The sequence below is a fragment of the Synchiropus splendidus genome, chromosome 16 (genome assembly GCF_027744825.2).
Source record: "Synchiropus splendidus isolate RoL2022-P1 chromosome 16, RoL_Sspl_1.0, whole genome shotgun sequence".
In the NCBI taxonomy this organism is placed as follows: Eukaryota; Metazoa; Chordata; class Actinopteri; order Syngnathiformes; family Callionymidae; genus Synchiropus; species Synchiropus splendidus.
In genome coordinates, this window is record NC_071349.1 from 5,334,208 (window position 1) to 5,604,547 (window position 270,340).

Genomic DNA, 270,340 nt, shown 5'->3' on the forward strand with positions numbered 1-270,340 from the left:
ATTTTTCCGCCCACTTTGCTCATTGCCATATTTGGCCGTGTGACGCTCCGCCCACTTTACTCATTGCCATATTTGGCCGTGTGACGCACCGCCCACTTTGTTCATTACCACATTTGGCCGTGTGACGCACCGCCCACTTTGTTCATGTCCATGTTAGGCCGTGTGACGCACCGCCCACTTTGTTCATTACCATATTTGCCCGTGTGACGCTTCGCCCACTTTGCTCATTGCCATATTTGGCCCTGTGACGCTCCGCCCACTTTGCTCATTGCCATATTTGGTGGTGAGACGCACCGCCCACTTTGTTCATTACCATATTTGGCCGTGTGACGCACCACCCACTTGTTCATTACCATATTTGGTCGCATGACGCTCCGCCCACTTTGTTTATTACCATATTTGCCCGTGTGACGCACCGCCCACTTTGTTCATTACCATATTTGGTCGCGTGACGCACCGCCCACTTTGCTCATTACCATATTTGGTCGTGTGACGCACCACCGATTTTTCCGCCCACTTTGCTCATTACCATATTTGGTCGCGTTACGCACCACCAATTTTTCCGCCCACTTTGCTCATTAACACTATGCTCATTACCATATTTGGTTGCGTGACGCACCACCCACTTTGCTCATTACCATATTTGGTCGTGTGACGCTCCGCCCACTTTGCTCATTGCCATATGTGGTCGTGTGACGCACCGCCCACTTTGTTCATTACCATATTTGGCCGTGTGATGCACCACCCACTTGTTCATTACCATATTTGGTCGTGTGACGCCCCGCCCACTTTGTTCATTACCATATTTGGCGGTGTGACGCCCCACCCACTTTGTTCATTACCATATTTGGTCGCGTGACGCACCGCCCACTTTGCTCATTACCATATTTGGTCGTGTGACGCACCACCGATTTTTCCGCCCACTTTGCTCATTGCCATATTTGGTCGCATTACGCACCACCAATTTTTCCGCCCACTTTGCTCATTAACACTATGCTCATTACCATATTTGGTTGCGTGACGCACCACCCACTTTGCTCATTACCATATTTGGTCGTGTGACGCGACGCCCACTTTGCTCATTACCATATTTGGTCGCTTGACGCACCACCCACTTTGCTCATTACCATATTTGGTCGCGTGACGCACCACCCACTTTGCTCATTACCATATTTGGTCGTATGACGCACCGCCCACTTTGCTCATTACCATATTTGGTCGCGTGACGCACCACCCACTTTGCTCATTACCATATTTGGTCATGTGACGCACCACCCACTTTTTCCGCCCACTTTGCTCATTACCATATTAGGTCGCGTGACGCACCACCCACTTTGCTCATTACCATATTTGGTCATGTAACGCACCACCCACTTTTTCCGCCCACTTTACTCATTACCATATTTGGTCGCGTGACGCACCACCCACTTTGCTCATTACCATATTTGGTCGCGTGACGCACCACCCACTTTGTTCATTACCATATTTGGTCGCGTGACGCACCACCCACTTTTTCCGCCCACTTTGCTCATTGCCATATTTGGCCGTGTGACGCTCCGCCCACTTTGTTCATTGCCATATTTGGTCGTGTGACGCACCAGCCATTTTTCCGCCCACTTTGCTCATTGCCATATTTGGCCGTGTGACGCTCTGCCCACTTTGTTCATTACCATATTTGGTCGTGTGACGCACCACCGATTTTTCCGCCCACTTTGCTCATTGCCATATTTGGCCGTGTGACGCTCCGCCCACTTTGTTCATTGCAAATATTTGGTCGTGTGAGGCACCACCCATTTTTCCGCCCACTTTGCTCATTGCCATATTTGGCCGTGTGACGCTCTGCCCACTTTGTTCATTACCATATTTGGTCTTGTGACGCACCGCCCACTTTGTTCATTACCACATTTGGCCGTGTGACGCCCCGCCCACTTTGTTCATGACCATGTTTGGCCGTGTGACGCACCGCCCACTTTGTTCATTACCATATTTGCCCGTGTGACGCTTCGCCCACTTTGCTCATTGCCATATTTGGCCCTGTGACGCTCCGCCCATTTTGCTCATTGCCATATGTGGTCGTGTGACGCACCGCCCACTTTGTTCATTACCATATTTGGCTGTGTGACGCACCACCCACTTGTTCATTACCATATTTGGTCGTGTGACGCTCCGCCCACTTTGTTCATTACCATATTTGGCGGTGTGACGCCCCGCCCACTTTGTTCATTACCATATTTGGTCGCGTGACGCACCGCCCACTTTGCTCATTACCATATTTGGTCGTGTGACGCACCACCGATTTTTCCGCCCACTTTGCTCATTACCATATTTGGTCGCGTTACGCACCACCAATTTTTCCGCCCACTTTGCTCATTAACACTATGCTCATTACCATATTTGGTTGCGTGACGCGCCACCCACTTTGTTCATTACCATATTTGGTCGCGTTACGCACCGCCCACTTTACTCATTACCATATTGTGTCGTGTGACGCACCACCCCCTTTGCTCATTGCCATATTTGGCCGTGTGACGCTCTGCCCACTTTGTTCATTACCATATTTGGTCTTGTGACGCACCGCCCACTTTGTTCATTACCACATTTGGCCGTGTGACGCACCGCCCACTTTGTTCATTACCATGTTTGGCCGTGTGACGCACCGCCCACTTTGTTCATTACCATATTTGCCCGTGTGACGCTTCGCCCACTTTGCTCATTGCCATATTTGGCCCTGTGACGCTCCGCCCATTTTGCTCATTGCCATATGTGGTCGTGTGACGCACCGCCCACTTTGTTCATTACCATATTTGGCCGTGTGACGCACCACCCACTTGTTCATTACCATGTTTGGTCGCGTGACGCACCGCCCACTTTGCTCATTACCATATTTGGTCGTGTGACGCACCACCGATTTTTCCGCCCACTTTGCCCATTACCATATTTGGTCGCGTTACGCACCACCAATTTTTCCGCCCACTTTGCTCATTAACACTATGCTCATTACCATATTTGGTTGCGTGACGCACCGCCCACTTTGCTCATTACCATATTTGGTCGTGTGACGCACCACCGATTTTTCCGCCCACTTTGCTCATTACCATATTTGGTCGCGTTACGCACCACCAATTTTTCCGCCCACTTTGCTCATTAACACTATGCTCATTACCATATTTGGTTGCGTGACGCACCACCCACTTTGCTCATTACCATATTTGGTCGTGTGACGCTCCGCCCACTTTGCTCATTGCCATATGTGGTCGTGTGACGCACCGCCCACTTTGTTCATTACCATATTTGGCCGTGTGATGCACCACCCACTTGTTCATTACCATATTTGGTCGTGTGACGCCCCGCCCACTTTGTTCATTACCATATTTGGCGGTGTGACGCCCCACCCACTTTGTTCATTACCATATTTGGTCGCGTGACGCACCGCCCACTTTGCTCATTACCATATTTGGTCGTGTGACGCACCACCGATTTTTCCGCCCACTTTGCTCATTGCCATATTTGGTCGCATTACGCACCACCAATTTTTCCGCCCACTTTGCTCATTAACACTATGCTCATTACCATATTTGGTTGCGTGACGCACCACCCACTTTGCTCATTACCATATTTGGTCGTGTGACGCGACGCCCACTTTGCTCATTACCATATTTGGTCGCTTGACGCACCACCCACTTTGCTCATTACCATATTTGGTCGCGTGACGCACCACCCACTTTGCTCATTACCATATTTGGTCGTATGACGCACCGCCCACTTTGCTCATTACCATATTTGGTCGCGTGACGCACCACCCACTTTGCTCATTACCATATTTGGTCATGTGACGCACCACCCACTTTTTCCGCCCACTTTGCTCATTACCATATTAGGTCGCGTGACTCACCACCCACTTTGCTCATTACCATATTTGGTCATGTAACGCACCACCCACTTTTTCCGCCCACTTTACTCATTACCATATTTGGTCGCGTGACGCACCACCCACTTTGCTCATTACCATATTTGGTCGCGTGACGCACCACCCACTTTGTTCATTACCATATTTGGTCGCGTGACGCACCACCCACTTTTTCCGCCCACTTTGCTCATTGCCATATTTGGCCGTGTGACGCTCCGCCCACTTTGTTCATTGCCATATTTGGTCGTGTGACGCACCAGCCATTTTTCCGCCCACTTTGCTCATTGCCATATTTGGCCGTGTGACGCTCTGCCCACTTTGTTCATTACCATATTTGGTCGTGTGACGCACCACCGATTTTTCCGCCCACTTTGCTCATTGCCATATTTGGCCGTGTGACGCTCCGCCCACTTTGTTCATTGCAAATATTTGGTCGTGTGAGGCACCACCCATTTTTCCGCCCACTTTGCTCATTGCCATATTTGGCCGTGTGACGCTCTGCCCACTTTGTTCATTACCATATTTGGTCTTGTGACGCACCGCCCACTTTGTTCATTACCACATTTGGCCGTGTGACGCCCCGCCCACTTTGTTCATGACCATGTTTGGCCGTGTGACGCACCGCCCACTTTGTTCATTACCATATTTGCCCGTGTGACGCTTCGCCCACTTTGCTCATTGCCATATGTGGTCGTGTGACGCACCGCCCACTTTGTTCATTACCATATTTGGCTGTGTGACGCACCACCCACTTGTTCATTACCATATTTGGTCGTGTGACGCTCCGCCCACTTTGTTCATTACCATATTTGGCGGTGTGACGCCCCGCCCACTTTGTTCATTACCATATTTGGTCGCGTGACGCACCGCCCACTTTGCTCATTACCATATTTGGTCGTGTGACGCACCACCGATTTTTCCGCCCACTTTGCTCATTACCATATTTGGTCGCGTTACGCACCACCAATTTTTCCGCCCACTTTGCTCATTAACACTATGCTCATTACCATATTTGGTTGCGTGACGCGCCACCCACTTTGTTCATTACCATATTTGGTCGCGTTACGCACCGCCCACTTTACTCATTACCATATTGTGTCGTGTGACGCACCACCCCCTTTGCTCATTGCCATATTTGGCCGTGTGACGCTCTGCCCACTTTGTTCATTACCATATTTGGTCTTGTGACGCACCGCCCACTTTGTTCATTACCACATTTGGTCGTGTGACGCACCGCCCACTTTGTTCATTACCATGTTTGGCCGTGTGACGCACCGCCCACTTTGTTCATTACCATATTTGCCCGTGTGACGCTTCGCCCACTTTGCTCATTGCCATATTTGGCCCTGTGACGCTCCGCCCATTTTGCTCATTGCCATATGTGGTCGTGTGACGCACCGCCCACTTTGTTCATTACCATATTTGGCCGTGTGACGCACCACCCACTTGTTCATTACCATGTTTGGTCGCGTGACGCACCGCCCACTTTGCTCATTACCATATTTGGTCGTGTGACGCACCACCGATTTTTCCGCCCACTTTGCCCATTACCATATTTGGTCGCGTTACGCACCACCAATTTTTCCGCCCACTTTGCTCATTAACACTATGCTCATTACCATATTTGGTTGCGTGACGCACCACCCACTTTGCTCATTACCATATTTGGTCGTGTGACGCGACGCCCACTTTGCTCATTACCATATTTGGTCGCTTGACGCACCACCCACTTTGCTCATTACCATATTTGGTCGCGTTACGCACCGCCCACTTTACTCATTACCATATTTGGTTGTGTGACGCACCACCCACTTTGCTCATTACTATATTGTGTCGTGTGACGCACCACCCCCTTTGCTCATTACCATATTTGGTCGCGTGACGCACCGCCCATTTTCCGCCCACTTTGCTCATTACCATATTTGGTCGCGTGACGCACCACCCACTTTGCTCATTACCATATTTGGTCGTATGACGCACCGCCCACTTTGCTCATTACCATATTTGTGTGACGCACCACCCATTTTTCCGCCCACTTTGTTCATTACCATATTTGCCCGTGTGACGCTCCGCCCACTTTGCTCATTACCATATTTGGTCGCGTGACGCACCACCCACTTTGCTCATTACCGTATTTGGTCATGTGACGCACCACCCACTTTTTCCGCCCACTTTGCTCATTACCATATTTGGTCGCGTGACGCACCACCCACTTTGCTCATTACCATATTTGGTCATGTGACGCACCACCCACTTTTTCCACCCACTTTACTCATTACCATATTTGGTCGCGTGACGCACCACCCACTTTGCTCATTACCATATTTGGTCGCGTGACGCACCACCCACTTTGTTCATTACCATATTTGGTCGCGTGACGCACCACCCACTTTTTCCGCCCACTTTGCTCATTGCCATATTTGGTCACGTGACGCACCGCCCACTTTGCTCATTACCATCTGGGCCCTCTGTGGAACTAATGTGGAACTAACCCAGCCCTGATCTCAACAGGACCCAAACTGGTGTTCAGCTGTTTTTGATGAAACAACGGACATGATAACATCACCTCGGGTGAAAGCCATTTATGATTCAGTCATCAGTTGAAAAGAGGTGAATTCACTCTGCCACTCAGTGGTGAGTTGCAGTTGTATCCCCGGCAGGTGAATAACCTCTGGAGAACAGACTGACCAGACGTTTAACCAGATTTGATTGATTGCATGAATGAAACAAACCTCTTTGTTTATTTGGGTGTTTGCTGCCCGTCTGTGCTGAGGTCAATAGTCCGACCATGCTCTCTGCCAAGCAGTTACAAGAAACAACCTTTTTTTTTTCCATTGAATCTCAGGAAATGAGCATAAACATTCCTGAAGTGGAAAGATGAAAATGAAGTCACGCAGGCAACAAGTGATCAGTCTCGATATGAACCAATGAAACACATGTTCCAACAAGAGTTGAGCCTGGTAAAAGATATCAACAATCAATTCATGAAACCAAACTGTCATCAGCCGGTCGACCAGATTGTACCGTGGGAACAGAAAGTTGCTGAGCAGACCCGAACACAAGGCCACAAAGCACATTGGCCAGCACTGTGGTCAGCCAGTCACAGTAGAGGATATCCAGCATTCTTGGAGTGCATCCAAACCGTTTACTGGGAAGACTACAAGAGATTGCTGTAGCAGGCCACTGCAACAGCTGAGGAACAGCCAAAGCATCTAGTCGTTCTTCCAAGAAGACACCAAATTGGGGGTCAGTCGGAGCAACGACTGAAACTGGACACCTGACACACACACACGCATGTTTGCATACTTTGTGAGGAGCTCTCATTGCCATGCTTTCCCCAACCTCTCACCCGAAACTTAGCCATCCAAAACAAATGGCTAACCTCAACCAGTACGTCAAACTTCAACCCAATGACCTAGTTATTTTGAAGGTTCAATCCTGAGGCTTAAACTTGTGGGGTTCAGCAAAAGCACACACAAACTTCTATAGTCCATGGTTCCACTCCAAATCAGCTCAGCTATCTCGGATGTGGTGAAACCGTCGTGGTGTCACTCCTGTTGCTTGGAGACCAGTTTATTGGAAAACCTGCCATGTACTATTTATAACAGCAAATCCAGCTGAAATACTACCCCATCATCATTATGTCTGGAAGGATCTAGACAGGCTTCATGCATTCTTTGTAGACAAAGTGGCCTTAACTAGGAGTCAAAACTCCCCTCCTTCATACCAACCATCATTCATTCAGACCAAAAATCACTTGTGCAACTGTTTCTCACCAGTTTAAGTCTGTATCTCTCTTGAGGTCATTGTCGATCATATTAAACTACCTGGCGCTGACCCTACAGATACTAACCATCTCTGCTTGTTGAAGGCTTGTGACACCATCTATAACAAATTGATTCAGGAAACGGTCATATTCGGCATCATGTGGACATGGTGATGCAGAAGTCAGCCATCCACATTGCATGTTGACACACAGGCATTTCAATTGAGTCAAATGTGACCTGTCCAACGAAATTGCATGGTGGGCAAAGGAGTCACAGGAGTGTTGACGCGCTCAATGCTGACTTGGCGTACATGGAAATGTGGTTATGATGAGCTTGAAATTGAATTGGAAGAATGATACCTTACAGAGCGCCACTACATGGCTTAACCACAACTCCAACCACTGTCTCTTTTTTACATTTTGGAGTAACGCGTTTTTATTGAATGCAACAGACAGCTGCTCCACCGCGAGACAGAAAAGTCCACTTGTCGATAGTCAGTGTGTCACCAGAAGTGAGAATGTGTTGGAAATACTTGCTGCTTGTCTTGACAGCAGCATTTGACATCATTGTGTTTCATTAAGACCACTGGGTTGGTGTGGAACAAAAGTCAGCTCTCGCTCTGACCTTCCCAGTCGGGTGAATGACAAGGCAGTGCTGTTTTATCACGGTACCTTTAAAAACAAAACAATTTACGCACTGCGCTTTCTAAGTTGTTTCTAGGTAGGAATAAATGAAACAAACCATGTTTTTGGTAGTGCACATGATGATGCTCATTTTTCAGCTGTCCAATGAGAGCAAGGTATTCCATCTTGGATTCAGAGTATCTTCATTCAGCACCCTGGAGAGCTCTGGAGCAACACTTCATTGTGACAGTCATGTTTTCCAACGTTTTTGTCAGTGGTTGCCACGGAGACAATCTAGCGGGCTTAGTCCATCTACTAGTGAACTACATCCTTTTGTGCACCAGCAATTGGTGTACAAAAATCCTACAAATGTATGTTGATGCTCCTGTATCAACTGACCAAAAAATGTTGAAAAATTGGCAAAACAATTAGAGAAGATTTGAACAAAACTGTCCCTAAATAAAGACCTAAACTAACACAACATCCACATGACAGCACAGGAAATCAGTTTTTTGTAGTTATGTAAATCTCTTTCAAAGGGGCCATAGTTGACACACCACCATTGAGCCCTCTTCCCTTGGAATAACCAATATGTTTAGCATATTTTGTCATAAAAATACATAAAAAAACACAATCTAAAAAATTTTCAGATTGTTTTTAAAGGAAAAATGCTTAGGTGGCATAGAAAAGGCCTCCAGAGATGCATGCAGCCACAGTATGAAGCTGCAGCATTTATCCAGTGAATATCGATTGCAGTGCAAAAACACATTGCTTGACATAAGTACGGTGGAAAGTGCAAAATACATTTACAAACTTTTGCAACATACAAACTCTTGGAAGAAATTTACAAATAACGAAACACATTTACAACATTTCACACAAATTTACAAGCTTCTTTAGCAAACCATTTTTTTCCCTGTTTGTCAGTGTGTTTCCAAGTTTGTCAATGTGTTTTCAGAGTTTGTAAAATAGTTTTCAATGTTTGTAAATGTGTTTCCAGTGTATCCAAATTTGCCAAAGAATAATACAGAGCAGAAGACGAAATTACAGACGTGATCCACCAGAAGTGTTACTTGTACCAATTGCGGGCGTTCGCCATCGGGAGTCGACTGAATGCAAGATGTACAAATTTCTATACTCTGAAAATAAACATACAAACGATGACAACACTGACAAACTTTGAAAACACATTTGGAAATACACTTATGAACTCAATAAAAATTGTTTCGCGAAAGAAGTTTGTAAATTTGTTGTTTCACTATGTGTAAATTTGTTCCAAGAGTTTGTAAAGTTTGTGATTTATGTGTTTTGCACTTCTCAGCCACCTTACACAACAGACTCAGTCGCACACACTAATCCTCAAAGTGAGGATGACACGGGACGGGATTTCACGGTGCACCGACAAAAACATGCCTATGTGGACGGTATAGTGCTGTTCCCCAAAAATAAATCATAATTAGCTTTGTTTGAAAAATGTGGAATGTCTACTTTGTCTGAGCACACAAATGTTAGCACTATCTAGCATATTGATCTGTCAGCAACAAATGTGGTGAAGCAATATTCAGGGTACGATTCTCCAATTGAGAACAGTCTTGGAGAATAAAATGAACAACTCCATTTGTTATATGACCTAAATGCCAAGCTATGGAGTCTTCTAACAATGAAAAAGCATTCCGGCCTCAGAGTCTCTTACTGACATTGCATATATTGCAATTATCCCAGCGGCATACTGTACGCTTGACAAATACATTTCAAAACAATAATCTCACCTTCATGAAAGCCGTGCAGTGACAACTACAGGGACCAATAATTTATTTACGAAGCAGAGACAGATCAACATCACAAGACTGCTTTTGTCCTTTGAAATTGAGGTATTTTGTTGAACAAACAGTATAATATAACATGTTCTGATTTCCTTTTTTTCTCCACAGTTCTTTCAAGAAACATGTTTGACCAACGGCCAACAAACATTTGAGCTGTCCCTTTGGTGAATAATAGAAATAGACAAAGTGGAATGTTGCGGTTAGATGAAAAACATGTCACAATATGATCCCAGCTGTTGAAGTCAATTGAGAGAGAAAGCTATTTCTTAAATTGAAATCATCCCTCCAACACAATGAATTGTTTTGTTTCTGAATTATTCGCATCTTATTTTGATGAACAAAGAAATGTCTCATCTTTATTACCCTGAGACCATCTGTTTAACAAACACAGCCTTGTTTTCCTGTGTCTGTGGGAGCTTTGCTCAAAGCAAGAAACAGCCGTTATCTGGGTTTCCATGGGAAAATGTCATTAAATGGTGGCATCTTTCATTATCCCAATAAGGTGTTGTGGAGTTCAGACATAATACCCAATAAGTATCTCTTTAATGGCACATATATTTCTAAAACTAAAGTCCTAGTAACACCATTACACTCCAATCACAATATCGGATCACACCAGTGATACAGCTGATCCACCAGACTCTTTTCTCTGTGACTCTCAAGGCAAAATTATTCCTGAAGATGATCAGAGACAGAGTCCTCGGTCCTTAAAATGTGATGAGACATATTTTGGTTAAATCTAAAAGCTGGAAGGTTTACGCAACAGCAGTGTGGCACTATGTTGATAAATTCAGCAATGCATGTTGAAATGAAGACCTTTCTTCTTCCGATTTAGTCATTGGTAGCGCTTTACTAGGTCTTCTCTGCTCGACTCTTTCTATGAGGTCAAGTTCTCACGCAATGCATGTGATATGTGTAAACAAGAGTCAGAGGAGAAGTTTCATGCCCTGAGCTCGATTAACCACTCTGCAATCATCTCAGCTACTTTGCTGCCTGAATCCAGAACAAAGGCATGGCGTAAATGCTCCGTACAGAGTTTGAAGTCTCCTGCAGGAAAGTCGTGCTTGATGTCATGGTAGAACTGGACAGGACACCAGTGATCAGTGGCTCCGTAATAGAATATCAGCTGGAAGAAAAAAGGAGTGTTATTTGTTGAATGAAAAGGTTAAATAAAATAAAGTTAAAGCACCTCATTTTTAGACGCCACACTAGCAGAGACCAGCTGCAGCTCCCCTTCAACTGTTCAAACAGCTTACCTTATCCAGGTTTTTTCTGATGGTCACGTTGTCTCTTTCAAGAACTCTCTTCATTTCCTGCCCCCCCATGTACATGGCATTAGCTTTGAAGACAAATGAAGAAACAGTCAATGATGCATGTGACAAAATAACTGCCAATATAAGATGGACTTCATCAGTGCATGCATCAATGGGGCAAATAGTTGCAAGGTAAAACTACCATAAAAAATGCATCATGAGGTTACAGACAATGTGATTGGAAACAAGCCTGATTGGAAACATGAAAAAGGAAACAGTATGCTGAATGATAACTTAGAGCAGATCAAGTTGTCAGCCAACATTAGCAGTAATCTCACATTTTAACTGTGTTTATCCACATATACATATAATTGAACTATAAAATGTTAAATATTTGTCGATGAAGCAATTTTGACTTCAGTTTAGTGTTAACTCTTTCCTACAGATCTAAAAGTACCTGACCACATCATGTTTTGTACCACTCAGAGTATGTGTGTATTAACCAGAACTACACACATTTAATGCATCAACTTCAGCAGTGACTTTTAGTTTAGTTTAGAGTTGTTGTCATCATTGGAATACAGCACCTCATCCCTGCACGTGTCCTCTCGATGAGTCGGTCACAAACAATTTCTGAAATGTTTGGTTATGAAGAAAAATGAGGGCTTCATTATTAAGGCATCACAATGAGGCATCATGAAGTTAGTGAGTGCATGATGTGTCTCTTTAAATGCAGCAGAGTATGGATGACAGAGGCACAGAGCAGGAGATTGTGTGTGGTTTTTCCACACAGGACTGTAGTGAGATGCATAAACCGTTTATTTTAATGGATTATGACTTCACTGCGATTGTTCAGCCAGCTCCCTTGGTTGGATTATTTCCTTATCTGTGAGGACGGATTAAAGATGGAACAATTGGAAAATACATTTTTGTTTTCATTGATATAAAGGATTCATTTGTGAGATTAAGGACTGGAACTTGGGAGGTTCAGACTTCCTTCGTCTGTGTACAGCAATAGTGGATAGTTAGTTTATGGCACTTGCTGTTAGGTTTTGAAGAGATGTATCAATACTGTTTTGCACGCTGCAGGCGACTTTCCACCAAAGAAATGAACAATGGTGATTGTACGTATTGCACCAAGCATATTCTTGACTATATTCATGACTGCTTACACAGTGGTGCTTTGTTCACTTTCTCAGATGGCAACACATGCTTTTTCCAAAAATACTGCTCCATTATCCGTCCGACTGGAATCTGTGATTATTTTCAGGGGAGTTATGTGAGATAAACCATGTATTTATTTACAAAGTGGTAAGACCACCAGGGAATCCTTCAAAAACAGATTTAAAAATTACCCTTAGCTCCACCTCAAAAAAAAAAGAAAGAAAACAAATGGAGAAAATGCATAAACAAAAACAAAACTATTGCAAACACAAAATTAAGAGAAATTAGTTTGGAAAACTATATTTTCAAGAGAAGATGAAAATATGAATACTGAACACTGAGTTTACATTTGCATTCTATTGTTAGTTGATAGATAGACAGAGTAAATATAGGCCCCATGTGGTCCCTGACCATTTCTGTTCCTGTTTGTAGATTAATAATTTTTAAAAAAGCCTCTCCAACCTGCACAGTCGCCGCTGAGTAATCCCACTGTAGGTTTGATCACATTCTGATCCAAAGAGGGAATACCAGCGAACACCAGCTTTATCAGGCTGCTCTTGAGAGTCTCTGGCAGTAGTGACAGCAGGAAGAGAGGAAGGTAGGCCAAGTAGCGCATCTGACACAGTACAGGGGTCATCACTTTCCCCTGGGGCGTCACAGCCATGCGTTCGATGGTTGGAAACAGCATGATGGCCTTCAAAACCTGTGTAGAAACAGCTATTTATTAAAACTGTCCATGGTTTTGTGCAGGAACCACTGATTGACATGAAGAAAACATTTGCATTGAGAGTGGAATTCATGCCTTCTGTGAGACTCCTGAGAGAGTGAAGTAAGGATGAGATGTAATTTAGAGGAGGGGTTCTTAACCTTTCCAACCTCAGTGCCCACCTTTGTGGAACAGATTCAAAGAGTTGAATTGGTAAGGTCCCTCAAGGTTTAATAACTATATATAATCTACGTGCAGTTAGTGAAGAAATTTGTTGTTCAAACTTAAACCAGTTCCAGAACAAGACTCAAGTCATGTTTATAAAAAAAAAAGACTGTATATGTGATAAATAAAATTATAGGGTAATAAAAAACCCTGAAGATTCTGCCCCAGGAACGAGCGAGCTCTTCACGTGGAAGGGCATCGGCGGTGTTATGTTTTTGGTTTTTCTTTAACGAAAGAAATTGTAAAAGCATATGCAACCTTAATACAGCACAAACTTAAAGTCTTAAAGGACGCAGAGTTTCTATGAGTTCGCTCACATTTCTCATTTTAAACACTGAGTATAATGAGTGAATTCAGGCCTCAGCACACTACATATATCAGCAAGCAGCATGTGTGTCTGCTACGTACGATGTGTGTGTTAGTCTGATGATACAATTACTATGATTATTATTATTATTATTAACTTATACAATAATTATTATTATTATTATAACAGTTATTTCACATACAGACACCTGTACTACAGATATGTTTATATGTTGTGTTGTTCTTTAATCTTGCAAAACAAGCAGTACTTGTTCATTTTGAAGGGAAAAGAAAGGAAAGTTAAAGTGCTCCCTATTATTTTCAACTCTATAATGTAAAACACTGCTAAATGATTGTTTGTCGCAGTAGTTTTTGAAAATTTGAGCAAATTGCAACAAGACAGCGAACAATGATAACCATGCTGATTTCTGTCACAAAAACCATGTTATGAAATCTTCAAACCATTACATCCCTTTCTTTTATTGTGCAGTTAAACTCAACATTTCTGGATTTTTCTTAATTTAGTCAACTAACCAATGTATTTAATAATAAGATAATAATAAGCATGTGTTAATATTAGTGTAAACAACACATCCATTGCATGTCATTATTGCTGCGCATCTTTGTATCTAGGAAATGTAAATACTATATAGATTGGTGTACTGAAGTAACGTACAAACTCAAACAGAACTCTGAAACATCTTCTGTAGATAAGGTGAAAAAAGCCAGGCAAAATAACCACAGATTTTCGTAAGAATACAGGAATTGTTCAGGTCCACATTAAAGAGACAGCAGTAAAGATTATGGAGTCTACAGTATGGTGATATACTTTGAAATAGGATGTTCAAAATATTATAGGACAGCCTTTACATTGCAGTTTGGTCTTGGGACTTGATTTAGCCATGGAAATGAGTCAATATTTAAGAAGCAGCTATCCCTATGAGTAGTTCTGCAGCTCCACACCCTGGAGTCGAGGTTTTCACCAATCACACTGTGGACATTTTTATGAGTCTTGCCTTAAGCTGAGGATTCCTCTTCATCATCTCCAGGATGATATAGCAGCCGATGGAGTGTCCCACCATAATAAGCTGAGTTTCTGTCGGAACCTGCTTCTTCAGGAAGGCCAGCTTGTGGTCTATCTGTCCACTTATACCGAACACATCACTAGCAGCAGCCTGCTGGGCATCTAGACAGGAAGAAGAGGAGGGTGGTCAATGAGTCAACGCTCAGGGAAAAACTAAAAAGGACCCACATCATTTATACAAAACACCAGTGGAATGTTATATTTACTATACCCACATAGTGGCTTTGTATCAAAATGTAAATCCTATATACTGCATATGAGTAAAGTATACAAAATGGTTGCCTCACTCAAAAAGCACTGCTTTACACTTTACAACAGTTTAGGAAGAAGTAGCTCCTCACATACTTGAAGCTAAAGAATCATGAACTAATACAGTGAGTAGATGTATTTCTTTCTGGCCAGGACTGCTACCTTGAACCATATCCATAGAGTCAGGGGGTACACAGTGACCGGCATGACTTATTGCCCAGACCGGGTGGCGGCACTCGAACAGACCGTAGAGTCTCTCCATGAAGGTTTTGTAAAAACCCACCACACCTGGATTACCTGATGAGAAGAGAGGACATTGTGAAAAAAATATTGGTTCTTCATTATTGTAAACTTGAAATCGTTATGTTAAACCAAAATGATTGAATACAGCTCAGCTTTACCTCTGCAAATCTGTAGTGTAAACCTTTTACTTGAATTACTAACCAATCTAATCAATAGTGATCAAAGCTGATAGAGTCACTATGTAATCTCACCAGGAATGACCAGGAAAAGAATCTTGTGTTGAGGGACCAAGCGTGAGGGGCCACACTTGAGAATCTCCGTGAGAGCCCCACAGCAGTACACAAATTCAGTCTGAGCTCCTCCTCTTGCATATGTCGCCATGATGACCTTCACACGCACTGACACAACAAGACAACAGAAACATTACATCAAATACTTTATTTAGCTATGTTAGTTCTGACATTGCTTTCTCTTGGTTTGGCTACTTTAAAATGTTGGAGAGACAATGATTATGTGAGTCATACAAAACAAATTATGCAAGATTTTGAAGGTAAATTAAAATGTAATGGCACTCATCTATGAAGTGCTCAGATATAATTTTACATTGTATTTATTTTAAATTGAATTAATTGTTATTAGGCCATGTGCTATTAGAAATGAATGTAAATAGTTTTGGAAAATGATTAAATGTGCAAATGTATACTGCAAGAATATTATATTAGACAACAGATATTGCATTGGTGATTAATTCAACGTACAATGTTGCCCACAGTATATAGAACGTATAAGAAGCAATGTAATATGTTGTAATTGATGTAATTGTGGCATGCGGATTACAGGAGATTGAAATAAACATGAATTCACTTGTAAGGACGCTTTTGTCTCACTGGGGAGTCATCATGCTCAAAACGTTGTAAACCAATAGTTCACTTCATATTTTCTTTTCTGGATATCATTTCGTAATTGTTTCAAATGCTGAACATGTTAAGACAATCTGACTTAAACGCCAGGGTCCAAAGGTCCATCCACGTCAAAGACCAAAGGCCCAGTCATTATACCTTAACAGAGCAAAGTAAATAATACATTACTACCTAAAACAGAATACGTTTTAATAACGTATAAGATGTATACGTTACATCGATGTGTATCAATAGGACGCAATATTAGGAATATTCATACTCGGTACACGATGTTTCAAACTCTACTCCGATTAATGCTCAACTTAAATATCTAAGGATACTTGCAGCAATTTTACCTCCAGAAAGGATCTTATAGGATGAGCAACTCCCTCATTCTTGTCATTCAATTTAAATGTTATTCCTCCATGTCTTCCGGGTCCCACATAGCTGCTCTCTGATTGGTGGCTTGCTGTATGTCGTGCAATGTTGTCGAAGAACCAACACTTGTAAACCACACCATCTGCTGGTTACTATCGTGTTGTACAACGTTACGCGAAGTATTATGCGTTAAGTTTTCAGAACTGTACGTCGCTGATGAAGAGCGTCTCTAAAACTTCCATAAAAATGTTATTGAATGACACCGATCATGTCATTCAATAAAATATTCATGTCAATGAATATGCTTAACTTTGATCTGGCATAATCCTTGTTGTCATGATTATAGCGTATACTAATACCGCCAATAAATAAATTCATTGAAAATTCAATGATGTTTTTTTTTCTTTCACAGTTCTCGTTGAGGAGGATCATTATGACAGTCAGATTTTTCTGTAGGGCCTTCAGTGCTTGCTCCTTGTAAGCCCTGCTGGTATCTGAAGCTCTTCAGCTCCACAAAGAAGGAATAAAGATTTTTGAATAACTATACATATGCCGTCAGCGGCAACAATAACGAAAAACACCTGGATCCCAACGATTATCCAGATCATTCCCAAAATTGAATTATTTCTTCCTTGGTGTACACAAAAAATAAATTAAATTAAGACAGAAAATAAATCAAAATCAATTAGAAAAAAAGATTTTATTTTATTTTCCACAGCGCAAGGAAATGAGAGGCCGCTACCACACTCCAAACCAGACGGTGGCGGTAATGTACCAAAATGTTATTTGCCAATCGTCATCAAACACAAAGGGTGGATGAAGAAGCAGACGCTCAGCTTGAGCTACAGTGTGAGCAAGATGGCAGTGGCTGTGCGGAGCCTACAAGATCAGTTAGAAAAAGCTAAAGAAGGCTTGAAAAGTGTTGACGAAAGCATACGCAAGCTTACTGGGCGTGATCCAAATGACTCCAGGTGAGTTAAAATTGTTTTTGATGCGAGTAATTTTGCAGAGTTTGACGTCTAAACCACTGGCGGCATGAATTGGTTTCAACATGCTAACAGGCTAACAAGCATGTCGGCTGCGTGCTTGGCGAACATTGCGAATGTGGACCTTATTGTGTCCACAAGGCCTTAAAATGTAAACGGAGTTGCCTATAATACTGGTTCTTTTGATGGAGCGCTTGCGCTGTATTTGGCGCATCGTTGGGCCAAGGGCCTGGTGGTGCCATCCGGGGAGCGATTTTTTGACCACGAGCGGACGTCATTGTTACATTAGTTTGCCGTCGAGTTGTGATGTTTACTCTGTACTTTCTTCCAGACCGGGTCAGATTCGACGTCTGGGGGGTCCTATGGCAGGCCCCGGAGGAGGTAGAGGAAGAGGGTTTAACCTGCTCAGGTAAGTTTTGGAGCCCGATCACCCCCGGCGGTTTCACTTTAACACTCACGTTGACATAAACATCTTGTTTGTGGATTTAGATGTTTATTGGGCGTCAGTTACCAAAGCTCCGCTCCCTGTGAAGGTTTCTTTTTTTTTTGCTTTTGCACAATTCACTGTGCACATTTCTTTCTTTTGGGGACCTGGTCTTAGATCCCTCATGTAATGCAATTTTGTTTTTTTTCTCGTCTATATGTCCTGAAATATGAATTGCTATCTGAATTAAATTACCATTATCACGGTTGCTTGTATTAAAGCTGCCCTAAAGTGATTGGTTTTGTGTGTAACTCATTTGTAAATTCAAATTGAACACGGGCAATCACACAAATAATTTTCATTATTTGTGTGATTGCTGTATGTAATACCATTATCAACTTCCTCAGTCAACAATCCTTATACATCTATTTCGAGGGTCTTAATGCTTGATGTCCATTAACAGGCGTAGTCTCTCTGATATTGGAGGCGGAGGGCCCCCTGCAAAGCAAAGGGACATTGAAGGAGCACTCCTGAGGTTTGTTTAATTTTGTTTTCATAGCATTGTTAATCAGTATTTTTTTTGTCGTGGAGTTCATAAGTCATTTCATTGTTGGATTTTCATGATCTTGTTTTTTTGTTTTTTGTTTTTTTTTTTTACTGCCAGGCTTGCAGGGGATCAACGGGCTCGGAGAGACACGCGACACGACAGTGACGCTGAAGATGAGGACGATGTCAAAAAGGTTTGTAACATTTACTTGTTTGATTACCTGTCTCTAAACCAGTAACACCATTGGACTTTTCTCTACATGTTTTTTTTTTTTCAAATGCCATGACAACCACTCTTGTGTGTTTGAGTGTTAACTTTAAATCCAGCATGTTGAAGATAAAGCAAAACTCTGTCGGTTTCAACTATCAACTACTATAAAAAAAAAAGATTATCAATTCAAGAATATGCAGCGCTTCTGCCGTTTCCCAATTCAGTATTGATTCAGATTCACCCATTGGCCACTAGGGGAGCTGTTGCATGTCATTTGCATTTTAATGGAGAGTAGCTGCATACTACCGTAGAACACCAAAACGCTGGATCATGGAGAGAATCTGGAGGACTGTCATTGAATCATAGTTATAAATGTATTTTTAATACACAAAATAAGAATAATGGCAATTTAATATTTTAAAAAAAAAAGTTTTTAATACATTTCTTTTTTTTTAATTACTGAATGTGGGGCTGCATGTCACAAATATTCACAATGTGAAACATTGTGTGCATGGATCACTGTTGAATAATTGTCAACAGGTAGTCTCATTTGTGTTCTACTTCCTACTGAGTTGACATCAAAGCCTTTGAATTAGAATTTAATTGAATTCATGCTGAACTGAATTACAACCAAAAGAATCTATATCAAGTCGTGAGGTTCTTGGCGATACAAAGTTCAGTTTCACACCAAGTTTTTTTTCACCTTTTTATATAGCCAGCGTTGCAGTCGTCTGTTGTAGCTACCTCCAAAGAGAGAACACGCCGTGACCTCATTCAAGATCAGACCATGGATGAGAAGGGCAAGCAGAGGTATGTTTGGCATGACTTATTGAGTGGGATTTTCGCCTTGAATATGCATTGCTAAAGTGATGCACTGGTCATTGTTCTTTCTTACTCAGCTAATTCGTTCTAATTTTTAAGGAATCGGCGAATGTTCGGCCTGCTAATGGGAACCCTGCAAAAGTTTAAACAGGAGTCAAACGTTGCCACAGAGAAGGTGAGTGCTGCTTTTCTCGATGGTATGTAGTCTCACAGTGGTGTCGTGGCTGCAACAGAATTTAGATTTTAATAGAAAGTTGCATTCAGTTCATGTGGAGGAAAAGAAACCTTCAATAGTTCCTTATTGGAAGGTAATATAGTTTTTGTTTTAACGTTTTCAGCAAAAGCGTCGCTCAGAGATCGAGCAGAAGCTTGAGATTCAAGCAGAAGTGGAAAAGAAGAAAGTGGAGTCTGAAAAGAGAGAGCTATTTGAGGAGAGGAAAGCCAAACAAACTGAGCTGCGAGTTCTGGAGCAGAAAGTGGAGTTGGCTCAGTTGGTAAGAAGACTATATCAATTTTTTGGGCTTAACAATTCAACTAAATGTGATAAAATTACCTCGAACCGTGTCTGTCCCCAGCAAGAGGAGTGGACAAGCCACAATAACACACTGGTCAAATTCATTCGTACCAAGACCAAGCCACATATCTTTTACAAGCCTGCCAAAATGTGCTCCGCAACACAGAAACTCCTCGATGAATCCACCAAGAAACTAAATGGTTAGCCATCAGCTTCGTTTTTTTTTTATTGTCTTGTTATTTTTATTTTTTTAAAGTTCTGTGTTGTTGTTACAGTTGTGTTTGAAGAGCGGCGTAAGGCTTTTGCCGAACAACTCAGCAAAATGGAGCCCCGACCCCGGAGGCAGACGCTAAGGGACCAGGATGGCAACAGACCAGCCACAGGGACGGACCACTTGGCGGAGGGTAAGCCTGCAGGTCAGATAGTCAAGGTGGCAGGTAACCAGGCTGATATAGATATGGAGGAAGATGAGAACCAGGTGCAGATAGAGGAGCCAGAAAAAGTCAGTGAGAGCCAGACATCAATGAAGGTTGAGATTGAGGAACGTGAGGTGGTTGGTGCGGAAAAGAAGGAATTGGATCAGCTAGACTTTGAAGATAAGGAGGCAGAGGATAGCATTGACATCGCTGAGCAGAAAGAACAGGGAAATGAGGCAGAGGAGATGGAGGTTGAAGGCGGAGCAGAACAGTCAGTTGGTAGTGAGGTAGAATCGGACAAAAGAGTAGTAGATGCCCCGAATGATAAAGCCCAAGAGGCAAAAGACTCTGAACTTAGTGAGCATAAACGCCAAGAGTCTGCCAGTCAGGAGACCAGCTCCCCAAAAGAGGATCCTGCAGAACAGTCACCTGATGTCCAGGAGGCCTCACCCAACCAAGAACCTGGAACAGCGATACAACAGGATTCTAAATCTAATCTGGAGTCTGGGGACTGTATAGCCGAGAACAAAGAAATGGAAGCAAAATCAGAGGAAGAAGCAGATCCGAAACCTGAGGCCAGAACTGAAGAGGTTCCGTCACTGACAGCTACTCCTGCCAAAGATGAGGTAGAGCATGTAAGAGGACGGAAGAAGGAAAAAGAGGCAAAGAAACGCCGCACTAAAAGCAACAGCTCTTCGTCCTCTTCGTCTGGATCCTCCTCCAGTGGGAGTTCATCTTCATCCTCTGGATCCAGTCGCTCTTCATCCTCTTCGTCTTCATCATCCTCTTCAAGCAGCAGCAGAGATGATGGAAAGCGCAAACAGAAAGTGTCAGACAGGCAAAGGAAGAAAAGCGAGGTGAAAGGTCGCCATAAAAGAGGAAGTAGTGGAGGAGCAGGAAGGGACCCCAAGGAGAAGAAGAAAAGGAGTGATGAAGGCAGAGGCAGGTCGTCCCGCAGCGATAGGGAGCAGAAGGATAGAGACAGGAAGGACAAGAGACATTAAACTCCTGCAGCTTTCATGTGGATACACAAATTCAGACCGTGCAAATTATTTTATCATATTTCAGCTAATCAACTTGAGTCAGGTGGAATAATGCATCATTTTAGCTTGCTTATTGGCTCACTAGCCCCTTTAACTGTCCGTGGCAGCCAGAGAGGTGTCCCGTCTGACTAGTCTTGGCAGGGCGGTCTCAGCTGCACTGGTGATTGTCAAGGATTTTTGAAATACATTAGTGTCAATCTTGCACCTTTGGTGTTTTTAAAACGTTTCTTTTTTTGTCACACGTAATTCTGTTTTGGTGTTGGCATATCAAACCAGTCAAATTATTGTTAAGGTCTTGACAAATCCTTGTCATTAGTTTGTCTCCTGTAACTTTGAGAACATGTGGTTTGCTCATACTGGTTTTATATTGTTTTGTATCTGGTGATCAGATCCAAAATAAAATTGACTCATAAAACATCCTTGGAGTGACAATTTTCTTTTAATATTACTTTTAACCTGTAATAGTCTGTAGTTGAATTGATGTTGGAGTGCGGATGGATTTCGTGGCCCCTACAATTTTCAGTCATCAATGACCATGTCTGCAAAATACAAGTGCTGAAAAATCACAGTGAGGTGATTCAGTCACTGTCCATCGTGAGTTATTTGGAGGCTAAAGGAGATCAGAAGCAATTGGAAATATGTTATGGTCTCAGGTTCTTACATGTGCTAACACAAATTTTTTTTTACTGCAGATCATATCCGTTTTGGCCTGTAATATATACCCTTTACATGTTAAGAATGACTTGAAAGCAAGTTAATTACAAAAACTTTAATCGATTAAAAACACTTCCAAGAACTCTTCCATTGAGGGATTTGCTATGCTCTTTATCCCCAACACCCATAAATCCAAGACATGTTGCTTCATTTGATGGTCTTGTACTATGGTAGGTCTGCCAGGTCATTTTGCTCAAAGTACCTGTGGAAAAGAATAAAAATGAGCAAAATAATGACCTGAGGAAAGGGTGCAGAATAAACCTTGTAACATATTCTTACTGAGCCTCATGCAGGCCAACGTACAAAATATATTAGTACCTGGCAACTAAACAGATGAGCAAGTTGAGTGCAGGTAGCTTCTCATCCTCTTGGCTTTCCTGCAAAACAAAAACACACAAGTCAAACAGACCAGACGTTCCAACACTAAAAGGCAGTGACGTACTAAGGAGCAACGTAGGTGTGCGCATCTCCTGGCCAACTGTCTGATGCAGGAGTGCGCTTCAGGCAGCAGAGGCTTCTCCAGGCTGGCTAGCAAGGCGAACAACCAGCGACCCTGGAAAGAAAAGTCAGTCGCCTTAACACAGAGCACCACAAACTTGCCTCAACTGTTTGCTGTGTAATGAGCCAAGAAAGCAATCGGCTGTATGGACACTTATTTACGTCGAAAACAGTCAGTCTGTAAATGCAAAAACACGCTTGCAAGTATGGATCAAAGACTGAAGATGTGGTAAGTCATGCAGCGATTTTTAAAATATACATTTTCATCTGGTTATTGTGAGTTTCTACAGCAGACCTACAGTACTATGTGTGGCAGACATAGACATATATATGTACACACACAAACAGAATAATTCCCCACAAACCTCGTTTATGAGAAAATAATAAAAATATTTGAATAAAAACTCACCAGTTGTGGGGTGAAATCTTGTTCTTCAAACCAGCTGGTGAGAATTTCCAGAACCATCAGTACTGTAGACTGGTGAGAGACAGAATTCAGCAAATGATGTCTATGTGGACTTGAAAATATGGTTGGTTTATTTACCTGGCTGAGTCTGCTGATAATGCTCAGTAATGGTGGAAAGCCAGTCTGAACATACACAGAAGGAATTAGACACACTGTAGGAAATATTTTTGATTCATGTACTAATACAACCTTGATGTAGTCAAGACCCGGCTCCATGTTCGCATCTGTGTCGCTGCTTGATGCTTGATAGCAAGTGTTTTCTCCTAAACAAAACTTCTTCCAGCCTTCATCATCTACAGGTTTTGGCTATTGGGAATAATACAAGTTAAAGCATCATAAAGTAAAGTTGAATGGCATGTATACAGTCACTCACAATCACAACGTTGTCATCAAGACTGTGACTGCTCCACTGCTGCCTGTTCTTTGCTATGCTCTGCAAAAAGGAAAACACTGAAACAAATCTAGGCCTTAGTAAAATAAAGTTTCAATCCATTCCTAAAATAATTATTTGATTGTACCTGCGACGGTAATGAATAGATCAAGGGGGACAACTCTTTACCTGTCTGACATCTGAGAAGTTGCTGACTTGCATCTGTTGCCACCTGAGACTAGGGGAGAAACCCGCAGGAGCAGCTTGAAATCCTGCCACCTGAACACAGTTCATCAAAACAGAACAGAGCAAATCAGTGGAATGATACTGTAACTGTCGTGTCATCTAAAAAGAATTGGATTGTCTTCAGATTGTTTTTGTAATACCAAAAATATATCAACTCACTGATATATTTACGGATTGCTTCTTCAATTTCTTGGGGTCGATTTGGGCAACGACCACTTCAGGACACAACGATGCCTCCAACCTGTAGAGCAACGATGAACAATTTTCATTAAATGACGAAAACATGCTTTTCACATGGCTGTTTCATTTAAGCACTAGATCATGGGAAATGCTTCGTCTTCTATCGCGAGCTTCGTCAGTATTGATGTTTGATTTTTTTTTTTTTTTTTTTTTAAGATCTTGAATCGCAATTTAAACAGCAATAAAATCCTATTTTGCTAGAATACAGAGGAACCGTTCACGGTAGTCTTACTGGACTTGACGAAGATACTCCTGTGGGTTTCTCGGCGGCACATTTAGGTCCAGGTCCAAAACATCGTCGTCAAACTCAACAGGCAGCTGCCTCGGCATCAACTCCTCCACATCAGACTTCATGGTAATTCCAAACAAATTCTGACTCACAATGTATCGTTTAGTCCAAATTTATTTCCCTTCGCATTGCCAACAACATGCAAAGAAAGACGCCATGTTGGAAATATGCGCGATATGATGACGTTTTATTTACGCTCCGGTTTGCGGCAGCTCGCTGTTCAATTTTTTTTTAAATACATTCGTTTTATATTTGACCCTTTGTATGAAATGATTTGTGTTAACGATTAAATGCGATTGTGATGCAGTCTTTCATTCAACGGTATCGCATTTTGAGTCAGTTTGGGCTACGCACGTATTCATAGAACTGAAGTTCACGGAACTGCTATTGCATTTGCTGCATCATTTTAAAAATATTTAAATTGCTTTTCGTTTGGTTGTGGATATTTTTTATCGTGTGTCTTCTTTTTTTTAATCGTATTTTTTTTTTATATATATAGTGTTTTTTTGGGGTTTTTTTTTCATTTGATATTGACAGATGTTTTTTTAAATATGCTTCCTTGAGTTTGGTCTGTTGTCATATTTTATACCACATTTAATATTTGTAAATGTGGTATAAAATAGTGTCATCACACAAAGAGTTACTAAGGTGATGATCTTGTTAATGATTATCCACAACTGGCTCGATATCTTATCTGAGCTCTCCACTCACCACTCAGTCTTCTGAAGCTGCAACTCGGAGGCAATGTCCACTCACTTGGATTTTTGTTCTGGCTTTTCTTGATATATTCCATAGCAGCTAGAATGGCTGGTTTATATGCCTTGACATTTCCGTTGAGTGTTTTTGTTATTTTCTTCACTTTTCCTGACTCAAATTTAGGATTGTTGTCCGACTACAAGATTTGTGGTGGATCTGGATGTGAAAGTAAGTGCTACTGTTGCAACATTTACTCTGGTGCTAATGTTGTCATCAAGTCTTTCGTTTTCATCTTTCATCCTTGAATCATTGTGATCCTGTCATGTTGATTATGCATCTGTACAAATTATGCCCTCACGTGTCAGTGTCAAAACTCCAATATGAAGTGTAAACAATATCAGAAAAACAAAGAGTGTAATCGTAATGAAATATTCAAGTGAGAAGGAAAAATAATCTAAACCCTATTAACATTATTGCATCTCTAAGTTTAAAGTTTGACTATGTAACCTTATTCTGTTGTATCTGCACACGTAATTTAATTTAGCTTGTTGTTTAATATTTCAAATAGCCAGAACACTACATTACGATCTGTTGCAATTATTTAGATTTGTATAACACTTAGTGTTTGGCCACCCACAAACACACATAAAATCTACAAAACTCAGCAGCTGCTATTCCAAATGTAAATCGATTGATGTTACAACGACCAGTGTGTTTACTTCTGTTATCATTTATTTGTATGACTACTTTTCGTTCATGGTGTGAAATGATGTGCCTCGTTGACCAATTTATGCTAATATTTGAAGTAAATGTTTTTGTTCAACACTGTTACTGCCAATAAATCTGAATTTGAAATCTGAATTTGAAGTAGTGTTTTGTGTTTTACTCCAGGTCCCATGAGCAGGGTTCAGGCCATTGTGGACCACCGAGGAAAAGACTGCCGTTTCCTTAACTTCCAGAAAGGAGAAATAATCACTGTTTACCACAAACTTACGGGGAAAAGAGATGACCTGTGGGCAGGCAGTGTATGTCTCTATTCATTTGTGTTCCTATAGTGCTCCTTCCTTTCTGGTCATGATATTCCTCTCTTTTAAAAGCTGTTTTGGATGTGGCTGAGGTTACACATTTACCAGTTCCCAGGTCCCACTTATATGAAAGTGTAAATAAGCTCATTTCAAATAAACTAATATCGGACTTAACCTTGGAAACCTTTCTTGTGGACAGACTGCAGTTTCCTGTTTTGTTGTGACACCCAATATGGCAGTCTTCAGTCATTATTCTCATTATTATTGTACATTACAAATGGTATTTGGATGCTGCATGCATCCCTTGTTTTGGGAGCGCTGCTCACCAGGTGAGTCAGTGAGTGAATTCTGGACACCTTGCTAGAGTGTTCCTCCCTCGACAAGGTCTGTGATATCAGAGGATTCAACTGATCGTTACATTACAAATACATCAACGATAATTACCATTGGTCATTATCTCATTACAGATCAATCAAAACTTTGGATATTTTCCAAAGGAAGCAGTAAAGGAAGATCACATTTACACCAGTGAAGAGAAAATATTTGAAACACAGGTAAATGTACTAGTCTTTCTTTTTCTTCTTTTTTTGTAAATCTCCATTTTTATTCTGGTTATGTCTTCTCTTCAGACGTCTGATTTCATCTGTATGGATGAGTTGGTCTATCCTGTGGACTCCAGTCATTGGGATATTGAGAATGATCACAGGGAAACAGATCAGCAGACAACCACGCAGATGGACGTGACAAAGACCGAAAATCAATCGGAAGAATCTGTTGCCGTTGAAAATCAATTGCAGGAAGTTATTGAGGAGCTGGACAAACAAGGTGGGTTGAAGTCTTCTTCCTGGCTGAGTCCTTCAAGATGGTTAGGTTTTACAAAGGAGGAGGAACCTGAGGACAAGGAGACAAATGGTAATATAGTTGAGATACAAGCTCATGAATCAACCTCCTCGCCAGTGGAGAGTGAAGAACACAAAATGGGAGCCACAGAGTTGCTTACGTCTACTGTCTCTGACTGGATTGGCTTTGGACGAAATGATGGACAAAAGCATGAAGATTTCACCAAAAACAATGACGACATCAAAGAAGAAAGAAGTAAAACTGCATACAAAGGCAGAAAAATTAATCTGGAGCTTGATGACAATCACTTGCAGGAAGAGAAGAACGAGATGGGAACATTTGCCTGGCTAGGTAACGGGCTCTCAAGCAAACTTGGATTAGGTGACAGCAATCCAGGTCTGACAGATTTTGTCAACGAAAACAAAGAAACAAAGGATAGCACATCAGAGCAAAGACCAAGCTCCTGGTTTGGTTTAGGAATCGAAGATATGTTACCCTTTCGCAAAGATGAAACTGCAGAAACTGAATCTGCTCAGGAGGAAGCAAAACCAGGGGCTGCAGATACGTCTGGTTCTGGTGAATCTTTGACTGAAGCTGTCAGCCAACTTGGAAATAATCAAGACATGACAAATCGAGAGGATAATATAGCACAATTTGTAACAGCAGCCGGTGATAAACCACATAATGTGGCTACTGAAAAAATATATAATTCGGAAAAGTTAAATCACGGTGTTAGCTTAGCTGGTTCAACAGATGATGAAGTGAAATTAGAAGCTATTGCTGATTCAGAAGGCAGTGAGGAAACCAAACAGATGAATCCCAGAAATATTGACCACAGTAATGGAGCCATCTCTCCCAGTGATTCTTCAGTCACAGAAAACAAAGCTACAAACGTCTTAAGTGATGATGTTGTAACACTAGCCCAAAGCCACAATGAAGCTTCTCAGAAGCTGCAGATGACACCACAGGAAACAGACAACAAGGAGGAGAATGTTCAAGAGACAGATAACAGTTTTGGATCGGGTACAACTCTGATAAAAACAGAGGAGAAACACAAAGAGAAACCTTTTCAGGTTGAAGAAACGGGGGTCACAGACGAGCAGGAAAAAGCAGTGCAAGATAAAGGGTTTAAACTTAAAGAAGAAGAAAGAAATGTGGAATTAGGACATGATGAGAGCGAGATATTGTCTAAAGAAGAGTCTGAAGAAGAGAGAGAAGAGAAGCCAGAGTTGAATGGAGATGAGCAGGATAAAATGAATGTCTTAGAAGAAAGACATAGTCAAGAAGGACTAAAAGATGATCATGAGGAGCTGGAGATTCAGGAGGAAGGAGATAAGGTGGACAGTGGGATAGTAAATGATACCAAACTAGAGATTATGCAGACGCAAGTAGGAAGTAATCTAACTGAAATAAACTATAATAGAATAGAACATGATGAAGATTTAAAGAAGGAAGACCAAGAGGGAGCAATGAAGGCATCACAAAAGGAAGTTAAAGATGATGTTGAGCTGGGTCAAGCCCAAACTGAAATGATCAAGACAGACAAGGAAAACGAGAACATCGAGATGAAGCATGAAAATAGTTTGGTGGTGATTCAAGGGCAAGATGTTGGTGGCTTCAGTCGAGAAGAGGAGAAGGAGATCAGCACAGACACTCGGATTCAGGACAATAGGGAAGAAGATAAGAAACTTGTGAACCAGGACTGCAAAGGTCAACAAGAGCAAATAGATGAAAGAGAAGAGCAGATTGAGATGCTAAATGAAGAGAAACAAGAGAGCGATATAGATCTAGAAGGATGTATTACAGAAGAGGAGAAGCAAGAGGAGATTAAAAATGGCAAGGGGCCCCAGGAAGAAGCAGAGGATGACCAGATAGAGCAAAGAGAGAAAGCAGAGCCAGTTGGCACAGGGGGAGATGAACCGGAGATGAAAGAGGAGAAAAAACAGGAACTGCCAAGTGTACCAGAGGAGACACAGGAGGAAGGGCTTGAGGGGAAATTAGATACAGCATTGGAGAATCAAGAACTGGAAGAAGAGGAACAGCTGGTCAATCAACAGACGGAACCGGATGAACGAGAGCCAGATGAGGTGGAGAATGCAGATTATTGGCTGGTAAAGGAAGATAATATCCTGGACACAGTGGAAAACGGAGAGACTGAAATGTTGATGAAAGAGGAAGAAAGTAAAATTAAAGTGCATGAGAAGAATGTGAAGGACTCAAAAATGAAGATTGAAGAATTGCAAATTACTGAAGAAAGCAAGAAGGAGGTAGAAGAGAAGGAAATGCAACAGGAAGAGCAGAACATTACGGTTGGTGTGAACATTACAGTTGAGAATGATGAGGAGCAGGAGGCACGGTATTTTAGAGACGAGATTGAACCAGGCGAAACAGATGTCAAAGAAGTCAGTGGCCAGGGGCATACTATAGTGAAGGAGCTGGTGACACAAGTGGACACTGCAGAGCAGGAGACACACGTGGAATGGGAAGAAGAGGAAGTAGTGAGGGAAAAGCAGTTTATCGTGGAAAAGCTGGTAGAAGAATTCAAAGAAACACCGGAACAAAAAGACACAAATAAGAGTGACACTGAAGTGCAGGACACTGAAGCAGGACAAGCGATGAAAGATGAGGACGAGGAAAATCAGGTAGAGGGAAACAAAAACAGATACGAAGGGAAAATAGAGAATAATCAAGAGGTACAGCTGGAAAAGGACACCCCACAAGATGAAGCAAGAAATGACCCCAAAAGAGTCTCACCAAATGACATTGAGCAATCTGTGTATGATGAGTCCAATGAGAATGAAATAGGAGACGATGTGAATGTACTAGGTGAGACAGTGACCAATGTAGCTGACAGCAACTTGGGTCAAGTTTCGCATCTGTCAGACGAAGATGACAGTGGAACATTGGGTGCTCTGGGTCTGTTCAAACATGCTATCTCTTATTTTGGTGGATCATCAGATACAGAAATTAGCAAACCACCAGAACCTGATTTGACTTTGGAAACAGATTCAGGGCCAAAGACAGAGTTGGAGTCCGAACAAGACTCAACAACTAGTTATACTCACCTTTCACCAACACCTTCCAACCCAAGTAATCCACCTCCAGAGATAGAAAGAGCCAACAAAGCAATCTTCACACAATACAGGAGTCTCTTGGCACACATGAGCGTGGATGAGATGAAGGTTCTGATAGAACTTTTTGGACAAACCAAACTCCAGTTCTTGGACTTCATCATGGGCCAGTCAGAGAATGTGATTGATGAGAATGATAAAACCATTATGTCAGACATAGAAACCCTCCTTCAATACCATGAAGAAAGTTTGGTGGCTCCTAACAAGGTTGACAACAGAGAAACAGCCACACACGTGATTGCCCTTCAGAAACTCCAAATACTGTTGGATAGGGTGAGAGATATGTTCAGCACCAGAACTCCAGACATCAAAAGGGAAGACCACCAAGGTATATTTTTTACAATAACTCATATCAGGAGAAATATGTCCACTGATTTTGTCTTTCAATGGATGCATTTATTTTCTCAAATACAGTCAGTTGTGTTGGTGATAACTGCCAGTCAAACAGCAAAACTAAGACTCCAAGCAACAAGGACAAGTCAAAAATGGAGAATGATGAGCGTGCAGAAGAACACATAGGACAAAATGAGGAAGCAGAAAAACAGAAAGAGAACATGAAAAGTACAGGAAGTGACTCTTTCTCTCAAGCCATGGAAGGTATGAAAATCAGTCTGAGGCAGTGAATGATTTCTTTATCAGCATGAGGTGCTGCTTAATTTTTGATGTTTTTTTGTCACATTATGCTGCAATACACATTTGTTTAATTTGTTCATTCTTTGTGAAATGGGGGCACAATCAACAACATTCTTGCTGTGAGGCTAAACCACTGTTTGATTATAATGCGATGCTTGAAAAAATATTTCTAAAGTTGTCTTTATCTATTGCTTCGCAGAGTTTACGAAGAAGATTTTGGACATGATAGTACATATTTCTGGCGACACATCTGCACATGTTGATGTGGTGGAACAATTCTTTTTAAAGGTAAAGAAACAAAAATACTCACATAAATAACTCTATTGTATTATTACTAGGTGACACGCATTTTGTATTCGAAGCTTAAATAAAGTATATAAGGTAAGACCCGCATAAATGTTCCCAGACAATTAACAAACTCTGACCCGAAGACCCGAGTTCTTGATGTCAAATCTTTCATATTCGTCACCTGTTTCGATTGAAATAAAAAAAAATGCTCGTGTGGCATTTCACAATTGGTGACGTTGGAACCCTCCATTTAAAATTCAGGGGATCATATGAAACCTCACATTGTTATAGTCTGCAGTTGACATGATATTTTACGAGGGTCTATACATTTACTATGCATTTACCTCGACTAGAGATTTCTTATCCTTGTGAAATCTACAATGATAAATCAGAAATAAACTTACACAGTGATGACAACATTAAGCGTCCCCCCCCCACTTTTCCTGTAATGGTTTATCCCCTGGCGTCGGTGTTGTGAAGTGGATCTAAATTCTCGGCGACTACTACCGCTAACGACTCATCTAGACCGTGTACTCCATGTCACTTTACATAAGAACTATTTTTGTTGCACATATTTCATATTTACGAAATGGCGGACCATTCGGCGAGTGACAAGTTAGCCAGCAGGGCGGTGGACTTCCAGACGACAGCCGAGGCTTACTACAGCGTCGCCGTGGAGAAAGTGAAGGATGTAGGTTATGTGGCAGGTTTTGTTAGCATATGCTAGCTAGCTTCATGACTCGATAACGTCTTTGTTTTACCCCCTTTTTCGTTCATTGTGTTTAATTTGAATGAAACTCAATCGTTTCACTTCAGCTGACCAGCTGTCAAAATGTTTGTAATCATTTAAAGTAGCTCAATCGACACTAGCTAAGTGGCTAATAACATGGTCATGATGGAGGTGGGGTGATCATTACCACCCTCCCTCATTAACATGGTACTTCATTATCATTTTACCAAGATCCCTAACACATTTGGGGCTAACTTTATTATTTACTTGTATTTATTAATAGTTGTTTATTTGTCGTACACTTGACCGTGAATCTACATCGACGACATACAAATGGTTATTTGTAGGACCCAATCATCACATGGAGTTGTGGCGATTTTAGACTCTAGATTTATATGTGCTTAATAGTTTGAAGGTATGACAGACACGTTTCTTCGTTCACTGGGGAAATGTTTAGATTAAGTGCATCAATGTGTTGTCATCTCATTCATGGATGAATCTAGCATTGTTTAGTTTGTTCTGCATCACCATAACACTCAAAAACGTGATTAAAATGAATACTGCCATCACAGTGCACCGCTTTAATAATATAATCTCACGCATTGAATTGCCATTCATTGCATTCCAACCTTTACTTCCTCCAATTTATCCGGATTCTTAGTTTGAATTTTTACACGTGTACCACAGGTGTCTCCCACACACCCATAAGTAAACAGAACTGTCTGTACACAGGGAGTAGGTACATGTTTTGCCGTCTAATGTGCAGGCATGATCCGGAAGGCGTTGCTTTATTACTGCCATTTCTTACGGTACATTTGCCTGGATTAATTGCTTTGAATATATAAATGTTGTTCTTGCTTAGACAGTTATTTCTTTTTCGTTGAATATTTGCTTTATTATTGTTTGGTTAGAGGTTCAAATTACATAGTACAGTGTACCTTTATAAAATACAGACAGACCCCAAATTAAAGTATAGATCTGACTATGTTTGTGGTAATAATCAGCAAAGCCCAACATTTTCTTATTAAGCTTTAAAAATGGGTATTCTTGATAAGAAAGCCCTTGACAATAGAACAGTTATGCATGACTTGTTGTCACATTGCATGTTATGAACTTTCTTCCAGGTTGTGTTGGCTTTGCCTGATGACATCCGCCCTGGGCCTGATCTATATGGAGTACCATGGGAGCCAGTAATCGCCACCAGTCTGTTGGGTTTTTTAACAATGCTTCTCTTTACTTGCCGATGTTATAGTTCAGTAAGTGACAAGTACACTGTAGAACTCTTTGCAATGTCAAAATGAAACATTTTTATCTTAATAATTCTTGTTTTTGTTGTCTGTTTCTCAAGGTAAAAAGCAGAATGAATAGAAGTAAGTACATATTTATTCTATACCAAGTGTTTGGTTTTGCTGTTTAAATAAGTCATACTTTTTTTGCATCAGGCAAAGAGCAGTGGATGGCCAGTCAAGTTGCTCAGATGCTGGATGAGAAGTGTAAAGTGCTTGAGACATTCAGTAAATATCAGGAAGAGGTTTGTATTACGGGTGATGGGATTTAGTGAAGGTTAAATCCATCAGAATGATGAATGCTGAATATTTCACAACAAAATTGAATCTTCAGTTTAAGTGAAGGTTATTTATCCATCACTTGAATGGAAAGATTAATGCACCGTAAATAACTACTCATTCTGTGCTGTTCTTTGTTTCAGTACAATGAGCTGGAGGACTTGCTCAGAGGTAATGGAATGTTAGCCCAAACTCAAAAGTCCAAACATTTGCAGGTATGGTATATCAAGACTCCATCGTCATACTCTGCTACGTGTTACTTATCTCTCTGTTGCCAGGTTAAAGCCAAGCAACTGGAAAAGGCTAAAACTGAGATGGATGGAAATCTTGCACAGCTTAAGGAACAACTAGATCAACAGAGAGAACACAGACTGGAACAAGAAAGAAGGGTAATTGATCTTGCTCTTTTAAACAAACATGGAATTGTTGAAATGGTTATTCTTTCAGATTGCAGTGCTTGAGATGAGCTTGAAAACATTTGAAGAAGAAAATAAAGAGATCCAGTCACTTGAAGAACAGGTATGATGATCAACTCCCACCTCCTCATCCTGCCATTTAAGGCTGCTTATTTTAGGAAGAGCCACATTTTCATCTGTTGCTTCCTTCTCTCTAGGCACAAACGACCCTCAAGGTTTATGATATGAATAGTGACAGAAAACAAAGAACCCTCGAAAGTGCTGCAGAAGAAAACACACTGCTACAGGAAAGCAATGCTCAGGTGGGGAAACGTTTCTTATTGATTTTCTTTCCTTGCCTGATAACTTCATCAATGGCCTATTTTAAAAGTCTTACTGCTTGTTTGGCAGTTGAGGCAGCAGGTGGAAGGTTGGGCCGAGCGTGTGAGCGAATTAGAAGAACAGATGAGAAGATGTGAAGTCATCTACTCCGGAATGGTGCAGGATGTGGCCAACAAGGATGAGCGTATAACGGTAGTCCTGAAAACAATGGTGAAAGATCCTGGTCATGTTAACAAAATGTGCTCATAGTAGTACAGCATTTGTGATCAGTTTTTATGTTAATGAATGAGAGAAAATATAATAGCCACAAGAATTCTTGAGTTTAATTCTTGATTGTAACTTCTGATTATTAATCTGAATTGATTTACAAAAATGAAGAATAGAATCATTGCCATTGTGTTTCGGGTAATTAGTAAAATTTATCTTTGGCAATAGAACGTGTTTATCATGTTGGTTTGTTTTACCAAATACAGACCAAAAGTATACCTGTGCTGCGAAACAGATTGATTGTTTTAAGGATAATTTTCAGTGTAATAATATTTTTATTTGATGGGCAATATTTGTTTCTTAACACTTCCTTGCTTATATTTGGATCCCTTTTCCCTATGAGTTTTTGTTTCGTTCTTTTTTTGCCCCACTTAACATAACAGTAAAGTAACTTCCAAAATGTATAAGCATTACAATGTTATTTGCAATTTTGTCTGATTTTTAGGCTTTGACTGATCGTCTTTTAAGAATGAAAGTTTGGGATTCAGACCTGGAATGTGACGAAGAGAAGGAGACGTCTAATGGGACAGCTGATAGGGGAGAGGAACAAGGCGAAATTCAGATCCAGAAAGTCCAGAAACTAATTTATGCTGCAAAGGTAAATACATTATACCAAGTCAGCCACTTACACCTAAACCTATCTCGATCATGTCCTCATTTACCACACCCATGAACTAACTGTTATTTTACCTGGCTGCTCAATTTATGACATTGTTCCTCCAGCATGTCCACTGTCTGTTTTTGACATGTTCATACCATCTGGCCTTCCTTACTTAGTTGCCAGGCAACTGTCCCTCTAAAATACTCCAACATGTTCACCTGGTGATCTTTTAAGTTAAAAACAAAAATAGATCAAGTGAACTGATTACATACTAAATGAGCAGCTCATTTATGGCATTTGTCAACTGCTTGTAATCCTCTATGTATTTCTTGTAAAGCTAAATGCTGACCTCAAGTCAGTGGACGAAGACAAGGATAGGGTGTTTGCCAAACTGAACGATGAGGTCAAAGCAAAAGAGGACCTAGAAGGTGAGCAAGAAGTAGGTATAAAACAATGAAGCAGATGGGAATTGATTGTGAATTTGTTTGTGTGTGTGTTCTAGTGAGCATTGAAGAGATGGAGAAGGAGAAGCTTTCTATGCAGACAGACTCTGAGCACTACTCCGAACAGGTGGGGAGTCAAAAATACTAAGCATTTACGAAACATAAACTATTCAATTGAAAATTTAATTCAATTAAAAATGCACTTTGTAATGATGCTACCAAATGTCAAGGTGCATGATTTAAATCTCAATACATTGTGGATTAAACAATTAACTAATGAAGGTGATTAAAAGTTTGCGCTGTCTGTACTAGTAATGTATGATAAATATGTGTTGCTTGGTTTAATTTCCCCCCAGGTGCAGAAGTTACAACAGAAACTCCAGATTATGACAGAAATGTACCAGGAGAATGAGCTCAAGCTCCACAGGTATTTTCTCTGAATGGAAGTGGCTGTTTCACGTGTAGACGCAATGCTGATCATGTAGCAACTCTGCTCTCAGGCTACTGACAGTGGAGGAGAAGGAGCGTCTGCAGAAAGAGGAGAAGCTGAACAAAGCGGACAAAAACATTGCCCTGGCCATCGAGGAAGTCAAAAATTACAGGTGCCTTTGCACACATAAGCTAAATGCATATGTTTTTTTAAATCCCTATGCTTCCTGTCTTCTTATAAAGGCACCGTGCAGAAGAGATGGAAGAGGAACTGGAGAAAACCAAACAGTCATATCAGACGCAAATATCCGCGCATGAGAAAAAAGCTCATAACAACTGGGTAAGATAAACTCAACCATATTCATCGTACCAGCTGACATCAATGCTAATGACTTGCATTAAAAGAATTAGTGAACAACAAAAATGATCTGGCTCATTTAAAGTTTGGGATTTAATTAAAGTTGATTTATTGAAAAGAGTCATTTTTCGTAATGTATTTATTCCAGCTGGCATCTCGGGCAGCAGAACGAGAGCTGACAGACATCAGGAGAGAGAATGCCCTCATCAGACAAAAGTAAGAAGCAGCATATCTGGCCCTTTCTCTTGTTTAAGAACTTGCACTTGGTCTCTTAGTTGTTAAATTTGGAGGTTGACAGCTGTCCACTTTTCTTCATCCCTAAGCAGCAAGATATTTGCAGTAAATGAAGGCAATGCTTTTTATATCTTTTGTTTCTCCTCACACACATCTGTCGCCTTTTGTATTCAATCCCAGGGCAAATTTGAGGTGCAGGGCCCTACACCACCTTGTCTGACTAAGGATTGCAGCAGTTACCAGAGACTACCCAGAACTACCCAGAGTGATCGTTCAATTATTTATGCTGTTGAGAACCACATCCTGTCTAGAGGGTGATACTAAGAAAGCAAACATGAGATGACATGAGGGATAAGTCACCAGAATGACATTTCCCTCTTCGCTTAATAGTGACGTGGCAGAACGTGGTCTTGTTATTTCATTCACTCACAAACACTGGTTGATGATGAAGTGCAAAGTCTTAGAACCATGGCAATATCGAGAAGGTAAATGTTTGCTTTTGCTGTGTTTACCAAGCTGTTTTTGGTTGTAGGCTAACAGACACGCAGTTCAAATTGGATGCCCTCGATAAAGACCCCTATGCCTTGGACACTCTGGCTAGACCATTGCCTTATAGAGGTGGGCACGAAATTCCAATGTATTTCATTTCAAGCGTGATGAAAAAATGGCTAATGAGACAACCCCCATTACCTAGGAGAGCGGTCGCCCTTTGGTCCTTCTCCTCTTGGTCGGCCTGCATCTGAGACCAGAACGTTTCTTTCTCCTCCCACGTTAATGGAGGCTCCACCCCCACGACTTTCTCCAAGAAGTCAGTAAAAGCAATTTAATATATTCACATTTTTTAATTGAGGACATTTAACTCAAATTAAAGAATATATTGGACTTGTTCTTTCACTTCACTCTGTTTTTCATGATGATGAACTTGTGACAGTAATGTAGTACGTGTTGAAGAATTGCACGAATTAAACAGTGACAAAATCGTCCTTCTAGTGCCTGGTGTTCCACCGGAGCCCCAGGTCCAAGGAGAAAGAGAAGGCAGTGGTCCACACTCAGACAGCAGCTCAATCTCACCTACATGGGAGAGAGATCGAAGGGGGCCTCCACCAGGACCTCTTGGGCCAATGGGACCTCCGGGTGTGTAAAGAACGGCTCCTCCCTCTGACAGAGCCAAAGGTTCTTTATTTTTTAAATGTATTATGTCATTCCCTCTTCATCAGGCTACTTGCTGCCTGAGCCAGGAGGTCCTGTGTACAGAAGACCCCTACCTCCTCCTGGGGTAATGGGACCTCTTCCTCCTCCAGGCCCCCACCCACTTGGCCTTCCTCCACCACATCTACGGGGTCCCCCAGGACCCCCCCATCCTGCTGACATGGCAGGTGAGAACATAAGTGGAAACACCTTTCGGTTCTCCTATTCCTGCACTACATTTAAATGTTGACTATGGAAGCAGAAAATAACTAACTTGAAGGGCAAAACCAGGACGGCATAAATGAGTTTGGAAGATGACTGACATTTAAAAGATCCAATATTACAGGAAAATTGATGGATTAAAAAAGACTTTGCTTTTAAAGACACTTACAGCATATATCACTGTGTGGATTTGATGATGCTGATCTATAAGCGGCATCGTCATTGACTCTGAAACAAACCTGTTGGCCACAACAGAACCACACATTTTTTCATGTGTAGCTTGTACCAAGCAGTATTTTCATTATGGCGATTTTTGTAGCCTGTCAGTATATAATGCACAAGTACTAGCATTATTCTTCAGTTGAGGCTGGTAAAATTATTTCAAGTTTTTTTTTCTTGTGTTGAGTATTTCTGTGATTGACACTCACTTAAATCTATTAGTCCGTCCAGATGGCTCATTCAGAGAAAACAGCTTTGGACCTGGAGACCTGAATCACAGAGAGGTTTGTCAGTCCTTCTGGTGTGCTACCGGTAATTGTGAGCAACTATTTTATAATTCCTCAGTCTGACTTTTTAGATTGGTCTTCCTGATCGAAGGACGCCGCCTGATGCAGATATGAGACCTGGTGGATTTCCTCCTCCCAGGCCTCCTATGGGACCAATGGATGGACCCTTTCCTCGCAGGGGTCCTTATGGACCTCCACCTCCTGATTTCTACCCACCCAGGGGGCCAGGAGGAGCTCCAATGATGCCTAGTGAGGAGCATTAGCCACACAGTGTCTGAAACATCTGTAAATTTGACTTTTTCCCTTCTCCTTCAGTGTGGACTCCTCCTCATCCAGGGATGATGATGCCTCCTCGATTCCCTCCAGACGGACCTCCTCCACCTCACATGCCACCCTATGGCCCCCCTGTACGCCATCTACCACCAGAAGGTCTCCCACCTCCCTCTGTGGGTCCTCCTCCTCCCCAGGCATCTCTTCCTCCACAACCACACAGCCAGTCGCCAGACGAGCACATGCCATCTCCTCAGGATGTCATTTAACGCTACAGTTTTTCTCCTTTTTTTTTCCATATGAGGAAATAGATGGATGGATGGGTGTACTGGTATAGATTCAAGAGAAATCAAGGGGCAGTTTGTCATTCTGACTGCATCCCATTATGTGCCATGTGGTGGATAAATTCACCAGCAGCAAAGCAGACTATCAGTTTCCACATGTTTGTGCAAAATGTCGACACTTGAATGAGATATGAGGCAAGAGGATTTCACCATAGGTCAAGTCTTGTATATACAGGAAAATGGCTTGACCGTGGTGAAGACTCGTATGAGAGAAGTAATCAAACAGCATAATCTAGCTGTAGACACACTTCTCCATGATTTATTTATTTTAGTAATGTGTCATTACTTGAATTGTATTCCACCCAATGGCCTTATTTCAACCATGTGACCCATTTTCTTTCGACATCAATAGTTTTCCCAATTATTTGTGTTGCTGAAAATACAGCAGAGGTGTTTATTGACTGGAAGTGAGGCTCCCAACTTTTAGAGCCAAAATGAATTTTGTAAAAAGTGTATAAAAAATAAAAATAAAGAGTAAATAGATGATCACTACTTCAAGTCTTAGCCCAATGTTTAAGTAGAATATCTGGTTTGACTGGATTACTACAGTAACCAGTACAATATTTTTTTTATATTGGTTACAAATATGTTGAACTGTGGTGTTAATGAAAACGGGTAAATATCCCTTGTGGTCCCTTGGAGGTAAAGGGAGTCAAGAATCCAGCTTCTGATCCCTGATTTTCAGAAGAAGGCCTACATCAAGTTGCTTTCATTTCAAGTATTCAATGGACGTAAACAATGCCACTATTTCTAAAACAGTTTTATTGAGAAAACATCCAATTTATCACCAGCCAAGACTTCACCTGACACATATCACACTAGCAAAGCAATGCGTTACCAGAACATGAAGAAAACATAAGTAAAACGTAAAGAAAATGTGTCTGCTTGCCCATGAACGCTAACAATCCTCTGTGGTGGTGGTTCGGTACAACGGTAAAAACAGAACAAATCACTTCCATTAAGGAAGATCATGTAAGTAGAGGTATGTTTGTTTCTATATAAAATGGAATTGTATAGAAAAGAGGTAGATATGGAAACCCGATAAAGGGTTGTTTTTTTTTGTAAAAACTAACTTGTTATCTTCCTTTTTTGTACTTATTGGCATGTTTCTCACACAATTTTAAATGTAATATAGATCCACTGCACCAATTAGTTAACCTTCCTCACTATGCTGGACGTTTGGCATGTTTTGGGCACTTGCTCTATACTATTCCTGCTCAGCTCTGACAATAGCCATTCACATGTTCCAAATGAAGGCAAAATAACTTTATTGGCACTAAGATGCTTGCAAAAAAATAATGAAATAACCATATAAAAGAGTGACTCTGAAAGTGACATAACTGACTTCATTTTTTGCCCATTTTTGATAGAAATTAATATAAAAGATTATAATTCTGTATTGAGAGCAACTCTGTTTTCTATATATAAAACATTTAAAAGTAAATTTGACTTGTTGAAGTAATGGAAACAGGAAGTTGGGTGGTTGTACAATTGTCTGGAGTTGTGCTGGTAGTTTACAGTCAAAATATTGTAGCTTGTAAAAGTGCAATGTCCGAAATGCAATTGCATAAGGTCATCTGTGTTTTTTCCGCCCTGTATGAAACCTGTCCATGAGATAGAAAACCAAGTGTGATCTCCAGCCAGCAGAAATATGAGCGACGCATGAGTGTGCTATGACGAGTCTCAGCAGTTGAGTATCGATCGGTTTCTGTCAGGTCGAAATGGGAAAATAGAGCTGTCAGAGTCCGCCTTTCCTCTGTGGGGTCCCAGTGTGGCCACGGCCTGGACAATATAACCGGAAAATAAGTTACTACGATATTAATGCCAATGTTTGAAACCAACCTTTCGGATTGCTGTCCAGTCCTCCAGGATGTCCAAGTCAGGGAGCATGTAGACAATATACGGACGTGAAAGAGGTCAAGGATTAATAACTTATGCTGTCATTTTATTAAGCAAAATCTTTTTGTGGCACAAAGATGCCAATGCAATTTCCTTAGATGCTATTCCCACATGAAATCAGAGAATCAAAAAGAACATTTCATATCAGAAGTTCCAATCATCTGTCACACAGCTCTCTGCACCACATTCAACATGCAAGCACCGCTGACAAGAGGTCAAGGATATCGGACACCACTGACGGACGTCTTCTCTTCTTATCAGGGCTAAGAGCATCTCTTCTCTTCTTCCTTCCAGCTAACTCGTCGTTCCAAAGCTCTGTTGAAGACAGAGAAAGATATACTTTGCGTCACGTGAGTGTTGCTTAAGACAGCGTGATAGATGTTGTCCCATCACCTGAGGTTATGTCTATGCTGTGTCTGTCTTCCTCAAGTCGCCTTATCTTCTCCTCCAGCTCACTCTGTACTGTGTCAAACAGTAATAATTTCTCACTCTGCTCAACAACAAGATAAAAACTGAAATGAGTGGACAAAAAACAGGGAGAGCTATTGAAGCATGTGTGATCCTGACCTCCCAGTGTTGACATGCGGCTTGGATCTCACACTCGTACTTGTTCTTCACAGACTCTAAACACAACTCCCTGTAAATACCTGATGGAAAATACATTAAGTGAGATTAGCCAATTTCTGATGGGTCGTAGCAAGACGGTATGCTTTCAGTTACCTGCCACCTTGGTGCGGACCTGCATGTTCTCCAGAAGAACAGCAAGTGGCTCCAGGTACTCTGCCGCTCTACCTGCCTCCACCTCTGAGAGCTTGCAGTTCACCTGACTGAGGCGCTCCCGGTATAGCCTAAAAACACCCAGGAATAAACAGGTGACTTACACTCTTGTTCTGGAGAACTAGCTTTTTGTCCATCTTACTGGTCTTTGAGATCAGTGAACTGTTTTTCCAGGTTAGACATTTCATCGAGACACTCCATCCTCCTCCTCTCACAGTCCTCTTCGTCCATTTCTGGAACAAAACCAAAGTATTACATCATAATTTTTAATACATTCTTTTTAGTTTCTGTTTACCAGAACTGTCGCCATCCTCTGAAACAGATGAGGTGTCTGAATCCTCCTCCTCTGTGCTTGACCCGTCTTGTTCCTGCTCTTCCACCTCCATTTCTTCTGCAGTCGTCTCTTTCTTCTCACGATCACGGTGCACCGGCATGGCTATTCCAGCGTGATCACCTTGAAGGGTGGAAGAAGAAGCAGCTTATGTTGACATCATCACCCATTATAATTCGAGATATTGGTGGGATGAAATAGCTGTCAAATAATTAAAACTGAAAAGCATATTTACGTTTACAATGACGTTTTAATACGCAAACGGCGATGTAGCCATAAATCTATTCACAAATATGCCTTAACTTACACAAATGTACTGTGAAAAATAATATCAGTAAAACAAATATGTGTTACCCGTAATAAATGTATGCATATCAAAAGCTTTAGTCCCACAAACACGTTGTCAACAGGCGCGGATCCCATTGGCAGCTGTTGAGGGTTGCTTCAGGTTGAACTTTTCCAGTCTTAGACACAAATAAATATGAGCTTTTTTTGCATTCATGTTTGTCCCTACGTTTTCTGGATAAGCATTTGGCTTCAGAAGAACTCGGTATGGGATCACTGTATTAGCATCTTAGCATGCTAGCTGGGTAACTATATAAGTTTGTCTAACAAATATTTTGCCATAGCTCAGATGGCATCATATTAGAACTTACCAGTTTATCGTCGACGTCTTGATGAAAGTAAAATCTAAACGGCGAATCATCCACAACGGTACAAAGCCTGTACTGTGGCCATGCGATGCTAAAAACAAATCTGAGAGGGTGTACGCTGGGAATTGTAGTTTATCTACTCCGCACGTCATCGGTCTAGTAGGGCGACAAATAACAGACAAACAACTACAGTACCCATAATGCCTGTCGAAATCAAAGCGCTCGAAATGCGAAAAGCCACTGTTTATCCAGCTATATAAATACAACAAGGACCATCATTCAACATTCCTAGTTTGATTGATAAGCGCGGTTTGTTTTCCACCGTGCTATCGTTGTCTTTTTCTGGTAGCCATTATTCGGTTTCCCTCCCCTCCGCCATGATGTTGATAGGAGGGGCAATGGGTGGATGCTTTGCCCCGCTACGTTTGACAAAATATCAGCATTAGATTGAGCAAAATGGGTCGTTTGGAACGCACTTTACATCGCTACTTCCTCCGCAGTGTTCCGGATGACGACTGATTCGCAGTGTTACTACGGAGCCGAGTATCATCCGATTCAGTTCGGAGATTAGCGCCTTTAAAATCGGAGCTAGCTCTTCCTCGCTGTCCACCCTTGCATTCTTGGGTGTTCTGCCTCGGGAATGTTTTCCAAAAAGCCTCATGGGGACGTTAAGAAATCAACACAGAAAGTGTTGGACCCGAAGAAGGACGTATTAACCAGACTCAAGCACCTCAGAATAGTCATAGGTAAGTTAAACCCTCGTTAAGCAGCTAGAAGGTTAACTTCCTCAGTACTAGGAATGTCACACCTAACTCTTGACGAAAATCTCGGAGGATAAAAGTTTGACATGCACAGCTTCACCAATGAGCGGAAACTGTTCACGTCCGTTTAAAAGAGTCTCGGAATAATGACCTGTCTATGACCTGTCTATTAGTTTAGTCAGGTAGAAGTTGCACGGTACAGAAATGGCCCTGGTGTTTATTTAAAAATTCCATTTTGTTGCCCCCTAAACGTCTCCAATGTAAACAAACAAAGGCAAAGATGATCCCAGGATTGAAGTGCGTTTCTCATATCGTGTCCAGACTATAGATTGAAACACAGGTGAAATGACAGTTTGAGGTTGCAGCAGCCTACCAGACACTTATGGTAGATTTGAGACAGTTCAATACTGAGTTAACAAACCCAATTATAGGTGGATATCCCTCTTCATTTCACTTATTCTTTTTTTTCTAACTGCCCATTGTTATTTGCAGCTCAACAGTCAATGCTTGGTTTTTGTGGGACAGTTAATAGCCTGGGTTGGAGTAGTGAGGCGTATGTATGATTGCTAAGTCATTGCTGTTGATAGTGTTGTGATGATTTCACACTAGCATACTCCCACTAACATACACAGACCGCTGAAGGAAACTGTCTAGTGTTTCCCCCTCGTGTCCTGTGCAGTAGCTGGGCTTCCTGTTTCTATTGTATGTGTGCGTCTGTGGGGATGTGTGTGTTAAAGACGAGGTGTGGTCCCCCCATTTGCTCGATCGGATATGATAGCCATGATCACAAGAACCGACTTGCAGATTTATTCTGTACAAAATCTGAAAAGTTACAAAAAGAAAACAAAAAATAGTACAACTGCACACAGAATTAGTTCGACAAAGTGAGAGGATGCAATGTTTGCAGTAGCTTAGATGAAGTAACTGAGGTTGTGACTAGCATGCACCAGTTGACCGTAGGGACATCTCACATGGGGAATTTTGGAGATAAAACTAAAGAGGCCTGATGCCTTAGCCACATGGAGAGGACAGATTGTTGGATGAAGAATGTTACCAAGAAGGAGGATTTATTAAGATCATGGATGTGCGCAATGAGGGCATGTGGCGTAGGTGTCACTCGGGAATACGACCAACATTGGTTAAGGTGGAGGACTTGCTGTGGCAACCGCCACCATATGAAAAATGCTTTTAATGCATAATAGTGTTTCCACTTGCAAGATTGGATTGAAACAACAATGTTTCATAAAGAAATCTTTCATTTTCCAACTTCCCACTAACACTACACTATTTGTTAATTTGGATTTGTTCAACTATCATGTTCTTCACAATCATTAACTAGAATAACATTGAGCTGTCTGCAGTGTAGTATTTAGAGAAGCTCAACTCTACTGTGGTCATGTTGTACTGTAGTATTTAGAGAAGCTCAACTCTACTGTGGTCATGTTGCACTGTAGTATTTAGAGAAGCTCAACCCTACTGTGGTCATGTTGTACTGTAGTATTTAGAGAAGCTCAACTCTACTGTGGTCATGTTGCACTGTAGTATTTAGAGAAGCTCAACCCTACTGTGGTCATGTTGCTCTAATGAACGTCTATTGATAAAAGGTCAGGCTATTCATTTATGTTTATGACCTTAGCTCTAAAGGTGCCTGCACGCATACACAAAGCATTAAGAATTTTACTTTAAAACATTTTTCAGGCACACTTATTTAACTATAAAATTTGCTGGGCACTAGAAGACAGTGACTAGATATTAATTGCGTTGCCTTGGACTTGGCCTTGTAGAGCTTAATTTTGATTAATTTATTACAGGAAAAAATCTAAGTAACACAGATTATTCACATCTAATCTTTCCAGGTGCACCTCTTTGTACCGTGTGACATCGCCATATTATCCATTAGATAATATTGCGCTAACAAACAGGAAATGACTTCTGAATAGAAGCACAAAAAATGTTCTATGCACATTATGGAGCAACGCGTTCGCTCATTACTGGAGCAACCCTACTCTGGTTTAAATTTAGGTCTACTGTGCACAGATTCAGCTTAACATGATTAACATGCTTGACATGATGAAAAGTCTCGGAAATTTTCACTCAACTGTGAATGTACAAAGTGTATTTAATAAGCGATACAGTCAGTGATAGAAGAATGACACATTTTTGTGCATTGCCCATGGTTATACTGAAAACATGATGCACAAAGCACGCATATGTCGAGGCTGAAATCCTGTCCAGGTCATTTCTGTCAACAGATGTTGTTGCTAATAGACATGTATGTGGTGCTTTGCGTTTTCTTTTATGAGGGAAATGTTATGCAGTTGTTGTTTTTTTACCATGATCATCACAAGTTTTTCCCATCATTAATCTGTACTTCTTCTTCTTCTTCTCTACTGTACAGAAAATGCAGAGTCTACTGAGCTGAAGCAGTTTTTCGACCTGAACTACTCCCACATTTATTATGTCTTCTTTGAAAACTTCGTCACCATCGAGGGCAGCCTCAAGCAGAAAGGTGAGTTGCAATAAAACCTGCTGCAAAACAAATATAAAGGGATGAACACCAGATGATCTAAGCATTCTCAGCTCGGCTTGTTAAAATGTCACAAATCGTCTTTGTGTGTTCTAGGTCACAAATCTCAGCGGGAGGAGCTGGACTCAATTCTCTTCATCTTTGAGGTAGAAATACAATGCAGTTGAACTCTATCGTTTCATATGCTACTTGATTTGACGCCAACCATGCCAACCTGATGAGAAGTTAGCCCTTTTAATGAGGTTTAATAGTTAAACGTACTTGACCTCAAAGCAAAACTGTAAAACATAAACGCTTCAATGTTTTTGTTTCCCTGGCCAATACACTACTCTAGAGTGCACTTTCTGACTGACTACGCAACCAGCTAAACCATGCTAAACCCAATTTAGCAACGGCTGGGCGTTGGAGTTTTTGTGGGGTGTGTCAGTGTTTGTGTGGATGAGATTACCTTTGAAATGAAATAAAGTAACTATAACAATAATATATATGTTTTCATAATGATAAGTAACTTCTGTTACAATCAAGAATACGTGCTGTTGATTTATGTGACGATAAATGCATTTCTCTGCGTATTCCTTCGAAGATTTTTGTGTTATATTTGCAAATACTTTACTAATAAAGATAGACTGAACATGTTGCTCCATAGCTCAGAACTCAGACTAGATGTTGTGTTCCTTCCTCAGAAAATACTGCAGCTGTTACCAGAGCGAATCCAGAGCAGATGGCAGTTCCACAGCATCGGTAAGAATGACTGTCTTTTGCACTGCAGTCTGAAAGTGTCCTCAAGTTGTCCTCAAGTGTTGTCCTCGAGTTTTGAGGACAACCATTGCATTGAATTTCAAGTGAAATAATGAGTCTAGTCTGGTGTAGCTTCACGCTATTTCCTGTATTACTAGATAATAAAGCTTACATATTTCTCACAGGGCTGATCTTGAAGAAGCTGCTGCACACTGGGAACTCTCTAAAGGTACTCTTCACACACACACACACACACACACACACACACACACACACACACACACACACACACACACACACACACACACACACACACACTCCACATCTTCCACCATTGTGAGGGTCATGACCAGTGATGCCAGTTACTAGGCAACTTGAACGACAAGTGCTGACTCCAAAATATATACCAGGTTTTAAATGATCTTCATAGGCCAGGTAGAAGGACTCCTTACAATGAATCACTCTGATTATTTTAGCCACATTTGGTTCAGGAAGAAACGGTTCCACGAACAGAAAATAAGTTAATGTTCTGTACTCCTCTGTGTGGCTGTTGCCAAATGATGGAAACAACCGGTTGTTGCACAGTTTTTCTCACTGCACTGACCAATGTCTGACTGGTCCACACCAAACCCCCTTTTTGCCATCAATGTGTCTTGCCACCATTTATAGAGAGTTTTAGCTACGTCCTCTTGCATGTGGCTTTGTTGCCTGCTCCCAACCCCACCCTAGTTTTTTTCTGTGGGAAACACTGATGTGTATTTCGTACATTTTTACATAAATTGTTCCGTATGACTTTGGTGTTTTGTAAATGAGTACATTGTCCTTTTTTCTATATCATCCTTCAAGTTTACGTTTTAATTAGTTAAATTTTGTCACACATATTTGTAATTTTCGCTTGTGAAAAACAATATTTTTTCTTCTTGGATTTACCTTTTACCTTTTTACTTTTCAAGGCCATTTTTTTAGTTGATATATGATGGTAAATCCAAAGTAACATTCGGACAGTGGTTGACTGGACCCTGAAGATTCAGGTTTGTTGTAACTAACCTACTTTTTAAGGAGTTGATAAGTGTCAGATTACATTTTTAAGTAACTGGTCATGACTACAGCATGTCTTCTCTGCAGATTCGTCGGGAAGGCGTACGTCTCTTCTTGCTGTGGATGCAAGCACTGCAGAGTAAAGCAAAGCGCGAGCAGCTCTGCATGTTTGCCTGTTTGATACCAGGCTTTCCTGCACCATTAAGCAACGGCACTCCACGCACCCTGGACAACCTGATCAACCCACCGTTGAACTTAACGGAGAGTAAGTAAAGCTATAACAAGACAAAACAGTTAATGTAATCCTCAGATGATAAAAATTGACTCTTTCTGCTTCCTTGCACTGCAGCTCAGGTGACACCAGAAGAAATAACTCCACTGGTCCCTCCCCAATCTGGTGACAAGAACCAGGAGGACCTCACTGCCTATTTCCTCGAGGCCCTTCTGAAATACATGGGAAACCGGGTGCTGATATTTTGTCTTCTTCTTTTTTTTTATACATCTTTCCACATCTGTATCAAAACCCCAGATTATGTAATGTTAATATCCAGAAGTATAATAGCTATCTACCCTAATTGTTTTTTACATCCCCTTATTTGATGATAATTTCTATTCCTAACTCCTTCTCACTCTGCTTCAACTTCTCCTGTGGTGTTTGGTTCTTTAACTCACATTCATGTCCACACAGAAGCTCATTCTCTCTGTCAGACAAAAGATCTCATCTCTACTAGGCTGTTGATTGTGTATTATTGTGACTTTTAACACAGGCTCATCTGTCTTGTCTACTTGATTTCTAGGCCAAATCTCTGGAGTGGCGTTGCAAAGAGAACCATGAACGAGGCTTTAGCTTCCTCTTTGATCACTTCAGAAAGTTTTATCTCCCGCACATTTTTCCAAACTTTGCAAAAGAAACCAACCTGTACAACCCCATCCTGGGTAACTCTCATTAAATTCTTCAAGTATGGTGTCAAACAGAGCTTGTACTCAGTATCTCATTCTGTCTGTTATAGACGTTCCCCCTATGCGCTCCAAACCGTACTACAGTGTAGTACGCAGAGATCAGGATGGTGGTGAAGTCCTGTACTGCACAAAGGAGAATTTCCTACAGGCCAGGGTCATCTTCATCCGCTGGCTTGTTTACTTCTGGTTGGAGCCAAGGCCCAACACCCAAACACTCATACCTGGATCTGAAGGTGAAAATGTGCCCAAGAACATACAGGTAATGCACTGTTTATGTTAGCTTTCTCATGGTAACAATTCAAAAGAAAACATTACGGAGAAATGCGAACTGGATCTTTGTTGTGGTTATTACCATCACAATAATGTATTTTTGGAATGTTTCGTATCATGATAGTACTGATTTTTTTTCTTTCTTAGCTGTTGGCTATATTGTGCATTCAATCAAACTGTTGAAAAAGAAAATCTTTTTTTAAACATTTACTTTTTATATCTACTAATCTTTTATAATTTCACCTGGACAGAGAGCTGCTGCAGGACTGGCTTCTCGCTCTGCAGGATGCTCAGAGGAGGTCGGCGTTGTTGGGAATCGATCTGACCACCACCTAGAAGGAAACAGTGGGTCATCTGGAACGGGATCCATCAGTATGGGTTTCAGTGGTGGCCCTGGGCCGGGAGGCGAGCCAGAGCAGAGCCATTCAAATACATCCACATTGACTGAGAGGGAACCAAGCTCCTCTTCACTTTGCTCCATGGATGAGGAGCAGCTAACTGACATGGAGGTGGTGAGGAGAGTGCTGACCTGCTCCAGATCCAACATCAACTTCATCACCGAGATCTTCAGACAGGTGAGGGAAGGATACCTGATTTGTTTGTTTCCTCTGAGATAGACATTTTTCCCCACAGATGTACAAGAATAAAAACGATTAAAATGCGTTTGAATTAGTTGTCCAACACACGGTGGTGAAGGTTATGTATAATGCCATCTAAACGGTGTTTGTAACCGGCTGTCCAGTTAATCCCGCACACAGTGAATGGAATGGAAACAGAGGAGTTGAGCATAACTTTATTTGGCATCACACTTCACTTTGCTGCTGTTACTGCATCTGCCAGATATCACAGACCCAGTCCACAACAACGTCATGAACTACATCACACAGATTACCCATAATGCTCTCTTTGATAAAGGTGAAACTATGCTCTTGCTTTGCTTTTTTAAAAAGAACTTTCCTTTTATTTTGTGATGGTTAAGTTAATTCTCATACACTCTCTTAAGGATGTATAAGAGTTCGTTTGGATAGAACACTCTATATAAATATTATATTTTTAATCAAACGCGCTACATACAACATTTATATTAATTAAATATAACTTGGTGAAATCCATGTAGTTCTCTCAAGTAGAAAAGTATGGTATTTAGTCATCCATCCTCTATTTCACTGAAACCTCACATCATTTTAAACGACGAGTGCCACATACTGAGCTCTGTTAGGACTCTGTTTCATGAAATCCATCACTACTTTTCTCATATTCATAGACATGAAGTTACATCCAGGTAGCTACTATTTCTCTGCATCCATGAGTGCTGCTTTATTCCCACATCCGAATAAGAGCTTTATCAGTTGGATCAAATATAGTTGTGATGGTGTGCAGCATGTTTGAATAGATCACCCACTGTCTTAATAGTAGCTCATGATCCACACTGCAGCTAAGAACATCTCTTGTGCTGAGGCTGTCCAAACAGCATGTAATAAGTACAACGTAAAGAATCCCAGACCTATGATTCTTGTAAATCCTCTGGTAAATCCAGTGTTACACATAAAATGTCTTTTTGGCGGCCAAATTTTCAGATGATCCATAATGAACACGTATGAAGAAGGTGTGTGCTGCCTGAGTGCTTTTCTTGGAGCACGACCCCTTTTGTAAATAAATACTCCACCTGGTGCTGGTTTGCTGTGGGGAACCAATGTTCCTTGGCGGAGTTCTGTGCTCACTGTATGCTTTCTACTTATAATATGTTTGTGTGTGTGTCATTTCAGGCTTTTCTGCTTCCTATGTGTGAAGCTGCTGCAATGCGCAAGGTGGTGCGGGTTTACCAGGAGTGGATCTCCATGGAGGACAAACCAGTATTTATGAGGGAGCCTGAAGAAGGGCCTTATCCCATAACAGCGGGAAACTGTACGGAAACCGGCTCTCAGCTTGGGAACAAGGATGATGAGGTACCTGCCAAAAGTATGACCTGTGCTGTCATATTCAGTTCAGAGATAATTTTGCACTCTTAAGAAGACTGAAGACTTATACTCTACAGGGCTGTTTTTGTAGACAGCTAATCAAAATAATGTATTTGATGCTTCAGTCTTTTGATTGTTCTGCATCTTTCTTTCTCTCTTGAGGGTATGAATAAACAGATCGACAGTGAACTGCTGGAGTACAGTGTTGCTGCTGGGGTTCAGACAACACTCCAGGTAACAGCAAATATTTTTACATGTGGCCACCACATTATTTTATTATCATTAATGATCAACTTCTGTCGAGGAAAAATTAGGTACATGCAGCACCCATTTTTTTGTTCAGTTAAATCTGTGACAGAAAACAAGGGAGGCATTTACATTAACTGATAATCTCACAGTGAAGTCTTTACAGTGATTTACCAAATTAAGTCTTCATGTGATAATAAAAGAAATTTCCCCAACTTTCCGATCTCTGTCGTGAGCACGCCACTAAGTCCAGCAGGTTTTAAGTCGGATGTTACTTGTATTTGTATAGTACTCAAGTATTTGTCACTACTCAATGCATCTGTGAGCAGTGTCTTGAATTTGAAATGCATTTTTTGTGTCTAGGTTTTTATTACCCATTCTTCCAATGTCTTCCTTCTGGAACCAGCAAACGACATCAAGATTTTGTTGGAGGAACATGTGGACATGTGCAAACGTGTTCTAAATATCTACCGCAGCTTTGTAATGCACGAGACCATGGACCAAAAAACATGGTAAGAATATTAGTTGAACTTCAGCGAGTCATCAAAACACAATTTCATTTTAATCATCACAAAGGGGCAGAGATATGCTCCAGCGTACTGCGAATGATTCACTGAACAGTCCTGGAATCAACTTCAGACCAGACTGTGAAGAATCAGACTATTTGACTGGCTGGATTCAAGTCATTCATTTATCGATTCCCATTTTCTCTGTTTAAAGGGAGCAGATTCTTCTGGTGTTGTTACGAGTAACCGAATCAGTTATGAAAAGACCTCCGTCCATCATGCCACAAGGCAAGAAGAGTAACACGCTATCTGGCAGACTGGCTGGTCCAATCTTTCAGGTACTATTGATGCATTGCAACTTCATCTTCTCCAGATGTTTATGCTGCAAATTGTCTCTGTGCAGACATTAATAGTGGCCTGGATCAAAGGGAACCTCAATGTCCACATAAGCCGGGAGCTCTGGGATGACCTTCTCTCTGTTCTCTCCTCCCTCACATGCTGGGAAGAGTTGGTCACTGAGTGGTCACTTACCATGGAGACCCTGACCAAGGTACAGAAAGGATTTCATTTGATAGACTTTGATGACTGCCGTTTGTTGATAGTGTTATATGGTTTAATGTGCCATGAGTGTTACCCGACGCCATCTAGTTTAAAAAAAAAAAACAACTCACTTTAATCAGTCACATTTCAGTCACATGAGCTTTTGTCACAGCAAGTGTCATGCTTTAGGTGCTGGCCCGGAACCTGTATAACGTGGATCTGAACGAGCTGCCACTGGACAAATTGAGTGAACAGAAACAGAAGAAGCATAAAGGAAAAGGTTTGGTTGTCCATTTTCTGTATGTAAACATTACTTGCTGTTTAGACTGCTGGCTTAATGGCCATTTAGACACAATGTTTGCTGCAAGGGTGATAAATTATACCAAGATCTTTACAGAAGGGACAATAAATGGCATACGTGGGTTTTTTTTTACCAATTCCCTACATAATGTGCAAACACTATCTTAAAGCGTTAACCTTCCAATCTTGAAAACCTGTGGGTGTGTTTATTCCTCCATCAGGTATTAGTTCCGAAGGCCAGAGACAGATTGTGGATCGCTCCTTTTCTAAGGGTTGGAGCCGAGACCAACCAGGTCAGGCAGCAGCGATGAGACAAAGAAGTGCCACAACAGCTGGATCACCAGGCATCGAAAAAGCCAGAAGTATTGTGCGCCAGAAGACTGTAGGTCAGTAACTGCTTTTACACCAATTGAGACTTTACTTGGCATAAGTGAATAAATAAAATGCACATCTCTACAAGTGATTTTGAATTTCATTTAAAGTTATATCCTCAAGGGCCGGAGTGGGTGCAAGTTTTTGTTCCAACCCAACTAGCATCTGATCTGCCAGTTTTAGGGGTTAAATTGAGCTGTATGTTTACAGTTTACTTAAACTATGGACCCGCCTGAACACATTTCCAAGATGCTATTGCAGAAATATTAAAAGTAATGTGCATAAATTATCAGTTAGTCATATTCTATTCTTCATTTCTTAAAGTCATTCTTTGTCTTATGTGATGAAAAACCTATTCACAATAATTTCTCTTAAACTGGTTGTTTTCCATTGCCTTATTGAAGATTTCGCTAATTCTTAGCGTTACAGAGGTTGTTGATGGTCTGAACTGATGTCGGGGTGTAGCATTAGTGCTGCCTGTGAGAGCGTGTCTGTGACTGGTGAACCCAAATGGGGACGCACAAGAGGACGCCGCTGCCAATACCGGAGCGGATGTCAGTCGAATACCCACCCATTTTCGCCACTGTGTTTTGCCGAGGCGCCTGCGCAGTGGGAGACCTGCATGTATTGATATGAACCAAGCCAGACAATCGTTTCAAGGAAACCTATCAGGACCACTCCATTAAATAAAAAACAAACGCAGATCCAGAGACTCATAGTCGACCACTGTCACCATCAAAAGTTTCCTGTATTAAAAATGAGTTTAAAACTATGAGCCAAAGTCCACCAAACTCCACACAACCCATACACGCAGGTATCAGCTGTCAAATATTCATGTATGCAAGTCCAATGTGTATCGAATTTATCATGATATGCAGAATTCTCATCGCAGAATATGTTTTTGGCTGTATATTGTGTACAATAAGTTGTCGCCCATCCCTACCTGAAAGGGCAAACTGTGTGTGCTTGATGGGTTGGAACGAAACCTGCACCCACTACAGCCCTCTCGTGAACAGTTTGGACACCCCTAATTTAAGGCTTAACATGCATGTTGTCATGCAAGCTGTTATGCTGAGCTTGTTAAAGTTTCTCCTAAAAAGGTACTCTCGGTTTAGTCATACACTTGTTTCAAATGTCCCAAAACATCTCATCTAGGATATCTGAAGGGGACATGTGCATCTGTCATACATATGTCGAAGTAATTTGAGCTTCATAAATCCAATATTTGGTGATTTTTAAATTCCAGTCTAAATGGGACAAAGTATGTTTAGATCTCATAACTTGCTTCAGGTATCTAATTGATTTGCTGTCCGTCCAGATTTCTACCATCTTTTTTGGAGCTTTAGATTTATTCCACTGCGATAATAGTGGACATAGGACATTTTAATTAATAAATTTTGTTCCAAAGTGGAACTTGCACCTTTTGCTCACTATCTCACTCACTATCTTTTTTCCAGAGCTGACGCAATCTAATCACCTTCTCTGTGTCCTTTTTATCTTCATTACTATTTTTTTCTGTTATATCTATTATATCTTTATTATTATTTCATACCACAATTTCCCCCCCACTCCTCACTTTCACCACACCATTTCTATTCTCTTTTATCTTCCATTACATCCTATCTTGGTATACTTTCTTTTTGGCCCTTCTCTTCCCCTTCCTCAGCCTTGCGTAGCTGTTCTACAGGCGACTCTCTGCTGTCCTCAGCCTTTATTCGCAGTGCTAAGAGTGCTCCTGCTCTGGCTCCGCCTCTTCCTGTCCTCCACCACCACCACCACCCTTTACTACCCCCCCTTGCCGACCAGCTGGCAGGTACACTACATTCTCACTACCTGCCTTCTGCCTGCTACTTGTCTTTATCTAGAATTAATCAAAAGTGCTCTAACTCTTTCCCACTGTTTGGACAAAGTGCATGTTGCCACTTTTTATAAATGATTAAATGCTAAAAATGGTATTTGTTCGAAAGCTTCATGGACACTTAAGTGTCAACGGGCAACACTTGATCGTTGTATCCTGCTGATCTTCAATGTGAATATGCCATTTCTATATTTTCTATATCATCTGCATTGATTTAGGGAACCTGACTATAAATTGCCTGCACATTTATTTGTTTTTGTTGTTAAGCTCATGCACTTTCTGTTCTTCATGCACACGTCAGAGACCGACAGAAGATTAAGGCTACAGACCGACTGACTGATGAAAATATGTGTGGAAAGGTTTCGGGTGACAAAAGATGAATTGAGATATTATAATAGGCCTTGTTGCATATTTCAATCACAGAACAGTTGATAAAATTTATGTGTACTTATTACTAGGGTTGATACTTAAATGTGTTTGAGTGAATTTTGGTTACTTAATTACAGGAAGAAAATTAATGCAAATAGTTCAGGTTAAATGAGAATGAAGTATCTTTCACATCCACAATGAAGCATAGATGCACAACATGATGGACAACAGTGAATTGAAGTTTAAAACACGAGCACTTCTAGTCTGATGTTTATGCTCATGCGTGCAGATTCAAATTGTATTTTACCATTACGGTATCATATATGAAAAGTAATATTAAATTATAATGAGAGCTCTAACTAAAATATGTGTCTAGTACTTACGCAAACACTGTATATTACAGCACACAACAACTGCAGCACACACACAAACAGAACACACTGATCAAATAATACTTGGTTTGGTTCATTCGCTTTTTGTTTGGCGACTTTACACTGTGTGTGTGTGTGAGATCTTACTCTCCTCATTTACATCTACTTTTCTTGAAAACTAAAGGGATTTCTTTTCATTTCACATGTCTACCAGATCTTGAGGATCCACCAATTACACTGACAACTCGACCATCTCGGATGCGTCATGCTTCTCAGAGTGACGAGGCTCCTCCAACATCTTGCTCTGACGTGTTCCAGGCTGCAGCTTGCGACTTGGACCCTCCCCTCTCGTCGCCACTCGCTCGGAGCAGCAGCACATCTGACATCATGGAGCCTTTCATCACAGAGCGGGTCAAAGGTGAAGAACCACTGAAAGATCCAGAGTTGATCCAGAACCCATCATACAACCACTCCACAGTTACTTCCTTAGTCCCTGCCAATAGCCACGCTGCCGAAACGCTCGCACACCCTTCTCACTCCCCTTCTCCCACCCCTTTCACCTCTTCCAATGGTGTCAAATCTTCTACCTCAGAAGGACATGACGACTCTGGTGTCTACGACTCCCTGTGGCACCAGGTCGGCACTAATAAGAGCAGGGGCTCTAGTTCTGATTTTGTAGAAGACTGGGATTCTGCTTTCACTTTTTCATCTGAAAAGGAGATTGATGGCGAGGATGGGGATATTGGACTGGCTGTAGAAGATGATGATTTGTTTTCTTCGATAAGGGATTATTTCACTCACAAGGAAGGAGGGAAAAGGAAAGTGGGAGATGATTGCAGTAGCCCTAGTCCAACGATAGAGGGCAGTATTTTCCCTCTTCTGTGCCAAAGTGAACCTGACAGTGCACATGCTGAACACACAGGAGAGATGGGGAAGCTCGTAGGTAAGGAAAGACAGATGAGTGAGTCTGTGAGGCACAGCAGTGTTGACTCCACAGAGGAGAATGAGGCAGACCAGTTGAGTATATACGAGTGTCTGGAGTTTCAGTGTCAATGGCCTTCTCCAAGTGTGAAAGCCAGTTCCAGCTTAGAAAAACACAACCATGAGAAAGACAAAAATAGGTTTGAAGAAGATGTGGTGGAAGGGTGGGTAGGAAATGCAAGGAAGGAAGGTGGAGAAGATTTGCAGTCTGTTAAAGATTCACTTTCAAGAGAGAGCCCTTCTTTCAATCAGCAGGAGCCGAACACAGTGGTGCATGTCACAGAACCAGCACCAATTCTTCATAGTCTGGACTTAACTAAACCTAAGATGCATCGTAGTGGCAAGAAGCATCAGGCCGGTGTCCATGTGAGTTTCAGACCATCAACTGAGTCTGTTCAGTTCCACAACCCTCTGGAGAGCAAAGAGGCCCACTGGAAAGCCAGACTGCGCCGCCTCAGTCACTTTCACACTCATAGTCACTCAGCTGGTGATAGACAAGTTGGTCCATGTGGTGGGTCTGGGGGGAAGCATGGAGTGGGTCCAGGTAAGTTTGGTTCTGTCTCAGGTATCAGCCAAAAAAGCGGGTTACATGACAGATCAAGCCCTGGCTCCGTCGTTGATAGCAAGGGTGGGGACTCGACAAATACAGAAAGCAGAGCTGGCGACAAGGAAAAGCCACATTCAGTGTCTTCTTCAGCGTGCGAGACCCAGTCTGAGGTCTTGACGTGCAATCCCTCTGGGATGACATCTGGAGTCCGAGGTCGTTTGGGGCGCTCCGCCTTGCGTTCTCGGGCCTCAAGGTCTCGCTCCCAGGAGCCCGGAAGTACAGCCTCACGACATCACCACCAGGGAGCTCTGCTAGGTGGTGTATATAAGACTGTTGTACATGCTCTGTCCTCAAAGCCGAGGCCTCGAGGTCAGGGGTCGTCTCAAGGCTCATCACCACAGAGGCAGGGCCGGGTTGCCATGGGTGATGCATCTCTAAGAGACCTCTACTCCCATGTCCTGGGCTACTTTGGACGAAAGACAAGCACAGCAGGTGAGGGTCACATGGACCAGTTGCGGTGCTCACATCACCAAGTCAACAACAGCAGTGGAAAGGACAGATACAAAACACAAATACAAGCAACCACTATTTTTCTTTTGGCTGTGTTAACTGGTTTTGTTTTGATGGAATGGTATTTTTGGCTGAAACTCAACTTTCTGCTGGACTGAAATTGAAATCCCCTGGACTGTTTCCTCTTGATCGTAGCACATTCCCTGCCTCCTACTGAAGACCCTTCTCTCCATAACATACAGTTATTGCTACACCCCGAAGGCCCCGACTCTTGTCCTCCACCTCTTCTTCTATGAGCAATGATGTGGTTTTCTTCTCTTTCTAACATATCCGCTTTCCCGTCCTGCATGCAGTATTCTTGTATCGCCCCACTTTGGTCTCAGGCCCCTGCATACTGCACTGAAGAACCTTGGTGTTTATCTCTGAGTGATTTCATTGAAAGGTCTTCTTTTTGTCAAGGTAGAAAAAGTGTATCTAGAACAATTACGTTTTGGGGATGTCATGGAGGTAGATCATATTTCATCAGAAGGCAAATATCTAATATCTCTACAAAAATAAAATCCTGATTGCTGCTTCCCCTCCAGAGTATAATTTTAGTTTCCTAAAGCTACTAGCTTTATCTAGCACTTCACCTTTGCCATTGTAGCATGTGGAACATGGCTGATCGATGAACTTCTCAAACAGTTTTTACAGAAAATCCTGTAAATTGTAAAAATCTGTATTGCCAACTGTTGCTAGGTCTGTCCTCTGGTCTCCTCCCACCCACACTTATCAGACATGACCAGGTGGTGTGACATTGACGGGGAATGCTTGTGCATTATCCTTCCTGTTGGACAACTTCGAAGGGAGTTGCCAAAACAGCTTCTTTTATTCCTGTTGTTGATCTTTTTAATCAGTGTTCTAGCTCTAAACTCATCAACTAACCCCTGCCCTGACAGAAGATTTTCGGGACATTAGTGTTGTTATACAATCCAGGTTTCAATTGGTTAGGTGGATCAGATTACAGCAGAGTGTGCAAAGTCTGGCCAATGACAAGGTTCTCAGCAGGAATACTAAAGAAGGTTTGGTAATCTTCTTAGTCATTTGATGTCAATATAGGTTCACTATCCTGGCAAAGGTGAAGTGCAAAATAGCTTATATTTTAACAAACATTTGTCTGTTTGCATGGCAAACGTAGTTAATTTAGTATGTGTCCATTGTCCTCATTTGACCATGTTCCTGTCAAGTGCATGGATATGCTTCTTGAGAAGCTACTGATCACTGGAGACTTTCCAGTGAATCCAGTCACCTATTCTTACATAATAGTCAAGGCACTTGTGGATCTCCAAGTGGCTGTTAGACTCTAATTCTTCGTATTGTTGCTGTTGTTAAGAAACCCACTGTTCCTTGGTAACTCCCTTCCCCATACTTGTGGATTAACTTTACTGGGCCTGGTTTTAATGTTCCTTACTCCCACCAAAAGCACCCCATTACCTAACATAATAACACCACACTACTTTTTTGGTGCTGCTTTATTGTGGACCTAACTCAGTGGTACTGTCCTGCTCTGTGCATGGTGAGAAGTAACTCCTGCATTGCTTTTAATTTGGTGGGTTGGCCTGCTGCGTTGTGGCTTCTTTTTTTTTTTTTTTTTTTTTTTTTTTTTTTTAAACAAACAGTATGCTGCTAACTCAAGGAACTAAAGTACACTCTGAATAAAATATAGGACAATTTAGAGGGACGTTAATTGAAAATGTAGTTATTTACCACACGATCACCATAGTCCTCATCCTCAAAACAAGTTAAGATCAATTAATAATATTTTAGAGTTTTTAATAGTACTTTTAATGTGTCCATTTATTAAACCCTTATCCATCTGTGAATCAAATGAGTTACCGCCATGCTGTTTATTAACATTAGTTCTGCTTCATGTTTTTCCATTTTTGTGAATGTAGCGAACAAAGAGGAGGTAAACCAGAAAGCACGTCCTGTCTCCAGTGATGTTGGGAGTAGCAACTCAAACTTCACTGACCTGGATGAGTTCATTCAAGAGCGGTTAAGGGCCAAAGGAACTGCAGTGAGTAAACCCAACCAGTACAGGACGATATTGTATCACAATTCATAAACAAGATTACAGACACCCTGGGATTGTGCAGGGACGCCGTGGCAGCAGTCCGGGCAGTTTGGAGGTTCCCAGGGACCTACCTGAGCTTCTGGAAGCTGGCAGAAGTCCTGGATCTCGACCCTCGGATGATCCAAGACCTGTTGATGATCCTGGAGTTCCTTCTGAGTGGACGTCACCTGCTAGCGCCAGCGGCTCTGATGTCATCAGCTCTGACAGCCAATCTGATTCATTTAATGCTTTTCAATACGCTACATGCAAGTTTGATAGTAAGATGATCTTATTTTGGATTAATTGTTCACATTATTGATACTTCTGGTTGTGTTACTAGAGTATGTATTGAGATTTTGCATGGTGAATAATTCCTCTAACAACGCATTTTACTGACAAATCATCGAGCTGTTAACTAGGAATTGGAAAGAGAGGAAACATGCAGATGTGGAAAGAGATGAGAAAGCGTATGCAGGAGATAGAAATGGGAGGATGATGTGTAGATCGCACAGAAGGAACTTTTTGTTCCCTGCGAATACACATATGAAGAAGTAGTATTTTTAGGGTAAAAAAAATGTTTCCTAATCTAAAGCATGATCAACAATCCGTAGCCAGTGTATGATGGTACCAGCATTTCTAATTATTTCTATTAACGGTCACAAATAAACCGTGTTTTTTAAAAAAATTATATTCTAGGCACTTTCTATGGACAGATTGTAGGGGAAGACTACTTTTTATTACAGTTATCTGTTATGTTTAACATGATAAGATTGTTGGTGGGGGAACATATTTCAGTCGAATATCTCGAATAACTCCTTTACGCGTAGCAATGAAAAACACCGTCTCTTACACTTTTCCTCATGTTTGACTTTCTTTGAGAAATATAGATTATATTTTTTTTTATATTTTTGTGTAGATTTCACTTTTAGTTCAGAAACAAGTGGAGGAGGAGTTGTATCTGGAGGAGATGGAGGTCGAGGCAGCTCTCTAGACCAGGACAGCTTGGGTGGTGGGGCTGCCAGCGAAGAACCTGAAGTAGCAAGTTTGACTACTCTTCACATTGACTCAGAGACCAGCAGCTTGAGTCATACTGTCACTGTTACGGGTACGTTTTATGTTCTTTCTTGTCCTGTTTGAAAACTTGTATCTTATATTATCTTGTATTTTGTGTTTGTGTCCAGGCTCAGAAAGTGCCTCTCCAATGCACTCACTGGGAGGCTCCCGTTCCCAGACTCCTTCTCCTGCAACGATGACAGCCGACCACATCGACCACAGAACCTCACATGCACAACTGCAAATGGACCAGAAGCTGCACAACTCTATGCTCCAGGCCCAGGATGATCTGGGTAACACTAGTTATTCCTCAAAAGACACGATTGGGATGTAGAGGTATTAATTTACAAAATGTTGAAAATTGTAGAAACAAGTGAGTTCCCAGGCGAGGACTGCAGCGTGATGGCTGGTGGCTCTCTCATTGGCTGGCATGCAGATGTAGCTACAGTGATGTGGCGCCGGATGCTGGGTATCCTCGGAGATGTCAATTGCATAAGAAATCCAGAGATCCATGCTCAGGTCTTTGACTACCTGTGTGAATTGTGGCAAAATCTTGAAAAGGTTTGTTTGTAAAACCAATGACAATTATTGGATTTTAACTATGGGGTGTTGATCAATGAACTTATTTTCAGATCCGAGATAATTTGGGTATTTCTCATGACAACCAATCTTCGCCTCCACCCCCTGTTCTGATTCCACCTCTTAGAATTTTAACTCCCTGGCTCTTCAAGGTAATCATGACAGTTCCAGCATGGCCATTGATCAAAGACCAGTGTTATGACAAGCCCTGGTGTTTATTTCATAGGCAACTATGCTGCCAGAGCGATACAAACAAGGCAAGCTTCATGCCTATAAGCTGATCTGTCGAATCATGAAGAGACGGCAGGATGTTTCGCCAAACACAGACTTCTTGATTCATTTCTACAACATCATGCATCAGGGTCTGCTGCATCTAGACCAGGTATTGTATTCATTAACATTTACATTTTGAGGTTTTAAATTTGCAATTCAACATATGTAGCCTTGCCTGATGGCAAATACATCTATGACATACAGTTCACACACACTGGAAAATAGGCATTTAACAATAAATCAAACAGTTCCAGAGATTACATTTCAGAGGCATTTAATAACTGAGGAAGAAATGTAGAAGAAATGTAATATTTAGATGTACTTTACTTTAGTGATACACTAGCCAGATTGTCCAATGGTTTTTGTGTTTTCTTTGTTTCATTAAGGACATTGTGAACACCATTATAAAGCACTGTAGTCCAAGGTTCTTCAGTATTGGTCTCCCTGGGGCCACCATGTTGATCCTGGATTTCATCATCGCTGCTGCTCGAGTGACATCCTGCTCTTCACTCAATGTAATTTGGAGTAATTTTAACCAACACATAAGGAAACATTTTTCTACTCACCTTTGTTTTATTCACTTCTTCTTTTAAGGCACCGAGAGTGGAGGCTCAGATACTACTTGGATCTCTGGTGTGCTTTCCAAATTTTTATGGTGAGCTTCCAGCGCTTCATCCGAACACAACTGAAGTATTGCTCACAAAGTTTGCCGATATAAAGGTAAGATTTTGTTTTATTATTGTTAAGAGTTGATTCTAGATGGTGCTAGCTTTGTTCCACTGTTCATCCACTCCCAGTGAGGGGTCGCCGAGCCAATCCATCTGAGTCTAATGTTTCATCAGCCTTTGTTTTCACCGCCTACTGCAGCCATGGTGCTGATGTTGTTGTGGCTGTGTAAAAAGTAAATGCCATGCGTGGCCGCATCTCGGATTCTCAGACCTGTTTATTAAGGACAAACTTGTTTTGAATCAGAAAACAGCCATTAAAGTGACCAGTGGGACATAATCAGTGTGTGAGCATGGCCAAGGTGTATGCGGATTTGTATTGGCTTTGAAGTGATTTGGACATAATGTCACTGAATATTATCAATGTCTTGTTATTTGAAATAAAAGTTATTAAAATTATTTTCAACTGTCTCGTTATGTAAATCGGTGCCAGGTGAATGTTTCATTTAGGCTTGTATCTTATCTATTTTAAATTGCAGGAGCACGTTATAAAAACTATCCTGACCTCTGCTAGGGAGGAACCTTCTGCTCCTGCAAGGTAATTCTCCTTTTGGTTTGTTGTTATTTTTGAGCTGAACCGTCTTTCATTTTTTGTTTTCATTTTTAGATTAATGTTTGAGGTTATAAATGTAAACCTTAGTATGCATATGCCAAGTGGTCTAAGTGGTCCAACGGATCACAAAGCAGATCGGATCATGGTTTGTTGGACTCACAGAACGGATCATTTTTCAGGTCTCCAAATAAAAATGAAAATACGTCAAGACAAATATAGCTTTGTCCAGAAACACTTTTGTCCACGAAGTACAACTCATTTAAATTATATGAAAACAACCTAAAGCGCGAAATACATTTCATAAATTTAAACTTACCTCTGCTTCTTTGCCAAACCATAGAGAGCATTCCATATGGATCATGGATTAGTGGTGATCCATTGCAATACTAATTAATGTGGATTATTAATTTATGTACTTCCTAACAAGATGTAATTACCCTATTTTAAAATGTAGCTCTTGACAAATAGGCAAATGAAGAAAGAAAATATAATTCAGTCATTTACATACTTCTGATCAAACACTTTGAATTTCTCCAACTGCTTCCCAATGGTGTTGTTTAGGTGCGTGGCTCTGTGCAGTCTTGGCATCTGGCTCTGTGAGGAGTTGGCTCATGGAACGCAACACCCACAGATTAAGGTTGCTCTCAATGTCGTCTGTGTCACTCTGAAGGTCAGTGTCTCACTCTTCGCTAAGGCTTTGATTTCCTTAAGTCACTGTTATTCCACTGAGTGTTCCAGTCACGATTGTTTGTCAGGAATTATACCACAAGGTAGATGTGTTGTGCAACTCATTGTCAAAGTCATTTGAATGCTTCAATGCACTGGGCTGCTGGGGTGACAAGGCTTTTAACATGGTGGTCCTTACAGTGCCAAAATATGAGGAGAAACATTGTTGAAACTAATCTTCCTTGTTGGAGAAATTGCCTCAGTTATTCCAATTCAAGCCACAAGACTGGGAGGCTTGTGGATCTGAACGCTGCAGTCCAAAATGCACTGTCTCATCATAAGCCAAGTGGCTATGGATGGACACACACACTTGCATACCTTCTCCACCTTGGAATCCTCCAGCTTGTCCATCGGCAGCCAATGTCCCACAAAGGCACGGCCTACTTCCATTCCATTCACTCCTGGGAGCAAACCCGGCACTGTCAATATGTTTGGTCCTTCTTCAAATGGGAAGTTAATCCAGAGGGAATGCTGCTAGCAGTGTAGCTATCACAGGCACACACACACACTCACGTACACACATTTGGTCTATTCTTGAGTCTCTTTCCATCACATAAGCAGCCAGTAACCGCAGCCTGTGTTTCACCCTCTCACTCACCTCAAAGCTTTAGGGATTGCCATAGCCACATTCAGTGCCACTTGTCCCAAGTGTCATCTTTACACCAGTGTTTTATCTAGAAGCATGTTTTTGCTTTGAAGCCTATAATCTCATTTCGAGCCTTACATTTTTATTTAGTCTTTCGCTTGTCACTGAGGTACTCTTTTTATGTGACATTAATTTCCTCTTCCAGTATGCTGCCTTTCTGTAATTCATTTACTAAATATGGATGACATTCTCCATGTGAGCAGATAGTAAATAAATTTATGATAATTGCTTTTTACAAGACACACAATCTTCCATTATCCCTGAATGTGAGACAAAGCAGGAAACAAAAAGATATTAAGAAGGGATTTGAAGTCATTGATAAAAAATAATGATTGATGTTTATCATCTGCAGTATCCGAACAAAAATGTAGCACTGGTGGCATCAGACATTCTTCACCTGCTCATTAATCATGTGGATCATCTACAAAAATTCCCGTCAGACACACCAAAGAAAATTGTTGAGGTGAGACTGTTACTGTTTGCTATGCAGTGTTGTTCTGTGAAGTGTGTCCATATGAGTATTGTAAATTGAACTTTTGTTTTCTTTAGATTTTGATCGCTACCATCACATACCTGCTGCCTACAACTGAGTCTTCACCTCATGAACTGGACAAAAGGGTAAAAGTTGTATACACACGCAAATTAAAAATGTCTCTGACCTTTTGATCATGTAACTTTCAGCTGGTAGTTTCTCTCCTGCTGTGCCTCCTGGACTGGGTGATGGCTCTGCCTCCTGAGACTCTTCTTCAGCCAGTTCAGACTCGCAGTCCCCCGGAGACGGAGCATCCCACCAAAACCCTCCTCAGCTGCATTTACAAAGTAAGTTTTGTTAGATCACTGGATTTGATTTTGTGTCATCAAACTAAATTCTGCCTGGAAGAAGATTGTGACGTTTCTGTTTCATTCGACTTTTCAGATGTTGCATGGATGTGTGTACGGAGCACAGTCTTTCAACAGCTCAAAGTATTTTCCCCTGAAAATGTCAGACCTCTTCAGTTCCGACTACGACCCATTTTTGCCCTTAGAGAGCCTCCGAGAACCAGAACCACTTCATAGCCCAGAATCTGAACGTTCTCACAAGCTGCAGCCAGTCACAGAAGGTAATTAGCGGGTTATGGACAAACACAGTCACCGCTACTGTGTACTGTTTATTAGAGTCAAAGCCAGACTTCAAGGGGTCAAATCTATTCAACACTTTTCATTTCATTTTTCTTTAAATCTTGCAACGTTTAATCTTTCATAACAACTATCTGATCTTTCTCTTCATTACCATCACACTTTGCGGGTATGTGTTGTTTTCTTCTGGCACTTCCTTCCTAGAGACTTTAAACCCAGAGAATGTTCTGTCAATACATATGTCAGGTCTACACACTGTCCTGTCAATGAGTATCTTTGAACGTGTGTGTCTCAGTGTGCGTGTAATGATGTTGATCAGTGAAGATCTCCCGGCAGCACAGTTCATGTGATGGCATTGGCTTCCTCCCAGCGTGAGGGAAACTCTACTGGCTGAATGCATGGCAGACTGCTTCATGATCTTCTTGCCAGGAATTCCTGAACTGTATTTTATATTTGTAGCAGATCAGTACAATGTATATTTTTTTTCAACCTTTCACATCCTATATGATGCTGTAGATTAAATGAGCTGTGCTGCTGAATTATAGAAAACCATGTTTCATCCACTCAAAAGCTTAACAGTATTGTAAATGAGTGGTTACCCGAAAAAACATACTTTAATGAAAGCATATTTGGATGAAAGCAACTTGCTCAGAAGAATTGACCCAAATAGAAATTGAAATATCTTACCTTTAATCCAATTTGTAGGACAATTAGGACTTATTACTGACTGAAGTATCATGTTTACAGTATTATGTACATCTTCTTGTTTTAGTTCGTAGCCGTATCCAGCAGGGTCTGGTGTCTATCGCCGCACGGACAGTAATCAACCATCTAGTCAATCACCTCGGACATTACCCGATGTCTGGTGGTCCTGCCACTCTCTCCAGCCAGGTCTGACATTTTCCCTTTTCTATATATATTGTCTGTATCACTGACATGTCCCAAGTAATGCACTATCGTTTGTCATACAGGTGTGTGAGAATCTAGACAACCCGTTCTGTGAGAGTGCAGATCTCGGACCAGAACTGTTCCACTCACCAAACCTTCAGTTCCTGGTTCTGAATGGCTCCACGCTGCTCTCTATGCTTCAGGTAATGATCACTCAAACGTATCACTGACACAAGCTTGCTTGCATGTTTGTTAGATATGATTTTGCTGGAGTGTGACTGGAGTGTTTACTCCTGACTGTCAACACGGGTAACATCTTTGCCATGGGCTGCACCTCGTGATCACAGATGTCATTTTCAGAATTCAAAGTTTCCAACATTCTCCCATGTGCCACTGGGATCCACTATGAATTTAAATGCAAGATTAGAATCTTTTCCTTTCCTCTTCCAGATTCGATCAGAGTCTGGGGTACCAGGAGGTGGAATGACTGCTGGTTTGTCCTCTGCACCGACCTGTGTTCGAGTCATCATCCGAGATGTATCTGGAAAGCATTCTTGGGATTCTGCCGTTCTCTTTGGACCACCAGCTTCTTCTCCAAGCAGCCCGCCACACACATTGCTGGCACAAACACACTCACCATGCACTCTGCGTTTACACACCCCTCCGGTGGACAGAGAAAACGGTGCTGGAGACAGAAATGAGGAGTCAGAGGAGATAATATGTGCGATGGAGTGTGAAAGGCCAGACCCTGAGGGGAAGGAGAAAGGAGAAGAAGGGAAAGTCATTGAAGTAGAGACTGAACAGCAAAGAACAGGTGTACGACAGGAGGGGGACTTGGACAATGATCACAGTGAGGGACAGAGGGAGCGGAGGATGGAGTTGGAGGAAAATATCAATGAGCCAGATGTGGAGCAACTTCTCGCACCACCGATGGTCAAACGTATCTGTCGGGAGGTGGTGCCGGAATGGGACTCTCTGAGGGAAGGAGATGATGCTCTGGATGAAATGCTCCAGTTTGTGGGATACTCGAGTCCAGAGTGCCTTCAGAGGCCAGGTAAACTGCTTATCAAAAGTTGCTTATCAATTCACTTTTAATGAAAATTCCATTGATTTTACAGGAATGCCACTCAACATTCCGGCTCCTCCACCAGCTTGTGTCTCAGAGAAGCAGGAGAATGATGTCATCAATGCGATTTTGAAGCAGAGTGCCGCTGAGAGAGAGTTTGTCATTCAGGTGAATTTGCTATCTTTGCTTATGTCTCTGAACTGCTTAGTATTTCGAATTCCTGTGTATCATGTTCTGTTGCCTGTTTAATAATTGTTACTGGATGTTGTTGCAGAGAGGGGAGGGGTTAAACATGAGAGCAGTGCAGCAGACTGAACCTGAGAGCCAAACACCTCAGTCAGCCTTCTACTACTGCAGACTCCTGATCAACATACTAGGACTTAACTCCTGGGAAAAGAGGTGAGCATCCACGTAAGCTGTCAGCTTTTATAGTGGCATGAAAATTACAGCATTTCATGTACCGTACATGGTGTTTTTAGTCAGATAAACAGAGGGCCTTGTGCATTATTATAGAGTGCCTAATTTAGTGTTTTTAAAATTGGGCCAGTAAGCGCGACAAAAGTATGTTCAATGCGCTCTTTTCTTCGTTCGTTTAATAGCATAGCATGGATTTTATAAAACCATGGGCAAACACTACATCTCCAGATCTATTGATCTGCATTCTTGGACACACGCACACACACACACACACACACACACACACACACACACACACACGCACACGCACACGCACACGCACGCACACACACACGCACACACACGCACACACACATATAAAAACACTAGTGGGCATTAAGCATGGGGTTAATGGACCAGTAAAACAGACAACTAAATACATGAACAAGGTTTTCAATTTGAAAATATGTACTCACTGGTGCCGTAAGTGGGAGCAGTTGGGGTGAGGAAAAAAAGTATCATTACATTACACACATGATTATTTATTCAACTCCTAATAGCAACATTTAATGCCTTTATTAAAACTATTTATTTTTCTTTTCCTCTTTTGGCCCATCATCATACTCTTCAGCTCACATGTATGGTGTAGTCTGCATGCACTGCACCAGCTCATAATTATGTTTGCAGTGCTCCAAAAATCAGGGTTTCAAAAAAGAACAGAATGCAAAGAAAGCAGTAAAAAGAAAGGCAACAATAATTCACCCATTGTCTTCATTTCCAAACAAAGTTCATGTGAGAGGTTGGAATTCATTGTCTTTCCATTGTATAACAATGTATTCTGAGTGTTTAGGTTTAGTGTTTAGGCATCAGACCAAGCTGCCTTTCAATAATAACAAGGTTGCTGCTCATATTAATTGCTGCTAATATTGTTAATGATAGTTTTTTTTTTACTTTGAGGAATTTCTTGCATCAAATTATAAAGTTCTGCATGGTGTCTAGAAATATATTGAATATGTTGTTAGGCCCAGAAATCCTGACAGCGCCCTTGTTTGTGCTTTTCTGATGCTTTTAATGATAAAAGCATGATAATAAACTTTGTGATGAGTGTTCACTTTGTGGTTAGCGTGAAGTTCCAAGGGTATTTCTTCCTTTATGTTTTCAGCATAAAAAGTGTTTCTCACAGCAAGGCTGAACTAGATAGCCTTTTAAAATGCATTCTGAATAAAATAATGTCACGTATTCCAAACTCAATATCTGCATCTTGTCTAATTACACACCTTGTTTTCTTCCCATTTAGATAGAAAATCAATTCATTCTTTCAGTGACACACGAGCTCGAACACACAATGTCAAGGTATCAGTTTAAATGTGTCTGGCCAACTAATGGACACTCATCGTCTTTTATTCTTTATCCAGAGAATTACACCGGCACATTCAGTGCACACAATAGAGTTTTTAGCACAGACCGTGCATGTGAGTAAGAGCGTTATAATGAGCAGACTCCTCCATTGATTTGGCACAAGCTATTTGGTGCAAGAATAAAAGGCAGATGCTAAAGAGGAGTAAGGGAGGAAAAGGCAAACAGGTATGTAAATGTGGTCCTAAAGATGAGCAGAAAAACAAAATAATCTACCCAAAAGATGTGCCTGAATGGGCCAAGTGCTTCCAAGAATAACTTGTTGGAGAAGTCTCATCTGTTATTGACCAAATCACAGTCTCTCTCCAAGTATTCATATGCCACATTACAGGCAAGACACTGGGATACAAGTGTGTGCATGTGTGTGTATATGTGTGTCCCCTTTCATGCCTTTCTCTATAATCCTGAGTGTAAATGGAGTCTTTGAGAGCAGAGAATGAGGCCATTACCAAGTATCAGTTTAATAAAGAATAATTTGCCATCTCTCGCTCGCTCTTTATCTCACATTTTCTAAAGAGACAAGACTGATGTGACATTATCGCTCTTTTCCAAGCTCCAGGTGATTTGGTCGTGATTTCTGGGAACAGACTCGCAGATGCTGGTTTCTAGTGCTGAAGTCATTTTAAACAGTCTCCGGACTTGTGAAGTTATTTGTTGAAATTTGAAATGACAGCTACCATGGTCACAAGTTTGTTTTGTCATGTGCAAACATGGTTTCATTTACGTTTGTGTGTTGACGGTATTAGTCCTTTTCTCAATTGGATTGTGTTTTTTTTTTTTTTTAATTATAATAATGACTTTTAAATTGCTCGTAGTAAACAAGCAAAACACTTTTGTTAGTTATAGTGCTGTCAAAATTACGTCAAATAATCAATCGATTAGTCTGCAAAATAAACTTTCCACCAGATGCATCTGCGCGGTGCCAGAGCAGAATTCTGATCCATCTATGCCGCATCTTTGCCTCCTGTTTTGGGCCTAAGCAGGATGTAGAGCACAGAGTTTAGGCTTAAATACTATAGTGTCTCTGGCAAAGTAAACTGTTTTGGTGTCCAGGCATAAAGTGGTGAAAGACACAGCATAAAGTACAATGAACAATCATTGGAAATAAGAATTGGTCACTGTGGCTCTTGGGCAATGCCACCTAGCGCAAAACGACTAGTGGGGCCACTTTAATGTGGATGAATGTTTGTGGAGCTTTGCCTTTTTCTTTTTTTTTTGTTAACATGAACTATTATTATTTAACTGTATCTGATTAATGAACATGATATGCATAAATATATTTCCTTCTTTGTTGAGGTTGCTCATGCAAAGTGAAGCATGTTTAAAATGGATTAAGATTATAATAATCAAAATTATTGCACAGCAACCATTTTGTTAATATGGTTACTCTGGTTCCCACTGGGGAGTTGCTAAGTTTTGGTTGTTTTCAACCAAAACAGTTAGAATTTTGATTTTGGCTGGAATGTGAATCGATGCATTAAATGTTTGTATCATTTTATCCATTCTACATGACTGGGATGTGCTGTGTTTACGTCAGGTAATGTAGAAGTTAATAAAACTCTTTACCTGTTCCTTCTTCCTTTGTTTGTTCTCAGGACGAACTTTCATCTATTGAGAAAAAATGAAAAGCTGCTGAGAGAGCTGAGAAATCTGGACTCGAGGCAGTGGTAAAGAAAGAGACAGAATATTATTGTGATTTCTCTCTCTGTTTTTGTCCCTAATATTCCAACACTTTCATTTCTAGTCGTGAGACTCATAAAATAGCAGTGTTCTATGTGGCTGAGGGCCAAGAGGACAAGCACTCTATTCTTACCAACACTGCTGGCAGTCAGGCTTATGAGGACTTTGTCTCTGGACTTGGGTGGGAGGTAGGCATTTGTATATATTTTATCTCTTTTTATATTTGAAATTATTGTTTCATTTAAGAAAATTTAAAAAGATAATGTGTCTGAAATACGAATATGATAAGAATTTTGCTGTAATGCTGTTAAGGTTACAGTTTTTGTTGCATTTTTACAGTAACTTTTAAGTTGAAATTAGACAGTCATGCTGAAAATTGTTCACTTGGTAGTTGATTGGTAACACATTATGTCAAGTCTGTGTGCCCATGTATTTATTTCCTGTATGTTTGACTCAGGTTGATCTGACGACTCACTGTGGCTTCATGGGAGGCCTCCAAAAAAATCGCAGTACCGGCCAGACCACACCATACTATGCCACTTCCACCACTGAGGTCGTCTTCCATGTGTCCACAAGAATGCCACATGACCAAGATCACAATCTAACAAAAAAGGTTGAGCATTTTAAAGAATACTTTCAAACTCTGTCATTTAAATGAATGAGCATGTAACAACTTGCTTACGCACAGGCAAACTTAAATAACACATCAGCAAACATATAAGCATACAGGTAAAAAGATTCATAACATACACAGATGGAACGTTTTTTCTGAAATACACACCGAACAGACGGACATGAGGACTGTCAGGCCGATATGTAGACAGAGTACAGAAACACAGAAATGGATAGGATTCCACGTAGGCATGTCAAAATACACAATCGCCCACACAGACAGTCAGACACAAAAATAATTTTTAAAAAAACCCACGAATCGGAATATGAATGGTTTAAAAAAAAAAAAAAAAGTGATGAGTTTTTCCACTAAGTCTTCATACCCGTCACATCTGTGTTTGTGCTCAGTACTGTATTACTGTCTGAGCAGGCAGCATTGTTTGTGTGCATATGTGTGCACACCTGTCAACCCCGAGGCATTGGGCACTGAAAATGGCCGTAATAGCCCTTTAATCAGATCATACTTCCTGCTTCTTGGCCTATCAAATCGCTGCAGGCTCCTGATTGGATTATTGGTGCCTGGCCCAACACCATCCGACTCACTGATCAGCTGATGGCCTCATCAAACACACATACTCGCAGACATGCATGAGCACACACACTCAAAACCTGATTAGCCCACGCAAAAGCAGAATCATGCACAGCTTCAGTTGCAGCAGTCCCCATAAATAACCACCCAAGTACAGATGTACACAAACATGTTCACACACAGCTTGACAAACATGTCCACAACAAGGTTAAACTGATGGATATTCACATGTTCATGCTGGCGGCTGTTTATCTTCTTCCCCCATGAGTGTGGTGTGACCCCTTTATGGGGCTTTGCTCCAAATCTGATTCTCTGAAATGATTGGAGCCTATATTTAAAGTATTCCATCTTAGTGTTGTGTTTTACTGCATATAATGTGTACTGTCACACTTCTGGACATTATGTCACTGGCTCTAAACCTTCTTTAAAACATTTTTCTGTGCTGAAATATCCAGCCAAGGAAGTAGATTAACATGTTCACCCGCAACATGACAACTTCTCGGACCTCAGACAAGCTAACAGCTAGCAGTCTTTCCTCTACCCAGTTGAATGTGCCTGAATAGAATTTAAAAGGCGTAACCTGTCTCTCTGTTCTTAGGTTTTGGCGGGTGACTGATCCTCTCCCTGATTTTTATTTGTAATGTTATTCTCTTCAGGGGACATAACCCTACATATATATTTACCTTGTCTATACCTATTACCTTGGCTATGATATAAATTAACCCCTTTTAAAGAGGCACGGCAAACATGTTCACACAGGCCCATGTCTTCCTGACCACTCTCCCCCTTTACACATGGGGTCCATCAACTTCTGGGCCATAGTTGCGCATGCACAGAATATCAACCCCCCGTTATGATGGATTCACCTCATCCAGCACATTGTCTGAGGCCATTTCTTTTGTTTGTGTATATTCGTTTGACAGTGATTCATGTCTCGCCACACCCTTCAACAGACTATATTTAATTTGTATGTTTTATCACTGAAATTTAACCTCCTTTCCTTTTTTCAGCTTCGACATCTCGGTAATGACGAAGTCCACATCATTTGGTCTGAGCACTCTCGAGATTACAGGCGAGGGATCATCCCAACTGAGTTTGGAGACGTCCTCATTATCATCTACCCCATGAAGAACCACATGTATTCCATCCATATCTTGAAAAAACCAGAGGTACAAACACTTAAGCATATGGCTTTTGAGTGACACTATATCAAACATGCATGTGGATGTATTTATCTGGGAGCCTTTGTTATAGTATTCCATTGATCATCCAAAACAAAAATGACAAATTTTCAGTTACGTGAGGTTCTGTGCTGTGTTTGGTACAGTTGAAAATGTTCATAGAAAAAATAAAAATGGAGCCCTAAATTTAGACGAATAGATCTGTATGGCTTTGTCACTCTGCTCACTTTTTATTCATGGACTCATCCATGATCTAATCTCATGCTACTCTTTCAAACTTCTGAGTGTATTTGCATTTGCAGCAGACCCAGCAGATACGCATCCAGATTTTCTTACCATCCAAAAGAGGCTATTTGCTTGCTCACTGGTCTGTTTTGTGTATGACTCCGAAACACAGGGACATTAATACCACAGCACTGATAGCATAACTCTATTTTAGACTAGAAAACGCAATCAAATCCTGCCCCTTTTCTCTGTGACATAGATACCAGTGCACTAATAACTTAACCTTATTCTGTTTCATTCATTCTACAACCAAAAATATTGAATTATCATGAATTCGAAAGCAACTTAGATGAGATATTGGCTATGTTGTCGTCTTGAAAGCACTGTTTTCAGTCACTGTGCTAATGCAGTGGAGACCTGGTCTCTAAATTAATTTAATAAAGGACCTTTTTATCTTCTGTGGATTCCACAAGCAAAGTATCGAATTAAATCAGAAAACCACTGCCTGAATAAATCACTTAAAATGGTCTATTTGCTCTTCGATTGTTGGTTAAAAATGTTGTTGGGTTCTCCTTAAGTATTTTTGAATGTCCTCTCAAGAAGATCCAATACTCAAGTTGTACTCTGTTGCAGGTGCCATTCTTCGGTCCTTTGTTTGATGGTGCAATTGTGGACATGAAAATTCTGCCCACCATGGTTCGAGCCACAGCGATCAACGCCAGCCGAGCCTTGAAATCACTCATCCCTCTGTACCAGAGCTTGTATCCTTTGATAATTCAAATCTGTGCAAGGCGAGTGCCCAAACTGAAAATAAAAATAGTGGACAGTTTTGTTACCTTTTTTAAAAAAGTGAAATATCACGTCTCATTTTGTATTTGTTGCATTTTAACGTTCAAAAATATTCACTCTCTTTCATCTCAATGTGATCTGAGGGATCAAAAAGAAGAACAGTTATGAATTATGCCCCTTTTTAAGTATTTTCTTTTTCGAGATGGATTGTCATATATATATTGTTGAGTTCTGTAAGTAAACTTAAGTGTAGGCTGTTCGAGTGAGAGCAAAATTTCTGATCATTTTAAAATCATTGAACTCACTGTTTCACTGCTCATCTGGCACTCACATAAGATAGTATAGAAATCGATACTCCATGACTGCAGGCACAAGTAGCTCACCACATCACATAGTTCTGATGGAAGAAAGCTGTGATTTCACATTTCAAGCATTTCATAGGCTTTTTTGTGAGGTCCTTTCGAGTAGAAGTAGTGCTCCTTCTGCTGTAACTCCAGAATTTCTTTGAGCAAGTTCAATCAAAACAGGGATCACTTGGTTGTTCTTATGCACTTACCCACTTCCAATTAATCATTGGTTTTGGGAACATCTCCAAAAACCCACTATCACTGCATTTGTGACTCAAAACGATGCATGTCTGCTCCTGAGAGGTTCCGGCACTATAAACCAGCACAACACAAAATGGTTGGTAATATGACCGTCTTCCACTGCAGTCATTTTGTCTGCATAGACACTGTAGTGGAGTTATTTATCTTTCATTTCTTTATTTTCTCTATTCTTCATAACAAATTTATTGAACTGCATGACCATGTTATGAACGTTTTGGCTGTTGCTAGACTTCAGTGTGTCACATGTATTGCTCTTGCTGCAGTCACGTTGAAAATTTGTTTTTTTAAATCTGAGTGAGTTTGTAGAAACACAGACAGACTGCTTGTGTAGAGTCTGTCAAGAGCTTTCAATACTATTCAATATTTCTCCTTGTCCTTAAATAAGACTTTTCACAAACAACTGATGAAGGAACACTTCTACGGTGCATTTCACCACAGAATACACACTTGCATCATGACTTATCTGCCAAAGTGTTGTCACAATCTGTCACATTAGGTGCAGTGATTCAGTGATTCATATATGGCCATCACTAAGTGAGAAATATCTAAGAATATATAATATAAATATGTTATATAAAGTATATTTATAACTTATTTATCATGATTTTTAGATATGGTGTAAAAAAATTAATGAATAAGATTTAATAAGTGAAGAATCGTAGAAGCACATTGTGTTCATAGCCTCATAGACTGATACGCCAGTTTTATTCTGCTCTGGTTGAAGACCACTGCATGCAGCCGCGGTCTCATCATAGTCATAAATGAATGGTTATTTCTAAAATACAGTGTAACATGCAAGTCCAATGCAGGAACTATGCCTTTTTGTCGCAAATCGAGTTCATATTTTTTCTGTGGATTATGTTTAATTAGGCTTTTTATGACAAAGATTTGTTGTTTGTTTTTTTGTTTTTTTCATCCCTGTTGGATGACGTCAGGGTTTTTTGTTTTTCAGCCATTAACGTGTTGATTTGGTCTTCTTCATCCCTTTACTGTCCCACTCATTTCTCCCTCACTGTTTTGTGTTTCCACCATCTCACCGGCCGTTTTCCTTTGTATCTCTCCGTTCTCTTTCTCCTCTTTCACCGAGATAATGTAGGTGGTGCTGGAGTAGGCGAAGGAGGAGGGCGGGGAGGCCGTACAAGTCATTTTGCGCTGCCACATCCATCCATAGAGACAGAGACAGACAGATTGTTAGGCTCAGTGAGGGGTTGTAGCTCGTAGCTGACACCCCGTGACTTCACATTGTATGTCTCTGTCATTTTGTGTGTGTCTACATGCGTCAGTTGTGTCGGACTAATTCAGGAGTGTGTACCTGCGCAGCTTTTTATTTCATCCATGCAGTTCGGTGTATATGTGCACTGACTTGATGACAAATGTGCAGTGCGTGCTAGTTTTCGGGATGTTTGTGAGTGTCTGCAAGTGTCCTGGTGTGTATTGATTGGTGGTAGCAGCAGGTCGATGGCTCTGACAGCCTGAATTACAGTAATCAGTCATTATTGACTCCCCAGCTCTTTGCTACACACACCTTTCTCCTTTTCACTTTCTGCACTTCTACCACACTTTCCTGTCATCTACTTGCTCTGTAACACCGGTTTTCTTTTCATTCTTTTTTTTTATCAGTTTTTTTCAGCTGTCTCATCACTTTTATTACTGTTCCTTCATCTGCCATTAACTGTGAAACCTTTCTCCTTTTGTCTTCTTAAAGTGTTTCAACATTGACATTTTAATATTTAATGTTTTGTCTTTTTTCTCAAATATTCTTAATAGAATTATTGAGTTATGGTCAGGCTGAGTCATCGTAAAAGGTTTGTTTTGTCTTTGTTCTCCGTGATCCCAATGCGCCATTATTTTGAGTAAATCTAGGGGCTGCATGTCTTTCAGATGTGCTCAACAAGCTGCATGACCATGTTGAGACCACTCTGTAGTCCAGGAACCAATACAAACAATACAAACATGTCACATTGATTTCTCCCTATAACTGCCCTTTTACCCATGAAGTCTTTATCCAGTAAACGTCTGTCAAAATGTATTCGGGAGGTATATTATAATAATAAAATTATCAACAAGAAAAAACATGTTAAACCACCTCCAGTATGCATTTATGTGCAAGTAATTGTCAAATTTGTATTGTTAATGGTAATTAAGAAAGGTAATTGTGCAGAATGAATGGCATTTTATCCTTGTTTAATTTATGTTTTTTTTTTCTTTATCTTGGACTTTGGAAGGATGTAAGGTAGAAGCCAAAGCAACTGCCGAAATAAGAGGCATTTATTGACATTGTCCTTGTGTTTTGTTTTTTTTTAACTGTTTGCTTATTTCTCCAAATTAAGCTTGTGCATGTATTTAAAACTTTAAAAACCACAAGTTCTCCTCAGTCTCCCTCCAGCTACTTCTAGATCCAATTAAAACCTGCGTGAAATAGTAGCTCTCCTTCCAACAGCTAAACGCAGCTGCCAATGTAGAACTAGTAGGCCAAAGGAAGCCAATAAACCCAAGGATATTTTTTTCTAGTCTGATAGAGGATACGTTTCTTATAAGAAGTCAGTAGTGTTTCACTCAATATGCATGATAAGGATGGAAATTAGTCGTTCATTTAAAATTTAAGTAATACTCCAATGGATTATTTGGGGAATTTTCTCAGACAAAACCATTTGAAGATGATCAGTAAAAATGCCTCATTGTCATTGAAATGTGAGCACTAAGCAGGATCATTTATAGGATCCTGCGAAGCCATAAGACATTTCACTTACTTGTCCTGTTTCGTTTGGGGAAAAAAAACAATTGGCTCCTGTACAAATGAACCCCATACAAATGAACAAATTAGCATTTGGGGCCCCAAGCAGCTGCGAATGCGAGGGCCATCTCTGGATTGACTAAAAGAAAGGCCTGTCACAACAGGCTTTTCTTTTGTGATCCGGCTGGTGAAATCTGTGTCATAGTTTCAACTCTTCTCAACGGACGCCCAACAAAGAATAAATGGGATTGTAAATTGGTAAGGGGAAAGTTCGTAGCCCTACGTGTGTTGAGTTCAACTGGAATATTTCCTCATCTTCCTTTGCCTCCTCTTTCCTCCACCCTGTCTGTCTACAAGCCCTCAGGGAAGTCCATCTGTCTTCCTTCTCCGTCTGATCTTTCATTCGCAATGACTGATGCTTTCATCCAAACATGTACATACACACCAACAGTGCCAAGCAGCTCACATAGGCAGCTGTCTGTTAACACAGCTTTAACAAACATATCAGCTTGTTACAGCAGAGTGAGTCGCACACATAGCTCAACCATGTACAACTAATTATAGTGTCGTTATGTGAAAGAAAAACTGCAGTAGAAAGTGGAAAGACTGGCTGTTGTGTTGGCATGCTTGTGTTTGACCGGCAGCCTTGCAATTTTTCATGAAGCATTGTGAAGGACACCGGTTAACTCCAACGCTGAGTGATAGTATATTATACATTTATGTATATATGATGCATGTGGGTTTATAGGTTCATGAGGGAACGATGTTAATGTAAAAAATGGTGAGAGAAAATATCTATAATTTATGTCTAGTATTGAGCTTGTAACTAAACAGACCCAATTGTTTTACCTATCTGATGTGTACACACACTTCAATTACAGCCAGCAGCATAAGATCGAGGCGCTTGTCTTTTTTGGCTTTTGACACTGTTGGGATGTGTTGATATCATCTTTAGGTGTTTGTATTCATTTGAAAACCATAGCTGCAGCAGACAGTTCTTTTGTGACAGATTTTCCAGCCCCAGGATTCTTGTAGTTAGATATTCTACATTTATTTAGCATTCTAATTCTACAGATCCAACTTTGTTAGATGGGATGATAATTACCGCATAGTTCCAGAAACTTGCCAGTGACCTTCAAGCTTTGTAAATATCTTGAATGGATGATCTGTGATTTTATTTGTTTAATTGTTGAGGTGTAATTAAGCTGCTGTTTTAAATCATTCAAAGTGAGTGAAGCCTATCACTAAGGACCTTGAGTAAGATCACTTTGCAAGAAAAAACTGGAGCACCAAACACAGCTATCACACAACGATTATGAGCAAACTTCACAAAAAACACATTATTTATAAACTCCTGTGAATTTTGTTCCTGTTGTCGTTCAGTAGTTGATCAGTAGTGAAGTGGCAGGCTGCTGGCATTCTCCATCTGCTCCTGGATGATTGTGGATCATGAGAATGATTCTGGATTGAGAAGTTTAGCACACATCATCTACCAGATGGAGCATATTTGAGTGTTTATAGTGTGTCTCTGTATGACTTATTAATCTTTGCTTGTCTAGTTATGTATGTTTGTGTTCCCTGTGTGCATGAATTAGGATTATGTGTGTGTTTGTGTGTGGCCTCCCCTACAGTAGATGATTGGCAGCGATGGCGGGCAGTGTGGCACGGGGTCAGCATATGGTTGCGTGTGATAGCACAGTTCGATTTGTGCGCGCGCATGTGTGTGCCACTGCCATTTTCACACTCTGTTCCCAGAGAAATGATGGCAGCTCTGGGCATGTAGCGCTATTATCCCCATATCCACACTCACATACAAAGACAGATGAGGAGCAGCCAAACACCTAGCGGTCTGCCTGCCTCTCTCTGCCAACTCCCCCAATAGAGCTCATTGTCCTGCTACGGCTACAATCTGCAGAGTGTGACAAGGAGGGCATGTTCCCCTTCATGGTACAAAGGTGAGGGCAAAACCTGACGCATCTAATGCGGTTTTGTTATTGCTGATTGTGAAAAGGGTCATGTCATCCTTTACCCCTTTAAGCCCTGCTGTGTGCTGATATTTTCTGTCAAGGTTTCTAGTTTCCAGGGATCATAGAGCGATCAATGTACGAAGTTCATTCTAAACTAATCTTGAGAGCATAAAGGTTCACATTGCAAAACCACATATTCCCTTAGAGAAGTGAATCAAATAAACATGCAAGACGGGTTGAATTTACATAAATCTGTGTTAGGCATGCTGTGTTTTGTATGTAGTTAATTATTTTCCGTTTTTCATGTAAATGTCTTGTAAATCATCTCAAAAGAAATCTATACACACTTATTTCTTTGCTTAAAAATAATAATAATAATAATTCAATGGCTAGTTCCGTCCTTGTTGGTTATTTATCTTCTCATTTGATGGGGTTGCCTTTGTTAACAGTTAACAGACTTCACATCAATCTGAACATCTTGGTTGGCTGAATTAATTCTCTTCCAAAACTACAATTAACTTGCAATTACCGTGTCTTATCTAACTCTGGTGTCACTTTCTTTTACATGCACATTGTCTCAGTGAGCTGTGCAGACACATAAGCTGTAGGCATCAGTGGCACGAGTAGAGCAGACCCCCCTCTGACTGGTAAACAAGCTAATAGTCTGTGTGCCTGCGTGGTGTGTGTCTGTGTACCAGTTGTGTGAATTTAAGTATTATTTTTATGTGACAAGGTGTTTAAGATTCAAGGCCAAGGTAACAAATGACCAGGACAGAGTGCCACATGGGAAACGGTGTCGTGTGCTTTGCCCACTGCCTTCACTTTAGCCTCTCTGAAGCGTTTTCAATGAGCTTTTTTAGCTGGATGTTGTGTCTTGTATGATAAAGCAAAATACATTGAAAGATGTCGTTCTTCATAAAGATTTCGCTTGTGTTCAAATAAGTTTTTATAATTTGTGGTCAATTTTTTTGGCCCTCCAATTATCCAACTCTATCAGAGTTCCATAATTTTTCTACATTTTTTCTTCAGTGTGTTCCATGTTGGTTTGATCCTAAGTTTGATAACTTAATAAGCATACCCAGAGACATCCCTGCAAGCAGCACTATTCGAGATCATGAGTCTGGCCTTCCAAATTATCCCATAACGTGTATGTTTAATAAAACCGGCACTCTTGACTGTACTGTTATTACCGCTGTCTGTGTTGACATGTGTTTCATTCATTTAAATGAAGTGATCACATGTGAAGCCTCAAAATCCGCCTTTAGGAGGATAGTGTGTCGTGAAAATGGAAAGCGTACGATAGCAGGGTGCGAAGCAGATAATTAATCTTGTCAGTTCTCTGCGCACCCCCCTGGTGTGTTCAGTTGAGAAGCGGATGAATCAGATGAATAGGGGCAACATTCAGAGCGTGCATGTGCGCGAGCGCGAACCCCTATCTCAGTTCTCATCTATGGAGAACAAGGAGATGTGAACACACACACCCTCGTAATGAAATCACAAAGCCTCCATATCATTGCTATCACAGAACGATATAAACCTATTAGCTTGTTCCTTTGGGCATGAACGCACACACAGAGCAATACGCAGTTTTATCATTACACGCTGTAAAGCTTTTCCAATTGTATTATCCCTGTGATGTCCGTCTCTGTTATCTGTTCCAATGCCTAGGGTGCAGAAGACAGATTGTGTGTGCATTTGTGTGTGTGTGTGAGAGAGAAAGTGTTTGTAGAAGGTATCTTAAGCTTCACTTAATACACAGTAAATAAATGGTTAGAGATTATAATATTGAACCTTGCAACTGAGGGTGGTAATATTTACCAAGGCTGTTCTTCGGCTTGTTTTCATTCTGTAGTTTTGTTTCATTTATTTTGATCCTTTTCTTTGGTCCTCAGCTGCCTAATGGAATATGTCACTTTATAGGAGACAGGAGCTCTATGGAAACTGTCATTCACAACATTCTTCTAATGGAGGACAGTTGTTCTCTTCCATGCCCTCAGAGGTTTTGCCTGCTCAGTAAACTGAATTATTTTGGTGTACTTTGGGTTACTATCTCCAAAAACGTTTTTAGGAATGAACAAGCATCCTTGGTCTTATTCAAGTAGCTTTCTGTGGCTCAACTTTGACCATTTAGAAAGCTAAGAAATCGAATCGGATCCGATCCGATCTAATGTAATGTAATCTAAATCTTGCGTAGGCTGTGCTTACTTATGGTAGAAAATGCCTGAAAGGTGTCGCTCTAGCTGGCCTATGAAAAATAGAACTCCTATGTTGTGAACATACCATCTGAGCTTGCTAGGACAGTAGGAAGTAGAATTCAAGGACACCAGGTCCCATGCTTCCACACAGATGACGTTATCGAGGTCTACTTTTCAAACTACTAATACTTAAGGCGCGTATTGGAGTTCAAGGATAGCACATCAGTTTCTTTGTTTCAAGTGATAGAGAGAGGCCATACTGACCTGCACAGCAGGACTAGGAAGGAGGAAAAAAAGTGTTGTAATAGAGGGAAGGGAGAAAAGATGGCGAACGCATGAACACCTCACATGCCTCTTAACAACCATAACAAGAAAATGAGCTCCTGACAGGACACAAAAGCCTTTTCATCCTCCCCATCTCTTTACCCCGGTGCCTTTGTTGCCTACATCCTGCCTGATGTTTTTTTTTTTCTCCTCATAATTCCCCCTTCCTATTTTTTCAGCTAATTACAGGACCTTTAGCTTCCACCCCTAGTGAAGTGTAAAATCACAGTTGAACATACTGAAGCACTGATGGTTCTTTTATAAAACCCTAGGTCTACAGTTGACTAGACCCTCAAAGTCAACGATTGATGAGCGATAGAGTTAAAAATAGTTTTGGGCCATTAAAAACTTTATAAAAAAATGTAAGTGTTGTTAATGTTAGATGCTTTTGGTTTACATATAATAAAAAATATACATGTTTTAATTCATGAAATGAAAAATGTTATGTTATTGTCAGCCTCTTTCCACAGGTGTTTTTTTAGAGAGGATATAGAAGACAATTAAAACGAAATATGAGGGTCATTAGGCGGAGAAGTGAATCATGGATTCTTTTCACACATCTCATTTTATACGTTCACACACACATGCACAGAGACCGGAGGTGGTGAAAAGAGGGGAAACAGAAGAAGGCGATATCACAGGGAGACCCGGTGTGAAAGACAAGCTGACTGCAGCTCTTTTCTTAGCTTCCCCCAGGAGCCAGACTCACTCGTACACAATCATACTGTGCTGTAACTTAAATAATCTCAACGCCCTTCCACCTTGTCTGTGACTCGCCAAGGGGTTATCACCCTTTTTTCTCTTCACACTTGCCAATTCATCCTCTTTTTAAATCTTCCCTGAATTGCACATAATCTGTGCACCTCTTTTATTTTACCGAAATGGTTCCACACCCTCCCACAAGAAGGTGTAAAATGCCCTTTGCTATTATTATTATTATTATTGTTTGCTTGTTTTTTTTCCTCCATCACAGTCTGTGTCTCAACTGAAAAGGAGCCATGTTATTGTTATTATCATAGTCTCTAACTGGATTTAGTTGCCATTAGATCTGAATCTTTCTTCTTCTGAGGCCCTTTAGACCAGCGCTCTAACTCAATAGGAAGCCCACGGGTGCTTTTACACAATGGCTGAACCATTCACAATACACACAAACTCGTACACTCTGGAACACAAATTTCATTGTGAAGATTCATTGTGGTCAAGCACGTGCACTTACGTGTGCACACGTCACTCTGACATGATTAGTTATATCAGTTTGCACTGTCCCTTTCAACAAGCACAAAGCTCATTCTTCTATGATAAGACATGCGTGTCTTGTCTTGGAGCCACAGTGCTACATGTGGCTGACATTACAGCTGAATGAATGTCTAGAACCAAGGAAAAGAGGCCAAATGTCATTTCATCAATGTGATTATCTCTAATTGATGGACAGTTGTGGTCTTCTTTTTCCATTTATGCTCCGCTCAGCTGAAACCGTGCTGCTTTTTAACTGTCCTTAACCATCACAGCTTAATGGCGGTTGGACCAATTGATAAACAAATTAGTTTTGTCTCGTCGCACATGCATTCAAGTAGAACAACATTGGAATCACTACAACTGGCTTTTTAAAATAGTTTCTTTGTCTTTTTTTCACTTTACATTTTTTAGACTTTCAATGTCCCTTCTAAATAGGTTCCATTTATTTATTTGAAATGCAGAAATATCTGTGCGACATCTGTTTCAATGTAGTTGCAGCTCACTTGCTGATAATGTATATTGGCATCATTTTCATTTATAAAGTCAGTAGCTTGAAGCCTGAATAACCAGGTGTTTAACTGTAGGTTGAGTATGTACATCCTGCTCACCCGCTGCATGAGGGTGCTGCCCACTCACGATCATTGTTGGACATTTTGGCTATTTCTGTACATTACTGTTGTGTTCTTTGGTATTGTTAGTCTTTTTTTACTTTTGAAGTGTTCGTTTTGTCTTTGTTCTTACAGTATTGATTGTGTTGTTGCTTTGTGTATGTCTGTTTGTAATGTAATGCTTGTAATGTTACTTTGCTGCCGACTAGCAAAATTTCCCCATTGTGGGAAGATCTATTCTATTGTGTTAAGTTCTTCGACAGCGGACCAGTCAGTGCCAGGTGTTGTCTTCTGTTTGTGACAGTGTGTGGTGGCATAAAATTCGGACGCAAACGAAGGTTGGATACATCTGGTCACAAACCTGTGCATTTTGTCACGTATGCTTTCGATGAGAGTCTCTCAATCTTTGCTCCACTGCGCCACTTTTTTCCTGTTTGTCCTTAATCTTTGACCTCAGTTATGAGGAACGCGCCCAATATTTGGAGAACATAGTGCAGAATTACCAAGAGCCTACCACCTTTGAGGACTATGCAGCTAGAGTCTACAGTCCAGCACCGTGCACACACCTGCCCACGGACACAGGTACCACGGTGATACACACGCCACCTACAGCAACACCCAGAAACGTTTTGGTCGACAATGTTAAAGTATTTATTGTTACTGTTTGACATCAGCAATCTGCCATATTCACAGGTTAAAGGGAGTATATGGTCTTTCCAAAATGACTTCTGAAAATATGATTTTGAAAATTTGGATTGCATGCTTACCTTTTCATTTGGTAGCCGCAGACGAAATCCTTTGCTGACATTCCTGCCACTGAGATGAGAGTAATGATTTCATATATTTGTCTTTAAGATGCAGACCCAGGTTAAACTTTAGAAGAGAATTTAACCTTGATAATGTTAAATCAAACATTTAGAGTCATTCTGTATTTATTTGTACTGGTGTCAATGTCTTCATGTTGTTGGCTTCCTAATAATCTTCCAGACAATAACAATGTTAAATGTACATTAACTGAACTCCTTCAAGGCTGACTTACACACCCTCAGTTTCTGTCATGTTGTTCAGCCTCAAAGGTCCATTTTAGTACATTGGATGGAAAGTTTGTCCGGCACAATGCCACTCTTTCGTTCCCCTTATTCTAATTTTTTTAATGGGCAGAACCGACATCCTTTGTCCTAAAATGAAGAACTTTTATGACAAAATGAAAAACTCGCTTTTCTGTCCCGCCACTCCCCATATTAATTAATTAATCAATCAAGCATTTATTTCTATTTTTTTAATCAATTTCATGTTTCTGGCTTTATTTAATTTGTTATTTTTCCCCTCTTTTATTTTATTTTATTTTTTGTTTTCTTTTTTTTTTTTTTTTTTTCTTCCCCTCCTTCAGATCGTAATGTCTCACTTGCCTATAGCTAAGAAGGTAAGACTGGTCATATAACCGACACTCCCTGCTCTCCCACTGGCTCTCCTCCAGTCAAACTTCCTCGTCTCTTTATCATTCATTTTGTCGTCTCTTACTGCACATTTCACTCTTTGTTTTTCCAACAGTTTCAACAGGTTTGCATGATTCTGCAGGACTCATTCTGTTGCCAGTCGATTGAAAGTGTCATTTTCTGCATGTCTTTGAGTTCAGTCTTAGCCACTCTTTAATTCAGGATTAAAGAAGTCTTGTATTCGTTTCCTTTTTGTCTGTGTAGAGTGTTACTTTTGGGAAATTGACCCCATAGTTATGGTTAACATGTTAAGGTAAATCCAAATAGCAACTAATATGTATTTTTCAGACTGTTTGCTGGACAAATGTCTGAATATTATATATTCAGATACATAATCTGTTTATTATATTATAATTATTAACTGTACAGTATTATAGTCTTATTTAAGTCCTGTCTATTTTGAACTCATTTTATACATCATAAAACGTTTAATTCATTGTGTCATTTGACTTGCTTGTAATTTTCTTAGGAGTGAGATACCTCGGCAATATTGAGGTATTGGCAAAATTAAAACAATATTTTTCACTACTTACTTGAGCACACGCCAGTTATAATGGGAAAAGAAGATAATTTTATCTTACAAAGACGATGAAAGTGACACTTTCTCAGAGCACTCTTTTCTTAACGTTGTGCCACTCACTCATTCACATTCTGATTTGTTGTGTTGACCAATGCTGTTGCTCTCTCCTGGTGCTGCTCATCACTTACTCTGTTTTCTGACTAAACTGATTTTAGATATGCACCTACAGAACTCTTCTCATTTGTTTGAATTCATTTCAGAACTTTACGCTGTTGAATGCTGGATTCAGTTCCTTTGTCCATCAAAGTTTTTGATTTCATTTTCCATTCTTTTTTTCTGCATTTTCTCTTACCCTTGCTTCCATCCAACCTTCTTCACCCATTGATCACTCCATTCCTCTTTCTTTCTTCCTCACCTATGTTCTCACTTCATTTTCCTTTCCTTCCTTTGGATGTGTCTCCTCATACTGTCCTCTTCCGCTCTCCTCCACTGCCATGAAGCTTCCTCCTCTTCGGAAGAGGAGGAGCACGGTGTGATGCACCTGATGCTTCCTAAACCTGTAGACAGCTTGAACGTCTTGAGAGTGAAGGGGAAAGGTCTGAAGCAGAAGGTGCTTCATGCTAGCTGTGAATGGTATGGCACAGTATCATAGCATAGCTCCTCATTTCCTTGACCTTTCACCAGCTTTCCGATGAATATTACTTCATCTTAGGGATGATTCAAACCAAACATTCAATAATATATGCACCATGATGATGAAGCTGATTCTGTCTTCAAAAAAAGCAACAACAAACATTCGCTCTATTGTTTGGAAATGTTAGCATTGGCATACAGATCCCTCCTAACCATTAGTGTTCAGCACATTGGAGTGTCTTCTGTTTTCCACCCAAAAATTTAAAATAATTCAAATTTGATTTTCAATTTAATGCCATTTGAATGTTACCTTTCAATCCGAACATGGTGAACATCACTAATTTCTCTGTCGTTCTTCTTTGTGTTTTAAGCATCTAAACTAGTTTAGTTAATATTAATGGCTACATTTTGGATCCACAAAAAATATAACTTTGTCATTTGAAGGATTATGTTTGGCTCGCACGGGTGAAACTAGGTTTGTCAATAGATTACATTTTTTTAATCTCAATTAATCGCACTAAAGATGAGTTAACTCATGGTTAACTGCAAATTAATCACACATATCTGCTCTAAATGTAACTTAAAGGAAGACTTTGTCAACACAACCAAATGTAACAGATATTGTTCTCATAATAATTCTAACCTTAGAGGCACTGAAAAGGTTCAAAAACATGCTAAAAGTATAACATTGGAAGCATTATCAGCCATTCTTGTGTTGGTGAAATCTGAATCTGAAAGATACATTTAGAATAGATGCAAAATGTGCGATTAATTTGACATTTATTGTGAGTTAACTCGGCTTTAGTGCGATTAATTGAGATTGAGAAACATGTAATCTATTGACATTCCAGAATCAAACCGTGGTCATGGAATGAACACATTTTATGCGGAGAGCAACTGTAGTTGAACCTTCAGTTAGTGCATTGAGGAGTGTAGATTAGTAAAGCTTGATGTGTCTGTGTATGATTGGTTTTTAGTGCATTGCAGTCACCCACTCTCTCATCCCTCCCCTCCCCCTGTGGTTCCCCCTCATTTACGTCCTCACGCTCCACAGGCTCATGCCTCGAGATTCATCGGGGAGAAAGTCCGGCACTTGGGGAGGCCGGGAGCGACTCGGCGTCCCCTATGTCTCCCCGGACTAGCAAAAGCCGCATGTCCATGAAGCTGCGTCGCTCCTCTGGATCCGCCAACAAGACGTAAGCCGCAGCATATCACAAGAGCGGCACCATCATGTCGCCTCAGTCAGGCAACACGTCCACTTTACTCCCAGTGTGTAACCTCGAAAAAAAACTGTTTGATGAATATGTATATTTGTACTAAATCACATCTGTATTTAACACACAGCTGAGTTTTGCCACAAAGGTGGCACCTGTATATTGTTGCATGGAAACACACGTTATTTAAAATATTTTTGCTCACAGACGATGTGGTTTCTGTAAAACAGCTGCCTGATGCAAAGAAAGTTCCAACGACAAGAAAGAGAATATTTTACTTTCTTACAAGCTGAACAAAGAAATTATTTTTGCTGATGCTGTAAAACAAGAATAAGCACTGATGTTATTGTAACTCCACCTCTCTCTCACCAGAATGTTTCTGTATATTTAGTTACGTTCGAGTCTGAATATATAAAGTAGATAAATGAGAGTGTACAGCGGAGACGCTTGCTGTGTGTATTTACTGTTCTTTTGAGAAGAGCTGCCAAAGTCACACACGAGTTGACACTACAGTTTGCACCCAATTTAACAGCTTCAATCATTCGCCTGTCAATCTCATCGTGTGTGAAGCACCTAAGAATCGCTGTTGCTGTGTCGTTTTGTGATCTAACAAAAGCTCAGAGTCAGAGGCCAAAGAACAGAGACGTACTTATGACTTTTGAGTGAAGAGTGAAGGAAACGCTACAGTAATCCCTTCACAAAGGTTTACAAAACCAGTTTAAGAACTTCTGAGAAAGTGCTTGTTCATAAAAGCAGAACACGTCCCAACACATCCAACTTTGATCGACACTGTCAGTAGATTCTCTAAATAATGAACACATTTATTGAGGCAGTATTTTCTTTTCACGATGAAGATTGTCCTAAATGTTCTCCTGCAACACTTAAAACACACGTCTTTCACGCAAATGACAAAAATAATGTCGGCCTAAAACCTGTTGTCACATGTGAATTATTTATAGATGTTTAACAGCTTCCTTGTATACCATTACGACGCAACACTACTGCTGAATATGGGATTTTATTTTGAGTCCTCGCTCCGACATGCCAGGCAGCAGAATCACAAGCCATGTGCCTTTCAGATTAGTATTTTAGTGACAGCTGTTCTGATCCCGTCATGACTCACTATTGCAGATGATCTGAATAAGCTGTTTGATGTTGGCAAGTGGATTTTAATCAGAAACACCTTCAGATAAGCAGTGTGCTCTGCTTTTTTTTTTTTTTTTAATTAAGAACAATCTCACAATTCAGGTGGGACAATTTTCTTGTCTGTAATTTGCTCTATTGGCCTTTTTTTATTCATCTTGAGAAAGGAAACAAAACTGTTGTGGCACAAAGTTGTTTCAATGATGTCGCTCTGAATTTTCATTTCATGCTGGTGCATCACATCAGTGGCACATAAGTGTAGCTACAACGTCGTGCATACTGACCGCTAAGTATTAACTGCTTTTAATGAAAATTATTGAATAATAATTATAAAATAATAATGTAGTGTAAAGAAACAAATCCACTTGCTGAAATTAACTGTCTCATTTCCACTATGGTACAACATATGTACTTTGTACAATTGTCGCTCAGTTATGTTTTTCAATTTTCAAAAACGTAAAATGAGTCACACAGGTTTTATAAATGCTGTTTATATCCTCATCTTCTTCCACATCAACCATTCACAACATTTCAAACCCGTTTTCTGTGGCGGCTTGATCTCTTCAAACAAGAACACTGATGTTTCTTTCACTTCCACTGAATGCAAATTTGGAACCTTTGTGCCTGTGTGATGTACTCACTGTGACAGAAACGGATTCAAACTGTCGCCAGATGTTTAACTACTGACTGTATTGTAGTGCATGACGCCTGATGAGCAACTGCATGTGTTTACTGAGCAACAGCTGTATAGCCACACACACTCTGACAAACAATCTTGCTGTTACAAAGAAACCTGTACACAGTCTGTACATATGTGTATCATCTTGAGAGCATGTGCAAAGTTGTTGACAATAAACAACTCGTACCGGTCAGCATTTATCGACTTTTATTTCTACACTTGATATGTCAAAATAATGTTAAGCCAGCTTCAAATAAATCACTGTGAAACTTCCTCTGCAGTATGCTTGTTTCACATGATAAATCAGCAGCAGCATAAAGCAGCCACACGTTGTTTTGTTGATCCAAATATGATTATATATTAAATATCTGAATTTGTGTTCAACGAGTCTAATAAAATTTAAATTATTTCCTGTACATTTTAGTCGTCTTAAAGAGCCTTTAGGTAGGTGGAACACATTTTCATCAAAGATGGTATTTATGCTGTCGCCATGCTTTGCAGAGTTTCAGCACCATGGACAGCGATTTTAAAGACAATTTATTTATAGTAACTGAAATCTCCCTCGATAGCTTCACAACATGAGTCAAGAAAAATGCTCTAGCGTATTCTGTACATGTTTTTATATTTATCGTAATCCGTTTTTCTTTGCAAATATTTTAAAGAAACTTCCCATTCTTGCGCATGACGTCATAAAAGTTTGGCTGGTTCAGTGGTGCGCCGTGACGTCCCGGACGATCACGCTCCGGTTCTGTGTCGGATGAAACTTGCTGACGTGTCGGGACAGTCCGGTGGGGCTGAAGAAGGTGGACAGGCAGTGCGTGCACGTAAAGATCTGCTGTCGGGGCTCACGCTCTCTGCCGCTGTCATCCGCGTTCACGTGGTGAAACACTTCCGGCCTCAGTCCTGTACCTAGAGTTCCCGCCAAAACCTCCCCACGCATCTCGTGCCACAGCCGGTGTTTGTCTCTGATCTCAGCCGTCGGGAAGCGCGCGCCGCACAGGTGGCACACGAACACCTGGCTGTAGGTCGGCGGAGAGGCGCGCGGAGGCAGCTCGTGCGCGGCGAGGTGTTTCCGCAGGAAGGCGCGGCGCCGGAACTTCTTCCCGCAGTAACGGCAGTCGTACACCTCCTCCTCCGGGACGGCTTGGAGGAACGACAGGGATGGCCGCTGGAGGGGCGGCGGTGGCAGGTCCACGTCCGCGTTCATCAGGAGCAGGCTGGATGGAGGACTGTCCGCTGCTCGGACGCGCTGCTGCTGCAGGTCCAAACCCCCGAGCTCTGCCTGGTAACGAGGCGCGGAGTCGAAGTCCGAACTGGTGGGGGAGCGAGCACGCGCGTGGTGCTGATTGCCGTGCTGGTTCTCCTTCCCCTTCGCCTCTACCGCCTGGTTGGTCACGGCCGGCCGCGGCTTGTGCCAACGCCGGTGCGACGCCAGATTCGCGGGGCAGCTGAAGACTTTGTCGCACTCGGGGCAGCGGTACTCCACGCGCACTATTCGGCAGCACTTGTGCTGCGCGAGAGCGAAGGGGTCGGCGTACTCCTCCTTGCACAGCTGGCAGATGAACTCCCCCAGTGGCTGACTGCTGGACTTGTCCCTGCTTCTCTTCACCTCCGGGCTCTCCTTCTTTATTTGAAGACCCAGCACCGGAGACGTGGTCACCTCGTCTTCGAAGGTGAGTTTTTTGTTCCCTTTCGATTTCTTCTGTGCACTTTTGGGCCTGCTGGTGCTGAGATCGGGCCCCTCGCGCTTCCTCGCCTCATGAGCCAGGGGGTGCTGCTGGAACATGCCGGACAGGTTGGGCTCATACTTCTCTAAAGCACCGTAAGACTGCGCGCTGCTGCTCGCTAGAAGTCTCTCGATGGACAGTGAGCTCACCGGAAACTGAAACTCCGCCGTCACCGGACACAAAGTCGGGTACATGGGCTTGTTCTCCTGCTCTGGCAGCCTGGTTCCGACAGGTTTGACTGGACTGCACGAGTCGTGAAGCGTCCCTGCTGGGATAGGTGGCGGAGAGAAGAAGCAGGAGACGCCACAGTCCGGGGTCAGAACCTCGGGCTCGTCACTCTCCGGTAACTGCGCACGCCGCTCCGCCTCCGCCTCCAGAGCGGACTCCACGTGTGAGCCCCAAGTCGAGTCCTCTCGGGACACCGGGATCAAAGCGGGTGACTCGACCTGTGCTGCGCTCCATGCCCCAGTCGTCCCTGGCCTCTCCGGACTGGTCACCTCCGAGTCAGTCTGGGGGCTTGTGTTGCGTGGTCGGTAGGATGACGAACTGCGCCGGTTCCTTTTCACCAAGAATCCCCGAGGCATGATGGTGTTCGGAGCGTGGAACCAGCAGAATGAGGAGCACCAACTCTTGACTCCAGCTCACTTTCGAGCAGAGCTGGAGGAGGAGAGGGTGGGGGCCGTCCACGCAGGTGCTCCTGTTGAAACAGCACTCTTCTCCAGTTGACATCCTTCCATTTATTCAGTCACCAATTGTCACCTTAAACCCTTATGGCTTGGTTATCATTTAAAATAGATTAATTCAGTTTTGCGCGTTTGCTGAATTCGATTTTTAGGCTTTGCTGTGATTCATCTTGTGTTTGCAGTTATCATGTTATTCAACGTTTAACTTCCTATCAAGGACTGTACATTTGTTTTCAATGAAAACTGCGCTTCAGAAATTGGGCTACAGGAATGAGAATAGCACCTCCAAATCTGGGATCATGGTTCTGAACTGAGCAAATTACAATTTTTTATGTTAAGTTAAGTTTTTTCATCTTGATGATGGAGCACCTCATGCATTCCACCGTGTGCTAATGGCAGGACGATATCATGGTGTCAAGAATTCAGTGCTGTTATTTTGTCTGGTTAACAATAAACATACAGCATTTGTATTTGTGTGTGTATAATGCAGCCTCACCAAAAAGATTTTTTCTTATAAGAATGTGTCAAATTTTAAGGGTGTCCAAAACCACTTCATGTGAGCAACGTGAATGAAGTGGACTTTACTTTATTTATTCAGCACCTTTAATACAGGTCTATTTCTGAACTGCTTCACATCATAAAATTCACCTCACAAATTTTTAAAAGCTCTCACAAAAACCATGTATTTGAGAGGTCATGGAGGACTACCCAAGTCAAGAGTCAGCTCTCGGACTCTGCGCGCAAATATACAGCGAGGCCAACGTCATCTAAGTCAGGTAACCCCAGGTGGGGTGGGCTCATGTGGTGAAACCCCAGAAAAAAGCAGTATCTTCCATAAAAGGTTTCTGTCGCAAAGGCATTCTAAAATAGGCTGACAGCAACTATATAGAGACAACATTAAGAAGATCTGTTTATGAACACTCAGATCCAGGTAATGAGTGCCACCAATGTACTAAAAGAGGCTTGTATGGCTATGTATGTTTTTGCTCACACCCTGGGAAGGATCAGGAGATGACTACGCTTGAACCGGATGGTCCAAGAGGCCTGGTGTAGGCAGCTGCATGGCCTGGACTAAGACTGTTGAGAGATTTATGAACCAATAATATGAACTTACACTCGTTTGGGGACACAATAAGGTTTAAGGTCATATTTTCTCATTTCATGCAATATAACTATGACACTGGCATTTCAACATTCACCAAGCCCCTATTTTATGTTAGCGTAATAGGATTTTGTAATTGCTCTTATTCCCAGCATCTCAGGGCGAGACGCAACCTGAGTATGAATTATTATTCATTTCCTTGGTCCGGTTTCAGTTTATCCTTATGAAGCTAAAAGATATATATTATAGTATAGTGTCGGTAATTTGTATGTATAAAAACTTTATTTATTTAAATTATGAATTTGCATTCTATAACCAGTTAGGTCAAATTTAAATGAGAAGAATGATCAATAATTGGTTGTGTTATTTCAAAACCGACCATGTCACCTAAATCACAAATGTAGAACAAAAGTAAATAAAAAATGAAAATTGAAATATGTCAAATCATGTCGTGGAATTTAGGAAATTGCTTTCAGAAATGCCTGACAAAGCAGAATAAAGGCTTTTTTTTAAGATAGTTAATTTGAGTAGTGTGTTTTATGAGTGAAGTTTAAAAGTATTTTATTTTAAATGTGTCCCTGGGGCTGAACAGCGTCCAGCTGTTGTGGAAAATATGATTTTAATGTCGAGTCCAGTGAGAGTCAGATAATGATCACCTGTTTTAATCACAGTTCTGGCCCAGTGGGTATCAGTCTTGTGTGATGTGTGCAGTCGCCTCACATCTCTCTGCTGGTGTGGATGATAAGAGATTGGAAGGAGATTCATCCAGCAGTCCCTGAGGCCACGGGACCGTCCAGGGCCAGGAGCTCCAGAATTGGGCCAGTGCACTTTGGCCAAACTGTCTCCTCCTGGAAACCGACACAGGCAAATTCACGAGAGCAGGCTGGGGAGTTGCCTGGCAGAACGGTCTGATGCTGGTTTGTCTCATATCTTTATTCAAAATAAAGTGTAGTTGAGGACAGAGTGTGCCGCGGACTGAGTCAGTCAATCTTCTCTGGAAATATGGATCCATATGGACAAATATGTGTTTGTCTTGGTGTCACAGACAGACATGAGTGTGCATTCAGGTGAAAATGCTTCAACGCTCTGAAAATGACTCTATTGATCTGGAACTCTCAGTGCTGCACTGTAATGGCCGACGATATCGTCACCTGTGCAGAGCATTACACAATGACTTTCCCACCTAACAAAAGCCCCCAAACAATGGAGCATTCAGTTTCTACCGCTTATGTCCTGCCTAACCTGCGAAAGCTTTGCCGGACAACCACTCACACACACTCACCCGGCCGCTATCACAGTCACGTATTCGCTTCAGGACTGTGGGAGGAAACCGGAGAGAGAGAATACGCACACAACGGTTAGCAGCCAAACACCTAGGCCGGACTTATGCTGTCAAGCACCTTTGTGGGATAATTTTCCCTCAAATTATTCCTCAAGTGAAGGTTATTATTATTATTATTATTATTGTTTTATTGTTCATTTCTTTGGTCTAGTTTCAGTGTACCCCTTTGAAATCAAAACATATATAGTATCAGAATAACAACTAAAATGTGCATGTTATTATTATTATTATTGATAATTCCAGGCAAACCTCAGTCTAATATTAGCTAATTATGAAATTAAATAATTTTCTGTAGTTGATATAATCTCTATTATTTAAATAAATATATTCAGTTGACCGCTCCATCAAAGTCCTTTAGCACCCTCTGCTGGTCATTATGGAGAACTGAAAGCCTCTTCCGAGTAAACAGTCGACCTTAGGCTTGAATAAGTCAGTCGATTTATGACATAAATATGTTTCAAATTTCCATCTAATCATGTGGGGAACTAAGGCTGAAGTCGTAGCAGTCTGTCATAACATCACGTTTAGTAACTGGTGGTTTTAGTGTACCAGCATGCGCTCATTTGACATCAGGTCTAATATTAAGACGGTTATTATAAAAACTCGAGACGTATAGACAGAATTTATTTTTAGCAGATCGATTTTGAATATATTTAATTTCTGGTGTGTGACTGCCGACGCGATTTCAGTGGACTATATCAGGTAGTTTCCCAGGTTACCTGATCATAATCATGTGATCAGGATGACGTACCCAATTCTGCCTCTTTTGTTTTGGTTCGTCTTTAAAGCTTTTGCTTTCCCTCTTTGTGTTCATGGGCTCTACTGTGAGCTAGAAGTAGTACTGTAGTCTACATCCACACATTTAAAGTATTTCGTTTTGATTATTATTGCTATTATAAGTTATTACCAAATAATGACACATGAAGAATGTATGAAATGCTAAGTGGCATTTTCTCAGAATGTTCCTGTTGATAGTCAACATCTGCTTGTAAACGTCAGCAATAGAGAGTGGTATTGGTCCACCAGTGTCTTTTCCTGATATCTCACTTGATTCAACATATTTTTCAAAATCCCACTGGACCAGCAGAAGCTGGGGCTGCGGCTCTGGTAGAACCAGTTTTCTTCTATTGACTGATCTCATGTGCATTCAGCGATTATTTCAGTTCCTCTAATCTAGAACCTGAAACTGAACACAAAATGCTTGTGGCTATGACTAACTTTCTCGAGTGCAAATAATGTAAGGGGAATGTTTGCTTTGCTTCCTACTGGTCTAAGTGTTGTTTTTTTTTAAGGTAAATACCAGATTATCATCGTTCTTTCTAAACTTCTAGAAACAGTGTACGTTCACGTAAACCATAACATTATGACCACAAATGGAGAAGGCAACACAAACATTTAAACGCACTTAGAATGTTGTGAGATTACAGTGGGGAAGGTTCATTTGAAAAAATCTGATCATCAGATTGCACATCAGATAATTCTGAAAGCATGGGATATCACTATTTTCATGCGCTTATTTCCTCTAAGTAACTCTTCAACGATATAAATGTTGTTCACTGTTTAACATTTGGACCCTTATGGTTGACGCCACTGGCTCACTGCTCTCTCTCCTTGAACCACGTCCCAAAGGTGTTGACCTCTGCAGATGATGCTGTTAGTTTGTTGAGTTGAGTCATGAGCTTAACCAAGGGGATCTGACATACACGAGGAAGTGTATTTACTGTCTGGGACTTGAAAAAGAAAACCCCAGTCGGTGCCAGCAGCTGAACCCGGTTGTTCTAAAAGAGACACTTTTTTGGAAATCCCCCACCTAATGCTAGACTCCGCCCACCCGGAGGCCATTAGCCGTCAACTTCGCTGCAAACAACCACACGCACAAGACTGCCAGGAAGGACGACCATGTCCCTCCATCGGAGCACGATATCGAACCAAATGGACGACAGGCTGGACTCCAAGGAGGGGAAGCCGAGCCAGGCGACAGAGGAGCGGCTGGACAGCGGTCTGGGTTCGCTCAAGGAGGAGGAGTACCAGGCGGTGGCCGCGGAGATCCGGCGGCTCCAGCTGGAATGCGAACCGCCGCTGCCGCCGCAGCAGCCTTCGAGCGGAGAGGTGCAGGAATGGAAAACACAGATAACGGAGGACGGAGACACGTAAGGCCACACATATATCTTTCTAGCATCTCGAGGCCCTGCGCGGTTGGTAGTTTGAGCCACTTCCTGTGGGGAATTTCCTCGACTTCCTTGTTCCACCGTGGAATATCACAATGTATTTTAAAGTAAACGGAAGTGCAAATGAACCCATAATGCGGGCTCTCATCGGGGTTCTGGTGCGGTCAGACACAGGAGTTTGGGACGTAAACAAAAGGCTATTATCAGCAGGAGGGATCCACTTTGGCCGCGGGGAGGATTGGGAAAGTCCCGGGCGCGCCGCCATGGAATCCGACCGATGCGCGCCCCCGAGCTCTGGAGGGGAACACTGAAGCTGCAGCGTGTCAACAATGTAGTCGACCCAGAACACACTGTACACTGTAGGCAGGATCATGTAGAAAGCAATGACAGCGATGGATTGCTTTTGTTTGTCGATACATCACGTGATGCAGTGGAATGCGCCATAATACGAAGAATTTCGAAATAAATGAAACAAATGAATGGCGAGAGAAAACGATCTCGCCCCAAATTAATTTACATTACATTTAAACTGCAACTGTTAATGGCTCAAAGGTTCTTTTCTGTTGGTAGTATGCAAGTGGGTTCGTTGTTTCTCTGTTAACAAGGTGAAGAGTCGAGGTCATTATGAAAGTTGCTCTGTTCTTTGTGCATTTTATTTTCCTTCGCCTTCAATTTCTTTTTTTTTCTTCATGTAATTGTTTTCATTGCCTGACTGTTTCATGGGATGCCATTTAATAATTTGGTAGAATGGAGACTAATAAGGATGTGCATCGGCCTGGGAAATGGTGCGCTCCTAACAGTCGAACCAACTCATGTCTTGCTTGTTGATATTGACTCTGTCATTTGTGTGCTTAGACTGCTCCACCTGGCGATTATACACGAGGCCAAAGACTACATCCAAACCATGATAGACATGTCCAAAAACACACACTTCCTCAACACACAGAATGACCAGAGACAGGTAACGTACTTGCTTACTCACACACACACACACACACTCGGATGGTCGACCTGATCTGTCCACTCATCTGCTGTCTCCTCACTAGACTCCACTACATTTAGCCGTGATAACAAACCAGCCAGACGTGTGTCAGCACCTCCTGGTCAGCGGCTGCGACCCAACATTGGTGGACGAAGGCGGAAACACACCACTTCACATCGCCTGTCGCCATGGAAACCTGCCGTGTTTCAGCGTCATCACACAAAACTGCGCGACAGCACGCCTTGCCACGGTGATGGCGGCCTGCAACTATCAGGGTGAGCTTATACAACACAGAGTGTGCTATGTTTCTGTTGCCTCAACAATACTCTCCCAATTATTATGTGGTGAGAAGGAAGTTAGTTCCACGTACTTCTTGTGGAGAAATCATCACAGCCTCTCCTACATGTCTCAGGTCTGCTAAGATATTCTATCCTTGGCATCATGGTCTCTGAAATACAGTAGATCCTCATCCAAGCTGCTTCTAGCCTTGTCATTGATAATTTAAGATGACCATGTCATCAGTAAAAAGCAGAGTACCGGTAGCTGCTATTGTGGTTCAGTTGGTTTCGCTTTGTCGTTGCAAAAGGTCTGTGGGTCTTTGTCTGCATATCCATCACACATCCAGCTTCACCTGGACGGTCCTCCTCTATGGCACAAGCTGAATTAATAAGATACAACATGAATACATTTGAATTGTGTTTCACATCAGCAGGGAGTTGTGGAATGATGTTTTCAATTCATGTTTCGTCTGTAGGTCAGAACTGCCTCCATCTGGCCTCAGTTCATGGTTTCCTCTCGCTGGTGGAGAATTTGGTTGGTTTGGGAGCTGATGTAAACGCTAAGGTACCAACGTCAAGCTAGTAGCCGCACTCATTTGTTTTTGTGCCGTGCTGATGTGCTTCCCCATGTCTGGAACAGGAGCAACGGAACTGCCGGAGCGCGCTCCATCTGGCTGTGGACCATCAGAACCTCCCGCTGGTTAAACTGCTGCTCAAGAAGGGGGCCGACCCAAATCAACTTACGTCTGGAGGTCATACTCCATTTCATCTCACCTACGGTCGCCAGGATGACAACATCAGAAGGGAATTGTTTTCAGTCACTCACCCTGCTTTAAGAGAGCTGCCAGATAGCGAGTCAGAGGACAGCGAGGAAGAGGAGGATGAAGACCATGAGGAGGAGGTGAGTTCATGAGAAGGATGTAACGGTGGTGCTGGATGTGACGTTTTTAACTCTATTTCCTCAGCTTGGTTATGATGACATTCAGTGGAATGGACATTAGCTGAAGATGGGATCTGATGGTGAAGCAGAGAGCTGCAGCAGCGCAGAGAACCACAGTGGGCTGAACAGACGGAGGCATCTGAAAGTGGCAAATCGGTGAACTGGAGGCAAAGAAGATGCCATTACTTACATGGGGCGGAGCTTGCTTGTTTTGCTCATCACCGCCATCATCATGATCACCGTGGACACAGACGTGCCAGCAACTGCGCTGTTGTATGATATTGTAAATGCTGTGTATAAAAAGATGTATTTTTTATGGAAGATGTGAACGTTGAGCAGGTTAAATATGGAAGACAACCCACAGTCCAGCTCGCTCAGTTAAATTAAAACACTTGTATTTAACAGACAAAAATGTGCGTGTGCCTGATTGATTTGGAGTGGGTTTGTACACAAAACTATTGTGTGTGTGTGTGGATGTGTTGAGTTCTGTACATGTCCAGACAGGCATAGGTGTTTTCCACCCGCCATGGTAGATGGTGTCAGAAGTGGGATGCATTTCAAGGACATGCAACAAAAACATTTCTATAAGGGACTATGGCTGGTGTGATACCCGTCGCACAACTCGGCAGAGACTTGCAGTTGCTGCAGAGAACCAGAATGTAATTGAAGGGGTCAGAAACAACCGTCCCATTGGACAGTTGGGAGTTCAATGTTGTGATCTGTTTGGTGAAAAATGTTGTGATGTTTCACACCCTCCTCAATCAAGTGTCACCATACTGTGATCTGTGGTTTCTTTGTCAATAGCGTGTTCCTGCTAGGAGTTCACAGGATGAACCGAGTCATGCCTGAGTCAGAGCAAAAGGAAGAGTTCAGCGAAAAACTTACTCATTATTACTGACCCATAAACTTGCTTCACTGAGACTGACAAGCGATAAGTCACTGGTGGCAGTAGATTAATATGCTATTTTTGAAATGGGCTGGGGAAGTACACAAGGAAGTCACAGAAAATTCCCAGCATCAACAACTCCGGGGTGACATTCCGGCTTGTCTGAAGTCAAAGATGGAAATCTGCGCTTAACAGGCAATGATCAGAATACAGAGACGAGGAAGGAGATCGATTTGATCGGTTTGATTTGTACTGGAGTAAATTTGTAAAAATGATGTCACCATACAGCTACATTGTTGCACAAGTGAGATAAAAGACAATTTACTTTATTAGAATTTGTTGGCTTGTCCACAAACACTCAGCTGTGATCCCTGTTAGAGAGACATAGCCACTTCTGTGGGACTTCATAGGTGCTCCGGTCCTCTTTGTCGTCGTACGGAATGTGCCAGGAGTCTTCTGTCGTCTGGACAATGGTGTCATAGCTGAGAACTTGCTGGAACAAAACCTTCCGGCCCTCAGCCGCGCAGCCATCCACCACCATCTGATGACCTCGCTGCCATTTGAAGAAGAGTCGCCTGGTCAAGCTGTCCTGGAAGCAGGCCTTGTGATCCCGCATCAGGTCCTTGCTCACAAATCTGCAGTGGTTCCCTGAATGCATTGTGGCGTAGAGCAGGAAGGGGTCGTCCTCTGAGCTGAGAAGGGAACACGTGTGTGTGACTCGTTCTATTTCCTGCGCAATAACAAGTGAGTTGTTTCTCACATGTTTTCAGTGAAGAAGCAGTGAGCCTTCTGCCGGATCAGGTTCATGTCGTTTCTGTCCCATGAATGTGATGGTCTCTGCATGTGCTTCCTCCCCAGAACCAGGATGGTCAAGTTCTGGCGGTGCAGCGCCGACACCACCGCTAACAGCTGTCATAGTAAGAAGACGTTGGAATCATAGATAATCCAGGAATGGCATGAATAGTTTAGCAAATTTTTTAAGCCAATGTTATGCTAAAACAAAATTTCCCCAACTATATTTAAGTTGTCAGCAGTGGAGCATTGCTTGAGTTGTGGATATTATTTACAGAAATACAGTCCACAGTCAAGTCAAATAGAGTCAAGTGCACTTTCATGACCTCTGACCTTCACCATTGCCTGCTGCGAGTCACTTAGCACCCGAGTACAGATGAAAACCCCACAGAAAAAGGGCATCAAGTAATGTAACTGAAGGTGGCAGCCCTACAATTTATCAGTTGATGAGCAATTATGTGAAAACAGAATACAACCTTTTCCATCCTATTTTACACAATGGCACTCCTATTTTCTTTGAAAAAAAAAATCCAAAAGGCACAGCCCCAATGGAACCATAGTTAAAGCACCATCATGCATTGTTGAAATTGCAGAACAACCCTTTTATTTTGTGGAAATTTGAAGCTACAGACACTGCACTACCATGGCATCCTATTTACTGAAAATATTTTGTTTAAAAAAATTCCAGAGAATTTCCTGTGACTCACGATAATGTTGTAAAGGGTTTGTCTGAGAGGTGTGAAGAACTGTACTGTACTTAAATTGTAAGGAAGATCTGTACTGTCTTGTTTGGGTAAAGAAAAGTTGAAGCGGACATTCAATATTCTATAGATGCCTCCCATTAACCCACTTTGGTTACGTAGACCAGTGACAGTTCACTCAGGGTTCACTGTAAATTGAAATGCCACACTGTCTGACCTCATGACTCACTCATACACAACAAAAATTGTAATCCTGTTTTGCGTGATTTAAGGCAGACTCAAAGTCATTATAGACAAACGTGGGTTTGTAAACAAGTAGGTGCTGCTGTTGTTAAAATCAGACCCGCCTACTCACGTAGATTCCCACGAGAAAACAAAAGTTAGTCAAATAGCATTGACAGAAAAGCCCCGGGTTAGAGGTGAGGAGGAAACCTTTCAATACATCACAGAAAAACAAGCTACTTGTCAGAAAAAAAGTGTGTGTATACTCACAGTTGATGACCGTTTCTGTTTGTCCTTGTGCATGTTTGCCACGTTCAGTCCATCAACAATGACATCAAAAGCTGGTTTCTTCTTTACAAAAACTTTGAAACCCTCCAGTTCCTGCACGCAACACAATATTTGGGAGAAATATAAGCTAAAGAAATATCTACAGTGACGGGCTGGTTGTTGAAAAACACATTGGGAAGTTGTTGCTCTAAATCACAACATAAAATATGTTAAAATCACAAAACAAAACAGGCACGTTCGACTTGGCCAAATATCCAGGAACATGATGTAAGGCCAGATGGATGGCTTTTATGTGGCAAAGAGGAAAGAGGTGAACATATAAAATGGATAGAATGAAGTAAAGGAAGACGACAGAGGCAGAGAAAGTCCAGTAATTATCCAGGGACTTTCCAGAACTGACATGTGAAACCGTCACATTGTGCTGCGGTGGATAATATGACTGCTACACGTGCACGCACACGCACATACATATATAATGCTTTCGCCAGCCTCTCACCCTTAACTTAACCATCCAAAACAAATGGCTAAACGTAACCAGGATCAAACTTAAACCCAATTATAATAAACTACATTTACTGACATTTTAACCCTCTAAACCTTGTGAGGAAAGAAGCTGTTGCATGAACTGGCAGGAAATTTTCCTTGAAGACATTCTCCAGATGGCGGATTTTAATATGTATTTGTGGGTTCAATTGTCTTGTTTCTAAAGTATCTCTTCAATTCTGCTAATACTTGTTGTTCACGCTGCAAATATGACATAAAGGTTGCAAGATGAGGGTGCATCGACAGGGTTCAGAATGGGGCAGGGGAGCACAAACAGATTTGCATATCTCCCTCATAGGTACCCACTACTTGGGATGGAGGCTAGTTCTTTAAATCCACTGAAGCTTCGCGTAACAGTGCCTGTTAATTCCAATCTAAAACAGAAAGGTTAATGCAGTACTATCATCATGCATGCCAGGAAAATGTACACTTCAAATGAAAGTGGGTTCTTGACAGAGGGTCAGACTAATCTTCTCCAGCCCAGCATGAATTACCCGAGTTCCGAAATTAAACAGCAGAGCAGACACTGCTGCTCTGGAGAGGATATGACATCACTGAGGGCAACGTAAGGTCATGTGTGACTGATTCCTGATCAAGACAAAGAGATGTTCTAGAAAAGAAATGTACCACTTTACGTGTGTCACCCGTCAGTGGTCATAATGATGAAGCTTGTTCCAGTTCCTTCCTAGAAATGTGCCGAGTTATTTGCCTAATGGAGCAAGTGAGAACACCTGGCATCCGTGTGACTGACCGACCTCTGGTGTGGTCTTCTTAAACACGTCTGGTCCCTGGATGATGTCAGTCATGACCCGCTCTTTCAGCTGCTGGTACTCCTTGTCAGGCAACTGGATGGGCTCTAAAGTCTTTCCACAGCCCTGACACACACCACTGTACACACACACAGCACATGGTATCTAAATCGGTGTTTATATTTATGAACATGTCACTGTGAAAGTGGGTTATTACTTTTGTGTGGCTTGAGTCCAACGTCCCCTCCACTTCTGTCCGGGAAGACTTCATAGAAACAAGAGTGCAAGATGAGCAGCGAATACAAGGCTCATTGATTGAATATGAGAAAAAATGAATAAAATGTTTGAATCAACATTTGAGTGACTCAAGTTTAATCCTCCGTCACGTTCTTGAAACAAGAACTGATGAAGTGATTTAAGTGTCTTTTAAACTGATACTGGACCCCTATTGAACATTCCCAAATCCAACAACACGTTTTGAGGGAGCTGAGTTGTTCTTTTAGTCACCCCCACTCTGCAGTCACCAAAAAAAACTCTCACAGACTGACAGAGGACCAGTAGCTTCACATCAAAATAAAATGTTTGTTATTTCAAAGTTATAACAAGTTAATGTTGGCAAAATAGCTGCCCCACTCAAAACTACACAGAGTATAAACATGAGGTATGAACTGTGCCTGGGAGTCATTTCTGGTTTCAACTGATCACAAATGTCAATCACCGAAGCCTTGAAAGCAACAACAAACCTGTTTGTTCATTAAAAATAAAAGTGACTGTCAATGAATGTCATCTTGGTGAGACGCTTGTTGCTGCATTTTAACACAAGTCAGTGTAACGGTGAAACCACATGATGCCACACAGACTCCTCACCTTATAAGTTTGTGCTCATTCTAGTCGTGGACATCAAAAAGTTCACAGTTCTTATCATCCAAGGAGCATATTGTGTTTTCGTACATGGCAAAATCATGGTGGTTATTTCTGTGACTATACTGTCTTCAGTGGAGCTGCAAGAGCAAGAGGTTATGAGGGGCTCCCAGTGGACAAGACTCTTCCTTCAGCACAGAATCTTACCATCTCCTCATATGAGTAACGCAATGTGGGCGTGCATCAACAGCACACTCACAACAGAGCAATGATCCAGTCCGATTCATTCGCAGTGATGCGTCTGTTATCACAGGCAGACGTGGAAGGAGAGAAAAAGAGAGCTATGTCCCAGTGATATAACTAGTATTAAACACAAAAGCAGCCAGATTTTGGTGACAGACCCCAGCAGAAATGCTCCCTTGTTCATGGTAAGTTCGCTCCAGCTACACCAAATTTTTTTATTATTATCCATGTAAATATTTAAAAGAGTTTTGTGCAAAAGATACATACCGATGGGTTCAGTATGGGTCCAGTAATATTTTTAAAGACACTGTAACTAGTACACTAGTTGCTCTTTTCACACTCAAACCTCCTTAGATTCACACCAAGTCACAACTCGTACCTTTCAAACCAGGTCTTGATGGTTGAGGCAAGCATGTGCTGTGGGTAAATCTGGTTGTCCCTCATGTAATGCAGAATACTCAAAAGCCTCTCCTGCTGATTTGGAAAGGAACGTCCCGAAGCTTTGAAGAGAGAGTCCCACGTTTGCTGATTTGGACTCAGTCCTTTATCCATGATTTCATCATACAGAGTCCAGGCTGTTGAAAGGTCATTGTTGAGCGACGCCGCTGTGATGATGTCCCCGTAATTGCGTGTAGATGGAGTAATGACCTTTTGGGTAAAAGAAGTTAACGTTGGATAGGCGTCACAACTGTCAACTAGAGAAAGTCAACTACACATTTCTAAATTCATCTTTCGATTGTGAGTCAGAGGAAAATGGCAAATCTTTTTTCTGTCTGTCAAAACCAGTTTAGGTAATATTAATGTGTTTCCTCATGAAAAATAGTGAACATGCTTTCACCTTCTTCATGTCCTGCAGGATGTCTACAGCCTCCCTCCACCTTGGTGTACGGCAGAAGGCCTTAATAAAAAGTGAAGAGGCCCCAGTGTCCAGGGAGGGGAAACTTCCTCTCATGATATCGTAGACATCAAACATCTCGTCATCATGGACACCCAGGACGCACAGACTCAGGTACTTCAGGAGCAGCTCGTAGGACAAGGTTCCTGTTTCTGATGCTACAAAACTGAGTAGCGATCTGAAACAGGGAGGCAGATGACATCAGCGAACAGTTCATGGGAACAGAAACATCTCTATCGTAATGCCTACTTGGCAATATCCAAGTCAGCCTCTGCTTTTATCAACCCAGCCATCATCTGGTGATCAAAACGTGTTGGGTTTTTCACAGACTCTTTCAGCTTCCTCCAGCCTTCCACAGAGAGTGGCTGATCAGGAGGCTGAATCTTCACTGCTTGACAGGGGGAAAGTCACATTAGAGGTCATGTTTTCTACTGAAAAGAACTTCCAACCTTCTTTTGGTTTTGATCTCCTGTCTGGTCCTTCATCTTCCAAGACTCCCCCTGCTTTCCTTCTCATCAGCTCTGCCGTCCTCTTGGCTGTTCCAGCGGCAAACACCGATCTGGGCGGCTTTTGTGCATCAATGAAGAATGGGGGTTTCTTTCTGGTCTCTGTGGTAACATCCCGATGTCTTCTCTCGTTTTTCTGGACGTTTGCATCGTACTTCCTGCTGCACAGACGGCGAGCAGACTGAAGCACCAGCCACTTTAAACGGTCTTGGTGGAAGACAGGTGTTAAGGTTCTTCTCATTCTCAAGCTGAACCAAGGGTTCATGTTATGGTTGAAGTTCAAAGAAGTCAGCTATACTATCTTTTGTTTTCAGTCTGCTTTGACTGGACACTAAATGCCAATCCAAGCCATCCCGCGACGACGAGTTGGAGGCATTTTCTTCCGATTAAAAGTGCTAATTGTTCAAATGAAATACGGTTCGTGTCACCCAGCGCATGGTCAACGCCTCACAAGTCGCACAATCTGACGTCACCTGCAACTGTAAAGTGCAACGCTCATGCAAAACCATAGCATATCCTGGTTGAAGCGATTTGATTTCAAAATATATTCTGGCATTTTTTTAAACATATATATGCGAAAATGTTTATGTTTTCCCATTCAAACGGAAGATATACACGCATAAACACATCAATTTAAAAGTTAGTTTTGAAAATCAACCAGGAATAATCGTATGATTTTAATTCACTTTCAAAATTTTCTCGAAGGCGGAATACGTCGTTGGCTTACTTCTGCTAGCTTTACACGTCAGTAATGTACTTCCGGAAGCGATCTTATTGACAGTGAAGCATTGCACTTTTTCTGTTTTCTTCAAGTTAATGTCTTTTTCATTGTCTGCCTTTCATAATAGGTAGATATGGCATCGGAAAACCCGCCTCACTGGTCGGATATTTTGAAAAAAAGACTTCAGAATTGTCCGAAAGGTGGGTATTTGTCGACTGATGTTGGCTAAAGCTTTAGCTCTCGTCCGTTCGGATTCACTCCATGTCTTTGACGCTCTCGTTCCCGTTTGAAGAGACCAAAGAGAAGAGCGAGGAGGAGAATAAAGAAGTGGAAACTAAAGTATTTTCCAAGTATTATTCCGAGTGGAGGGGGGGCGGCGACAAAGACAAGTCCTACGGAACCATCCCTCGGTTCTACTACAGGGTAACCTTCTGCATGCCTGTTACACAGTTCTGCCTGAAACGTGACCACAACACTATAGAATTTTAACGCTGCAGTGACCTCAAATGTGTATTAATGCCGAAATCTAAATGTCAAGTTAAAGCATAATTTCTAATCTAATCCAAATGTGTCTCAATTGATTGTCATGTTTTGGTGTGTGCAGTTACCAGCGGAAGATGAAGTGCTGCTGCAAAAACTGAGAGAAGAATCCAGAGCTGTTTTTCTTCAGAGAAAGAGCAGAGAGCTACTGGATAATGAAGAACTACAGGTATAACTTGTGCAGACAGAGAGGTATAAATGTATCGTTTTTCTCTGTTCTGATGTTATGGCCTGCAACTGTCTGTAGAATCTCTGGTTCCTGCTTGACAAGCATCAGGTACCGCCAGCGAGTGGAGAGGAAGCCATGATCAGCTATGAAGCTTATCTTCAGGTTGGGGAGAATGCGGGGCCTAAGTGCCAGTAAGTTAAGGTTCCAGTAGTTCATGACATTTAATGAAGCATTTTAGGTGTTTTTTGTCAGAATTTACTATTGATAACTTCTGATCTTTCCTCTCAGGAAGTTCTTCACAGCCAGAGTTTATGCCAAATTGCTTCAAAATGATCCATATGGGAGAATTTCAATCATGCACTTCTTTAACTATGTTATGAGGAAAGGTAAGCAGCACTTGACACCACATGAGTAATGTATTGCTCTGACCCCCATTCACCCCTGTTAACATCCAGTGTGGCTGCATCAAACACGCATCGGCCTGAGTCTGTACGACGTAGCGGGCCAGGGCTACCTCAGGGAGTCTGTGAGTGCTTTTGTCCTTCATAATAAAGCCATAATAATGACTGAATGTCATTGAAATAAGCCCAATGTTAATCTTAAGCATCTAAATTTAGGCAACAGTACTTGGATCTGCAAAGTGTTTCACATATTCACCTAATTTTCCATGCACAATCCAAGCAGTGGCCTCCCCTAAGATGATTGGATAAATGGGAACCCACATATGAGGATGTACTGTGACGCTGATTTGACATTTGTTGTTTAGCGCTCCATCACTGACCTTGTTTTTTACCCTCAGGACCTGGAGAATTACATCCTGGAGCTAATTCCCACTCTTCCTCAGCTGGATGGACTTGAAAAATCTTTTTACTCATTTTATGTTTGCACTGCTGTTCGCAAGTTCTTCTTTTTCCTTGACCCGCTTCGTACTGGTGAGTTTTTGATCCAACCTGTCACCACGTTATTACTCCACTAAATGGTCCTCTGGGCCTCGTAGAAAAGTCATCATTCTTTTGCTTCAACTTGGCAGGAAAAATTAAGATTCAAGATATTTTGGCCTGCAGTTTTCTGGATGACCTACTGGAGGTGGGTTGTGTTCTCATTCAACATCCGTTTTTCCAATGCACATTCTTGATTTGCAATTGTAGTTTTCATAACTAATACATCTTTAGTTCCATGTTTGAGGTTACTTTTTTTCATTTATATACATTGAACTATAGTATTTCACCTCTTCTTAATCGTCGTTTTACGCAGACCAACATGACCGACCAATAAACATTATAACATTATAATTTGATTTTGTTAACGGAAGAAAGAATCGTAGAACTGTCTCTCTCTCTGTTCCAGCTGAGAGATGAAGAGTTGTCAAAGGAGAGTCAGGAGTCCAACTGGTTCTCTGCTCCATCAGCTCTCCGGGTGTATGGTGAGATAAATGCTTTTATGCTTTTTATATATATATATATATATATATATATATAGCCCCTTATATGATAATATATGTGATAATAGTACCACAAAAAATATTAACATTATTATTTGGTATGCTTTTTCATGTGGACACAACAGAATTCAAATGAAAACAATGTGTATTTTTTTTATAATCCTACACACATTTGTATTTAGGAAAAACTATACTTATAGGTTTAGCAGCAGTTACAAGTTAGTGGCTAATGGAACACGTTCAGGTTTCTTTTCTATTCTGTCTAAATTCTTGCTCCTGCAGGCCAGTATCTCAACCTAGACAAAGATCACAACGGCATGCTGAGCAAAGAGGAGCTGTCCCGCTATGGCACTTCCACTCTGACCTCTGTGTTCCTGGACCGAGTGTTCCAAGAGTGTCTCACATATGATGGAGAAATGGTGACGCAACATTTCCCGGTATTTATACACGTACACACAGTTGATAAGAAATCTGTTTCTGTCTCATTTGTAGGATTACAAGACCTATTTAGACTTTGTGTTGGCGCTGGAGAACAGGAAGGAGCCTGCTGCGCTGCAGTACATCTTCAAACTTTTAGACATGGAAAACCTGGGCTACCTCAATGTCTTCTCTCTCAACTACTTCTTCAGGGTAATAAAAGGGTTAACCCCTTTGATGTTTTAAGAGGAATTCTGATTTTGTGTTACTCATTTAATTAATTGCATTCTTGTCTCTTCTTCTTTTTTTTAGTCCATACAGGAGCAGATAAAACTTCATGGTCAAGAACCAGTTTCCTTCCAGGATGTGAAGGTTGGACATGATGATCACTCTTTTGGCTTAAACATGCTTATGCTTCACAATGAACATGAACTGCATGTTTAAGACATTGTCAAAGTCCTTAGACCTCAATTTACAAGCTAGTGATATGCTTGCTATTTTGGGGATTACGCAACAAAACCCTGGGGACGCAAAAAAGCAGATAAACATAATTGCATTTACCACAAGAATCTTACCACATTGGAAAGGTATAAACCCTCTAAACGTTTCAATGGATGGCTGACCTCCTGCAGATCATACAATTGGGGAAAAAAACATTTTTTAAGAACCAAATTCCTCCAGACTGTTATACCCTGTTATATCCTATTTGAAAGCACTCTGGGTTCTCTTTGAATCCATGTTTTATTTTCAAAGCTGGACATTGTTGTTTGAGGCTGCATCTTGCCTGTTTAAAACTGTTTTGAAAGGCCTTCATGGAGTTAACAAAGTAATTTGGAAGTTGTCATACAAAAAGTATACACAGTATATGACTCTGCATTAGTAGCTCTAAATTCTATTCTTTTCTCTGTGTCATGTCTAAATGAATGGGCCCTTGTTCTAAGGGGTGGTTGAGGGTGCGATGAAAGGGGGGAATTTGTCATTTTCTTTATGTGCATTCCCTTGTATGCATCCATATTATCTCCAGTAAAAAACCATAACTCAAAAAAACGTGCTTATAAGCCCAATGAACAACTCTACAATCCATCTCCTGTTTAACATTAAACAAACTGAGTCAAGAAGCGTTCTTACGTATTTGCGTTGTCTGTTCACTCTTTTAACAGCAGATGGCGCAAAATACCAGCGTCATTACTCAGCTATTAAATCAGTTCAGTAAAATAAATCATCTTAATTGCACTACTATAATTGCACTAAAATAATGTAATACATTATACATGTGCAGCTCACTCCATTGAGTCTGTATGTTTGCATGCAAGTGAAATACAGATATATTTAATATAGTTAATATACTTGTATTCAGGTACTGGTGATGGACTGGATCATTTCATAGCAGAATAGTGACAAGTTTGAAATGGATGGAGAGTGTTGTCGTGCTAGTGAAGTGTGTTTCCTCTGTCATTAGGATGAGATCTTTGATATGGTGAAGCCCAAAGACCCCTGTAAGATCACACTCCAAGATTTGGTGAACAGTTGCCAGGGCGACACGGTCACCAGCATCCTCATTGACCTCAACGGCTTCTGGACGTACGAGAACAGAGAAGTGCTGGTTGCCAACGACAACGACAACAGCAACACACCTGACCTGGATGACACGTGAAGATTGTTCTGTGGTTTTCACTGACATGTCAGATCACCTTGTATTTAAACTTTTTGACTATTGACCAAACTTTGATAAATATTTTCTCCTCAAAGCCAATGTGTCTTCAACTCTTATTTTTTTACTGGAGTAGTCCTTTTACGACCACATGAAAGCGAACACACCACGTGATCTTCATGTACATATTGTATAAAACTAAGGTAGCACTTAAGCCGGACCTCTACTACAATGACAGGAAACAGAGTTGTTATATTTCGGTCGTGTAATTACACATAACCAGTGGATTACAATAAATAAGAAGCTTATGACACAGACCCAGCTGGTCACCTGCTCGGTGACCACAAGGACACTTGTGGACCAACAATCCAGTTTAACATACTGTTAAACTCTCCACATACTCACTACAGAATTGGTCTTTTGTATGGTACAAAGCAAGTTGAATTGTTAGTTTCCAGGTCAGATGCCCCCCAGGAGACAGGATATGCATATATAACAAAAACACTACATACCTTTATTTTTTTCATAATCCAGACTTGTTAATATACAGTATGTTTAGTTAATCCCTGTTACAAAACTTGCTTGCCACTTTGTCACAAAGCAAACCAGTTAACTGGCCCTCATATGTCTTTGGTCCGTGGGAGGGAGTGCTGTGAGAAAAAGTGTTATCACTGGTGATATACATTACTCATGTGACCAATTCCTCACCCAAATGCAGGATGGCTGCCAATGACTCCTGAAATATATTTTGCCAGTCACTGAGTTTCACTATGAAGAAACAACCTTAAGAGATAAAAAGAAACCATTTGATAAAGAAAATAAAGAAAAATAATGTCTTTAGTTCATAGAAAATACAGACATATGGGCAAAGGCTTTATTCGGTGACACAAGTGCAGACAGTCTTTGGCTACAATTCCATACTTATCACCACAGAAGAGAAAGAACGTCTGGTATAAGCCATCGAGTGAATGACAAGATCCTGGGCACCAGATTCTTCAGGTCAGGACTCCGAACACATGTATGAGGTATTGTCATACCACCGCTATCAAACAGTTAAATCTTAGTGCAGTTGAAGAAAAAGAGAGAAACCTAGATAGTTGAATAATCCAGACCATTTAAGATAGTTAAATTAATCCTTCTGTTAAAAAAACTGTCAAAGTCTTGCATAGTCACATATTTAGTTAAGGCAGGCTTTGTCCCCACTGTGGAGGTCGTACCCTGACATCATGAATGAAGCGTTAGATATGCTCGTCCTTCTGACGGTGAGAGCTCAGGTGGGGAGAGGTGAAGGAACTCTCTTGGCTTCTGTATCGTTGAGAGGTTCAGGGTCCAACTCGAAGGAAATATTCACAAACGAGGTTCTGGAAGCTTCTGGCTGCTCGATGGTGGCAGGATGGGCAGATGACAGCTCCTCTTGCTTGACCTGCCGCTGCTCTTCATAATTGCGCTCTGCCTCATCGGCCAACCGGTTCTCCTCCTCTTCCTCCTCCTCCTGTGAAAAGAGCAAACGTGAGGCTCACAGAGAGAGCTTGGGCATAAACAAGGAAGTGGACGTTTGACTGGAGTGAATAACATGATGTCCAACCTCTTTCTTCATGCGGTAATATTCATCAATGGCGTACTGGTATTTTGGGCTTGTGATCCCAAATATGGAAGCCAGTTTTTCTCCCATGTAGTCACACACTGCAGAAACCAGAAGAGAGCATGTTACAGCAAGCTGCATTGCTACTTCATTGGCGTTCCTCCAACCACTTTCAGTCAGCAGCGAATCAATCTTTTAGTTTCAAATGCAGTGGACTTTCAGGGGTGAAGCAAAAGTCGGAATTTGATAGAGTCTGCACCTGAGATGGTTGAAGTGGCCATCCTCCACATGTGGAACCAGAAATACGGTCCCCAGGTCAATGTAGACTAAAACACAAAAATATTTGAGGGATTATTTTAACAGTACATCAATGTTCACTTCACAAATTAACTACGCGGTTTGGCTTCCTCGCAGCTTACCGGATCCACAGTGCTTATTTCTTTATTCGAGTCTTCCTCTTCCTCCTCTTCATCTGTGCTGTATTCTTCCATAGTCTCGCCGCTGGCAAAATAGATGGTCCTACGGGGAACCTTTAACTTCCCTCGCCTGTCCGCTGAGTCCCCGATTTCCACGATTTCCATCTGCTCTGATCTCGAAATCTTAAGAACAAGTTCCAAAACACAGATGAATAAATGTATCATGAAGAACAATGCTTTAAAATGGTACAGAACTAAGTACAAGCGGCATAGTTATCATCGGTTTCTGAACGTTTCTGCTAAACGTAAAAGATACATCTCAGGTAAGAGAAGCTTCAATCGTTGAATGATACTACAGTGAAGTCAAAACAGTGTGATCTTGCTGTTAAATACAGGAAGTTAAATCTTCTTCGAAGTAGCTTGCTAGCTCAGTAGCAGCTCTTGTGTTTACACTCGGTGTTCACGGAAGTTTGTCTCGTTTACACTAACTCAATGACATCAACAACACCGAAGGAACGCACCTTATCATTTTCCATCGTTTGGCCCAGAGAAATGTTGAAATTCGTTAGATATAAAGACAAATCCGCCATCTCTGAGGAGAAAGGAAGTGTAGTACAGCTCACTGAATAAACTCAACACCGGACTTCCGGGTATCCTTCAGAATAAACGTGTTTTCAGAGTCGGAGTTGGTAGGTTTTTTTTGTTTTATTTTGTAAGTCCCTTGGCGCTTTATTCCACCACATGTATTCAATACACCAATGTAATCGTTAAGACCTGTAAATATTTGACGCTTTTAGGCATCAGTCAGGTTACTTTTAAAACCCAACAGAGGGTGTGTAATTAAAATGTAAATATACCTACTCTGTCAACCATTACTTTGGTGCTTGGTCTACAGTATACGTTTCCCCAAAGTATTTACGCGTTGATACTTTATTTCTAAAATAGGAATTGGTGAGATTTCATTACGCTTTACAACACACACTTGCCTGACGTCACAGACCGCAGCTTCCGGTACTGGCGGTCCAGTCGAGCTCATTGACGATGACAGCTAAGAAGTCTGGCTCTCGTCTGGAGACCGAGATAGAGCGATGTCGGTCGGAGTGTCAGTGGGACAAGATACCGGAGTTGGTGCGGCAGCTTTCGACCAAACTTATATCCAACGGTAAGATGCCAGTCGCTCCGTGTGGCTTTCAGGCCTCCTTGCCTGGACGGAGTCCTTGGTACTTCCTGACACTCGCAGCCGCCGTGTCCAGCTGTGTCACTATCGGGCGTTATGTCTGTAAAAAATGTTGCATTTTTTATGATATTGTATTCTCGAGTTTAATTTCAGTCGCCTATTCTGTGCAATAGCTGACCACTACGTTGCGTTGTCGAACACAGTTGCCAAATGAATGAGAGGTGCAGATGAACTGCAACCGGAATTTATCATTCACATAAGTAAATGTTTGCGAGTTTGTGTGTTCGTTCTCATTCTTTTCTCACTGAATTCATTCTTTACCAGACGTGTTTCCCTCAGTTTGGCCGTATCTATCATCAATAACATCCTTTACATATAAACAGTAGTGCACGTCACCTCTGTTGTCCGGAAACTATTAGTTCTACCCGAGAAAACAAAACAATCAGTTTTCCAGAGGCAAAAAGTGTTAATGGCAATTATTTTTTCTATTTTAACAGGTGTGCTTTGTGTTCACTGCACAATGATGCAGGTTGTGCGATCAAATGTTCAAACTTGTAGTCACATTCTCACTCTTTCTTTAGTCCTACACATAATTCCACTTGGTATTTATGTTTCCATGTGCAGAAGATTTACTTGCTCTGGCTTCAGTGTACTAGGTGGAAATGTTTTAACCATAACATATTTGTGTGTTCAGATGACCTAGGTGAGCTTCTTTTAGGAGAATGCAAACTCCAGACGTACTTGAAGGAGAATCCCATCAAACAGGGATCCAGTCCAAGAGGACCAAGACCCAAACTAGTGGAGGTCAGGAAACACCTCACTGCTGCTCTGGACAGAGGAAACCTGAAGGTAACACATACTGTAAAAGGTCTGTTCCATAAAATGTTCACTAAAAGTCTGCTTCTTTTGTATGTTGCCCTAGCCGGACTACATGCAGGAAGGAAGTCTGCTCATGGCCAAACTGTGCTACGTGGAGGGAGAATATCAAGATGCGTTAGGTAAAGTATGTTTATTCATTTGGCACAACATTTAAAAGTTCCAGCTAAATTACCTGAATGTGTGGAAATGAGTAGACTGAGTCAATTGTGGGTCAGTTAAATGGGATTGATTTTGAGTTAAAACCAGCTCCAGTGATGCATGAACATGTCAGCTTGCATATGTATGCGGTGGTTGCTCTCCAGGCTGATCTACCATCTACTGGCTGTTCACACACATCCTTGTCTTGGACCAGAGGTTGTATCTCAGACTACTACATGACTGACTGTACTATATTGATTCCCCCCCACAGCTAGCTATAACAAAGTGAGTCTTGATGACATGCAGCTGACTGGTGCTCCAGTTTATCGTCTTTCCATGATCGCTGAAGCCTATGCTACGAAAGGTTTGTGCTACTGCTAGTTTCCATATATACTAAACTTGCTGGCCTTTTATCAAATTTTTGTTCTTCCTTGTGTTCCTCAGGACTGTGTTTGGAGAAAGCGCCAGCACTGTCTCCTTCTTTCTCCAACAAGAACACTGGGTCACCTGCGTCGCATAGAAGCACCAGCAACCAGGAGCAGGAAATAATCAACTGTTATGAAAAGTCTGGGGACATCGCTCTGCTGTACCTGCAAGAGGCAGAGAAGGTGTGTTCTTCTAGTTGTTCATCTTCTTTTTCTTTTTATCTTCAATTTTTGACAGCAAATCCGCCACTAACTCCTGTGTCAATCATGTCCTCATCATCCTCAAACCTGGGTGGTTGTCTTTCTCTTCTTCCATCTGCAACATTCTTGGTGGTTCTCCACTGTCTCTCCTCTCCATATGTCCAGACCATCTGATTAAAGTGTGAAGTACTCATTTGAGATGCTATCTGGCTTGTTGTTTAGTCCTGAAGAGACAGATGTTGTAATGGCCATTGCATTTATTATTTTGCATTTGTTTGCAATGTTCAGGTGATTTCAAAAGTCCATTCTTGCTCATGTTTCAACTGGCTGCAGCCTTTGTTGTGGAGTTCATAAGAACCAGAGAATGTTACTTACTTAAAATTTCCACTCTGCATAATAAGTCTTTGTTTACATCACACCAGCTGTAGACCAGATTTGTCAGTCAAATGGAAGTACCACAAAGCTTAGGCTGTATGAGAAGATGTAGATGAAGTGCTAAATACTGAACCCTTCCCTGTGAAGCAACTAAGGCTTTACCGTTTTGTGCTGGTTGAAACCAGTTTAAGATAAATCTATGACAACTCACTTATGTATTTAAAGCAGAGTAAACCCATCTGAACTGAAGACAACACCTCCTGTAGTTTAACAAGGGCCCAGGTTTTAACTTTAAATTTCTGCACAGGCACTGTCTGTCGGAATCCAGAACCGCAGTCCAAAGCCTGGTCCAGCCTCACAGGAGCAGGAACTGGGTTACTTCCTTGAGACGGGCCTGCAGCGAGCCCATGTCATTCACTTCAAAAACGGGTAAAAACTTGAGTCCTCACCGTCCACTATGTGGTAACATCACCAGCCCAAACAAATCACCTGGCTTCATTGTACCAATAAAGATTTCCTTTTGCATAGCAACCTCACTCAGGGTGTCGGCCGGTTTCGGGAAATCCTTCGAGCAGTGGAGACCAGAACGACTCAGAACTTGCGTATGGTAAGGGATTATCATCTTCTGTGTTGCAAGAAATGAGTATACAAAACTGAATAACAGTGTTTTTTATTTTCTGGATCAGTATAATAAAGTGGAAGTTATTGTGTTATTGCTTGTTTTCTTTTGAATCCTGAAACTTTGGATTTAAAATGAATTCCCGTAATCCTGTGTTACTGTGCTTGATGCACCGTCTTCTGTTGTGCCTGTGCAGACCATTGCAAGGCAGCTGGCTGAGATCTTACTGAGGGGAATGTGTGAGCAGAGTTACTGGTCTCCTCTTGAAGACCCCCCCACTGTCTCACCCCTGGATGACCCCACGCAACAAGGGCACGCTCACACTAAAGCCTACCGCCTCAGCCGCCACGCACGAGTCTACTCTGGAGAGAAGTCAGTGCTTTTTCTTTCTAGTTGAGTCGTGAGCCTTCATCATTTTTGTTTAACTAATCCTTGATCAGCATTTTACATACGAGTGTTCAAGCAGTCTATCTTTAAATATGCTTTGGTGTTCCTCCAAAGACTATTCTGCCCACAAGAGAACACAGAAGAAGCTCTGCTGCTGCTTCTCATCAGTGAGTCCATGGTGAGCCTTATATAGTATAAGATAGAGAGCCTTCTGTTTCTCTTGATCTGACGACGAACTTGCTTCTGTTCAAGGCCAACCGCGACGCCGTTCTGAGCAGAATCCCTGAACACAACAATGACAGAATCATCAGCTTGCAGTCTGCTTCCGTGGTCTATGACCTGCTGACCATCGCTCTGGGCAGAAGAGGGCAGTATGAGATGCTATCAGAGGTGTGTGTGGTCGCCTTTCTCTGCTCATTGTGGATCAATGAGAGGACAAGATGAGAGGCGAAGTATTGTTCCGCATCAGAGGAACTGAACTCTCCAGTCAAGGTTTCAAATAATTCAAGAATCCAGAATCGCTCTTGGCTCAAATGAGTGTCAAAATGGTCCATGTGCCTCTGTTTATCATGGATAACCTAAGTTCTCGTCACTGTTAACCGCTGTGTACTTCACAGCAGTGGACTGTTAAAATAAGGTGAAATAAGTTTTTTTTGTAAATAAAGTATTTCAATTAGGTCTAGGCAAGTTAACAGAGTATTATTGCATTAATGCATTGATCTATTAATGTTTTTGGGGGCTGATCTTAGGCCACAGATCAAAAGGAGGAATGGAAGGTGACTGCGCCAGAAAAAATAAAATTTACATTTCAAATCCCTTCTGGACGACGGTGTTGATAATCTAATACAAATCAATTATAAATTATATATATTTCCGATGCTGACTAAGCTTTACTAAGTTGGACTAAGTTTTACTCTTCATTATATTGTATAAATTCCTATTTTGAAAGTGTGTCTTGCTTTGCTCTGTGATGGAAGAGCCTTGAATGAGACGTTTCTGCCCCATTCTTGACAAATGGAAAAAAGATTCTGTTACTCGGTTTTGTGTTTCTGGCAATTGTTTCTGTCTGCAGTGTTTGGAACGAGCCATGAAGTTTGCCTTCGAGGAGTTCCACTTGTGGTACCAGCTTGCTCTGTCTCTGATGGCTGCTGGAAAATCAGCTCGAGCTGTAAAAGTACTCAAAGAGTGCATTCGACTGAAGCCGGACGACCCAACTATCCCACTGCTGGCTGTCAAACTGTGCATCGGGCCGCTGCACTGGGTGAGTTCAGTCATGCCAGCAGTGACACCAGCGTGGAGACTGTGTTTATAGTACTGGCTCTGTTCTCCTAGTTGGACGAGGGCGAGTGTTTCGGAAAGATGGTGATCGACATGGGAGAGAAGGCTGCAGAGTTCAGAGCTAAAGGATACCTGGCCATCGGACTGGTTTATAGCCTCAAAGCCACTGATGGTACGTGTCATGATCACTTAAAATCATGCACATTTCATCTGCGCAGGTTTGTTTGACACACATCCCTCTGTCTTTTTATGACCTAGCGTCTTTACGAAGTGTTCAGGAGGAGTACCAGAGGAAAGCTTTGGGAGCCTTTCAGAGGTCTGGACTGACCTCTGCCGACACATTTTACTACCACATTGTTTTACAAAGCCTGTTGTGCTAGCAAAAAGCAAACATCGTATGACTGTCCCTCTATGTCTCCCTCTTTTCAGGGCCCAGAATTTGTCACCCACAGATCATCTGGCAGCTTTCTACTTGGCACTTCAGCTGGCTGTATCGAGACAAGTAATGATTTTTTTTATCATACATCTCTGTGTTTGGTGAAGTAGAGGTTCAAGACCCAAATATAAATTGTGTGTCAGATTCCCGAGGCGCTTGGCTATGTCCGCCAGGCGCTGCAGCTTCAAGGGGATGACGTTCACTCCCTTCACCTGCTGGCACTGCTGCTGTCAGCCCAGAAACACTACCATGATGCTCTGAACATCATCGAGATGGCCCTGTCAGAGTACCCGGAGAACTTCAAGTAAGACATGCACAGTGCCTGGGATGGTTTTCTTTTGCAACAGATATGTGTCTTTTCCAGTCTGCTGTACACAAAGGTGAAGCTCGAGAGCATGTGTCGGGGGCCAGAAGAAGCACTGCTCACCTGTAAACACATGCTGCAGATCTGGAAGAGCTTCTACAACCTCACCAACCCGAGGTGGGACCAACACCAGTGACCTGGAGCCGGATCTTATATGGCAGCTTCTTTCAATGTCTTGTGCAGTGACTCGGGCCGAGGCAGCAGCTTGTTGGATCGAGCCATTGCAGACCGACGACAACTCAATGCCATGACTCTGCCAGACTTCAGTGACCCTGAGACCGGTAGGTGACCACCCTGCAGTGCGAATGTCATATCATTCATCATTATGTATCACCTGGACTGTTTTCTCAGCCTCAGGGTCTTCGTCCTCACACTCTGGTTCAGAGCAGATCTCCCCCACCTCCCCTTCCACCCTCTCCACCCTTTCTTCCCCTTCCTCTCCTGTCTTCATCCTTCAGCCACCTCCTTGCAAAAAGCCCTCTTTCCTCCCACATCCTCCTCCTGCGACCCCCAAGACAAGGACTCACTCCTTTTGCAACCACATTGTTTACCGCCAGCTCTCCTCCTCTAGTAAAGTCCTTCGTCCGCCAGCACGGTGTGCAGGTGTAGCTGCCTGGAGCACGGCGAGCCTTTGTGACACGTGATCGCTCTGTGAGACACAGCAACAAACTTGATTGAATCAGAGATACACTTTTGTTTTGATACTAAACTACCTTAGGGAACTTGTGACGTGGGTGTGCTTTTAGTTTGGGGGGGGCTCTGTCTCCTGTCTGAGACTTGAAGCGGAGCAGAAGATTGAGCGAGGCTCAAAAGCTTGTCGTGCTCTCTTGACTCTTGTGTGCTGTGTGTTTCTCTCCAGTGAGCTTGAAGGTCGTGAGCCACACAATCATGTCCGACTAGTTTGAAAGTAAACTAACACAGAGTTCTGCTGATCCGAGGTCTCACTTGACATGCACGGAGATATGTAAAACACCAGGGTGGGTGTGGAGCTTTGCCTTGATTTGCATGTGGACTCACTCAGGTGATCCTGCTCCTGAACGTGTGTGCAGGGGAGTCAGAGTGCACCTGCTTCATTTGTTCATGTTGTGTTAGACGGAAGATGGGTGCTAGAGCTGAGCACGTCTGGCCAGAAGGCACAGCAAGATGTTTTTACTGGACCATCTTATTGACTTTTTTTTCATAATGTCATAATATAAGTGTTTGATGGGCAGTTTCACACCCATACCAGTGGAGCTGAGTAATAAAACCGATATTGAAATAATGACGAACTAGTATTTTAAGTTACACAAAACCAGGAATGCTTCAGACTGTTATATTGATTATTATTATTACTCCTCCCTCCAACATCACAACCAGTAACTTGGTCACTTGCACCTCTAGATACGGACAGTCACAGCAAAGAAACCAGTGCTTGTCTGACTGGTGATCGCTGTGGAGCAGCAGAATATTGCTACCCAACTAATATTTGACTCCATCACTGATGTATTGAACAAAGCATGGGTGGGAGCAGGAAGCTACTTTCATTGATGTCACTGAGGACACGACACAGGGACATGACACCCAGCAACAACAACAGCTTTTGCAGAAAATATCGCAGAGATTTAGCCATCACTTTTGTCCTTAAAGAACCAGGAGAGTCGCACAAAGATATAGCCTCAAGGCATTTGGATTTATTGGATGAGAGTTTGCGGTTCACATGTGTGACTTTTAGACTTTGGTTTGTATTTTTGACTATTGAGTCATGGGTTTATACATGTTATTTATAGATCCAACCTCTGACATAACAAATGTGATTCCAGGAAATTTTTTCAAACTGCTCATCTTTTTGTCTCTTTCTTTTTTTCTCTCAAACTCATCTGTCTGTTGTTCTTCCCTCCCTCCACTCCTTTGTTTTAAGGTGGCATTCAGGAAGCTAACACTCTTGGTTTTTCCTCCATGTTTTCTGTTTGTAAGTAGCCATCTAACTGCCACTTTTAATTTCACCATCCACTCTTCTGTCCGTCACTCACTCACCTTGTCTTGAACAGTCTAGGAGACCGAGTCAGTGTGATCAAATTGAGTTCTGTCAGGTGCCCTTGAAGGATTAAAATGCGTTTCTACTTTATGTAAATTCATGTTTTTATAGTTACATTTCCACTGGTTGCTTTTTGTGGCAGGGAGAAAATCTATATGTATGTAAACATTATTATGATGTATTGGTCATAAGCTGTAGAACTGTGATAAATGCATGGTATAGTATTAGGAAGAGTATCATAAATATAGATTTTTTTATGGCATAACAGCAAAAACTAACCCAAAACATCTAGTTAAGAACAGACAAATTTAATATGTATAAAAGCACAAAGTAACGTATATCAACCACTTGTATATGGGCACTGTAGGCAAGGCTTCTGAAGGGCCACAGTGGCCCCCTGGCCACCACTCCCAGTCCCGGATTCTGTTCAGTAACACACTGCAGACGAGAATAAACATTTGGTGACAAAAAAATCCATTTGGAACAATATTGTTTTGTTTCTCAGTAGTGGCAAACATAGTGGAATGCTTGAATCTTCTGACAGATTCCAGAACATTTACTTCAAATGTGACCAATTCTGCTCCGCCTCTTCACTGACTCAGTTTGTGCTGCAGCACTTAAGACCGCAGGCTGTTAGAGGTTGACTGACAGATGGAATCTGAGTGCACTAATGAGATGCTGCATTAACCCAAGCACCTGAGCCTGTTGTGGTTGATGGTCTTTTGCACCCAGACTGACCGGTTTGAAGTGTTGCAGTGACACCAATCTCTGCTCCAGTTAGACCCGTCTGAGTTCTGTTCTGTCCCTGCAGGCTCAGTTCATGCCACGTCCATCGCAGCCAGCCGGGTGGAGCAGGCACTGTCTGAGGTGGCCTCCTCCCTGCAGAGCAGTGCGCCCAAACACGGACCCCTGCACCCCTGGATGACCTTGGCGCAGATCTGGCTGCATGCTGGTACGAGAGTAGCTTTTATGAACATGTTTTTTTCTTTGACCAAAAAATGCAGTGAGTACTTTCAGAGTGCTTCTCAGAAAGTTGTACGGTATGTTGTTTTTCCACTGGTTCACCTTGGAAGTGCTTCTGTTCTGGCTGGTGACAGGGGTGATCAGTCATCCAACTACCCGATGCTTGTTCCTAACATTTCCCAAGGCTGGGAACTCATCACCAATTCTGTGACTTCAACAATAATTTTGAAACGTTACGTCTTTTTTGAAAATCGGTAAAATGTTTGAAGTTACTTAGCAAAAGCCTGAGCTTCTGATGCAATGCCAAGCTGTTGTCTGTGGTCTGAACGTGCAGCTGAAGTTTACATCAGCATGTCCAAACCTGCCGAGGCGACGGCCTGCACGCAGGAGGCGGCCAACCTCTTCCCGACATCCCATAATGTTTTGTACATGAGGGGGCAGATCGCAGAGCTGAGGGGAAACATGGACGAGGCCAAGCGCTGGTATGAAGAAGCTCTGTCAATCAACCCCACACATGTGAAGACCATGCAGAGGCTGGTGAGAAGCACAAACTCACCCATGAATACAGACAGCAAAAGCACAGAGAGTGAAATCGCTCTGTCTTCAGGGTCTGATTCTGCACCAGCTGCAGCGCTACAGTCTCTCAGAGAAAGTTCTCAGAGACGCGGTGCAAGTGAACAGGTGAGTGCGACCTCTGACCTCTGACCTGATTTCATAGTTACGCTCCATCCGCCACCCTCCCTCCCTTCTGCTCAGCACGGCACACGATGTGTGGAACAGCCTGGGAGAAGTCCTGCAGACTCAGGGAAACGCTGCAGCTGCCACCGAGTGTTTCCTGACCGCTCTGGAGCTGGAGGCCAGCAGCCCCATTCTGCCCTTCACCATCATTCCCAGGGCACTATGAGACACCCGCCACTGCACAGCTGCCACACCCACAGGTCACGTGTACAAACTTGAGCCCATTATGCCTTGCTGTGGTTGTAACATAGTTTCGTCTCGAATGAGGCGCCTCACTGTCAGTGTGTTTGTGTGTGTGCAATAAAGTGTGTCACCAACAGAACACACATTTTCAACACTAGTGTGTTTCCAACAAACCCAATGTTGCTGTTCAACTGTAATGTTACTGTAAAGCCGACGGGCATAACCAATGGATCACAGATGTCTGTTCGCCTAACTCCTTTCACATGACAATGCCAACCTTTTGTGACTTCAAATCTCAAGAACCCTGCTGTTTTTGTCAATTCATTTCTTCCTGCTTCTGATCAAAGTTTATAGAAATGGCTTTATCAGATTTTTAATTAGAATTCGTCATCCATATTTGAGGTCAGTATTTACACCTGCAGATGTAATTAAATTGAAGTAGCCACGGTGATGTCAAACATTTCTTTGTTACAAAACCTTGCATGCATTTTGTTTATGTCACGTTGTCATCATGAAAAGTTGATGAAAAATGCCAAAATACTTCTTGATAAACGCTGCCATGTACTGTCACGTCCTGATTGATCTCTCTCACTATATATAAATATGTTGTATATTGGATTCCTTCTGTGTGTTATGAATGTTTTATTTTTAGAACCTAAATTATGATTCTATTTTCTGCTGAGTCATGTTACTGTTATGCTGAATAATGACAATAAAAGATCGAATTTCACTTCGTCTTACTGATTGGAAGGGTGTGAAGGTCATGACCCCTGGGGTGTGGGGTGTGTGTTACATGATCCAGTGTGCATCCTCTGTGTGTGCGAGCATTAGACAGTCGACAGGTTTTGTCCTGAGTGTCAGGAAACGCTCGAGTGTCTGCCACCCTGGATCCCCAGAGGACTCTACTGTGACGCTGTCCCCCTGAAGGTCATCGCCGTTCAGAGAAACCACATCTTCAAAGTTTGTGTTTTCCTCCTGCTTCAATCCCTCTTCCAAGGAGGATGTGACAAGATAACCTCATGTGACCTCTCAGATTCATTTCACATCAGGACCTTAAATGCAGTTTTGTTTTTTTTTTTCCTTTATTGAATTATTAATTAGGCTAAGGTTTTGAATGATTTATCATTCAGAAAACACAGGTGCTTATAGACATGAGCTGTTTGGAATGTTTTCTGAAAACAGCCAAATGCTTGTTGAGTTGTGGACAGAACTCGGGTGACCTGCATGCAGACCGCGCAGCCATGAGAGCGCCAGGTTTGAACCAATCCTCTCTGTCTGCACCTGCTGTGATTCAGTCTGGTTAAACTTCTCATGAAGAACTCCACTTTTTGTTGCAACTGGCAAGGAACATCATGGAGGGTCATGAAGCTCATGGTTATGTAACTAACCCTCTTTTATCCCTTCACTGTTCAAACTGGGCAGGGCCCACTTTTTTAAGTGCATCTCTCTGGGTTTCTTTCGCTCCTGACGTCCCATCCGGTGGGTTTCCTAGCGACAACTCACCTGCAGACAAGCTGAAGACCTGTGAAGACACATTACCGCCAAAATCCAGCGGGGCTTCCACGAAGTAGAGCACTTGTGGAACCGCATTGACACGTGCACTATTCCCACGAATGACATGCTACTGCCGTCCTGTTAAACCTGAAATCAGGCATCCTAAACTAACATTGGCGTGAAGACATTTTGAAACAAGAATCACCACAGGGTCATAGGAAATCATCTTTTATTGGAAAAACAAATGTAAAGAGCAGCATGTACAACTTGGAATGCAAGATTAAGTGAGCAGAACAGTTGGACCAGGTTGACGGCTGGTCCCACACAAGGCAGAAGTGCGACAAAGACACCGTCACCAGATCAATTGTTTACCACACACACGTATGTTGCTAGTATTGCCAACCCACCCATTCGACCCACATGCAGACCCTAGAGAGTAAACACAAGCAGGATCAGGGATCCTGAGATACCAGAGAGTAATAAATCTTTTTAAAGTTTCTTAAAATCTGTGGTCACTTCTTTGTGCTTTTGTCAAAAAAAACTGCAGGTGTGCTGGTCCACCTGCCTCCCCCCACCCCACTGTCACCGGCCACCGCAGGCATCAGTGCTTAAACACCACCCATGCATGAGGGAGAGAAAACAGTAAACAGGAAGTTGATCAAGATAGATAACAGCAGGTGGCGACGAACTGCTTGGCGCCAAAGACGAGTTTCGACAGGCATTTGGATTTTTTTGCCGTTTTTCCAGCCAGCAAGAAAAGGCATCTGTTCATCTGGATGTCATCATCTGGACGAATTCTGCAGGTAGATAACAAGAGGCGACAGATGGGTTTGTGGACAGTCTCAAGAATTGACCAGTGATTCTTCTACCTTCGTAGTTGACCTGTCCGTCTCCGTCGACATCGGCTTCTCGGATCATCTCGTCCACCTCCTCATCGGTCAACTTCTCCCCGAGGTTGGTCATCACGTGACGCAGCTCGGCCGCGCTGATGAACCCGTTCCCATCCTGCAAGAGACCAGACTTGCCATCAACGCATTCCCTTCCAAAACGTTCATGCTCACCTTATCAAAAACTCTGAACGCCTCCCTGATCTCCTCTTCACTGTCAGTGTCCTTCATCTTCCGCGCCATCATGGTCAGGAATTCAGGGAAGTCGATGGTGCCGTTGCCTGGGTGACAGAGAATCAATATGGCATCAAACATATGACTAAAACTGTTTAAGGAGGCAAGCTTACCGTCAGCATCCACCTCATTGATCATGTCCTGGAGCTCAGCCTCGGTTGGGTTCTGACCCAATGACCTCATGACTGTGCCCAGTTCCTTAGTGGTGATGGTGCCATCGCCGTCCTTATCGAATAAGGAGAATGCTTCCTTGAACTCTGGCAGACAAAGAGAGAATATTGACCAGACATTTCTCACCAGAGAAGAAACCAGCAGAGGAACCTTCTTACCAGCGATCTGCTCTTCTGTTAGTTGGTCAGCCTGGAAAGAGAGAGCTTGTTTTAGAACAAATCTAGTCAACAACACATCAAACCCGTGAGGCAAGACGTGTGCCACAGGAAACCACTCGCACACGATGGTGTTAACAAAACACCGTCATCCCTGAAGTCACGGTTTATAAACCCATCCAGGACTTGGGGTCAAACATAGCTCTGTGTTACCTTAAGCCCTTCAAACTGGATATCTGTGAGGTCAGCCACCAACTTCACTGCCTTTGGCTCTGCCTTCCTCTGTCCTCTCCCATCACCGGCTTGTCTCAGCCTGCCACCAGCTCTGTGCTGCTTCAAGTCCACAATTTTTCCTCCTCCAATGGCTTCCATCGCCCCGCGCACCATCACCAGCCCCTCCGCCAGGCACTCAGCCCGCTTGCTGTTCTGCACACCCTGCTTCTTAACGTCCGCCAGCTCTGTCTTCGTCCGCTGTAAGCTGCTCCTCATGTCCTGCATCTCTCTGACCAGAGCGTCCATGCGGCTGGCGGTGGAGTCCATAAGCATCTGCAGGAAGGCTCGGTAGTTCCTCTCCTGCTGCTGGATCATCTCCTTGTAGATGTCCTGCTGCTCGTCCAGGAGATGGTATAAAGTGGACAGACTCACCAGCTCATCTTCTGAAGCTTCTTTGTGAGGCAGCATGATGGACTGATGGCAAGAGAGGCAGAGCGCCTCTCTGGGAAACGGGGAAATACTTGGATAGTAGAACCGATAGGCAGACATCTATCAGACCTTCACTGGTCAATCAGAAGACTTATCGGTGACGAGTGTCGCCATCTCAGTGAAGAGAGAACTGACTATACAGATGGAGTCCTCCAACGCACCTTTCAGTCCTGCGCTGTGCACACATGACCAGACACTGACTGCTTCACAGAGTTCATCCCACTGTGTGTCAAGGCCAGGAGGCCAAACAGGGGCGGGGGGTCCAGAGGACCTATCATAGCCTTGTGTGTGTGTGTGTGTGTGTGTGTTGAACCCATCACCTCTGCACTCCTGGGGAGGATCATTTAGCAGCTCGCCAGAAACCGAGGACTCACCATTGTGAAGCCTGGGCTACAGTCACATTGTGTCTAATTTCAACTGACTGGACATTTGTTACAAAATCTCTAAAGCGGTTTACATGCTAAAGAATTTGACATGCCATGAGGAAAAGCTACTCCACGGCTTACAGATAAGCAGCTTTATTTAGTCCCAGAACAGAAGAAGTCTACAGACTTACATAAACCAAATGCTTTTTTTCTGCGATACGATGTGTTTCATTGGGTTTGTTCTCAACCTGACCTTGCGCACCCTTCAGGGCAACACCCAAGTTTGTAAAAGAAATACCTGCATCTGTCATACTTCCGTTTCCATTAACCCACACAACAAAGAATGGATGAAACTCAACACTAGTCAATCCCAATTTAAATAATTATCATAACAGTCATGATTCATCATGGAGTCATAGTTTAGACCTGCTCTTATACAGCAAACTTCCATCAGAAGTGAAAGTAATGGCACAGATGCAGATGAAGCTTTGGGGTCACCTGCAGTATTGCCGAGCAGAGACAGTCTATAACATGGCAAGTCTTTCATGCTCATCATCATGTCGTTCTTTTCTAACTTCTCCCAACAGGTGCAAAAGTGGTCGGATTTGGGTGGCACACACTGCTGACAGCACAGGTCGCTCCAGATTTGGAGATGATGAAGACAGTGTTGGGGGGAAAACAGGGCACTCGCGCTAGCGGGCGCGTGTGTTGCGTAGCAACCGTCATGCACGGTTGTGGACTGGCGGCAAGGAGTGTCCGTTCTCTTCTGAACAACGCCCATTCACAAAGGACTGACATCACACGAAATCATATCACACATCATACATATCATAGGTTGGTTCAATAACTCACAAGACGTAACAGAACGCGAGTCTGCGGAGTTTAAAAGTTATTGGAAACTAACTCCTCATTCTGTGTGTCGCTAGGAGGAACAACAGCTGTAAATGTAACGCGCACATTTTTACGTGTGAACCAGAAGGCAAAACAACAAGTTGAAAGGACCACAACTAAGAGTTTAGAGAACACTCACCATGGTTGAGTTTGACACCGACTAGCGCGCGCTCCACAAGCAGAGAGGAAACCTGACTGTGGCCACAACGCTGCACAGACAGGAAGAGCCCAACACTGGTATTCGTCCGCACTTCAGTCGGAGTACTACTTGTCCATTGTACATGCTTCTACTGCGCACGCGACCAACAATTTGCTTTCTATGCGATTTGCTTTTTATCGTACTTTACCCCCTGGCAATTAACTAAGAGATATAATTAGAAGTCAAGCCAAACAATTTTTTTTACGTACTAATGTTTGCAGTTTACGGAAGTACATCACGAGGGACTAACTTGTCTTACGAACCACCACTTCGCGGCGGAATGATATGCTCAAACGCAGTGCGACGAACAGCAATTGAGAAGGCGGGTCATTGTGCAGGGAACTCTAAAAAGCATTGGACGACGATGATCTGCAAGATTGTGTGGCCTGTGAGAGCTGTCGCAGATTGGCTGGAGCACATCTGCATTGCGTCGAAGCGCAGCGCGGCATTTTCAGATGCAGTGGACTTTTCTTCTCACTCATAAATAAGTTGTCCAGCACTTTACTCTTTCAAGTCACCGTTTTTGGCATGTACAATGTAGTGGTCTTTAACAAGTATGCTGCAAATACCGTTGAAAGAAAAAGCTTATGGTCAAACCCTGAAAGAGTCTTCACTTTTTTCTTTATTCCAAGAGACTGAAAATCCATCCAACGCTCAAAAATGTTTTTACTTTACAGTCATAAATTGTGTAGTACAAAAACGTGATTTCAGTTCAGAAGCCATCAATCTCCTCAGTCTTCCAGAAGAATATCTAATTCCTCCAAAGGCAGCCGCAGTCGAATTTCCTTCTCCGTCATGAGATCTACAAACTCTTGCAGATGTTCAGGGAACAGCAGTGCAGCGTCCATGTACAAACCCTGCTCACAACAGAAACACATTTCATCATTGGCAACGATACAAAAGTGTAACACTAATCCCATGCAATGCTGAGGTGTACCTTGGCCCATGGAATGTTCTGCAAGGCCTTATAAAAGAGGCCTCTCGCTTTTTCCACCTTCCCTTCAGACACCTGAGAACACACTCACTCAGTTCACATCGTTCAAACATTAGGCCTGTCGTCAATTCAATATTTGTTTAATCAAATGAGCCAAAATAAGAGACACGTCTGTTGCAGCTGCATTTAGCTGAGCGTTTGCCTGCTTGTTGTTCCACCTCTGTGTCAACAATACAGGTATGAAAAGGAAATGCTGCAGCATATCTATCCTCAGGTTACATTAGGAACTGTTGACTGGCAGGAACCTGGATGAGGCCTTCACTTGCTTGGTATACAATTCAAGGAGAACAGGAGTATTTCAGTACTGCACGAGTTCTGCCACGGCAAACATGTTAACATAATGTTAACTCATCCTGTTGGCAAACTCATTTGCTAAGCACTGGCCTGATGTGTAGTTTCGGTGCGGATTAAATGCAATGAAGGAGTTGAAAGAATTTATGGAATTTATGATGCCTAAAGCCAATGACCAAGGAATGTGCTCGTTCAGTGTGAACACAAAATTCAAAATGTTTTGTCAGATAGACAGACACAGATATGAGCCTTGCTACACAGCAAAAAAAAAAAAAGGCCTAAGTGAAAAATGATTTAACTGAAGCAAATATAATTGTTTCAACTCTGAGTGAAGTGAAATGAATGAAACTCTCTGTGCCAGTGTGTGTTACACTTGTCCTCACCAGGAAATACATGTACATCCTCCAAACCAGGGGACAATGAGCACCAACGTCTGTGGCCACCGCGCTTTCAAACAGTCCTCGGATGCGGTTGCTGAGACCATTTTCAGGAATGACAGTCAAGGGGGCATCGATTCGGCATGACCTGGAGTAAGAAGCAGAGCACAGCAAACGCTTTATGAACATTGCGTGCCCCAACTGTACCAATAATCAAGACGAGCATTGCTATAATCCCACGGCAAAGGATTAGGTCATTTAATTTGAGAGTCAAATGTCGAAGGTTAGTCCCACCATTTCAGTCTTTGTTGCTTCATGTGCTCCTCACCTTTGGCAAGCATCCACCAACTGCTTCCTCTGTTGTTCCGCAACAATTGCAAAGAGTCGTGGAACAACACGGCTGTTGCCCTGGGTGACGGAGTGAAAGAAACGACGCGCCCTGCCAGCACTATGGTACCGGTTTTCCAACTAAAACAAAGGTACATTCCGAATGTATGATCAGACAGGAAAACCGGACACAAACTGGTTTTCTTTTACCTGCAAATACATGCTCCAGAGGGGGGCGTTGTTGGACCATGATGACAAAGACAAGGTTAGCGTCTCCCTCAGTGTGGCCAGAGGAAAAACGCTGACAGTGTTGTGGTGCTGTAGCAGGGATGCTTGCTCCACTGCTAAGTGCTCACACTCAGACTCAAAACTTCTTATGTAGTGTCTATTCATTAGATGGTCCCCTGACACAGAACTACTAGCACCAGTCAACAGGCTACACTGCCGCTCCATCCTCTCCCTCGCCTGGGTGTAGATGCTGTTGGCCGCCTGTATGCCCACCGTCAGGTACTGGAAGAGAGCGTAACAACCGACCAGCCCTCTCAGCCGGGGGGGCTTTCCTTGCATGCCCATCTGATCTGGTAAGAAAACATGACAACGTTGACATCACAAATGGGACAGAACCTCAAACTAAGCTATACAGCAAAACCATCAATGAACACCAACCTTTGTTACCAGCTCCTGGATCGCTGTCAAGTGCAGATAAGCTGGCATTCAAGGTTTGTTCATACAACTTCCTCGCTTTCAGGATCGAGACAGGAGAGAGTGGTGATGGAGAGGGTGATGCACCCTCTGTTACCTTTGCTAATATGCAAACAGCTGGAGACAATGCCAAATCAACTTGTCCACTTCCTGCATCTTCCACTTCCAGCTGAGCCCACAGCAGACACAACTCTAACAGGTCAGGTACTTTCAGTCCTTTGTTTCCCGCAATTTCACTTGCTGCGGAGAACACTTTCCTGGCCTCGTCCTTGTTGCCCAGGATCCACTCTAGGTGTCCGTACTCCTGCCACAAGGTCAGAGACGAGCGATTGGCAGGTTCTTTCAGCAAGCGCTTGGCCACGCGCTTGCTGCGCTTGCCCTGAGAGCGCATGAATCTTTTGTTGCTGGTCAGGCAGCGCAGCACCTAAAATAATATGGAATAAAAGCTGTTTAGGAACCCTGGTTTAAGTGTTTAAATTAATAATGTGTTGAAATATATGTTGCACCTTCTGTTTTTCATACTGCATCAAGCTGAGGGACAGGACTGCTTGTTGTTGGGCAGACAGGACAGGCTGGATCATGTTGACAACATTGGAGAGAAAGCGCTCGCCCTGTCTGCCGAGCCCAACAAACTTTCTTGTTCCTTGCAAGGTAGTCATGTGACCCACAGAGTTGAGCACAGGAACTTGATTGTGGAGGTAGGTCAGGGGGCACTTTGGGTCACTACCTGCACATATACAGATCAGTGCTGTCATCTTTGAGCCAAAACGCAATGTGATCAGCATTCTGCTAATATTCACCTTGGGTAAACAGCGAGAGATCTTCCAGCAGCAGTCCAGTTCGGCTGAGTTGGGCACAGACTGCAGGGTCCACAGGAAGGCCCAGGAAAGACAGAAAATGCTGCAGGAATCTGAGCTGAAGCTCCGGGGAAGACAGGCAAATTAAGGATGGTCCAATGTCATCAAACAACACCTAGAAACGGAGAAATAAATCACACTTTTGGATTTTGTAATGGAAGCAATAACAAGCATAAATGCCATCAGTAACACACCTGTCTGTCTGGATCCTCACAGTCCTCTTCTGAATGGCCCTTTGCTTTATCAGGTCTCCATGGTAACCACTGAGATGCTTCACGAGACGACTCCAAGTCCAGCCAAACTTTCCACCTAGGTAGACTCCGGTCCTTTATCTCCTCCTCCTCCTCCTCCTCCTCTTCCTCTTCCTCTTCATCCTCTGGGGGGATGCAAACAGGAAGTTGAGAAAATGACAGACCAAGGGTTTGACTCAAAACCCAATATAGAGATGCAAGTTTATGAAACACTTGTGAAATGCACCACAGCTACATTTTTTTAAATTGGAAACTGCAGAAAATGAATCTATTTCTCGATCTCTGTGTTGAAAATACAGCATCCAGGAAGTTATGACATACAGCATTTACAGCGAACACTTTGAGCTTTATCTGTCTGTTGTGTAAACTTCAATAGGAAACTGGTTGTTTTAGAATGAATGAATGTTCAATTTCAATCTCCTCTAACACATTGTGAATACATCAGTAACGTTGTGTGCTACTATCAGTCAGTTACTTCTGGTCTTTGAAGTATCTTCTCACAAGCAATCTAGCAGTATTGGTGTGAGATACATTTTCTTCTCCTGTGCAGGTTTTTCCATTTCCTTTATCAGTGAGCTCCACATACTCACGAGAAGTTCCCTCTTCTTTTCTGCTCCTCCTCATCAGGAGTTTAAACAGTCTTTGTGGATGATCCGATGGCAGTCCATTTCTGGCTCTACTACCAGCAGTGTTTGTCTCTCTACTCGCTCAGGAAACTTCAGTTCTCTTGCTTCAGTAAACAGTTTATTTGTATTTGGTCTTCCATTAACAACCACAATTGTAATTATGACTACTATTTCTGTTACATTTGATAGGGTGCACTTAGTCTGTTCAGTATTTTTACATTTATCTGATATGGTGCTCGACAGGAGGTCAGCGACACATAGAATGACTCAAGAAGCAGTGGCTGGGACAAAAATCGAAAGATTTTGAATCACTTTGTTTTCAATGGTTGGTAGGTTTGTCTGTCGGTTTGTTTGATTGTGTTCGAATTAACTTTTTGAATGAAATTTTCATGGAATGTGTGAAATGGGACAGGAACAAATGATTCCATAATGGGAATGATCTGGATCACCAACTGGGTAACAGAATTTTTAAAGAATTATTTTACATTGGGCCCATTTTCAGCATTTGAGCCAAATTGGTATTCGGATCAAGGAATTTCTTAGGAAAAAACTGGTTTGTCTATTTGTCCTTATAGTTTGTTACATTTTTTTAGCTTCTAATGCTAACAAAGTCGGCTCTCCTCTGTCCAAACAGTGGCACCCTGCTGTGGTAAATTGTGTTGGGAGAGAAATGAAGCTGCTTGGCGCAGGTCTGCGCTCTCTAATTGCATTCTGGGTTAAGTCATATTTTGGGGGATGGAAATGAGCGACAGCGCCCCCAGCTGTTTAACATTATTGGGTGTCAGCATGCCACCATAGACTTTTACCAGCACTGGGTTGGATCCAGCCTCCTCGCTCTTGTTGATGCATCCAGGTTTTCCATCCTTTGGCACCAAACTCGCCAACTCTTTCCTCCCCGCTGTCCCAGAACGGCTCAAAGAATTCGATCTTTCCACACAGGCACATGCAAGCAGAAAGACGACTTGAGACAAATACTTATTACTTACATATTTAACCTGCATTTTCCATCATCCTACATACCTGCTGCTTGGTCTTCAGGTCTTTCACACTGTCTGGTTTGAAGAAGGTGAAGTCCATCATGGCCTGAAAGAGTGAAATGGCTTTCTCCATGTGACCACATTGTCTCAGGAAGTGACACTGCTGGGTGAAGATATCTGAATTAAGGGAAAGATTATTTTGGAAAGTGCTCAAAAAATTGTCAAAAAAAATTGACATAACATTGACTGACTGACGTCATAAATCTGCATCATAAAGCGATGTTATCTGCCAGAAATGATTGTTGTTCTTGAGGGGAAACCTACCCAGTATGTCCTCATCAGTTCCTGGCAAAGCTGGGTGAGAGACCATGCTGCCATCTCTGACAGCACTCAGCATGCTGAGACACTTCCCATAGGCAGAGTTTACTTTTGATACTGTGAAGTTACTAAAGTAGCTCTGCGTGAAGAGCAGATACTCCTTCAACAGGGTGCCACTGTTTGGGTGAAGGAAAACCTAGGACAGAGGAGAGCCGACTTTGTTAGCATTAGAAGCTAAAAAATGTAACAAACTAAAAGGACAAATAGACAAACCAGTTTTTTCCACTCCTTAGCCAGAGCCGAGGGCTCGTAGAGCTCCTGACAGATCTTGAGTCGTTCCCTCTGTAGAGATATGCTGCCCGGGTTAGTGGCCACAGCTCGCTCAGCTATGCTTAACTTCTTCTCAAGGACTGCTCGATAAGATGACTTGCGGCGTTCAGATCCATCTTTGCCCTGTTGCTCCTCGTTGTCACCAAAAAGTGCCTCACTGATCTCATCCTATGGATATGAAAAGATAATGGTTATCAGTTCTGTGAATGCAAGGAGCTTTTTAACTCTGTTCTTCATGTGCTTTGTAACAGAGATAACTTTCTCTTTTCTTGCTTGCTCTTGATTTCCAGTGCAACTAAACATCTTATTTTGTTTGTTTGTATCTTAATTTAAGAGTATTCTTACCTGATAGTGTATGTACTTTATCCAAAGCTTTGTATCTGATGGTTGTTCTCTAAGCTGTCTGTTGAACTCTTCAGTCCGGTTGACCGTTGGCACTTCGCGCTGCTCCACTTCCGGGCCTTCCTCCTTTTGCTCCTCCTTTCCTTTTCCTTGAAGCCACAAGGCCGTGGAGGAGTCGTAAACACCAAGGGGGTTTGTTGATGACGGCTGCAATATGGTTCCTCGAGTGAACAAGTTAAACACTCAATTAACCATTTCTTAGACAAAAAAAAAGAACTTGCCATCATTTTGTGGTGGTTTTGGTATTTCGAAGATCGCTGAGACCTTTACTCACGACATCTATTGTTTTATCTGCAACTTCAATTGTACCATACAAGACTTCCATAAAATTAAATTAAAAAATAAATAAATAAATAAAAAATACAATGTCTCACCAGCCTCCTTTTTCTTTTTATCCCAGTCCTCTTCAACTGGGATGAAGGTGATATCACTGAGGACATCACTAGAATCAGGAGTTTTAGGTAATGCTGCCACAGGGTTTTCAGCCTTTAGAAGTTGGCGACTTGCTGAAGAGTAGTATCTTCCCTCCAATTTTCTTTTCTCCTTGCCTTTCTGCTTCTTAGAGGAGTCTGATTCCTCCCAGCTGATCTCCTGCTTGCGAAGGTCCAGACCTAAAGATGAGTTTCCTTTCCGCTTGTACCTGTAATAGTTTGAGATTAAATAAGCCCAGACAGAATACCTACATACATGTTACCTTGCAACGTCTCCTCTGTACAAAGACTTGTATGTCCAGTTGGCAGGGTCTGGTTTATTATCTACACAGAACGGCTGCACAGTAGGAAATGGAAGATCATCCAACCAGGAAAAATTATTTCCAATTTTAGCAGTTTTGGAGCTGTGAGTGAATGCACACAATTAATAAACATGGAGCAGGAATATATTTCATGTGAATATTTACCAAGAGGAGAGCTCACCTGGCAGCTTCCTGCTCTCGTTTCAGATCACTTGGAAAGACAATTTCAGAGTCAGACTCACTGCTGTCTGAATATTTGCTACTTTTCTTTTTGTGTTTCTTCTTCTTCTTTTTTTTCTTATCTGCCCTCTTTTTCTTCTTTTTGATTGGGGAGTCGTTTTCTTCATCATCCCTGCTAAGACTAACAAATATAACATAACAGTTATTTGCAAATAGAAATGTGGAAAACAAGGCAGCATTCATTTATGTATTTAATGACAAGAAGAAGCTTTTCACTGGATCGTTACACACACAATACCATAAGACTGAACCGTACCTTGATTCTGTCTCACTTGGTGCCTCTATGTTCTTATTTAGAAAGCGGTTATGAAGATCGAGGGCATCACTGGTCTGATAACTTTTATTCTTTAGCCAGTCAGGTTCTGGAAGGAGAGAAAGAGGTGAGGAAGAGATGATAGGAATGTGTCCATGTTTATGATTGATACACGTTTCATAATGTACTCTTGATTTTAGCATGAATTGTCCATTTTAGATGACAATCGCCTTTAGGATGCATGTGCGTGCGAATGGTGTATGTTAAAGCCTGTATATTGTTAAAACAGCTCAATAAAGGACATGCGCTTCCCAATTAAACATTTCGTATTGAAATAAATGGAATATATATTTGGAGTAATAAATGACATGAAGGAGACACACATACTCTAAAAATGTTTTTTGCGTCACATTCTGGATTTTGTGACGACGTAAATTTTCAAAGATGACAAAATCAACGCAATTATAATACTCGAGTGAAAAAAAAACGAGACATTACCTTTTAATGAATCTTTATTCGGTTCGTTTGACACTTCTGCAAAAGCTGGAAATAACGCCATGTTTCCGTCCAGCCGTAAATAAGGATATGACGTCACAGCCGACGTCCGACTGAGTAAAAGAATTTAGTCGTAGCTGCTGCCATCTAACGGCGTGGCAAGAAACGTAGATTTCCAGTCTTCATAAATATCCATCCCATTTGATGAATTTGAATTTCAGAAATAAAGACTGAAACAAATGCGTATAACGTTGGAATATATTTGCACCCCCCCCCACCGGTTGATGACCGAAGCTTTTGAAATAAGTCATTTGACAGTCAGTAGTGAAGAACCAGCTGTTCGCAGGTTGACAGAACCAAAGGAGGCATGTGGACCGGACAGCATCGACTAGTTGCAAGATTTAACTGTCAGGATTAAATAAATAGTGAGGTTGGAGAGGAGGCACAAGTTGTAGCTAGATCATCTAGGTTACCACTGTAGCTGTAGGTGAAGAATCGAAACATTTCAGGACCATTGGTGGGAGGTCTCCATAAATTCAGGTTAGCCTGCTGCACCTTAAGCACAACACATTTTCAAGCACATTCAGGGATGCTTTAATAACTGTAGAAATTATAACAAACATCCAAACACAATAACACAAACATTCCACATATGCTTTTCATGCTATTAACTTTCACGACTGAAATATTTTGAACCATAGAGAAACAGACCACAACAAGAAAAAAGAGGATTTTACATAACGGAAAGTGCAACAGTTGAAAGAATCCATGAAATGCAGGATTCATTCAGAATTAAACCGTTTGTGCGCTGAGGAGGCCCACTCTGCCAAAGTTTTTAGAGGTGCATTGTTCCCATATCTCTGGGCATAGTTTCTGAATTGAGAGCAGAGGTCAGTGATGTAGATCAACGCAGTAATTGTGAAAATAACCATGTACCTGCAAGAGAGGTCTGCTGGATGTTTCCAGCGCCCCCCGCTGCCCTGCTGAGCAACGCAGGTCATGAGATGATCCAGTTCATCCCACTCTTAAAAAAAACACACAGCAGTAGTAGTACTCATGTCGAGGTCCTTCTTTCGCACAGTATTTCAAGGATTGAAGAATTGAGAATATTTGAAATAAAAAGTCAGACATTCAAGAGTAAAACATTTGGACATAAAAGAAAATGTACTGCACAAATGTAAAATAAAGGTTCACAATATTACCTTACATTAGGTATTAGACATAGGAGAATTTGGTCAGAAAAGGCAAAAAAAAAAAAAGAAAAGAAGTGACATCTTTGATAGATGGGCAATATGATATCCCACCATGGTATCTGACCTAGTTTCATGTGTAATATGCGTCTGGTTAAGAAGAGACTCATACCTGTGGAGTACGTTATATGGCGGTAGACCGAATGTGTATACATTTTCATGTTCCACTGCTCCTCGGTTTTGAACTTCAGGACCCTGACAGGAGGGGAAACATGGCATTGGTGAAAGGGAAGCTTCACAGAACAGCGTGTCACTGCTATGATGTGTAGTTTAGAGACTCATGAGTCAGAGTTCAGGGTCAGAAATAATCATGCCAGATGGGTATTGAGACAAAGTACAGGAAGACCAATGACCTTCATGGCTGAATGAGCACACAAGGGTGCAACTAAAGCATGATGAAGATCAGGAAGAGCTGTGGAAACCCTGCTGCGAACTGCTGAAATACACCAGGCAGTTCATTCATTGATTGTTGAAATCGTCCTCTTTTTGTAAGGACCTGAAGCCAAGATGAGCATAGAGAAGTGATAACTGATGCAGCACCAGGATGATTCTCATGAAAGCTTACTGACAGACTGACTAAAAAACCTGACAGTAAACAGTTACTGAGGTCTATAGTCCACCTATTTCTCCTCCGTTGTCTGACAGGGAGAATGCTGGGTCCATTGTTGGCACAGACGTCAGTGAGAACTCGCCGTCCGTGAGGCCGCTTCTGAACCGGAGACTGTTGTGGTGACGATATCTCAAGAACAAAAAAGATCAAACAGGATGTTTATACACCTTGCATTGCAAAAATAATATTATGAGATAGTAAAAAAAAAAGAGCACAGAGAAAACAAGAACCAGACGAATAATTTACACAAAAATATAAAGATACTTGACAGTTTAATACGTCTAATAGAAGTACTTTCTCAGTACTAGAAATTGTGTGCTGGTATGAAAACCATACTCCACCAGCTCACCTTATCCAGTGTCGAGTCCAATGTCTCCACTGGCTTGGTCTGTTCAAGGAGAGGTTGTTACATCTCAGACACCCACATAACCAAGGCTACACCAGTCACCTTCAGGGGGGTGCTGGTGCAAAGCGACGACTCAGTTAATGGAGCACCTAAGTCCCACAGCACATCCGGTTCAGAATAGCCTCCATCAACCTCAGCTGTCACTGAGAAATCGAACTTGATGGCTGGCATCTTAAGCATCGACAGGGAGAAAGCGTGACCCGAGGTACGCATCCTTTTCTCAGGAGGACTGGGGTCGTCCAGGACGCAGCCCAGATCAGGGCTGAACAGGCTTTCTCGTCTCGCATAGCGACGCTGTGGAGAAGTGAACCGTTCCCTGCTTCGTTTCAGCATTCTCATGGCATATTTAGACAGCGGTTTCAGGTGTTTCATGTTTCAACATTCACTATAATGAAACAAAAAGACAGAAAAACACAGACTCACAAAATCGTCATGCTATTTTCTACTACTAAAATCTACAGTAGATGCACTTCCAGTCCCATATTATTAAACCGGGCAATAAAGAGACAACCTATTATCTATTTCAGAAATACAGGATTTTACGTTCGTAGTTCAAACAGAAAGTTATGCTTACAAAAGTAACCTTTTGTCAGGTACTTTTATATTGGGAGGGAAATAAATGAAGTCGTGACGTGAGACTTTACAAACAAACCCACATGAGGCGGCACATAAACGCCCAGTTTTGCCTCTCAAATACTTGGAATTATGACTGGATGCAGACGTTTGGTGCCAACGCACGAGTGACTAGTAACTAGCTTAGCTCCGAAGGACCACCATGCCATTTATACTATTTCATGCTAATGAAACGTACTAGCAGGAGTTGCGAGACCGGTTGAGACGTTTGACTCGCCCCGGTGTAAGTAGTAGGCTCTTATAGAGCTATTTTTAATAAGTTCAAAAGTTTTTTTACGCTCGTCTGATGGGACGTTTTGCTACTCACCTGACCCACAGCACCGCACCGTTCAGCGCTCACGCCCAGGACGCACCGCGAGACTAATTCATTTACCGTAAATACTGTTTTTGAGTGTCCATTCCATTTCCTCGCTCCATGTTATTACGGGATAAACAAATATTGTTTTCTTGGTGACTTGATTGGTGACTCTCAAAATACTTAGATTCACTTTATATTATAAATAAGCATCTTTTTTTGTGAAATAAAAGTTATTGTTAATCATAATGAAAAATATGTCATGTTTGTTTTTTATTTTATTTGGTTGTCTGTCTTCTGTTCCGAAGACTCCCTGTCTCTGTGAATGTCACAGAGACAAGGGGACATTCACAGAGACATTTGTGTATTTTGTTTCATCCACAAGCATACGCTGTCTGTCATGTGCATCTGTTTCTGTTTTATTATATTGCATTCTTGATATAGCTCTTCAATAGGATCTCCATCAGGGTGCACCTGCACTGGCTGGGCCAGGTCAGGGCACTTGGGTGCCTGGTCACTTGAACACTGTGCATGGGCCCCTGCATAGCCACCAGTTCCCTGCATGTGTCCTGGCCCCAAAGACAATTATTATTAACATATAAATAACATAGAAACTTACTATAGAATGTTGACGCAAACCGACGAGGTAGATGGGCAGAAACATCAAAACATGTTTATGTGTTAATGCAGATTTTATTTTACATTTCAGTGACACATCTTCACACACAAAATATCATAAGAACACCACACATTTCAAAAGAGCCTCTTCACATTTCAAGAAACACATTTCACATTTCCCCCATAATTGGATGTGTAAAGTGGGACGTCATCAGCTCAGAGCTCAGCTCTTGTTTTCGGTTTGATTCTCTGGCTGTGATGACTGACTCTCCTCTGGGTTCTGCCCTGGGCTCCTCCTGATGCTCAGCTCTCTGCCGGCCTCCTCCTCACATGGGACTTTGGCTGCCTGGATTTGGAGTCGCCCCTCTGGAGTCAGGCAGCAGCTGACATCTTCAGGGTTCACTCCTTCAGGAAGCTCCAGCTCTTGTCTGAACTCCCGGACCGAGTGCCATCGCCAGCCATCCTGCTCTTCCTCCTTCTTCTCCGTCTTCCCGCTGACTCTCAGCTTCCTGCCGTGCAGCCTGACTGACAGATCCTCTGGAGAGAAGCCTGTGGTGTCCAGGGTCAGCTCATAGTGACCTGCGTCCTGCTGCACTGCAGTATCCATTGGAGAAGATGTGGACTCCTCCTGGTCCTGAAGTGAGCAGATCAGACGCTGCAGGTTCCTCTGAAGGAGATGTTGCTGCTGGCCCAGAACCAGGGCCTCAGGACAGAGAGTGCAGACTGGCCAGGAGAGGTCCGTGACCGGCCTGATGAGGAGTCTTCGAGTGGTCATCATCTTCTCTGTGTTCACTGCTCCTGCTGTCAGAGGAAACTGTGTGAAAGCGCTGGCTGTTCTTCTCTGATGCTCTGTGAAGTGTCTGAGCAGCTTTTATACTCTGACTGGTGAACACCGAGATGTTTCCGGAATGTTCCCGTAGTTTCCACAACTCTCCAGCAGATGGCGGAGTTTCCCGTTCAACGAAGTCTCTGGAGTATGAGTATGGAGTATGAACAACTTTTACTTTCATTCACGCCAGTGGCAGTGGAGTTGATCTTCATTAAAACGTTCGTATTCAGAAACAGTTTTGAGACAAACATTTGTATTTACTATTTGTATTATGAAGGTAAAATAAATGATTGCAAATTCTTAATATTCATATAATTATCAATACCGTATCTATACCGAAAAAGTGGCTTAAATTCATTAAGTTGAAAACATATCGATTTTATAATCGAGATGAAAGACATGGAAAATGGAATAAAAGCAATTGAGCGAGTACACATCAGTGAGGAAACTCCGCCATCTGCTGGAGAGTTGTGGAAACTACGGGAACATTCCGGAAACATCTCGGTGTTCACCAGTCAGAGTATAAAAGCTGCTCAGACACTTCACAGAGCATCACAGAAGAACAGCCAGCGCTTTCACATAGTTTCCTCTGACAGCAGGAGCAGTGAACACAGAGAAGATGATGACCACCCGGAGACTCCTCATCAGGCCGGTCACGGACCTCTCCTGGCCAGTCTGCACTCTCTGTCCAGAGGCCCTGGTTCTGGGCCAGCAGCAACATCTCCTTCAGAGGAACCTGCAGCGTCTGATCCGCTCACTTCAGGACCAGGAGGAGTCCACATCTTCTCCAATGGATACTGCAGTGCAGCAGGACGCAGGTCACTATGAGCTGACCCTGGACACCACAGGCTTCTCTCCAGAGGATCTGTCAGTCCGGCTGCACGGCAGGAAGCTGAGAGTCAGCGGGAAGACGGAGAAGAAGGAGGAAGAGCAGGATGGCTGGCGATGGCACTCGGTCCGGGAGTTCAGGCAAGAGCTGGAGCTTCCTGAAGGAGTGAACCCTGAAGATGTCAGCTGCTGCCTGACTCCAGAGGGGCGACTCCAAATCCAGGCAGCCAAAGTCCCATGTGTGCAGGAGGCCGGCAGAGAGCTGAGCATCAGGAGGAGGCCAAAGCAGAACCCAGAGGAGAGTCAGTCATCACAGCCAGAGAATCAAACCGAAAACAAGAGCTGAGCTCTGAGCTGATGACGTCCACTTTACACATCCAATTATGGGGAAATGTGAAATGTGTTTCATAAAATAAGTGTGATAAAATGTGAGTAGCCTCATTTACTTGTATGCTGCTCGTACTGTATTGTATTTCATTCTATTAAGATTTGTCAATCAATTTTAAGATAAAACCTGTATCAATGAGTAAATAAATATGTTTATATGATTGATGACTATGATTATGGGAGTGCAATGCTCTTTCATACCGAGATTATATAGTGCTAGGAGAACGCAGTGGGGAGTCAAGTCTTCCAGAGAATCATCCTCAGAACAAGAACAGAGCTGATGAACTTACTGCCCCATTTATTTCCAAACATATTGTGCATCACCTGCATCTGTGATTTCCCACAGATGTCACAGGTCCATTAAGTTCTTTATTCTTAAAATGAACAAGCGTTTAAGCTTCATTTGAAATGCAAAAATAATCGATAAGGTTGTGACAGCACTGATCATGGAGTATCAAAACGCTGGATTAGAGATTTAACAGCAAATCAGTGAAGTTAATGGAATAAACATAAGAAACATTATTTTATTGAAGCTGATCTCATTTTATAAATAAGGTCAAACACAAGTATCAAAAGCAACACTAGGGAAAAAAAGGGTAAACGCATTAAAGAAAATCATAATTTAAGGAAAGTAATAGAACACAAAAGTCGTATTAACCTTAGTGGATTAATTTGTTTTAAAATGGCGAACACTCTTCATCCTTGCTGTTAGTCAGTGAATCTTATCTGACATTACATCACATCATCACTTGAGGTCCTGAACATAGGAACAAGTCCAGGTGTTGATCCAAATAAAGAAAAAGTCCAGTGAGTTCAGGCACTAAAAATAATATTGACATTAAATTCCCTTAACATGTGTGCTTTTAAATATGGAGAATATGCAAAAATATACTTTTGCATTAGAAAAAAGATTGTCATTTTGTTCACATCCATCCTGCAGTCAAACCCACACAGTCTTCTGATAAACATTTGTTAAAGCTTCTCGTGCAGCACACAGGTAGCCTGGCCACGGTGACCTTCACTAGCAACGCTCACCTATTCACACGACTGAAACAGTGACAGCACCCTCTTGACCTTTTTTCCAACTCACTATTTTATATACGGACATCCTTTGTTGTACAAAAAGCAAGTAACAAAACACGTAAACAGACAGAGGTGACAGGTGACGACAAACAAAGCACTGCATTTGTCATCTAGAAAGGTTTTATTGCTTTGGCCTGGTTTCAGAGCAGCGTGTCGCGCTCCTCCGGCTGAGACGACGCAGAAGCAGCTCGGACAATGCAGCGGGATCCTGAAACTCCTCCGTCGTCCTTCTTCCACAGCACGCTCCCCTCATTTGTCTGGCATCAGCTCAGAACCCAAAGTCTTTTTGTGCTGAGAAGTCGAGGTCTTCTTGGTCCCATTTCCCCGGAGACAGGCACTCATCAGAGTTGAAGTCCTGAGGGTTTACCCCAATGTCCAGGACCTGGGGGTTAGTGCGAGACTCAGCGAGTCTGGAGAAGAAAGACATCATTTTAATTCAATCCATCCCCATTTCACTCCATCTGTGGTCATGACTGAGAAGACTGAGATGTGGACACAGAAATGGTGATGTGCTTTTTACGAGCCTAAACAAGGGTTTTCATTCTTTTAATCTTTAAAGAAGGTAAATGATCTGAAAAGGTTCAGAAGACACCGCCCACGTGCTAAATTGTTCCTTTACTCCTAATGATTTTTGATGTCAAACCCATTAGAAACCCAGAACTCTGCATGTGTGACTGTGACTCCCCACAACACAATCTACCTGAACTAACAACACAACTGTGATGAAGACAAAGTGGAGGACAACAGCAGGAGATGCCGCCTTCTACTTCAGTCCAATGGTGTTTGTTAATGATTCATGATCTCCAAATGGCTGAGATGGGCATCCGGACAGATGGGCGGGTAAAAACTGACCACAATGATGATGAGGTGAAAGCCACTGACCCGGTGAATGACATTGTTACCTGAGTAGGACTCAAAGCTATCCAGACTGCGACTAGGAGGGGTGCAAAGGAAACATACAGGTAAGGTCATGGAATGCTTAAACCTTTATCCCAAAACAGGCACAGAACGCTGGGATTTTTTTGCAAATGTTTGACCTACAAGCGCCTGAATATGTATTCACTGATCGCAGCCAGCAGAGAGCAGTGCTAATCTCTTGTTCTACTTCCACTTTGTGCAGGTTGGGGTCACCAAGGTGTTGCACTGGCCAAGCCTGTAACCAATGGGAGGTTTAAAAAAATCATATAATACACCTTACACACCTTATTATGTTGGATTTGGTGATTCCTTTCTTGATGCACTGTAGGTAACTAATGTGAAGAATCATAGTTACTAAGATCGAGATAAAAGGTTGGTTGTGTCTCAGTCAGTCTGTTTCTCCCTTCCTACACAGTTCTTTTTGAGCTATGGCTATTAAAGTCACGTGTAGTCAGAATACACGAATTAGACAGAAGACAGAAGTCAACTGAACATAACTAGTTGTGTGATAAAGTGTGTGCGACAACTCAAAAATGCATAAAAACAGATTTCAATGAGACCTGAATAAAAACAAATGGTTCAACTTTGGTCTCTCTTGATCTGGAACATCCTCCGTATCCACAAATCTTCGGAAGGAGAGGTCACTCTCTGTCCAGAAGAGTTTGTAGGTTGAAGACGACTACTGCCACCTGCTGTTCCAGTGAGAATATTTCAAATGTTGCTAAATGTATTGACTTCTGTAGCTACAAATAAACAAAGACTATGCGGCAGACAGTGCCATCTAGTGGTCCAAGCAAAAGAGGACACTCTCATGAAACCACATTGCCACATCACTAGTATTTTATACTTCATTCACCTACTTGAAAATGCAAAAATACCCCACTGGCTTACCTCCAACAACTGCCCCAAATAAATATGCTTATGCTAAAGTTTGAATCATTGCGGGATTAATGTACTTCAATGCATTAAAATGTATTTTACTTTTATCCCTCAGAATTGTAAGTAGTATTTGAAAGAGGTATACAACAATAGATGCTCTGTACACTGGCTTGCTCTGTGGACATAGACCAATTTAAGCACCACTATCATCTCCATTCGAGGTATGACAGTTGAAAAATCACCATACCACGAACATCAGTGCACCCAAAAACCAACAATTAATGATCTCCACATACGGTGCTGCTTCATCCGCGACCGCCCTCATTAATCACAGCGTGGGAGAGGAGATAAACACTGCTGTTCTGTAATTACAGTCTGCGCAGTCAAACAGTCATCAGATAACATGCTTAAAATGGCAGCGTGGTGCTCGATTACACAAACTGCAGCCACTCGCCAAATCCCAGCGCTAATGTGGAGGGAGTTCTCACAGGGACCGGACACACTGCCAGAACAAATCAAGGCCTGAATAAGTCTTTGTGGGGTTTCTAGAACAACAAAGTGCCAGCAGAGTGAATGTGCCGCTCGGACTTAAATTGAGACATTTATCAGCGAGGCCTGACAGCTCTTTTTAGGAGTGAAATCGAGGAATTTCAAATGAGCAGAATGGGTGAATTTCCCGCAATGTAATGAGTTTCTTCCCACAACAATACAGTGGCTTCCTTATCAGCGATGATTAGATTGGCTGTGACTCAAAAGGAGTCAGCCTCTAGTGATTCCCTCAGCGACACGTCGCCTCGGCTTCCGCAGAAATGACAGAGCATCAGGACTCTACGAATGTCTGGCCTGTAAAATGAGCTGCCAGTGCAGAGGAGGAAGGTGATGTTTGTTGCAGCTGAAATTGCAGATGGTCATTTCAAACATCAGCTTCGGTGCCAGGTTTGCTCAGACAGGGAATCTTGGGAAAGTACACATGGCTACTCACCTTGAGAAAGCCTCATCCAGACCGTCCTCCAGCTCCTGCCAAACACAAATACGGCTTGTGTTTAGTTTTATAAAGCAGTTCTCACTATTGCTGACTCATTCTATCCAGGTGAAGGCAGATTATCTTTAGATTTGACATGCAGATAAAAGATTTTTCAGTAATTGTAACAGATCTGATTTAAAATTTACCACCCTAAGTCAGCAAAGTTTAAGGTTAAAACCCTGAAAATATAAAAAGTGTTTGGTTATTTTGAGAATAAGCCAATGTTAAAAATAATCACTTGGTTCACTCTTCAAATCTTTGATGACAGAGGAAATATTCTGCCTGAAGTCACAGTCTTTTATTTCCTGCCAACAAGTGGTAAACAGGAAGGGCAGGGCTGATTAGAAGACAGCAGGGTGGTCCTCCTGATGCAAGTCAGGCACTAACCAGAGGGATTTCTGACAGCTCCTCCTATTGGTAAACACGCAACATACAACTGCAATGACGAGTGTGTATTTAGATCCTCATGAGTAAAAAACATCTCGTTGTACATACAAATCTAAAAATTCCGGAGTTATGTTCATCTCAACAATAGAACTATCCATAAAGACAAAGATCACTTGACTACCAGAAGTTACCGTTTTCCTCACAATCGTCATCGACAGTTCTGAGCTGGGACTCACCCAGACAGTGTTGTTGTTCTCTGTTGCATGATTATTCACCATGAAGGGATCAGATCCCGTCTGTGTTGTTCCTGAATGCACCAGTGCTGCCTTTGCCCCCTCAGCGATGTCGAGGAGCTTCGCCGTGGCAACCTCTGGAACAACAAACAAAACTTGTATTTCCTCTTAAAAGCTTGGTGCCGCTGTAACATTATAGCGAACTGCGATGTGAAACATACGTTCATACGTTGTAATGGCAACAGTGAGCGACATGCGATGATGCCACTCCATTAATGTATCTCATCACTGCTGCCATCTGCGCATTGTCTGTGATAAGTGGGCCGGCGAGCAACGCTTGACTCCCACACTTAACCATGCCGACACCACAGATCTGAACTGACTGTACCGTAATGGCATCGGGAGATGATTAATGTCTGTCAATAATGACTAACACTTCTGATTAATGATGCTCATTCAGGCTCATAAAAAGTCACTACTTCCCAAAGTAAACAGGCTTATGTTAGCTCTGCTGGTTGTGAAACAATAGATGGGTCAAAAATGAACCGGTGACCACACAGGAAGCCAAGTATCGTCAGAGACAGCAGCTTGCACCAGAGCATCTTTCATCACAATTTAGACGTCAGGAGAGAAGTTTGGAGCCGGATGACAGTCACGCTTACTCTTTCAGAAGCTTGTTTCAGTTGCTGTCAACTACGTTTTTCTCCGAATCGTTGGAGTCCTGCTCCAAAAGCTTTGGAGTTTTGTTATCACATGTTATCCCAGTAGAGTGAGACCTTACAGTTGAATTCATGTTTTTAGTCTGGCAAAGTCGGGAGTTACTCAGTAACTTGAATATCATTGTGGTTGTTTCTTTCTCACAGAGGGCCATTGGACAAATAAGTGTAAAAAGTTGAGGTGAGCCTAAAACCTTTACTTCTACAACAAATGTAACTAGATCATGCTGCTTCTGAAGAAACAGCATGTGAATGCAGTGTGTTGCGGTCGTGGCTCTGTACGCAACAGCGGACATGATGATCAGTCAGAGGAGGTCTGCAGCTACGTTTTAAGCTGTGAATGGCGGCTGTTGCTGTGACCTTTCCCCATCACTGCAGCGCCATCGTAATGCAACGCTCCCGCCTTTCTGAAGAATTGTTGAATCCTCTTCCCATTCATTTTCAATGGGAAAATTTTGCAACAAAACCTGGAGTATCTTGGGAATCTTTGCTTTTTGGAACGGTGAAAATTGCGTGCTGAAAACTGCAGCGGAAAGAAAAAATGCTTTTTGTTTTTTTCATGGTTGTGCTCGCATTTGAAGGCATTTTCAAAAAGTAATGAACCACTGGAGCGGTGTAGCATGGACTGCTTAAAAACAAATGCTTTACAAGTAAACAATCACAATTCAGTATTCTGAAAAACAGTAACGGAACTCATCACAGGAATGTCACAGGATGAAAGCACAGCGTCTAACTTATTATTGAATATCATTTTTTAAATTATTTCTGTTTTATGCAGCCTTTTAAAACAATTGTAATTCAAATATTGCAATAACTACTGATACACAGAAACAGAATTTCAACATTTCCTCAAGTACATTTAACTTGGAAAAACACATGATTCAACTGTTACAGCTGGCACTATGTTTTCATCATATCAATATTATTCATGCGCAAGTTAGTAGTGAGATGTTGGTCCCTCAACACTGAATGACATCTGGAGTCGTCAGTATCATAAATTCAAAATCACCGCTCTGTCACTGCAAGTTGTTAAGAGGGGATTATAGATCATCCTTAAAACATGTGTCAGCCATAAAATGCCACACAAGCAGGACCAGGGCCCAGCACCAAGTGTCACAGCAGATTTGGAGAGATTTCTGGCCACGGGCCACTTGGCTGAGCTGAAGAGAAGCTTCTCGACCATAATGATGTTGTAGATTGAGGTGAATAGCGGATTTAGAGGAAATAAATGTGTCCATTTTTTTAATCATTGCCTGTCAAAGGCAGCTCTGAGCCGCTGGCAAGCGTGAAGCCGTAGCTAAAAAAAGGCAGCAGCGAGTACATGGCTGCTGGCTATACCATCATCTCCTGCTGTGTGCATCAGGCAGAACTTCTAAAGTCTTCTGATAGCTATATTGAATAGATATCCTCATCGATAAGCGTGTAAAGTCCGGGAACGATGGCTCCATAAACAATTAGGTCACGCACAACAAACCTCCCTCTCAACCAGACTGCAACAGTGCGACACACTATTTCCACTGTCACAGTCCTCACTGTTGTCATTTATGCCAAAAAGCGTTGTAAACAAATAAACTCATGACCATTGCATTTACATTGTAACTTATAGGCCCAAGTGGGAATTTAAAAATAGCTAGTTGGTTACCATTGACGGAGACTCTAATCAACAAGAGCACCACCTTGTTTCATCATAGCTAACTTCAATTATACTCAGAACAACTCCCCAGCCAACAAAGAGCATCAACATTTGACCTGTCGCCTCAAAATTTCATCTCCTCAGGCGGCAATTTGAGTGTAAGCGGGTGAGTGAGGATGTGATGTGGTGTGACATGACTGACCTCCTCCTCCTTTCATGCTGCCGATGCTCGCCGAGCTTTCCGACTGCGAGCTGCTGGCTGCTTCCCCATCCGAGCCCGACTTCACCCTCTTTTCCTTCTCTATGGAGAGGAATGAAAGACCATGAAACAAGAGAAAATGGGAAAACAAGAGAGCATTTATCAACGGAATAAATTGCAACAGGACCATTTCATCGTGTCTCACATCTCACTGCGTGAGAGTGAAATGGTCAGCAATAATTGCATGTCTGAGTTCCTAACAGTAAAACATGAATGATTTGCTAAAAAAAAAAACTACTGAAAACAAAATTAAAAGGGAGTAGAAGCTGTTGGTTGAATAACATCATGATACTTTACAGCTAAAAAATAATTTACATTTGTATTTAATACACACAAGTAGGAACAAGATTTATAAATATATTTTTAAGGTTTTCATGATAAATCCCATTTTAATACCAGACACAGAGTGATCAACGTAAAGGTGAATCAGCACACATGATCTCTAACAACAGTTCTCCAATGATGAGCGAAATCCTTGCAGAGGAAGTGCATAGCATATTTTTTAAGCGTCTATCTGAAGCTTTATTTGACTTTAGTTTCCTGTCTTCATCATGGATCCTTTTGATATTGTAGCACATTGTACTGTATAATGCAGCGCAACAGAAGTGTAAAAGCGATTGATCAGTGTTATTTAAACTGATTCATTTTGCTATAATTCATTAATTAAAATGTATATTAATCCTCAGCCATAGTAAAAACACAAACACAATTATGTATTTTCTTTGGAATTGCTCCAGAAACACTCCCTATTTTGGATCAAACATTTAACATTCCCAAACTCAAAGGGTTTGTCGTCAAAGGGCGATTTTATAAATACACACACAAATCAAACCAAAACCCCAGAGTCCACTCCAAGTTCTGTAGTTCTTCCAGGCCGAAACTCAGCTGAAGGTGATCATTATCTCCCCTCTTCAAGCCCACACCTTCAGGAAGCGGTCATCAAAGATTGAACGCTCAAATTATACACCAGGAAGAATGCATAACAAAGGCAAAACTACTCTCTGGCTCCATGAGAAGATTCACCACAAAGCATGCTGTGCAGCAGCTTCAGTGACATTTCCTGCTCATGTAACATACACTGACCTCAAACAGCCAAAGTGAGATGTCTTTTTTTAAATAGCATGTCAGACAAACAGGAACAGAAATGCTGACTAAAGAAGTTCTCTTCACTTCTGAAGGTCAAAAAGAGCACCCTGGTTCAAAGTGTGCCGTTTTGTTCAATACGATATTTCAGAGGCTTTCGTTACAGCTGGATCAGAGACACAGAAGAATGTGGGGAGGAATGCGAGGTGGGCGGTGGAGAACTCCTGGGGGAGGATAATACAACTCGGCTGTTGCCTGTTTCATACTCAGATCTCATACAGTCTTCCACAGAACTTCGCTGTAATGAATGATTTACAGCTTATGCATTAATTCTCTTCCATCAGGGCAGGAAAGACATCACGATACTTCTGTAGTGACACTAATGCCACCCTGTCAGAAACAGTGGCAAGGTGAAAATGTAAAGAGGACACAAATGTATCACAAAAAGGCCAGAAGAAGGGAAGTACCAATTGAATTAAACTTCATCAGCAAACTTCAGAACATCCCATAAAAGTATGGAAAGATGTTGGTAATATCCTCAAAACAGTCCCCAGAGCTGTGTAACTCATAACACGTACATATAATGAACATTCCTTTAATTTAAACAATAAAATAATCTTACCAAAGTCTGTGAGCCTTGTAGCTGCCCTCAAGTTGCACGTGACTTGTACGCGTCCTGTGATAGGACACTCAATGAATAATTTCGGAACTACCCGCTATCCGCTTTTTCCCGCTCTCTGGACCATGTGGCTTATGAATTTTTATAGGCAAACAAGCTTCAGACTAATGAAATCACAGCTTATTGCACTGTTCTTTGCCCCTGCATTTCCCTGGCATCTACAGCCACTCAGGCGGAGAAAGGGTTTGTTTGCCACTTCCAATCAAGGCTCAGCGCTTGGTAAGTGCAAACATTTTCAATATTTTTGTCATGTTTAATGTGTTAATGACTGGGTGCACGACGAGTGTATAACAGGGTTCCACCATGCACAGTATAAACCAGCGAGGCGGTGCACCACAGCTTAAATGTCAGTCACTACACCATCAGAAAAATTATCTCTTTAAAGATGATGGCTCCGCCCCAGTTTGTTGAAAATCCTGGCGAAAACCCTGGTACAATCTTGTTAAAGTTAGCCTAGACTCTCTCTATTTTGTACATAGTTGAGGTGATGCAACGCCTGGTAATGTGTAAGTGGATACTATTTCTCCAGCTGGGGTGTCATAAATTAAGGCGGTGCGGGGTATGGGAGGTACTGTTTGAATTCTGACTTGGTAGGACATCACTGAAAGCCTTGGTTAGAAATGTACGGCCTGCCACTGGAAATGACCGATCAGAAATAACTGAATACTGTACTTAGAATGTCTTGCTACAAACAATTGAAACTCATGCACCTTTTTCCATTTTCATCAGTCAAGATTTCAATGACTCGATAGATGTAAAAAAAAAAAAAAATGCATAAGAAGATAAATTTCACTGACATTTTAGTGACACGACAGTCAGGATATTATGTGTGTATCTGTGTTTTAATTTAATGCAAAGATTCCAACCAAAAAGGTAAAAATAAAACAAATAGCTTATAATAATTAATTCTATAATCTGATGAAAAACTATGCAAATGACAATGGCTATAAAATCAAAGCTTTCAGTAAATCCATTTGTATCAGAGACACACAGTTGAGACCAATGCATAAAAAGTAGAGTAAAGAAGTATAAGTTAGAAATAGGAGAAAAAATATCAGAAGATAATAATAAGAAAACAGAGAGAAATAAGAGCGTAGAATGTGAAATATGAAAGAATATTGGCTATGCTTTACAATGCATTTGTATTAGATTAGGAACCTATATTAAACTAGCTATTATTTATATAGAAAACTGATCATATGCCTGATTATATATGACAAACAATACCACAGCAGTAAATCTAAATCCCAATCTTAAATGTGACCAGAATATTGTATAAGAGGACACAAAGCAAGGGCATGAAGACAATGAACAGGTATAAGAAGCAGAAGAGTGACATTGATGAAAAGAAGAAATCAAGACTTACTGTTTATGATACAATAGAACATAAATAGTAAGAAAAATACACAAAGAAGCACAATAATCCCCAGACAAGGATCAGATGAAGAATAATAAGAAAAAAATATAGTAAAAACAGGAAAATAAGAAAGAGAAATAAGAGGGCAGAGAGGAAGTAGAAGAAGATATCAAAGAAAAATACATGGAAGAAAAAAGTAAAAATAGAATGGGAAATGAAAAAGAGATGTGAAAAGGAAGACAAAAACGGTAAAAGAGTAGCATTCTGATTTGAGTATTTACTGCACCATAAACACAAATCTTGATTTTTGAAATGTTCTTTAAATCACTTTAAAGACCAGAGACTGACAAATACACTTCATCAGTTGGAGTGTTTGCCACTTGACACTCACACACACAATTCATCTTCCTTTGTCTGGCAAACCTGTCCATCCCAACACCCCACCTGTCATGCTCCCCTGCCTGTCTGGCCCCATCCCCCAACTCCCGCACATCTATATGCATGAACAAAAAGGTTTGGGTGGTGGAGGGGAAAGAAAATTATTCCAAAGCAAGGAGATTCCAGGTGCCAGACAAAAGAGCATCAATCGGTAGTCACACAGCGAAGCACCACGATACAGTCCTGTGGCACTTTGCTGAGAGCCGTCATTTCCACTCCAGTCCTACATGCAGTAAATTGCACAGATGTTCTGCTGAGCTGTTTCCAAAGAGAAGAGCTGGAAGTCTGACAGTGTCCTTACACAGCAGTTTCATCTATGCCACATCGTATGGACTCACTGCCTCCATGATGTGGTCTTCTCAGCGCCTCTCTTTTTTTCCAAGGAGTAAAACCTTATTCCAAGTGTGGGGAAGCTCATGAAAATCTAGAGAGAATCTCAGCTCCCACACACGGACAGGAGACTCTTCAACTGCTGTGCCTCAGGCCAACCTTAATTTCCCACCACCTACACTCCCTGCTGACACCAAGACAAGAGGAGTTTGTAAAGAGGCAACCTTCACTCTTTACAGCTTTATCTTGAAATATCTTGGGAGAAAAAAAAAAAGCTGTGAAATGCACGCAGATATCCACTCACACGTCAGTGCTACTGAATTTGCTTAAAATATTTTTAGATGAATGAAAAACAAACCTAGCTGAACATTCCATCCAAATGACACATTTCAACAGAAAACAGAAAAGTGCTAAGACAGTTGGTTGTGGCATGCAAACAAGCTGAGACATAAACACTAAAATCTAAAGCAGACATTATTTTTGTGTATTATCTGGAGTTCAAAGTTTCTGCATAAAAAAAGTCGACAAACCTTTTGCTAAAAAGGAAAACTACTGAAAAACATATTTTTTTCACCAAGAGGAACTCCAGAATAATTGTGAAAATATCTGTGTGTACTGTACATCTTGCATGTCATGTTTTCATGCCAAGCCATTTAAGTCTGGTCATTTCTAGCGCATTTGTCCTCAGGTCAATAGATGGCCTGAACATCACATGAACGTAACTAAAAATCTGTAATTTCACAAGTAGTTATAATCCTAGCAAGTATACCCTTAGTGGGTGAAATACAGTATGTAATTCGTCCTGGAAAGTACAAACAATGCAATGGTATGTTGACTATCCAACCATGAAAATTACCATGTGGTTCTTACGTTTAAGATGAAAATTCATGTGAAATACAGAATTGTGTATTATTGCAGATAACTGGCAGGTAGGCAGGGGCCTCAGGGCGTTGAACTTATGGTGTCAAAAAAACAGTTTGCCTGGAAAGACGTAGGGATGACCTTTGAACTCTGCTGGTCAGGTCATCTCACTGTTTGTGTTCTTTGTGACACTGCCATTTCATTCTACAATTCATTTCAGCTTTTAATTATATTTGTTAGTATGAATACATATATCACTTATTAATGTAGATATAATGCACTGTTTTGTTATAAACTTGTAGGGCTGTGTCATCTAATGAAAAAGTTTCACATACAATAGCGGTCTGAGACAAGAGTAGAGTGATATGGAGAGTGTTTTCAGTAAACTTATTTACTTGGAGGCGAACATTACAACAAATGATCACACACGCATGTGGTTGTCTGAATGTCACTTTCAGACAACCACATGTATTGTACTTTGCCTTGACACATAGTCAAGTAGGGCAACATTTTGTTACATTCTAAATAACAACCAGGTGAAAAGAGGATGAGGTAAACTAGTCCGGTCCACTTAAGGTCAAAATCTAAAATGTAGTCATGAGACATTACGATGATGTTGCAAGCACCGGACACTGGTGGTCATTACTGGGAGAATTAATGGATCATGAACAGAAAAGGTTCTGTCTCAGCCTGGGAAACACAAATATTGACCAAACACAGAATGAAAAAAGTAAGACGTCCAGATAAATCAGAGTTGGACAAGCAGAAATGGAGAAGGATGTGTAGAGTAACAGAATTACGGAAGGGACTTTGGAGTAGGGGGTTGAGAAAGGCAACATTTTTCCTCATCTTTCACACTTCTTATGCCGCTGGGGGCAACCATGCGTACCTTCTTTGGCAGCCTGCCAGAATTCAAACGCCACTCTGAAAGCCTGAGCCACGGTTAGTGTAACAGCCTGCGCCTGTCAGGGCAAAAACACAGGAGGCTGCAGTGAGACATTTAAAGACAAAAGTGAATATGTATTTCTCAAAGACAAAGCAAAAAAATAGGAACTGCTCACGAATAACAGAAGTTATTTGTTAGTGAAGGAGGAAGAGAAGTAAACAGGCGCCATGACAGGAGACAGTTAGAGAGGGATTTGTGGCCTTTTGGCCTGAACACAGCGAGTCAAGGGAAGGAAGGGTGTGGTTCACTCAGACTCACAATCTCCTGGGATGAAGAGAAAAACCCCTTCTCTTTGGTCTTACTCATGTCCAAGACTTGACAGGAATGCAACACTGATTTAAGTAACACATACTGTCTGAATAAGATGAAAGAGGCACTAACATTTGATGTTGTGATTTATGCTGCAGGAAAACAACCAAGCAGCCAACTACATCTATAATCCAAAGTAAAAGTAGAGCACCTCACAATTACGTCATTTTTGAATTTTAAAAGTCAAAAAAGTAACAACTGATGCAATAACTTAACCTGTTAGCAGCGCACTGTCTCCATGACGCACTTGTTACAGAGCTGCATCTATATTTAGCTCACACAACCTTCATAAGAAGAAATGAGTTTGAAATCCATTAAATACAGCAAATAATTACAACCAATCTCACACTGCTTTTTCGCCACTTTTTGCTTTTCTGTCATATATCGGTTCCTTTCCTGTGAGCCATTTTTAGGAGCATTTCCTGCGTGAAACTATAACTAGGGTTAGGGTTTGTTGTTCAACAGTGCAGCATGGTAACAACACTATATCAACAGTACGGTATACTGCACTACTACGTAATTTCATCCATGCAGTACAGGTTAGTATGAGTAGGATGGTATTGTGCACTTCATAAAGCAGTACAGGACTGAGAAGCACAGTTCCATGACACTCACCACTTTTTTCTTCGTACAGAGGAAGGCATGACACTCGAGGGTCTCGTTCTGCTGGCTCTGGACAATGTATGCGAATACTTTGTCATGCATCTTGTCCGCTGTGCAATATGATATTCTGCAAAACAGAACAATGTGCACTATTAGATATAGAATTTCATCATCACAGATTAAACCAGGTCATTGTGCTGCTTGTTCGCCTATAATCCTTTAATCTGTTCCCCAAACTTGATTTAACATGTTCAATCTAGCCTTTCCACTAAAACCCCAGACATTCTTGAGTAAAGTCACGCTCCACACTCCACAGCTGTCGGCAGATGCATTCTGGAACAGAACAATAGGACATCTGGACTGTCCTGCTGTACGAAGGCCCCATGTTTAGATCATTGCATCACTTTGCAACTGTGTTTTACAATGTTGCCTCACACACAGTTTGGCATCAAATGTTTATCACTGGATTGGGTTTGTTGTGGCCGACAAGACTGTCTGTGCCACAGGTGTCAGACACATCAGTCTTACCCGTCTACCCATGGTCATCAGGTGCAAGACTGGGGTTTAAAAATAGCACCATAAAGAGCAGATCAGGATGTCCTTATTATCATAAATGACAGGGGCAGGTGCTGGAGCGCAATAGTGAATGTCTGCCAACTGTCTTCCATTATTTCTTCAAACATCCCTTTTGTCTAACTGTATAACTGCAAGACTCCACGGCCTCAATTACACAATTTTTACAAAATTCACAGTACTCAAAACAAGACTTTTTAAATAAAGATATATATGTTCATCTACTCTTGGAAAGTCCAGAAAGAAAATGTTTTCCTCCACAGGTGCAGCGCCGTGTGAGCAGATGTCTGGCCCTCAGCCCTCTTGGACCACAGATGTTCCCAGCTGTTTCTCATCTTAACACCAAGTCAGGATCACAGCGGCAAACAACCCAAACACTCCTGTCTCCCATTGACTGCACATTAGCTCTGCCTTTCTCCAAAGGTTTCTTGCTGCTGAATAATTCCTCACTTTAAAAAAATGGGTTATCAAAAACTGACACAGCATTTCAGCATTTTTTTTTTTTACATAGATGGTAATGTTTGTTAGGGCTGCAAAATGAGGGGTGGCCGAAGTAGTCATCCTCCACTACACATTCATTCACCACCATCTATGAGCCTCATTGTCTCCCTCATCACGGGCCGATGAGGTTCCACCATTAAATTGTAGGGCCCACAACAGCACCATTAATAAAGGCTGTTGGTTAAAGGCAGAAGAGGCTAAAGTGGAAGAGATTGAATTTATCTAGACAATCAATCACCGCACATGAAAAGAATACTTGGAATTTAAGGTTAGAGATTAAAAACATGTAGTAACGTGAGTGTTCTACCCCAGGTAATGATGGGATTATGCATTATTTCATTTCGCCAGGATGGATTACAGCATTCCAAAATGCTCCCATTACACATTAACACCTAAATTTGGGAGAGGGGAGTCAATCACTCTTAAGTCGGGACATGAGATGGAAGGCGGTGAAAATGGAGCAGTTGAGCAGGCCGCAGCAGGTTTGCCAATATTTACTAGAGCGGACAAGTTTGTGTGTTCATGCTCCTGTGTCACACCTCAAGTGTAAACCCAGACATTCAGCTGCTACAATGCTGCACCAAGAGGGATTGATGACTCACAAACACTTCAGACTTCAGCACCTTCACCTCCCCGGTGAAGCACACATTTGTTACACTGTGGGTGTAGATGTGATGTGATGGTCTTTGACACAGAAAATGTCCCATGAAACAAAGGACTCACCTGTATATGGAAATATTTTCTATCAATTGGTTTGAGGCACTGTCGTAAAGGATGATTCCACGAGGGGAGACTTTTAATGTGACTTTCTGGAGCTTCTTTCCACTTGCTTTTGCCTGAAAGAGGAAAAGAATATGTAAATATTGCTCTCACACTCACTTTTTTTCACAATACTGCTTTCACAGAATTTCCCTTCACGTCCTCACATAGTTCTGTGGTGGTATGGAGGGGTGGGCATCACATCAGACAACACGAGTGTTAAACAAACTCTCTTTCAACCAGTTATGAGGAGAACCAAGAGTGGTCAGTGCATTTGTTGCTCCAACTCAGCGCCTGTCTTGCTGCAGCTAGCTTCATTATCCAGCGAACTGCCAGATCCAATATTATTAAGTCTTTTCTATCGTGATAAAGCTGCTCAGCCATTTACTGAGCAACAGTGCACCAAACTAATTGTGGCCTCCTTTAAATGTCAGTCTTGTCCCCAAGGGAGAGAGTGGGCTGCCAAAGTTCCACTGAGAGGAAAGAGCAAGACTCGGAGGAAACGACAGCGTCACTGGTTGTTTAATGTTTACATGAAAGGCTGACTGATGACCTCACAGGAGGACAATGCTCTGTGTTCTAATCCCTGTTTACAGTACATGTTGCGGTGCAGATATTGGATTGACCAGATGAAATTCAAGACCACAGCTGTTTACACTTAAAATCATCGTCACTGTGCATCACACATTCGATTTTTATTCTAATAATTGCTTGTCAGATGTGCATTCATGCTCATGACTTTAACTGCAGTGACGTTTGTCTCATCTCCCACTGTCACATTCTGTTCTGAGTGAGTTCAGGGAAGTGTTGAAACACAAAGACTACTGCCAAATGTTGTCAAGAAATGGCTCATTAAATACATTAATTCAATGTATTTATTCAACATCAACACCACCATAAACCAACAGTCTCACCGTGGCAACTATCCTCTTGACAGCAGCTGCCGACAGCTCTTCTCCTTTTGGCTGCTCCACCATGGTCACTCCTAGATATTTGAGTTGGAACACCATGCCCTCCACAAGTGTCTCCCTCGTGTCAGTCCAGTTCTCCGGAAGCTCTGGCAAATAAAGCAACGTGTAAATAACAAAATACTTAAATGAATTGGGCCTTTTTTTTTAAAATTTTTGTTGTAAAAAAGCTGATTGCGACCTTCCTTAGCCAGATATTCATTATTTGCAACTTATTCTGCTCCCTTCTACAGAATAGGGTGTTCATTTTTACATTTTTTTTTTTTTTACTTCAGGTGGTTCTTGCAAATTATTTTACTGAAAAGCTGAACCAAAAATGGCCATGGTGACTAAGAGAGCATGAAGGGGAAACAAAACATGTTAAATATTGACAGTGATATTTCCCAAATTCAAGTGAATATACACATTGCACAACAACAAAGTGCTGAGTGAACATAAGAAAGATGAGGAAGCATCACACCCAACACAAGCGGTAGAATGTTGCTTCAACACTTTGACATCGACATATTGCATCACTTTAACGTTGCTGCATTCTATTAAAGCTTTATGGACTTGTTGGGTGATGAGGATGTTAGAGAGGGTTGAAAGACATTAGGAAACAAGTTGATATCAGCCTTTTGAAAAGGTTATTTTAACACTGAGTTTATTTCTCACCAAAGCAGTGTTATTTTAATGCATAAAATTTAGTGAATGATCAACTTCGGATCATTCCTCTTTTCTCTTTACTACATGGTGTGCATCTTATTTTTTAGCTGCGTCGGACTGCGAAATGACGCTATTTATCCCAGTACCAGACATAGTCACATGCCACTCCTTCTGTTGATTTAGGAAGATAAGCATGAATCAGTGCAGCTGTTAAAAATCCAGCCATGCAAGATAAAGATATTATTAGATAAATTAGATTATATTTTCTAGGAGTGACTCAATTACAAGCCGCTATGAAAATGGATTATTAATTTTTAACGGTGCAGAAAACCAAATTATTTCCAGGCTAAAATGGGATTTTTTTTTAAATGCATGTAAACAGATGGTTGAAATTTGGGAGAAAAAACTGGATTTCTGGAAGTCTGATCAACGCACTTAGATAATCCAGTTACTAGCTCAATGAAGCTTGGATGAAACCGCTCAATAAGAAGGAAATGGAATCTAAGGAGGGGGTTAGCTATATTGCTACTTCAGGCACACACACAAGCCTAGAGCTCTACCATGACACAAAAGCTTAAAACCAGATCACGGTAATTCTGAATTTCTCCAGATCACCTGTTTGAGGGTCTCTGCAGTTCTGTGTAGGCATTTTTATTCATTTTTTATACATACATACCATCGTTCAAGCTATAAGAAGAAAACTGAATGAAAAAGCGATAATGTTATTTTAATAAGTAGTTCTTCTACTGAAACTTGCAAGTCTACTTTAATCCCGAAATCTACATCGTGTAGTCTGCTATTTTAACCACTCCAGGATGGTGAACCATCACTCTGATTCTGCTGTAAGCGTGTGAGCTGGAAGCTTGTGAAGCATTGTGTGCACTAATAATAATCCCCATTTTCATAGTGACTGCATTTGCATTGACTCATCCATCCCCCCACCTCCAGCAGCAGAGGCAACCCCTCCCAAGCAGCTTCTGCCACTGCAGTTCTTATTACAGAGAACTTCAAAGGCGTCATGGAATCCCAGGAGCTGTGGTTGGTCACTGAGCATCACTCCACCACGTGACAACACCAGAGTTGGCAATTTAACGCAGATGTGAGCATAAAACCAGAGCATGGAAAAACATTCTGCAATTCAGTCAATAAATAGACGCAACAATTATTAAAACCCATGAAGACATCAGTGTAATAAACACCCATAGGTTTCCAGTTCTGATCCATAACAGATACCTGAGAGCGCCCCACATTACATTCTGGCTGTGGAAGAGCTTGGTAAAAGCCTACTCTTTCCCTGAATTTACTAAACCCAATGCACAGTGAGGAGAGCCATAGAAGGGCAACATTTGTTTGAGAAAATGAGCTCAATCTTAACTGTAGCCCTCTGTTTGTAAAGTAGAAAAGATGAATTACAAACACGCTTCCTTCCTTCATCCACATAAGATGAAGATGCATAGCAGTTGATATGAGTGAATACATTACAAAACCACAACCTACATGAAATTAGTCAATGAGAGAATCACAGACAGAGAGAAAAACATTTTTCCAACCACAGCTGTGAGTTGTGACTATAAAACAGTTTCGGTACATTAGCCTTAGAATTCCTTTGCATTGATGAGTCTTTTCAATATTATGACATATATGGCATCAATGACAACCAATTGAACTGTGAAAGGCATGAAGCATTTTGGAGAAAAGCCTCCCACCCGATTTCTGAATCGTAAGTTTGAACTTTAGCTCCAGTGTCACCTGATGGTCAGACATTGCAGCATGTTCTCTACTCTTATATTTGGTCATACTGAGTGTTTTTTTAGTTTGTAATCTTGCAGCAAGCCACAACAACGTTCTGGTGCCTTCCTGTCTGCACCTTACACAATAATGAAATGAACCTGAAAATATCACATTCTAGAAGCATGTCTTCTTGTTCAAATTTGAACATCATACAATAGTTTCTTTAACTTCGCCTATAGTTGCAAACAGAAACAGTTAACAAGGAAGCAAATTGCGCAAGCAACTGTGAGCTCTGGCAAATTTCTTCTATTAGCAAGTGAATTGAATTTCTTTTCAATTCCACTGGAAAAGCAAGTCAATTCACGCGACACCAGTGCCACACCAAACATGCGATGCATCACTATATGATGCATCATGCCGCACAACCCTAACACAACAGTTCCAGGAAATTAACCATTAGTAGTAACCATTTACCACCAATGAGATTTTGAAAAAACAAACCTAAGATGAACAAATGAGTTTGATTCCTGGCACTGAGCTGGTGCGGTGATGTCTTTTATTGAGGACTATTAATGGTGTGAGATGTAGATGAATTCAGCAAAGCACTCAAAAGCTACACCACCAATGCGGTCATTAATGGGCAGAAACTTAAGCAGGGAATGAAATAGCAGCCATTCAGGCCTTAAATGTAGGACAGGCAAATTAGAAAAGCAGAACTAACAGTTTAATTAACGGTTCAATGATCTGTCACATGATAAAAGAACGCGCCAGTTCAAAATCTAGCAGTAAAGTCACATGCAGAGAGATGCATATGAACGGTGGAATTATCGAGTGTCACGTTTTGATGACTGGAAACGGAGGGAAGAGTGGGGTGGGTCTCTGCTTCGCTGTGAATGCACACTAAATAATGCAGTTACTAGTCTGTGGCAGACAGAGATGGCGAGATTTCCTTTTTTTGATGCAGGACATTTGACCACTGGAAGCCATCATCACATCATTATTCCTATGAGACTGACCACGGCCAGCTGAGTTTGTGACAAATGACTGTTAACAACATTCATCATTCTGGCAATCGGTGTCATAATGTATGAGTGGTTGCAGTCGTCACGACATGAGCAATGAGATGTCCTGCAGTAATTGGTTTAGACATCCGATGCTTCCAGGGTGAAGAGTTGCACAACCCCCATCTGGTTTGACAAACATTAAATAATGACGGGTCAATGGTCAAGCTAACATTCTTTAGCAGGCTGCGCAAGTCGAACTGCTTTGTCAACAATTGCCCCTTTGTTAGTAGTCTGAAAGGCAGCTGGAGCACAGAGAGGAGAATTGACATAACCAATATTTTTTAATGGAATTCATCATATATAGACAAAAGAAATGTCTCTATAGTGCAGTCAAGGTTATTCTTGAATTTGGTAAGACATGACCAAGAGACTTAAAGTGCAATACTAAACATGCAACGCATTCACTTAGACCATTAAACTTTTTACAAATTGGTAACCAGGGTCTTCAACCAGGGTTTGAAGAAAGAGTACAAAACCCCCACACAGAGGTCAGTCAAAGTTTCAAACCAAGGCAGCGGTTTCGGGTATATCCTTTACGACTATGTAAGATCGTAATAATTTATTCAAGTACACACAAGTTACATCACAGAAAATATGTGGTCCACAAACTACAGCTGTGCATTCCATCATAGTCATCATATTAAAATGCTTATCCACAGTGATGCTGTGAGAGTGAGTGGATTCCGTGAATGATCCGAAGAAATAGAAGCGATGTAATCTCTCCATCTGATCCGTAGTTCACTCTCAGCAGGATGTCTCGGCATGCATAAGCCAAGAGACATCCCTACATGTCCACTCTACCAAAACAGACTTTCAATCCATCTCTGAGAAACGCACCTCACAGCCATCTGAGGAATTCTGCTGCTTGCACTTTGGACATTTCGTCACAAGGAAGAATGATGAAGTAACTCTGTAGGCACCTGACAAAATATCTTCCTCTAATGCAACAGTTCATCACTGCACCTTTATGTCACAGTGAAATCAATGACTGACTGGTGGTTTTGGTAATTCAGGATTCAGTTAGTCTAGACTGGACGGGTGCATTACAAAATAATTTCCAAAATACGGATGTTGCAAACCATCACAAAGTGAATAAAACTAAGGTAGTAAAACATGCTCCTTTATTTATCCTCCATCAGCTTTACTGAAGATCAATTTAATTCACTGATTTTGGGCTTCACTTTAAACAGAAGTTTCGTCAGACGTGACTGTTGCTGGTCAGAGATGTCGAAGTATGAATGTAGAGCGAATCATTCAGATATAGTGTTTGTCAATGGATGATGTGTAGCTACAAGAACAGCCCCAGACCCTCCCCATGTAGCCCCAGGCTATTATTCATGGGGTACAAGGAAAGTTGCACAAATGCAGGTCATAAAACACAAATAAAGGCCTTGGGAGCATATTACCACAGAACCAGGCCAGGACACTAAAAGAACAATCAATACCCTGTAAGTAAGATGAAGAGTCAGCGGGGAGCCAGGGCACCGAACAGCCTGCTTTCTTTGTCCTTGGGCAATGAATGCTCCTCTAGTTTCATCTTTGAAACAAGCAGGCTAATGATATTCTTGTCTACTCATCCTGGAGCACTTCCAAACACACCAGGAACATATTGCATGACTGTAAAGCGCTCACTTTTTTTAACAAACAATTCCAGTAGAAGCAGAGGATTTGAGGGGGATAAGAGCCTTACGCTCCCTCGCGCTGAGACACATGTCTGTAAGTATTGGATAAATCCGCTCAATGAAGTGAAGGAAAATGAGTGGTTATGCCTGCCGGAGTTCGGAGCTGATCCCCGGCTGAGGCCAGGATGTACCCTCATCAAGTATCAAGGTTATGAAACTGAACCTCACAGTACACAGCATCCACTGAAACAGAAAAATATTGGCGAAGGAAGAGAGTCACAAAAGTGTTTTTAGAGAAGATATGAAAGCAAAGCTACAACAAGCAAGCAGAAACACAAACTATTGGATGTGTTCAGAGTGAAAAAATTGTGACCTGCAAATGAACATAAAAAGAGAAGCCTTTTGATCAGGGAAACTCAGATATTAGGATGCAAATCGAGTGAGCCCAGAGAGACTGGATGGGCTAAGGTCACGACAGGTCATCCTGTGTAAAATATACAAGAGCAACTGGTGACCTGATCTCTGAAAGGGAAGAAGCTAAATTGAGGCAATTTCCGAAGCAGCTGTAAAGCACAAAAAAAGGAACACTTAACTTTTGAAAATCTAGAAAAATGTACTTTGCTTCTTAAAAATACATAGAGCTGGACTCCCAAATCGATTTGATTCTGATCGGACTAGTTCAATTCAAAGCAGGAATCCAATGGGTTTGGGATATCTCAGTCACAATTCCAATTGTTATTCAATATGGTAGAGATCCTCAGAGAACTAATGCCATGGAATCACTGGTGTGAAAAACTTCCAAAACAGGCTGTAGTGGCCAACATTGTCGTACCACAGTTTTTTTTTTTTTGTCTTGGCGTTCAGACCCAGCTGCAACAGTAGATTGAGAGTCTAAAAACCTGGCTATTTGGAAGACAGTGCGTGAAACGCAACACCAAAGTTGGAACATTTGCTGAGATTCCTGAGTGAGGCAGTGATTTTAAAGGGCTGTTCTAAGAGCAAGTCTTACCTGAATTACATGCTCCTCAGTGAGGGGGAGGGATCCCAGAGTGACGAAACCATTCTTCGGCGTCTCAAACTCGACAGGTGAGTTAAAGACATGTGCATGCGATGACTGTACTGAAGATGACATACATGCGATGCTGAAAACGCTAAGCATTTTCAGTACTTGCTGAGCAATTACGTAGGGAATAGACTGATCAATCGTTGCTGATCAATCAAGCCCTCCTCAGCTTAGTTGGCATTTCTACTGAGACTGAAGCGACTGAGAGAAGGCTGCAAGCCACAGCCACCATATGTCCAGACATATGGCTGAAGGAGATTACATCAATTATTTCTGCCCAGGAAGGTGAACGGGTAAGCCGGACTGCCTTCGTACTTTCTAGAAAACATGCAGGAAGCGTCTACCACTCAGTGGTTGAAATAATGAGCTTTTTCCACATTATAAAGATAATGATCTCAACTGTTGTTTTCAGCACCACATTTATTGTGGTAGAAACAAGAGCAAGTCAAGCATATAATTCCCACACAGGATTAAAAATTGTTCTCCAGCAGAAGCAAAGCATGATTGTGCAGTCTTTCCCACACACAGAGGTTTGTCATATTATCTTTGTGGGGTCTGCTCATTGACATCCTTAAATTAACCCAACCATCCAAAACAAATGTCTAAACTTAACCATGACTCTTACACACTCAAACCCTATTTTAATTACCTTGTTGTTTTAAGCCTCAAATAGAGGCTTAAACCTTGTGGGATCAGGCAAAAGGGGCCCACAAGGAGGTGTTTCCCCAAAATTGGGCCTCAATAGGATAGACATGCTTAAACACACCTTAAATACCACACCCAGTCAGGACACATATGTACTGACAGGTCTGAATATGGCACCACAGTGGAATCTGATCATACACCTCACTGGATGCTCAAAGGTCTGAACCAACATTCATTACCATCTAGTGCCAAAACAGAGACATTGACAAACCAAAGCATCCTCACTGAAATGATGTAAGATACTGACTTTGGGAAAGTGGACTTTTGTGTAATATACTGATGAAAAAGGCAGCCTTCAACGTAAAATGTTACACACAGGTATTTCAATGGACTGAAAGAACGGTTTCCTTCGGTAGTGTTCCAGGCAGGGTGGCATGGATCGTGTGTTGCACTGGGCCACATGGAGCATCGCGCACGGTCGCATGGTGCATTGTGCACGCGGGGAGAAAAAAAAGAAATAACACGTTTTAAACGCCTTCCTGACACGGTTGTCTGCATTGGTTCTTATCAACACATGCAGGTCTCGGTGAAACAACGTGGACATTCGACTGACGGTATTGGCGTCACAATATCACAGGTAGCGGTAATTCTACAACCCAGCATCAGCTAGGTCCCATCAACAAATTCTAAAACAGTCCAAGTATTAGTGAAATCATCAAACAAGCCAATAAAAGACAGCCACTTATGGAGGGAGAATTGTCAAAAGGTTTTTCATCACAGGAGACAAGGGACTGACAGTTTATATAATGATTTCGAGAACATTATTTCTAATATTTCCTCAATAGCATCGAGGAAATGTGTCCAGATGGGTCCATAGTTAAAGTTAACTGTTCAGAGATGTGAGATACATTGGGGATAGCAGATAGATGGCTCAATTTAACCCCTAAATAAAACTGGCAGAGCAGTCTGCCAGACACGACTGGGTTCTACGAGATGTGAAACATTGAATTTCTCATCTCAACAGTTAGTGAACTATTACATCTAAATCTAAACAAATGATGATGTTGGAAAAAAACTCTGTTTTTCAAGAGACACTTATGTGTCCAACACATGGAATAGAAGATTTATTTATCATGATAATTATTATCGCTCAAATGACAACATTTATTATGATTTTTTGTGTCCATATCGCCCATCCCAACTATCTGTCATTGCCGATCACAAACAGCGATCATGTGTGACAGCCGACACTCTGATGAAGCGCTGGTTGTGATGCGTCCAAGCCTCCCGACCCGCAACTCACTTGGCAGCAGCATGTCTGCTGTGGAAGTTCTTTTAATCTGTCATGTAAAGTTTGCATCCTGCAGCGCATGCACTGGAAAATCGCATTAAAATACTTCTGCGTCACGAAATAAATACAAGCATTTGATGGCGCACAGTTTTCTGGGCTCCTGAAAGTGAGACAGCTAAATATATCACAAACATAACAAAGTCTCCATAGATTCTCCACACGTCGACATCTCACATTGAATTAAGTTTTTTTCTGTTTTTTTTTCCTCCTTTAAAAGGAATATAAAAATGTGTCTGAATTAAAATGACTTAATGGTTCATTTTTTCACATCATGTACACAGAAGGTCTCATCATTTGGATTACAAATTGATAGTCAAGCCATGTGATCGGCACTCTGGCTGATCGGTATGGGTAAACTCCTGACTGGAACATGCCTTGTTCAGGGGTTTGTTTGTTTAATGAAGCAGGCAATAAGTAGCTGTATTACAGTGCAGTGAGAAGAAGCAACAACAGATTTTGAATTGTCAAAACCGATGTTCTCCCCCTTCCCGCCAGATGATGCTTGATCTTTTTTAATAGGCCATTTAACATGCGTGACCATAATTATTCACCCGGGCTTCAGAGACAAGCATACCGTGACTGCACCCAGATCTGATTTCAGCACATTCATGCTCTCTCTAGCAACAAAGGCTTTCACATCCCCCTCTTTTTTCTCTCAGCAGCATTTGCAGCAGGACAAGATTTAAATAGATTTTTTCTTGATCTCCACTACGCCTTTTCCTTTATGGGCAAATCAACTCTTGCTTGAGGAGGTGAAGGAGGCTTCTGGTGCGAGGGATGTCCAGGGTTCCCAGCTTCAAGCTGTGACCTCATAGGAACAGTCCTGTATGTGTTTAACACTTCTCATAAGTGATTCACTGTTCAATGTACTCAAACACTATTAAATAAAAGTGTGTAGTACTATTTAAAAGTATGGCAATTGGATGTTTACATCACAAAATTGTGAGTCTAACTGTATATTTGTGTGAGAAATGGACAAAACCTAAATAAGAGGGCGCATTACCAAATCAAAATTCTACAATTCACATTCAGCAAGTCTAAAATTACAGCGTGTGTGTACCACATGCAAAAGACAGGGTCCACCCTGGAGCACCACCCTGACTCCACAAGACAGAACAAGTCGCTTTCTATTCATAACACTGTGGTTGGCTGGCTACTTCAGTAGCCGAGCAAAGCCTGTCATTACATCACCAGACTAGAAAAATGAATATTTTGAAAAGAGGATTCAAACCCTTCACTGATGTGGCAGTTGAAAACAAAATTCTACGCAGACTTGGCAGGTGGTTCTCTTCTGGTTCCATGTACATGGGACCTTGTACATCATCATCACTTTTATGTCTCTGACTATGATATGTTCAGTCATTAATATTAGCCCGAATTCTGAGGACTATGTGATATTGGAACAAATGACTGGGGGCATCTCACTGTTATAGGTTTGGGTAAAACCGCATGGTAATTCAGAAGTCACTTACAATCCTGGATATCATTGAGGTAAATTAGCAGGTGGATTTCCAAAGGTTGGAGTCGTACATATACGGCTCATACCCATAGTGTGGGGTTCTGGAATATGACTTAGCTATGTAGCAAATGGAGGTCACGACACCACAAAGTGGGCAGGTCTTTTAACAGCACTAAGTGTGCGGCAACAACAATGCTGTTGGGTTACATAGGAGAGGTTGTCAGTCTGTGAACCCGGCTGAACAGAGATGGGGCCAAAACAGAGCATTGATCTTTGTCCAGCACGCGTGATATGATGCTGCCAAGTGTTCCATTGTGACGAATAAACAGAGAGGAGGAGCAAACAGGGGACATCCCTTTCTTTGTGAAAACGAAATTGTGGGCAGCGACATGTGACAGCTACAGTACACAACAATTCTATTTTAAAAAAGGGCAGATAAGAGTAAACGTCACTGGACCCAACAAGTGGAGGTGATATTCCAACCGCTCCTTCATTTTTGTTTCACATCGCCTAGCAACAGCGCGTTGCTAGGACGGTTGAACCTCGCCAGGAAAACGACCCCATCGCTTCCTACCACGGTCTCCTCCTCTACTATCTCCTCTCAAACCCAGTCAGTCACCCGAGTGACGTGGCAGGGGGATTCAACAGTCAAACTGGAGTTTCGGGTGACTCCAGGAACTGAACGTCTTTCAAGTTTAACACGAGCTGGTGTCGGAGCCAAGTTCAGAGTCGCAGTCATAGCTTCACAACAACGACACTTCTCACACACCGCGCCTTTACACCGTCCCAAATAGCAGCGGCAAACGCGCGCGTGTACGGTGGTGAACTGGTGGCAGGTAGTGTCAGGATGTTAGCTGGTAGCTCGTGTAGCCAGATTAGCTCCTGCTAACACTCCACCGTTTAAGCACCACCAGCCCCGACTTACTTTTATGTCTTCCTCCTGTCCACGACTGCTTGGCGATGCTGGGGCTCCGTATAATCGCCCTCCCGGCTGATTTTAAAGCGTCCATATCGCCGACCGAAAGTGGGGCAAACACCCCCGCGTCAGAGAGCTGCTCCCCGCCGCTTTCTAACACTCAACTTTTCTCAGCTGTTCCTCTCCCTCCCCTCCGCTGTTCGCTCTCGATCGATGCTGGCCGATCATGCTCGTCCCCCTGGGCGGTGTTATGTATGCAAATGAGCCAGTTCATGACCAGCCTCTCTCTCACACACACGCGCTAAAGCTGGATTACGAGCGACAGCGTCTGGGACATGTGAGTCATTATCACGCACCGACTTGTTTGCTTGCTTGTCTTCCCTTCCGTCGCTCGAGTGTCAGGAGGCAGCAGGTGCAGCGATGGTTCTCAACTCACTCTGAAATGTCCTCGTTTCTGTTCAAGTATACTCTCAGCATTCCATACGGAGTGGTCTCTGATCCGCCAACCTTGGAGTCGCCGAGGAAAACAGCCTGATGCCCCAGCTCTCATAACAATGACAAAAATAGTGTTACCTTGCCTTCTCCTGCCGCTTATCCAGAGTCGGGTCGCAGAGGCAGCATTCGGAGCAGGGAAGCCCAAACTTCCCGGTCCGCACAAACCTCCTCCAGCTCATCCTCCAGCGTTCCCAGGACAGACCAGAGACATAATCTCTCCAGCGAGTCCTGGGTCTTCCCCAGGGTCTCCTCCTGGTAGGACATGCCTGGAACACCTCCCCAGGGAGGGGTCCATGGGGCATCCGGATCAGATGCCCGAGCCACCTCAACTGGTTCCTCTCGATGTGGAGGAGCAGCGGCTCCACCCCGAGCTCCTCCCGGATGACCGAACTCCTCACCCTATCTCTAAGGGTGCGCCCAGCCACCCTGCGGAGGAAACTCATCTCAGCCGCTTGTATCCGCGATCTCATCCTTTCGGTCATGACCCAAAGCTCGTGACCATAGGTGAGGGTGGGAACGTAGATGATCGGTAAATCGAGAGCTTCATCTTGTGACTCAGCTCCCTCTTCACCACAACGGTCCGATACAGCGACCGCATCACTGCTGCCGCTGCACCAACCCGTCTATCAATCTCACGCTCCCCTTTTCTCTCACTTGAGAACAAGACCCCGAGATACTTAAACTCCACCACTCGGGGCAAGAACTCTCCACCGACCCAGAGAGAACAAAAATAGTGTTGTCATTCTAAATCGATGAGGGAGAGGAGGAGAATTTTAAATCAAGCACTTCCCTCATAGATATATTATAACAATACATAGTAATTTTATTTCAAAACTCTACCAGTTCACAGGATTGTGGTCGAGGTCAGTCTGTTTGTAGCTGAATGTATTTTTTGCCAGTCAGCAACAGCTTGGATATTTATATGAATTAAACAGCACAGCTGAAACTAAAAATATGGACGTAATAGAGTGTTCCAAATTGGAAACATTTCCTCTCAGTTGATTTGAATTAAAGGACTGCATCATTTATTTACATGAAAAAAAACAAAAACATTTACAGTCTCATTGCATCAGCTGTGGCCAGCAGTTTCATTATTTCTCTGGTAATTGTCGTCCAACGTTTTCCATCCTCATACACAAAGCGCATTCCCCGAGGTGAAGAGGCAGGCGAATGTTAGATGGGATTTCAGCAACATTATTTCAAATGTCATCCTAAGTGGAGTCAAAATGAGGCTGGATAACATATCATCAGATATGTTATCCAGCCTCATTTTCTGACGTGCGTTTCGGGTTGAAGGCCAACCAAATGGAGAACTCAGTTTTCGCAGGTCAAAGCTGCGCAAAGAGGCTTTGCCCACATTGGCGACGCTTCTCCATCGTCTCCAAATGTTAATCTCGATCGCTTTGGGAAAATGAGGAATCCAGCTGTTCGCTGAGCGAATCACTTCTTTTATCCTCAGGAATTAATTGTCCTTGGACTTGTGATTCTTTATCTTTGGCTTTCTCATGTCTCTGTCTAATGAATTGTCTCGATGATCAGAATGAGAGTCAGCCCATGACTGGCTTCTTCACTGCAATGCTCAGAGGTTACCAGAGATGCTGCAATCGGAGAAATTTCAGTCTCCACTGTTTTCACAGATCCAGCTTCTATCGTCCTCTAAAACCAACCTGGGTTTGATCGCTTCACCAGAAGTCTTTATGACAGGAAAATAATTCACTTTGATGAGCTGCAGCTTTTGTCTTCGCCGTCACAGTTCACGATTGACGAAGAGTGTCCTCTAGTGGCTGTATGAGGCTATTACAACTTGAGAGTTGAATTCTTTCGAAACCAACAGTTGTGGTCTTCTCTTATCGCCTCAATTATTTCTGCCTCGCCACGTGAGAAGGAAGTGGTCAATTCCTGAGGTCCCACATTGCATATTGTGACGGGAGAAAAAGTCATAAATCCCACTTCAATTTTGTGACTGTGGCATCATTCAACAAGGAAACAAATGTGGAAAAGTCTAATTACATTCAACGATGTTATATGCGAAAAATATGTCAGATATTGGTTCATCATATATATATATATATATTGCATTGGACAGTACCGACTCATAAAACATTATGTTATGTATAATATAAGCCATTTTCACTTTATATTATTTATCTTGAAGGAAAAAGAAATTTGAAATATTATTTTTATAAGTAAGTTTTATAAGTACTATTATTTTTAAGTCATATTTAATATTTAATGCAACATTACACTACAACCTTAACTAACAATGGAGAAGGAAATCAGAAAGATAAAAAACAACAACAAAAAACAAAAACAAAAAAATTGTTCATTTTTGGAATTAAAAAATGGACAGCGATTAAAAAAAGATTTTGAATTTCATTAGTAGTTTTGATCTGACTTTATGTTGTCATGTCTGATCTAGAGATTCCGCTAAACACCCACAACCTCATCACAACAACAAGGGCATCGTGATCAAGCAGTCCGGCGTTGAGTATTCTAAGTGGCCAATGAGTTGGTTTCAGTCTCTGCAGAAGTTACCTTCGATAAACCTACACCTATGACCTACACCTTTGAACTGTAACAGAAGCTGGACATTAAACTAACTGAACTAGGTCCATCTACCTCTCTTCTTGCTTGGGTAAAGAAAGCTAACCATGTGATGACATTGGTAGACTGAAGAATGCTTCCTCAATTTTTCAACATCCTTGGGAATTGTCCTTCGACTGACCAGACCAAGTACTGGTGTTGTGCGCTTCTTCCAAGTCCTCACCACTTCATTAGCCAAGTTCCAATAGAGTGAACCAACTGATGGCTTTCATAGGCCGCTCCATGGTGGATTCCCTGACCCCACAGTTCCCAGCCGCCCGTTGTACATTTCATTGTTAACTGGCAGTTGACAATGTCCCTCAAGACATTTGAACCACATAATCTCAAATGACATTTTTTCCTCTTGTACTTCATCTACATTAGGAGCATTCAAAGACACCATGGAGTGTCCACAGTCACCAACAGCAAACAAAAATGACTGGGTGCAATGTTCAGCTGGAAGTCCAGTGTTCAGTTCAGATGTTACGAGACCAACCATCAACATCTGATAAAAGCTGGTGTTCCAACAATCCCAGTCACAGTCGTATCTTAAAACCTCATCCAGCATATCACTGATGCAAAAGAAGAGAACGTTTTGCAAGAAAACAAAATGTTTATTTCTTGTAAACCTCACAGAGCGAGAACGCAGCCAAGGTCAGACAACAGTGTCAACAGTGTCTGTGGGCATAGAAAACAAAAAACAAAACACTTTTTTTTTTACTTTCAACCATCAGTTGACCAAACCACTGTCTAAACTGTTTTCACGACATTTTTTTAATCAAGAGCCAATGACAGCAATCTAGCAAAAGAAATAAAGCTTGTTCATAAACAGTAGGTGAAAACCACACGCACAACAATGACCATTTTCAGATGATGGCCAAAAACCATCCAACGAAAGCAAATTTCCTCTCCGCAGGAAAATGAAACAAAGTCAGAAATGGGAGTTAAAGCAAACTGCTTTAAATTAGCCACTTGGCCAACAGCTGTAAATACTGTAACATTCAAGAAAAAAAAAAGAACTGTAATTTTCTAGTCCCTTACTGGCAACACAGTCTATACAGGCTGCAGTCAGCAGACCTGTTGAAATTTCAGCCAATATATCTGCAGTACATTCTTGGAACACGTTACTAGTGACAGAAGCATTCTTGGCACAAAAAATGGTGATCTGATTTATTATTATTATTATTATTATTATTAGTGGACTGCAACAATTTTGGCTTTGTTTACTTTTTTTTTGCAAGACAACTTGAACGTCAGGAAAATACTGGACCTCTTTGAAGGAATTCTGATAATCATTTTAGCATCATATTTATTTTGAATTCAATGTATTAAATATTACAATAATCCCGATTTTGGAGTCACAACAAAGTAAAAATCATCTATTAAATAATAATAATGTCAGATTGCAGTGCTGTAATATGAATGATGCCATTTTCCAAGGGAACCGACTATGAAGTTATGCCGGCCCAAATTAATCTCCAATGTTCCCAGACTCTCATACTTAAATTCAGTATCAGCTTCTTTTCAGCAGATGAGCATGCAGCAGCTCAGATATAATTTTTGGCGATGAAAAATCAGTTCCTGAAAATGAAGTGGAAATCATAATAACTGAAACCAACAGATCATCTTTGGAGTGGTCCTCCAGATATGCGTCTAAGCCAAATGTGCTTTTCAGTAGCCCAGGACGACAGGTCCACTACCTACCTGACGTTTTCCCTTTCCAACTAAGTCAATTCTCCAGTGCAATATTGTCAAGAGGACCAATCGACTCGGTGGTTAATAGATGTGGGTGCGACATGAGGCATGCTTTTGTTGACTTGCAGGAGCTTAAGCGAGTCAAAATTAGCATTCTGATAAGCTCGAAGGTCCAATAATTCCAACATTGCCAGCTGCCTCACAACAAATTTTTGAAAGGATGTTTTTTTAGACTGTCCTCACTGAAGGCACTGTGATTAGGAGAAGAATTAAAACTTGAATTTCCAGAATGAATCTGCGTCATTCAGCTGTGATCAGGACTTCTACAGAAAGTGTGGCTTGATGTAATCATAACTCCCAGACAGGCCGGTCCATCAAAGCTAACCTCATCCATGAGCACTGTGAATTTGGGTTCTGACAGGACAATGAAGTAAATGTGCTGACTTTGCACTACATTCCTCTGGGTGTACTGGTGTTGCCGTTTTCTCAGGAGGGGGAAATAAATCTGTGGGAGTTTTTAAACCAATTCAAACATAAGATTTTTCACTTAAATCTCAAATGAAGCAGCTATTGCCCATGACCAAGAGCGGGTAACTGGTCGCAGGTGCGCACGCACCCATGAGATGAAGATAAATACCCGAATCTGTGAGGTTTCACTAGACACTTGAGAGAAAATAAATGGGACTTCCTAGATGACATGTGATGTCCATTTAAGTTTTTTTTTGTCTTTTGTTTTAACTACAACAAACACAGTCACACAATACAACATCCTTCTGACCTGGTGAGGAGAAAACAAAAGAAAACCGAGAGATCAACATTCTCAGCCGCAGACATGCCGAGCAGATTGGAGGGTGGTGGGCCTGCAGGGGAAAGTAAAATGGGGGTATGGATGGTAGGTTAGGATCAGAGCGTTCACTTTTTCAGAGGCTGGTAGACGGAGGCGTTGGGATCCAGGCCAGAGGGGTTGGTGTCCATGAACTTGGAGGAGTAGTGGGGGGCCATGGGGGTCATGCTGCTGGTGTCTGCTGTGTAGGAGATGCTCGGCATGACAGCCATCACTTCGGCTATCTTTTGCTTCAGATCTTTTATCTCCTGGTCCTTTTGCATGATCTGACCTGGTAATACGACAAACACAGTCTCAAAGAAAACCAGGGACACTATTATTGTGTCATATTGCAACACGTCTGTGATTTGTCAAGAAAATATGCCACAAACAAGACTGCAGGATTAATGTATTCAGGTTTCCTGTCAGACCTCCAGATGTGTTACTTTGAAATCACAGAAGGCTCAAATAGGAAAGCGAATCAAAAGCTATTAAGACTGACTAAAGACTGCGGGTGGCATAGCATATATACATATACATGACACATGGTACATGATTTTACCTTGTGCAATCTCCAGCTGTCTCTTGGCATCTCCAAGTGCAGAAAAAAGGTCCAGTTTGATCCTGGTTTCTGCACTCAGGCTGTTCTCCAGATGCTGAGTCTTGTCCTGCATTGCTGACAGCGCTGACATCAGCACTTCTGTATCTTTTTCGTTCTCCTTGTATTTATGAAGCTCCTAAGAGATGAACCAGATGAGAAACACAAAGACGGTGAGATTTCATCATCACGGCAGAAGAGAAAGCAGCAACAGATAACAGAGACATAACATATACAACAACAGATACTGAGGTATTGAGGAGAAAAAAACTTAACACACAAAAACCCAACTGAATAATCTGTAAATCTGTCATTTAAGATGCTCAAGAAAGAACTGCCTTTCTACCCCATATAGTTCAGTCTACTCCATCAAGATAGTTAGGCTCCAGACCCTGAAATGTCATTATGTCATGGTGCATTTGAAGCCCTAGAGATTGACAACAATGACACCCTCACCTGAACTTTAAGGTCCAGCTCTCGGATCTGGTCTTCTTTGAGCTTGATGTCCATTGTTAGTTTCTTGCACTCCGTTTCTAACTCTGTGATCCTTCGCCGGAGTGTGTCTGTGCACTCCCCCCTGGATGAAAGAATGGACGTTACATTCAGTAGTAGAGTTCGAAGTGGTACCCCAACATAAGATGCCATACACGGTTACCTTGATGCAGCTGCAAGTGCTACGGCTCGGGCTGCTGTTGCCTCTTCAAGTTTCTTACGCTTCTTTTCTTCTGCGAGCTGTTTCTCTGCAGTGGCCCGAGCCTCCTGTTCTGCTTTGAGTCGCTTCTCCAGCTGACCCACTGCCTGTTTGTCCTTCTGCTTTGCTTGTACAGTGTTATGGAGCCTGAAGTAGCACACACAGCAAAACACCACTGACATACTTGACACACTACCAATGATTCAATACTAAACTGTGCTACCTTGCCCTCCAGTAATCATGCTTGCAACTACTTACTTGTTTTGCAGCAGTTCATTCTCCTGGCGCAACTGGCCCAGCTCAGTGCGTATCGAGCGCTCAGCGCTGCCCAGAGAACCTATCTGGCTGCGCAGGTCTTGCTCCACTTGTCGACTGGCTTGAAGGTCTGCCTTCAGCTTCTTTACATCCTGCTCCAATCTGTTCGAGGTAAGATGGAACAACAGGGAAGCGGCAGGATGGGTCAGAACTTTCAATGTACTATTGGAATACAGACAGGAAAATCACTCATATTTTTGTCATCACAGGAAATTAACAAATGATTTCCAAATGAGCCGATCACTCATTGAAAGTGCTGACCTAATGTTTACGTGTATGTATGTGACTCTATGCACTTCAGTTTCCTCCTGAAAATATATATTGAATGTATAGTATCAAGGTCTTAAACATACAAGAGAGACATAGTGTCGCTTGTTGGACTGGTAACTTGCATAGAATCCTGTTTATCCCAGAAAAAGCGCATGGCAGACATCTTGTCAGCTTGTCTCATGATGCACCCAATCCCCAAGTATCAATAACCAGTACCAATTACTGTACAGCCTCATCCATGACCAATCTTTAATCAGTCAGTTAATGGGCGAGTATGAAAAGAACCCCAGCACACCAGCCCTTCACATCAACTGCAACTTGACCTCTGAAAACATGCTTAAGATTCACCCTGAGACCAAAGCATTCATTATCAAGAGGCTGGAGACCACATCCACTGCTGCGGTGGCAGTCACCTTTAATGTACCTCAGTGGCAAGTACAAAGAATAAGAAAAAGATTTGAAGAGACCAGAGATGTTTTTTACAAGCCCAGGTACCGGAGACCCCGCAAGACAACTGCTTGTGGGCTTGAAAATCTAAGGCAAGACCCTTTTCCACTGCAGCAGAACTCCATTAGGCCCAGTCACCTCAAAAGTCCCTGTGTTAACCAGACCAGTTTGTAGGATTCAGTCACGAAATGGCCTCCATGGTTGAATGAGTGTCCAAAAAACAGCACTAAACCAAAGCAATAAAAAAAAACTGTAGCATTTGCCAAGGCCCACAACCTGCCTAAGGGATGGACCCTGGAAAAGTGGGAGAAGGTGGATTTCTTGGATGAATCTTTGGTCGAATTACATTCCAGCTGTGGCAAATATTGCAGAAAACCAAGTGGAGCCCGCACGGATCTGATCTGTGGCGGAAAACTCATAGTCTGGGGTCACATCCAGTATGGAGGTGTGCGAGACATTTGTAGGGTGGAAGGCAACATCAATAGCCCAAATGTCAAGAGGTATTCGCTACCTCTTACATTCCCAACCACAAACAGGATCACATTTTGCATCAGGATGGTGCTCTCTACATCAAAGTTCCTCAAGGCAAAGAAGATCAAGGTGCTCCAGGACTGACCAACTCAGTCACCAGACATTGAGCATGTCTGGGGTAGAATGAAAGAGGAAGCATGGAAAACTAAACCAAAGAACCTTGATGAATGGCATGCAAGACAGCTTTCTTTGAAATTACTGATGACTCCATCAATAAATTGTATGAATCATTGTCGAATTACATGGATGCAGTCATTCAAGCTCATGGAAGTCGATTAAGATATTAAAGGGATCTCACTAATGTTATATGTTTGTATTTGAAGCCAATTATTTGGTCAATTTTCACTTTACTCTCAGTGGAAAACTTTTGTCTTGCCAAAGTCTGATATTTCTGTGTTCATTAAATGATTAAAAATAGGGATGTTTGAAATGATCAATATTATTAATATGATATTTAAGGATGTTTAACTTTCATATGAACCACTTCTAAAATTAATTGAATAATTAAAAGTCAAGTTATAAGAAGTTGTTTCTACAACACGGATAAGTGACAATACTTTTGTCAGGAACTGTGGTTGGGAGAGGGCGGATTGATGGCAAGGGAAGGGTTTGGAGCTGTGACTGGCTTAGGAACATCTCAGGATCCCTCATCCGAGCGTGACTAATGTGAAGAGAGGCCAGAAGGATACTTCTCCCACCAAAAAACTTGCGTGTTCAACAGAGACTCCTTCAACTATTTGTGTAGACAGCAGATAGGTGACATTATATACAGGCTATTTAAAGCTAAGAAGCCATTATTAACTTCTAGTTTCTCTCACAAAACAGAAAAAAGTATATCATCTTCTATTCTGGCGATAACTTAAAATCCAAACTTTACATAATTTTGAAAGACATAACAACAATATATTTTTTGAAAACAACTAATTTACGTTTCACACAGTTGAAGACCAAAGTAGGTTACTTCCATTGTACCACAAAAAGTTAAATGATTATACTGCCAAAGTGTGTAATTGTTGACATATACAGCAACACATTTCTTCAGTACTGTATGCTGCAAAAGCCACCGGATCCTGATAAACTAACAAATATAATTTCATCCCGCTTATCGTGTTTATTTCTGTGTCACAATCAAGCTCTGATATTGGTACTGAACAAACTGATTCAGCACACACACATCTTTCGTTTACCGTTACTTGTTGGAAGGACCGAGGAAGGCCATATTTTCGCTTTTGTATGTCAGGTTAGAGCTCTCTGTGCTGAAACTTCAGTTTTGGATGATGATAACCATTGTGTGTCTTACCTAACAAGTGCCTCTGGCTTGCTCAGCTGGTTGTTGGGGATACAGTTGTCTGTGGGGTCCTTGTGGGAACCACCTGATGTCCCCTTCCCCACTGCCAACTTGTGTTTCTTCTCATTCTTCCCCGTAGAGGTTGATGATGTGGAGTTGGGCACGCTGCCGTTAGTGGCACTGTGACCGCGGGGTGAGGAGTTGAGTGTTGCAGCATTACTGCTAGCATTTTTGTAGTTCTTCGAGGAGGAGGAAGAGGAAGAGGAAGAGCACGAGGAATTGTTATCCTCTTTAAGCAACAGATTTTCTGTGCTGCCCAACTCTGTGGTCAGTCTCTTGTTGTTCATATGGTTCTCCATGTACTCCATCTCCTGGAGTTTAGAGTCCACTGATGATGGCAGAATGCTGTTGCTATTGTGCTGCTTTTTAGCCTCACCTCCACCTTTCCCTTCTTTACCCTTTTCTCTATACTCCAGTTCTGGGAGTGATGATGTCTTTTTATTAGCAGGAGCACCATTCTGTGACACCGTGGTGGGCTCTGCCTCTTGTATTACCTTAGCTGCAATGACAAAAGCATAAATGAGGAGTGAAAACGAGTCCTGTTTGGCAATTAATAGGGATGCATAATATGAAATATGCTGCTAATTTCTTTTCCATCCTTGAGTTATCGGACTAAAACTTGGCATGGAAAAATGCAAAAACTTTTACAATCAGTGTTACGAGGTGTATCCTTGAACATCCCCAGTAAAAAACAAACTGAACCCAAGAACATATGTGCTTTATATATAATTTCTTATTTGCCATTGGGCACGCAAAAAGGTATGTTTTTTGTTAAGAGGACCTCAGCTGACAGAATAATAAATAATGAAAAATATATTTTGCTTTACTAGATCAAGTCTAGTGTTTGTCCAGAGGAGGGTTTCGGATGGGTCATTGAACTGATCTCTGATGTAGGACCTTTCAACATGATGTGAGTCAGCTAGATCCCAAACTACTAAGACAAGGAACAAGGAACTGTTGTTTGATGTAACCACTCTCACCTCTCTTAACACACATGGTTAGCAGGTTTACAGATGCAGATCCTCGTACACTGTTCTGAGTCAGAACAGCAGAGAAATTGGGTTGTTGGAGATGCTTAGAGAATAAATGCGTATGAAAACTGGCCATCATGTCAAACCTGTGACTGTCTCTCTCCAGTCTGTACTGAATAGTATTTGAACAAACATACACAGCAAGACCGTAACAACAAGCATGTGTTCTTGGTAATTAGAGAGAACGTAGGGGACACTTTGTAGCCAAGCTGCTACTTTTCTCTCCGATACCGTTTGTATGCATGAGACTAATAATGATTTTTATCGCTTCTTTGTAGTAACCTCACAAATTCTTATCCAACCTTTTGAGCTTACCTTCTTCTGCTTCTCGCTCCTGCCTCTGGAGCATCTGTTGTTCTGGAGGCAGAGCTTGCTGCAAGAGCTGCATGTAAAACTCATTCTCCTTCTGCACTTCCTTCTGCTTTCGGAGGCGCATCTTATAACTCACGTAACTCTTGAAGCCAAACCCCAGTGTAACCACTGGGTAGCCAATGCTAGTGAAAGACATAAAAGCACAAATATTAGTAACTCCAATGACTCAACAGGGATGCACAGCACACCTCTTTAATATCACAAAATCACATTTTGTCCGGAATAACATAAGCCTTTTGGCCTTTTAATGCAGAATGAAACCGCAACACAAAAGACAAAAATATGAACATCATTGTGAGACAAAATGTTGATAAAACTGAAAAAGGCTTTTGATGAATACGACTGGCCCATGTCTGTGTTATGATGTGTATCTTTAATTTTAAAAAATGGTAATAAAATGGCCTGTCAGTGTCCAAAGCTACCGTATTTTGGTTCCTAATTTTACATATTTTTTATAGCAAGTGAATATGCCAAATATCCATTGGCCATTAAGCGAACAATGGACAGAGGTGTAATAAACCTATGAAAGCAGATGCCACATTCCCTTCTACTTTAGCTATATGCAAAAAGTGGGGGACCTATATAAGCTAAACCTGAACGGCAAAAGGAATTCTAGGCAGATAACGTTCGGAATGTGGCTGAAAATGGAGCACTAAAATACTGCATTTAAAGATAAATAATGCATTACATCATCCTGCATTGAGCTCATACTGCTACCCTACACTATGCTGACACAGTAAGTACTATACTTTAGCATGTCTTTCAGCCGTTAACAACATTGCATTACCAGGGAACACAGAACAATGACTCACCAGTGGGCTGCAAATGGTCGGCACAAGTCTACATGGAAGTTTTTGAGGTCTTTGAATCTAATTGCCGCCTCTATATAGACAAAGAGTATCCACAGAGACACGGTGGGGAGGCAGACACCCCTCTCTAAGGGAACCAAGAGGAACAAATATTAGGATCATCCAAAACCATCAAAAATGAGTCATCTCATTGAGACTAGATTTTAGATTTTAAACTGCAAATAACATTCTTCCCATTTAGTCTTGAGCTACATCATGTTATATATTACTGGAGTCATGTTCATCTATTATCTAATTGTGTGTTACTGTGGAACTCCTCCGTATCGGTGGGTCCTGGACTTGTATGCGATATTAATATCCACATAACATAGACCAGGGGTGTTGAATATCTATGATGGAAAAAGGTTGGATCGCTAGTACTCCCTCCCCCAACTGGCACTACGATTTTAAATCTGACACCTGGCCTTTGCACAACACAACAGGGATACTACTAAATCAGACTGACAACTAATCCAGGGTGCAGTAGGCACACGTTAAACACATGTGAACACTTATGCTTCTTCGTCAGACAAGTGAGCTTGCTTGAGCACCACACTGCCAATATTTGTATGTGACACAAAACAAATCACAATTTTCCTGTCATCGTCTCTGATTTTGGAAAAGTATCACATTTATGCTATCACACATGACAGTGAAACCTCACCCACCCCTTGTGAAAGATGGTCTCAAAACATTGAAGTGATCATTGAGCTCCAGAAGCTATTTCAAATAAAAAAATGTACTTTGATGATTATGACAATAATGCGGGTTGAATACATTTTTCAAACACAAGTAACTAGGACAATCCCCATTTTTCAGTGTCCATTTTTATCTGAAAAAATTCCAGCTTCACTTTGAATGAGCTGTATGACCCCCTTGATTTGTGGTTGTAGAGATTTCGTTTGGCACACAGCGTATGTATCTGATTTACACATGTACTTTCATGTGGTCACAAGAGAGGTGATGTAAGCTGAGTGGGTTGACACCCATGTCATGACGGTCCATGGCCTGAGTAATGGTCTCTCTGTCACAGCTCCAATAAGCAATGTAATGATCAAATTTTATCTTAGCGGCTTAAATCCTGCTGGTCTTCAGAAAACTACGCAGCACACTGCATTATACAGAAGAATAGCGTCTTACCTGTGTGCCAGACGTACTGCACCCACACATATGTACTGGCAGCAAAGAACAGCCATTGCACAGGGATGAAGAGGAGACAAATGATGTCCGAGGTAAATGCCACACACACGAAGAATACTGAGAAGGCCTGTTGTGGTAAGAGACAAACAGTTCACATTAATTTTGCAGTCCCTAAGGTGTCAAAATAATATACGAATACCGTAATATGTGAGAACAATAAGTGGTTATAAGTGCTTAAATCGGAATTCTGAAAGAACATTGTCTCATTTTAGCCTTTGTTGCAGGAAAAAAACAAGGAAGAACAGGAGCAATAGTGCAGACATTTATGTGTGTTACTGAACTAAGGGAAGTGAAGTATTCAAATTCTTTGGTCAGAGAAGGTTGAATGTTTTCGTACATGAGATGGAAAAGCAACACAGTTGGTGTAATGCAGAAAAAATATGTTGAATTAATGTAATTATCACACCACAACAAACAACTACATACCAGCCCCTGGTATCTGAAGGAGTCGTACACGCTCCTGATGAAGAGCCAGAATGGCCAGAGGTATTCAAACCTGAACTCCAGAACAAAGTCTGCAAGTAGCACCAGTGCCCACACCACCAGGAACTTCAGGTACAGGAAGGTACTACAACAACAAAACAGGAGGTTTACTTCACATATTGTATAGTTAAAGCATTCCACAAACATTTCAATGACTTAGGTGATAACAAAACCGTTGATATCCACTTCGTAAATCATTGATAAGTGGCATTGCTTTACATCCTGCGATTGAAGGAACTGATAACACCACAGTAAATACCAGATCTTTCTTTTAACAAGAGCTCTGACATTATCAAGTCAAACTTTTCTCTCACAAAACATCGCTCATCAGCTAGTCAAAGAGTAAACTCAACTGTACACTTGCATCTTCTATGGGGTGAATTATTCCTTATTACTGTGTTGTCTTAAAGGGTTCTAATCAGGTTTATCTGACGGAATACATATCAGTACATTAGTGTTTATACTAGAAAATATGCGTGAAAACAAATACAAATACAAACTTGCCTCAAACCATGTTTACGCACACAAACAGGACCCATGTCTTAGAGTGGCCTGTATTTTTATTGAATAAAGCACTGTGCTTTGTGTGTGCAAATTTAGATTAATGAAATTAATAGGCTGCAAAAATGTAAGGCAATTTAAGAAGATGAGAAGTGACACAAAGCTCAGGAGCTTTTCTGTCATCAAAGCAGACTTCAAATTTGATAGGGGACCTTTTCAATAATTCAAAGATTGTCATTTTTCTCATTTGAGGATGCCACGTTTCTACTTGCTGCCCTTTCCAACTGGTTTGAAGGATACAAAACTACTAGCTATCCGTAACAATAACCAGCTAAGTACTGTGTTCAAAACAAACCTGCCTCATTTCAGGCTACCAACTGACGACAAATAAGACAACCTACAGTATATATGTGCACATTACATACATACATACAACACTACACAGCTAAGGCATAGCTAGCATCAGTAATTACCTTATATAGAATAAAGCATATTTTTAATAGTTGGCGCACATCCTGTACTGTGGCTAGATGAAAGATAGTGTATAGGCAGCACATGAATTAACACTGATATGAAAACGCTCTAGTATAGTGGGAAATGACACTTGATGTGTATCAAAACAGGCCGTTTCGTGGCCTAGCGCTAAAGCTGCTAGCTAACCCAGCGAAAACATGTACTCTGCTATCAGCTCGAGCCGCTAGTTAGCTATTGGACTGATAATTCATTTGTTTCAGTAGCAACGCTAAAAGGGCCCAGTGTTTTCGTTAGTTTTTAGCCGACAACATTCACATTCGTTGGTCTCCATTATTGTCGTGAGGAAGACCCCTACGTCAGGCTCCGTTCAAGTTACCTGCCGTATATACCCTCGGTGATTCGGTTCCGTTTTAATGGCCGTCGGAGTTTGCTGCAGTCCGCATTGCGCCGCTTCATCCTCCTCCGCTTGGCTTTGGCCTTCGAATGACCACTGTAATCTTATCCAGTTTTCTTGAGTGTACAGACAATGATAATAAATGAAGTGCTTTGGGATATGTCGCTGTTATTAATCCCCCCCACTAGAAACAAAGAAATAAATAAAGGACTCGCTTCGGGAACCTCCTCTTTTGCTGTTAGCGCAGACTCAATAAGCCCATACCGCGCTGTGTTTTACGGGTTTCCAGTTGCTAGACGGCTGGGATGTCCAATCGCTCTATCCGCCGAGGGATCTCGCTTTGACGGATACAGCGACGGGCCATTTACGTTGCTCGGTGACCGGCGGATCACTTCCTCTCTGCCAAAGACGAGCAGAGGAGAGAAAGGGGGCGGAGCTGCTGTACGTGGAGCGGCGAAAAGCTGGGCCAATCAGATTGTTTGTGGACAAATGGGGAATCAATGATTGACCAAACAGCTCACTGAAGAGGCGGGGTTACTGCTTTCAACGTTTGCTCCTTCCGTCTTTTTTAATATTAAGTGGACACAACAAGAATCAAACAAAGAAAAGGCGTATCAGAAGCTTCTCGTTATTAATTCTAACTCTATTTTTGTTTTGCGTTTTTATACTTTTTACTCTGAGATACAATCCTCTTATCTTTGTTGGCTCAATTACACGTCACTTTGTGTGGCGAAAATTCGCATATATCTTTTCTACTGATTATGACGAAATAAAGAGTGTTTTTCTCTCAATTTACTGACTTTTTATGTTTATCTCCAGCTGTTTTTTTTGTATTTATACTTATAGTAAACTCATACTTTAGAATTCCCTCACTAGAGGTCAGTGTTTTCAAACTTCCTTCTGGACAAACGCGATTGGTCGATGTTGAAGCTGAAGCTGACCTTTCACGTGAAGCAAAAGGTTGTGGTCACCCTGGACAATTCATCAATCCATTTAGGGCACACATAGACATTTATTAGGCCTAGAACGAGGGATTAAATTTCTTACGAGGGACCATATTACCAGATAAACAGATGGCGTGAAGGAAGACAACAATTAATACTAAATATAATTAATATGTTCAACAAATAAGGATAATAGTAGGTGGGATTTAAGATTCATAAAATACTTCAATATGCACTTCATAAAAAACAACAACATATAATCAATAAGTAAATACATTAAAGTCAAACTAATTTTGAATAATTATATACAACAAAAAATAATAAATTGTTGGCCTGCCAAAAGTTGAAAACACTTCAGGTTCTGTTGACCTTAGATTACGAACAAAAACATTTCATGGGTTGGGCTCATCTTCAGTCTCCAAATGGCACGTGTCTGCTCCACCAGAAATGTGCAGAGAAGCACTTCAATGGCTCCCCAGTACGCACCCAGCCTGCGTTCTCGTCTGGCTCCTCTGCTGCTCTTTATTCAAATCGGATTCATTTTCATGTTTTATTTTTGCATTGAGATTGACAACAATATAAATGCAAATGAGACTCCGTTTAGAGAGTTTTATGCAGGTGAGTAACAGAATGATGGGGGCGAATGAGAGAACATCACATTTAGACATAGAAATGTAGTGTTAGCCTCCAGGGAGGGGCATCTCTGTTGGACACTGATAAGCTTGTGTGGTTGAACGGTGGAAATGTCTCCTCACAATTCTGTCACAACTTGAGTATCTGAGCATTATAGAATCTTTTTTTACACAGAGTACCAGGATGTGAATGTGATGGTGATCGCAGGTTTTGGCTTTCTGAGCGCCTTTCCAGTACGATATAGCTTCAGTTCCTGTGGATTCAACCTCCTAGTCGCTGCCGTGTCCACTCAGTGGGCGATCATTCTCAATGGTATTGACTCCTGGTTCTATAGAGGAAAGATTAGAGTCAACTTAAAAAGGTAAACTGTATGTAACTAAGTTCACTCATTTTAAAATTCAAATATTGGGTTTGATGGTAGTTTTCAAACACAGCTTGGTAGTTGCAGAAATGTGTGCACTCTCCGCTCTCATTTCAATTGGGGCACTTATGGGGAAAGCCAACCCTGTCCAACTCGTCCTCATGGGCCTGCTGGAGGTCTCCGGTTTTGTCCTCAATAAATGGCTTCTCCAGACTTTGCTTGAAGTAAGCCACATTTGCCCTTCTGCTTTTTTAAAAATTAAATTATGTCAGAAGCTACAGGTACATGCACAGACTTCTTCAGTTTCTATGACTAAAATATCATAAAAAAAACGTGTCACAATACATTTGGGCAGAATTGATTTTAAATTGAATTTCTTTAAGAATTTAAGAATGAGGGGTAAAAAAAGCTCCAGCAAAAAGTGTACATTTCTCATGCAGGGACAAGAGGCTTGTGCTTGAGCACCACTGGAAGTATATCTGTGCATGTGCCTGAGTAACAATATTGAATTATTCTATTTAATTGTTTTTTTTAATCAATGCCACTGCTTTCGTTTCCATCTAGATTTGGCATAAACTCACCAGTGATCTTAAATTATGATCCTCAGGTACCACTGTTCCACAGCATCATGCTGCTCCATATATTCGGCGCATTCTTCGGGTTAACGGTGACCTGGCTCCTATACAGACCTGCATCAGAACAACCATTGGAGAAGGAGAAGCTGGGGCAGAAAACAGGACTTTTCTCTTTCTTCGGTGCGCAAATGTTGAACTGACCTCGCTGAAATAAGTTCTGTCTTTTCTTGTCCGGTAATTTCAACAAACATATGGAAATTTCGAATTACGTCATAGATTAAAAAAAAAAAAAGTTAATACAATACAAATCAAATGTTTTGAGTTGGTAGAGCATTACTGAAATGTTGTGTGTCTCCACATGATGGATTGATGAGTTTTAGATCTAAAATAATAACTTGCTTGACCATCAGCAATCTTCCATCTTGTCCTTCAGGCACCCTGCTCCTTTGGATGTTTTGGCCCAGTTTTAACTCCATCCTTGTGGACCACCGTCTTCCTGGAAGGAAACTGAGTGCAGTGTGTGCCACGTACTTGGCTCTCGCTGTCAGTGCGGTGACTTCAGCTGGTGTGTCAATGCTCTCAAGTCCACAAGGAAAAGTCAATCCAGTACGGTTCTATTTTACTTCAGTGAGCCATTGATTTTCTTTCATTGCTTGTTTGCACTCTTTACCAGGTTCAACTACAGTCATGCATCTTTGCGGTGGCGTTGGGGATTTCTTTGCCAGTGGTCCGTGAGCCTTGGGAGGCCATGACAATTGGATTTCTGGCTGCTGCAATGTCGTCAGCAGGCTACAGCTATCTAAAGGTTCTGTCCACTTTCTTCAGATATTTTGATATGTTAACTTGACAATGTCTTGTTTTCCAGGCGTACATGGTCTTAGCATTAAAATGTCATGACACCTGTGCTGTGTTGAGCACTCATGCAGTTCCTGGTCTATTTGGATGGATGGCACATCTCCTGTTGCAGATCAGAGACTCTGATGATCACACTATGTAACAGAAACACTGTCTCCATGATAATGATGCTGTAGGTGTGTCATGAAATATAAATGAAGTATTGTTACAGGGCAATTCGGTTTGCTGTATTCCACATCAGTGGCCTGCTCATTACCATAGCGATGAGTTTGGCCATGGGAGTTATCACAGGTACCAGAAAATCCTCTGACTTGGTTTCAACTAACAAAAACAAAGCTAAATGTAATGACTTGTCTGTGACAGGGGTGATTCTGAAGGCAAACCTGTGGAGACCACCACAGGACAGGAAGTGCTTTGATGACCAGGCCTATTGGGTGGTACATAAAGCTGTTTCATATCTGCTGTAATTCAAACAGAAATTCATGATGACTTTGCTTTTCAGTTTCCAAACCTTGCAGTCCGCAAGTAAGAAGACAACATATGTCCATGAAATCCCTGCTTGCACCTAACTAATGGAATAAATAACACAGTTCTTGGCTCAGTTTCTTTGTTTAATGCATCATGTAGAACAAACACTGAGTCTGTGATAAGAAATTAAATACAAGGAAATAAAACCAACCTTCACACACATCACCCTGCCCATGTGAAACCATTAAAGACTACAGGTTAGCATCGTGAAATAAGACACGTACAGCAATAAACCAAGATAACTGCGAAGCGGGCGACCAGACTGTTTCAGTAAGATAAACAAATAAAGCATTTTGTCTCATAAAAACAGTGAGGCAGACTCTCTACTGCCAGAGATCCTCTGTTCGGCCGAACTTGAACACCAAACCCCTGAAGAAGAAAAACCATAATGTGAGGCTTTAAAATGAAGTTTAAGTTAAAATGAAGTGCTATAAGTAACTCACCCAAAGAAGATAAAGGCGTTTTGGAAGAAGACGGCGATGCCAGGGTAGACGATTTTGGCCCCTAAATGACACAAAAGGTTCCACAGTGGGTGGGTGTTTAGGAATTGATCAGCCAGCCACAGATTCTAGCAATGCATAAGATAAAAATGACATTCAAAGAACACAGACAAAACAGATGTGCTTCTGGCCTGACAATACACAGAGCAAAGAAAAAAAAGTGTCAAAATTGAGGAACCACTTCAGACCAAATACATGTCCTTACAAAATATCCAACTCCATACTGACTAGCAGTAGCTATGCTCACATACTGGCAAATCCCTGACCACACGCACCATAGCTCCAGGAGGCGCAAGCCATGTGCCTAAGAAAATACATTTGATCACTAACCATCTGCGCATGGTTCCTTGATGCTAAAAATGGTCTCCATTCCTCTATTTTATTTAAAGTATAGTATTCACATGAATGACACCCTCAGATCTGGAGGTTCTGCTCCTCGCCTACACACCGTAAAAAACAAACAAACTGTAGTTTCACCAAAATCCATCATTTAACAACAATACCGAGAACCATGGGGTCAATTAAAACAAGAGAAAGTGTTCGCACCACGGACCCTTGAACACAAAACAAGGGAAACCTACACCTACACCACAATGACAATTGTCAAATGGAAATTTTTGCATCTAGTCTTTCAGGAGATTGGCAGCGTTGGTGGAGTTGCGGACACGCGGTTGAAAACAAGGCTCAATATTTTGGTGGCATGAAGCTTGATGTCCATAAGAACACATTTCATAGCCGGATCATTGTATAAGCTGCAGGGTTCAGGCCACAAGAAAAAATCCAGAATTTATGGTAAGTAGGGATGGGCAACGTGGACAAAAAAAATATCATGATATCATGTTGTCATTTTGGTGATAACGATAATTAACAGGAGACATACATTTTCATTCTATTACATACATTCTATTACATACGTCGGACACACTACAGTCTCTCTTGAAACTGTTTGATGATGACAATTGGCAGTTGATCCAAAATCATTGTTTGTTTATGTATAAATATAATAGTTAACAAATGTAGAGATGAGAATCTCAATGTTTTACATTTCACAACCGAGTCGTGTCTGTCAGACTGCTCTGCCAGTTTTATTTAGGGGTTAAACTGAGCTGTCTGTCTGCTGTCCCGTCTCTTAACGGTTTACTTTAACTATGGACCCATTTGGACACATTTCCTAGATGCTCGTGAACCAAAGTCCACCAAACCTTCCACAACTGCCACATGCCGGCTCACTAACACTGTGGAGCAGGAGAGCGCCGTCATGGTCTCATCGTATCTATGTATGCAAGTCCAATGCAGCATTGTGCATTGCAGTGTGTCGTGTGTGGTTATCGAATTAAGCATGACATGCAGAATTCTAATCGGTGGGATTGTTTTCTGTGGTATATCGCGAACGATATGATATCACCTTGACCCTAATGGTAAGTAATCTATTTTAATTGGTATAACGCACAATCGAAGAAAAGTGTAAACGGAAAAAGACACACATCGATCTAAGAGAAATGCTGTGTAATTGTTTTATGCTCATATGTTCTTGGATATGGTTTCGCTCGTTATTTCATGAGGGAAATCTGATGACTTACCAGGAACAACAAATCCTCCAAAGAGAATCCACATCGAAGCAATGAGTGAGCCGAAAGCCAGCATAAAACCGATGAAGAGCCAAACTCGAGCACCTACAAGAAGAGATGAGATAGGAGTTTTAGAGTGAGTCTTCTTGGTCTTAAACATAGATACAATAGAAATTCAGTTATACAAACCGGTCTGTCCCATGCAGCCTTCACTGTAGCTGTCTCCTCTCACCTGACCATTGGACACGGCATTGATCCTGGAAAACACATACCAAGAATTGCATATCTGTAAGATTACACTTTATCAGGTATAATAAAGTCCCCCGAAAGTACAGTAGTCTTGATCGTCTCATTATTACAGCGGGATTATTAAAAAAAGGTTAATAAATCACAAGGTAATTTTCAAGATTAACTCACATTAGGAACGCCAGTGTGGCGATGACTCCACAGGTGTGGTAGGCATGATGGAACACTTCCTCAGTTGGATATTTCACTGCTGCATCAATGATGATCCACCAACCCGTGAAGAACTGCAGAAATGGAGGATTAATTGCACAGCACACACAGGCACGTGCACACACCGCACACACAGACGCAGATAAACTACATTTGATAATCATTTTGGAAAAACCTTTTGACCAGTCTGGTTAAGAACTTGAAGTGTAATCTCAATCACGTCACTGAGATTGCTGGTGTTGATAAAACAGAGGTCATATTAGGTCACTATTACATCGCAATGAGCTCCTCACCTTTCAAAATTCACAACATTCATCAAAAAAATATGTCAACATATATGTGAACGAGGCAGTTGTCAGAACTACTGTAAATCACCTCTTTTTATACAGGGGTTCGAAAATTCATTTTCTCTAGAAAACATTAGTGGAACTTCGGATGATATGCCAACCACAGAACTATCACAAAGAACCCTGAATAATTCGTTTTACTTGTATGATGACACATCGTATATATCAGTAGTACCTGAAGGAAGTTGGTGTTCGCATTTCTCATATTATAACTTTTTTTCTACGGATGGCTGGCCTTTGTGTTCTGTGGGATCTATCTTTAACAAATGAGCATAAAAGACATTGGTGGCAGAATCATGCAGCCCCAGATATGTGTGTGGGAAAACGCTTCTCTTCTTAGCCCTTAAGGAGTTCAATGACCCACCAGAACTCCGGCAGCAATTGATGCGATGGTGTTCCGTCTCTCCCCCCAGTCCACATTGCACTCACAGTCTCCGCACCGGATCCCGTCCAGAAAACCTGACATGACTGCGGAAATGGTGCAAACATCGAGCAACGAGAATCGACAACACCGTTCCCAGGAATACATTGGTATTTACTGTATATCCCAGCAATGATCGCAGAGCTACTCGGACAGAAAAAAACAAAACAATGGACACCTTTGTGCGCAGTAGCTTAACAGAATAGATGCAGCTGAACAAGTCATAATGTCGCGATCACAATAACACGCTTATAAACAATCGAAGCCTTGTATATTCTTTCTTTCACGATAAAAAACACGAACTTCTTTGTTCTTAGCTTCAAGACTAGCGAAACATTCCTTACCGCTGCCGTCTTTCTCGTCAAGTCGTTAGAATATCGCACAGGACAACGCCGATAATAGGGACACCGACATCGATCATTAGCTTTACTTCAAAGCAATACCAGTTTTAACAAAAAATATTACCTTTATTGGATCTGGTTTTGATATGGACCCCCCTTGGTTAAGCCTCGCTTTACTTCCGAGTGAGCTAAGCAAGCGCATGCGCAGTTCTTCTACGCCCATGAGAAACGCCAACGTCGGTGCGTTCAAGTGCGTTGGGATAAAATTCATGCCACTCTCATTTAAATTGTGATCTTTTAACCACTCATTATTTTACGAATATGCTTTCTTTTTTCTTGATTACATGAACGCACAAAATCTCCACTTATTTCGCCTAAGAACACGACACAACTTAATGCAACTTTAGACTACTGTTCGCGATTCTTAGTTCGCGTTATTCTTTGAAGTACGTTGCACCCTGTGGTTCTCAGATGAAAGTCAATAAAAGGTCTTTATTATTTTGTTGAATACAAATCTTCCGTTTGTTAAAGCTCCCTCAGTTAAATTATCGCATTAATTCATTGGGACACTTATCAGTAAACAGTTGACAGTTTGGCAGTATATTTGAGTCTATTCCCAGCTTTTCCTGTAAGGAAACGTTTAATGCATTTCCATTAACAACATCTTCACATTGAATGGTAAAACATCACACCATCAATAGAAACATCCAAACCTTTTATACTGGTACAATGTGACTCATGTGAGCTGGAATGCTCTTTAACTCATTGAGAGATTTGTGTTGGAGGCATCATGAGCTGGTCACATGGGGCATTCACGGGGCACCATGCAAACTGTGTTTCAATGATTAGGATGAAATGTTTTCATCAATGAGGTTTTAGTTTGTTAGTTCTTAGTTTTAGAATTGACTATGGCATTTCAAGCTTCCACAAAAGACTCGAGTTTCATATAATTGTTTATGTTTGTAGTTGTATTCAGTGTTAAAATGATTGTGTGTTCAATGAGTTTTTCACCTTCAGAGATTAAAATGAATGGATGACAAACAGTGTTTTATTGATTTTTTTAAGAACAAGAGCTGATCAGAAAGATTGTCAAAACTAATGGGAGCAATGTAAAGCAGTCGACAAAAAAGCACAATCATTTACGTCGAAGTGGTCTATTAAGGACAGAAAATGTATACATTATAACATGCAAATCATTTTAAGTTGTCAAATCAGTGTATTTGTGAGCCTTCTAGAAAACTCCAAGCAACTGCAGAGCAACACAAATGGACAGAATGATGACTCCAAGGTATCCGATGTAGCCATAAACACCGTTCATCCTCTTGGCAGGATCTGAAATCAGACAAAAAAAAAACAACAACAGTTCACTAAGAACTAAGAAGGTGTTGTTACATGTTAATGTTGAGGGCCATTGCTTCAATTGATGGGAGGAGACTCCATTCTGAAGGTGTGTTAATACCTGAGCACTTATCAGCCAAGCCCTTCTTACTTATGACTTTTCACCCTTGATTCATGGGCTTGGCTTTGCATGCTATATGTAAATGATCAACTGTATTTTAGGCGTTAATCTTGAAACATACGCAACGCTGAAAGCTTAATTTACATTTTGATTCAACTGCCAAATGCTTGCCTCCTACCTTTTGAGTCACCATTTTCATGACAATTGACAGATTATCACTCATCAGTTAAACTGCTGAAACTGAATGCCGTAGACTTGAGCTCTGCAGATGTCAGGCTAGGACGTCTATGTGTGGATTACAAAATTAGACTTGAAAACAGTAGATTATATAAACTTTTATTATGGGGTTATAAAAAGCAGATAAAAATTTATGAATTTTACTTCTCATGATGTCAGGAAGTGGTCGTGTTGCGTGATTAAAAAAGGGAAAGTGACTTTTCAAGTTTAAATTTAGTCAGAAATACAGTTTTCCTTTCCTCAAGTAAAATCATGAACACATAAAAATAACTTAAAAACCAATGCAATTCCCGTCAACTTTATCTGAATTACAATTTCATAGATCAATATTTTAAAACTGAGTGTATGAACTACATTCAAGCCAGCCATACTACTGAGAACTAGCACAATGGTAAAATGGTGCGGATCCAAGATTATACAACATTTTCATGGCACATATGGCTTTTTCTGTTTCAAACCTCCACTGAAACAAACAGGTTTATTATTAAATACAACAGCAAATCTCACATATACTTTATGACCAGTGTGAGGCTTACCTCCAGTGTAATAGCCCCAGGCATAAGAAAACCGGCTTGTCACCCAAATAGCCCCCAGTACAGATGCTGACAGCTGTCAAATAGAGAAGACAAACTATTGTTTAATGCCAGTCAAACATTTGAACTATATCGGCAACAAAGCAAAAAAAAAAAGTACCCCTTTATCGGTTAATTTCAACAGACTGCAGGATTGCGATAGATAAATATGTAACTTGTAGATCAACAACACAATCTCTTGGCAGAGATACAGTTAACATCAGAATGGATCAACATGCCTCTTCCTTCAAAATCCTTGAAAAAGTAATTAACTGATAATAACCTCACTGATTCCCCGTAACATGAAGCAATGCACCTGAAAATACAACCACTGTCGTTCATACTTCCTACAGGAGACTAAAACACAGTGCACGATTGTATTTTGATTTCTGGACGGAGATCTCTGCACCAGAGTCGGGTGTTGGACACATTCCTTCTACACCTTTCACCTAGATCGTTATCAGTTTGCTGGAAATATGCTTAGTCACTATGACTGCTTATACAACGCGCGTACAAGATCCCCCATTGACCTGCTTGTAGGTGTCTGAATCACAATAACAAAGTCAAATGAAAACCATACCGGATAGACGAGAGCAGCAATAGTCTGGAACACCAGCCACTGAGGATACACTTCCAGGGTGTTCTGATGGGCTCTCTGGATGCAGTTGAACACTTGCTCTTTGTCACTATACATGGCGGGATACTGAAGAGAGAAGGCATGAGTAACAACTCATATGCATCTAAAGAACAACAACAAAACAACAAAAGACCAACTCATGAAAACATGTCCCAACCTTCACATCGTATTTCTTTCTAGCTCCTCCGACCTTCATTGCTAAATAACCAAGCATGATCCAGCTGTAAAGATATGTTAATATAACATATCCAAAGCTGGATGGAAGGACGGTGAGAATATCCATCTTCTAGGTCAGTAGGAATGGCGATGCTACTTCAAGCCAAGTTCTGCCGTCGAGTACACTAACAGTAGGAAGTCGCGCTCTTTCATAACAGCGAAGCGTAAGTATCGCGAGACCTGTGTCTTGTTGCGCAAAAGCTGTGTTATTATTATTATTATTATTATTATTATGAAAGGTGCTATTCAAAGCAAAAGTTATACACTACCTGGTATATTTGTCTAAGCGCATATGAGCGAACACAATACAACACAAGAAAGTAAAATTAAATATAAAACGTTTTACCCTCAGAGTTTGGAATAGCTGTTTACGATGATTACAGATCGAGTCGAGAAGGAAAATCATAAAAGTTGATGCCACTTCTCAAATAGTAAATGTACTTACGTATTGTAATTCTATGGTGAGGGCAAATATCCACATGGTGGGAAAACGAATTTGCTGTACAATCAGATGGCGTGACATCATCAGTGAGGAGTATACGAAATAAAAGCGAATGAAGGCTATGAAAGCAAAACGCTACTATAAAACAAATTATGCTACAGATTAAAACACAATTCAGTCGTGTAAAAGCGTTAAGAGAGGTAGACTGTTTACGTGGTTAGTTGCTAACGGGCGTCAATCATAGGCCGCCAGAGGGCGATACAAAGACAATTTGAATTGAAATCTACCACGAAGAAGAAGAAGCTAAAATTTTCCACGACGCCATTAACGTTCAAAGTTCGTTGCGCAGCGACAGTGTGGTCAGTCGTCACACACACGAGACCAGCCACCCCGAACAGACAGAACACGTTGGTATTCGCTCGTCCGTCATAGACTAGCTCTCTTTTCGTTTTCGTTTCTCTTTTCAACAATACATTTTTGAACTCGTCGACGAAATCATCTACTATTTCTTTGCATATCGTCGAGTGCCTGTCTTCAAGTGACTTGGTGAGTTTCATGACGTCAGCATGTTTTTCCTCGGGTTGTTTTTCCTTTAAAAGAGTAGTCGAATGTACCCAATTAAATACGTTTTCTCTTTGTTCCATTTAATCTCAAGAGCTTCACAATTAGACTCAGGTAGTTGCGATATTTGAATACGAGGTAGCCGTACACCAAAATCTTCGTTGAATCGATTTCTTGTTTCATTATTGTGTTGTTTAAGCTATGCTTTAGTTACAGTGGTTATTTAATAGTTACATCGTGAGATCCAGTCTTTTTACGACCTTGCCTGCTAGCACTAGCCTGTGTTAGCCTGGAAATTTCCAGTACAAACCAGTTGTTCTTGTTACGCAACGTTAGTTTCGCCACAGAGGGCGCTATTAAGTTAGACTGTGTTACACAACTGGATTTGCGCTCACATTACATCAACTACGGTCTGAGAAACAGATGATATGCATCGTTTTTTTTTAACTTGCGCAACAGTTTATGCCTTCCATTTGGTTGTTGTATTGTGTGTTCTGTGATCGTTGTTTACACTTCCCGCATGGCGTCAAGAACAATGTAAAACTGTGTCCTAGATTCGTTAGTAGTCGACTTAAAACGGATGAATGCAGATTAACAACAAGCATGTTTGTTTAAATCTGATTTGTTTTGTTGATTTTGTTCTTTCCAGATATCCACCATCGGAAGAAAATGGCCAAAGAAGGAGTCTCACACTCTGCCATGGCCCGTGCTCGCAAGAATGATGGCATCAGCGTGATCTTTGACCAGAGGAGTCCTGCCTCCTCTCACTCTGAATCCAGATCCAGAAGCAGAAGTTGGTCATCAGGCGCTGTAAGCAGCAGAGGGCGTCGTAGTAGCAGGAGAAATTACAGATCACCTTCCTCATCCACCTCTAGCAGCAGATCCTCTTCCCGCTCCAGGTCCCGTTCACACAACAGGTCACGCTCACACCCCCGTTGCCACAGAGCTTCCTCTCGCTGTGGTTGTCGCCGCCATCGTGGGTATAGGTACGAACACAGACGTTCCCCAACCCGCCGGTACAGAGACCATTCTTCCAGCTGTTCTCCATCAGTGGAGAGATATTCTCATCACAGAAGCTCCACATCTCGCCCCAAATACTCGTCGCACAGAAGGTATCGTGACACCCGGGTTGAGAGGACCCACAGGAGTCGCTCAAGATCCATGTCAGCTGGACGCTCAGTCAGTCTCAGCGTGGAGAGTGAGTTGATAAAAGCCACTTCAGATTGCTGGTTCTTAGATTATCTCTAATTTGTTCTTTTCATGCTGCTATTCCAGATAAGAGAGATCTTCTCCTTGCTGCAAAAGCCAATGCTAAGAAATTGCTTGGAGTTGAAAAGCTCCCACTTCCAGAAAGCGTGAAGCCAATTCTGCCAGAACAGCCAGACCAATCTGATGAAGAGTCGTCCGTGTTTGAGAAGAGGGTGAGGCGTGACTCTGAAAAGTCTCTGTCACAGGTGAGCTTCAGGGAAACGTCTTGGCACTTGAACACCACAACCAGTATTTCACACTCTCCAAAATCACACTCAATTGACTTGTTTTTGCCACTGGAACTGTGCTAGCTAAGAGAACATTGGTTAAAGAACATCACATAGCGTTGGACACGTGAGCTAACTAATGTGTACCCTTACAGTCAACATTTGTATCAGCTTCAGACCACAGTTTTATTCACTGTTGTGTTGACCTTTGGCCTCCTGAGGGACTCCACATACTCTCTTCCTGTTATTCCTTTCTTCATAGATCACATGACAGTGGTCTCCCCTCCCTCACCGGCACCTGGGATTAAAAGGCTGTCATGTGACTTGGGTGACACCGTTGTGTTTGCGTGAAAGGTTGATTGTTGATCCTTTTAAATGCTTACCATGTGTAGTTTATCAAGTAGGTTTGAATTCATGGCCTCATCTCGCTGATTTCACTGCTAAGGATACGCAACCATTTCGCTAGAGTTTCAGTCATTGTTTTGCTCACTTGCAAACTGATGTAGGCTGCAGAATTGTGACATGACAAATGTATTTATGCTTGCAGTTGAAATGAATCGTTATTTAGCAGAGTCCTCCGCTCGCTGATGGAGCACAGGCGTGGGGCTGCTTTATAGTGACAATTCCTGTCAAGAGCTCTAAATCTGACGAAGAACTTCACTCCGTAAGCCAAAGATAAGTTGGTAACATGAGGCGTATGCTCGTGCTGGGAAACCTGGGTGACCCTTCCTGCTATCTCCAAAAAGAGACAAGTTTCATTTTTACTATTTTTTTGTCATGATTCAAGGTCAGTTTCCATTGAAGGGCTGCTATTGTGCATGAGAGCTGCAGTTTGTGAACGCTAACAAAAAAAAACCCATTCCAAACTGTGACAGCTCAATCTGCAACCAGATTTCTTCTCCTTTTTAATTTCACTTGTCATGTCTCAACAGAGTGGAGATGAACATGCGCCCAGTCCTGTAACATCATCCCCTCACAGAAAGACCATCTCATTCAGCATCAATGTAAGTGGACTTAACTGAGCTTCTTAAAGTTCATCATCTGTGTCAAGTGTAATAAATGGTCCTCTTTTCCCCCAGAATTCTTTTGCCAAGCCGACTGTACTGTCTCAGACCAGTGTCAAGGTTGCAGTCCCAGCAGACACCTATGACAGCAGCAAGCCCTACGGCCTCTGGGTACCCGTCCAATCCTCCCGCAAACACAAACACGCCAAGTCACACTAGTGTGACAGATGGACATTGATACTGCGAATACTTGTACATATTTCATGATGGGTGTTTTCTTCCAGATTGTAGCGTTGTATTGGAAAAGGTGAAGAACGTTCAGGTGGGCTTTCTTCTTCATACCTTTGTTGTACAGTGTAATTTTCAATAAAATATTTATTTGAAAAATGCGTGGATTCCTTCAGTTCAGTTGCAATTGTATTTTTTTTCCCACCAGAGTTATGCACAGGCTTTGATCTCCTTGCATACAACTACTTGCTCTTTGGTCACCAAGATTAGATAAAACTTGGACATTTGTTACACTTAAATCAGGGCTAAAGTTCAGAGATGGAAGTGGTGAAAAACGTCCAAAATGGAGGGCAGAAAATTTAACACTCATACAGTGGACACCTAGTGGAGACTACAGGTTGTGCACTGAATGCTAAAATGAAAATGACAGGCTTGTGAAAGACTGGCTGTGTACGGTTGTGATAGAAAATGGATTCATCAAATAGTCGAAAGTTATAAGGCTATTGTGTGCCAATCAACATGTTTATTTTATTTACCTTATTCGGGAGCGTTTAACAAAAATTCAAGTGTACTTGAATTGAGAAAGTACAACTATATCAAAAGGAACTAACGGCCGACTGGTCACACTGGAAGTCTCGCCCTCACCACACGGGGTCATAGTTGCAACATGAAAAATTGAATGTAGAGCCTGACAATTCCAAGCATCGCAGTTAAGATGAAGAGGGCATGTGGTCATAAAGCTGGAACTTAACACTCTTTAAGATCTGGTCTCTTCAACCGGGACAGTCAACAAATCATCCATCCATCCCTGTGCCATGGCAGAAACAGACAACGCTGAACAGAAAAAACAACCTGTGTTTAATCGGCTAAATATCAGAAATGTCTTTGAGGGCATACCACAAACAAGATGCTTAGCGAGTACAGCTAATGTGGATGTAACTCAAATGGTATTAGGCTTCATGCTTCACACAGCAACGTCGAGTGAGTTGAGCCCAGCCGGGCCCCTTTCATCTGCAGTCACATGCCTGACCACTCATGCCACTACTTGGGGCAAGTTTTGGAAATGGAAACATGGGTTATCATGACTAAATCCAATTGCGGCTGCTTATCAGACAACAGCACCAGAAGAGTCTGGAGCTGCCATCCTCTGACGAACACAGCCCCGGGGTGAGCGTGCTCGCTGAACACTCTTCTCACGCTTCCACCATTCATCATGAGAACACACACACACATGATCTTGGAAATGACCGTTTATTTAAAAAGAAGGGACAAAAACTGAATGAACTTTGAATCAAACATCAAAGATAATGACTCATATAGACTTCACTATAGCAACAATGAGATTTTAAAAGTCACCTTAATGACTGGCAGGAGTTCGAATTCAGGCTCTGCCCTGCGCAGTACTGACGCCACAAACTAAAACCTCAGGCCCTCAGACGGCCGTGCCTCTCTCCAAATTCTGCTTAATCTCCGCTGTATATTTGCCATAGAAGCGCTCCGCTTTTTTGTTGAACTTGGCATTCCTCTCATTGATGTAGTCGATGTCTGCGTCGTCATTGTAGGCCCTGCGTCGGCTGTACTTGGCACGCTTCTCGATCCTGGCGAACACAAGGACCGTAGGCATGAAGGGAAAAGCGTGAAGCACCAGTGCAATAACCAGTTGGCTGCAATCATTTCACGACTACGTTTCAGGTTGTTATGCTAAAGCTGCTTCTACACTGTTTGAGGGTCCCACTCGCTCCTGCTCACTAGCGCCAACCCTGTCTCTTGTTTTATCCACACCAGGTCAGTTGTACTTCAGCTGAATTCAATATGATGAACCTGTACTCCCTCTATTAAATCAGTCATGTTTTAATGGATTTTTCATCTCTTAGGTTTGACTGCATCTTTAAATTTAGCAGCTATGTAGTTCTCCGACGTGGACATCAAAACGTCTATTTGTCCCTGTCATAAATGAGAGTGCCACTATGATCCTGCGAGACTAGGGAAAACGTTATGAGAAAACAGCTTTCATAGCCTTCATGAAACCACTAAAAAAACTGGGTCACTTGATATGAGCGTGAACCAAACAACACAGGGCTTTTCAGATCCAGGTCTGCAGCCCAATTTATGCCTGAAATAAAGTGAACTCACAATGAATATTCTCTCCTTAACTGACCTAACGACATTTGACTGCACACTGACTCATACATAACAATGACATACTAACACCTTACTAACTATGGGACATTGACCACCAACAGGTGCATTCATGGAAGATGATCTTCAGATAAATGATCAAGGGGAGGCCCCACGTTCGACTTACTGTCTCTCGACATCCTCCACCATGCGGTCAATGCCTTCTTTTGTGGGGACGTGGGTGCCATGGACCAGACTGTTGGTGGTGGGGTAGAAATCTTCACCGCTGTGGAGCACCGGCAGAGGCATTAGCAACACATAACAACATTTGGACACCCTCTGACTGTCTTTCTGTCACTACAGCGATAACAGGAAGCTGCTGCAGCTCGGGGCGGTGCATTCACTACGGTCCAGCATGTAGCAGCATTTAACACTTAGATCATGTGGGCTGAACCCTTCTTGGATCTCGCATACATTGATGCCATCTGAGACTTTATGATCTTTCAATAGTTGAGAGTGCAGATCTGTCAATGGCACCCCAGGCTATGAGAGGGGTCCACTGACATAAAGAAACTGCTTTGTGAACATGTGATGCGGTGAATGCCAAGATGACTGCGCCAGACAAATTTATATCATTAACTGGAGGTTTCACAGACATGGCTTCATCAGTGGAACGCACAAATTTCAAGAATTTAATTTTGTTTGGACTGTAAAGTCTGGATGACACAGCTGAAGCAGGAAGAATTATGGCGCCCCTTTTCAAACAGCAGTTATCACGTTCCACTAGAGCGCTGATCTGTCACGATCACTGTGGTATTGTGGACATGTGTGCGCACACATGGACAGGTATTTGGTGGCAAACACTCAAAGCTGCCGTTGTGTCACGGTAGGAGCTGCCACACATCCTGCCCCAAAGATCTCTCCGGCAGCCAGTTTTGTTGCATCACACCGACGAGCATACTCACTCAGAATGCCTTGATCTAAAGACAAATCGAGGTATTTCCCAGCCACACATTAATATAATGGATATACGTTCACCACAGGGGCATTTCAGAACTCTGTGACATTTCCATTTGAGTAAATGTCCATCTGATGAACACTTTCACAAAGAGTTATGTGCCAACACTATTGGCACCAGTGTCTTTGAGAAATGTTATTAGTTAAAAGTAGAGATACATCTATAACAGGTTTTATGATTTAATTACATTTTAATATTTGACCCCAGAATGATCCAATTGAAGTTGAATCCAAATCAGTATAAACACCACGGAGGAAGTGTGCCAGTGATGAATGACCTCCCTGCTGCATGATGTTTTTCTGCTTCTTTCATGACTTTTCGTAATAGATATGGTACAAGTATTAGAAAAAGGTGGAACATCAAAGCTACATGAGAGTGGTAAAGTTGGTTTTCACAAGGATGACATTGCACCATAAACTCTGTGGTCCAACAGAAAATATGATATATGAATGATAAAACATGATACTTACGACTCCTCACGTTGTTTCTCGTAGCGCTCCATGTCTGGCCTAATCTGCTTCGTGAGCCTCTGGTACTGTCTGAACTGAGCCTCAGCGTAACCTGGAATTCAGGGATGAGTTTTTTATCAACTCTAGAAGACGGCATCATTTTCCCCGTAAGTCAACAACCTTGGACGACACAGACTTTTCTAATGTACTGATATGTACAACACCAACCTGCAAAGCCAGTGTCAGGATTCTTCTTTTTCTTCTTTCTCTCCCACCGCTCTGCATCATCAGCTGTGATGTCCAAGAGTTTGACTCTGTTATAATCTTCTCCTCTTGCGGCACATTCCTGCAAAAAATAAGGATCACGTTCTGAAGATGGCAATTTGTAGCTTCTTCATGCGACTAAAGTTGGATCTGTCAGAGTTTCCCCACTGTGGGAGAAAGAAAGATCTAGTGTAGTCATGCAACAACACTTTGTAAGGACATAGAACGATTTGGGTTGGTTGTGAATTTATCCGGCAGGTTTGACTCTCATTTGTGATCAGTCCAACTAGTGGTGGCCAAATGACACATACCTTCCTCTTTTGATCTTCTGACAGCTCCCACTCCAGTCGGGCCTTCTTTGCCTCCCAGTTGGTGGGAAGTTTTAGCTTCTTGTCCTCCTCAACAACCTCCTGATGATTGAGTTTACGGGCTTCATTCTGAAGAAAGGCGACAAAAATGAAACACATCAGTACAGAAAAAGTACTACACTACACATGGTACATCTCATTACACCTGCAGAGTGGGCATGACAGCTGAGAGCAGAGCGTCCCATCATCTTTTACAAAACGTTAGAGGAAGAACCTTAGCTTTATAAAATCAACACATTTTTACACCTAGTATTCAATAGGAAATGTCTATATGAATACTGACTGTATAAATATTAGGGATGCTCCGATTTAGAGAGAGCCCTAGCCTGTTTACATGTTTTGGGGGACTCAAATATTAGCCACTATTCCCTAAAGCCAGACCACCAGAGAAATCTTTTCATGATGAAGGTTAAATATAACTGTTAAATAACCATTTATATTTTACATATTGTTTCATTGTAGTTCAATGTTCAATAAAGTTTGTAAGTTCAAGGACAGCAAAATTATAAATCGATGAATAATAGTGATTATGACATCGATCAAAAACAATTGTGATTGGCAATTTTGCTATAATAGTCCAGCACTACAAACGCACACATTATATTGAAGTCGCTGTTGCAGAATAAACTTTTTACTCGAACAGCCAGGCTATATAACAGCCAGACTAGATAAAGCACAGCACTGTTGTTGCTTAATGTGAAAAGCGAAACGTGCAACATCACAAGATTTTAACAAGCCAGCGTGCAAATATAGAGCCTGAAATAGTTACTACTTTACACAACCAGATGGATGTCACCTGTAACTATAATATGAGCGACACTTGTAGGCGTGTTTCTATTCAAGTTTTGGAGCAAAGAGAGATTCACAAGTTTCAAAATACTCTGAAACTGAGAACAGAGCCACGATTTTGCTGTAGTAATCATAATCGAAGTATGATCATAACTAGGGATTTTTGCTGCCGATCACCGTTACCAATCACATGGATTGACAATGAATTTGTAATCAATGTGATGGGACCTTCAGCGTACATGGTGTGAAAAAAAATGAACCATTAAATCATTTTAATTCAGACATGTTTTCATACACCTCTTCAAGGAGGCAAAAAAATAGACAAACCTTGCAGAATGCAGCAACTATTTCGTTAAAAAAACAACTGAAAAAAACAATAAATTCAATGTGAGACGTCGCAGTATGGTGAATCTTCTGAGACTTTGCTATGTCTGTAAAAAATCCACATACTGGCTGCTTGTAGTGAGAGTCAGAGACAGACAGCATTGCATTTATGAAAGTTTCCACTGCAGACGTTTTCAAAAGTTTCAGATTAAGGTGGCTGACAAACAACCCCAAAGCAGCGACAAATCCAGCCGTTTCGATCAGAATTTTGTTAACTCACAAATAACAAGAACAATAACAACAAAAAAGGTTGATCTGTGAAGGGCTATGCAGTGGCATTTTTAGCCCATTAATTTAAAACTCATGAACGTCAGCCTCATTGATGAGAAAGACACATTTGTTGTGCTTTTCTGTACTTATCTCACTCATCAATTTGTTGCACGTATCTCACAACTGCAGAATTGCCAGAGAATGCCCATGTCATCTCCCACCTTTGGTCAGATAAAGTCATTGAGTGTCTCTCGTTCTACCTCTTTGTCACACATTTTTTTCCACATTTCCCCAATTACAGCCACAATTGCCAAAATAATCTTTTACACTCTGGTCTCCACATTGCCTTTGTGTCATGGCAGGCACAATAACCATTGAAGGCAATTACCAATTGACAAACTACCAGTACAGCCAACTCAAAAAAAAAGTTTTACTCCATCTCTGTTGCTTTGGTTGAGGTTTAGCAGATGTGGTTTGGCCACTTCTGCCGGTCCTTTTTGCTATTATTTGAACAGCCTTTTTAAGATGACTAATAGCACTGATAGGATAAAACATTTAAACAACCGTGTCTTTCCTTCTGCCACCACAAGCACCAAACACTACTATAATACTATTCGTATTGACCAACGTGGTGTTGTTGTTCGTATACTTCATTAAAGCTGGAGGCTCACCCGTTTAAAATGCAACTCGCGAAACTTTCGGAGCCGCTCTTCTCTTTTGCTGGACGTGGGTGCTTCTGCCGATTCCCCAACGCTCGATACCTTGTCATCCTGAAATACACAAATAACGCAAGCAATATAGATACGTCAATAAAAACTACGTAAGTATTTATTCGACCGTTTGTGAGGAAAAGAAGAGCTACCGTATGAAGCGACGTAGCATTAGCTTAGCAAAACATCGTACATTGCTAACGGTTATACACAATCTATCTCCACTAATGTCACACTCAATGCAGAGTAAAATATGGAACAGAAAACAAATGTAAGAGACATAAAATAAAAAAAAAAAGGTTGAAAGCAGCGCAACAAAAGGAAGAGAAATCACAAACCTCGCTGGTAGACGCCATTGCTGCTATAAACAGAGAACGTCATCGGAACGGAACCTATACCGGATATGACGTTAGTCTATAGTTTGAAATACCAACACCAAATAATATGAGAATAATACTAACGGACATAGTCAGTATAATTTCGTGTCTCTTCAAAGTCTAAAACAATTATTTCAATTTTTTTCTTTTTTGAAGCAAAATAAAAAGTAGGTATTTTCATCAGCCTTTGTCTATTTTTAGCTTCTTCAAGGGTCCAAAAAAATAGAAAAACCTTGCAGAATGCTTCTCCCTTCAGGGGTCGCCACAGCGGATCATCTTCTTCCATCTCACCCTGTCCTCTGCTTCCTCATCTCTCAAAAGGTATTTTCATCAGTGTTATATTATATTTACTTGAATTATATTTACGTGAACGTTTGAAAAGGCAGGAAATGCCATAGCCTTTAACAACAGATATACATAAATCAAAACATCCATTAGTATTTGTTGTTGCAGTTCTGATTCTGCCCTCGATCGATTGAGTTGAATATTCCACTTTTCGAAATTGTTTCCGGTGTTAATATTGGTGATCACAGAGGTCTTTGTTGTTGCTTGTTTTCTTTGCTTTAAAAGCCTTTTCTCCCAAAGAGATTTAATCTGTTCATATCTCACCAACATTACCAAATCAGAGCCCCGAGGTACCACACTGGCAGATTTCTTTAAATACACTTTTTTACCCTTCTTAAAATTGGGAAACGAAAATGTGGGATCTTGTGGCCACAGACTGATCCTCAGGGTGGAGACAGAAAACAGAACACTCAGTATATTCTCTCAGAGCAGAGTGACTATTCAGGTTTTAATTTATCAGCCTGGTACAATTTTGAGAGTCATTTAAATTCAAGCGTGAAAACTGACAAATTTTGAATTTTCTCATTGAAGTCAGTTGTATTAAAAGATGATAATTTAAAATACATTTTGTATCTGCAGTTGCATCGTCTGTGAGTATGACAGATTTTGAAAATCTGACTCCCTTCCTAAAGTATTAGTTATGCATCTTGAGTTTTTACAAAGAAGCCTTTCTTCACAGTTTTGGTTAACTGCCTTTTGAAGTTCAAATGATCAAGTAGTGAGAAATAAGAGTCATGGAAACAGGCATAAACACAAGCAGCCATTATGAACATGGCTGGAGGTTGTACAGTAAGAGGCATGAAAGGTCGACCAAAAAGTCACGCGCACACTGAAATTTAGATTGTACATAGTAGATGTTAAACTAAACAGATTTTCTTTGGCAACTGAGAAATCTAACTGAGAAATCTAATATGATTCCATGAGACGATCAGGAGGCGTGAGTAAAGACTTTCAAGTGCCATTTGAACGTGTTTGACTGGAGGTGCTCCCTGTTTGATTGCATTACGCTAATACAGTTGTGATGGAGGATGTAATTAAATGGAGTTTATAGACGTAGATTAAAGCATCCTGCAGATCACAGGAACTGTTAATGGAGTGATGCATTTCACTGCAAACCAGATGGGAGAACATCACAACAGAGCAAAACATCATAATGGGCACAATTCTACTGTGGCGTGGAGGAGAGGAAACATCACGACGGATGATTCCAGTGGTCAGAGACAGACCAAACAGTTTAAAGTTGCAGTCTGTCGTTATTGGAGACATTTACCATGACACAAATGTTTGAGTATAAGAGACGAAGCGTTATGTTACTCATTGGCATAATTTGTGCTTGTCTCCATTAGGCGCTTTGTAGATGATAAAATCCAAGGGACACACTGAGAAAATGACTTACTTGGCTTGTGCCATGTGTCATGACAAGACCCTTTAAATCTCCATTAAGCATCCCTTATGATGCCACCGTCATGGAAACCACTCTTACAAAAGAACCAGACAGGCCTGCTGTGAGAAGGGTTGGACTAGGGGGCGCTATTACACAGCATCAATCTAAGGAGCTACCAACTACAGATGCAGGAAACACATAAAACCAGATCTTGTTGGTGCAGGAGAATTATAATAGGAGACGGTAATAAAAAAAAAAAAAAAAAATTAACGTGTATTAGCTTGAGCAAAGAGACGACAAAAGTGCTGAGATCTAGTCCTCAATAACACAAAGGACAAATTGATGCTGTCCAGGAGGTAAGATCAAACCACAGCTGATGCAGACAGAACTCAAAGCTGGCATGACTGGTAAATGTAGATTTTCATAACTCCTGTGATGGTCTGGCATGGAAACAGAGTTTCTCATTTCTGTGGTAATACATGAGTTACCATGACAGCAGCTTTCTACAGGAAAGAATTGAACTGATCTGGCATGTTTACTCCTGACAGTCCCTGTGAGGGTCTCGACAATCCTGTCACTGTCACTTAAGGGTGAGGGAACTCCAGTGCTGAGTGACATGGACCTCATGTGTTGAGACAGGCCACCCATAAATGCTGAACAGCCTCTGCTGCAGTATTAACTTTTCCACACAGGCAAATCAAGCCTGAAGTAGAGTAACATTATATGTGCAAATAAAATGGTCGTGAGGACCACCTTCATAAATACAGAACAGACTTCACGGTGCCTCATAACTGTCGCTCATTTATCACGCTGGACAGTTTGTCAAAGCCAGATGAATGAGATTCTGTACGTTTATTCTATATGTCTGGCATTCTTATCTCAGCAATACATTCTTTCTTAAGATATTGTGAATGTAGGGGCGTGGACTGGGCCTTGCACCACACAGCTGCTCCACATCTGGAACTTAATACAAACATCATGGCCAATAAAATCATTCCATTTCCTTAATTACTATTCCTGTCATTTCCGCACCAAATGAAAAGTTATTAATTCCTGGCCAATACAAACACTTCACTCTGCCAGCTCAAGTGTCGCCACCCAGACAACACGTCTCCGTCACCGGACACAAACCACAAGCTTCTGTGTTGTAGCATCTCTGCCTCTGTGTAGTGCCAAACAACATGACAAGAACACTGGCATTTATTTAAGGCAACAGAAGGCATATAAAAGCGCAGCCAATTCAACATAACTGCCATGGTTGGAGTTATATGAGCACATCTTCTAGATGTTGTTAACTAATTCATATGTGCACATCAGTTCATGACAACAGAGGGGAAATTGTGGGATTGAATCCCAGTTGCATGTTCAAGCCGATTTATGAGATGAAAAGATCATGCCAGACGAAAGTATAAACAAGGTTCACTTTGGCTTTTGAGAAAACACAGGCTCCTCAAACCTGTGTGATTGGTGGTTCAAGTGCAGTACTGAGAGCCGTAACGTTATTGATCAGTAATATGAAAACAGTTTCAGAAATTTCAGAACAAATTTATTGCCATGGTCAGTGGGGATGCCACCAACTAGGAAAGTGCTTTGGAATAAAGTGCTGTCAATAAAATAAATAAATAAATAAAATAAAATAACCTGTAAACAACAAAGGCTGATCATGAATTCAACAGTCTGACAGCCAAGGAGAAGGAGCTGTTCCTGTGACGGGAGGTTCTGGTCTGGATGGACCGTAGCCTCCTGCCAGAGGGAAGAGGAACAAACAGTCCATGACCAGGGTGAGAAGGGTCTGTTCTGATTTGACCTGCACGTTGCTGGGTCCTGGAGACATACAGGTCCTGAAGGATGGCCGTGTAGAACTCCACCACCAACTTTGTCGGCAGTCGTAGTTGCCGCAAGAAGAACATTCTCTGCTGGGCCTTCCTGATGAGGGACCTGATGGTTGGCTCCCATTTGAGGTCCTCAGTGATGGTGGTTCCTAGGAAGCAGAAGGAGTCCACAATGGTTTCATAATTTCTTTTCAGATGTCAGTGTACAACCAATAATATGAACATAAAAATCAAGAAAATAAGATCAGTGAAATCAGGAAGATGAAAGGTGTTAAAAGAATAGAATGAAATGCCACAGAAAGAAGATGCATTCCATGAGTTAAACACTATACAGATCATTTCAAATGGATTGGTTCTGATATGGAAAGAGCAAGTCATATGTCAACAAACACCACTCCTCTGCTGGAACCATGGATCATCGCACTATAACCAATAGGCAGTCAAAATTCATGCCATTAATTCCGCTGTAGCTCAAAGGCACAGATGAATGGAATGAACATAAAGTTGCTCAAAAGTCCCCCGAAAGGTCCGACACCAAATGCATCTTTGTTGCTGCACAAGCAGCGGAGTATGTGCGCCCTAATGAGCTTGTCTCCCCAATTCTCCTCCCCCCCCGCGGCCTCAGACACATATAGATGATGACGTGGACCAGTGCACACTGCACTGTCTGTTCCCACTCCAGAGGCAAAGTCAGGATGTCAATTTTGGCCAGCACGGACGTACACAAAAGATGTATGTTTGCACTCAAATACCACCAGCTTTCTTGTTGGAGCTTTTGCCCGACCACACACAATTAAAGTCCCAATTAAAGGCCATTATGGGTTTTCCACTGGCGGCGACCACAGTGAGAGCAGCTCTGTGGCCGAGAGCACACATGTCTACTGTGTTGTCATCGGAAGAAGTCATCCACTAACTTTATGATGATAATTACTGATGAAAACTAAAGCGCCACAACAACAGAATCTCAGAGGACGGTCATAAAAAAAGTTGGAGTGATTCCGGAAAGTGAGGCCGAGCGGGATTATCGGAGGGAAGAGATGTTCTCGATAAGGAGACCAGGATGCAACCGTGAAGAGCACCGCCACTTTTCATCTCCATACCACAAGAGGGCGGCATTTCTCTGGCAAAGTCACTTGAATCCGGATTTATTTTAAATAATATTAGCGACCTCAAAATGTTTTTTAGAGTCAGTTGTGGTCGAAAAACAAGCTTCTAAGTTCCGGTTGCCAAGGCCGTTTACTGGACTCTAGTTTCTCTGTTTGTCAAGTCAACTGAACGAAGAGAACCACTCGGTGAGCCCATTGACTTTTATGATGTTTTGAAATTCTGTGACACATAAGGTACGAAAATGTACAGCAAATCAGTTAAAAAATAGGTGGCGCTCGAGCATATATATATATATATATATTTTATTTTAATGACTGTATTCCCTTTAATCGCGTTTTTTACTGCAATATGTTTTTGCTGTGTTCATTTATTTATTATTTAGAAGTAAAAGATGAAAACTTCTCTTTTGCGCGCAGTATTTACACATTTATTCTCCAATTTGGGGAATTTTGCAACTGTATTACAATTTATTCAATTTATTTATTTACAGTACTTTTTTTTTTTACAGTACTGCATATATATTTTATTCATATATATATATATATATATATATATATATATATATATATATATATATATATATATATATATATATATATATATATATATATATATCAAATAATCAACATTTTTTCTAACTAATAAAAAGTTTTAAGAGCCAGAATGTCTTTATTTTTCAGCCAGGTATTTATGCGTCCTATCCTAACTCTTTCAGATGAAAGACTATCTTAAATTAAAAGGCCACATTTGATTCCACGCTTTTTCTTCCAAATTTAATTGTTTCACTATTTTCCACAACCACGATCACGGATGAGTCCGGTTCTCACCACACATAAAAGCTCTGTGTGCCTTATCTGCTGTGACGCATCTATTTACCATCACACCCACAAACAAGTTCACTGCAAGTGTCTTCCCTTGAGGATGGTTCACAAGAGTCATGTGTTTTCCGTGGCAGGGTTCCCATTCTCCCAGCTTAGTGCCAGAGTTAGACCGCCAAACAATGGTGTGTTGTCATGGGCCATGATAAGAGGTAGCGAAGTGAAGAGCCTGAGGATGTGCAGCTGTTCAGGCCACTGTCTGTCCCTGACTTGACTCACAAAACTGAAGCAGGGTGAAGTAACGTGGCACAGGGAATCGCAAATAATAAAATGATTGTGGGGATTTATGCATCCTTTTTCCCACCAGAGTCTGTGGTGAGAAATGACGGCCTAAAAGCTTGAAATGCTTTCATGTTGACTTCAGCCGAAGATAAAAAGTGTCAACAACAACACCACTGTCAAACACTGTGATTAATGAGCCCTTATATGTGGTGTGAAGCATTTATGGCTTAAAATTATCAATGTGAATCAAAGTAACTCAGAGGCAGAAGAGAGTAGTATTGACCTACTGTTTTATTTTTTAAAAGACTCTTTCAATAAAAGCTTCAAAATAAATGTTTATGACACATGGGTGTTTATGAAACACTTGTGTCCGCAGAATGATGAATCTTGTGACTGAAATCATGTTGTTGGATGATATCACACTATATGTGGTTCAGAATTATTAGTAAAGTACAATGTCCACACAGGAAAGTCGAAGTAGCTAAGTCTAGCACCATGAAAAAAGAAGAAGGACTAAGAGTATCAGCACCAATGGGTTGAGTATGTGGACGGCCCAGAGATAAAATTACTTGTACAGCGTGAATGAATGACGTTCCTATCTTCATCAGAGAACAATCTGGAATACTTCAGAAATATGTGGAATGCAAGATCAAAATTCACAGCAGTGACAATTGAAATATTAAGGAAATAGAGTTGGGGTGTTATTAACCTGATACATGTATAACCTTGTAGAAACCAGAGACTGCATCTGAACGTTAACAGAATGTGTTTAGCAGAGGCCATTAAAACCTCAGAGGGAACACTTCTTGCCAGACGTTGGCCTCTCAAAGAGCCAAGACACTCTACCTGCAGGTTAGCCTTTTACTCCCTGTAATGGACTTGGCTGTTTTCAGACTCTCAAAGCCCCTTGTGTGCTCTGTGATGAAGTTAGAGAGGCAGCGTGAGGGGCTACGCCAGCGCGTCTCCTGTAGCCCTAGAATGCAATTTTGGATCGTGTTGCAGCGGAAGCACAACTTGCACTGAGGCAATCTATTGAATTCAGCTCAGACATCACATAACATTGAAGCATGTTTATAAACACACATTCAGGTCGCTTCAGGAGCACCATTTTTCCAACTGCTGAGCTGCTTCAGAGTCCTCTGAGGGGAAGAAAATATGGGTCGTAAAATCAGTAGTAATATGAAATACATCAACACATTAGCAACAGAGAAGAAAAGGGATGTTAAAAAACCCCAAAAAGAAACATGGAATTTTAATCAGAAAAACTGATGAGTGAGAGTGGATAGAGCAACCCTTTGTTGATGAACTACATTCCAGTAGAGTGACCAGTTTAAGTTGATAGATTAGAAAACTGTGCACTCTAGCTTCAGGTTGCATTATCAGGCAGAGGTTATGAAGACAAGTGAGTCACAGTGTCAAGTTGTGCGACCTCTCATTGCCTAAAGGTATTAGAGATTGAGATAGAGACATTTTGCCAGTAACCAAAGAAAAAAACCCTCAAGAAACCACATTGATGCCAGTGTATCTTGCTAGTCTTTCAAGGTTTGACAAACACGACAGATGTTACTGGTCATACAGCTCATTATACTGTCTCCTGGCTGAAACCCTGAAAATGTCCTTTGCCACACATCTGAGCCTGGTGGAACTTCAGCTGCTGTGTTGCCTGTTTGCAATGGCAGAAGCGGGATATAATCCCATTTGTTATCCATGTGGTAACTTAAAACTCTAGTTTCCTATGGTGCTCATGGGTTGGCCACCCTTGCCCCCTGCTGTGGTGCTGCCCAGTTTAATTCCATTTGCACTCCAGAGCACATCACTGACTCAGCCCACACATAACTGTTTAACTTACACCTGACAATCTGTACTTTTGTTTCCCCCTTTCATTTTCCTCCATGGCTGAGCAACTCTTGGACAGTTTCTCTGATGTGACGCCATCTCTGTTACAGCCCCACCAGCAACGCTGCCAAGCCATAGACGATGATGTCACATCCACCCATGGTCACGGTGGTTTAGGTTTGGCCACCGGCGCATGCGACAATTTGTGTCTTAGTCGTAAGCGCGGAGCTTCCAACCTGGCAACAATCCACAATATCTACACCCAGGAAGGTTTAATTCACTTGACAGCAGGAGCGTTACAATTGTTGTCACCACCATAACTTTTTTCCCCATCATACACTACTACAACTTCTCTCTTGTCATTTGGCTTTCAGCCTTGCAGTGTTGAAGAGAAGCAGGGAGGGCAAGGCGTTGTCCCAGTAAAACCAGATGTATGTTTGGCTGCTGGAGAGGAAACACAGTTTGGGCAATTGGAGAATGTGGAATTGTAGAAAAGGCACATGCCCACTGTGCCTGGCCCACTCCTGCAATGTGTTTAGAGCAGAGCCTTTCTTCTCGTGCCAGGTGGGAATAGGATAAAAGAGGAAAGGGGAGGGACAAGGGCTGGTGATCAAAGACTTGAGGGGATTAGAGCATATGAGCAGCATGATTGGGTTTTTAATTTACAAGCACCAATCAAATGTTTCACTTCCGATTCATTTATGAATAACAAGACTCAGAGAGGGGGATTCACTTGGTGTTTGAAGGGTTAAACTTGAGGGCTCACAATACATGGCTGCAAGTGTAAATACTCCGATTTTTTGCAATCATTTTATCAGAGAGATCAGGAGATCGTTGCAAGTTATTTAGAATTATTGGAGCCCTTTTAAAATTCCATCATCATTGTAGAGCAAAACCCATCTTCCTTTTGGGAGATCTATGTCAGTCCTGTAGTTGAGAAGCAATAAAATCCATGTGCTCACATGACCAATTCTTAAACAGATCTTCCTCCTAACATATGATTCCTCTCTTGCTTGGAAGTACATACCTCAACACCAAATCGGAGTTCAAGACACAATGTAGATCTGAAGTGTGTACAGTCATGACCAGTTCTTACTAAACACCATGTTAGGAATGCAGCACTTACTTTCTCCACCAGTCAGCTCTGTATTCTGCATATGCTACCCGAGGCTGGAAATTCACAGATATCACTGGAGGTCACTTACAATGCATCCTGCCCTTAGCGTTCTGGCTTCAGATGGACTTAAATACAGACTCTAGTACTTCATTTTGAGGTGGGACAGTGACAGTTGTTAACCATTGGGTACAACAACAGCATGTTTGGGGGAAGACCAAGGACATTGAATCTTGCAAATGGAACCACTTTTATAACCTTAACCTAACCATCCCTGAGAAGTCAGTGTTATATGATAAGGCACATTTTATTTTCTACTAAACTACACCATGCATTCCTATATTACTAGCATGCACAGTCATTCAGTATTAGTAACTTGCTTCTTCTTTGGACATTTTCCATGAGGGGTTGCCACAGCTATCCTCCGCCCACTCGCCTATTTTCATCCTCCTCCTGTCACAACTTCATGACCTCATTCATCTACCTCCAGCTTTGTTGTTTCACCACTCTTTCCTCTCCACGTGTCCAAAGCATCTACTAACTAACTTCGTCTCCCAAATATCTCGACATGTCTGTCTAATAAATTCATTCCTGAGCCTATTCTTTGTAGTCACTCCCAATGACAACTTCAGTTTCTCTGACTCTTCCAACTCTAACTCTTGAATGTCGTATAGTCATCAAGCAGCGGATTTAGAGATAGGATTTTTTTTTTAGTGTTTGCTTTTACCAAGATATATTTAGGCTTTTTGGTGGGCATTGAACATTGCAGCATGTTTCTGTTTGCACTCATTATATATTGAAATATCTACATTGGTAAATATGCATACGCCCTGCCCATTGAAAATGTTCTGTTTAGCAGGATCTGGTCTGTCTTAAAAACTTCAAAATGAAGCACCATCATGATGAAGGGGTTACTGCATCATGGATAGGAGGACTTCAACACTTGAAACATATGCATGAGTCAGAAACAGTGGGCCAGAAGGATAGGCCCTTTAAAGTTAACAAAGCAACTAGGATTCAAATGCAGCTAACTGGTGTGAGGCAGTGTTTTTCAACCTTTTACCAGCCATGGCACACTTTGTTCAGTGAAAAAATCCGGAGGAACACCACCAACTGTACCTCGGCCAAAGCGCAATTGTGCTTACTTGAAAGTTGTGTAGAAAATCTCTTTTAATTTGTGAAAAATTGTAGCTACTGACACTCTGCAATTTTGGCATGCTATTACAGGAGGAATTTTTTGTTTAAGAAAAGGGGCAGTTTGCAGAAAGGTATGGGCAATATGACAAAGATACATCAGGCTTCACTTATGTGTTTTGATCTAATTGCTCATTGTTTCATGTCATGATATTGTCCTCCTCCATGTCCAGACAAAATGGATGAAACTGGATCATTTCCCATGGCACACCTGACAGATTACAAAACACTGAATTTAGGTGGAGTTTGATTTATGAGATTTTATTAGCAAAACTGATTTTTGTTTTTGTTTTGTGGATGAGACATCATTCACAGACCTGAAGACAATATTGGCACGTTGCTCGTCGGTCAGAGGTCAAACTCTACAATGCATTCACAGACTGGAACACACTGAGGAAGAAAATTGGTGTTTTACAGGGAGGTTCACTGCGTGACAGAAATGTCAGCGTCTGTCAGTGATCGAAACCAGACATTGTTTGGGGGATTTCTGACTTTACCTCGGAAATCTGACCGCGTTTGAAAGCCGACTGTATTTTGCGCAGGAATCTATAGGGTGAATACATAATCAATGTAATTTTTGTCTTACGTTGCCCTGCTGCTCTTATTCCCTCCGTGTCTGCTCACACTTGTTTCCAGTTGAGTGCAACTGCTGTGTTTGTTCAGCGAGGGCAAGTCGTCGTGGTTACTATAAAAACCAATCATTTCAATTTCCTTGTATCTTATTTCATTCGTTTACTTTAATCACAGTCTACAGGAGGCGCCAACGTTTCCCCATGAATGGAATTTGGCACAGAGGAGACTGAACTACTGTAATGACTGCTGAAGAGATCATCTGAAATGAGCAGAGCCTTTGATCTTTCACTTCTGTTAATTTGGTCAAGGATAAGGGCAGAGGCTTGTTAAGACTTCTCATTCAAAACTGCAAAGGTTCTGTCAGGAACCTCACTATCATTTACATATCATCATTTGTCAGAGGAAGAACAGTCCTCATGTATGCATGGGCACAGAGGATGAACAAAGATGGCTGACACAATGTGGTCTGCTTTAGCATCAGATTTGGTTGCTTTCATACACAGTTAATACAAACTTTACTCTTAAAATGAATCATAATTTATGATATTGAAACATGGCCTTAAGAAGGGAGCACATCTTAACTCTGGCCTGGGAATGTTTCATGATCCTGAAGTCAAAGGCTGATGTGGTTTGTGAAGCAGTGAAGTTTGGGAATCCATGCTGAAACTGCCTTTTCAAAAATATTCAAAAATGATCGCACCAGTGTCCAAAATGATTTGGAGATTGATTTGAACTTTACAAGAAGCTTACATTCATAATTATCTGTCTTAAACAAGGTGGTTCGAGGCTCCATGAGGTCTAACGGTCATGGATTCATAACACTGTGAGGCCAGCGAATGACTATGATGACTGGACTGCCTGGCACTGTGGCAGTCTCGGGCCACTGAAGAATTATGGTCTTCGTCTGCTCCATTAATTAACAGCCATTCAGACAGGAAACCAGAACCAGCACTCCAGCTCACTTTCATGTCTCATCCCATTTGCCTGCAGAAACCTCATTTTTCATTATTTACTGTATCACTTCCAGACAGATGATCATCAATATTGTGCAGGAGTGGGAGGCTGCTGGGGTTGATTTTCCGAAGGTTTTGAAGTGCATTATGTTGAAATATTGCTTGTGCCGGCACGTCGCTGGTGAGACCTGCGGCGTGCTGTCACAGCGTGACATTAAAAAGGCGGCTTGTACAGACACACGTCCAGGCGTAACAATAATGAACCTCGGGGACTTTGAGGGCTGAGTGAAAGTGGACACAAGTGTTTTATGATCTGGCAGCGCCGCGGACAAAGCAAATAATCGCCAGACACAGAGGAGCAGGTAGTTTCACTTAACCTTTGCCCGCAGCTGAGCGCCATCTAAACTGGAAGCACATGGTGGCAGAGAACTTTAGATACCAGCCAAGACAGAGAGATGGATTATTCCTCGACAATTACAGCTACGTCACAGTGGTGAGGTGACGCAGTGTCTGTTGGTAAAGTAGTGATACAGAAGCAATAATGGTTATGATTATTAGAAAAGTTAGACATGCCTCTGGAACTATGCATACACTAAATATGCAGTGATGAAATGATCAGCCGTTGACTACGAAGTTGGTTCTGTTGAATAGAATGCTACGTAAGTGTAAAACCGAATACAAAATCCGCACAGTGTTGAACTGGAAATGTGCCTTGATCACAAGAGTCGTCCTAGACACAGCCATTCGGTGCAGGTAAATAAGCTCTTCAGCCCTAGCATCAGAGAAAACTTGCAGAACCGTCACAATGTTGTATACAAGTATGTAAGCCCGTTCGGCCCAAAAGATACAGCGCGGCAGAAGAAATGGCTGAAGCAACATGTGCAGGAACCTTTTGGCCTGAAAGTTCGCTTCAAGCTGGATCTGAAACTGACTGCAATACCCATGGTTTTTAAATGTAAACAAACAGCACAAGCAGCTGACAGAGACAGCGGTGTCAAAACTCAGAACCTAGAAAAGAGTGAGCATACATTATACAGTATATGTAGCACTATTGACCCTTCTTCAGAGAGTATAATATCAAGTTAATTTTGATCTCCATTTTTGTCTGACCATTCACTGTTATGGGGTCTCTTGATGTCTGACTACCACTCTGCAGCGTCAGACCCTTTGGTTCTCGAATGAGGAGGTCTGAACAAAAATAAGTCCTTTTTGACATGACCCTGCTCTAGCTCCTCATCCTCAATAAACGCTGACAAATCATAATCTGGTTACGCCACAAGGTGTTCCAGTTATGACGGCCGAGCGTCGCACTCATCTGCATCACAATGTAATTTTTGGTACATGAAAAGAAATGATCCACATGATGTTGGTGACCCTTTCCAATGCAAATATGCATTTTGAAACAAATAACTTCCAAATAAATATTCAAATGTAATCGTCTGAAACTAGCAAAGCAAACACGGCAGATGAGTGGAGGAAATGGTGTCACAACAGAGTGTGGTGAGTGTTGTCTTGTACCTGCATGTTCAAATGGATGAGGGAGTTTCTTGTGGACTGTGGTGTGCTGCTTACTGGATGTCTGTGGCCTGTGGTTCCCTTCCCTCCCATTAGTGCCTTTCTGAACAGTCCAACAGTAAACCTTCCTTATCGGTCGGCTGAAGCCACTGACCCCCTCGAGAGGATGTTGGTCAACATATAAAGGAATGTAGAGGAAGAATTTGAATCTCAGATCCCAACTTCCCTCCTGGTTCCACCATGTGGTTCCAATTAGAGCAGCGGCACCCGCCGTCAGGGAGTCATTTCAGTGGAGATGCAGAAAGAGGAGCTGATGCTGTTGGATGGGCCCAATAATCCACATAATGATACACACACACACACACACACACTGTTGGCTGCTGATCTGTGGACTGAACGTGATACTGGGCAGCGATAGCAATGTCAGTATTTTAGGCCCATTTTAGCTGGAAACGTTTCTGTACAAATAGAGAAATGAGAGTACGCTGTTTTTTGACACTGGTTTTGCTGTTGAAGAAAACCAAATTATCCTATGAAGTGTGCTGACTAGATCTTGGAGAAAGAAATATTTGTGATGAAGGTAAAACCCAAAGATTAATTTGAATATTTGTATCTTGGAACTCAATTGATATTGCTTGTGTGGGCTGATATTCACTCACGCCTACTTGGTCGCATGATCTTCAGTGTGTCACTGCTCTGCGAGTGTCATTCGAGCTTGGGGAAGCTTCCTCACTGACGTCATTAAAGCGGCTGTGATCAACGCTCTTGTGAGAATCAAATATTTGTCACATGTTCAGTCCGACACCACCTTTGCCCTGTTGTGGCTAACAATAGCCAACCACAGTTATAACCAACATTTCACGATATTATCACGTTATTTCATGTAAGTATCACAATATTTCATGATAGTATCTCTTTATTTCATGATACGTATCATGTTATTTCATGATAGTGTCACCTGAAACAGTCTGGGTAACAATATGAAATAACATGATAAATATCATGAAAAAACAAGATACTATCATGAAATAAAGTGATGTGTATCATGAAATAATGATATGCATCATGTCAGATGTGGGAGAAATGGTCCACATGTGGCCTTTCACCTATATTAATGTGTCCCTCATTAGCTTAGAGCGAAACAACAACAAAAATCCAATAGAACAGTTGCACACATATTTTTTTTCCAGTTTTTTTCCACATTAATAGTGACACTGAAATGTTCAATAAAAAGTGCTTATTTATTTTTGTGTTCATTTAAACACTATAGTTTTAAAATATTTTAAAAATCACTTCTAAAAAATGTCTTTTATGTTTCACCACTCAAAAATATCTTCCATTATTTAGGGTTTCTATTGAGAATATTTCAGTAAAACGTTTAGATCATAAGCAAATAACAATCGCATTTAATGTGATGACATAAATATAGTTTGGCTTTTTCTTCTGTTCTTGGTTCTTTTGGCTTGACGGCTCTTCACAATACTAATACTACTAATAATAGCAATACTATTAGTAGTGCTACTACTACTACTACTACTACTAATAATAATAATGTGGCCCCATAGGAAACTGAATTACCCACCGCAGTTTATCGTATTTTTGATAAACTATATTGTGTAAAAGTTGCAAAACCAGAATGGGAAAACTCTTGATTCTCCCCTATCTACTGAAAATTGGATTAGATGATTAAATAAAAGTTAACAGGAACTAACACACTATTGGCTAACTTTGTGAAACTATTTAGCCATGTAATCCTGTTATGAGGGTCCTGGGACCTGCAGGATTCCAGCTACGCATGGTGAAATGTTAGGGCCAGTCTGCACAGATGGTCAGTCTTTCAGAGGGTTCAAAGTGACTACATCTGAAAAGTGGGATGTGATACAGAAGACCCTTGGATCTGCCATGTTTGTATCCACTTCTGTCAAAGTGCGAAATAAAAATGAAACAAACAGAGGTGCTGTTACAGGCAGCAACTCAGGAAGGCACTTTGGATGCAGAAAGAGGCGACATGGCTGGATGTCGGATATTTACATTGAACACTTTACCCTTTATTGTCAAAGAATCAAAATCATATCTTCAACGAAGTCAACATGCTGGACCTGAACCTCTGCAGATTATATACCTCCACAAAACCTCAGCATCCCTTTGTCCTTTTCCTGCCTTTCACCGCTCACATTGGATCACCATGCATTGTTATTGATGAGTCCTGACAACACCCCGAGTCTTTCAGAGCTGATGGACATTTGATATGTAAACCCCACCCTTTTATAGAGAAATAAACCAGTGAAAATGTTCCTCCGTGTCCAAAACTTCAGGCTGCGCTCCATAAAATCATGCACTAATTTCTCTTTCCAGTCTTGGAGTATGATAATTCTCTTATTTGCAAGAAATATCAATTGCTCAAGGCAGACACATAATCATTGGGGAGGAAAGGAGAAGCTACCTGTGTAATGTGCTTAAGGGTCTAACCCATTTAGCCGCAGGCGCTGTTTGAAAATGAGAAAGTGCTGATGGTCAAAATCAATTTTCCCTGTGTCCAAATTACTCCCTGCCTGGCTTAGGATTTCACCTAAATGGCCAAACCTTAAAACTCTGATACTAATTCTATCTTATTAGAGGCCGGTCATATAGTTGAAGTTATTGCTAATGCTATTTTGTTGTATTTATTGATGTTGTGAGATGACTTGAAGCGCGGAGAGAAAGAGTTGTGTTACTGTCTTTGTGTTTGTGTGTGGATATGAATGTGAAGCGTGCTGTGCAGTGTCGGGTTCTAACTGAGCCTAAGTATGTTTTCGTGTAATGGACGTCATACACTTGTTCAGTGAAACTTCTAGAGCAGGGGTGGCCAACCAGTCGGAGGCTAGGAGCCACATTGTTTTACTGTGTTGCTGAAAAGAGCCACATCCTACAAATATGTAAGGCTATAAGGCTCTCCTCACACAGCTGGTCACGTGACTTAGCGGCAGTATAGCGGTTAAAGCACATCCCTGTGTGTCACAAGGTTGCTGCTTCGCTTCTGGCATATGTCTCTTGTGCATGTATTTTTAAAATTCATACATTTTAAAATCGGAATATCAAGTGCCGTAGATAGAAATGTGTGCGCCATTTATTTTACTTATGTATATTTTTTTACGTGCCTCATGTCACCAATAACATCACCCCAGTCTGTGTGTGTGAGCGATGCTGCAGACTGGTCAGTCTCATCTTCACTCCACTGAATTAAACTCCACGATAATCAACAATGAATAATCGGTGAAACACAAGCCATACGTTTAGTTTAGGGAATGACAAAGTGAAACGTGGAACTAGGTCATGTTAAATCGTGTTGATCGTGGATGTGATGACGGTCTTAGGACCACGGCTCACATCGGCATTGACGTGCGGCCAGGCTTATTGTTTATGTTCCAAAGTTAAACTCATGTCACAGTCTTTGAACAATATTTTGATATTTTGTTGGAATAGCTCTTACTTTTTCGTCTTATTTCCTGTATAAACAATCATTTGAATAGCAACTTGACCAAAATCGCAGCCAGTTCGTGGCTCATTCTGCAAAGAGCCGCATGCGGCTCGGAAGCCTCAGGTTGGCCAGGCCTGTTCTAGAGGAAGCAGTCAGTAAATACCTTTGTGCAAAATTATTAATAATCATTCAGAATGTCACAACCTGTTGAATGAGTGAAGGTGGCCGCAACAAACCCTTTGTGTGTGTGATGTAGTCTTACATCATCCTTGCAGTGGAATGGACACAATAACTTTGGACATTAAAATGACGGTGAGCTTTAACTGAATTTGAAATTGATGAAATTATTAGTTGAATAAATTGTTGAGCGAGAAACAGATCAGAACTGTGAGAGGTCACACTCGAACACAGTGGCAAACTCAAAACAAATCATATAACAGTCTGTAAACAATGTTCTTTAATAGTAAAAAGTAGTTTAAACTGTAGTATCGATGTGTCTTTTGATCATTGAAGGCTAATTAGCTTAAGGCTTCTTTGTGGTTAACATTAAAATAAATGAGCTGCCTTCCAATCGACTCACTCCGCACAGGAGACTGTCTGGTTTTCTTCTGGAACATTCAGCCTCTTTCCTATCTTTCATCCAACTCCCATTCACTTCGGTTTTTAGAAAGTTTCCTGAATAATTCTTTACATTTAGAATCTCCACTTGGTTGTCTGTTGCGCGACAAAACATGAACACACTTTGTCGATTATGATATTAACAAACACCATTAACATGTTTTTTGCGTAGAGTTTTCTTTTTTTTGGTGGATTATGTTATTTAAAATATTATCTAGTCATAACAATAGCCAGAGATTGTTGTTCTGTAAACTGTTAAGGGGAATTGTTCTGCAATATTTTGAAAAATAAATAAAAATAAAGGCAAAACATGGCTTCACTGAATATATTTCTATCCTGCAAACTGACAGAGTCATGATGGTTAAGCAGGTAACCAAAACCAGGAAAAGCTACATCAGTCTCTAATTCACCCACTAACTTGTCCCCTGTTCCCTCGGTCAGGCTTGGACTGGGCTGCTCCCAAAACCACCCTCAGGCACGACTATAGATCTGTGGATCGGTGGTTAGTTTGGCTTGCGGCTGCATGGCGTCCACCTGAGCTGGCCACATCATCAACAACAGCTGGTCGTCAAGTCTGTTATTGTCTCCACATCACCACACTGGCCACTCGCTGGAGAAACATTGGTGTTATATTCTTCAGACGTCCTGCTGCAGGACGACCGACCAGGAAGTTGGACACAACCCACTGAAACCACTAGCACTGAAATGTGACTCACTCAGTGTTTACACAGTTCCAGAGTTTAGAGTTGAATTTAGAACACAATAATAATAAATGAAGTTGCTCACATCACCGCGCCCATGCACCAAACCTGGAGAGAAACCTGGAGCAACAACTAAACAGCTATATCACTTGTATGACAACGTTATTGATACTCATCTTGCATCACATCCTGTTGTGAAAAATGTATATGCTGTTATTGTGATGCTCATGTACATTTGATAGTCGATCTCAAAAGCAAAATCAAGGTCACGAGCACAATAAGCTCAGGGATTCATAACTGGTGGCTAAGGAGCCAAAGATGTGGGGCAGTGAAGGAGGGAGTGGAGAGAAACTCATGGGCATGTAAGAGAAAGGCATTCAGAGAGAGCAGACCTTCGCTGAGCAGCGCATTTAACTGACTCCTGTGGTGAGAGTAGAACCATAACATTCTGATTTCACTTGGACGACAAAGATGCGACTTACAAATAAATAAGATAAAAATACAATGAGGAGGAAGTAATGAACCAGTGACATCATTTTCTTAAATGGGCTATACTATTCTTCTCTGTGTTCAAGATTATCTTCAGTATTAGCAGGATGAAATGTTCCCATGTGACGTCCCAACCATCTTAAATTTGAAGCTAATGTTGGCATTTTTCCTTTATCCTCTTGTGCCTTGCTTTATTTTAGTTTTGGGGAGTTTCTTAACCAATCCTCAACATTCAAATTGTTACATTGTGCTGCTTTTAGAGCCAATTTGTCCAGGTGACTGGCTTTGACAATGTTCGTGACTGACAATCGTTGATATTTTGGATCAAAAATCTTCATGCTTGTAGAGAGAGCCGATCACTCCCAACTTGAACAGTGACATGTCACGACCCCCTCCACCAGTCTTTTATTTTTTGCAGTCTTTTCCGATCCTGTTTGTTCTTTCTCTCAGTGTCAGGCGCGATTGGCAGCTGCCCCTCATTCCCTTGACTGGACCTCCACAATCTTAAGGAGTGGTTGGAGGCTCTTGCAGCACCAGATCATTCATCTTAAGTTAAGTGTATGCTGATTGTTCTCTGCATTATTGTGTTTTCCTGGTTTTTGCCCTGTGCCTGAGTAGTGTGGTCAGTTTGTTATCTAGTTTTTCTTATGCCTGACCTGTCGAGTGATTTTCTTTTTGGACTTGTTGGATTTTTAATGACCTTGTTTTCTCCGTTGTACACTCCCTTGGTTCTTGTTTTGGACATTGGGCTGCTTCCTATTTGTGTTGGCTTTGCCTTGTTTGATGAAATTGTCTATATTTGGACTTTGCTCACGCTCTGCCAGTTCCGACTTCCTGCTCCTGAGTCTCCACCCTCCTGAGCCTCCTGCCATGACATGACATGACATGTTATGCAGTGCAGCCAATCGTGAAGTGATCCAACTGAGAAACAAGGAAGTAACAGCTTTTGCGTGGAATTCAGGACAAAAACAGCTCAACTCTCACTCTAATCTGCAACCATTCATCAGATGTCTTCCGAGCAGTGGATGCACCTGTCATTTAGTTATATTTCTTTTGGGATTCTTTGGTTAAAAAACAAAAACAACCCCCATCTGATGCACTTTCATGTTGTGAGTTTACCGCTTCATGTGATGTTCCCACTTCATGTCGTCACATGTGATCGTGTGACAGTTTTTGTCTTAGAGGGAAGTTTCTTGAAAATTGTACATGTTACAAGCTTCGGAAGACGAAAATTCATTCGCCGTGACCTTCCTGCGCATGCTGCTCTGAAGCAGAGGAGCAAACAGAATTGCTACGTGACCTGAATGGAGAATGCAACACTTGCTGTAGTTTGAAGTGTTGCAATACTAGTGTATTTCATTTTGACACCATCATCCTCATTCTGAGTCCAACAGTTGCAGCGTTGGGCAGATTTATCCGTGGGCAAATCCTGGGTGCACAGGTCAGCCTAATAACCTTTGTCAGCTCTTCAGGCGTGAAGAAGGTGTATTGTAACCATTTGGGCAGAAACGAGCCGGCTTTCCCGATATTGACTCAAACACACAGAGGGGAGGTGCGGAATTAAGTGACACTAATGGAACACTGATGACAAAACAAGGCGCGCATAGGGACCACTTTCTAGCGTTTTTAATTCTTAATGTTGTCGCCTCGGATTTCAATCCGTCCTGGAGCGAGGCAGCTGCTCACGCCTGGTGCACGGATTTAGATTTCTTAGCGAGGAAATGGTCACGTGATTTACTGTTGCTGGGGAGGCGCTACAGGTGCCATCGCGTGGGGAGAGGGGATAAGATGTCCGGGCTCTTTTGGATCCTCACACCGATTCAGCGCTGTCGTGAGCGGACAGGGAGGTCGGAGAGTCACCTTATACTTTGAAAACACACTTTGACGGCAATTAAATATTAATATGGGGAATCATAGCCTGAGAGCTGTATCCATGTTACATGGTGCATGCAAATCGCCCTCAATCAGCCAGCCAACTGAAATAGCATCTGTCGAGCTGTGTAAACACTCGTGTAGCTATCTTTAATATCATTACAGCAACTGGGCAGGAAACTATTGTACAAAAAGTGGGAGGCAATTACAGTCATCATCTGTTGTTCTGTTTTAATTTGCATGTTGAATACCCCTCCCCCACCATCTGTCAACAACTGAATTAATGCGAAAATGTACCTTATGAAAGTTGATAAAGACTCATCTTCCCTTTCTCTCCACTCCTCATTCAGACTTAGTTCCCTCCTCGTAGGAAAACATCCCCTTTTCCTCCCTGACTGTGTCTGTCAGCAATTCTGTGTGGGCCTGGACTCAAACTCAGTCTGTGGCCAAAAATATCCTGCTCTGGCTCCAGCGAATTGGACAGACCACAGGCGAACAGTCCCGAAAGTACGGAGCCACAACTCCTGTTCATTCACTCGACTGACACGGGGGCGAAGAGAGACGAAGCAGGGACGGCGGCACGGAAAAATTAAAGAGACAACTTCAGATGTCATCATCGCCTTGAGAGAAGCCTGTGATCCGTTTCCAGTCGAGCACACAAGTCATTTTTTCCTGTTAGAAGACTTTCTGGGAAGGTTTTTCCTCTATCAGACAGAGGGACAGAAACGACTGAGTCGGAAATGGTGTCACTGGAATCGCTTCGAGTGAGAGAGGTTGAACCACTGAAGTTGCAGCATGGAGATTAATTTGAGGTTGGAAAATTGTTGCGACGTAATTGATAGATCACAACATGCAAGCACACTGAGACATGACTGGATCCTTTCACAAATAGAAGACCGCTGTTATAGATCTTTTTTCCAACTTTGTGCATCATTTTGTGTCTTAGCCACTATCACATGACTTTCATTTCCAAACACAGTCTGATTCAACACCATTCAAAATAATCTTATAGCAATAATGTCTTTGAAACAGTCTTTTAGTGAGCTGTTTATTACACAGGAACAGAGGAGGCTTCACCTCCCTACCTTCTTTACAGGTCTACTGGGCAGACAGTGTGATGTAAAATGAAATAAAATAAAAATAAATGTGACATGTGATAGGGTAATATAATGAATAAATGTATCTATAAATTACTTTTGAAGATCAATAGATACTTTAAAACAAGTGAAAAGTAAAATACAAAAACTGTAATTCATCAACCAACGGAAATTTTAAAATGGTTAACTATAAAAAAAAAATACTCATCAGTTCCCTAGTCTGACCTCCTGCTCACGAAATAGTTAGTTGGCAGGGGAACCGGGGCCTCAGTTTCATCACTGGTGACCGTCTTGCAAGCATTTCACAGGAATGTAACAGAACTTGGAAAGTACTCTCACAATCAATGTACTGTATCTATGCGTCTCTGTGTACCCATCAATATGTCTATGTGTGTGAGGATTCCTTGTGGAACGTGCACAGGGAAGTGACAGTGCACTGACAAAGGTTTACCGGAACCGTGGTTACAAGGGGGAGACAGGTTCACCAAAGTTAGGGCTAAACACTAGGCTAGATTGTTCTTATTAACTGACATAACCTCTGCTCACATTACCACTTTGTTTTCCTCAATAACCACATTGGAAATGGTGGCGTATATATTTGCAAAACACACGTGACTGGTCAATGAAGCGCTACGGAAACACCTCCATTGGCGTTCGTCTGTCATGATGGAAACTCCCCGGCTGCAGCTGGACCCTTCTCAGCATTCCCGATGTTTCTGATGGCAAATGTCTATCTCTACAATGGAATGTTGGTTTTGGTCTCCTTTGGTCTCTGGAGTGTAGATATGACACTTTTTTTTTTTTTACCAGTGCCTTGTGAAAACATCTAGCTTCAACATCTCACCTTTACTTGCTTTGATTATTGCCCTCTTTTTTGTGCAAATCATAACCAACACTCAAGTTCAAATATTTGTGTTGGCAGGTTGATGAACAAGGATCAATGATGACATTAAAGCAGCCAGGCAACAGCAAACAAGCCATCTGCCTAATGTTTTTTAAATTGAAATTGCAAATACAAGATGACTTATAAGTAAGTATTGTCATCCACGAGAGACTCAGTGTACAGTGTCTTCGACACAAAAACCAGATAGCCTTCCAATAGAATTTCCATCATCAAATATTTATTCCAGAGTTTCAGCAATGAGGTTTTCATTTTAATGTCAGGGTACTTGCTGAAAAAGTTACTGCCTTTCGTCACTCATCGAACACTGATTTTTTTTTTTTTTTATCAGTCCATGTTTGGATTTAAAAGTTATCAGACTGCATAACCACTTGTTGATTAAAAAGCCTGAGATACTGTACAGCAGGATGGAAAAAAAGAACCTAGTGTCTCTTTATTGGGGGATGGTGGCGTGGTTATGCTTGACAAAATATAAAACAGAATGTGTGTTTTTGTGTTAAATTCGATAATGTTCCCCTCGGGTTTCCAGCAACCCGCAGATTGGGCTGAGTGCAGTGCGCACGACAGAGCTTCAAAAGCAGCTATTTAAAAAGTCTAAGTTAACAGGACCCTCCAAAGAGCCAAACCGCTTCAAACATCAGCCAAACAAGATCCACATTGTTCGATGGCATGACCAAAGTGGTCATAACCCAAGCACAGGCTCATAAACAACTCCTAATTGGTTTAATTATCATATAATTTTAAAAATATGTTTTAATATGGGGTCGATCCTTTTATTTACCCAGAGAGCAGTAGAAGTAAGACTTGGGCCCAGTAACAAATCCAATATGCCTGTTATGTAAACACCTAGAAGTGCCCCGAGAGACGGGGAAGATGACTCGATCTACTTTTACATTAGCAGCTGCTACTAACAGGAAAGTACAGCAGTCTTCTCTTGATCAGTAAATCGAGTGTTGGTTCTAAACCAGTGTTGGTTTAGTTTGAGAGATGTGACAGAAATGAAGAGAGAGTTGAGTTGCATTTTTTCTCTTGATAAAATGAGAACTCGATTGAGTGCTTCATTAACTTAAACTGCTAGTGCTAAACCTTCAGTGTCGTGACTGTTTCTAGCGCTTCAGTTGTTGCAGTACATTTAGGGCCCTGTGTTGTGACCAGTTAAAGCAACAATGCGTAACATTTAGACATAATTTTCCTGAGATGACAGGTTTCAGTATGAACAGTCAAATATACCAGTAGGAGTCAGACTCTCCTGCTCTCTTGGACTATGTAACATTCTCTGGGTGAGCCACCCAGAGGCAAGTTCTGAGCGTGGCATCACAGCCCCCCAACTCCACTTTACGACAGGCCGATCTCGGCAGCGAGCTGAGTTTCTTTGTGTACCTGCTCTACTTGTAAGTCAAATTTGTGCTCACTGCTGTCTCTGTTGTGTCGCCAAATCATTAAACAAATGTGTATATGCTTGTTGTTTGTATATAAGTGTAGTTAGTTATAAGTGTAGTTACATGTTTGCAGCAAAACAGATAAACTGCGGTGCAAAAACAGGCGCTAGATATATGACTTGTTCATGTTCTAACACAATTATGGATGTCTGCTGTTTGTCCTACTGCACTGTTGAAGCGTACAGTGAACATATAGCTGGCCAAACTGATTATCCACGATGCTAATAACCGCGCTAGTCATGTTAGTTAATATACTGTAGTGAAAAACAGTCTTTGTACCGGACTTGTGAGGCATTCTTTGTTTTTACCGCTGGTCTTGGGTGTGTTATCAAATGTGGGGAACTTATGTTTGAGGTGCAAACAAAGGTGTAAGTGTCCCTTACTTATTTTATTATGTTTATCACAGTATAGTGTAGATATAGCCAGCAAAACGGATCAGTTCCGACATTAGCTGCTAGCGGCTAACACCTTTGGTTAACATCCGCTAGCATTTATCAGACAGAAATAATAGTGTAGCCGATTCACTTTCATTAGCAGTGTTTACGGTCCATCAGGTTTGGACAAGTGTAACGTGTTATAGGTCATGTTTTATCGCTAGATGCAGCTGCTGTTCTGCAGACCTGCTTGGAGCTTGGTGCAGTCAAAATAAAGCTTTATGATGTTAACATAATGCTTTCCCCAGCCTCTCACCCTAAAAACCTAACCATCAAAAACAAATGGCTGAACTTAACCTTTATGCTGAACCAAACTAAAACCCAATTATAATAACCTAGCTATTTTGTAGTTTTGACCCTCAAACTGAGGCTTGACAAAGTGAGGACCGGCCAAAATATCCTCACTTTGCAAAAATGTCCTCAATCTGTTGATTAAAAACTCAGTTCAGTTTCTCTCAATACAGTTTCTCCCAAAAACACACACACGCATGTTTGTATTTATATCCTGGTGGGACATTGTGTGGTTTCCCCAGCCTTTCACCCTAAACCTGACCAAAACAAATAGCTAACCTTAACCATGACTCTGAACTAAATTTAAACCATATTATAATGACCCAGTTATTATTCATCCTTAAATTGAGGCTTAACCTTGTGGGGTCCAGCCAAATGTCCCGACAAAGTCATATGGTCCTCACAAGGACAGTGTCAAGAATTGGTTTGCACACAGAGACTCACTCAGAGTCTATATTTTTACATTTTGTGGGGGCATTTCATAAACTTTTGATTTTCCCAGCCTCTCACCCTCAACCTAACCATTCAAAACAAATAGTTAAACTTAACCAGGACATAAACCAAACTTAAATTCGATTATAATGACCCAGTTATTCTGAAGTTTTGATCCTCAAATTGTGGCGAAAGGTCCCCACAAACAGCAAACAGGTCCCCATAAGGAGGTGTGTTTCTAAGAATTGCCCCCCTCAGGCACAGCTATACAACTGTCATGCACACACATTTGGCTGATCGTGTTCAACCCCAAATCATGGCTGAAGGTCAGAGCCAGAGGGAGGGATGAAAGAACAAAGTCCATAAAGAGCTTGTTGAGGATTTGTCAGCTCCTCCCTTCAAATTACGTGTTGTGTAAATAAACCATGTTGGGAGCCCAGTGATCTATAATCTCTCTCTGTGGACCCCACCAAGGAGTGTTGAACCGCTGAGTGTAATGCTTCATCTTGGAAAACATTTGAGGACAACCACAGTCACAACACACTGGAATGTTGACCAAGTTTGAAAATGTCCTGGTGTGGATTGGCTCAATTGTCTGTCTGGCACGGTGACAATCCAGCAACATGCAAATGTAACAGCCAGCTCTGATGCTCTTGTTTCTATACGAGTTAAGCCTTTGAGAACACGTCACATGGAAGTCATTGTTTTTTCTATAAAACACATGAATGAAGGATAGTTCAATAATGAAATTTGAAAGCTTTGGGAAGTGAGTCAGTTATTACATTCAATAAATTTCATCCTGTTGTATAGTGACGTCAATACAGCGAAAGAGTGCCATTTCAATTTCAAAACAAAAGAAGATCATCTCTGAAACTTGTTTTAAATGCAAATATGTTCTTGGTGGAAGTGTTACTTCCTCTTCGTTTGGCTTATTGCTCAGGACAATACAAATAATTCAAATGAAAAAATAATCCATTATGTGCGCATAGGGGGCATCATGGCAAAATAAAACCTGTCTCTATTTTTGAATCAGTGTAACCATGATAAATAAAAATTGTCAATGACAAAAAAGAGAAAAGAAAAGAAAGAAACAGAACCGATGCATAATTAGAGAAAAATAATATATTTATATAGAAAAATGAAAGTCAATTATAATAATACTATTAATAATCTTTCATATTATTATGAAATAGTATAAATTATTATTAAGAAAGTATTTTTTTATTCAAAAAACTAATGAAAAATGGATTATAATAAATACAGACCATTGGTCCAATGGATAGAACACAGCTGCTTAGAAAGTGAGTACCTAGAATGTTCTGAGTTGTCCAGTTGACGTGACACCGCTACATTCGGACATCAGAGTACAGTGGGGTGGAAAGACAATACTGAAACATCTTTGGTAAAACACAAGATGCTAGTGATGCGACTTCACTTTGGGTTTTGGAACTCCCTAAGAGCACAGCCATCTGGGTTCGAATTCAATTCAAAATATAAGCACTGCTCCAGTACATTGGATGCATGGTTGTATCAAAAGAATTGTGCTGGTGTCTTTCCTTTCCAGACGAGTCCAAGCGAGCCAGGACCAGAACCGGGCCCCAGAGAAATAATCTGTAAACCAGGGACCAGGCAACCGCTGTATACTTGCCAGAGGTTTGTAGTGAAATAATTTCGCCTGTTACAAAATGAGATACATTGCTTTAGCATTATTAGATCCATATTTGGAGAAGATGTTTTTGGAATGACTGGCAGAGGTACCGGAACCGCTTTTTGTCCTCCAGAAATGATGAAGGGGAATGCGATTGAGGCATCAGATTTGTTCCAAGACTAAGTCCGACTGTCAACATTGTCAGTGGGTGATTCGCTGAAAGTATCAACCCGATGTTTGGAGGAGGTCAAATAGAGTAAGAGTGGGAACTTGATAGTGTTTATCGGATCAGCTGAACGGATTTATTCAAACCAGAAAACGCAAAGAAGTATGGTTTTTCTTTGTCTTGCATGATTTGGATTAACTGAGCAGCTAATGCCGACACCATGACAGAAGCTCAGATGCAGCTTTATTTTGAAGGAGAAGCTCTGCTTTGTTCTGGGTGAGTTCACAAATGTGTGTTCCATTAGCGGTTCTGACCCGGGGATCACATCATATGTTTCAAAACCAGTTCACTCCTCATTAGAGGCGGCACTAGTGATGGAGCGACAGAGGGCACGGTGGGAGAAACTGGGAGATAAAGATGAATGGGACAGCAAAAGTCGAGAAAGAAGAGGTGAGAATAAAAGAGTGTTTTCGGATGATGTGAGCTGAATGACAGACACTGGGACACGAATGTGAAAACTTAATGGGCCCGGTCTCTGAAGTGGGCCTCACCAGTAAAATAAAAAGCCTGTGGAGCCGGCTCCTGTGATGGATGAAGCGATGTGCTTGCCGGGCCGTGACAGATTCTGGGAAAGCACTCGAGTTGCCTCTATGTCTGATAAAGAAACCAGAGGAGAGCCACAGCAGTTCGTCTCGCTCATGAAGTGGCAGAGGAGATGTAAAATAGCATTTTAGTTTGCCGTTCAAGATAAAGTAAATATGGAAAATGAGATTTGTTCTGGACAAGTATCCCAGGAGACCTGGGCAGGGCCGTTGTTTGCTCCAATTCTCCGTTGACAATCACAAGTTGACAATTCAGGGCAAGCAGGAACTATAGTGTTGTGTATTGTTTTTCCACTTCACTCACACTGCAGCCAAGCTCGTAACCCACAATAACTAAAGCATTTGTCAGGTGCCTGGTAGGTCGATTGGACTGCTTCTTCTGAGGTTTTGAATGCAAAATGAAGACACACGTTTTTTCCTGATTTAGCAGAAATCTTTTCACAGATTCAGCAAATATTTGTTACATTTGAGACACTACACCTTAATGTCACATGTAATGTTATGTATACTGTGCTGGCTTCATCCCTCCGCAGTCAGCATCACAAGTAAGCTGCTTACACATCTGCCAAAATAGCGCTTTCCAGTTGCTGCTGTGTAGCCATTTCAAAATCAGACTTTCAGTTGCGAGCCTGATGGGCGGTCAGGGGATCCGAAGAGCATCTTCACTTGGAGGAAGGGGGCGTCCAAATCCTGAAAACTGAGATTTAATTTTTAGATTCAGATTCAGATTCAGATTCAGATTCAGATTCAGATTTAGATTTAGATTTAGATTTAGATTTAAGATTTAAGATTTAAGATTTAGAATTAACTTTTTGATTTAGAGGTAATGTTTAGATTTAAGATAAAGATCTAGAGATCTAGCATTTAGTTTTAACGCGTAACATTAAAGTGTAGTGTCTCAAATGTAGCAAATATTTGCTAATCTGTGACAATATTGCCAAAGATTTCTGCTAAATAAGGAAAAAAAACTGGTGTTTTCATTTTCACATTTGGTGCCCCATACCTTCTCACTGAAAGATTCCAGCACACTTAACACCTCTACATCATATGGGGCATCTACTGACCTTCAGTCCAGTCTGTTGGACAACTGGTACAGTACACTGACTTTTGCTGACCCTGGGTGCTGCATCCAATCTCTCATGTATAACCAAATGAGTAGTTAAAACCTCCACTTGATTTTATTTTTCCATTAAAAACAAGGCACAGATACAGATGGAGTCATCTGCTCTTGATGGATCTGACCTACTGACTTTGAGGAAGACTGTTACCAGATCGACCCAAGTCTGTCTCTGAGACGTCTTCAATCTGGTTTCTAATTGGTACCATGTTGATCCAGAGTGATATCACTGTTGTCATGGTGGAGGTGATCCGGACCAGATGGCGACAACTGACTCCTGAATGCTCCTCTCTTCACCTCTGATCTGTGTGGTTTCTCTGTTTGTCTTCTGTGTCAGCAGAGTGAGTGCTTTCATCAGCTGCTGCTGCTTCGAAATATGTTGTAATGCTCTTGTTTCTCAAACAATTGATTTAAGATTGTTAGGAATCAATGCTTGATGTCTGTTACAGATTCTCCCGTGTGTGATCTATAGATTGACTTTGGCCTCAACACATTGTGCTCAGACTTGACTCAATCGTCTTGTGGTGTCTGGCTCCTTCGACAGACCTGTGACCTCTGATTAACACCCTCCATACCCCCCCCTCCACCTCCTCCAGCAGTGGCCTTTACCACTCATGACGGAATACAGCCAGGAAGCTCGAATCTCCACGCTCCGTCACGATCTCACACCAGGCGAGGACGCACATTGATCTCCTGGGCTGGTGTTCATTTCAAATTCCTGTTAGGATCCATCCACTTCATCGATTTCACCATCTCCTCTGATTAGGCACTTGTGAGGAACATCCGAGCGTTCCTGCTGCTGCATCAGGAAGACTTGCCCCAGTGGGCTGCTGATAAAAATGATAGGAGTTCACATTATTCAGTTTTGGAACAGCTGGTAAATTTGAGCAGAATCAACCCTGAGGAGAGTGACAGACATCCAAAAATATTTTTCCTATAGTCTGCACGTACTGTAACATAATTCCATTCAAATAATACACTAAGATCACAAAGCTCAATCAAAAGGTGAACTTTAAAACTGTAAAGTTCACCTTTCATAGAAAACGTTTTCATTCAAAGGTGCCAACAAGAAATCCCGATGAACCTGAATGTGCAAGTGCTTGTGCTCAGTGGGTGAGAGAGGAGGTAGAGAGACAAAGACGACAGGTTACTGAGCTGTTCATCGTGGTTTGGAGTGCCTTTTTGCTGTCAATAAAAGAACCCGTTCCTGAAAACCTGAACAGTTTGGAGTCACTACAGTATTTAAAACTAGCACGTCTGATGCAGCTCTCAAGCCAACTATCCTGTCTGTGCTGTCTCTGCTTCATCCTTCGCTCAGCAAAAGTGGAAGCCTTGTGTATCCCTACAGAGGCCTGCAGCTAGCCACAGCACAGACAGATCAGAGCTCTGCTGAGACGCTGTATAGGTACCTTCACACGACGGGATTTGCTCACATGAATCATGAATTTGTGAAAACCATTTCACTACTTCATCTTGTTTCATACATCTCCAGAAGATTTAGGCTATGAAAAACGAGTCACGACTTATTGAACTGTTGAGGTTCATGCCACAAAAGTCACTTGAAATACTTTGTTTGGAAGGAAGCTGCAACTCTGTCACCCCAAACATGACAAACCCTGCTCCTATATTGTAGTGAGACAGTTTGGTGTAAACGCACCTCTCGTGATGTGGGACAATTCCCTTGACATGTTGAGGATACCACCATCTCCAGAGGAGCGAGCAATTTCCTCTTTCTACATCAGAACCCTTTGAGAATAAATATACCTGTGGAAACATCAGCAACATAAATGGGTTAACTGAAGGAATTTTTTACTTTCTAGAAGAGATTATCTTTTAAATATGAACCCACTGACTTGACTGTTTGTTCTCTCAGACAGTACAGCAGTTTCCAGTTGCTACAATAACAGGCTAAAGTATCACTCTGTCTTTTCCGTCTGCCAAATAATTTGATAGAATACTGCAGAGGTGTTGAAAGCAGGCGCTCTGCCAAGTCCTGCAGGGTGTTCATCTCTGAAACCAGTTACGTGTGACACTGTGATGAAGGTGTGACACAGATGTGTGTGCCAACCGTCGGCGCCATCAAAAAGTTTGCTGTATATGCAAAGCAGCCTCACAAGTTGTCCTGCACAGGCAGAAGTACGATGTGCCGACACGAAAGACAGATACAGAATTAAAGTGACCTGGAATGCGTTGACACATCGCCAAACTGCACAGTGGGTTCCTGCATTCCTAAACGACACACCTCTGCCCCAGTTTCGCCTCCTTCATCACGTGAGAGTAGCAGAGACAAAACAGGCCTGTGTTCTTTCTTTAATCATTGGAGCTTCACTGTCCTGTGAAGTCCCTAATCCCAGCTCTATCAGTCTTTCTCTCTGTTCGCTCACGCTGGCTCACTTCTGAGGCCGCACTTGAAGAAGTAGCCCACCCTACGGGTTGAAAGCTTGTATCCCATCCAGCCCTGAAAGCTGTTTTCACTCAAAACATTGTCAGCGTGCCCAAACATGTCAGAGGAAGTTATTTGTAACAAGGAGGATAGGGAGCTATCCTTTAGATCTGTCATCGGGCCCTGGAGAGCAACTCGCCGCTCACTGGCTACACACCTCGGCTGGCCAATCAGAAGGCAGCAAGGCAAAAACAAATAAGGGTCCCTGAACTCAATGGATGCCTCACACTGGGGATTTCATCATCTGACTCGCAATGTCTTCTGCCGTGGCTAACGTTTCCTATTCTTCTTCTGACGGTTCTCCGACGGTGCCTGCTTTCATCACTTTTCAGAGGAATTAGATCAACACTGTATGATCAAGAAAGTCAAGAATATAATACGTTATTTTGAAATTCTGATGTGCCATCTATCATCTCTTTTATTCGAGCCACAAACCACAATTCGTGCAAAAAGTGGACTTCTCACTTGCTCTCTCAATATTTTTTTTGACTCTGCTTCTGGTGGATTGTGAGCTAATACGAGCTAAACTCGGATTACTTTCTGAATAATCTTTTTCAATCCAGCCTTCCTTGATACTGTGGTGTTTTAATGTTCAGAATTGTAGCCTCCAAAACAAAAGAATTAGGCAGATACTTCGAAGACTCACACACCACCTTACTGCTCAACAGTTTCACCACAAAAGGTTTTTACTGCGATATTGGTCTTAACTACACCGACAATGTTTCTCAGCTACTCCACCCAGATTTTCTCATTACAGCCTAACTTTTTGTGATCAGTCCAATTTGCAGTGTAGAGAATTAAAAATAAACCGTATCAGAGATCAATCACTGGTGCTGGACACCACGCGGAGTCGTCAATGGTGGAGTGTGGGCCGCCTGTTTGGAAGAGCATCACACAACACCAGCCAATCTTTTTCAGATTTGTTCGTGCAGCTCAGTCTCAGCTCCTCCCTGAGCAGGAATGTGACAGGAGTGAGAATCAATCACATCAGGAGCCGCTTACTGGTCCTGGACAGATGGAGCGCGGGCACGAAAGCAGACTCACATGAGAGCCAGTGTGTTGAAGTTGAATATGGTCTGATGAATGAAATGTAAAATATGGCAAGCGCGACACACAAGCTACGCAGCACATTATGCTGTTTCACAAGTCGAAACACAGTGTGTCTTGGCACAGTGCAATGACTTTTTTCATCTGTCTCAGGCAGTGCAGTGCACAGTCCAACAAATGCCTCCAAAAATGGCGGCCCACGCCCCACAATGCATTGGGAAACTCAATCCCTTTCGTGCCCAATTCGATTTGCCTATGCCTTATACATTGAATGGTTTGTGATCAAACCAAACTAGACTCGCGCTATGAGCTTCTGCAAGTCATGTTCAGTCACACAACAGAGATGTGTTTCCATCAGATAGCACAACAGGGATAGTGCCAATGAGGCATGAGAAAATGCAACGGGCCTACAATAAATAGCTAACACTCTGGACCTACTAACTTGCCATGTCATATTTAAAGAAACATTGGGCGAAACATCCCCCACTGAACCTTTAAAATGATGTGAATTGTTACCTGCTGGAGACACACTTTGCTTGGCCCAGACAAAATCAGTCTTGGATGCTGTAGCACTGGTGCTTAAAACACAGTTTTTCCGTCCATAACTATAATCTACACTGTACTGAGAAATCCCCCAAAGTGGAACTCGCCCTTGTCTTTTGTCATGACTGGCAGTTTAGAAAACTTTGGGTGGTTTTTGTTTGTCATCAGAGTGATGCAAATGTTTTTTGCCTTTGATCTCCGTTTCTCGAAAAACCTCTCCCCACTAAGTCAAACCTGACGAAAATGTAAAATCGTGGTGTCAGCTCCAGATCCCTGCGGATCGATTAAGTCAACCAGCTGATTATTTAACAGCTGTTGCTAATTTGGTCCTCGGCCGCGCTCATCTGAGCTGTTGGTTTACAAAGAGAGATAAAACAAAACTGCGGCCGACATGATACAATCCCGACCAAACCATCTCAGCCACAACACTGAGAATCAATGTCAGCACTTTGACCGAAGTCACCTCAGATTTTTCTTGTTCTATCATCACACTGGGATGATAAATATTGGCAGAACTCTGACTGTGCACTGAGCTACGGTGCAGTCGGGGTGAGCCAGGTACCTGAAACACAAAATGCGCCCAACTTAAAGGCACTGAATGTGCTGTAGTTTGTGGTTGGAGAGGAGAGTATAAAGAAAAGACTTCATATATTTGTCAGTGAGTGGATGGAGTGGTGATGAATATGTGTGCACATACACATGAGCTCTGCGGGTAGTCATGGCTTTATAGGTGTTAAAGGGGCGCCACTGTGGTCAGACTGGGCAGTCTGGGAGCATAAAGTGGTCCTCTCATGGTTCCCCGCTTACCTGGGTGGTCGACTCTGGTGTGCAGGATTGGATCTGTCCTGCAAAGATGAGATAAATGACCGTGTGTGGTGGTAGGAGGTGGTAAGACGGCCTGCGCAGTGCCCACACATCAAGTGCCACAAGGCTCGCTGGCCATCCCACCACACCCCCAGACACACACACACACACACAGCTCTCAGCCGTGTGAGACAAATATTTTGACAGAGATGAGCAGACGCTGGGGCGACGGCTCTCTCTATAATGAGGCTACTTCTGGTGCTCGGCCTCGGAATGCTCAATCAGAGCGGGAGAAACCTCAGCCACTTTTAGATCCAGTCAGCACCTCGGCAAACACTGATCAGCGTGCAGGACAGCCGATTCTTTGGGTAAACATGTCTGATGGGATTTCAACAGCCTGAAATATTGTCTGTGATGCAGAAAAAAAAGGTGTTCTTCTCTCTGGAGTTCTCTTCCCTTGCCAGGCTATTTCAGCTCTCCTAAATATTTTCTGACGCCTGAAGAGCTGCTTTTATATACATGTCACCGCTGCTGTGAGAAAGTGAAGGTCTCAGATGAAAAGGACCATTCACTGACCAGAATCAAAGCGTTTGGACCGTGACAGAAAAGGCCACCTCAGTCCACACATCAAATAGATCAGCATTACAATCAGCAGCCTGTTGCCAGGCAGGGTCATTTATCAAAAGTCACAGTGGCTTTATATACCTCACTTTGCTTTCAGGTAATGAGATCAATGAATTAATTCTCAAAATCTCTTCCAAGTGAATGAGGATTTATCCAGACAGTCACATTTCCAACAATGTGATGTTCTAAAGATAGCGTGTTGTAACTCCTGAGATATTCATGGTCCACTTAATCAAACTTGATGACTCCCTTGTGACATTTCTGCGCTTCCCAGATTGTTATCCACTGCCTGTGCTATCAAATCTAAGCTGGAGATCAGGTGCTCCGAGCCGCACCATTTTTGGGAGTTTAAATTTTAATCAATAGTCTCTGCAGCACGGTGGGCCAGTGGCTTGACAGTTTTCCAATAAACGTGCAGGTTTCTAAGGAAGCCTCTGGTTTCATCGAAATCGTACATCAAACTTTGAAGAAGATTTTGAACTTGCTTGCTTTTGAACCACTCCAATGATCCACAACAACAAGCATGGAGGAATCACATGAACACCATGAGCTTGGAGTGATGCATGGGAAGTTTTACAGAGCTTTGCCCAATTGAATCTTTGATACCAACGTATCAACGTCTACCTTGCTGAAGTGAGCAAGATGTGTCGGCATCAAACACTGGACAACATGACTGGAGTCAGATGACAGCAACTGATGGCAAAATGGATTTCTGTGACGGTGGATCTCTTTCAGTGGTAAGAGATAAGGGGTTAGCAGAAATTCTCAGCCGCTTCTAGGAAAGACCATTTGAAGAAACCAAGAAGCTAGAAAAAATAAATGCACTATAAATACATGTGGCTATGACTGGGAATGGTTGTCACTTACAATGGTATCAGCACACCTTATTGACGTCTCTGATGGGGAAGAAGGTCCATGATCTACTGTTCTGAAGAGTGCTTGAGATAACACTCAGTGTGTAGGTCTGACCAGACGAAAAGTTTGTACACACATTCTCATGTAATGGCTCTCCTTTATTTTCATGATTTCATGACTATTTACTAGGGACGCAGCGATAGCAGTTTTTTTTCTAATACGTAGTAGTAGTGTAGTGTATGAGTACTTGCATTTCAGTACTAACCAATAGCGATACCAAGTACTTACCCCATGACACATGGTTACTTAGATTTTTTTCATTTTTCCATATATATTGTCTGTTATCACCTTGAACATGGGTTACGGTCACTATATGTGTAGGTATCAGACCAATACCCGGGCCAAGCAACGCTGCCAACAAGAGACATCTAAAGTCTCAAACATATTTGGAGTTATATAGCTTCTTTCTTTGCTACATAATTCCATGTATCCTGCTTTGTATACTTGATGTTTTCAGTATCTACAACATAGAAAGAAAGAAAGAGAAAAACACTGTATCAGAAGGTGTGACCAAACTTTTGACTGGTAGTAGATGTTTTGGACAACAACATTTATCTTTCATATGTTTTTAATGGTCGGAGTTTAACTATATTGTTCTTCAATTCAAGATCCCAGGGTTACAGTTTGAATAAAGGTCTATGGAAGGTGGAACTGAGCCACCATAATGCTAAATATTAAAATTGTCAGTACAAAATAAATAATGTTTTGCTTCTATCACGCCATTCACTGCTTCTTGTGGCAAATATGTATATGTCATTCAATGTAATTAATTGAGACGAATTTCCTGAAAAATAGATACAAATGCATCTTGTGAAGAAAAAAAAAACCCCTCACCACTACTTTTTACTTTTATTAGTTACACAAAAGTGTTCATTCAATTAATGTGATGTGTTGGATATAACCTAAATAATTTCATCAAAAACTAAGTACAATTGTAAAAACATTTTTGTGTTTTTAAGGCCAACAATATGAAACAATCTATATCTGGTATAGCAAATATATTTCAGAATAGAAATGGGATATTTGACTCTTTAAAGAAAAAGAGAACAGAAGAAAACATGTGAAGAAAAAAAGGTTTTTCTTTGGTCTGTTCCCCACACATGATGGAAGGTGAGTCACAGTGTGACAGCTTGTCGAACTTTATCTTTCATCCGATCACATTCTTGTTTATTTCTCACCTTCCTTCCAGCGTTTATCCAAAGTTAAAGAAACACCATGTATTATTGATCAGGCTCTCTCCGAATGTCCTTATTGAGTAATAAACAGTCATTCAGAGACAGTGGGTGCATTAGTGTCAGGACAGCTAAGGCCTATCAGTCACCATCACTCCTGACGTGACGAGACTTATTATGGGTTGTTATTAAGCTCTATTGATTACTGGCATGCTGAGTGCTGGGGAGAGACATTTATAGCTCCCTGCCCTGCAGTACGCTGTAGCCCACTTGTGATCATACAATGAAACTACTGCTTGCCTCCTCAACATTGCTCTTATAACCTCTCAAGCTATTTGGCATCCGTGGTGTTGGTACTGAGTGAACTAGTTTAGTTATGGAAATAGTTTTTGAGCCACTCAAGAGACTACACATCCTCACTCCCATGGCATAACATATTGATATCCTGTGCTGACGCCCAAGTGGAAAAGACAGATGGCGCTTCTTTCACCCTTTATGCAATAATGAGCCACTTGTTGTATAATGCGCTTCAAACGGACGTCCCTTTCAGTCACCATCATCTCACCATCAGCAAGGAGGAGAGCCACATAAGGTGCTCAATATAGCAAGTAACGTCACATGGGATTTAGTGAAGAGAACTTCTGTTCGTCTCCCTGGCCACAATGAAGCTTTGTGGTACCTCTTGACACCAACAATAACAAGAAAAGGGATGGAGCTATTCAATAGGTCAATACAAGTGACATCCGACTTACAACCTGCTCGACTTACATCCACCCATATTTACAACCACGGCCAGCAGATGAGTATGCCAGCATCTCACTCTCACACAGCGATCTACCACTAGAATAGTACCTATAACCCTTGCGTTGGGTATTTCGACTTACGTCCAATCTGACTTACGACCTGTTGGTTGGAACCGATCCCGGTCGTAAGTCGGATGTCACTTGTATATTTCAGTCTTGAAATGCCCAACACTGCCCCATTTATAGTATGGTTGGTGTCAAGCTATGCAATAGAGGTACACCATGAAGCTAGTTCATCCTCATAGCTAATGGAAATAGCTCATTTTAGAGTTTCAAGTGCTGCTAGTTGGTTAAAAATCCTGGCTATGGACCTTGCCTTCAGCTCCTCCTTTGAGTTTAGGAATGCTGACTGTACGTCAGTTGAATAAAACAATTTGAGCTTGCTGGGCGAAATTAAAGGGTTGGGCCTTCTAAGGTTGGAGCTCTTGTTTGTTTTTCTGTGTTTATTGTAACATAAAACCTCAATAAAAGCTAAAATAAAGGCACTGTCTGTCAGCAGTGAATGTGGAAACGTAAATTCCCATCAAATCTGGTCACTGGCTGTGGGCTTTTATTTGTGCTTTCATAATTATGGCCCAAGCGTTGAGTACACTTTTGAAGTGGTCGCCCTTTGAGATGCCAGAGCCACCCCAAACACACCACTTTTGGTGGCAGAGGGAACAACTTACAGGCGATGGAAGCCATGTGGGTAACCTCCTTTGGACCACTCTGTTCACACAAATACACACACACAAAGCGTTCAGAGCTCCAGGCTCATCATTATGCTCATCCTGCCCACAGCTTGAGAGTCCTCACATCCACAAAACATACTTAGTTGTGGTCGAAGAAGCACTTATATCCACTCAGCAAGCTGCCATTCGCTGCCCAAGACGATGCAGTTGGGGTGGGGGAGACCCTCTTTTATGAACTTCCTGTGATCATCCATCAGGCTGCTAAAAAGAAAAGCAATGGGCACAGCGGCCACAGTCTCTAACCTCAAACAGAAGCTAATGCAGACCGCCTTTTGGGGTCAGCGCCTGGGCCACCGGCTAACGATAGTGATGCCATTTATTATTAATGTCACACCAGGTTTAATGTTTACTGGTGGCGACATGTAATTTACACCCAAGAAATAGCCTGAATCAGCCTCAAATAAACAAGCGCATTCATTCTGACGACGTTTTGTCTGGGTGCCAAAAATGACACATTCCTGAAACTGTTCACTAAGTTATCATACTGTTTGCAATGATTATGTGATTATTTGATCAATCACACAAGAAATACTGACATGTTCCTCAGCCAGAGTGAAGAATTTTATAGCCGTCGGAAACAACTGATCATCATGTTCATAGTGTATTGTCTACTTACCTCTCTTTCTGACGTTTCATCTCATTGCTTTCCCCTGCCTCTCACCCTAAATCTAACCATCCAAAACCAAACTAAAACCCAATTATAATGACATTGTTATTTTGAAGTCTCCATCCTGAAATTCGTGGTTAACCTTATTAGGACAAGCAAAACGGTCCCAACCGTTTGTCCTCACAAGGAGATGGTTTCCCTAGAATTGGTCGTCGCAAGTCAGTTTTCTTGGATACGTAAAAAGAGTTGTAGACATGAGTAAACACTCTTCTAGATTACAGTATTTCAAATTGTTCCACAAAAAGTAAAATGCACCCGTTCTGGCTTTTCTTGACACAAATTCCACAGCTATTTCTGCTACGGATGGGCGATATGGGCAAAACAAGTTATTGCAATAAATGTGTAAGTTCGGCGATAACAATAATTATCACGATAAATACATTTTCATTCTATTTAGCGTGTTGGACACTACAGTCTCTCTAGAAACTGTTTTATGATGATTATTATTATTAGTGGCGTTTGTCTCCAACATCATTATTCGTTTATGTTTCAATATAATAGTTAAATATGTGTAGAGATGAGAAATTCAATGGTTCACATCCCTGGTAGACTGAAAGTCAGCTCTGCCAGCTTTATTTAGGGGTTAAATTGAGCCGTTTGTCTGCTGTTTCTCATGTCTCTTAACAGATGACTTTAACTATGGACCAGTCTGGACACATTTCCCAGATGCTATTGAAGAAATATTAGAAATCATGTGAATAAATGATCATTTAGTCATATTCCATTCTTGAAATCATTATGCAAACTGTCAGTCCTTTGTCTTGTGTGATGGAAAACCTTTTCACAACTCTCTCTCCAAAAATGGTTGTTTTTCATTGCCCATTTCTGTAATACTTTGACCGCTTTAGAATTTGTTGATTGTCCCTAACTGATGCCGGGTCGTAGCATTAGCGCTGCCTTTGAGAGTGTGTCCCGATAATTGATGCGGAAGAGGACACCGCCGCCAATACTGGAGCGGAGATCCGTCCAATATCCAACTGTTTTCACCACGGTGTTCCGGAGAGGCGCCAGCGCAGCGGGAGACCTGCATTTGTTGATGTGAACCTAGGTAGATGATTGCGTCAGAGAACCTACGTGGATCCAGAGACTCAGGGTCGACCAGTGTCATTATCAAAGGTTCCTTGTATTAAAAATAAGTTTCAAACCACGATCGTGAACCAAAGTCCACCTCAATCTCTAAAACTATCACACGCTGCGGAGCTGGAGAGTACGGCGCACTGTCACGGTCTCGTCATGTTCACGTGTGATTTATTGCGAGATGCAGAATTGTCATCGTGCAGATTGTGTTTGGCTGTATATCGTGTGAGATAAGTTATTGCCCATCCCTAATTTCTGCTAAAGAAATGTGCTGCCCAATTGAAGAGTTTATGCTGATGACAGCCTTCTCTAAATCGGAGTCAAAAAAGCTCTGCCTTCAATTTTATTTTTTTTTATTGATGTGGCAATCCCGGCCTCCCTATAATGCCTCGGCTGCCCGTTCCGCCTGTGCCTAAAACACCGATGGCCGCCATTGGTGTTCAGCTCAACAGCAGCAGGTTGACTCAGCTGGACTGAGTCATGGCTCCAACAAGAGTGTCAAACCTTTGAGGCTCAAACTCTGTGAGAACATGTGGTGTGCATTACAGTTAGCTGCATGTTGCCCTGAGTGAACTTTGACATGAGTAGCACCTCTGAATTTGTCACCGTGCAAATTTAATGAGGCCTGCCAGGGACATGCTGGAATACTGCTGACAAACTAAAGGGCTGTTTTTGTATGAAGTTTTAGGGAAGAATTTCTCTAATAATACAGAACGGATTGAGTGAAAAATTATTAACAATATGATAAGACTACACAAATCATCTAAACTCTGTTATTCTGTGAAAAAGTATCTACATTTAAACAGTGAAATAAAAGTGAAAAGTACATAAAACAGAAGACAACGGACAGCAATCAAATCATATTGAATAAAAAATATCAGAACAAAATGGAATTACCATTACTTCCATCAAGTGTCTTTGATCAGTTGCTGAAACCATGAACAGTGATTGGACTCATATATGAGGCTGCTGTGGGCTGTAAGACACTCTTTAGTCCAAAAGCATCAGCTCCACATATTTGCCAGAGACAAGAGCAGAATTTAGGTCAGAAGCCATGTGACGCTGACTTGCTTTCTTAACTCCACAAAAATCTGCCTGTTAAATAAGTGTTAAATTCTGCTTCTACTGTGCAGTATAACTCTAAATTTGTGTGTGAACTCATATCGGCGAGAAGTTCAAAACCATCATTAATACTCAAAACAGTGAAGCTGCGTTTGGGTCTCTTATGAGTTGGATGACTTCAAATCTATTTGTAAAGCTCACATGTTGAGCCTTCTGTGATCACAGGACTTTCCTTTAAGTTCACCTCTTGTATAGTAGGCGCAAAGAAACCACACCATATGCTTCTAGGGCAGCGCTCACCGCTGATAAACATTCCACAGACTGCGGTGGAAACTGGCTTTTTTAAAAAGCGCTGTGTTTGCTTTTGTCAGCCAGGAGCCTTCGACTGCAGCTCAAGTAGAAAGCATGCATGCAAAGCTGTCTGGCTCCTGAAGACCCCCTATTTTGAGGTGAGACACCACTGGAGGGCACTGCTCTGTCTGACTTCACAAGGTTTGTTTGTTTCAACATACTGTATGTGGGTCAATATCACTAATAGGAAGGTGACGGATCCATTCATGGGTGAGAGTGAATTAGGAACTCACAAATGAAAGAGTCAGGTTTTGGTTGTTGATAGCAGAACTCACTGGGAACTAGGCAAGCCAGCTGTAGGGGACTGATATTTAGTTAGCTATTTAGCAGTATCGACCTGAAGAGTAAGGAAAACACAACAAATTGCTCCTCTTTGACATTTTCTGTCAGTCTAACATTGATGAACAAACAAACAACCAATGATCCAAGGTGCCTGTACAAGTGGCAGCCAGTTCGGCAGCTCCTACTCTTTGAGCTTTTAGTGTTCTTTTTATGTTTTGTCTGCTATTGTATTTTTGTTTTGTGTTGTGTGTATATGCTGGATCCAACATGGACAGTGATACCCTTTTATCCAGAGACTCTGCTGGTTGCTATCGTGCCATTGTCCACACTCTGGATCACAGTTAGCATTTCAAGCTAACTCAATGCTGGTGATACAAACCTATCTGGTGTTATCTCAGTTGACGGGGGAGTCGCTCTGAAGTGCTGAGTGAGGAGGGTTCAACGTCACGGCCTGTTCGGCACTCTGGGGTCTCTCCCCAGCAGCATCAGCGACAACAGCCACATGACGGACGAGTCCAGCATCAGTTTGTTAGCAGCAGTTGCAACCCTTGTGCTGGTTCCAGCTCTCATTCCACAGCCCCTTTCCCACTCTGAAGGCACTGGGCTGCACATATCCAGAGATGTACTTGTCCACCATTGTTGCATGAGGGAGCAATTCCATTGTTCCTTCCTGCTCACTGCTATCAGATCGCACAGTGGTGGACTTTGACTAGACTCACTGTTCATTGTTCATTTGTTCTATTTTATTTTAACACATTTCTTTTTTTATAGTGTCTTTGATTTATTTCTCATGATTCATTTTTCTGTTTCTACAGTGTTTTCTTTGTTTCTGTAGCATTGATGATGTTGTTGCTTGTCTTTCATGTTTGTTTTTAATGTTGCTGTGCTGAAGTAACAATCCAAATTTCCCCATTGTGGGAACAATATAGGCAGTCTAATCTAATCTAATTTGTTAACCAGAAGGTAATCCAGTGTAGCAAGTGGACCACTTGAGCATGCAAGACGAGATCAACAACATCGCAGTTTTAATGAACTTTCATTGAAACCTCAAAAGTAATTGGTCAAAAAACAAAAAAAAAATTAAAAAATTAATTGTTTCAACTAAACCAAATACAGTGGTACCTCGGTTCTTGACCACAATCCGTTCCAGACAGCCGTTTGAGAAGCGATTTGTTCGAAATCTGAATAAATTTTTCCCATTACAATGAATGGAAAAAGAAATAATGCGTTCCAAGCCTTAAAATAGTCTTTTGTAGGAGTGAATATAGAGTGTCTGCTGCAGGTGCGCTGTTCCTCTATGTGTGTGGCCGCTGCATGTGGGAGGGGTTGCTGAGTGAGTGACGTCTCTCCAGAAGTGAAGAGGTGCCCAGTGCGTGTCCAGCTCTGAATGTGCGCTTCTGTGCAGTTTGGCTGTGACAAAGTCATAAACCAAGTAACGCTCTGTCCAAGACTCGCCTCATCCCTGTCCGAGCTCCAGCCCACAACAGGACATCAAACCCTGGAGTGTGCGCTCCAGCCTCGGAGGTGTGGAGAGCGAGCACCTCCCCTGTGACAGTCTACCACGGTCCAGTGTGGAGACAGGAACGGTTTTACACATTAATATGAAGGAAAAACAGTCAGTAAATGTTGCTAACGGGACACGTCTGCATACAGAGGCTGTGTTATACACAATAACAAAGCGCGTTGTGGCTCAGCTGATCGGTCCGTGTTATGTTTTTTCCGGCTTTTTTCGGGGGTGTTCGAGTTCTGGATTTTTGTTCGAAATCCGAAGCAAAAAAATCTTGAAAATTTTGTTCGAACTCCGATTTGTTCGAAGTTCGAGACGTTGGAAAACCGAGGTACCACTGTATTGTATTAACTTCCACTGAATGCCAATTTCAATGTTTTTATTTGAGTTTTGGTCATGAAGCAGAAACAACTGGTTGTGTCATGCCACGGTGCAGTCAGTACTATTTTGAATTTGGGTCTTGGATCTGCCCGCAACAGGTACTGTGTTTATTATTTATGCTATCGTTTAAGGACAAGGTGAGAATGAGAAGAATGCAATGGTAGTATGTTAATTTAGTTCATTATAAACCAAATCAAGGTCATACTTCATAGCATGAATGCCACACAGGGTGAAGCGTACAGCAGCAGAATGATTGAGGCTAGGCTTATCCTCAATTTCACTCACAGATTTGGGTTGTTTTCAACCTAATACTTTGGCCTCATCACCTCAGCCCCTTTTGGCTACAACGTCACACCCACATCCTAGATAAAGAAAGGAAGAGAGAGCTGTGTTCAGTGAAGGCTGGGTGTGCTCAAGTTTGAAAATTGAGAAAGTTGCTGAGTTTGTAATATTTAACCAATGGATGTTAGGCTCCTAGTGTGGCATGACTGAGTTCCCCTTTCTTGACCTCCAGGTATCAAATGCCATTGTCAACACACACTTTCACATTTGCTTTTGTGATCTGTGTAGGATTGGATCCAGCTGATAACATCATCTGATACCTTTCTACTCAAACTGAATTCATCTGTTTACAATGGTTTAAAAAGGTGACAATGTTCAAGGCCAAATATTATACAGCAGACTGCGATGGTGACCATTGAATATTAGCACACTGTTTCATGAAACTTCATCAGCCCATCACTGCACAAAGAAGGATGAGAGTGCAAACATGCCCTTCAACTTAGAGTCAAATTGGAGCTAATAACCCAACAAGTTAAAGTGCAGTAGTGCAAAAATGCATTCTTTTGACATGTGGACCTTCTCTCATAATAGAAGGTCCACATGTCCAAGGTGTGGACCCTTCAGGGTGATCATCCTGAGTCATGCTGTTGGTAAGTTATGGCATTAGAATTGTTCTGTCAGCAACAATGGCCGTCTCCCCATGTGCATCAGAGGACCTCGACACTGATGTTGGTATCTCACATATCCTTTCTTCTGCAGCAGATAAAGTCTTGTGGTTACAATATTCAGTGAAATCAGTTTAAGATACAAGTTACAGGATTGTGCGGATATTGAGTTGGAACGTCCAACAATGACATGCTGTGTCCATCAGGCTGATGGAACGATGAGCTTCAAGCCTTCGCCCTCGTCACCTTGCCTGCAGAAGCCCCGGCTTTATTGGAGGTGGGCAGCCGTTCAAGTTTTTCTTTTCACGCTCCACCCAGCGAGCGGCTTTTATGGTCCTGTTTACTAGCGTTGGCCTTCCAGAGATCTTTATCCAGCGGCCCTTTGATTTGCCAGAACTCTCATCCCACATCCCATATGCAGCAGCAGAGACGCACCGCTTTCAAGATGCACAAATAGAAATCTGGCAGTCATTTCACAGTCAGATTTTCTTGTTCCCCCCTCTTCACTCTTAAACCCCTTCATTTTATTCTTCTATTCACTCTGTCTCTTCGCCTTCTTCAGACATAATTACTGCAACTCATGGCAGATGTTTCTACTCTTCTCTTCGGGGAGATCTAAGATGAAGCGAGATACATTTGAGAAGACAAAAATTCATCATCCATACAGCTCTCACTTTGATTAAATTAATTCTTTACAACACCAGTTTTTGGTGACGGCACTACAGCAGAAACTATTAGCTTGATGCTTATTGCATCTGTTTTTGTGAGCACGACGTCTTAGCATTTGGAACGGCTGCTGTACGTGGTAGGTGGCCATTTTAATAAACGCGAAAGCCTTGCATAATCCCACTGCAACAGCACTGCATCATATGAACTTTAGATTTATATTATTTAGTGGTAGAAGTTTATTTGGACATTAATTGGTCACTTGTGTATTAAAAAACACCTCTCAGAAGATTGCTAAGTATATTATTCACTTTTAATACTATGAAGAATTGAGTGTTTCCGAATTGACTCATCATCCCACCTATGATAACATTTGTCACACTGACCATATCATGGTTTCATTTGTCCACCACACCCTTTGCCCAATCACTAGTCCTTCATGAAAAATAAAATATATTCCAGTTACGGTAAGGGTCAGAGAAATCAAGTTACTTCCTCAATAGTTTGCATGTCATCTTTCAGCTTAAACTCAACTAACTTTCAACTTTTTAACAGTTGAAAATCTTGTGATGTTTTCCATTTATGTCAGAGATGTGTGGTGTATTATTTGTGCTGCAGGGCTCTGTTTTGAATGAAGCAGAAGTTTGGGTGAGGGGCTGCAAGGTAGACAGAAGCAGGAAACTGAAACGGACCGGGTCAGCGAGTCTATATAACGGTTTCCTAGAGTGAGTGAAGTTTAACTGAAACTGTGAGCCCCCCACTTGTAATCCTTCTGTGGTTTCCTTCCTCAGACTCCCACCTCTGCCATCCAAACCGTCATCTCACCCCCCTCCCACACTCACCCCTCAATTTCTTTTGTGGTCAAAAATAGATGATGCTTATTCAGGTCTGACTGTGGCTCTGGCTCTGCTTCATGGGAGGAGATGTGGTTTTTCCAGCTGCTGTGAACGCAGCAACAGAGGTCAGTAAATGCAGCGAAGCTAGAATTTGCATGGTTGAGGGTAAGAAACACTCCCATCAAAGTCTCACTCAATATTCTCCCCTCTTCCACCTTTGCCACACATTTTCACCATATATTAATGGTCAAACCCATCTTTGACCAGTGATGCCCAAGCGGTACATGTGGACGCTGAGAATAAAATAGTGTGAAACATGTGAACAAAGTGAGGGCTACCTGATCTTTTGTGGCCCAAAACTATGCACGGATCACCCGTTCACCCGATACAGATAAAATCAACCCAATTTATTGGGAGTTTTTCATAGTATGCATCACCAATTCAAATGAACCAGTGGGCCCTCCTACTGTTCCTCCCAGTCGGTAGAGAAGGCACCACACCATTCAATAAGGCCCTCATAGAATGGCCGATAATAACGATCATACCAACCAGTAGGCACCGGATGAGCCATATCAATGGGTTATGCTTATATCTCAGGATCCTTCATTTACACAAACGCAATGGGTTGAATTTGGATGCATGACATCACCATCCCACTTCTGACACCATTTAAAGCGGAGGATACATTTCCCATCATTGTCCTGCTCTCCTATGGACAAAATCTGTGCACCGACCTCACACCAAAGGCGTTGGCTTGTCAGGTTTCTCACAAGCAACCTGGCGATTCCCTCAGTCTGACAAGTAACAGCATCCAAACTTAACTCATCACAAGCGTTTCCCACGCATGTTTTACAGATTCACTTGTTTCTGTGGCTTTTTGTATGGCCTATTACAACGACAGAGTCGCTCCCTCATGCTGCAATGATGGACAAGTCCGTCTCCGGAGGTGCTGCCCAGTGTCGCCAGAGTGAGAGCTGGAACCCTACATGCATCCTCCACAAGTAATAGCTCAGTGACTAGCATTGCGCTACGCTCCACTGATGCCAGTGCTGCTATCTTGTCCATCATCCCGCTAATGTTGCTGGGGAGATACCCTAGGTCACTGTCCATGTTGGGTCCAGCATACCCACACAAAAGCGAGACAGAAAGAGCAGGAGCTGCTAAACTGACTGCCACTCATACAGGCACCTTTCTTTTGTTCTATTGTTTCATGTGCTATGCCTGAAATCAAACATTACTGAGAGAAGGCAGGGCTTGCACAAAAAAATCCCATACCACTCATAAAACAGAATAGTTTTGCTTCCAATTACCTTGCCTGACAATCCTATCTCTGACACCAACAAGTCAGCATTTATCTGCACTTCCTTTAGTTTGAGTTCTCCAAGTGTGGAAAGACAAGGATGTTCTTCATCCAGTGAAATTACATAACAGATGCTGCAGACTGCTCAAAGAATCATGGAAGGTTCTGCTGGGCACTTTCCAATGCCCTCAACTGTGAAAAACGGCAAGCACTTTTCGTTCACTGTATTATGAAACAGCGCCTCTTATCATGTTACACAATATGTTAATGAGGAATGTTTTCCCAGTCAAATATTGGCCCTGCCTCTGTAGATATCCACATGAACACAGAATTTCCGGAAACGCCAGCACTATAAACTGGAAGTTTAATTTAGCCGTACCAATCTACCGCAGTAAATCACTCAAACAGATCAAGTGTGGCCGATTAGTGAACTAAAACTGCAGACAAATGGAGCCCTTTCATTCGAGCTGAAATGTCCAGATATAAGTCTAATTTACATCCCCCACTAAACACTGCCTACTGTGCTGATCAAAACATTGCATAAGACCAGTGCAGTGGCGGTGGGATAGGAAGTCTGGCTGGTGTCCAGTGGCTTTCTGCGGTTCTGGCTTCTCTCTGTACATTAGCCAGGATATTAAAGGAAATGCAGGCCGCCACAGGCTCCACTGCTGCGGTTTGCCATCAGCCGGAGCAAATCTGTGTGTTCCAGTGGCACACTCTCTGCCCAGTCCTGACACGGAGCAGTGTGTGTGTGTGTTGTGGAGAGAGTGTGGGGGAGTCAGTGGGACAACTGCACGACCACCGTATTCCTCTCTGTGTGGGCTGTCAGCAGCCGGTCACTATAGTAATACTCGCACATTACCCATAATAGAGAGACAAAGCGGCGCACAGATCTAAAGGACTTGCACCTAAACATGGGCCTCCGTGTTTTCACGGACAATTAGCTTAGCAGCAGCTTGAGCTAATAGGCTGTGGCGGGGTTTTACAGGGGTGGGACAGGTAATGTTTAATTATAACCCCACTGTTGCCGTGGAGAAGACTAAAGCGTCTGGTTACCAAGCAAAATATAAAACACTCAGTGGCAGGATGGACAGTAGCCTGAAGACGATGGAGGAATATTTTCCTCTGGGGTTTGAAGAGCCAGACCACATCCTGACACATACTAGAATCTGGGCAGGTTCATACCAAGAACTGCTGCTGTCTTCTGTTATTTTGTGACTGCTTTTGTAGTTGAAATTATAATTTGCTTCATGCATTTAAAAATGTCACAGACGGTTTTAGTTAGAAAACTAGGATTGATTTTGAGTTTTTTCAGATTTTCATTTTGCAAAGAGATTAGCAAGCTCAGAATTGAGCATCAGGTGAGTAGACACTTATTTTGCAGGCAGACAGTTGGCTTCCTGCCACTATTCCAAGGACAAGGGGCCGGCAGAAGGAGGCTATGACATGATACATTGCTGCAGCACTGACCACTAAGGCGATGGAATCACTTTGTTCATTCCCAGCTCAAGGGCCAGATTGTCTCACCGCTGACTTCCCTCCCATAGACATTGCTGTGACAGAATAAGATAACTAGCACTGTAAACTAAGGAAACTTAGTTTCCCTCAGAATTTAAAATGCAAATGAACTTGTTCACACCACCCGCTTCCTTTCTTCACTTAGAAGTAACATGTCTACATGTTTGGAATTCCACACACTGCATCTAATACTTTTGTTGACAGCAGTGCTTGAGTGAACTTTCGCCAAACATTTCAACTAGAAGATGTCTGGGGGCCCTGGCATTGGGAATGGTTCTAGCGTGGGTTTAAATATTCATGCAGATCCTTCCTAATGTACAGAAAATTGTCTTATAGTTATGTGTACTCATGGATGTGCAAGAGTCCAATGAATGAAAGTTACGTCTAGAAGTACTATATCTCAACGTGGTTGTCAAGTAGACTTCTACGTCGCATTGTGGCTGCAAATGTTCACTAATACTAGCAATATACTAGCAACCAACCTTCATGGCTGTGTCCCATTTCTCACCCTAACACTCGTTTTTGACCCCAACACTCAGTTTTCCGCGTTCACGTGTAAGTGTAGTGTGTCGCAATAAAAAAAGACCAAGGGCACTTGCCGTTCACCACTTGAAATGATCCCTTCAAACCAAGGGGGCTCCGGAGCTGACTTGAAACTAAATGGGAATAAGGAGTGTGGATAGATTTCCAGGATACCAAAGTACAAAACAATGTTCAATAGGACAACAGGGAGATTTTAGTAACAAGGACTACTCTTCCGTTTGTTTACTTTCTCGTGTCACATGTTAGCGACCCAAATGGTCTACAGTGTCCAACATCATGAACCATACAACATGTATGTGCAACAGTATGTTTTTATTTCTTCTTAACAACAACCGCCTAGCATCCAGGCTAATGTTAACATCGTCATACCTCAAACAGATCTAACACAGCAACATAGCGGCAAAGCCAATGTCGGCTGCGCCCATTTCTTCTCCATTGGTTCACCAAACCAGGTGACATTTTCAGCGCCGATGCAAGAGGTTGCAAAAAAAAAAAGAGCTGTCAATTCCAAAACACACGTTGTCTTTACGCATGATGTCATGAAGTGTTGTCCCAATTCGTAGGGACTTCAGTCACAGCACTTTGTCTTCGGTGGGCACTTCATAGTGGAGGCCACTCAAAACCAAGTGGTAGTGTTAGGGTGAGAAAGGACACAGCCTATATGTAGCTTTGGATGTTAAAGTGGCTGCACACAAAACTAGCTTGTGTCCTCATCGTCCTGATGACGACACCATGTGAGTAAGCCAGAGACATCTTCAGGTCCCTAATAGCCCCTTTGTCTGCCACCTGGGAGGGATAGTAGCAGAGATGAATGGGCCAATGGGACTGAACCATTTGTTTTTCACATCGTGTCTACAAGCCTTTATCTTCTCCATTAGCTGAGAAGACCTCCATCCATTTTGACCTGATGATGCTCAAGTACATTCACATTCTTACACCCTGGAGCAATGATCAATGCCATTATCCTCACAGGGAGGGCGGGACATATTCTGACCCCTTCACTGATGTGGTCAGCTCCAGAGCTGAAGGTCAAGTTTCTAGAGTGACTCCTGCCATCTGCGCTTCAATAACCCCTCCTTGCGCCATGAGCCCTCAATTCACCATCTAGTTCCAAAGAACCTCGGACCATCCTGATTCCCCAGGATGCCTTGCTGGACACCAGTTAGTCATGCAGCAGCTTGACCAAACCTTTGCATTAACCACCAACCAGAAGTTTTTAGGTCGGTTGATGTCCAAATAAAAAGAGATCTACGCAAATTCAAATTCACTGGTAACTGAAACTACATGTAGAGCTGGAGGGTAAATCATTAAACTCACATGACGCAACATGGTAGCACTGTGTAGCTCTCGTGCTGGACTGGATTTCCTGAATCATGGATCACTACACTGCACACATTAGGAGAGTCGTTGATCAGGCAAGAAGCTTGGCAAGCAAATCCATCAGGAAAAGTAGTAGTTAATTGTACAAAGTATACTTGAGTGTGAGTATAATTATACTTCAGTGTGCTACTTTTCTGTATTTCAAATGTAGCATGTCTAATAAAGGCCGTCTAATTTCATCTAAAAGTAAACTTCAAGTATACTTCCTCATCTTTAGTATAAAATAAGTATACAGATAGTATTCTTGAATAAACTTCTTTTTGCTACGGGGTCGAATAGACCTTTGGAAGCACTGAAGACAACATGGGCAGCAATTTGGTTTTCCATGTTTAAAGAGATACCTATGGTTTTAGCAAGATGAGAAAAATCTTCATCCATTTCTAAGCTATTTACTTGTAAAACTTACATGACTCAAAACGTTTTGTTTGCCAAATCTGCTCTGACTGCAGTTATGGTGATGCATGTGTTTGGTAGCTCACACAAAGAATGGATGGGTTCCTTGAGGCAATGCCATGAAGGCCCTGCAGGTGATGTTTGTTTTTCAAGACAGGAAAGTGCACCCAATGTCTATTGAACTGTCCAGGATCTGTCTCACTCAAGTGACTCGAGTGCATTTCCCACGTTGTAAAACGCAAAAATAAACGTTATGTTTTCTCCTCTGATGTCTCACTAATCACACGACGCACTCGAAGTGGTAGAAAAACACAGAGAACAATCAGGTTGCCGCAGCTGCATTTGAAAGTCAGGGTTGATATTTTAAAGGCGCTCTAATGATCATAAATTACAGCCATTCAGACCTCAAATTAAAGTTTCTTCCATTCCCAGAACATATTCCTCGATTCCAGCAAGTGCACCTTCCTTTTTATTTTCGTTCAGCTTCTGTGTGATTGCAATATTTTTCTGCCAAAAACCTCAACAATTCCCTTCCCCACCATGTCCATTATTTCATTTTCAACCAGGGAACTGGTGCCGCAGGCCTGCTGCTTGTGACATGACCCAGTTCCTTCACCTAGTAATAAATCATCCCAACATTTTGATACTGCTGGAAGTGAGAAAATGCAGATATGTTTTTGTCTGGTATCTGCACCAAAACATTCCTGAACTAGATGAATGATGTTTGAATGGATCATTCATTTATCTCTTGTGAGTGTCGTTGCTTGGTATGTTACTAAATGTAACCTGGGACAATGCTGAAGCCTCTATTGTGTAGTTGGAGACAACAGCAATGTCAAGGTGTCAGACTGACTTTTTAGACTGAAATGATCCTTGGGTGTGTCTCAGTTTTCTGGGTGTGTGGCTAGGTGCTGCAGGGTGTGCGCTACACATCAATTTGTGTGTCACAATGACGACTAAAATGGTGCCACACGAGTCACAATAAAGAGGTGTGTTAAGTGACAAATGGTCATGTCAGAGAGACAAGTCTCATGATTGTGGCGGTGTGCAAGCCATTTTAGTTGCAGGTTTATTCTCCTCTTTTCTGTATCCACAATTATTTTATAGTACCAACGATTGAGTTAGCGATTTTATGAATGTAAAATTAGCAATACACATTTGATTATCATTAACTGTAAACAAGCTTCATCTGTTGCAGTGTTGTATGGCATTATGAGTGACTTGAAAAATATTTAGGGAGTGGGCCATATAAAACATAATCATATGAAAGTCACTATGTGGCATGAAGCTTTACACTTGTATGCACTTGTCTAGATGCTTGTAATATGCTCAAGAAAACTCCACTAGAACAAGGTCCATAAACAGCTGAGGGTCATGAGGGTGTCAGACAGACCTCAGTGTTGCAGCATGGTGCGCATGTGGCTCACTTCAGAAACAGTCAAATGAAATGTGGTGGACAAAACAGAAAGACACGCTCAAGCACACACGTCAACGCTTGGGATTAGAAGCTACCGGACAGAGGACAGATTGGACACTCAACAGGCCTAACCTCAAGATGGGTCACTGGTCTCATTTGAGCAAAATGACAATAGCGAAGACAAAGCAAGAACAATGAAAGCTATTAATGATTAAACATAACTCAGAGAAGTCACAGTTTAAATGGGTCAGTAAATTGATTCATACTAGAATTAGTAAAAGTGACAGTAGTACATTGGTTTAGAAATATCAACACTTGATTACGATTAAAATGTAAAGTCATAAAGTGGATATTTGAGTTTTGGAGGGCACGTCAGCATTTAATAATCCACTGTTTATTCACCCAGGACCCGTGTCTCTGCTTGTCAAATTCACTTCTTTGATCCCTCGCTGGCTCTATTCATGCCAAATATTTCCTCCTATAGTTCCTTCAACCTCAGGAGCCACTGAGGCAGATGATGGGATGAGCACTTGTCCCGGCCGCCAGCATGCTGTCTGCGTGTTTGAGATGGCGCTGACTGCAAAAGGCAGCTGGTTCCTCTTTGGACCTAATCACTCCCAGAGAGCTGACAGTGGCTTGATTTGGGATTTTACAGCCGAGCCTTATTTTTCACATCAGTAATCTGAATGCAGCCTTCCCCTCCTTCATGTTTGATCAAATTTGCACCATATGCCTGTGAGGGGAGACGAACCGACTGGCAGGCGTGCTTCCCCTCAACTCCCCAGTGCTGCTGGTTTGATCAGACCCTGGCCGTGATGGGCGCATGCTTCCAAACCCTGGGACAGTATTATGTTCCCAAAATTGCCTGACTGAAGATAATGAAAGCCTACTATATACTTTTTTTTCTTGCATCCAAAGAGAGAAGGAGGCAGACAGGGACTTGAGTCGGGACGCACTCACTAGACCATTTCTACCAAATCAAGTTCCTGGGGGAGAGGTGGGCAGATAGGAACATCAAAGGACAGGTAATGACTTTAATCACCTCCGTTTTCAAGTCCGCCCCTCTACACTCGCCCTTTCTCTCTCACATCCGCAGCCAACACGGTTTAAAGAGTTTTATTTCACCTTGAATTACCACTGTATGCAACAAACAGTGTAATCCATATTGAAAGACTTCTGGGAAGAGTTTGTCCAAATGAGGAGAGGAAGCCGGGAGGATGGGGCTGATTGCTGAAATGAATGCCAACTTGCCCCCGTATCTGTGTCCCAATGAAATCCAAGGAAAGCCAATCAATGTCCTTATCAACTGTCTCATCAGGCCAAATTAGTCTCTGGCAATTCTTAGGGTGACGCATCGGTTGTGTAATCAAGGAGGAATCAACATCTAAGAAACCGGAATATCCAGTGGAAACACAGCGAGTCCAACAGTTCATAGGCTGAATGGCCAGTGACAGATGGAGATCAATATCACAAAAGAGATCAAAGTGGTGCACGAACACAGGTAACCAAACATCCACCATCAGAGAAACACAGATTTCGTAAAAATGGATCTGAAAATTGTTTTTATAGAATCTTCTGTTAATACTGATTTTTTAAGGTCCTTAAATATGCTCCACATGCTTCCCATTACTTGGTATTTGGGGAGGAAAACAGTACAAATGAACACAAGACATTCTCACTCCTAGGCGTCACATTTTGGTGGCCATCAGGTGGACATCAACGCAGACGGCAGACGTCTGTGTGACGCAGTGTTGCATGTAGCACATTAGGCTTTCAAAGTTTCAACTGGGAGCAGCGCTTCACCGGACTGTCCAACACCTCAAAACTAAAATGTGTGGGGTAAGGATTAAGGCATTGGGTAGTGTTCTTAAGAGTCACCAACAAGGCTGTGGGATTATGCATAAACATGCCATATGAAATGATCCTATATCATCTAGTTGGTTCTGTTGAATTATAAAAAAGTCAAATTCAGTGCAGAGAACTGGAATGGTGCCTTGATGACATTGCACTAGGGAGCTCCGGTCGACCCATCCTTTAGTTGCAGGTAAACAAGCTCTTCAGTTTGACTCTCAGAGAAGAGATGCTGAACTGTTGCACAGGCTGGTTGTTCTAATGATGCCAGTAAGCATATAAGGATGTTCTCACCAAAAGATGGAGACAGTTATAAGAAATGGATGAAGCACCTTAAAAGAACCCAGGAGAAGAGACCACCATCAGCATTGTTGGTCTGCAGCGGTCATTTTACTGCTGTGCAGGAACGAAGGAAAGTTTGCCTCAAATGAGATCTGAAAATGACTGCAATACCCGTGTTTGTTCAGACGTAAACAAACAGGAATATATCATCAAAGCAGCGAGCAGCATTGAAAACGCAAACTTTTTTTTTTTTACCCACACGCATTATATATTCTCTTGTGGTCACATCAGGTACCATATGTATCAAATATCATAATAAGCAATGTGTGTCCTTATCCTTACCCCAACCATTCTTTTTTAACCTTCCTTTGGTGGGAAAACATTTGACTGAAGAGACACTCTGAATAATGTGTGACCTTTAGATGAAAAAGTACATCAACGTTATGCCTTAGGAGTGTGAATGTGATGCAGTTGAATCAGTCTGGTTAGAGTGACGCCAGAAGCACTGAAAATGATAATTTCATGAGGACCAAAACAAGGTTATTAGAACTATTGTTTTCATTGTCCATCTGAGACCTCAAGATGTCCATTTAGGGATCCATTTATGTCCCAATGACCCGAGTCCTGGTGCACCAGATGGATGCTTGTTTCAGGTGTCATCTCACAAGTGTTCATTGCTGCAACAGCACATGATGTCTTAAGAACACACGTCCGGTACTGTGACAATGAATCCATTTAGTAGGATTCCTTCTAGTCTTCCTTATCTCAAGTAGTTGAACTAAAACCATCATTTTTTTTGTCTTCAATCCTTGTCGCCTCACTTACACGAACAAACATGAAACTTGCCACTTGGTTAGAACATTCCTGTAGATATCAATAAACCATATTTGATTTAAATTCAGACTTTTTCTGAAGTTTAGCGAATGGATACATATGAAGCATTCTAATTTGGTCATCAATGATTGGTTCCTGTAACAAGTATTGTTTAACAGAAAGTGGTCCATGCTGGTGACTCATTCTTCACTCTTTCCAATGAAGCGCTCCAAACCATGATTCATGACACTTACTGGAGACATTACATCATTAAGATACATAAAATGGAACTGGACTAACCAACTGAACAGATAGTTAACTTGCATTTAGCAGCAAGACCGCTTCTTAAAGCAGCACTGTGTAGTTTATGACTATTTGTTTTGGCGCAAAGCTAGGTTCCCAATCACACCCCCAAGCCTATGTTTATTTGTTTATGTGTAAGGAATGTGGCAAAAGAGTGAAAAATCTACACAACACAGTCAAGCAAATCTTGCAAAGGGAGTTCTGGAGACATCTTTCAATCATAAGGAATTGAACTATGTCATTTCATTCAGCAAGGAAAGCCAGGAACCACCAAGGCTGAATCAGCTGACAGACCAATTGACCCAGAACATTAAACTTTATTTATACTGCATGTTTCAGAATGCTGTTCACATACCTGTGGTGCTTTACTGTAAAAAGAAAGTCAGCACAGTATAATGCAACTTTATTACATCGTGACAAACAGCCATCAAAGCGTGATCACCAAAACACTTACACCTTCATTTTATTTCTAGATGGCAGCGGAGACAGACTTATATACACAATAAGTTGTAGAACAACCGCCAGGAATCATGTCTGATCCGCTGGTCACGTCTATGGGCAACAACTTCAGCTTACAGACACTAAAACACGACTAAGTTAAGAGTTAGGGTCCTTAAGGGACAATCAGCTATTGAAACTATTTAATGGTGAATTATGTCTGCAACTTCTTCATCAATAGTTGGAGTGAGAACGAGTCTATTGAGAAGCAGTGAAAGTGCAGGTGAACGTCTCATTAGTGAGCGGTAATGAACGCTGAAAGATCGGAAACAAAAGCCGTGTGTTTCTGTGTGTATGTGCAGGGAAAAGCATCTCATGCAGCACGCCTATCAGCCGGCCTTCTCTATTGATTTATTAATGCTAGAGAATGCTGCTGCGCTAATTGAATTGAGATCCAGGAAGTCAGTTAATGTAGCTGACAGCGATACAGGAATTTAATCTCCCCTGTGCACAGAATTATGACTCTTCCCTATCTGCGCTGTCAGAGGGATAAATAGTAAATCAATCTCTTCCACGACGGGCTCCACTCAGCGCTCATGCCGGTCGGATCGTCACAAACTCTTCAGCAACAGTCGAACTATCCTTTAGAATTGGAAACGTTGAGTGACTGTGCTCAAACCAATGAACTACACACCGATCAATGCAGATAAAAATTTGAATTCTAAATAAGTTATTTGAAACAACTGGCTGCTTCAGTAATCCCAGCGACATGTCCATCACTGTGTGGCGTTTGGCTGCAACGCCTAATTTTAGAACTGCCCCCTTAAGCCAAGACATAGCTAAGTAAAACCTTCCCTCCTAGATGGTCTGGCTTTTACGCTGTTAAGCACATTGTTCTACCAATGTTTAGTTCCCAAACACTTATTTTACTTTTTTACTCAGTCGTGTACCAGACAATCAACAGTCTTGGATTGGAGAGAAGGCTGTGTTTTGGAGATTTTTTACCTTCCTCAGTTTAAATCAGATTCATTGGTCCTGTGAGAGTATATAAAGATGAATTGTGTTTCAGGACACTTTCTGGGATGACCTGAATTCGAGGAATCCAGAGTAAACCTCAGATGGCAACATAGTCGACCAGTCAATTAAACACTAAGGCATTTGTGAAGCTCTCTCCAGTGCTGGCTTGCTGATTCTCCCAAACATATGAGGTTCCTTTCCAAATAAAGCAGTGGACCTGTTCTCCAATCTAAATTCTCCTTCTTGAAAAGTCATCAGACTGTTTTCGCTCCTCACAGGTTGTTGAAAAACTCAGTCGACATCAGCGCTATATGTCTGAGAGCAGACCACCACCGCTACAACGACCACTACAACCTTTTAGGATATCTCAGCCGCCACCGCAGAGTGGCTCCAACATAAAGTCATTAATACGAGCCGGGTTTAATGTATATGTTTTTACAGCTGCTCTTTTGCTTCCGTCTGAGACTACAGAATCGCTGCATCGCCAAATCTCTGACAGCAGCGTGAGCCCAGTCGTCCAGAGGACAGCGCAAAGTCAGGCGGGCGAGCCAGACAGGGGCCCGGGGCCAAACCACTACAGTGTGCTCACCGGCATCACCACCCACCCAGCCAAGGTGTGTGGGCCCACTGGTGGGGATCAGATGACTCCCTACGTGTGGACTTGCATTAACCAAATGTAGACTGAGCGCGCCTCAGTACATGCCTCACTAAAATTCATAACTTAGAAAGAACACATATAGCTTCCCCGAGAGAGGCAAAAAGGAAAAGCATCGACAGAAGAGAGATGTGAAAGATTACATTAAACATGTATGACTGGTCGGGTGGGGGCTGAAAGAGAAAACAACCTTTTCTGTTTCTCTTCTTAGTGGTTAATGGACACATGAGTTATATACAGTACTTATTTTGGACTCTTTAATCATGAGCTTTTATCGCATGTTCTGCCAAACCCTTCCACCAGCGACTGCCGCGGCCTGCCAAGAGAAATGAATGAAAATGTGGGGAAACCAAATATTGTGGCGCTTCGGCTCAGAAGTCAAAACCCATCTCTTGTTTGAAAAACTGAGCTGTAATAGAAACACCTCATCGTGAGAAGGTATTGTATTCAAGAGGTTCAGATCAGAGGCTTTTTTTCTGAGTGGCTAATGTTACCTGGCTGGACTGAAAGTCTAACTAAAAAATGGGGGACTTGAATCATGTGGCTTAGAAGTAGAGAAACTATCATTAATCATGCCACAAAATGCTTGATGGACACGGAGTGTGAGCTACTTTAAATAGCCTGGGCTTCAGTGAAATACGTGAGGGTGGTGCAGGACGTGTATGAGGACAGTGAGGCAGGGCTGAGGATGGTGTAGGAGTGATGGAAGGTGAGACTAGTATTATATCAGGGATCAGCTCTGGTGAAGGACAGACTGACGGACGAGGTATGGGAGGAGTCTCCATAGGCAATGATGTTTGATGATGATATAGTGATTTATAGTGCGAGTCAAGAGAAGGTGGAGAAGAAGCTGGAGAGGATTAAAGAAGAGCCGGTAGTGGAGAAAACAGATGAGCTCAAGATTCACCTTTTTACGTAATCGATGATCGAGGTAGGTGAAAAGCGGTGGACTTGTTGTGACCTGATGGGAAAGGACCAGAAAAGAATGCCAACACATAGGACAAAAAAATAATGGCAAGTCTAACTTTGTTTAATCCGGAGCAAGTCAGCCGCTGTGTAACAGGGAGATTCCTTCAAGTTGAACGACAGTTTACTGCATGACGTAAATCAATTTGATCGTGTTCATTGTGGTTGAACTTCTTCTCACAAATGCTGTGAGTCGTTGACTGTCCAGCATGTGCTGTGTGTCTAATGTGGATGTAGAGAGTGGACGTTGATGGTCTGTTGGGTCGGTAGGTGGATGCATTATGGGAGCGGCTGCAGGAACTCTCAGGCCTGGAAAGTAACACTTAATGCCTAGAGAGGAGTGGAAGACCTTCCTGCCCACAACGTCCTACCTCGTGCCCCCTGCAAAACCACAGCTGACCAAAAGGGCACTGGGAAATGAAACCGAGGAAACCACCGTCCAGGCCAGAGCAGCACTAGAGTCAGGTGGAAAAAACAAAGAGTCCAGCCTTTTGGCGGTCAGCGCTGATGGAGGTATTAAGATATTAATTGCTTTTTGACGTGATTTTGTTAAGCATGGAGGGCAGGCTTGCGGGTTCTCACGCAACGCCCAGTACTGCTATGGAAATCTGACAAGGCAGTGCGAGATCCAAGTGCAAATATAATAAGAAATACAAAACAATTATTAAGTATGATTTACAATCACATAATAAAGGCTATGAATAATGAAGCTTCACAAGGGAGGCTTCTAAGACAGAGTCCCAAATTGTGGAGAAAAGTGTTTTTAATAATGCTGATAATGCAATGAGACAAAGGATATTTGAATATGTGTCAAATAATACTTTTTGTATTCACATTTTTGTATGTATAAAAATAATTTCTAAATTAAAAAACATTATGTTGCGATACAGATGACAAATATAATTTAATTTTCATTTATTTTTCAAATGTATGAGGTAGAAAAAAAGGAAAAGATATTAATCACAGGTCTATTTATTCTATGTAAATAAATATGCCTGCATTTATTACGTTTTCCTATGTTTAAAGAGTTATCAGCAGTGTTAGCAAGCTGAAATATCACCATAGCATATAGTGATATAGTATAGTAAGAATGTTCCATCGTTGCACTGACTGACTTAAACACTTCTTAACTGCAATGTTCCTGAGAAATGAAGATGGCGTTGAATGTTTTTGACTGTGAGTGACCCGCTACGTTGCAGGTTTTCCACTCATGCCTGAGGCTGCACACATCTGCTGTAAGTAAAGTTTGAGAAAGTTCTATGAAGTCACCCTGCAGAGTTAACAATCTGATGGTCGGGTTTAGACCAGAGGCGGTTGTGCGTCAGCTGGGGGTGTAGCCTGCGCACATGACAGCAAAAATAACACTGGAGCAAAGGCCCTGACGCAAGGACGGAGTCTCTCTCACACACACACACACACACACACACACACACACACACACACACACACACACACACACACACACATACAGCACAAGTGAATCACCAACCCCAGTGAATCAGGACCCAAACCTATACTTATGGTCACACTGTTCATGAAACTGAACACTGGAGCGTTACGTGCGTGTCGTGTATATGGAGCATATAACGCCGGCTGCTGGACATTACCATCAGCATCTGTGTGGATCAAGGAGAAGCCCCCGGTAATCCTGGCCTCTCTCCAGGCCCCCACACACTGCAATTAGGTTTAATCCCTTGGTCCTCCCTCACATCAGAACAGCACGCAGTGTGTCCGCCTATGTGTGGCTTTGGGGTCAATTAGCCTTTGAGACTGTGACGCCCCTCGATGTTTCACTCTCTACAGCCAAAGATGAGCACTAGAATCTACTCATCTCACCTCACAGAGGAAGACATTGAACCATTAACCATTTGACCAGTTGCTGAATGATGCTAGTTTGTTGTCCAGACAGGGGTTCTTAACCTTGTTGCGCCTCACTTTTCCATAACAAATAGGCCCGGGGCCGTTCAAAAATGAGAAATGAATTAGTAATGTCTCTCTATTTCATTAGTATTAAATAACTATGTACAGTTTTACAAGCCTGAACCTTGTCAAATGGCATGAAACATGCTCATCGATAAGATGTCCATTAAACTTAAACCAGCACATGAACATGACTTAAGTTATGTATATTAAATTCACTGAAGAAAAAAAAATTAATGAAAAGACAAAAAAGATGAAACAGCTGGATAATAAAATTATAATATATCTGTTCAAATAAATACATTTGAAGGTTCTGTCCCAACACCGAGCAGGAAGCTCACCCACCAAGCCTGTAATCCCATGTGATAAAAGGTGGAAACATCGCTACAGGCGGAAAACACAACATGCAACATGGAAGTGAGTCGGATGATGGTGGTTTAATGTTTCTTTTTTTCTTTCTGCGGCATGCAGGTGCAAAATTAGAGTATTAAAGTAAAATTCCCACACACCTGAGGGAGGAAGCCTGCAGATTGGAGAGAAAATTACATCTCATGATTCAGTAAATTCAGTAATTCAGTAAATTCAGTAATTGTCTTTACTCCCCCTTTCTTTCTCTGTCAGATTCACCTCTCTCCACACATGAGGATTTTTGGTCATAAATACTGAACATGACAAACCTTTCAACCGTGTTTGTAGCCACTTAATCGGGCAAATGTACAGATGTAAAGATGTTTTCAGTGTTTGGGATTACGGATGTCCCAATACCTGGTACTCACATATGTAAACCAGTAGGCAGTACCAGGATCTTCTGTATTATATGTCAGCATATGCATAGATTGCCCATGCTAAACCTGAATTGTAAGGGAAATCTTTGGCAGTGGAGTCTTGTTTGTCCAAAGAACGTCATGAAAAAAGAAAAAAATTTAAATAGTTACTATGGTAGTATTAATTACTCGTATCAATACTCGGTATTGGCAAGTACTCAAATGTCTCAGTCAGCAAAAACTTGTATTGGGATATCCCAAATTGTGATGTGGGCCCCATTCAAACAGACATCTGTGGACTCATAGTCCAAGGCCCGAGGGTTATTAAATCACTGGTCTACTTGGAGATGAATCTGACGTAGTCCGGCTGTGTCTTTGAGCGCTAGCTTCAACAGAGTATAGACAACAAGACCTTGGAAATCCTTAGTATTCCCAGAAGAGGTTTTGGGGAACTGACTTCAGATACACAGAACAAAATAGATTTGTTTAGATTCCCCATCTGAAGAACCGAAATGAAAATGACTATGAATATGAATATTTCCCGGCAGGGTGCCATTGCCTGGTATCTTACTGAACAGTGAGCATGTTAAAGCTGCTGAACACAAAAGAGATAAAACACGTCTTTAAAGTGATCACAGATATTTCTCTGTGTATTATATAACAAAGTGAGAGCTCTTCAGAGCAACATTGTCTCACCGCTTTCACAGAATCCCTCATTTCCAACGCCCTACGCAGCTGATAGGCCCCACAGACCTGACAAAGTGAATTTAGCCAGGAAAGTGAATTACTATCTGATAAATGATACTTTGGGCAGTAAACTGCTGAGTCCAGCTGAATACTAATGTGATTTGTCAAAGAGTTTATATGCTGTAAGTGCTGCGATGAAATGGCCGGCCCCTTTGGAGGAGGCAAACGTGGAGCAGGGACGCTGGCCTGCAGCCTCATCGACCGTCCGAACGCCAGGCCAGGCGACTGCTCCAACTGAATGAAAGAACGAACAAGCTCGCACTCGTCATTTTATTGAATACATTTTTTGGCCAATTTTATGATGGCTAATAATGTTTCTAAACAACTGAATAAAATAAAAGAAGTAAATGAAATTATAAAGTTATAAATCAACTCTTATTGTATTATGATATTATGAATTATGATATAATTATATAAGAATGTTCGCTAATATTTCACACATTGTATGTATAATGTTTTTGAAGACTACAGAATGTCTTATAGTGCTGGAAATTTATATGTCTGCACCACAAACAAGAGTAATTGTATTCATTTTTTTAATTCTTGCTGAAAATACATAGAATTAAAAAGCAGTCTTTGACTGATACATATATCAAGGAAAACTAACACATGGATTGAAAATCAAATACTCAAGTTTTACACAGAGGAATATTGTCAAGATTTGTACTTCACCAGATCAACACTGATAACTTAATAAAATTGTTGCACATAACTTTAGCTTTTAGAAAGTTATGGAAAGGACATTTAGAACATATGCTTTTAATTTGGTAACACTGTCCACCATTAGCAATTCATGAATCAATTTCTGCAATCGTTCAACAGTCTCTGTCTTTGGCATTGAAGTAAAGACGTTTGAGCAAGTCAAACCGAAGATGTGGGTGTAGATCTTACAGGAAATAAAACATTGTCATTGACTTCTGAGAAGACGTTTTCATCAGAGACCAAAAGATTTGACTCAATAAAGCAATCTGAACCTTTCATTTACACAAGGAACTCACACTCCACTCACGCTTTAAAAGCAGTATATTGGAAAAAATAATAATAAAATAATGATAAGGATAGGACAAGTATGAAATTAGATGTGGTGATATAGGACAAAGCTAAGTTGATGGAGAGCATCTTAGTGTGGAAATATGAATGAACACATCAACTCATGAAGCACTTTCTTAATAAAATATCATCACTCCCTGGCGTCCTTTTTGGCTACTTATGCGGAGCAGAGCAGGAACATCCGAAGATAAACAGAGCGGATGTATGGGGTTCTTATGAATGCATATTTTCTGCTTCCACCTCTTCGCCTCCATACGGGAGGTCTAATATGTGAGGGAAATTAATGCTAAAAATATCTACTCCGCTGGACTCCATCAGACCTACATGGTCGGACACACATTCCCTGCTATCACTGTGGCTCGGTCCGGTCCTGCTGTGGGAGGCTGAAGTGGCCTTTGTGGGCAGATCCAAATATCTGTGTCCACTCTGGCACATCCTCAGAGCGCCTGCTGCTGCCTTTGCCCCAGGCATAAGCTGCCAGTCAGCCCGCCGACCAACCTCCCTGAACCCCTGCCAAGCTCCTGACGCCATCCTGGGTGGTCTGGGTTCACGCGGCTCTGGCAGGGCTCCGTTCAAATGCACCCCTCGCTCCGCTTCTGGCGCGTCTCTTGCCAGCCACAAACAGGCTCAGCGTGTTTTCAAGGAAGAGCTCCAGAGAGATTCAGGACGTACATTTTATTTTTATCGGAAGGGCGGATTTTCTTTATGTCAGAGGTTTTTTTGTATTCTGTGGGAAAGGAATTTCTGTGTTTATATCTAGATAAATGTTTGAAAGGTGGTTGATGAAAAATGGTGCTGATGACATGTAGTTCAAAAAATGACACCAGAAAGATAAAAGACAATGGTAGATGATGCTCTCACAACAACAACAGCCTACCTCGATCCCATTGAGCATTAGCATCGTCATCATGTCAACTTCTGTAGATGTTATAAGGGAGAAAGAAGTTCTAAAAAAATACTTGCGATCCATGAAACCATTAGCTAGTGTTAAGCCTTTTGACTGGAAGTTCAGCATTGAAGGTGCTGGCTTATGTCACAACTGCTCTCCTTGTAGTAATCACATCATGTGCCTCAAAGGCCTCAATCACCACTCCCAGCGTACAGCTCCATCTACATTGCAGTCCTTCAGCACGTGACTGCTGACCTCTTTTGTTCCAATTTCAGCTGCCCTACCTGACCATTGGACTGCTCCTTTGAGCCACTGCAACTGACCTCGTCTTCCGTCTGTCTATTCTGCCAATCTGGGGAGCAATATATGACAATGCTCCTGTGTATTTCATATGATCTTCTTTACTGGTCACCCAGCAGTGCTCAGCTGCTTGAAGAGAAGCGGGATTGAGGCCCCATCCATTAAGAGTTTAACTTTTCTCCCGCTGGTTGAGTCGTGACAGTTGAGGGTTCTCAAACCTGCATTTTCCCTGGTAGATACACTATAGTGGTACATATATTAGATCCGTGTGCAGCATTTATGAAATCTGAGCGCCTCAAATTTAAGTCAACTGGCAGAGACAGGGAATAAAAATGCTGCGCAGTCTGACTGACCATTAAGTGTGTCTTTCTGTCATAATAGATTACCCGACAGACCTTTGATAAAGAGAGACCTCTGAGCCAAAGCAACTTTTGCTTTCTACGTCTCCATATACCTTGAAGTGTGGGGTCATGTTCCCGAGGGGCTGCGGGTGCAATTTTGCAGAAACCCAGCAGAACCGGCTGCAGCACCGCTCGGCTGCCAAAGAAAACACTCTGTCTTGTCCCTGTCTCTCCTCCAGAGATTCACGGCTCCTGGGCTGGATTGCTGATGATTAAAATAGTTCGAGGTTGTTAGCAGGAGCCACTTACCGCTGAGCTCACTGCTACAGGATGAAGAAGGTTATTATAGGCAACAGAGTGTGTGAGTGTGAGGACAAACTCCATCACTTTCACTACTGATTTCAAAAGAACCTTTTCATGTGGCCACTACTTACACATTGGACGCAAATGACTTTCTATGATAAACTGTAATCAGCGCGATTCATAGGTGAAACTTGAATTAATACTTTATACAAACTTTATTATCCGGCTCAAAAGCTACCACTTCTATGGTTCTGACACATTCTATTCACCATTAGAGCCTCTGTGTTTTTGAAATACTGGTGGGAGACATGTTGCTTAACCAGAGGTCTGGCACCCTGGTCAAGTGTTGGTGTATTTCCAACAAATTTCTGATGGAGGATGCAGATGCGAGTAGTCAGTGAAATTACTGAACCAGTGTCAAAAATACAGTAGGTGCTCTGGGTGTGTTTTGGGCAGTGTGAAAACGGGTCCTGTTTGTCCAGGCCCATCTTTTGTCCGTGCAGAGTGCAGTACCTTTGTAGAGAGACAGGGACGTGGGCAGTGACATAATGACAATGGTTTCTACAATGGCGTCTAGTTACTACCATTCCAGTTTGAGTTCTGTCTTATGATTTCATTTTATTTTGCCAATGGTTGAGTTTGTTGTTGAGTTGAATATGAGTTAACAACAACGGCTGCCATCGCAACTCGACTAATTTTGCTTTTATTTCCGTCCAGTCAGCTGCATGAGTCACAGGTCACTCTTCTTTGGCTCCCATGGAATCCCTAGCAAGGGTGCGGCTGATTCTTTCTCTTTCCCTTTTTATGGTGCTCATCCCTTTATAATGGTAACAACACGAGATGACCTAGAGCGCTTGGTGGAAACATGGCACTCCGGTAAGCTAAGCTTAGATAGATTTTTTTTTTTTTGTGAGCCAATACAGTTCTTGAATCATGGAAGTTGTTTTATTGATTCGACAAATGTTGTGCTTTAGAAAGAAGCATGAAATGTTCTCCCTGGTGGAGGTGTGTTCTCCAAAGATCGGCATTTTGTGATCCACTCCAATATCTAAAATAATTTACAAATAAAGTTGCTGTACTGGAAATTGTGGCATAATCCATGCGTTAAATGATCAGCTCAGACGCTCTTTTGGTCATACACTCAATCGATTTGACTGTAAATCTGTCAAATCTATTTTTAAAAATGACATTGAAAACTAAAGACATGAGTGTTATTGGTGCTGGTTGGCTGCCCAGAACTCAATCTTCACCTCCAGGAGTCCCACAGCTTGCCAGAACCACCCAAGCTGGCACTGATACCATCAGTAGAAGTCTCAAAAGAAATGTGTATTAACGTTGTGTGTGATCAGAGG

The 270,340-nt window shown here is 41.8% G+C and overlaps 24 protein-coding genes and 1 long non-coding RNA gene across 45 annotated transcripts; 10 read left to right on the forward strand and 15 right to left on the reverse strand.

The window, feature by feature from the left end:
* Positions 1-9,992: 9,992 nt before the first annotated feature.
* Positions 9,993-16,728, reverse strand: ldah (lipid droplet associated hydrolase). The gene is made up of 7 exons (XM_053845365.1): positions 16,606-16,728; positions 15,602-15,748; positions 15,270-15,404; positions 14,791-14,960; positions 13,000-13,240; positions 11,377-11,459; positions 9,993-11,246 (listed from the first exon to the last, which is right to left on the reverse strand). The coding sequence occupies exons 2-7, from the start codon at positions 15,729-15,731 to the stop codon at positions 11,061-11,063; spliced, it is 945 nt and encodes a 314-aa protein (XP_053701340.1). The 5' UTR covers positions 15,732-15,748; positions 16,606-16,728; the 3' UTR covers positions 9,993-11,060.
* Positions 16,729-17,450: 722 nt separating this feature from the next.
* Positions 17,451-21,994, forward strand: pnn (pinin, desmosome associated protein). Its single transcript, XM_053845234.1, has 9 exons — positions 17,451-17,598; positions 17,945-18,022; positions 18,501-18,572; positions 18,702-18,777; positions 19,510-19,604; positions 19,716-19,791; positions 19,955-20,110; positions 20,192-20,330; positions 20,406-21,994. Exons 1-9 carry the CDS (start codon positions 17,486-17,488, stop codon positions 21,548-21,550), a joined length of 1,950 nt encoding a protein of 649 aa, XP_053701209.1. The 5' UTR covers positions 17,451-17,485; the 3' UTR covers positions 21,551-21,994.
* A 92-nt stretch (positions 21,995-22,086) lies between these two features.
* Positions 22,087-24,733, reverse strand: gemin2 (gem (nuclear organelle) associated protein 2). The gene is made up of 10 exons (XM_053845700.1): positions 24,356-24,733; positions 24,043-24,124; positions 23,827-23,916; positions 23,641-23,700; positions 23,457-23,573; positions 23,346-23,390; positions 23,211-23,279; positions 22,746-22,856; positions 22,622-22,680; positions 22,087-22,505 (listed from the first exon to the last, which is right to left on the reverse strand). The coding sequence occupies exons 1-10, from the start codon at positions 24,475-24,477 to the stop codon at positions 22,469-22,471; spliced, it is 792 nt and encodes a 263-aa protein (XP_053701675.1). The 5' UTR covers positions 24,478-24,733; the 3' UTR covers positions 22,087-22,468.
* A 260-nt stretch (positions 24,734-24,993) lies between these two features.
* ctage5 (CTAGE family, member 5) lies at positions 24,994-40,303 on the forward strand. Its single transcript, XM_053845697.1, has 28 exons — positions 24,994-25,336; positions 26,000-26,133; positions 26,601-26,687; positions 26,763-30,432; positions 30,519-30,701; positions 30,937-31,025; positions 32,880-33,011; positions 33,104-33,125; positions 33,198-33,286; positions 33,464-33,535; positions 33,599-33,709; positions 33,768-33,839; positions 33,934-34,038; positions 34,127-34,249; positions 34,770-34,922; positions 35,263-35,353; positions 35,428-35,495; positions 35,725-35,795; positions 35,869-35,970; positions 36,041-36,137; positions 36,304-36,371; positions 36,922-37,007; positions 37,084-37,197; positions 37,380-37,523; positions 37,607-37,765; positions 38,241-38,302; positions 38,377-38,554; positions 38,621-40,303. The coding sequence occupies exons 1-28, from the start codon at positions 25,216-25,218 to the stop codon at positions 38,842-38,844; spliced, it is 6,627 nt and encodes a 2,208-aa protein (XP_053701672.1). The 5' UTR covers positions 24,994-25,215; the 3' UTR covers positions 38,845-40,303.
* Positions 39,398-42,512, reverse strand: brms1la (BRMS1 like transcriptional repressor a). The gene is made up of 9 exons (XM_053845699.1): positions 42,281-42,512; positions 41,891-42,049; positions 41,738-41,828; positions 41,539-41,666; positions 41,386-41,465; positions 41,212-41,308; positions 41,044-41,133; positions 40,762-40,826; positions 39,398-40,701 (listed from the first exon to the last, which is right to left on the reverse strand). Exons 1-9 carry the CDS (start codon positions 42,297-42,299, stop codon positions 40,603-40,605), a joined length of 828 nt encoding a protein of 275 aa, XP_053701674.1. The 5' UTR covers positions 42,300-42,512; the 3' UTR covers positions 39,398-40,602.
* Positions 42,513-42,805: 293 nt separating this feature from the next.
* On the forward strand, positions 42,806-88,808 carry ralgapa1 (Ral GTPase activating protein catalytic subunit alpha 1). 5 transcript variants are annotated; one of them, XM_053845692.1, is made up of 47 exons: positions 42,815-43,325; positions 45,739-45,849; positions 45,964-46,013; positions 46,551-46,608; positions 46,791-46,834; positions 47,731-47,908; positions 47,993-48,108; positions 48,441-48,579; positions 48,654-48,862; positions 49,125-49,448; positions 50,640-50,819; positions 50,994-51,065; positions 51,441-51,589; positions 51,798-51,921; positions 51,987-52,133; positions 52,313-52,403; positions 52,645-52,809; positions 54,462-54,608; positions 55,608-55,811; positions 59,366-59,487; positions 59,567-59,801; positions 60,440-60,628; positions 60,705-60,869; positions 60,944-61,137; positions 61,209-61,307; positions 61,382-61,537; positions 61,815-61,943; positions 62,023-62,148; positions 62,633-62,691; positions 63,268-63,376; positions 64,431-64,541; positions 64,628-64,696; positions 64,760-64,897; positions 64,995-65,178; positions 65,967-66,085; positions 66,166-66,285; positions 66,533-67,136; positions 67,201-67,316; positions 67,423-67,547; positions 70,556-70,627; positions 70,705-70,828; positions 71,098-71,253; positions 72,852-73,010; positions 73,881-74,008; positions 84,166-84,290; positions 86,225-86,357; positions 87,412-88,808. In XM_053845692.1, the coding sequence occupies exons 1-47, from the start codon at positions 43,220-43,222 to the stop codon at positions 87,497-87,499; spliced, it is 6,768 nt and encodes a 2,255-aa protein (XP_053701667.1). In that variant the 5' UTR covers positions 42,815-43,219; the 3' UTR covers positions 87,500-88,808. The 5 variants fall into 5 exon arrangements, with proteins under 5 accessions (XP_053701666.1, XP_053701667.1, XP_053701669.1 ...); XM_053845694.1 differs by lacking the exon at positions 86,225-86,357 and adding an exon at positions 85,099-85,131 and having other exon boundaries at positions 42,817-43,325; positions 87,412-87,559; XM_053845691.1 differs by lacking the exon at positions 86,225-86,357 and having other exon boundaries at positions 42,806-43,325; positions 55,608-57,413.
* On the reverse strand, positions 88,320-91,710 carry LOC128747658 (insulinoma-associated protein 1a). The gene has a single exon (XM_053845698.1). It carries the CDS (start codon positions 91,702-91,704, stop codon positions 90,100-90,102), a length of 1,605 nt encoding a protein of 534 aa, XP_053701673.1. The 5' UTR covers positions 91,705-91,710; the 3' UTR covers positions 88,320-90,099.
* A 4,349-nt stretch (positions 91,711-96,059) lies between these two features.
* Positions 96,060-99,524, forward strand: nfkbiab (nuclear factor of kappa light polypeptide gene enhancer in B-cells inhibitor, alpha b). Its single transcript, XM_053845793.1, has 6 exons — positions 96,060-96,397; positions 97,271-97,376; positions 97,462-97,672; positions 98,152-98,240; positions 98,316-98,576; positions 98,641-99,524. Exons 1-6 carry the CDS (start codon positions 96,147-96,149, stop codon positions 98,674-98,676), a joined length of 954 nt encoding a protein of 317 aa, XP_053701768.1. The 5' UTR covers positions 96,060-96,146; the 3' UTR covers positions 98,677-99,524.
* A 235-nt stretch (positions 99,525-99,759) lies between these two features.
* Positions 99,760-105,763, reverse strand: prorp (protein only RNase P catalytic subunit). Of its 2 annotated transcripts, none has more exons than XM_053845791.1 (9): positions 105,245-105,763; positions 105,045-105,183; positions 104,739-104,973; positions 104,280-104,548; positions 103,014-103,061; positions 102,803-102,935; positions 101,487-101,597; positions 100,262-100,410; positions 99,760-100,193 (listed from the first exon to the last, which is right to left on the reverse strand). In XM_053845791.1, the coding sequence occupies exons 1-9, from the start codon at positions 105,564-105,566 to the stop codon at positions 99,860-99,862; spliced, it is 1,740 nt and encodes a 579-aa protein (XP_053701766.1). In that variant the 5' UTR covers positions 105,567-105,763; the 3' UTR covers positions 99,760-99,859. The 2 variants fall into 2 exon arrangements, with proteins under 2 accessions (XP_053701766.1, XP_053701765.1); XM_053845790.1 differs by having other exon boundaries at positions 105,045-105,186.
* A 292-nt stretch (positions 105,764-106,055) lies between these two features.
* On the forward strand, positions 106,056-110,329 carry ppp2r3c (protein phosphatase 2, regulatory subunit B'', gamma). The gene is made up of 13 exons (XM_053845343.1): positions 106,056-106,222; positions 106,315-106,445; positions 106,627-106,731; positions 106,810-106,922; positions 107,020-107,117; positions 107,187-107,257; positions 107,531-107,663; positions 107,762-107,817; positions 108,079-108,154; positions 108,455-108,591; positions 108,665-108,802; positions 108,902-108,961; positions 110,049-110,329. Exons 1-13 carry the CDS (start codon positions 106,156-106,158, stop codon positions 110,241-110,243), a joined length of 1,380 nt encoding a protein of 459 aa, XP_053701318.1. The 5' UTR covers positions 106,056-106,155; the 3' UTR covers positions 110,244-110,329.
* Positions 110,330-110,793: 464 nt separating this feature from the next.
* fam177a1 (family with sequence similarity 177 member A1) lies at positions 110,794-112,886 on the reverse strand. Its single transcript, XM_053845469.1, has 5 exons — positions 112,760-112,886; positions 112,242-112,421; positions 112,082-112,148; positions 111,826-111,923; positions 110,794-111,732 (listed from the first exon to the last, which is right to left on the reverse strand). The coding sequence occupies exons 1-5, from the start codon at positions 112,826-112,828 to the stop codon at positions 111,511-111,513; spliced, it is 636 nt and encodes a 211-aa protein (XP_053701444.1). The 5' UTR covers positions 112,829-112,886; the 3' UTR covers positions 110,794-111,510.
* A 349-nt stretch (positions 112,887-113,235) lies between these two features.
* On the forward strand, positions 113,236-123,129 carry ttc7b (tetratricopeptide repeat domain 7B). 2 transcript variants are annotated; one of them, XM_053845939.1, is made up of 23 exons: positions 113,236-113,400; positions 114,110-114,264; positions 114,338-114,413; positions 114,704-114,796; positions 114,877-115,040; positions 115,741-115,862; positions 115,962-116,040; positions 116,249-116,424; positions 116,554-116,617; positions 116,692-116,829; positions 117,512-117,700; positions 117,772-117,889; positions 117,976-118,033; positions 118,147-118,219; positions 118,297-118,457; positions 118,518-118,634; positions 118,701-118,798; positions 118,869-119,087; positions 120,415-120,465; positions 121,343-121,483; positions 121,829-122,031; positions 122,102-122,175; positions 122,251-123,129. In XM_053845939.1, the coding sequence occupies exons 1-23, from the start codon at positions 113,280-113,282 to the stop codon at positions 122,396-122,398; spliced, it is 2,838 nt and encodes a 945-aa protein (XP_053701914.1). In that variant the 5' UTR covers positions 113,236-113,279; the 3' UTR covers positions 122,399-123,129. The 2 variants fall into 2 exon arrangements, with proteins under 2 accessions (XP_053701914.1, XP_053701913.1); XM_053845938.1 differs by lacking the exons at positions 118,869-119,087; positions 120,415-120,465.
* Positions 123,130-124,129: 1,000 nt separating this feature from the next.
* Positions 124,130-127,573, reverse strand: LOC128747234 (calmodulin-alpha-like). 2 transcript variants are annotated; one of them, XM_053844961.1, is made up of 6 exons: positions 127,454-127,572; positions 125,360-125,390; positions 125,144-125,287; positions 124,971-125,077; positions 124,779-124,914; positions 124,130-124,706 (listed from the first exon to the last, which is right to left on the reverse strand). In XM_053844961.1, the coding sequence occupies exons 1-6, from the start codon at positions 127,454-127,456 to the stop codon at positions 124,678-124,680; spliced, it is 450 nt and encodes a 149-aa protein (XP_053700936.1). In that variant the 5' UTR covers positions 127,457-127,572; the 3' UTR covers positions 124,130-124,677. The 2 variants fall into 2 exon arrangements, with proteins under 2 accessions (XP_053700936.1, XP_053700934.1); XM_053844959.1 differs by having other exon boundaries at positions 124,971-125,287; positions 127,454-127,573.
* Positions 127,574-128,125: 552 nt separating this feature from the next.
* Positions 128,126-135,851, reverse strand: nrde2 (NRDE-2, necessary for RNA interference, domain containing). 3 transcript variants are annotated; one of them, XM_053844955.1, is made up of 19 exons: positions 135,690-135,851; positions 135,195-135,300; positions 134,880-135,059; positions 134,660-134,800; positions 134,340-134,605; positions 133,909-134,126; positions 133,507-133,731; positions 133,240-133,429; positions 132,959-133,092; positions 132,745-132,865; positions 131,256-131,437; positions 131,005-131,176; positions 130,711-130,931; positions 130,169-130,628; positions 129,713-130,080; positions 129,504-129,643; positions 129,182-129,323; positions 128,451-128,522; positions 128,126-128,370 (listed from the first exon to the last, which is right to left on the reverse strand). In XM_053844955.1, exons 1-19 carry the CDS (start codon positions 135,748-135,750, stop codon positions 128,245-128,247), a joined length of 3,525 nt encoding a protein of 1,174 aa, XP_053700930.1. In that variant the 5' UTR covers positions 135,751-135,851; the 3' UTR covers positions 128,126-128,244. The 3 variants fall into 3 exon arrangements, 2 of the variants coding, with proteins under 2 accessions (XP_053700930.1, XP_053700931.1); XR_008412661.1 differs by lacking the exons at positions 128,126-128,370; positions 129,504-129,643; XM_053844956.1 differs by lacking the exons at positions 128,126-128,370; positions 128,451-128,522; positions 129,504-129,643 and having other exon boundaries at positions 129,131-129,323.
* A 112-nt stretch (positions 135,852-135,963) lies between these two features.
* LOC128747233 (uncharacterized) lies at positions 135,964-138,932 on the reverse strand. Of its 2 annotated transcripts, XM_053844958.1 has the most exons (7): positions 138,893-138,932; positions 137,995-138,337; positions 137,896-137,934; positions 137,557-137,675; positions 137,049-137,131; positions 136,623-136,710; positions 135,964-136,559 (listed from the first exon to the last, which is right to left on the reverse strand). In XM_053844958.1, exons 2-7 carry the CDS (start codon positions 138,322-138,324, stop codon positions 136,469-136,471), a joined length of 750 nt encoding a protein of 249 aa, XP_053700933.1. In that variant the 5' UTR covers positions 138,325-138,337; positions 138,893-138,932; the 3' UTR covers positions 135,964-136,468. The 2 variants fall into 2 exon arrangements, with proteins under 2 accessions (XP_053700933.1, XP_053700932.1); XM_053844957.1 differs by having other exon boundaries at positions 135,964-136,710.
* A 625-nt stretch (positions 138,933-139,557) lies between these two features.
* LOC128747567 (heat shock protein 30-like) lies at positions 139,558-140,330 on the reverse strand. Its single transcript, XM_053845530.1, has one exon. The coding sequence runs from the start codon at positions 140,274-140,276 to the stop codon at positions 139,722-139,724; it is 555 nt and encodes a 184-aa protein (XP_053701505.1). The 5' UTR covers positions 140,277-140,330; the 3' UTR covers positions 139,558-139,721.
* A 565-nt stretch (positions 140,331-140,895) lies between these two features.
* On the forward strand, positions 140,896-141,679 carry LOC128747741 (heat shock protein beta-11-like). The gene has a single exon (XM_053845851.1). The coding sequence runs from the start codon at positions 140,947-140,949 to the stop codon at positions 141,499-141,501; it is 555 nt and encodes a 184-aa protein (XP_053701826.1). The 5' UTR covers positions 140,896-140,946; the 3' UTR covers positions 141,502-141,679.
* A 367-nt stretch (positions 141,680-142,046) lies between these two features.
* ldlrap1b (low density lipoprotein receptor adaptor protein 1b) lies at positions 142,047-168,797 on the reverse strand. Of its 7 annotated transcripts, XR_008412698.1 has the most exons (11): positions 168,587-168,797; positions 158,028-158,170; positions 157,078-157,190; positions 155,293-155,407; positions 154,312-154,384; positions 148,618-148,716; positions 146,070-146,203; positions 145,405-145,439; positions 143,673-143,778; positions 143,528-143,559; positions 142,935-143,035 (listed from the first exon to the last, which is right to left on the reverse strand). XR_008412698.1 is itself a non-coding variant. In XM_053845846.1 (10 exons), the coding sequence occupies exons 1-10, from the start codon at positions 168,669-168,671 to the stop codon at positions 142,989-142,991; spliced, it is 837 nt and encodes a 278-aa protein (XP_053701821.1). In that variant the 5' UTR covers positions 168,672-168,797; the 3' UTR covers positions 142,047-142,988. The 7 variants fall into 7 exon arrangements, 5 of the variants coding, with proteins under 5 accessions (XP_053701821.1, XP_053701820.1, XP_053701819.1 ...); XM_053845846.1 differs by lacking the exon at positions 143,673-143,778 and having other exon boundaries at positions 142,047-143,035; positions 146,109-146,203; XM_053845845.1 differs by lacking the exon at positions 143,673-143,778 and having other exon boundaries at positions 142,047-143,035.
* Positions 168,798-172,258: 3,461 nt separating this feature from the next.
* Positions 172,259-184,240, reverse strand: maco1b (macoilin 1b). Its single transcript, XM_053845840.1, has 11 exons — positions 183,659-184,240; positions 182,251-182,392; positions 181,765-181,891; positions 180,589-180,712; positions 179,720-179,898; positions 178,326-178,872; positions 175,721-175,879; positions 175,427-175,609; positions 175,228-175,348; positions 174,736-174,910; positions 172,259-174,465 (listed from the first exon to the last, which is right to left on the reverse strand). The coding sequence occupies exons 1-11, from the start codon at positions 183,736-183,738 to the stop codon at positions 174,263-174,265; spliced, it is 2,040 nt and encodes a 679-aa protein (XP_053701815.1). The 5' UTR covers positions 183,739-184,240; the 3' UTR covers positions 172,259-174,262.
* Positions 184,241-185,082: 842 nt separating this feature from the next.
* rhd (Rh blood group, D antigen) lies at positions 185,083-187,640 on the forward strand. The gene is made up of 10 exons (XM_053845841.1): positions 185,083-185,238; positions 185,428-185,614; positions 185,688-185,838; positions 186,222-186,369; positions 186,623-186,795; positions 186,863-186,994; positions 187,055-187,182; positions 187,256-187,335; positions 187,408-187,481; positions 187,547-187,640. The coding sequence occupies exons 1-10, from the start codon at positions 185,088-185,090 to the stop codon at positions 187,571-187,573; spliced, it is 1,251 nt and encodes a 416-aa protein (XP_053701816.1). The 5' UTR covers positions 185,083-185,087; the 3' UTR covers positions 187,574-187,640.
* Positions 187,626-191,588, reverse strand: tmem50a (transmembrane protein 50A). 3 transcript variants are annotated; one of them, XM_053845853.1, is made up of 7 exons: positions 191,330-191,588; positions 190,808-190,911; positions 190,058-190,170; positions 189,830-189,897; positions 189,653-189,745; positions 188,016-188,076; positions 187,626-187,941 (listed from the first exon to the last, which is right to left on the reverse strand). In XM_053845853.1, the coding sequence occupies exons 2-7, from the start codon at positions 190,907-190,909 to the stop codon at positions 187,896-187,898; spliced, it is 483 nt and encodes a 160-aa protein (XP_053701828.1). In that variant the 5' UTR covers positions 190,910-190,911; positions 191,330-191,588; the 3' UTR covers positions 187,626-187,895. The 3 variants fall into 3 exon arrangements, with proteins under 3 accessions (XP_053701828.1, XP_053701829.1, XP_053701827.1); XM_053845854.1 differs by having other exon boundaries at positions 191,209-191,373; XM_053845852.1 differs by lacking the exon at positions 191,330-191,588 and having other exon boundaries at positions 190,808-191,315.
* Positions 191,589-192,251: 663 nt separating this feature from the next.
* Positions 192,252-195,019, reverse strand: mgst3b (microsomal glutathione S-transferase 3b). Of its 2 annotated transcripts, none has more exons than XM_053845857.1 (4): positions 194,772-195,019; positions 194,054-194,176; positions 193,438-193,510; positions 192,252-192,537 (listed from the first exon to the last, which is right to left on the reverse strand). In XM_053845857.1, exons 1-4 carry the CDS (start codon positions 194,850-194,852, stop codon positions 192,437-192,439), a joined length of 378 nt encoding a protein of 125 aa, XP_053701832.1. In that variant the 5' UTR covers positions 194,853-195,019; the 3' UTR covers positions 192,252-192,436. The 2 variants fall into 2 exon arrangements, with proteins under 2 accessions (XP_053701832.1, XP_053701830.1); XM_053845855.1 differs by lacking the exon at positions 194,772-195,019 and adding an exon at positions 194,268-194,470.
* On the forward strand, positions 194,990-198,198 carry rsrp1 (arginine/serine-rich protein 1). Of its 2 annotated transcripts, XM_053845850.1 has the most exons (6): positions 194,990-195,314; positions 195,979-196,527; positions 196,605-196,783; positions 197,737-197,808; positions 197,884-197,979; positions 198,093-198,198. In XM_053845850.1, the coding sequence occupies exons 2-6, from the start codon at positions 195,999-196,001 to the stop codon at positions 198,117-198,119; spliced, it is 903 nt and encodes a 300-aa protein (XP_053701825.1). In that variant the 5' UTR covers positions 194,990-195,314; positions 195,979-195,998; the 3' UTR covers positions 198,120-198,198. The 2 variants fall into 2 exon arrangements, with proteins under 2 accessions (XP_053701825.1, XP_053701824.1); XM_053845849.1 differs by having other exon boundaries at positions 194,999-195,314; positions 197,884-198,185.
* A 1,075-nt stretch (positions 198,199-199,273) lies between these two features.
* syf2 (SYF2 pre-mRNA-splicing factor) lies at positions 199,274-204,749 on the reverse strand. Its single transcript, XM_053845281.1, has 7 exons — positions 204,685-204,749; positions 204,308-204,406; positions 202,197-202,322; positions 201,850-201,967; positions 201,643-201,733; positions 200,342-200,440; positions 199,274-199,634 (listed from the first exon to the last, which is right to left on the reverse strand). The coding sequence occupies exons 1-7, from the start codon at positions 204,700-204,702 to the stop codon at positions 199,469-199,471; spliced, it is 717 nt and encodes a 238-aa protein (XP_053701256.1). The 5' UTR covers positions 204,703-204,749; the 3' UTR covers positions 199,274-199,468.
* Positions 204,750-230,875: 26,126 nt separating this feature from the next.
* LOC128747408 (uncharacterized) lies at positions 230,876-233,913 on the forward strand. Its single transcript, XR_008412680.1, has 4 exons — positions 230,876-231,060; positions 231,428-231,497; positions 231,567-231,671; positions 233,485-233,913. It is a non-coding gene; the product is annotated as an uncharacterized LOC128747408 (long non-coding RNA).
* The last annotated feature ends 36,427 nt before the right edge of the window (positions 233,914-270,340 follow it).

Coding starts and splice junctions, on each gene's coding strand:
- ldah (XM_053845365.1), bottom strand. CDS start 15,731: ATGGCGACATATGCAAGAGGAGGAGCTCAGACTGAATTTGTGTACTGC. Junction 15,405..15,601: donor TCTTTTCCTGGTCATTCCTG/GTGAGATTACAT, acceptor TCTTCTCATCAG/GTAATCCAGGTGTGGTGGGT. Junction 14,961..15,269: donor CTCTATGGATATGGTTCAAG/GTAGCAGTCCTG, acceptor CTTCCTGTCTAG/ATGCCCAGCAGGCTGCTGCT.
- pnn (XM_053845234.1), top strand. CDS start 17,486: ATGGCAGTGGCTGTGCGGAGCCTACAAGATCAGTTAGAAAAAGCTAAA. Junction 18,573..18,701: donor ATTGAAGGAGCACTCCTGAG/GTTTGTTTAATT, acceptor TTTTACTGCCAG/GCTTGCAGGGGATCAACGGG. Junction 19,605..19,715: donor GATGAGAAGGGCAAGCAGAG/GTATGTTTGGCA, acceptor CTAATTTTTAAG/GAATCGGCGAATGTTCGGCC.
- gemin2 (XM_053845700.1), bottom strand. CDS start 24,477: ATGAAGTCTGATGTGGAGGAGTTGATGCCGAGGCAGCTGCCTGTTGAG. Junction 24,125..24,355: donor GAGTATCTTCGTCAAGTCCA/GTAAGACTACCG, acceptor GTTGCTCTACAG/GTTGGAGGCATCGTTGTGTC. Junction 23,917..24,042: donor AGCAATCCGTAAATATATCA/GTGAGTTGATAT, acceptor AACTGTGTTCAG/GTGGCAGGATTTCAAGCTGC.
- ctage5 (XM_053845697.1), top strand. CDS start 25,216: ATGGCTGGTTTATATGCCTTGACATTTCCGTTGAGTGTTTTTGTTATT. Junction 33,710..33,767: donor GACTGGAACAAGAAAGAAGG/GTAATTGATCTT, acceptor TTATTCTTTCAG/ATTGCAGTGCTTGAGATGAG. Junction 37,766..38,240: donor CCATCCTGCTGACATGGCAG/GTGAGAACATAA, acceptor TAAATCTATTAG/TCCGTCCAGATGGCTCATTC.
- brms1la (XM_053845699.1), bottom strand. Junction 41,829..41,890: donor AGAGGATGGCGACAGTTCTG/GTAAACAGAAAC, acceptor GTTTTGTTCCAG/AAATGGACGAAGAGGACTGT. Junction 41,667..41,737: donor TTCACTGATCTCAAAGACCA/GTAAGATGGACA, acceptor GGGTGTTTTTAG/GCTATACCGGGAGCGCCTCA.
- ralgapa1 (XM_053845691.1), top strand. CDS start 43,220: ATGTTTTCCAAAAAGCCTCATGGGGACGTTAAGAAATCAACACAGAAA. Junction 46,014..46,550: donor CAATTCTCTTCATCTTTGAG/GTAGAAATACAA, acceptor TTCCTTCCTCAG/AAAATACTGCAGCTGTTACC. Junction 50,820..50,993: donor TTGGGAACAAGGATGATGAG/GTACCTGCCAAA, acceptor TTCTCTCTTGAG/GGTATGAATAAACAGATCGA.
- LOC128747658 (XM_053845698.1), bottom strand. CDS start 91,704: ATGCCTCGGGGATTCTTGGTGAAAAGGAACCGGCGCAGTTCGTCATCC.
- nfkbiab (XM_053845793.1), top strand. CDS start 96,147: ATGTCCCTCCATCGGAGCACGATATCGAACCAAATGGACGACAGGCTG. Junction 97,377..97,461: donor CACAGAATGACCAGAGACAG/GTAACGTACTTG, acceptor TCTCCTCACTAG/ACTCCACTACATTTAGCCGT. Junction 97,673..98,151: donor GGCGGCCTGCAACTATCAGG/GTGAGCTTATAC, acceptor TTTCGTCTGTAG/GTCAGAACTGCCTCCATCTG.
- prorp (XM_053845790.1), bottom strand. CDS start 105,566: ATGAACCCTTGGTTCAGCTTGAGAATGAGAAGAACCTTAACACCTGTC. Junction 104,974..105,044: donor GCTGACTTGGATATTGCCAA/GTAGGCATTACG, acceptor TCCCTGTTTCAG/ATCGCTACTCAGTTTTGTAG. Junction 104,549..104,738: donor TCCTGCAGGACATGAAGAAG/GTGAAAGCATGT, acceptor TTTACCCAAAAG/GTCATTACTCCATCTACACG.
- ppp2r3c (XM_053845343.1), top strand. CDS start 106,156: ATGGCATCGGAAAACCCGCCTCACTGGTCGGATATTTTGAAAAAAAGA. Junction 106,223..106,314: donor ACTTCAGAATTGTCCGAAAG/GTGGGTATTTGT, acceptor TCCCGTTTGAAG/AGACCAAAGAGAAGAGCGAG. Junction 106,923..107,019: donor AATGCGGGGCCTAAGTGCCA/GTAAGTTAAGGT, acceptor CTTTCCTCTCAG/GAAGTTCTTCACAGCCAGAG.
- fam177a1 (XM_053845469.1), bottom strand. CDS start 112,828: ATGGCGGATTTGTCTTTATATCTAACGAATTTCAACATTTCTCTGGGC. Junction 112,422..112,759: donor AAACGATGGAAAATGATAAG/GTGCGTTCCTTC, acceptor CTTGTTCTTAAG/ATTTCGAGATCAGAGCAGAT. Junction 111,733..111,825: donor ATTACCGCATGAAGAAAGAG/GTTGGACATCAT, acceptor CTCTTTTCACAG/GAGGAGGAGGAAGAGGAGGA.
- ttc7b (XM_053845939.1), top strand. CDS start 113,280: ATGACAGCTAAGAAGTCTGGCTCTCGTCTGGAGACCGAGATAGAGCGA. Junction 116,618..116,691: donor TTCTCATCAGTGAGTCCATG/GTGAGCCTTATA, acceptor CTTCTGTTCAAG/GCCAACCGCGACGCCGTTCT. Junction 122,176..122,250: donor GACGCGGTGCAAGTGAACAG/GTGAGTGCGACC, acceptor CCTTCTGCTCAG/CACGGCACACGATGTGTGGA.
- LOC128747234 (XM_053844959.1), bottom strand. Junction 125,288..125,359: donor AACAGAAGAGCAGATCGCTG/GTAAGAAGGTTC, acceptor TTTGTCTGCCAG/AGTTCAAGGAAGCATTCTCC. Junction 124,707..124,778: donor CGGACAGGTCAACTACGAAG/GTAGAAGAATCA, acceptor ATCTACCTGCAG/AATTCGTCCAGATGATGACA.
- nrde2 (XM_053844955.1), bottom strand. CDS start 135,750: ATGGCGTTATTTCCAGCTTTTGCAGAAGTGTCAAACGAACCGAATAAA. Junction 134,606..134,659: donor TACAGAGGAGACGTTGCAAG/GTAACATGTATG, acceptor AAACTATTACAG/GTACAAGCGGAAAGGAAACT. Junction 128,523..129,181: donor GGATGTACATGTATTTCCTG/GTGAGGACAAGT, acceptor GTGTGTTCTCAG/GTGTCTGAAGGGAAGGTGGA.
- LOC128747233 (XM_053844957.1), bottom strand. CDS start 138,324: ATGAAACACCTGAAACCGCTGTCTAAATATGCCATGAGAATGCTGAAA. Junction 137,676..137,895: donor TGGACTCGACACTGGATAAG/GTGAGCTGGTGG, acceptor TTTGTTCTTGAG/ATATCGTCACCACAACAGTC. Junction 137,132..137,556: donor AGACAACGGAGGAGAAATAG/GTGGACTATAGA, acceptor CCCTCCTGTCAG/GGTCCTGAAGTTCAAAACCG.
- LOC128747567 (XM_053845530.1), bottom strand. CDS start 140,276: ATGATGACCACTCGAAGACTCCTCATCAGGCCGGTCACGGACCTCTCC.
- LOC128747741 (XM_053845851.1), top strand. CDS start 140,947: ATGATGACCACCCGGAGACTCCTCATCAGGCCGGTCACGGACCTCTCC.
- ldlrap1b (XM_053845843.1), bottom strand. CDS start 168,671: ATGGACGCTTTAAAATCAGCCGGGAGGGCGATTATACGGAGCCCCAGC. Junction 154,385..155,292: donor TCTGTACGAAGAAAAAAGTG/GTGAGTGTCATG, acceptor TTGCCCTGACAG/GCGCAGGCTGTTACACTAAC. Junction 146,204..148,617: donor CAGCATGAAAGGAGGAGGAG/GTCAGTCATGTC, acceptor TTGTTGTTCCAG/AGGTTGCCACGGCGAAGCTC.
- maco1b (XM_053845840.1), bottom strand. CDS start 183,738: ATGAAGCGGCGCAATGCGGACTGCAGCAAACTCCGACGGCCATTAAAA. Junction 175,610..175,720: donor AATGAACTGCTGCAAAACAA/GTAAGTAGTTGC, acceptor GTGCTACTTCAG/GCTCCATAACACTGTACAAG. Junction 174,911..175,227: donor AGCTGGACCTTAAAGTTCAG/GTGAGGGTGTCA, acceptor TTCATCTCTTAG/GAGCTTCATAAATACAAGGA.
- rhd (XM_053845841.1), top strand. CDS start 185,088: ATGGCTCCCCAGTACGCACCCAGCCTGCGTTCTCGTCTGGCTCCTCTG. Junction 185,615..185,687: donor ATTAGAGTCAACTTAAAAAG/GTAAACTGTATG, acceptor TTTCAAACACAG/CTTGGTAGTTGCAGAAATGT. Junction 185,839..186,221: donor TTCTCCAGACTTTGCTTGAA/GTAAGCCACATT, acceptor TATGATCCTCAG/GTACCACTGTTCCACAGCAT.
- tmem50a (XM_053845852.1), bottom strand. CDS start 190,972: ATGTATTCCTGGGAACGGTGTTGTCGATTCTCGTTGCTCGATGTTTGC. Junction 189,898..190,057: donor GCCACACTGGCGTTCCTAAT/GTGAGTTAATCT, acceptor TGTGTTTTCCAG/GATCAATGCCGTGTCCAATG. Junction 189,746..189,829: donor AGGCTGCATGGGACAGACCG/GTTTGTATAACT, acceptor CTCTTCTTGTAG/GTGCTCGAGTTTGGCTCTTC.
- mgst3b (XM_053845855.1), bottom strand. CDS start 194,393: ATGGATATTCTCACCGTCCTTCCATCCAGCTTTGGATATGTTATATTA. Junction 193,511..194,053: donor TTGCTGCTCTCGTCTATCCG/GTATGGTTTTCA, acceptor TCTATTTGACAG/CTGTCAGCATCTGTACTGGG. Junction 192,538..193,437: donor CTGGGGCTATTACACTGGAG/GTAAGCCTCACA, acceptor GTCTGATTTCAG/ATCCTGCCAAGAGGATGAAC.
- rsrp1 (XM_053845849.1), top strand. CDS start 195,999: ATGGCCAAAGAAGGAGTCTCACACTCTGCCATGGCCCGTGCTCGCAAG. Junction 196,784..197,736: donor CTGAAAAGTCTCTGTCACAG/GTGAGCTTCAGG, acceptor ATGTCTCAACAG/AGTGGAGATGAACATGCGCC. Junction 197,809..197,883: donor CCATCTCATTCAGCATCAAT/GTAAGTGGACTT, acceptor CTTTTCCCCCAG/AATTCTTTTGCCAAGCCGAC.
- syf2 (XM_053845281.1), bottom strand. Junction 201,968..202,196: donor CAGAAGATCAAAAGAGGAAG/GTATGTGTCATT, acceptor TATTTTTTGCAG/GAATGTGCCGCAAGAGGAGA. Junction 200,441..201,642: donor GAGAAACAACGTGAGGAGTC/GTAAGTATCATG, acceptor GGTGCTCCACAG/CGGTGAAGATTTCTACCCCA.